Below are 233,351 nucleotides of genomic sequence, written 5' to 3'. Positions count from 1 at the left end.
ATTGTGGTGGTGATTAAAAAAAATTTAAAGTGAAAATATCTTTGACAAAGCAATGCCATAGCTTGGAATCTAACATATCAATACATAAAGAGAGAGAGATAAGGATGCTTACCTTAGCATTTTTGTAAAACCACAAAAAGAGAAAAATGCGAATGTTTGTTAATATAGAAATGGTAGAAAAAATTATATTCCATCATATTATAGAATACAATGTAGCTAGCTAGCTAAGAAAATTGAGTAGTTTTGGAAAGATGTCAATGTAATATTAAGTTAAAAAAACAAGTTACAGAGTAATATCCCACATTTGTAAACAACCATAAACAGAAATTTCTGGAAAGACAGCAATAATGGTAAACACTACTAGCATACTTACACTTCTACAACAGCCTTGTAAGGAATGCTATTATTAGTCCCATTTTACAAATGAGGAAACTGAGGCACAGAGCGGTCAATAACTTGCTGAGCGTCACTTGCCAATAAGTGGCAGAGCTGGGATTCAGAGCCTGGCCTTGTGGCTCTGCAGTGGTAGGCCTGACTCACTAAGCACCAAAATTTTAATATCAGGTGTGTTGCAGAAGGGAAGGAAAAACTACTAACTTTACCTTTGATGTTTTGAAATTATTTACATCAAGGAAAAAGTACTTTTGCATTTTAACTGACAGTTGTGTAAACTTGGTAAATAGATGTTAAAACTCTAAATGAAGTACAGGAATGGTTGCAAGTACAGATTAAAGAAAATTTTGTAATCTGGCCTATTGTCTTAAATGTGGAGACAGGCTTTCTTGGAGGTGGTGTGGAAGCTGGATGAGATTATGATTTGCTAAAAGGAACTGGCTTATGGGAAAGGGTACTTTCACCGTGGCACTTCCTGAGAATTACCGAGCCTTACTCCTGGCACATTTCCAACGTTACCCCCGTCTTTGTTCAAAAAAGATTAAGGGATTTAAAACTTCTGCTTGGAAAGCCCCAGAGGTGAGTATGCTGGTTTTAGAAGCACTTTGAAAAATAGAATGTCCATGTTAACATGTTAAATCTACTTTTAAAAAAAGCTTAACTTAAAAAAAATTAAATTACTTTTTAAAGACTCTATTTCTGTATTTATGGAACTATCACTCAAAAAACTAAAATACAAATGTTAATGGAAAACACCATTAAACCATTACCAACATAATCCATTAAAGTGGGCTTAACGATGCCATCTTTTCTAAATAAATAGCATTATTGGGAGAAATATGGAAGTATGTAAAATCAAATATGATTTTTCTCTGTGAAATGAAGGATGGCACTATAGCTAAAGGAGTTGCTCACCATTTACAGAAATTCGTTTAAATGTTACTTATGATTAAAAGCCGCTCCCATTTATAAGCACAGATACAATTAAATTTGGTTATATGTAATCACTAAAATACATTTTAAACAACAGTACTTATTAAAGTTAAATGTTTCCAACCTCTTAAAAGCACTCAAGTGACAATGAATTGTTTTATTTGAACTGGGGAAAGACAAAGCACATTATACAACCACAGGACTCATAGGTTTATTTAAAAACTCTTCTGTATGAATAGTGTGCACCGCACCTCGGAAATCCCCACTACTCCCCACTTGTGCATGGACTCGAGTTTTCAGAATTAAAAATGTAAAAGTGTGGCTATCAGTCTGGATTCTAGTGAATGGCTTGTATTATATCACATTTTAACAGTCCTTATTTAAGCATCAGAAAACTGAGGTACGATCTTGTTAATGAAATGCTTGTAAATGTCAGTAAGAATAAGAACTAATCAGTTAATGTAATTTTTTTCACATGGTGATATAAAAATAATTACTGTTCCTGGGCACAGAGCTGAAGAGAATACATAAAAAGCAAAGTTATCGAGTAAACAAAAGACTTTATAAATCTTTCTCTCAGTGAAAATTTACTAAAAATGCAATGATTTTATTACCTACCCTGTTATGTTTTGCTCTTCCTGTCATCTTGCCTATAAAACACTTTTTAAATAAAAGTAAAGCATTGATAAATCGGTGGTCGTTCAGGCAAATTAGGGTGCAATACTATTCCATAATGACACCCACACATAATATAAAATTTACGAAAACTTTTGAGCTATAGACATGGAAACCTATCTTGCTTGCTTGGGTAGACAAGATATTTGTTAGTTTTACAGATTTGGTATTCAAAAAACAAATTTCTAAACTGTTTGAGTAAAATAGAGTAGTCACGTACTTTTTGTATATTTTGTTACAGATTAAAATAGCTTCAAATGGAAACAAGGATATAATTTATATTTCCTCCCCTCCTTAACCCCACTTTAATGATATGATGGAGAAAGTGTCTGCATGACCTTTACACATGAACACAAGGACAAGTATTATCCTATATGCTGATGGCAAAGTTTTCCTTTCAGACTGCTTAGGTTCAGAGCGGCCTCAACAGACAATGAATGCTACTGTCTAAGCTGAGATAAAGTGATTTTTTTTCAATAATATTTTTATTGAAGTATCACACAAAGTGTACATCTTGATGAATTACCATAAAATGAAAACAGACGTGTAGTTAGTGCCCAAATCATGAAGTAGAATATTACCAACACCCCGAATGCCCCCTTAGACTCCCTTCTAGTCATCACCCTTCTGGATAGATTTTATTATAATACCATTGATCCGTTTTTTTTTCTGATTTTGAACTTCATATAAATGGAGTTTACACTGCAGTCTGTGTCTTTTCGTGTATGACTTTTTTTTTCAGTATTATGGTTAAGAGTTCTGTGTGTCATTACTGTATAGTGTTCCATTATATGAATATATTACAGTTTAGTCATCTAAACTGTACTAATCATTTTACTAATCAAGGATATTAGGGTTATTTTATATATTTGTGGGTTAAGATAAGATTGCTGACATTTAGTTTATGAGTTTTCACATCTATGTTCGTGAGAGAGGGAGGCCTGTTAGGTGTTAGGGCTTTGGTGAGCAAGACTGTGAAATATATGGAAGAACTTTTATTTGGTAGAATTCACTGAAGCTCTCTGGGCATTGGAGTTTCTTTGTGGCATAGTTTTAAATTACAAGCTCAATTTCTTTGATATTGAATGATTGAGATTTTCTGTTTCTTCTTGTGTTGGTTTTGGTAAGTACTTTTATTTTATTTTTTAAATAGGAGTATGTCCAATCCATCTAAATTTTTAACTTTATGGGTATAAAGTCACTTATAATATCTTATATTTTTAATGTCATAGGGTTTTAGAAGTTTCTTCTTTTTCATTTCTAATATTGGTTATTTATGCCTTCTCTTTTTCTTGGTAGGTCTTACTGGGGTTTAATCAAATTTATTTGTTCAATTAATCAGAATTAAAATTTCAGCTTTATTGATCTTTCCTATTATATGTTGAGTTTTCTATTTCATTTATTTCTGATCTTTACTGTTTCTCCTGCTTACTTTGTGGTTCTTTTAAAACATTCTTCTTTTGTAATCCATGCATTTGAACCTGTATGTACAGCCTCTGCAGAGTATGGCTTTAGTTTCATCCCACAAATTTTGATACTTTTGAATTTTTATTATTTAACAAAAATATTTTCCAATTGTCATTTCTTCCTTAACCTATGGTTTCTTTTAGAAGCACATTGCTTACATTTCCAACACTCGGTATTTTCTAGTTACCTTTTTGTTATTGATGTGTCATTTAATTCCACTATAGTCAGAGAATATATTCTGTAGGGTTTCATTACCCTAATACCAAAACCAGACAAAGACATGACAAGAAAACTACAAAATCTCTCATTAACAACCCCATCGGTCAACTGGATGTAATTGACATCTGTAGACTACTTCATCCAACAACAGCAGAAAACACATTCTTGACAAGCTCACATGGAACGTGCATCAAGATGGACCACATTCTGGCCCATAAAACACACCTTTACACATTTAAAACAATAGAATCAGACAATGTCTGCTTTCAGATCACAATGGAATTAAAATAGAAATCAGTAACAGAAAGGTAACTGGAAAACCTTGAAATATGTGGAAATTAAACAACTAAATAACACATGGGTCAAAGAAGAAATCTCAGGATAAATTTAACAATATTTCGAATTAAATAAAAATGAAAACACAACTTAACAAAATTTGTGGGATGCAGTGAAAACAGTGCTTGCGGGATATTTGTACTTAATTGTGAGAAACTTGAAACTGTCCCACCAAGATCAGGCACATTTTGATTTGCCGAGAACAGATGCCCCGTGGACACCATACTTCTAGTGCAGAGGAAGTACCCACTTTCCAAGAGTATCAGGCGAATACCATCATCTCAACCCTGTTTACCTCACTCACCAGCTGCCCAAGGATTTTTGATCTGAGCTCTTAACCCTGAGCTACTCTGAATATTTCTTAATGTAACTTAATCCCTGATCCTTCCTCGCCTCCCACTGGGCCCAGTGGAGCTCATGGTTTGTCTTCAGGTATCTAATCTACACCCTCAACTTCTTCTCGAAAGGGTCAGTCTGTTCTTCATCTCATCCTCACTGAAGCCTAGCTACCCCTATATAAACTCTTTAAGTGGAGGTTTTCCATTTTTGTTCTCACAAACCTCTGAACCTTAAAGCCTGGAGGTAGAACAGATATCTTATTTGCTTTCCATTTCAACTCCCAAAAGAAGTATCTTTCCAGTTCACTTACTTGAATATTCTCACTAACACATATTTTTGACTTTATTGAGACCTATCCCTCAGACTTTCCCCCTCATTCCATATTGCCTTTGCCCTTTCCCCCAGTTTAGATTCTATGGTCTGTCACTATAATCATTCCTTGGCAAGCAGCATTTCATGTTCTTGTCCTTTCTCCTCCTCGTAAGCCCTGGTTATACTTTATTCTCTACATACTTCACCTCTGCTCCTGTGGAGCCGATCCTCGCTGGAGAAAAAAACAATACAATCATGTTAACTGGCTCTCTTTAAATTCATAATTACTACTCTCAAATGTGCTTTCAAAATTGCTTGGCAATCCTACAATTCCCTCAGTAATTCACTCTTGTTCTGGAAGGCAACTGTATCTACCTTCTTTCTCCTCAAACCTCCAATGCTTTCCATTAGCCAGCCAAGTTATTGTCTGTGTCATACTTCACTGAGAAAATAGAAGGAATGAAATGGAAACCCCCTAACCTTCCCACCATGAAACCTCACCAATTACCTCCAAGTGCATCCATTCTCTGCTTTCTCCCCTATTACAAAGGAGGCCAGTGCCTCCATCTGTGCTGGGAATCACCCCCTCCTGCCTTCTCAAGGATGTCACTCAGTCGCCTGTTACTGCGTCATCACCCTCTCACTTTATTGGCTTCTTCTTCTCATCAGCATATGAACATGATCGAATTTCTCCCATTTCAAAACAAAACCCTCCTTTGACCTCATGTTCCTTTCTTGCTTCCAGTACTTCTGCTCCCCTTCAAGGCAAAATTTCTTCAAAGAGCTGTTTTCTCTAGTCCTTGTGTCTCTTTAAGCCACTCCAATTAGGCTTCTCTTTCCACCAATCCACTGAAACTCCTACTACTGAGCTCATTATGACTTTAATCTTCCAATGGGCTTCACACTCATCCTCACCCTGACTGATGAATACCGTTTCCCCGAAAATAAGACCTCGCCGGACAACCAGCTCTAATGCATCTTTTGGAGCAAAAATTAATGTAAGACCCGGTATATTATATTATATCCAGTCTTATGTTATAGTAAAATAAGACCGGGTCCTATGTTAATTTTTGCTCCAAAAGACGCATTAGAGCTTATTGTCCGGCTAGGTCTTATTTTCGGGGAAACACGGTAGTAACTAACCCTCCTTGGAACACTCTTCTCTCTGCCTCCACGATGCCACACTCTTGGTTTCCCTCCTGCCTCACTGCACACTCTTCCTGATCCTTTTAGTAGTTCCTCTTGCTCTGCTGAATTTCCAAATACGGGAGTGTCCCAGGATTCAGATATGGATTCTCTCCTCCACGGTTACTCTCTCCCCAGGCCATCTCATTTAGTCCATGGCTTCATCCAAACATCGATGACTCCATAGCCTGTATTTTTCAATCCTGACCTCTCCTGAGATCCGGACTTGGGTAACTAACTTCTGACTTGACATTTCCACAGCTAACACAGACATGCTCAATGTAACACATCGAAAACAAAATTGTAGACTAACTCCCCAAACTTGTTCCTTACTTTGCTTCCTCACCATTGTCATTACCTATTATTTATTTATTCTAGCCATAAAGCTGTGACATCTTGCATTTTCCCGTCTCTCACTCTTCATACCGTTTGTCATGCCAATTCTCCTTCCAAAATGTATCTCAGGTCTGTTCCTTTCCCTCCATTTTTGTCCGGCCACCATCTCTTGCTTGTACTACTGCATTCCTTAGCTTTTCTGCCTTCAGGCTCTCCTCATGCCCTTCTACAAGGCATTCTTACAAAGAAGTGTAGCTAACCGTAACATAAATTGGGTGAAGTCATTCTACTACTTCAACCATTCAAAAGCTTTCTTTTCTAACTTCTAACCATACTATACAAGGCTCTATATGATCAGGCTATACCCCTTTCCAATTTCATTTTTTGATTCTTTGTTTCACTCAACATCCTTCAGCAATATTGGTCTTTTTTTTTTTTTTTCAGTTCCTCGAACACAACAGTTTCTCATCTCATTGCCTGTGCACATACTGCTCCTTGTCTCTTCCTGTTTTCACATGGTCAAGACTATTCTTCCTAGTTTTCAGGTAAAATGTTACGCAGAGAGGTCCTCTAGAGCAAACCATAAAGATAATCACCCTAACTAAAGTACGTCTTCTTCTTCCCTTCTCTCCCAACCTATGTGTTTCCTTGCTAACTCTGTTCTATGCCAGTCTTATTCATTGCACTCCTGTGCCTAGTACAAAATAGGTACTCCATAAATACTTGCTGAATGCCGACTAACTCTATTAATCTTTAGAAAGGGATGGCTTCTCCACACTTACAAATGACTTGGAAAATTTGGTGAGGTTTGGTGATGAGGGGTGCTGCCCAGAGAGCCAGATATGAATACAAAGCAGTACAGAACTTTTTAGGCCACACATAGGGCACAACTCTTGATTTGCACTTTTATTTAGTACATATACATAAGGACATAATGAGAAACACAGTCAAATACTTGGCTGAGGTCATGATGCACAAGACTACACATTCTCCTGATCAATGTAATATATAGCTCTATAAAAGGACAATAGGCTAGCCTTGGCATGTAGTCTCAGTAAACTCATGCTGTTTTTGGGGACCCTAATCATACTCATAAATCATCCTTTTAATCTAACTGGCAAACTTGCATGGAATTTGTATCAAACTCAACAATTCACTAATTCATTCAGTCAGTGTTTGTTGAGTACGTATATACCAGGCATTCTTCAAACACTGGAGAGACACCGGTTGAAAAGGATGGACAACATTTTCTCTCATGGAGCTGAGTCTAGTGAGCGAGACAGACAATTGAAAAACCACAAAATGAGTACTGATGAGAGTAATCGTGAAAAAGAAAAACCAGGGTGATCTGAGGGAGTTCCAGTGATTACCGTGGATTGAGTGGTTGGAAAAGGCCAACCTGAAGAAGTTTTACACAGATTCAGAACTCAATGGTAGTCCACATTTCATAAAATCTACTGGCTACTTATTTTTGAAAATCAGGACATCTGTCCAGCTCTTGTCTTCTGTCACCTCTCTGTACTTTGTTGAGGATGATTACATGACAACATTGTGTCTTAGTAGTATAACAAAGACAAAATGGTCTCCAAAGTTGGTATGTAGAATTTACCTGCTAAGAGCTAAAGACTTTCGTAGCTTCAGCAAGAAACTTAACTTTATTATTGGTCAACAGTTAACACCAGGAGCCAATTATTTTTGAGAAATGCCAGTTCTTATTCTTCTTCCATTACCGTGTTTCCCCCGAAAATAAGACCTAACTGGAATATAAGCCCTATCATGATTTTTCAGGAGGACGTCCCCTGAACACAAGCCCTAATGCGCCTTTTGGAGAAAAAAATTAATATAAAACCCGATCTTATTTTCGGGGAAACATGGTATTATGAAAAATTTAGTTACAGGGAGTCTGGAAGTTCAAACTAAATATCAAAGAAAGCTAGTTATTACAAGAATCAAATGTATGCTAATAGACATGAGCAAAGTTCAAAGGGTAAAATCTTTTTCAAATCTAATTATGTCATGAAAGAATCAATTCATTAAACTAATTTATTTAGGCTTTCAGAAAATAATTTAACCACAGGTTTTGTAAATATAAAGTAAAATTACCTTATAAGTCTTCACTAGGTGGAAATTCTGGGAGTGTTAAAGGAGGCAAGAGTAACAATCAAAAGTGGTTTCTGCATTCTATTAAGTAAATCATGCCTTGAATGTTACCTATTCACTTTCTAGAAAACATAGTATGGGGGAGGGGGTTATCCATGCTTTAGTTATTCAGTGATTTAAAAATTTTAATTCCTCTTTGAACTTTCATAATAGTTGCTAAATGCTAGCACTTTCAGGTCTATGTAATTTTCATAAAGTGCTGTGATGAATGGAGAACATGTTATTATTTCCATGCTGTGATGGTAAGACAAAATAATTTGTTACAAGAGTAACTACGTTTGTAAAACCCATACAAAAATAAATTAGGAAATGATTTACATTATGAAAAGTATTTACCTTAGGTTCAATATTTAATACATGACAGGAAAGCTTATGAACAGAGAAAGTTAAAAATTTAATTGTTAAGTAATTATCACAAATGAAGATAAAGCATCTATGAAATCAAAGTCAATTAGATTTATACTACTTAGCGATGTATATTTTATATAGAGAACTTTATATTTTCAGCTTCACTGAAAATATATATCCTGAAAACATTTGAGGTTGCAAATGCCAACAGTAAAACAAAGGGTTACTTTTCCAATAAGATAATACTTTGTTAAAACTTTAAACTATAACAAAGGACAGCCCTAAATAAATCACTGACAAAAATTTAACATCTAAAACACACAACACAAAATGCTAGTTTGTAGACATCATATATTTTACTACATTAAAGTCCCTCAAGAAATCTATTTATACAATGATCTAATTGAAATACACATAATGGATTAGTCTTTAATGGAATAAAAGGAACTAAAATAGTAATAGTCTTCTATGCGGATACGCTTTAGACAGAATTTTTCAGATATTATTGAAGACTCTTTGGAGAAAAGCAAACCATTTATATTCCTCATCACAATGAACTGGAGGAATTATTTATATACTATCAACAAAAAAATATTCAAGTTTTTTTATATTAGGTTTACATTAATTATTATGTACTTTATAATTGGTTGGCCTTATAGTGAATAGGAATTTTTATTTTAAGATTTTTTTTCTTAAACATGGAAAGCAAACCATAAAGAAGACAACAAAACGAAGTTTCCTGCAGTAAGCCCTGAAGGGAAAATATGAATGACCAGACGTACCGCTCTTAGGTTAAGATTCAAGGGCCGATTCCCTGATTCCACAGATGAAAGGCGCGTAGAACACCCTCATGCAGGAAGAAAATAGTCTAAAATCCAATTATTTTGCCAACGTGCAGAAATCTTCCAGATGCATTATTTTTGATTAGTAGCATGTATCTCTAATCTGTTATTTTTTAAATGTACTGAAATAAAATATTAACAAAAACAAGTACACTGTAAAGTTACCTTAGCTCTTTCAAGGATGTGTCTATTCATACAAAAGGCTAAATTTATTTCATAGTTTGCTTATAAGAAAGTTAACATCCAACATAAAGTTGGAATTTTGTTACCTTGCCTACCTGGAGAATTTTAGGAATTAAAATTGCTAATTACAAAGCTCTTTAAATACACAGTCTTCACAAACACAAAAATAGTTAAGAAATTGGTAACCAGCACAAAATGTTAGCTGAAGTTAGCTATCGTAGCTCAAAGATCAACAAAGTGGTATCTAAAGAAAGTTATGTCCTTGAAGTTGAAATCATGGTCCAAAACACGTTATCTTAAAAACGGGGTTATGAAAAGGGAATTCAATATATACTGATCTCCAAACTTTATCAGAGACCATTTATTTGAACCATTTTTTTTTTCTGTAAGGAAAAGAAACTTCATAGCATCTTTAATTGAGATCCCATTAAAATTATTTAACATTTCATTCAGGTTTTAAGTCAATTTGATGTTTAGCAAAGTAATCTTTCAAAAGGGGTGCCTGATTCAAATAAAGGTCAATGACACCTATGTATAGAGATAGATATATACTCTACCATTCGAGCATCGTACTTGGAATAATTAAGCAAAATTGGTGACTATGGCACTTCTGGATTAATGAAAAATTTTAACCTCTGGCTTGCATTTGAAACACAGACATAATTCCAAATTAGCCTTTCATTACTTTGCAAACTTCACTTTTTGTTGAGCTGAATACTTAAACTTGTACTGTTTTTACTTCTATTTAAAAAGAGTATGGGAGTTTTATGGCCTGTTTTGGAAGAACAGACTCTCAGTGATTAGTGTCTCTCTTGTCTTTAAAGAATCCATATTTTACTATAAAAATCAATGTAAAAATCAATGTGAAAATCAATGTGAAGTCTTACATTTAGATATTTAACAGCATAATACAGGAGACTCACTTGAAATACACTGTGTATCTTGTTAGCTATTGCCTTTTAAAAAACCATTAGTATTTAGATACATGCATTCACAAATTAATAAACATTATCAAAATAAAATTACATTATATTTATTTACCTGGTAACAGACATACTTATTCTATTATAGTTCAAAGCAAATGAGTTTAAACATTTCTCTTTAAATCATCTCGAATGTATTAATTTTATAGTAGCAACCTTGTTTAAGTAAATTAAAATAGGTAATTCATATAGATTATGTTCTTAAAATAACATATTAGTACATTTTAATGACTATAATCTCTCTCACTTCCTTTCACTTGGATATAGGATCTAGTGTTTGAAAATGAAAATAAATACACATAGCCAAAAACAGAACAAAAACAAGTATGCAAAAACATTTTATTTATAATAGATCAGCATTTTTGACATGAAAGGTAGCCACTTTCAATTTCTCAGGAATGCCTAGAATCCAACAGTCTCCAGAAGGACTAGTTAGTTAACAATTATTTCACTGTAGGTAAAAGAAATAGTGTCAGAATAAATTTTTAAAATGGATTTGCCTATGGCAACTTATTTTATAAGCTTGAGTGTGTGGTAAGGTAGCTTTCCCGGGAAGGGTGAGCGTAATGTAACTATGTTCCCAGTGTATCAAACCAGTTTATACAACAAACATGAGAATCACCTATGTGCATCAACTGTGCTCAAATGAGAATTCTTTTTATCAAAATATTCATTTTTCAAAAAGGCCTCACATTAACCCCTCAAACCAATAATCCCCCTTCTACATCCAGTACCAATCTTTTCTACTTCAAGTTGCATCACTTTACAGACAATTGTCAAATTCCAGGGGACCTGTGCACCGACTTTAGACTCTATGTGACAAACACAAGAATGGCCACTGACTTTTAGGAACAAGGTGTTAACTAACCAACAATAATTGAGTCGTCATTTGTACTTTAGAGGGAAAAATCAGCCCCCAAATGTCCTTAACTTTTCCGTACTTCTCTATAACACGCAGAATGCAAAGATAATCTCTGAAATTAAAATCATTAGAAAATATCTTAAATAAAATGTTTTACATAAATAAGTGTTAAATTTCAGATTCGAACCGTATTTTCTTCTGTATTTCAACTTGGGAAAAAGTTTCACAATTATTATCTCTTCTTACTTACACTTAGTTTGAATATTTAAATCTACTACACACCAGTTTGTAAAATTCACCTTGGTTATTACTCCCCATGCCATGTGCTGTCTTTCCTCAGGTAAGTCCATTATACGCATGTAAGTGCTGGGGAGGTTCAAATAGCACTTAAAGAATATTCATGAGAGCTCTGAAATGTTGAAAGTTTCATCATTATTTACTTACTGTAGGATTTGTAATTCAGATTCAGCACAGCATTATAAATACTGTGTGAATGGAATGCACACGGTTCCTACAGATGCACAAACTAAAGTCCAAAAGGCACAGAGTAATGCTGGTGGCTCTTTCTAGTCACTTATGAAACAATAAAAAGTCTGCATTATTCTTTCATAATTTAAATATTAAGTAATCTCCACTTTTATTACTTTATAACAATGACTTCAAATTTACATTATTTTAAGTACCATTGTAATAGCTTAGTGTATAATACAGATATTTGCTAATATCCCATCCAAAAATTAAAAAAAAAACAAAAAACTCTTCACTATATTTATATATATATATATTAAAAAATTATTCTGAAAGACAGGAACATAGAGGAGGACTTGGTACAGACTACCAACTCAATTTTCTCACCACAGTTGTAACTCCAAAATGAACAGATATACAGCAATAATCAAAAGAGTGCAAATATCTTTGGAGGTTAGGATAAAATTATAATGCAAGAACATAAAACAAACAAATAAAAAAGGCAAGTACTTCAAGTACAAGGAACTAGTCTGCTTGAGGTCCATCGTAGTGTTTGCGGGGGGCTTCCTTCCTGCTTTTACTTCTTTCTCTGAAACACATTGGCCAACATGGCACCTGATGTTGTCAGCTGGCCCATTTTGTTCAAAAACTTGGTCTTCGTATCTTCACTCACTAAGCTTGCAGCAATTGACATTGAGCTAGGGAAGACATTTACAAATTCATGTAAAGCAATTAAAAAACTAAAACGTCCATTCTTTTAATTTCTTTAGTAGCATAATGTTAACAAATATGTTCTGAACTGGTCTTACAAAAGGGGAATTAATCTTTATGGAGAAGAGTTTATACGTACCACCCTCGGTTAGCTTTCATGTTCATCGTTTGTATTCAAGAAAGCAGTATGGTGGTGTGGTTAGGAGCAAGTCTGGAATGAGACCGAATCTCGGCTCTGGCATTTAACAGCTATGTGACTTTGGGCAAGTTATTTAATCTCATTTGTAATGTAAGCCTCATCTGTAAAATGAAGATAATTCTATTACCTGCCGCATAGGGCTATTTAGGATTATACGCGTGTAAAATGCTCCTTAGCAGCGGCAGGCACGTACTACCATGCTGTTAAGTGTTAGTAGTTATTACTCTTATCAGCATCACTTCATTTAATTCTTAAAGCAATCCTGGACGATATTATCCCTATTTCCACAAATTAGTAAATCACAGTGAGATCATGTACTGTGTTGATAACAATCCTACGACATATAACTTTGTTTTTTTTGAGGGGGGAGAGCACGTCCTGAATCGCGAGTTTTATTAGTTTCAGTCAACAACTTCCAGTCCACTTCTTTTTGACCAACCTGCTATGTAGGGAGTAAATCTAATCTAAATGACTACTAAAGATTGCTGATTTATCACACTACCGAATGGAACACTGATCAAGTGTAAGTTTTCAGTGGCCCAACAATTATGCTGTAATGACTCAGCCCGTTTATTGGTCTGTTGTGGCTTTGGCCAAGATGCTTTAGGCTGCTCTGATTCAGTTTCCTCATCTGTAAAACACAGACTGCAATTACTATTGCAAAATATCCTGAGGACTAAGTAACAGAATATGTTTGAACACGTCGAGGGCAAGGAGTGGAAGTGGTGGTGCAGGAGCTCAACAGACGTCCGCAGAATCTGCGCATGAAGTACGTGCCGTCACCAAGCACTTCCGGTTCACCAAGCACTTCCGGTTCTACGTGGGCCTTAAAGGTGTGCGCTGTGAACCACTCCGTGAGACTGCGGAACATGACTCCCATCTTGAAAACCTCTTCTTCCCAATGCCCTTCCGCCAGTACACCAACCTGGTCACCCCCTTCATCTTGTATCCCTTTCCTGCTGATTTTCTCTTTCCACAAAGTAATCCTCCCACAAAATAAGGTCCAGCATTTGGCTCTTGGTTCTTCAATTACAAAACTTACTCTCAAAGTTTCAAATATCACCTCCCTAAGGGCGACTCCAGAATATTTACTGAATTACAACCCTTGTCTTGAGGGCCAGTCCCACAGCACTGCTGTTTGCTAGATAAAGCCAACACCTCAAGCTTTTTTTTCATACTCTAACTTTAGAAATAACTCCAAATTTTTCTTTCTTTGCCAGAGTTTCCACTATTTTTCCTCTCTTCCCAACAGTGAATGTAATGGCTCTCTTTCTATTTCAGACCACTCATCAAATTCTGTGGCATTATTCTATGAAACATTTCTTATCATTTATTTTTATTTCTATTGCCAATAATTTACAACTGAAGTATTCCAACAGTCTTAGATTTGGTCTCCTTGCATTACTGGATTAACTTCTGAAATAATCACTTCTTCATATTCCACCCCTTCTCAAAGGTCTGCAATGGCCACTTACTACCTACAAGATAAAATGTGCTTGGCAATCAAGTAACACAGCAATCTAATTCTTGTTTTCATTGATATTGTGTTAATGTTTTTTAAAATAGCACGTATCTTTTAGAGACACATACCAGAATATGGGAGGGGTAAAGTGGTAGGATATGGATTAAATAAAATTGACTGTGAGTTGATAATTATTGAAGTTGAGTGAGGAGTACATGGGAATTCATTATATTACCTGTTTGTTTTTATGTTTACTTGAAATTCTCTAAATTAAGTATTAAAAAATAAAATGTTTCTCTTTTTAAATTTCTGCATGCTAATTCATGAAATTTCTAAATTTTATACAACATTCTTCTGAATTCTGTCCCCAAACTTTCACATTTTAAACCAAGGCACCAAATAATCTTAATATTTAATGTATGGCAAGTAAACAGAAATACTTGCTTTGGTGTTACTATTATGGATTTTGTGTTCAGAATAGAAACCTATCCAAATATTTCTATTGTTTTAACTTTCCATAGCTGAAATCGCAAAACAAGTCCTACCACCCTAGGAGGCTAAAGAAAGGATTCTGATACACAGCAAGAGGCAAAACGCTGCGTGTGTGCGTGTGCGTGTGTGTGTGTGTGTGTGTGTGTGTGTGTGTATACCTAGCCTGATAGGATGAGACACTTATTCCTGGCAGGCAGCTTTATAAAGGAAACACCTTTGAGCTTTTTATTTAACAGAGTCCATTGAAGATCAACTGCTCAAAGAATAAGGAAAAAAAAAAGATTAACTGCTCAAGGTTACTTCAGCAAGAGTTAAGAGCTCACACAGTCTATTTATAAAGTACTTCCTCTCCTGAATGCCCAGGTTTACTCTTTCACATCTATGTTTGTATTTTAATTTCACCAAATCTTTAAATTCTAATTAGTTTGGTTAAAAGCATGAGACTAGAATATCGACAAGTTTACAACTCTTTATGCAGTGCATCAAGTTACATCTCACAAACTCCGGTCACAAACTTCTAAGAAACTATTTGGACCCGTGATTCCTAAGTCTGCTCCACATCAGAATCTCTTTGGAAGCTTTTAAACATACAGATCTCCAGGCTGGATCAGAATGTGGAGAGGAAGGCACACAGAATGGGGGAGAGATCTGAATTTCAAATTCCCCAGATAATCCTGACACAGATGGTTTATGGACTAGCATTTGAGAACTGCTGATTTAAAGAATATTCTTGTCTTCCAAGTAAATGACTCCAAAATAACACAAAATAAAACACTAGACCCATGTATAGAAAATTTAGAGAAATTAAAGTTAACATGAAGTCTTAAAAAAAGAATTAATGTCTTACCCTTGAGGCTCTTGGACGGTCTTGTTCTCTACTTTTTGTTCACATTCTTTTATCATGGAACTTAAAATAACCTGATTAAAGAACATAGACTTTAGTGAAATACAGCTAACATACTGAAATGCTATAGTTAATATGTTTTTATTTTAATTTTTAATATTCCCATAAGCTAATACGTTAATTAAAAATTTAAAGCTTTGGCAGGTTACTTTATTAAAAGAATTCATGTTAGATGCTAGATTGGGTAGAGAAACAGCTTTCAAAGATCTCAGTCATATAACTTCACACACAGTTCATTTTGATTTTCACTAACCTTCCTCCTAAATCTGATTCCCATTCTTCCTTAGTTTTCTCTACTATCTAAAGTTAAAAGTAAAATTTGTATACATCTATACGTTTAACATAGGCACGGCACACACCATGGACAAACATATTTCCCCAGTAAAAGCTGTCCCATACCCCTTTGTTTTCTCCAGGTTACAAAAAGCAAGATGCTCTATTTTAACGTCTAGAGCAGAGACCAGGGAGAGGTCTGTGGTTATTAAAATCTAGTCGTGGATACAGTGGGTGTCTAAGAGTTAATATCATTTTTGCAGGGAGACAGAGTGAGTGATGGAAAGGGTGGAGGAATGGAAGAAACTGCTGCTCCTGCTGCTGGCAACCGCAGCAGAAACTGAATGGGCTTCCTGAATATTCTTGGCCCAGGTTTGGGCATGGAGGACACTAAACAACAAATATTTATTGGCATCTACTATGTGCCAGGCACTTTTTCAGACACAGAGAATGTAGCAAAAAAAACAGACAACATCCCCTTTTTGTGAAGAGCTTATGTTCTAGACAATAAACACAAAAAACAGGCAAATTAGATCATATATTCAAAGGTGATGAGGGCTTTGGAAAGAACGCTGAGTCAGATAAGGGATACTAGGGGCCAAGGTGAAGAATGTTACAATTTACATAGAGGTTTTTCATACAGGCTTCATGGAGAAGATGACATTTAAGCAAAGGAGATGAAGGAGATGAAGGAGCAGGTGTTTTCGACACCGGGAAGAGGCTGAGCAAGGGCTCTGGGTGGGAGTACATCCATCATGTTCCAAGCAAGGAGGCCAGAGAGGTGGGTGCAGAGTGAGCCAGGCAGTGGGGAGAATAAGGTCTGAGATGTAAAGGAGGAGGGGGCTAGATACCATAGTAGAGAAACAGCCTTGCAGATTACGGAAGGACTTTGGTTATTATTCTGAGAGAATGGCACTTTTGTCACATATGTGTTACATCTCCTAGATTAACTCCTTCTTGAATCTTTCCTGTTTCCCCACTCTCATCTGACAGAGTATAGATTTTTGTCTAACTATTTTTCACTTTATTGTTTTTGGGGGGTTTGGGTACTTTTTCTTCTGCTCCCTCCATTGTTTGTTTTGTCCAGTGTCCTCTTTCTTGCATGTATGTTTTTGTCTTTGACATTAGAGGCTTTTCTCAAATGGTTGATCTTGGGATGTCCACTAAAGCCTGGGGCACTAAAATGCTCAGTAAAATCTCTTCAGGTATGAGTAACTTCACTTTAAGGTGAATCTGGCACAAACCTAATTCTCTGTTGATCTTTTTTCCCCTGCGGGTATAATCCTGGCTGCCAGCATTCTTGGAGCTAAGAAGGGAAATGGCAATGAGGTTTCCAATCACTAACTATGCCTTCACTTAATTTCTCTTTTTTCGGTATAGCACCTCGTTCTTGCTGTCAGCGATGTCTGACATCCCAAGTTTAGAAAGTAAAGCTCTAGTCTTCCACCAAGATTGGAAAGGGAATCTGGGTGTCTGATTCTTTTAAAGACTCCTCCTATTTTCAGTCTCACTCTACACTATTGGATAGTGGTGAAACAGGGCTTGCTTCTTGTTTGTTGTATCCTGCAGACTTAGCCTTCATCTTGGATGCAAAAATCCTCAACTAAATACTAGCAAACAAAATCTAGTTTCACATGAAAGGAATTATACATCATAACCAAGAAGGATTTATGGCAGGAAAGCAAAGGTTGATTTAACATCCGAAAATTCCTAGTGTAAATCACCGTTCAAGAGAATAAAAAACAATAACCATTTGATCATCTCAATTGATTAGTCAACCAATTGGCAATAAAAGGGAGCTTCCTCAACCAGATAAAGGGCATCTATAAAATATACAAAGCAAAAATTGAAAAACTAAAAAGAGAAATAGACAATTCCCAATCACAATTTCAACACATCTTTCAATAGCTGATAGAACAAGCAGATCACAAAAATTGATGTACATAGGAGAACTGAGTCATAAAACTGACTACTCCTACTTTATTAAACAAAAGACATGGATCAATAAAGAAATAATGGAAATGAGAATCTAATATGAATTGAATGATAATGAAGATACTATACAGCAAATGCATGGGATGTGGCTAAAGGAATACTTAAGAGACTTAAATTCATGTGTTAGAAATAAATAATCTAAGCTTCCTCCTTAAGAAATTAGAAAAATAGAAAAAAGGTACACTTAAATAAAGCAAGAAGAAATAAAGATGAAAACAGAAAGCAATGAAACAGACAATAAAGAAAAATCAACACAGGCAAAAGTTCAATATTTAAAAAGATTAATAAAGTTGATAAATCTCTATCAAAACTATTTAAAAAAGAAAGCAAGAAACAAGTTAATAATATCAGAAGTGAAAAAGGGACAGCAATACAGATTCTACAGTAAGACAGAAAGAAAAAATAAAGTAAGAGTATTAGAACAGCATATATTATTTGCAGATGACTTTTCTACATAGAAAACATACACACACAAAAAATTCCAGAGAAATTTTATTATTAGAATTAATAATAAAGTTTCTCAAGTTGGCCAGTAATTTCAACATACACAAGTTTTTGTTTTTTAAATTTCTATACAATAGCAAGAAAGGGTTAAAAAATATATAATCCTAAAAAAGATAGCATCATAACATTATAGATATAAGGTGTCACATTTTCTTGGATGAAATTTATAAAGCTTTACTAAAAGACATTAAATGAGATCTAAATAAATGTAAGATATAGCATGTTCTGGATAAAAAATTTAAAATCATGAAGATGATGTCTCCCTGAATTAATTTATAGAATCAATTAAATTTCAATAATAATCTGAATGAGATTTTTCTTGGAACTTGATAAAATAATGCTAAAATTCATATGAAAAAGCTAAGGGTCACGAACAGTTCTGAAAAGGTCATGATACTACTGCACTTGTCCTACTAGATTTCAGCACTTTCTAGCAAGACCACTGTAGGAAGACTGTGTATCATTGTTACAATAACTAAGAGACCAATGGAAAAAATTTTCCCGAATAATAGACACATGCATACATAGACACTCCATATATGATAGAGGTGGCACTGCCAATCAGTACAGACAGGATGAACTGATCAAAAACAATAATGGGACAACTGGTTATCCATATAGAAAAAAATGTAATTGGAGTACCTCACACCATACATAAAAACCAATTCTAGATGGATTAGAATTTTATTGTGCAAATACAACTTTAAACATTTTAGAAGGAAGTATAAGAGATAATGTCTTTTGGAAACGACTAATTTGACTATTAAAAATTAAGAATCAGTACTCAAAGGTGCCAAAAATGTGAAAAAAACGTAAAACAAATTGAAAAAGATATTCATAAAACACAAAACTGAAAAAATACTGGTATTCCCAGGATATACCAAACTTTGAAGAAATAACAGGGAAATGAAAACCATAATGAGATACCATTTTATATCCACCAAATTGAAAAGTCTTAAGAATACCAGGTGTCGACAAAGATATGGATGAAAGGGTTTGTACTCTTACATACTCTGATCAGGTCTGAAAAACGTCCTTTCAGTGAAGCACTTTGATCACCAGTGACCTTAGGAATAGCAGTTGCACTGAATTAGTGTGATGCTAGTGAATATGATATACCAACAGACAGTGTGGAAGTTGAGACAGTGAGCACAGACCAACGGGAGGAGAAAGATTTTGTGGGAGGGGTGAAGAGAAGTTTTTCTTTTTGTTTTGTTTTGCTTCCTTTAAGAGGGGAGAGTCAACCATGATAATAAATTAAAGAAAAGCTGTAGAAAGACAGGTTGAAGACACAGAATAAGAAATAAATGATAAATAGGGTTTTGGAGGAACTAGGAAGACAAGTAGAATGAAAGAGTAATGAGGAAATGGAGAAAGAAAATAGAAATCTTGCTTCTATGCAAGTTGATGGTCTGAGATAACACTATAGCATTTTATAGATAAAAAGCACTTCATGTACATTATCTTCTTAAATTCTAATTATATTCAGTGAAAGAGAGTGTTTCCCCGACTTTAGAGAATTAAACAGAGGCTCAGAGATGTTAAAGGAGCGGCTCAAGATCGCATAACCAGTAAATAAATCCATAAAATGACATCAAACTGATTTTAAAAAATTGAGCACATGGTATCGTAATCACGCGAGACATAAAGAGGAATGAAAGTCTGCATAGGAGATATGAAAATATGTGATCAAGCCACTGATATTCACAGTGACTTTATCACTACAGTAGCTTACCTCATGCTCTGGGGAAAGATGTTCCATGTCAATCCGTAAACATCTGAGACCAGGTAAAAAGTGATTAACCATTAAATCCTCTGAAATGACTTGAGACAACATAGTTAAGGAAGTAAAAAAGGACAGTCTGGTATGTCCCATAGAACAATAGAAAAATTTAAAAGAAGCAGCTCTCTTTAATGATGCCTATGGCACATGGATGGCTTAGGGCAAACAGGACTCTCTCAAGCATGATTCTCATGTTTAGTTACTTCTCAAGAGTCAATTGTGTTTAATCACACACATTTCTTTATGTTAGTGGTATTCATTATTGTTACATTACACAATTTACTTACATATTATATAAACACATGAAATGTGTGAAAATTAAATCATTTAATTGGATGTTAAAATGAGTACAAAGTATGCAAAGTAAGAAAATTGATGTTTCCATGACAAGTTGAAAGTTTTAGGAAAAAATTGCTTAGAACATTGCTGTTTAATGATATATGTATTAAAAGATTAGGAAAAATACACAAAACTAGAAAAATTCTATCTACCCAGGATCAGAAATGTTTCTGGATCCTCTTTAAAGAAACTTACACGGAAAATCATAGACAATAACATAGATGTAGTTTATCTAAGAAAGATAATGTTTAACTCTAATTGGCAGACTCCCACAAAAGAAATACCTCAGTCTTACATCACAAGTTTGGTAAAAGAAAATTTAAGTTTTCTAAATTAAGCTACCTTAAGTGTATACTGTCCTCCTGGTTTCTTGCTTTAATCATCCTATTAAACTGATCTACTATTGGTCCTAATTCAACTGGGAAAGAGCTTTTAATGCAATAATATAAGTTTAATTAGTTATATTTCCTGGGCATCTTTGAGTTTTAGTTGATTATCTTGACATTCAAAGGAATCAGGAAAGTAGATACATTTTTCAAGAAAACAATTCACCTTGTTTATTCATATCAATTCTGACACATTCTTACCTTATTATAGTTGCTAGCCATCTAAAAATAGTTCTTACTTATTTAATGTTATATCATATTCAAGTGAAATATACCAGTCAATGGGTTCCCTTATAAAGATGAGTTACCCTTTTTGGAAAACAAATTATAAGGAATTTCATTAAGTGAAAAGAAATCTGTGTAACATATAACTATGGCCTTAAAAATACAGTTATAAATAAATACTGTTTGTAAACAAGTCTCCTAGAATGAGTTACTTATAAACAGGCACTACGAAAAATACAGACATCACTTGGTTGAAGCAAACCCTTACAGACATATAGAGGGCTACATCTTAATGGTTGTGCAGCCTTGTTTTCCAGACAGGAAGGAAGCACCACCAAGACGTAACTATGAGTGACCTCTGGATTAGTAGTTAAGAGTCTGATCTAGAGAAACATGGGCATGGATTGAGAAGCTGAAGATGGCTTTATTTGGAGGTAAAATAATTCACTCTCCTCTTTTTCTATTCACTGTTTGGTCCTTCCTTTTCCCCATGGAATCATACAATCTTTCTTAACGGTTGAAGACTCAGAGGTCATTTAGTCTTATCTCCTCCGTATTAGGAATCAACCTCGACCTCATCATGAATGATGATCATAAGGCCTCTGATGCTAAGAATGACAGGACATTCACAGCTTCATAGCGAAATCACTGCATTTTTAGAGAGCTCAATTAGAAAGTGTTTCTCATAAACAAAATCGGCCTCTCTATGATCTCTGCCTTAGTAGTGAGCTCTGCACCGTAGTTATACAGTGTGCGCATGAGTAACGACCTTTAAAATAATTTTTGAACTATCTTTTCAGCCCCAAGCTATCTCTTCTTCAGGTTAAACACTCATAAACCCCTTCAAAATTGTGTGAAAAACGATTTCTTGACTTATTACTATGCCAACTGCTAAACACTATGGTTTTTCTATGTTCTTATTAAAACATCATGTCAAGGTTGAAAGGAATACTCTTGTGTTCTCCCAGCTCAGAATGCAATGGAATAGCAGAACAGATTTGGACAATATAATTTTATTAGTGGCCACACCACCCTGTTGACACAAGTGTAAGTTCTGACTCATGCAGAACTAACATTTTTAGTACTTGAACAGGGTTTATTGTTAAGATGGTTCTTCCCCTTGCTGTACTGGTATAAAGAGTTTTGACTATATTTACTCCAGTAATACTCTGGGGATACTTAAACACACAATAATATTCCTTCTCTACAGACTTCTAGGCTCTTTAGAAACCGATGCTTTACCCACTTGGAAAATTTAGCTTTACAGAGCTAAAGTTTCTGATCTTTTCACTTTCCCATTTTCCTCGAGGCACATTCCTTTAGAAACTCTGCTATTTAAGAATATACACAACTTTCGCTTCAGTTTTTAAACATCTACTTTCTAAAAGTCTAGGGAACAGGTATAAGTATACTAATATTTTCTTTCTTTGAAATACAAATTCTGTTATGCCATAATTGCTTTCTTGTAAGGGTCCTGTTACTTCTCCATTACTAAAGAGTTCTTCCTTGATAATTCAGAATATCACTTCCTTTTTTTGCTTCCTCTATCTTCTGTAAGTTGAAAATGCCAACAAGATTAATCAAGAATGATAGTAAGTTCTCCTTTTAGTGGAATTAAACTTATACAATATGGACTATGGATAATTACAGCTAGGTGGATAGTTGAAGTACAAAATTGTCAAAATATGTGTCTCTGCCCACTTTATAATCTGGTATTATAAAAACAACATGGCTTACATCATCCAGATGAATAATTTGTAGAAGTTCCCAAAATAAAATGCTCTCAACCATGTATCCAACTTCAACTTTTAACATTTCCAAATGGACAAATAGCTCCTTAACTAATAGCTCCCAGTTTCTACTTTCTCTATTTGATTTATTCTGAACAAAAATAACCCCCCCATTGGAACATTCCAGTCAAGAATCCAGTGCCAATGAGTGTCAGTCGCATTTTGGAACATATTTGTCTTATTTAAAATTACCTGTTCACTTTATTACTTCACACTGTTATATGACAATATGGAACCATGAATATTAATTCTGGAACTCTTCCTTTGTCCTCTATTTTCTCCTATGAATCACCAGAAACCTCTCTCTATTGTCATTTCTTTCTGTCATAATCACAATTGTCTGATTATGTTGTCTAGCATGTACTTTTATAGTTCTATTGGAGCAATCTGCCTTTCATTCCTTTTTCAATCTCTCATGTCCCCTTTCTTGAACTCACCTGCCTTTTAATGGGAGAGCCTAGAAGCTGAGTTCACTTTGTCCATCTTTATCTTTACTTCCTTCTTAGTTTTATTTTACTAGGCTATAATAGTAAAGAGGACATTTAAGAGGATACCTAAAGTTCTTTGTTCTAGTCACAGTTTTGTTTTTTAATTATAAAAAACAGAAAAAGTCACTAATGTAAGCTTTGTTTAATCAGTTGTAAGATGCAGGGGATGACATCGGCTGGACATCTCTGAGTCTGCCTCCATGTCTGTCATCACTGAGATGATTAGCCATATTGGCACCGCACTTTTTCAGTGAGTGACATTTCTGCAAGAGTTAGTCATAGTATTCCACTGGATACAGATAGTTAAACATTCATTGTAAAACCCAAACGCCAGCACACATACAAGCTTCCTTTTGATTAACAGACACCTCAGCTATAATTCATTTTTTGCTCAGCTATATAGCCGATTGACATAAGTAAAACTTTAGTCAGTGCTTTTAAAACTATAGAACATATAAGCACAGAGGACTTAAAACTATCTTGTAAAATTATGAGATGGCTAGAATAAGTAGTGGGGCAAGTCAAATCAAATTTTTAATTTTCTGCAATCCTTATCATATAAGTTAAAAAAAAAATCTACTTCCTAACCTTTAATAACTGATGTTCACTGCAAGATTTGTTATATAAATACAGACACATATCAATAAAGGATACAACAACAGGAAAGTGCACTGTAGGCTTCAAAAAGATGGGTAGCAATATCCAGTCTTTTAGAGTCCACAATTTGTAAGTTGTTCACCAAGGCTAACTTGTGCAAATGTGGTATAACAACTGGAAAAAAGAAAAAGAAATTGTTACATTTTTATCCAAAACACACATACAATACTCATACGTCTTAAAAAATAATTTTTCATTTTAATTTATAAAATTTCATTTTAATTCTAGATGATTTTCCAAAGGTTACCCACAGTACTTTCTCTTACTAGGGAAGAAAGCATGTTTTTTCAGAATAGTGATCTGGGATTTGGGAGAAACAGATTATAGCACTGTCACTATAAACTAAATATGAAGATGTATACAGGTCATTTGGCCTCACTGCAATTCAATTTTCCAATTTGAAAAATGAAAACCAAATAAATAAATATAAACAAGTGACCTCTTATGTTGCTATTATCTTTACAAATAAGTTTCTTCATAAAACTATTCCTTCATAAAACTTTCATTCCTTCATAAAACTATTATTAGCTTTAGTTTCTCAAATTCTTAGCAAAGACCAATGTCAAACAGCACTGGTGATTGAGTTTTCAAGTCACTCAATGGACTCAATATCTTATAGCTCAACAAATAACGTAAAATTTCAAAAATATAAACAACCTACTGCTGAAAAAAAAATGATGGCCCAAGAAATATAACCAATTCGGTAGCAACGAGCACCCCTACTGCCTAAGACTGTGTCTTCTAAATACTGGTTCGTAAGCCAACCTTTCATTATTATTTTGAGACCATTATGAAAAGAAAAATTTTCTTCCTTGTGACACATATACCTTTCGACTACACTCAAAAGGGTTACATCACGGTCTAGAAATTTAACTCAACATGGCGCCCACCAAAGACCCATTGCCTATCTAACCTATTCTTTGATCTAGGAGCCAAGGTTCTTCTCCTTGCTTCAGAGCGATTACAGCCTCTACAAAGTTAGTCAAAGCCCTTCAGAATTTTTACTAGGGTCACCTGTAAATCTGATGTTACAACATGTGGAACTATCCCTATTGCCAACGAAAATACCAAACCGTTTTCTGTTACCTAATTATAAGATGTTATTTTTCTCATGTTACCCATTAAAAAATAATCTTGTGATTGTGTTTCTACAGCTCAAAAACTGTTGACCTCAACAGACCTTTGAACACTATAGTCCAAATCCTGAAAATATTTTTTGTTGATAACTTTTATCTTAAAAATACCAGGCTGGATATGCAATAACTAGTCTGTGGGAGAATCCAATTTTGTACTAGAAAACAAACTGACTTAAAGAAGGCAAACGTGAAGTCCTATACAGAGCATGTCAAATTGCAAAAAATAAAAGGACTAAAGTATAGCAGCAATAAGTGACATGCATCTGGAGTAATAATTCCTGGATGCTTTGATGCCAGCCAAAGAAACTGTTATCTTAAACAATTTCTTTACTGTGAGGCCCACAGTAAAAAAGATACTATAGAAACAAGAGAAAATGCTGTATATGATCATGCAGATCAGTTAGCAGATCAATAAGCTCTGAATTACAACAAAATGATGTATCATAGCTGAGTAGCATGCTAAGTGGAAGAAATGCATATTTTTATAAGAATATATAGGGAAACATACAAAATTTCTTTAAAAATAAGACATAAGCTTTAAATAGAAGGCAGCACATTATGTTGAAATTGACAGTTATTAAGAAGTGTTTTTAAAATAACTTGAAATTGTTTGAATTCCTTTCCATGTCTTACAGCAATCAGTATATAGTATAAGAAAACATCCAGTAACAGTAATGCCGAGCAATTCACAATAACCAGCTCTTTCTACTTTCAGCTTTTAGTGTATGAAAGCTAATGTAGAAAGGATTTAACACATGACAAATGCTCAGAGAAGCGTCTGGCTTTGATCTTACAATTCAGGAAAAAACGGTAGAAAAATGCAACTTACATTCATCTCGGAACCTTGGTTCTGCATTAGGCCCAACTCTACCAAACGTTTTTATGATCTCTGTATGCAAAGAATATTGGTCCTGATATTGAGGATCCTCCAGGAAAGAAGCCAACTGCATTTTCACTCTTTCCAGCAACTTCAAATTGGATATTTTATAGAATATTAATAATTGAGTAGTGTTATTAAAGAGAAAGATACACCTTAAACATGGCATGCAGCATGGGATTCAAATGTTTTATATCAACAGGATAGAAGAAAATTGAAATTAAAGAAGTATTTATTTAGTCTTTTGGCTCAGAAAAGGTTTTATATTTTTGTGTATGCTTGTTAATTCCTCATTTTTTGTTTTTTGAAAATAAAAAATATTAACCTGGCAAACTGTAAAAAAAAAAAAAAGAAAAGACCCCATAATACTTAGAGAAAAAGATAAATTTATGATGAATTGATATCTAAATTATAATTCTTAAAACAAATCAGTGTAAATTAGCCATTATTCACCTTCTGAAAGCTATGAGTCATTAATGACTTACATCTTACTCACATTTCCCTAAGACATTTTTATTTTAGGATTTAAGAACATGTTGAAATTCTGCCAAGACTGCAAGCTTTGCAGAATGATGTGCTTTTTTTTATGTCGCTTTACCAGTGAAGTACATAAGTGAAAAATGGAAAACATTTTTCCATAGCTAACAAAGTTGTTTAATTTTTGTTATAAAAAAATCTATATGACAAAGGAATTTTACAAAATAGTTTTTCTTTTTTTGGCAAATGTCTGTTAGACGAAAAATCTTGTCTTCTATTTAAGTGGCTAAGTAATGTGGTCACAAATAATTTATTTTCTAACCCACAGAGTTTTTCACTTGTATAAGGACATGTCCAACTTGATAATACAGAATGAAATTTTGATACTAATTTTGAGAAGTGCCTTGTAGTTAATGTTGCAGACAGAACCTAACAAACTTAAAATTAAGTCATAAATTTCTGAATTGAAATACGCTTTTAGGGAGGAAGACCTTGGTAATCTGAAGCAGGCATGACAGAGCATTGCCACAGTGATATGTGCTACAACAAGATGACACCAGTCTCCCAGATGACCTGCTGCTTGATATCAATGACAGTGAGGAGAATACAGGTGTCCTCTACCCTGTTTGTGAAACTGAGGGAGGGTTGTGTTCCTAAAGTTTATCTGACAAAACAGTCTTCAAATCTATACAAACTGGCAATCAGGAATTTATGTAGACTGTCTAGAAGTCTACTGGACAACAGAAGGCTCTGGAACGAGATCTGGTTTGAAGGATCAATCAAAACTGCAATATCCAGCTAGGCCTAAAACAGAACATCTGACAGTTGACTTATACTTAATTTTCTAATTGAGAAGACTATACAGATTTCCTTAGGACATGAAAATATACTTTGGCTAGGCTATCATGTTTTCAAATACTGAGATATACTCTGTTGGTCTACAACTAACTAAGAAATAAAATGCAAGGTATGATGCTCCCTGCCCTGTACCACCAGCTATGTGTATGGTAACGTGTTATGATCACCTCAACAGTACATAGATAGAAATAAATTTCAATCATTTCCTACCTCTCTTTGAATAACTGTTTCCATAATAGTGCCAAAAGCTGGAATTGTGGCAATCCTGACAGAGCTGTTCGAATTAAAAGAGAAAGAAACTGAAGCTTGCTTTGAGATGAAAAACGAATCATTATTAAAATGTATATCAAAGTAAATACAAGGCAAATATACCGTATTAGTCTCTAGCAATGACAAATTAAAATTTAAAAAGCAGACCAAGAAGAATGCTCAAAAAGACAGACAGGATAACTTAAGGTCGCAGTCTGTGAAACTCACAATTCAGGATCACTGGACAAGGTAACAAGGGCCGGAGCAACCCGCTTGTCAACTAACGCTTCACTCATGCCTCGAAGAGTCAGCTGTAAACCAGTCAACATGCAATAAAAAATGGTTTGGTAAACTGGAATGAGAACTGGGTTAGCTGTGACTGAGGATGGGCAGGCAGACTCATTGCCCTTTCTTGGTTTAGTCACCCACTCGAGACATTAAATTGTTAACAGCCTTTGGTTCATGCCACTATACTTACTGGTAACAACATGTTAGTGAGATTAGCAGAGCATCCCTTTTTGGCTTGGAAGAAATAGTCCATCAGCATGTTTTAAGCATTGAAAATATTTATTGAGAATTAATACTATTAATAGATATAGTTTTATAATATATGGCCTCCAAATGAGGCTTACGGTGAAGCTTGACTTGAAGATACATGAATACTAGCATGATAAAATTTAAAATCAAGTAAGCATACTCCAACATGATCATTTTAGAGAGATAAAATATTCTTCAATGAATTTAAAAGCTGATGGTTACTTCTTGACAGGCGCATTTAGAAAGGGATGCTGAGTGTAAAAGGCAGGGACCACACTTACATTTCAGGGTCACTGGAGAGAGTAATGAGAGCAGGAACAACCCTCTGAGCTACCAGAGTTTCATTCACCCCCTTCACCAACAGCTGATTGGTCAGCGCAGGGGGTATTCACAGGTGATGCATGGAAAGAGCAAACACAATGCCACGGGAAGAAGAAAGGAATAACCACGAGAAAGAGAGAAAACACAAAAGCAAAAACAAAATTAGAAGCTAAGCAAATACTGCTACTAGAGTGCTTTATAAAGGCGGAGAATGCTTAGGAGGAAAATAAAGCTTAAATAGCCTAGCAGTCCACGAAAACACAGTTTGTCACCGATTCAACGGCAGTTTGTACTTTTGGTCAGTCTGTGCAATTTCCATGTTCAATTAAAATGCAATTTAAAAGAAAGCTTTACTTTTTATTAAAAAAAGGGCTAAAAAGAAGACATATATTGGGTTCTGTGGTTAAAATTCTTTAAGTAAATTTGGTATGATTTTTTTATGACCAACAAGGTACAAACTGGACTGTTTTTAAACCAAACTCAAATGGCTAGCAGCCACCACTAAATTGCTTCTGATTGTTCTATAGGAAGTAAATTTTAAAATCGCATGGGAAAATCCCCAACCTTTCATGTCACATAACTTTCTCTTTTGAGGTAGAGAGATATAATACAGCTTAGTGGAAAGTATTATATGTGGGAATCAGATCTGGGTTTAGACTCTAGCGCTTTACTTATTACGTGGCCTCAGATATAGTATTACATCATCTCTTGAAACTCAGTTTTCTCATCTGAAAATGGTGATACTGTCATCTACCTTAAAGGATTGTTATGCTACTAATTGCATATAATATACCTAAATATTGTGTCTGACAAAGACTAGGCATTCAAGAAATACGAGTTTACTTTTTACGAGTACGCCAAGGGTATAAGATTTGTGATGTATTTTGGGGGAAAATTATTAATTATAAAAATTTTTATTGTATGGTGATCATGGATGGAAACTAGACTTTTGGTGGTGAACACAAGGTAGTACATACAATGTTGAAACTTATGTAACGTTATAAACCTATGTTACCTCAATAAAAAATATATTAAAAAAAACCAAAAAAATTTTTTGGCTGGTTCAACTAGCTAACATTTACAAACAGTTCTTTGTTTTACATTTCTCTAAAAGCTCAAGTACATAAAGTATATACGATGAGCATAATTAGACCCATCTCTATGATCTAACCATAAAAGCAATTCATTTAGCAACCAAGCCTAAATCATAGAACAAGAGGACAATATTAAGAAGTATGCATCTTGTTTTTTATAAAAAACACTGAATTTAATGAGTTCAACAGAGAAGGGCAATATCCTAAAGCTAAATTCTCAATTTCAGAATGCAAACACAAATTAATCCTCAATGCTAAACAATCTGTTCACCTTGTAATGAACTAGTCCTTGTGGAAGATAAACGATGCCATGGAACTTTCAGTAACAGAACCCCACCACTGTGTGCTATGTTAACACGTTCTCCTACACAACACGTCAGAGAGCAGAGCTCACTGCATATGAAAATTCTTAATTTTACAATACCCTGTTACCATTTAACAACTGATTCACTTTGGAATCTACTCCAACATTTTGAAATAATTTTTATAAAAAACCAGGGGTAATTAAGCAGGAATTAAATGACATAAGAATTTTTGTTATTACCTTAAACATTACTGATGTCAGGTAGAAAGAAATAGGGAAAAGGAAGTTCAAATACTGTGAAATACAACTCTTATCTCTGTATCATTTTATAAATAAGATACCTTAGATTTGAATCAGTAAAGTGTATCTTGAAATGTCTATTTTGTGCCAGACAAAAAGCATTAAAAAAAAAAAGAAAAAGGATAATCTAGATGACAAGTTAGTTTTTCATTGCTCTGGACTTTTTCAGTTTAATTTCTTTATTAAGCTAGAAAATCAGAAAGCAAAATTTAAGAGCTATCAATTATCACACACTTTACACACAATATATCATTTGACCTGGAACCTGCTGAGGTTAAATACAATTATTACCAATGTTTCAACAGATGAAGAAATGAGCCTTTGAGAAGTTAAGTAACTTGACCAGGATTTTAGAGGTGGAGCTACAAAATGGACTTCAGGCACATTTGTCTTAAAGCCCATGCCCTCTGTGAGTTGTAGTCCAATGTTACATGCTTAATTTCCTTATGATCGATATAAAGAAATCATTATATGAAGTTCTTTTCTGCATTTTTTGGCAAGTCCATTACGTCACACTGGGAGTCACATGATAAAGTCTCCTTATAAATCAATTTCAATAATAAGTTGCTACTTCAAAAAGCAATGTATGGCCTCTTATTTTACAATGAGAATAATATGACTGATTGGGTTTCCGTTTTGTCCTGCTGTCTGAAAACTCAGAGCTAAATTTACTGTTCAATTTCACTAAAGTATCTCATATTGTGTTCCTGGTATGTCAGTTTTTGCTTTCTTTTCAACAGTGTCCAGTCTCACATTTAAAAAATTTTTAATTTTATTTTAAGTGTCCTATTTTTACGTTCTTAATTTGAATTAACTCATTTTGGAGAGAAGTAGGCATAACCGTAAAACAAAAAGTATTAGTATTAAAAGAGATCTTATGAAATATACTTATTCCCTTAATACAATTTTGTTTAAAATAAGAGTGATTGACAAAAATTAACTTTAATTTTTCCTACTGATGATTTTTACTGGCATGCTCAGTGAACATTTTTTTATCATAAATGAATTTGAAAAAATATTGAAATAATCTCTCAAAATAGACTTAGTTTATAACCAACCTGAGAGAACACTGAAAACTGCTTAAGCACAGGCATAGTTTCCAGACCAGCACTGACAGCAAACATAGAAACCAAAACCAGACAAAAGCCACATATAAGAAATAAGGAAGAAAAAACTCAAAAACACATAAAAAGAGAGGATACTCCATTTTATTTACTTAAAGTATTTTCACTTGTATGATAGCTTCACCAGTGTATATATACATTTTAGAAACAAATGGTTTAAGAGAAAGCAATAGCTTTTATAGTCTTAGAATAAAATCCTATGAAGAGAGTATATTAAAGAAATAGCTCTTCATTTAAAAGGATGCTGTTTTCTTTTCGGGGGAAGGAGGAAACTAAAGAAAGACTTGTTTCTTTCATGGTAATGATTTTTTTTCAATATAGTGAATAATCAAAAATTATTTACACCCAGAAGGAACTTACACTAGACATCAAATTGAATTTTCAACGTGGTATTCTCCTTGAAAAAGAACACTTGATTATAGTTTTTTAAAAATAAAGTATGTATAATAACTGAGGGAATAACCTGGACAGGATTTTCAACCTTCTGATAACAATGAAATTTTCTTTAGATTCCAGAAATTTACTTCATATGTTTAAAAGTTTTAAAAGTATATATTTTAAATATATCAGTGCTCTGTCTTTCAAATTGCAATTTATCTTAAATTGTGGGAAAATTCTTAAATTCAGAAATAATTCAATTATCCAGTTCTCATGGAAACACATGCTTTAAGATAGTTAAAGAATCACATGCAGTTAGGGATATTTTAATCTGGATAAATATATGTTCCCTAAACTATTATATTATTTTGTGAAGTAATAGCATTAATAAAACGAATGATAATGATAGTTAACATTCAATAAATTCTTACTGTATACCAGACACTGTTTTAAGGGATTTACAAGCATTAATTCTTAATATTAACAAAAATCCTTTGGGATGGATATTTATTAACATCTTCATTTTGTAGTTGAGGAAACTAAGGCACAGAGAAGTTTGAACTTGCCACTAGATGGCGGAGACAGAAACTGAACGCAGGTAGTCTGCCTCTATGGCAAGAATCTAGGAATAAGAAATGGTCTAAACCAACTTTAATGCTCAAATATAAGTTCTAGAAGAATATATATATATATATATATATATATATATATATATATATATATGTGTGTGTGTGTATATATATATATATATATACACACATAACTAGGCGATGACATAATTTTCCTCTATCATGGGTACAAAAGATAAGTATGTAAATTTTCATATTTAACTTGGTGGCAATTTAAGAAAATCTAGTTAAATTGTATGAACAATCTATTCTTTTATAAATCTATGAGCCAATAATCTATAGGGATGTTATTCCAGATATGGTATGTGAGGGAATAATGAAGTAGGTTAATAAAATAAATAGTTCCATAACTGCAATAATTGATTTTTTAATGCTACTCATGAATCCAATTATATTTTACAACTTTAAAAGTATCCTATATTGTTTTATTTTAGTTGCCATATACCTCAGTAAATAGAAAAGTATAGTCAGAAAGATTTACATAGGATGGAAATTAAAATAAGATTTAAAAGAAAATTTGAGAAATGGAACTGATAACAGAATAACATCCAAGGAACCATTAAAGCTAGAAAATATTCTTAAATGTGTCAAAAGCTAAATTTCTGCCCCATCACACAGTACACAACTAGACATTGTTCAACACCATAAAATATACATCAATATAACAGCACGTAAAGCTATTTTTTAAAAAACATTCCCTTCTCCCTCTTCCAGAGAAAATTATTATAATACAAACCAACAGAAGCATCTGTTTACATACCTCAAACATTCTAGCAGCAGTACACCTCACAAGTGCCGAAGTGTGGACGACACCATACCATAAAACAGTCAACAACAACTCATGGTACGCTGGATTTGCACTGAAAGAAACAAGTCAGTATTAAAAGTGAGAGCCATAGCGCCTTACTGGTGTACTATAAAATACTACATTGATAAGGAATATTAATGATAATAAAAATACTGGTAAAACATATTAGAATGACTTTGTATGGTTTAATAGGTTGTGTCCAAGACTCTTTAAAAAAGTCACCCTATAAAACTACAAACTTTTAGCATACTCAGGAACTACACTCTTAGCTTCTCTCAGCATTTGCAACTATGATAGAAATTTTAACTCTTTAATAGCATAGAAGTTAAAATTATAAAAAATATAGAAAAATAAAATTTACCTATGAGGAAAAGAAGAAAGAGCGCCAGAACAAGATTTAGATGGGTAATTTACAACCTCTGTGCATCTTAATTTCTGCATCTATCAAAATTGGAGAAGCAATGTATGTCCTATCTATATAGGATCAAATAACATCAAGTCAAATCATCTATATGGACGGGTAAGTTGGCTGTGAAGCCTGTCACAATGCAAGATAGTGTTATTAATAAATGCATAAACCTGTTTTCCGTGAAGACTGGATTAGAACTGCTTTAGTGACAGATGATGTGATTACGAGCGGGAGCAGACAAATCAAGTGAACAGAGAAAGGAGCATAATGACCTGGCTTGCACTTGGGCTCCTTTTTCAGTTTTGGGAAAAACTAAGTTTTCTTCAAAACTGTATTAGATTTTATTTCTCCACTGCTTTAAGGAAAACCTATGTCTGTAGCCTTTTCCCCACTCTTTTATTATAATGTACTGATTACAAAATATTGAAAATGTATAAATAAGCAAAAACAAAAACCAAAAACCTTAAGGCTCAAAAACAAGAGGTTTGAAACATATGCCAATCTTTTTGGACTGAAAATATATACTCTATAAATCCAATTTAAAAACTTCACATGACTTTTAAAAATCTATAAGCTATTATTTTTACCCCAGTTCCACAAAAGAAGCCTTCAGGCTATCAAGAGGAGCATGAGATAATGAAAGCAGGGTCATTACATCTTCTAAGAATCCAACTAACAGTTTTCGGTCTTCTTCCTACAGAGAAAAAAGACAGATAATGAATTTCCAAGCAAAGAAGTAGAACTAAAACCATAATTTCCTATCCATCATTGGAACATTTTACCAAATAAAGGTGAAATATCTTAATTTGGAAGCATTTTAATTAAAGATATTTATTAAGTATATTTACGATCACAATAGTGTGAGGACAGACTAGCTTAATTCATAGATTTAGACCTGTGTTTTCCAATATGGTAGCCACTCACCACATGTGACTATTTATATTTAACAGCCACATGTGGCTAGCAGCTACCTTATTGGACAGCTCAGATACAGATTATTTCCATCATTGCAGAAAGTTTTATTAGATAGTCCTGGTTTGGAACATAAAAGGGTATATTCTTTTTTCAAAATTTATTTTACCAGTTTTAGTTCCCATTAATTTTGGCTCTAAATATTTAAATACAAACTACTAAGACAGCTATCCCTCTAACAGTAAAAAATCGATTTCCAAGAAATTATATTTGCAATGTCTTAGTGGTAAGAAACTGCATGCTTGCAGAAATATAGACTATTGTGTTCTTGAAAGAAATAGCACGTTTGACTGAAAAACAATCTACATTTTTCACCTTTCTTTAACAAACCATTATTTTCATAATCAGAAAATATTTTTCTTTTTTTCTTACAGAACACTCTATTAAGAAATATGTTAGAAAAAGCAAGTCTGCTAAATTAGTAAAGTTAAAAAAAATACTGTGTATGTTAAATTAACCTGAATCTGTAAGGGAAAGGAACTTGACATTCTATCAGAAATAAATAACAAACAAGAATCAAGTTTTTGCCATTAGGCATATATTAGGTCAACAATAAATAACTCTTATGAGGAAGACTGGGTTACCGCCTACCATTTTTTTCTACATAGGTTAATTTAGAATGAGGTAGAGATAAAGGGTTGACAAAATAATCAGGATGAATAAAGGATGGATGTAACAGTTTTAGAACATGACAGTCTACTTAAATGAAAAGCTTAGATGCGGACAAATCAGTATCACACCTATGTTGAAATAGAAACTTCATCCATTTTTAGTTGCCTACTATGTCAAAGAATGTACATAAATTTGTTAAATGAACTGAAAATCTGAAAATACTTAAGTGTGTAATAAGAGCTATGAAATACACGTCTAAATGAGCAATGGTTCTTTTGATTTGAAAATGTATTACAATCTTATTTTTGAAATCTCAAGACAAAAAATACTGCTTATATATTAGATTCAAAATAGTTTTTGTTTACCAAAGCAAATAGGGCAGTGATTTACCCTAACAGAAAATTTTGTTTAGTAAGAAAAATACTAACTGCTGGTATGTGCTTCCTAAAACAAGTAACACTGGCAATCTATGATAGTTACCTCACTTCACATTTTGTAGAAAACTTAAAAGAGTTCTTCTCTCTTTAGATATTTGGACTTCATATAGTGACTCAAAAAACATGTCCTTACTCATTTATTCAACAAATCTATACCGAGGGCATACTATGAGGAAAATCTTGTACTTGGTACTTTAGTATGCTTTATACTATTTGTGGTCAAAATCAACATACAAATTTGCAGGGGTTAAAAAAAGAAAGAGAAAAATATTGACATCACACTTGCTATTATGCTGGAACAGCTTCCAAAATTAAAAAGTGAGGAGAATGGTCTGTAAACCTTTGTCTGGCAATGTGTTAGGACTTAATCACCATGAATTTAAGAACAGAGACAATTTACAATCTATTAAGGCTACATGCCTTAAAATATTCTATACACAGGGATTCTACGTGTACCCATATTATGAGGTAGTCTTACAAACTAGTGTAGAAAAGTTTAAAAGACTACTGTCCTACTTTAACAGAGTTGGAGCTTCTATTGCAAGGTATCTATATTTTAATGTTGTAAGATGATTCAAATCTGTTTTGGAAGAAGAATGCAATAAATGTGAATTCAAAGGGCAAAAGAAATAAGTTAGGTATTACTTGGAAGAAAATTCAGGAAAAAAGGTCTTCCTTTTTGATTCTCGCATCCTAATTTCCAAAAATACTTTTATCCTGAGTCTATGTTTTCACCTTACTGGTGGGACTGCCTCACACTTAAAAATGACTGATGTGCCTTCCTACACCTCATGTGTAATTCACTTAAAACAACGTTGAATAGTGTGACGGTGAGCACCAATATGCCACACCTCCTGGTCCATGCCCTCCTTTAGTTCCTGCCTCTTGAATGTGGGCGGGGCCTGTGACTTGCTACCACCAATAGAATGTAGTAGTAGTGATGTGCCAAACCCAGGCCTAGGCCACAGCCTAGCAGATTCTGCTTTTGCACTCTTGGGAGCTCTGAGCCCCTGTCAGAAGTCCAGCTCTGCTGTTCCAGAGGCCCCGCGACTACGTGGAGACTGATGCTCAGCCATCCTAGCTGAGCCCCCTGCCAACCAACCAGCTGAATGCAGCAACATGAGTGACCACCACAAAACCAGCAGAAGAGACACCTAGCTGAGCAAAGCCCGTGAGCAAATAAAAGGGTTGTGATAAACCATTATGTTTTGGGATAATTTATTATGCGGTAACAATTAAGAAAAATGAAGTATTATCAAAAAGCACTTTGCTAGAAATGATGACAGAGTATAGTGTCCTACAGTACTTTGTAGTTTGCTTCACCTAACGTGTGCTTTGTTGTTTTCGAAAAGTTCATCATGAAACACAAAGAAACTGCTAAATAAGTACAATCTAACAAAATATCAAGAAGTACACCATCTGTAAACTTATTTGTTCAACGGAGATTTTACTCAGAGACTTATTATTCAAATATGCTCTTCATTATACATAACTAATCGAATAACATGAGTAAATAAATTTTGTTTTCCTTTATAGGTAACATTTTCACTTACACACACATTAAAAAGACATAACATTAGGTATCTTTCTAAACAGAAAGAGCTTTTATATTTTCCAGTGAAAGGACTTTCCCCTTACCTGAATATAACACGTAAGGACTCCTGTTGCATAAATGGGGACGGTGGCTTTAGTGAGGACCCCATTTCTTGCTGAGGAATCTAAAATTATTTAAAATAATTTAAAAAATCCAAGTATGTTTTAAAAGTAAAGCCAAAAATCAAAATGCAAATTATATTTAAAACTACAACTGGTTACAAGTCTTAGCAATAAATATTATCATTACTTTGAAAAACAATTTTGATTAAAACACATATCCACTGATTGTTGTAAAAATATAACAATACTTTTTACAGAGCCGTTAGCATAAACATTTTTAATCGATGGGAAAATACTTTAATAACCAAGATGAGATGCTATATTCCTATTGCCATAATCAGAAATCAGTTTTCTATTAGAGTCTCCCAAGTGCTCGTATTAGCAGGTCTTTATAACATTTTATGCTTTCAATTTGTAGTATTTAATAAAACGTAAAGGCAATCACCTAAAGGGAGGAGTCGACATATACACTATTTAATCTGCTTCCAGATACCCATGAGATACTACTTAGTTTCCAGCACTAGCCTAGTTCTGGAGCCCCTCCTGCTTCCTCTGGAGTCAGAACCCTGATTATATTTGGAGGAGAGAGGAGTCAGGCTACAACTGGGGGAGAGGGGAAAGCATCCAATCACAGGTAAATGCCCTTAACGTAAGAGATTTTCTTATGTAGACCTGCAGATGATTTTAAAAGCTCCAGAGATGACATGGCAATTATCATTTATAGCACCATCAGCTCTTGTTTACTAACCTTTAGGCACTATATATTATGTTTTAAGTGCTTTGTATTTGCTTTCATGTACTCAAAATTTTTTATTACTTCTTTTTCTATTTTTATATGGTTTTAATTTCTTTTTATAAAGAAACTGAGTTGAAAAGATGTATTTACCTAATTGCCCTGAAATAATTTTAGCAAAAAAGAAAGTTCCATTTTTCATATCAATTAGTATCTGAGGTTTGTTTATTCTCTTGGTAAGGGTAATTTTTTTTCTTTGGGGGAGTATTGATGTTGCTTGAGTGTGACTATAATTCAGAAGTAAATGAGGCTAGGAACATAAGCTTAAGTTGAAGTCATATAATTGAACCGTACATTCAAGTGTTAGTAATCATTTCCTATATGAACAGCTAACCATCCATAGCTAATTAATAATTATAAAAGCTGTTTCCAAAATATGTAAAGATTCTTCACTAATTTATCATCAGAATTAATATTTAAGTACACAGATAATACTAATAATCAGGCGTTCCAAACAGTAATCCTTTATAAAGCTATTAAACAAACTTTGGGAAGCATTTGTCAAAAAGAAAATCTCATCAATGTTCTCCAATTTAAAAGAAAAGGATTCGTTTATTCATTCTCTACCTTCTGAGGATAGTCAAAATGGAGTTTTCTAGATCCCTCAAAGCAAATCACTAAGATAGGATTGAGATAAGAATTATCTATACATTCAAAATCAACCACGTTGTTTTAAAAAAGAGGGTGGTTATACATTTTTTTCTTTAACATTTTCCACAATTTATTCCTAAAAACTAGAAAAATAAATAGGGACATAAGATCCACCTATAAACAAGTTCTTAGGTCAATGGTGATAATAACTAGACTTCTTAAGACAGATGAATGAAAATTATTAAGAGAGGCTCGAGTTGCCCATTCAAGATTGTAGGTTCTTTACATTTCATGTTTCATTTGAAAAACATATATACATATCTTGCATTTACTCCATTATGTTCATTTTAATTTCAGAAGTTTTAAATAACTAATTATGAATTGGATGCTCTTTGTTTTGTAATTTTTAGTATCTTGAATATACCACTTCAAACCTCTAGGGTACAAGTACTGAGTTTAAGAAGCTCAGCCTTAGGTCAGTTTGATCACAATGAAGGTAGATATTTACAATCAACCTGACAAAGATTAATCTCACCACTACCTCACGGGAAGGATATTATATATTAGATACAGTTGTAAAACCAAGAACTCCATAGTAAAACTTTTCCTTTGTACTAGCAAGTACTAGCAATTGTACTTGCTAGTTCATTATTCAATTGGCATATAAAGAATATAGTATTTTTGCTGAGTAAAGAGATTCATTCATTTTTAAAAGTAGTAACAAACAAACTTACCAATGTTTTCTTCAGATAGTCTTAAAATCTCCTGGAATTGAGGTTTTACCTAAGCAACCCAAAGAAAAGATCCAAAAAGTCTCAGGTTCACAGACTATTTGACGAGTAAATAAATAAAATGTTTACTACTGCATCTATCTATCTGTCTGTCTGTCTGTCTGTCTGTCTGTCTGTCTGTCTATCTATCTATCTATCTATCTATCTCTTTTGCTTTATAGAACATTGATTCATGTGGTCAGAAATGTAATAATTCTTAAGAGGCTTAGGAAAAAAGAAGAGTTAAGTTACTAAAAATAACATCTCTACATATAAAATATTTGAAAAATCAGTTCAGGTCAGCAAATATTTCCTGAAGAGCCTTTAGTTTTCTTCACTAAATTAATTTTCAAGATGATTTTAGACACTTGAAATTACTACCTCCTAAAACTGAACTTGATGACAGATTTGTTAGGTAGATATTATCTGATCAGAATTATTGAATAAAACATTTACTGTATTTAAAAGGAATAAAAAGGAAATTGCAGTCATTCAGGGTATTCAATCAGTAACATACGGAAGGTCAGACAATTAAGTTCGCGAACTTTCCACTGTGTACGCGCAAGTAAGCGCACTTAATTGTCCGGCCAAGGCATACATCATCTGACATCCATCTGTTTAGTTTTTTAACTTCTTTAAAATTTAAATTTAAACATTAAATACTGAATTTAACTTTAATATTTTAAGTTAGAGCAAATGCTTGTTTTAATATAGTATTAACGCCATCACAGACCAGATTTCAGGCCACTGACGTCAACCACTTACTGGTAAGTGATAAAGTGAACTCCTTGCTTTTGTTAAAAAATAAAAATAAAATAATAATAATAATAGCTACTTCTTTTGGAGATGTCAATTTTTGCCACTATTGCTAACAATAAAATCAAATTACATTTGTTTAATAATTAGATGTTAATGAAAAATGTAAAATGATCTTGTTTCTTTTATAGTAACATAAAAGTCTGGTTTCCTCCTATTGGCAGGTCAGGCATATTAATTTACATAATCAACTTAAACTGAGGTGAAGACCACTGTTAAAAGATTAATCTACAGAATAATACTTAGAGAACTAAAAGACACTGAAGTAACTTCTTCATTTCACATAAGAAAAGACTAGGCCCAGATTAATTATTTATTATAGGTCACACACATAACAGGGCCATAACCCATTTTCTGAATTTTGTTCAGTACACTGTACCAAACTGTTTGTGTTTTAAACGTTTCAAAAACTACAGATTTAATAGTAAAGAGCTACACAGAGTTCTTACCTTTCAAATGTCTTAACATTTGATTATAGCAACTACATGTTTTTATATTTTTATGAGGTCTCTAAAGAACTGGCTTAACATTATGCTATGAAGACAAATGAATTAACAGGATTAAAGAAGAAACTGGGATCTAAGGACATTCAAATTTTAATATCTAAAACTACAAAGTAACCTGGGTAAGCAAATGTGACAAATGATGGTTTAGGTCATGACTGAAATATGCAGCATTTATCTCAGGTTCCCATGCTATTCTAAGGGCTGGTATTGTTGCAGCAAGTCTTCTATATAAGCTGCTTTGGTTCCACAATCACCTGAGGTTTTGACCGAAGTAAGCTGAGCAAATAGCTGCTTCCTGCATCTGTGGTAGGTGATAAAGTACCAGAAGCATATTCAAAGCACTAGTTGAGTGCCCTAGCTGATACTTCCTATGCTGAAAATCTTTGAGATATCCAGTGAGTAGATCTGCATACAAACCAAGCTTAGGCTAACTCGTCTTTTGAAAATCAGATATAAAGGTAAGAGTATTACTGACTAAAATTTTTTTTTACTATCATAGTTTTCTAAGATATTAAAAGATAATTAGAGTAAAGGAAGGGCTCATGCTTTTATTTACTCTGTCATAGCATTAATTAACACATTACATTTCTATGGCTCTTGCATATAAGAAAACAAGTTTTTACCTTAGTGTTTGTAAAAATTTTGCCAAATGTCCGGCAAAGGCGCCAGAAAAATCTGGAGAACTCATGGACACAGGCAGTTGAGGTAACATTAATTTTGCCAACTATTTCTATAAGTTGTGGCAACCTGAATATGAAAGGAAAGAAAAATAGGCAGGGGATACATATAAATTACTGTTTCCTTGCCAATTTCTGAAACAATGCAAATCTAACAACCTCTTCTGTTTTGTTTTTCATAGACATTAAAATTGGAAAGCAAAGGAGTTGTTTGGGACCTTTTGAAAAGGTCTTAAGTTTACATTCTACTCTATAAACTTCTTAGAATAAATTTTAGCTGTTTGCCATAAAATATACAGAACTTTAAAGGTCGAGTTCTGAGTATGGAGTTAACAGGACTCAAATCAATGAACTTGATGCTTCGCACAAGAGCTTGCCTAACATGGCATCCACTTAGCCTCAAAAATGAGAAGTCTAAAATCCATGTAGTTTAAAATCCATCACCACCATGAGACAACAAGGCAGCGGGTAGGTTCTTCTCCCATAATACAGCAACACCATCTTCACAGACAAATCACTACATACCCAGCAGTGTAAATCTCCTCTCCTAAAGAAGTTTACCATAGATGATGCCAAGTTACGCTTTGTTATATTTTTTATATTTTGACCCTTAGTACCAAGGCTAACCTTGGTACTTGGTGAGCTACCTTCCATTCAACTGACTGAGGTGAACTGAATGATTGTGGAGGCGGGTACTTACAATTGATTGACAACCCATAGTAAACTCTCCCAGCCTGTAGTACCCTCCTGTTCCAGCTGGTAATCATAAAGTTGTAGTAGCACTGCCAATTGCTCACGACTCCCAATAATAGTAGACACATCTTGAAGGGGTGACATAGGTCGAGGGAACCTCGTCACTATAAATAATAGAAGCAAAACAAGTTATGTGGAAAATGACAGTTTGGGCAGTTAGCTATTCTATCAAAAGGAAAATAAAGTTCTGCCTCCTAATAGTTAATCAGCTTATTATAAACTTTAAATATTATACTGAAATAAACTAATTAAATCATATTTTAGAAACAAATGAAATAAATTCTTGTCACATGTGAACAAATTTAACAAATCTCAAAAATTAAGATTTTTACAAGACTAAATAGTTATCAACAAATATTGTAATGAAATAGTTTGCTATGGAAGAGTAAAATTTCATTTAGGTTAATTTAAAATTGGCCCAGAGATAAGATCTTAGATAAATATAAGTTTAAATTTAGTTTAAAAATATAGAAATACTTCCAATTCCACTAGATTGTTTATGTCAATGAAATAGTAAATATGATAAAATGTTTCCTTCAGGGGGTAAGAAATTAATAGGGTAGTAGCAGGGAAAAAATTGTTTAATACCAGAGAATAATGATATAAAATATATTAAAGCTTGAGCTGAAAAGGATTCTTAAGTATTTAATCTCCAATATTAAGTGCTTTATTTAAAAAATTTCCATACATATTTGGTAAACATTAAGTTAACTCTACGCAACTCCTGCATAGAGGTTAACACCCTATGAAGACACAAATAAGGAGGCAGCACTTTCTCAAAACACTTATCGATTAATTATTAAACTTAAGAAACCATGAAATATACTTAATTTAAAAAATGCTCAAAGAAAACATTAAGATGTTATTGTCTTTCTATGATGTGCAAGGCTTTAAACAATACACTAAGTTCTGATAAAGGTTATTTCTTGCTAGCTGAACTCTCCTGTTTGCTATGATAATGCACAAACAAATAAATGAATCTAGGTAATATGGTGTCTCTCACCATCTGAGGTTTCTGTTTGAGTTTTCACTATCTCAAGCCAGGAATCAATTAGGTTTGGTGGTGAGGGATATTTGTATTTCATATTTCTACATCATGTTCACAGCATATCTAATATAATTTCAAACAGAGTTATATCATATTGGTTAGAATCTGCTATACTATGATGGAATTAATGTTATTCTTTCAAAAATAGTGATAAATTATTAAAAAATAATGGAATTGTTAAAAGTAAAATAGATATATCAAGATTTACTGTAGGGAAAATGAGGTCCAAAGATTTAAAGCTAGGTCCAACAGAAGCAGAACAATGTCAAGAAATAAGCAATTACTTGGATAACTCAGTTATTACAGATAAGCAATCAGAGTGGTTCAGGGACTTCAATATATCATTCTATTTAACAGAATTTAAAAAAATTTGAGCATCTAACTTATAACAATACAAAAAGGTCCCAAGAATGCCTGGCATTTTAATAGGCTGGGAAAACAGCAGCATTTTTATTATCAACTAAATAACCACAATTACCCAGCAAAATAATAGCTGTTATGACTCTTTAATGTATTTCCCTCTCACTAAAATGTAAGCTCTATGATAGCAAACATTTTTTCTATTTTGTTCATGCGTAAATCCCAAGTATTTAAAATAGTGCCTCACATAAATGTTAGCTAACATTGGGGAATAATTGGTAATAAAAATATCTGTGTGGGTTTACATTATTTAAGAGAAAACAAATAAATCTTCACTTATACTAAATTATATCCCAAATTACATGGATATATGTATAGACAGATATATAGACATGGATACATATGGATCGACCCTAAATAAAGATATATTTCTCCATTTACAATAAATTCATCATAATCTAGATGTGCGTATAATAACAGTAACATTTATAGCTACAGTTAAAAGTCAGAGAGTCAAATTAAGTCAACAAGAACTGAAAAGAAAAGATTATTTTTGGTATGATAAAGACATAATCACAAGAAAAGAACCCATAAACACTAGAATGAATACAGAGGGTGCCAAAAAATGTATACACATTTTAAGAGAGGAAATAACTATTAAAATTGTAATAAATACTCAATATATACTGATAACAAAAGATGAATACAAGTCATGTTTGACTTCTGCAATTGCAAGAGGTGCTCAAAGTGGTTCCCATCAGTGTCCAGACACTTCTGATTATGGCGAACTACTGCTTGAACAATGTTAACCAAAATGTCCACTTGTATACAGTTTTTTGGCATCCCGGTGTGTTCAGGATGGTAAAATAGTTGTTTTGAAAATTTTCTATCTAATATCTAGCACATGCCTGGCAACAGGTGACATTCAAGAATTATTTGTTATATGAATGAATAAATGGTAGCAAATGTTACGGGTTGAACTGTATGCCTCCTAAAAATTCCTATGTTTAAGTCCTAACCCCTGGAACCTTAAAAGATGACCTTATTTGGAAACAGCGCTGTTGCAGAAGTAATTAGACAAGATGAGGTCATAGTGGAGTAGGGTGGGCCTTTCATTCAACTGATCTTAGAAAATAGGGAAATTTGGACACAGTGACACAACACGCACACAGGAAGAACAGAAAGTGAAGACGAAGGCAGAGATTGAGGTGATGCATCTAGTATGGGCCATGGAACACAAAAGATCGCAGCAAACCCCCAGAAGCCAGAGGAGAGGCCTGGAACAGCTTTTCCTTCCTAGCCTCAGAAGGAACCAACACTGCTGACACCTTCACCTCAGACTCTAGCCTTCAGACTGTGAGACAACACATGTCTGTTGTTAAAGCGCTCAGTATGTGGTACCTTGTACTGGCTCCCTAGCAAACCAATACAGCAAGACAGAAAGAGAAAGAGGAAATTAGAAAGTCAGGAAAGTCTCCAGGCAGATGAAGTGCCTCAAGGAGTGAAGGGGCAGAACCCGAAGTGGCAGCTCTTAAGTGCTTTAGGAAGGCTTATCTTAAAAGTTTGAAGTTTCATTCTCAATAATATCATTTTAAAATATTTAACTGTACCCCATCCATTCTCAATTTTCCAAGTAAAATTGACATTCAAACAGTATGCACAATTTTTATGCTGTGTTGTGTGTATCCTTGGACACACTGCATCATATCCCTAAGATTATAGGTAAACCTCCGTTTATATGAAAACTGCAATTCTAAAAAAATTAAGTGTCTGTTGATGTTCTTGATCTTATAATTCTTTTGTCTATCAGAAAGCCAGTAAGAGACAGGGACAATTTCACAAATCTGAAAAAGCTGCAAAGGGAATTCATACACAGTAATAACTTGTCTATAACCATTTATGCAGGGCGACAGATAGGTGCAGTGGGGTTACCAAGTGTCATGGATGAAAGACCACTACTGGTGAGATGGACATTGAGATAAGAAAACACTGGCTTCTGCTATCAATTTCATGTATTTCTGAAAATAAGTCATATTCCTTCTTTGAAAAATAAAAATTCTGCCACATATGCTTATATTCCTTTCAAAGACACAGTAGGAAAGAGTAAAATATTCACCTTCCCCTATTGAAAATAAGATGAAACAGCTTGGGAAGGAAAAAAAAGACTTAAAAAGTGGAAATGACAAGCTTCATAAATTGGCACTAGTAAGTATTAAGGGCATCTTTTCATTGATTCAGCTCATTATTTCAGCCACCGAAGAAAAGGTTATAAAAAGACTATAGATTAAGAATGGAAAGAAAGTATAAATGTCATAAGATATAATACCATGATGCTTATCCATAAGAGATGAAGGCATACAGTTTACCTTAGATCTATGATCACAAGATTCCACAGATATAACACATTTTAGTAATTATGCTGTCATCAATTTTTAGATTTTTAATCAAACACCACTCTTTGGGAAGCTGAGCTGCTATAGTCGATACCTTCCTCCCGTAACTCCAGTGCAGTACCTTCTATCTGTGGCACTTCACCGTGCAGCTTGGCTTTGCTGGAGAAAGGTGCGTTCTGCAGCACTAATGCAAAGAGAGATGGGATCAGGGACTGCAAGGCGGAAAGGTACATGTGGAGCTTGTGTTCATCCAGCCCGTGCTCTCCGTCCTGAAACATAGGCGGCGGAAGCTAGTGTTAGTCTTCTGAAGTTATGAAGGGTATTCTTCCTTTCTGTGGCAAATGACCACACATGTAAGGAACCGCATGTTAGGCTCCCCAAAGGACACCTATGGGGCTGTCCATGAATCTTTTCTTAATTTCCCTAAGTATGTGAAAATGTGGAGAAGCATTCAGGTACTGTAGGATAATAGGACATTTTATATGGAAAACTTCAGGGCGAACATCAATTATTTCCATTTGTATGGAATTTCTTTCACAGGTTTTTTTTTTTCCTTTTAAAAGGGTCGTATCTTTTGAAATGTATAAGTCAGGATAAAGAAATTAAAGTGAGCCCCAGGAATCATTTTAAATGCTCAACTGTTAAATGAGCAGCAGAGCTTGCTACTTTCCCTCTCCTACTTCCTACAGTCCTTTGTAGATTTGGTGACATCTGTATTTGACCTCAATGAATGCACTTTAAAAAAATTCAACGCAGAGATAAAGTGTAGGGGAAGAAATTTCAAAAGGAAACAAAAGAAAGATATAATAGAAAGAAAAAAAGAGTAAGGAGGTTCAGCATGGCACACAGAAATCAAGTATTAAAAGGAAAAATAGAATCATTAGAGATGAAAGCATTTATTGTTGTTCAAATCCACTTGAGATGTCATTATTATGTTATAAAATAAAAAGTGTGTCAGATGTATGAGTTATTTACTATGGAGTTCTAAATTAGTTAATTTCTTCATGGAAGTTGAACACTGTAGATAGGTTTAGTAGCAATGTGGAATTAGCCATGCTATGAAATGGAACAAGAAAAACCAGGTATGGCTAACTCTCAGATAGAAGGAATGCAAACTTTAAAAAAATTCCCTAGGTTTCATAAAAAGTTTCACTTTAGTTGTCTATTTATGTTTCTTTTTAAATACTCATTTAGAAACTTCTGGAAAAAACAGTTCAATTTTTAAATTAAATAAATACATATGTACACATATCTATGTATAAGACCATCTACAGATTAGTTACAATGCTTTATGTAAGAGCCTTATACATACTTTAAATTTTGGGGGTAGAAAGGGCAAGAGTTTGAAGTGAGAGACATCAGATCCTGGTTCTATCATTTGACAGCTGTGGGACCCTGGGCAAGTTACTTAAACACTCAGTTTCCACACAAAAAAACAAAATATAATTCAAAGGGTTCTAAGAATGAAATACTATATTTTATATATAAAGTATCTACCTTAATGGCATATAATAGCCATTAAAGAAATGTTAGTTTTTCTTCTGGACTCCAAAGATATTTTAGGAAAAAAATTAGATCAAGAAGTTTCTATTGTTCAACTTGTCTTCAATTCTTTTACTTGGAAAAATGAAAAGTTCACTTTAAAAAGTGAGGAAGTGAACTACTACAGTGAAATAAACACAGTTAAAGCATTTTGACATTGTATAAATAAGAAAGCTTTGGATACACATATTTTAGTTATCTCCGGACTCTGGGCACTGGAGCTGATCCTTTATCTAAAATATTTAAGTCAGAAAAGGAAAGGAAGAGCTAACTTTCTGAATAATGTATGAACAGTTCCATAAAGGTGCTATTTCAGCTAATAAACTCAGATCATGCCCTTTCTCCTTCAGCTTCAGTGAAGTAAAACTTCCTCAAATCTCTCTTGGCTTCAGCCCAATAGAATCTTTAACTGGTAATTTATTCGAATGTTCAGCTAAGGTACTTTCTGTCTTTGCTCCCCAGCATGCTTTTAAGATGCCCTGGAACACACCTTTCACATTTCTAAGAACTATATAAACAAAGGAAGCATTTACCCTGAGAAGTTTTTCAATCTTGTTCAGCAATGTAGGTATAAGATGAGACTGTAAATTTCCGAGTTCTGTAGTCCAGGCAGCATAAGCTGGTAAAAATACTTGATGTGTTGCACTAACTACTCTTTCTGAGGGATCACACAAGGCTGACAGCAACAATTCAAAACCCTGCCAAAAAAAGAAAACAACAACAAAAACAAAAACAGGCAAAATATAGATTTTTAAAATAAACAAAAAAACCCAATACAAATAAATATGCATTGAAGTATATTTAGAAAACATTTTAGGCACGGAAGAAAGCCGTCCATAATGCTACCCTTCCCGTTTTCTTTAAAGAAAATGCATGTATCCATTGATGAAGAAACCAAGGAGAAAGGGTGGTAAACACACATGCTTGTTGCCAATTTCCTGCCACAAAGCTGTGGCGAATACTGTAAATGAATCATAGCATTCTCTCCTCCGAATTGCGGAATTGAAACCAGGCAGCCAAACCAACTGGTTAATGTTGACATAACTGCCATCCCTACTACAGATTGTACAGTAGGGTATCTGAATCACAGATTTGGAATATTATTTGGAATTTTAAAATAGAGTAAATGGGGTTAATTCTGAAAAACATACCTGTTGATATTTGTCTGGATCATCAATGTATCCCATAATGATACCCAGGCTTTTGATCACAGCTTCTCTTACCAAATCTGCTTTATCTTCCATTAGCATCTGTTGCAACATTGAAAGAACCAAGGAGCTACGAATTTCTTTCTGAAAATAAACAAGAACAGGTTCTTGCTATTTATTTACACTAGCAGCAGAAAAATATAGAAAACAATGTGACAGACATCCACGTATTTAAAATCCATATTAAATATACATTAACATTTTGTTATGTTTGCTTCAAGTCTTCATTTTTCAAAGACATACAACATTACGGATACAGTTCAAAGTACCAGTCTCCTCCATCCTCTCTCCTTTCCTCTACCCTCCCTTTCTAAAGATAATAACATCTACCCTGAATTCGGTATTAATCATCTCCCAGCATGTTTTTATATCTTTGTTAAATATGTGCAAACCCTTACAGTGCACAATAGCAGGTGCTTTGGGCAAATCAACAGTCAACACTCTGCTATAAACGGACAATGACTCTTCTACCACTACCTGTTCAACTCAGAAAAAAGCACTGAGAGTGATACTAACAGGAGGGACTACAAAAATCACGCTGGTAATCAAAACATTTGCCTGGGGTAGGAGTGTGGAAACATTATAAAATCCTGGTGTTCCTATTTTTTGAAGAACTGAGAAAAAAAATTCAAACAGCTAAAATATGAGAGTAAACTTTAAAAGTACTTTAGCAAGAATTGCATTGCTATTTTCAGTTGCTACTATTAAATATAATGTCAAGGCAACAATAATTCTGTGTCTTCATTTCACATTTCTTCCGAAGTTAAAGAATATTAGAGGATATTTTAGCATAACTCATGGCTGATGTTAGAATAAAGAATTATCATTATACAAATTCTTGCCCTTCCTTCCCTTCTCTGTACCATTATTATAACTTAATTTATAAAATTCTTTAAACCTAAACGTATTTAGATCTTTTTTTACCTGTAATGGTTAGAATAAAATGAAGATAGAGGATGTGACCATTTTCATAAATTTACAGTGTGATCTGGAATGCAGAACAAGGTCTGACAGACATTTTTAAATAACCTAGTTTTTGTTTTGACTTTTTAGGAACAAAAATATACGTAATTTTAGCAAAATTTAGTCACATGTTGGTTGTTGAATATACCTTTTGATACAGCCTTGTTTATTTATCCTTTCAGCTAAAAATTGCCGTCCACCCAATGCCTTAAAATATCTTAACTTTCAGATACTTTAAATGTTAAATATTGGTTTGAAAATTGGCTTCTTGGTTGGTATCAGCATGGGCAGCAGGACAGAGGTACGTAAACTTGAGCTGGGTATGCGTTTCACATGGACCTGGGCTGATGCCCACTGTGGCAGTTTCAGGATGCCACAGGGAACCCACAGGACAGGTCAGGAGGCCATGACCACACTGAGACTTTCCTGGTACCAGTGACAGTGGGTACAAGGCAAGCAGAGACCCACGGAGAAACATTAAGCCTATTCTGAACACTGCCTAGCATTCTGGTGCCAGCCGCAATGCGGAATAGCTCACTGTCCTTTGCGAGCACGTGATGTTCATCTCTGTGTTGGGACAATAGATAACAGGATGCTCAGACTCACTCGTCATGTATTGATCCATATGATTTATCACAAAAACAAACCAGTTTTTTCCTCTAAGATGGAAAAACATTAAAAAATTTTTCATCGTGCTCAGTTCCCAGGGAAGGTATGGGAAAAATAAGAACTCCAAGGCTCATACGCTTATAAGTCCGTGTTATCTCGTTGGGGGCAATTTAACACTGTCAAAGTAAAAAATGTAAATGCTGAAAAAAGCAAGATGCAGAGAAATTTTAAAAATGCACCCACACAAGAACCTGGCAAAAGTGTTTACTATCAGGGATATAGAACATTATATATCCTATGATTAGTTTTGGGTAAGAACATTTTAAAAATGCAAGTGGGTATATGCACAAATTTTTATTTTCTGTAAGAATTAAAAACTATTAACAGTAGATAAGATACCTTTGGAGAGGATGACTAGGGGCCAAGGAAGGAAGTCTTTGATTTTCATTTTATTCTTTTCTGTACTATATAAAAATATATTTTTAACAAAAAAAAAATTGTTACTGGGAGTGAAACTATGGACTATTCCTTTTTTCTTTATATTTTTCTGAATAAAAAAGCCATAACAAGTATTACTTTTTAAAATGGCAATCGTCTGACGATTGGTTTCTCACTCTTCACTGAAGAATATGAGGTTAACAGTAAACTCAACATAAATAGCTCATGCATTGCTGTACAATTCCATTTTTTGTACTTTTTTAAAGAATAGTCTTATAAAAATGACCCTTTAAGGTAGGGGTCAGCACACTTTCTGTAAAGGGCCAGCTGGTCCTTTGGCTTTGGGGGTCATCAGGTCTATTGCATCTACTCATATCTGCTGGTGTAGTGTAAAAGCAGACAGACAATCCATCAACAAATGGGTGTGGTTGTGAGCCGGTAAAACTATTTACAAAAACAGGCTGTGGACTAGATTTGGCCTCCAGCTTGTAGTTTGTCAAGCTTTGCTTTAAATTATGGTTGTTTAAATTAAAATAACTGTGATGTCATCACATCCTTCTATCCCTTCTAAGCCCTGGACCAATGGGAAGATACCTAAAAGGGAACAATAGTCCAATGGTTCTCATTTTTTGGTGGCAGGATCCCTTCAGTCATTTAAAAATTAATGAGCACATCAAACAGCTTTTGTTTGGGTGGGTAATATCTATTGACATTTATTTATCATATTAGAAATTAAAACTGAGAAATTTATAAATATGTATCAATTCACTTAAAAATAACAATAAGCTCATTAGGTTAACAAGAATAACATTTTAATGAAAATAACTTTATGAAACAAAAAAATTAGTGAGAAGAATGGTGTCATTTTACATTTTGCTGCAAATCTCTTTAATGTCTGACTTAAAAGAAGATATGTAGATTTTCATATCTGCTTTGTATTAAATTGTTATGATATGTTGTTTTGGATGAAGTATTTAAAAAAAAAATCTAGCCTCACATAGGCATGAAATTGAAAAATGGAAGAGTATTTTAATAGCCTTTTCTGATATAAATAGACATTTTGATTCTACACTCGAACTGGACAAATGGTAGTTTCTTAAAGGTTAGTTGCAGTGTGGAATCTGGAACAATGATATAATTCGTTGCTACTAAGCTCTTTCAACTCTGATATATTAAATTCCATTGGTCTATCTTGAACCTTGCTTCTATTTTTGACCCATGCATGATTTTGAGTATTCGCACTGGTCATTGGAGAAATATTGGACGATGGAGTTATGCAGATGTTCTTCAATGTTGACAGATTTTATTATAATCTCAAAAAAAAAATCACATTTGTTAATATCACCACTGATCTCCTCAGAAAAGTGTTTACATACTTAGAAACGGTCACTGTCACGGTGGCAGATACAAGTTTTCCGAAATTCTTGTTCTCACTTAAAAGTTCCAATTTTATTCTTGGCAGTAAATGCCATCTATTTGTTTCTCTTGAAGTGACAGGCTCATTTCATTCATTCCCATGAAAATGTCTGCCAAATACTCAAGTCTGAATAACCACAGTTTGTTTGTCAATCAGTGGTCTGTCAAATAAAATCAGTATCCCATGAAAAAAATGGCTAGTTCAGCTCACAACCCAAACCATTCAGAGTGCTTTTCATGAAACAACCATCAAACCTCAGTATGCAGCAAAGGGGCTTGATATTGGTATTTTCCATTTTATCACAGAGAATATTAAAAAGATGCATACTCAAGGGTCAAAATTTAGTAGAATGAGAATTAATAATTTAACTGATTCATCAAGCTTATTTTTAAGAGAAACTGGCTTTTTCTGCACGTGCCTGGCAGTGATGAGTATGACACAGTCAGTATATTTGGGTGTCACTGTCCTCATCACTGTTTAACGACTGCACAGCCACTACTGCCCATTACAACTTCTGCACCAATGTGTAAATGTCGAAACAGAAAGAGACAAAAACTGTTTCAATATTATTATGAAACTAATTCTCACCTCATGGACCTCTTTGAAAGGATCTCAAGGAAGCCCCCAGTGTACTCAGACCACACGCTGAGAACTGCTGATACCATTTAATATATTTATACTCTTGCAAAATCAAGGGTTAATGTACCTATTGTATCAAGGTGAGCCTTTTCTTTTTGACTCATCTTTTTCCTTTATTAGGAGCATGTCCTAGGAGAATTTGGATTAAAATGTATAAGACATTCGATTCAAGGTTTCTGTATTATTGAAAAGGAAAAAACAGAGTTTAAGAAAAAAACGATAATTCTTACAGGAAGGTAAGGTGCCAGGGCTCCACAGGATTCCGCCACAAGTAGTCGTCTCTCTGGGTATTTGTGATTAATCTGGAGTAAAACAGAAATCAAGCATAAACAACATACCGTCCCTTCCCCCAACAGAGCATTACTTTTTTCACAAGTCCTGTTAAGAGTGTGATAAAGCTTCTTTCTTTTCCACTTCTGGGAATCCCTGTGTATACCTGGACCAGGAATAAGGGAGTCAGGGAGAACCTAAAAAACGAGGTCACAGGGGTTATCTGTTAAAGAGAAAAGGATAAAGCAAAGATGAGAATTTGGCAAGGTGTGTAGAGGTTGTGGGCTTGCTAAGACAGCTTTCCTTAGGACGTCAGGAGCAACTTGCTCCTTCCCTAGCAACATTAGTATATTTTTAAATTTGCAAAACCCAGCTTTCAGCTATTATAGATATTGGTCTATAATATATGCCAGGAATGACTCATCAGTCCTATTTTTTACCTGAGGCAGTAGGAAGTAAGTTAATCAATGGTTTAACTAGAGCCCTTGACTAGTGATTTTAAAGTAAGCAGACTTCAATCCATTTGTGTGTGCATATGTGGAATGATGGGGCTTTGTGATTGTGATGACTACACTGAACCATAACAAAAATAACAAAACAACAAAAAGACACATACTGGGTTTTGTGCCCATATGTCTTCTTCATAGAATATAAAATTTTCTTTGACTGGAAAAGTATATCTGTTTTCATATTCCCACATGAAAAGCTGACATAATTCATTAATGTATTGGATGCCTAAAATTAAGAAAAAAAATTATATAGCAATCCACTGGGCAACAAACTGGAGGTAGGCAGCTAAATAGATTCCCGATATCCATGTTTACCCAGGTTACAGAGGAGGTGGTGGCAGAGATGTTTATAACTGGCATCTCTGAATTAAATTCAGAAATAGAAACCTCAAAGTACTAGAATGGTTTGAATGTCAAAGCGTGCTATACATAAACTTTCATTTTGCTTTTCTTTACTCTCAAAATTAAATGTGCATACAATAATCAAATGTATTTCTATAGACTAGCAACAAACAGAGAATAAAATTAAGAAGATTCTACTTACAGCAGTATCAAAAAGAATAAAATACTTAGGAATAAGTTAAAAAAGTGCAAAATTATATTCTGTAAACTATAAAACATTGTTGAAAAAAATTTAAAAGACCTATGTAAATGGGAAGATATCCTAAATTAATGGATTGGAAGGCTTACTATTATTAGGATGGCAATACTCTTTAAATCGATCTACAGGTTTAAAGCAATCCTTATGAAAATTCCAGCTGGCTTCTTTGCAGAAATTGATGAGCTGATACTAAAATTCCTATGAAAATTCAAGGGACCCAGAATAGTCTAAACAATATTGAACTATGAGAAACAAGTTCAAGGGGTGGGGTTTATATTTGGGGTGATAAAATTGTTCTAAGATTGTGGTGATGGTTGTGCAACTCTGTGAATATACTAAAAACCACTGAATTTATACATTTTAAAAAGATGGGTGAATTGTGCGGTAAATGAACTGCACCTTAATAAAGCTTAAAAAGGAAAGAAAATGGAAAAAACTATAAGAAATTAACTGTACATATGAATAACTATACAGAATTGTAAATTCAGAGTTGTATATGCTGTTTCCAAATTGGCTCAATGAATAAAGTCTCACCTTAAATTAGTATGCACTATAATCTATAGATGGCATAAAGGATTGTCAGAGATAATTATGACTACACGTGTATAATGTTCACTTTATATACGAAATGTAGATATAACTTCACTAAATTTTAAAGAAAAAAGTAAATACTCAAAGGAACTGGGAATAGAATTCTAAAAGACCACATAGTTTAGTGATTTTCCAGACACAAATTTTTTTTAAGAATAAGTGACTATGCTATTATAAATAAGACCATGAAATTTGTCTTCCTACGTAAGAAATCCATTTTTTAAGGATGGAAATATAATGATGTGACACCAAGTCTAGAAAAATCAATGATTCTGTGTTCTACAGAGGACTGGAATATTACAATTCAATATAAAACCAAAAATATTTGTTACTAAATAGTGACTTGAATTATACATACAAAAATCCACCTAGATCAAAGGTTAACACTTTGTATTCTGTATATATTTATAATACATGCAAGTATACGTTATACAAACTATTTCTATTACCTCCCTACCCACCTACACACACACACACACACACACACACACACACACACACACACACACACACCTTGCTCTCCCTTGAACTCATCAGATACACTCTCATCTCAGGGCTTTTGTATTTGTAGTATCTCTCACTTCATTCAGATCCTTGCCTAAACATCAGTTCCTGAGAGATTCCTTCTCTGACTGCCCTTTCTCAAATAGCATTCCCCATCACTCTCTAACCCTTATCTTGCTTTATTTTCTTCATAGTTTTAACACGACAAAACATCGTGTAATCTATTTGTTTACTCTTATCCATTAGGATGTCTTTGTCTTTTATTCCCCACTGTACCACTGGAACTAGTGTTTCTTAAGCATTTGTTGGAAGAATGAATAAAGCAAAGCATCTCAGAGCATTCTGGGATAAGCACTATTAAATCACTGTGCAGGGGTACAGAAACAGCAGCACAATTTGTATCCCACATTTTCCTAACGGCATTTGAGAAAGAAGATGTGAACATTTGTGAAAACTGGAATATAATAGCTGGGGAAAACTCAATAGTGATTTACCTGCTCCCAGCACTGTGGTAAAAGTTCAGCTTCTACACGCGTTGGTCCAACATGACGTGCAAATGCCACGCAGCCGGTCAGTATCATTTGCCTGAAAACAATATGAATAAAAACTTGTATTTGCATTAGAAAGCACAACTAGGACAAAGGTTAAAAAGGGTCAGCTCTGTAATTCACATGAAGTACAGTATTTTTGTACAATCAAATTAGGCTTTTCCAACAAAAGACTAGACTCCAAGAAGATAGTGAGTTCCTTAAGACTAGTTCCTCCAGCAGTGGCAACACCATTTGTGAGACATGATGTGAAGGGATTCTCTATTTGTGTGACGCTGAAACTCATAACCTCCTAAATTAACTTTCATGAAAACATATGCATTCTGAGGTTATATGTCCAATGCTTCAGCTTCTACTGACCCTCAGTTTCTAGCTACTAAAACAATCAGTGATTATTCCCCCAGTATTTCTATAATTTAAAACTATGGCATCGTGTCAGTAAAATGACATTTCTTAAATGAGAATTTTTGGTATTGCACCCAAGACAACTGGTAGGCAGCGACCGACATGGCTCCCAATGATGTCTATCTCGCGATATTCCAGCCCTTGTACAATCCCATCTCCTCGAATGTAGACTGGACCTAATAATTTGCTCCTAATGGACAGAATAATGGCCAAAGTGATGGGATGTCACTTGAGATTAGGTTACAAAAGTCTGTGATGTCCATCTTGTGAACCTCTCTATTGCCTTCTTAGCTGGCATGCTTTGATGAAGTACGCTGCCATGTTGGAGCATGCCTGCTCCCTGATGAAAATGACCTAATATCTGATCACTGTTGTTTCTCCCCACCAGTGTTTTAAAATAATGAGAAGGCATATACATAGGTGCCACAAATGTTTGATAATTGCAGTAAATAAACTGGTGAAATTAAAGCATTTCAAATACTTGAAAGAAGTGTATACTTATACAGAAACTTCATGGGAAATGACTTTGAATCCTGATTCACCATCGCTATACCAGAGATGTACAAACTTACTGAAATGTTATGCCCCTCAAAACAAATTTCTTAGTCAGCAGAGGTAAGATTCACAATTCTAAAAAAAAAATGAGAACTCTGACATACAGTTGAAAATAGAAAAAGTCAGATGGCCTGCAGATTATTAACAGCATTAGAAACAGGCTCCAGTGATGGCTAAAATAAATGTTGTTCCTACTTACAGAAAATCACAGGACAGGGATTGCTTGCCTAGTATGTGACAAAGCTAGAAATATGGTGTCAATTATGGTTGTTAGGAAAGAACTGGTAAAAAGCACCGAGCATAAAATCCAGTTTTTCTTAGGATATGATCAAAGAAGTCTGAGATCATTAAGTAAGGAAAAATGATAACTGATTACATGTCAGATACACTATGCTAACTTAAAAATTTTGCATTGTTAATTTCTTATTCATATTCTATATAGTTCATCAATTAATCAGATTATTTTAATAAACAATTGTGTTTCTGTAAGGTGAAAGATTTCAGTGTGGACAAAGGTGCTCAATTTGACATATCTTGACCTGAAGGAAGGCTAATAGGTACTTTTGGCCACCAGGTGGCAGCTGTTAGCTTTACCCGCAGAATATGAAAGACAGCTATTACAGATCTAAAAGTCTTTGCCTTGCAAATATAAAAATGACAATGTAATACAGCGTATTTAATTAGTGAGTTAACTCTTATGATTTTCCAATATTTTCAGAGGAAGTAAAAATTTTAACAGTCATTAAAACAAGTATTGAAATTCCATAAAATTATCTAATCATAAAGTACAATTCTATTGTTTGGCAAAGGTATAAGCAAAAGTTTTTTCATTAAGATAGAAAATCGTAACACAGACAAACATTTAAACTGCCAAATTTTATCCATCTGGTGCTTAGTCTGCATAGCCACCCACCAGGATGTTTTGTTCACCTTCACACTTGTACAGCTTTAGTTACGGTAGTATTTAACAGTTTTACTTTCTGAGTAGACACCTATCGTTGTTTGATCAAAGATCATTCCTCCTTTTCTGGAAATTCAATCTGATGTATGTCCCTTCCCCTCACCACCCTCGGGCATAACTCATTTCTCCCCTCAGGCATCCTTGGTGTGGGCTTCTGACTCAGGACTCACCCAAACAGAACACTGTATATCCCTCTAGCCACACAGCAATTGGTTTACAGATAGCCCAGTGATTCAGAAATTCATATATTAAATATTTTATTTCTTGTAAAGCATAACTATTACGAGGCCATGATGCATCTAGTTCAGCTGTGGAAAAGGGAGGGAAGATTTTGGTCTTCTTAGAAGTCACATGTGAAAGACAAAGACAAAGAAATATTTGAATTAGAAGTCCAAAGGTAATTAATACAAAACTGTACGAATTCAGCATAAGTCACTGGAATAACATGAGTGAAAATATTTCAGACCATTGTGAGTAGGGCCAGTGTTTCCTGTCTATTAAAATAGGTATTGGAAAGAAGGCATTTAAATGCTAATTAAAGGCATTAAAATGCTAATTTTGATGTCAAATTAGTAAGTCAACATTTTACTTATTTCCCAAAGAAGTAGTCATACCCACCTTTGCTCGTCATCTGGCCTCTTGATCAAATTGAAAAGTATGTGGAGGAGCTGATCTCTCTCTTTAGGCTCAGGATGTAGGCATGCTGTACACAGTATGAGGGGGATCAACTCCTAAAGAAACACGAAGGTGCAAAAATTCAAAGTAAAAATGCATTGCAGGATATTCTTTCCCCCCGCCAGAGTATTCTTAAATGGACCTTTAAAGTGAAATAAACCTCAGTGTACCAAAGGGCAAATTTCCATTTTGTTGATATCCAAGAGAAAACAATGAAACATGTATTTATGGTTGGTTGTGCAGAAGGTGCAAATCACATTGTAATAAACGTACTTAAGATTCAGCTAACCTTATTTTCTTATCCAATACTTCCCAAGAGTCTACTATTGTTTACACTAGATAACATTCCATCTTATAACCTGATATAGTCATTTTAATTTGGAAAGTGTTTTTAAACAAAACTTGCAAAAGTTGTATTTTAAAACTTAAAAAGATAACAGAAAATAAAGAAAAGTCTTCCTACTTCCACAAATACAATATAATCTGTCTTTAAGATGAGATATAATTAATAATTTTGTAACCTTAGCACATAACTGGATAGCTAACTGAAAAGACCATTAGAAATGTTTTATTTGAAATTGAAAATTTTAACAATATTTTGTTTGTGGCACATTCAATATATGCAGAGGTAAACTCAGTATTTTGTAGAAGAGTAATATACAAAAGTTTATTTCTCTCTTTCAAAGAGACATTTGAAAATTTATTAAAGTTTCATATTTTAATTACATTAAGACAAAATTCTAAAATATATTCAAAAGATATTAATGTTTTCCATTTTGGAATGGATTTTCAAATCTAATGAGAATAAAAGCCCAAAAGTGATAAAATATTTTTGGAGAGAAATCCTCTATGTTATAAAAACAATATTTTGCAGATATTTTTTAAAAAATCACTATGGTATAGTATTATTAAGAAGGGCAGAATGCTTCCTACTCACATTTCTCTTTCCCATCTACCTCCCTACCTACCAAAGAGTGCCAGCCGATTCAAAAAAGGAATTCATCACTATGGAGTAATGCATGATACCCTGAAGAACAGTCTACACTTTAGAAGTAGCTTCCCATTTTGAAGACACTCCCTTAGAAACAGATGATAGGATTTTTTGCATTGATTGAAAAAGACATGAAGCTGAAAGGCATGAAGTCCCTTTCCATTATTTCTAAAGTCTTTACATATTATTTAAAAATTATAATTACCTGATATAAATCCTAAATTGAAGTTACAAAAATGTAAATAAGAAGAGCTAAGAATATATCTGAGCAGTAAAAACAAATTTCAAACATTTATGGTGTCATTTTCTATTTGGACACCTCTGTAGGTTTTAGTGATTAATTGAAAAGGAAAAAAAACAAATAATTAGGAAAAATGATTTTTCACTAGGAATGGAAAACAGAATAATGCGTGTATATTCCTATATTGTTAAGTAATGTTTTCACCAGAGGCTCAATATGACACTTCATGGATCAGTCTTGCTTTGTAGGAGAAAACAAACAACCTTTTATGAAATGTTCGGGTAGGAGACCTGAATTAATTCTAAGGACTGTCCGAATCCTTCAAGGACTCCATGTGGGCTACTAAGAGCCAGTGACACTGGTAAGAGGACGAAGACAGTGCATCATCAGCACATTCCACTGAGAGTCGGGCCTTAAGGGTGAAAAAGGAGTTATTCTAGAAGGCATGAACAAAACAAGAAAAGATTTTAATGCCTAAACATCAAGAAAGGCCCTAAATATTTTATTTATATTATCCCCTCATGTCAGATCTTTCTCTCCCGAGGGTTTTGCTTCCTCCTAACCCTTAGCTTCTTTATCTCAAAAGCAAGCATACAAAAATAACTGTGTTGCTGTTTATTCTTTGTGCCTTACATTTTCTTTTTTTGTTTTTCAAATCATGGGCCTTAGTGATACTTAATCAAAAAGGTGGTTTATGTCATACATGAACATAGAGAAATTTTTAACTGAAATATGGCAACAGATGTGCTAAACTGAGAACGTTGGAGTAGGAGCTAGAAGCGTTCCAGGTTTGATTTACTCTTTAGTACCGAAGATGGTAACATGTAAAGAGAAAAGTAAAGAATATCAAAAAGACTCACATAATGAAGAAACAAGATTACCTACCTCTGGCAAAGTTCTACACTTCAAAAGTTGCTAAAATAGCTAACCTTAGAATTATTTATATCTATAATTCCTGGTGCTCAACCTTTAGGAAACCTAACAGGAATACTCAGATGACTTTAAAAGCTATGATACTGCTAAAAAATTACAGAACAAATGGGATTTACTCCCTAAATTAAAACACACACAACAGGTACAGAAGATGGAACAAGTCTGTCTACTTTATAATTATCTGGGGCTATTACTCATAAGGCAAAACATTTACCATGGGGCAAATATGAATGGCAATGTAAAATAACAGAGTTTGGTTTCTCAGAAGATTACAGATCTTTACTAACTACTTTTAAAACTTTTCGAGGATTGGTTCTCTATATGCATAGATCAAAGGACAAATATATTTATTCTGTAATTTGGTTTGAAAGATTCAAGTTCCTCAACCAACCCATTAAAGTGAAGTACTATATAAGTCACATACAGAAAACTAGTTAATTTTTTTCTCTCAAAATGAATAAACAAGGAAGTCTTTTAAAATATAAGCTGATAAAAAGTGATCATCAATACTTCAAAGAACATAGGAGGAATCTTTTTTCACTTTTCATCATGTCTGAAATTAGTATCTTATAACTGAGAGCATGTCACAATTTTATCGAAATTCTTTTCCTTTCTTAAAGGTATATAAATGTTATAATCAATGGCATCTTAGATTTGACACATGGACTGCTGAATTTAGAAAATGCTGTAATTGAGAACTGAAAGTCGAGTGAGGTTGTTAGTTTTCTTTTAAAAAACAAAAACCAGTAACACTAATATCTATATTGACTGTGCTTTTTCACTTTTATAAAAAATAAAAAGTTTAATTTATTAGACAGTTTTAATTAACTTTTATGTCATTCCTTTTAAAACAGTGGGTCACAAAATCAATTGAATGGGTCATGAAGAGCATTTTTTCTTTTTTATTGTTTACTTAGGTATATTTTTTATTGTTTTTAAAATATTTATAAAATCATCTGTGATATTGATTATCTTCTATTTTACCTTTTTGTAATTAGTAAAGGCAAAGACTTGATTTATAAAATTTTTATATTAATTATATATGTAACTGTATACTGGCACATGATTTAAAATGTCCAGTGAGAGTATACATGGTCAATAAAGTTTGAAAAACACTCACTTAAAACATGTTAAAATTTGATTAGAAGACTAGCTATTATGCAGCCTTAACAATGAGCAAGTTCTTTATATACTGATAAAGAAATATACAAAACATAATGTTACACGGAAAAAAGCAAAGTGGAGAACAGTACATACAGTACGGTATTATTTGTGTAAGTCATGGAAAAAAGATCATATATTTGAGTTTGTTTATACAGGTAAACAATATCTGAAAGAATATAATACAGTTCTACAATAATAGTAGGAGATGTCAGTATCCCAGTTTCAATAATGGATAGAACAACTAGAGAGAAGATCAGTAAAGAAGTAGGAGACTTGAACACTATAAAACAATTAGACCTAATAGACATATACACACAACACTCCACCTGACAACAGCAGAAAGTACATTCTTCTCAAGTGCACATGGAACATTCCCAAGGATAGACTATATGTTAAGCCACAGACAATTCTCAATAAATTTTAGGAAGATTGAAATCATACTAAGTATCATCTCCAACCACATGGAATGAAATTAAAAATCAGTAACAGAAGGGAAACTGGAAAACTCATAAATAAGTAGATATTAAACAACATACTCTGTAAATAACCAATAGGTCAAAAAAAGAGATCAATGAGAAAATTAGAAAATACTTTGAAATGAATGAAAATGAAAAACACAACATACCAAAACTTAATGAGATATAGCAAAAGTAATACTCAGAGAGAAATTTATAGTTATAAATGCCTACATTAAAAAAAGCAAGATCCCAACTCAACAAACTTGCTTCACACCTTAAGGAACTAGGTAAAGAACAAACTAAACCCAAGGCCAGCAGAAAGAAGAAAACAATAAATATTAGAGCAAAGATAAATGAAACGTAGATAAGAAAAACAACAGAGAAAATCAACAAAAGCAAAAGTTCTTTGGAAAGATCAACAAAACTGACAAACCTTCAGCAAGACTGACTAAGAAAAAAGAAAGATCTAAATAATGAGAATCAGAAACGAAGGTGGAGACATTAGTATCAATCTTACAAAAATTAAAAAGATTGTAAGTGAACAGGACAAATAATGGTTCACCAATAAATAATCAAGATGAAATTAACTAATTCCTGAAATCACATAAATTACCAAAACTGACTCAAGAAGAAATAGAGTATTAATAGACCTATAACAAGCAAAGAGGTTGAATCATTAATAAAAAATATTCCAACGAAAAAAGTTCCAAGATCAGATGGCTTCACTGGTGAATTCTAAAATACATTTAAAGAAGAAATACTGATCCCACTCAAACTCTTCCAAAAAACAAATGATGAAAAATTTCTAACATATTCTACGAGACTATCATTGGCCTGATATCAAAACCAGACAGAGAGAGAGCAAAAAGAAAACTATAGGCCAATATCCTTTATGAAGTTAGATGCAAAAAGGTGCAATAAAATACCGCCAAATCCAAGAACACATCAAAACGATTATACCCCATGACCAAGTAATATTAATCCCAGTAATGCAAGGGTGGTTCAACATATGAAAAATCAATCATTGTATTATACCACATCAATAGAAACAAAAGGAAACAAACCATCATTTCAATCAACGCAGAAAAAACATTTGATAAAATTCAACATCCTTTCATGATAAAAACACTTAGCAAAGTAGGAATAGAAAAAAACTTCCTAACTTGAAACTAATATAAAAAATGTTTTTTAATTAAAAAAAATAAAATTAAAGGGTATTTATGAGAAATCCACAGCCAGCATCACACTCAATGGTGAAAGACTGAAAGCTTTCCCCCCAAGTGCAGGAACAAGATAAGGATATCTGCTTTCTCAAAACATGGCTAATCAACATTGTACTAGAAGTCCTAGCCAGACCAATTAAGCAAGAGGAAGAAATAAAAGCTATCCAAATAGTAAAGGAAGAAAAACTATCTCTAGTTGCAGATAACATGACATATATATATTTTCACAGAATTCACTAGAGCTAATAAATAAATTCAGTAAAGTTGCACGGTATAAGATCAACACACAATTTATCAACTTTGTTTCTACCAGCAATGAACAACCTGAAAAGGAAATTAAGAAAACAATTCCATTTATAATAGCATCCAAAAGAATAAAATACCTAGGAATCAATTTAAACAAGGAAGTGAAAGACTCGTGTACTGGAAACTACAAAACATTGCCAAAAGAAATTAAAGACATAAATAAACAGAAAAAAAAATCCCATGTCCATGTACTGGAAGACTTCATGTTGTTAGAATGGCAATACTCCCCAAAGTGATCTACAGATTCAGTACAATCCCTATCAAAATTCCAGTGACCTTTATTGCAGAAATGAAGCTGAGCATCAAATTCATATGGAATTGCAAGAGGCCCTGAACAGCTCAACAATACTGAAATGAAAAAAAAAACACACCAAGATCGGAGGACACATACTTCCCAATTTCAAAACTTACACAAAGCTACAGTAATCAAAATAGTGTGGTACAGGCATAAGGATAAAGACCAATGGAACCGAACTGAATGTTCAGAAATAAATCCAAACATCTACAGCTAATTGATTTTTGACAAAGGTTCCATGACCTTTCAATGGGGAAACAATTTTCTCTTCCACAAATGGTACTAGGACAATCAGATAACCACATGAAAAGAATAAAGTTGGATCCCGTCTTTTCTCCATATACCAAAAACAACTCAAAATGGATCAATGACCCAAATATAAGGGCTATAAGCAATAAAACTACTAGAAGAAAACATAAAATCAAGTAAATATTCCTGACCTCAGATTTGGCAACAGAGTCTTAGGTTTAACACCAAAAACACAAGCAACAAAATAAAAAAATAGAGAAACAGACTTCAAAAAAATGAAAAACATTTGTCCAACAAAAGACATTATCAAGAATGTGGAAAGACAATCTACACAATGGGAGGAAATATTTACATATCACATATGCAATATGGGTTTAATACCCAGAATTGTAAGAACTCTTAGAACTCAAAAACAAACAATCCAAATTAAAAATGGGCAAAGGACTTGAAAGAACACACTAGAAGCTGGTAAAATATATTGCCTGTTGGATGGTGGCTTAGGGACAGAGGAAGTTTTTGTTGTTTATCTTTTTGTATTTAAAAAGAATTAAACCATGGAACGTATTCTTTCATTAAAACTTTAAACCCTGTTTCCAATGTTTTATTTATTTAATTAGCTAGGATGGTACTATGACCAATCAGTTTACTGAAGGACATTTTGATTCCATTTACACACCAATAGAAAGTGTGTAAGAGAATATGGTAATACTGGTAAGAGAATATATAAAACTTGAGAAATAAAAAAAACTCAAAATATTAATCTTTCAATCACAAGACCTTTTTAAAAATATAGATTTAAGGAACAAAGGTAAAATATTAAATAAAAGTAACCCAATATCAAAGAATAAAATGAAATAAAACTTTTGTCCTTTTATGCCCTGGGATTGGTTTCAAAGCAAACCAACACATACTTCTTATTTACCAATTTAATTTTGAGGGAATACAACTTTCGTATGTTATAAATGGTAAACTTGCTGATAAAACAGAATAAGGTACAAATAAATAAACAATATAAACAATTAACTCTTCATGAAATTGTAAGTATATATTTTTTAAATATAAAAAACTTAAAATCAGCCAGAAAAGTAAACATCAAACCACAAATAAAATATACGTTGTGTACATATGCATGTATGTGTATATATGTTTATATATATATATTTACATATATAATGTATTTGATTACTGATGATGCAAATTTATAAATACTTCATGCAGTACAATCAGGTTTTGGTGGTAGAGTCTTTTATGATAAAAAAGAGAAAAATTAAAATAAAAAAGCTTACACTGCATTTCATAACAATTAGGTTTCTGTAATATTTTAAAGATTACATGAAGGAAACATAGTAAGAGGGATGCAAACATTAATGCATTGCATGGATTATGTAGCTGATAAAGGAAAAGAAGCTCAAACACCATTCTGCCAGGCAGAACTGCAAAACAATCTGAAATTGGACACTGATCCTTCAAGACATAGAAAATTTTCCATGCTTATTAATAGTATCTCACAACTGTATTTAAATAGGTAAAATGAAAGCATCAGTAAGAAAACAGTCATTTTTATCTTTTTAAAATTAAAAATGCCTATAGGAGTAAAATATTTTAAAACTCGACATAAAAGTTTTCTTGAGGATCAGTACAAATTTCTTGAGCTAAACAGATAATTAAGGATAAGCTTTATATGGATTTTGCGAATGCACTGTGTACCTATCATACTGTAGGTCCCATGAATTAGGATTGAAATCAGTGGTAAATATTAAAAAGATAACAGAAGAAAGTCATACGATACATTTTAAAATATTCTTAATGAATTTTTTTATAAGAAATTTTGTGAACTGGAAATTGATTTCATAAACTGAATAATTCAAATAATTAATTTTGTTTGCAAATAAATCATCTACTATCATTTAAACAACTTTTCATTAATCTGTTATTGGCTAAGTATAACTGCAAAGAGAACTTTCCACAGTACTTATGGCTCATCACATAGGCTATGTGTATTAAAATACATTTGCTACTGCATTTTGGACATTTAAAGCATCTGTCAAAAACAGGTTAGCTATACGAAAATCAAAAGAGGTATTTTCAAAAGTTATTATAGTCAATATTATAACTATCCTATCATTATCAGACAAGTGATTATTGTCAGATATAATAAAATTAACACGTATAATAGGTAACTACAAGTACATTTAAGAAAAGAGTTACATTTTTAGTCCCTGTTAATTTTCAATACAGAGTGTCTATTTCTGCAGACTCAAGCATATCATACCAGGAGCAGAGATGAAATAAATTAGTTAACTGGTAACGTAGAACAGTGTTCATGGCACATAAATGGACCTACAGTAATAGTTAGTGTTGCACAAGCTAATGATGCTTTTAAGCAAAACTGGAGTAACATGAATACCATGCAGTTTCACTGAACTCACCTGACAGAGGTGTAAAACCATTCTCTAGGAGCAGAGATGCATGCACAAAAGTAAGAATATGATTGCAAGTAATAGACTTTAACAAAATAAAAACATAACACTAAACTTCAAAATGACAAAAAATGGACAACATGATGAGAATACTGGGATGAAATACTTTCTGCGTCTCACCTCTCTCTTTGCCAACAGGACGTTGGGGACAATGTGTGGCAGGCAGCGTCCCAGCATCAACATGACACTTTTCTCACTGTCTGCAATCCGAGACACCTAGAAAACCGAAGAATTCATACATAATGACAGTGGAGAACTTCTGTGCTTAAAGTTCATGCTGTAGACCCTGCCACCCCTGCTCTAAACACACACCCAAAATTCCAACTTATGACAATGAAGACGACGATGACAATAATAACAGCTGTGTTCCCAGATACGATAAACATTTCTGGGGACCAGGAATGGACTTAAAACATCAGTGAGAAGCAGGGGCAAAGCCAGGGAGGCCACTATGCCTCAGTTCTGGGAACAGGTAGGGATAACACAGGACTGGGGCAGCTTCAGCAGTTTTTCTTTTGTTCTTGAAAAGATGTCCATAAAGCTACAATCTTTGGTGAACGAGATAGTTTGTATAATGAAGCTGCATGCCAGGGGAGGCCCAAGGAGGCTGACCCGGTCTTACTGTGTTTTCCCGAAAATAAGACCTAGCCAGACCATCAGCACTAATATGTCTTTTAGAGCAAAAATTAATATAAGACCGGTCTTAAATTATATTATGTTAGATAAGACCCAGTCTTACATTACAGTAAAATAAGACCGGGTCTTATATTAATTTTTGCTCCAAAAGGAGCATTAGAACTGATGGTCCGGCTAGGTCTTAATTTCGGGGAAACATGGTACAATGAGGATTTTCAGAATTACATCCAAACCATCCTCTAGCTCTTTCATATTCTCAAAGACATTATGGGACAGAAACCCAGGAGAGGTCAAGTGGAGTCAACCCCAAAATGGCTAGAAAGGGAGGAGTATAAAGATAGGAGGGAAAAAACAAAACTCCCTTTCAAGATGAGTCTGTAACAACAATTGCAAAGCACATGAGGAAAATTAATCTGAGAGTCAAACTCCGCAAAGACAACTACTCCTAATGAGATAAAAATAACTGAGTAATCTAAAAATAACCAAACTGTATGTACACTTACATTGCTTTTCTCAATTATATCAAAGAGGCACATAACCATGCTAGTAGACATTAACAAAAATAGACTGCAAAAGGTCACTTTAATACTAAACAAAGGTTTAATCCAAAGAATAGAAATAATCAACTACATTCCCTAAAAGTTAAAAATCTTAGAAACTATTTCTTAGACCATTATTTTAAATAACATATTTGTATTTGAAATAGAGTATTATCACAGATGGTTTTGGATGAGATAGTTAAGAATAAGAAGAAAAATTGACTGTTTTAAGAAAGTTGCAAGAATATCTGGTATAATTTACCTCTGATCCTAAACGACTATCTGCTGACATCCGACAAAAAGAGAGCAGTGCTTGGTGGAAAGCAGGAGACAATTTCCTAAAAGACAATATTGGATGAAAAGGGTCAAGACCAAACAGTTACCACTGGCATTTAAGGAAAAAGTAAGTTACAGTTTATAACTCCCATTCCTGCATTAATCCTACACAAATGTTCAATGGATTTCTCATCTACCATTGACTGCAAGAGCACCTCACTGCAGAATTATACAGTTGGAAAAAATCAGCAGTAACAGCTGATCTTATAATAGGTTGATATTATGCGAATAAAAGGCCTGTGAATGAAGGGGATCAAACCTGAAGTGGTACCGCAGATCAATGACATAGAAAGAACCTGCAAAATCTGAAATGAGGACTTTTCCCTCCCCAGTTCTCTATGGTCCCAGAGAGGTAAACAGTGGACATAAAGGTTGATCTGACATGCTGCTGAGAGGAATTACAGTTTTGCAGATGTATATAATGATAACGATAAATGTTAATATTAGAAATCCACATAAAAGAAGTAAAATTTTAAGACAAGTGAAGGAGAGGCTCATTCAACATTCATGGTATATTTTAAAGAAAGTATTTTTTGTAATTGAAAATATTAGCCTATGTCTGTTTCTAAAACAACACCGGTCTTTATGTAGTAGTATTTATAAAGTTATTACGATGATAGTACTTTATGTACTCAATCTACAAAGAAAGGGGTAACATCAAAGGTTACACAATAGACGTTATTTAATACACACCATAAAGTGGCACTCAGTAATTTCTATCATTAGAGAGTTAGAATGGTGTGACAAAGCTTGGGCTGTTTGCTCATTTATATTTTCCTCCCATAATCTTTCAGTGGAATAGGGAATGGGGGGTCAGGGGGAGAGGGGCAGAAACCATCCAATCACTGTAGCCAGAAACCTCAAATCCACCTTTATACTTCCCTTTTCAATCAATTCAATCGATCTTTTACCTTCTAACTACCTTGCAAATCTATCCACTTCTTTCCAATACAGGACAGGCCACAATTGTTTTTTAACTTGGATTCATTCAATAGATACCCTTAGGTTCGTTTCCTCCAGTCTTGCAACCCTCCAAACACCTCTACCCTAGATTACTCTTCAAAACTTAGATACCATCATGTCCCGACTTTAAATGAGTTAACACAGCTTATATGACTCAATCTTTGCGTAATTCTCCAACTTCATCTGCCGTCATTCTTTACACTTGCATTCTTCGCTTAAACCTTATTAAATTCATAGTTTCCCAAATGCATGGTTTGCTTGCACAAGCTGTTCTTCCTTACTGGAAATATTCTTCCTCTTATTTCTTTGCCTGCTTAACTCCCACCTAATTGTCAGGTCTCAGGTTAGATAACACTTCTCCCTGAAACCTTTCTTGCTGATGACTAGGTTAGGTACAATGACCGTGTGTTCCCAAAGCAAGTTGAACTTCTCTTATATTACCACTTTTCATACTTTAATTATTTGATTGTCATTCTTTCTCACACTGTAAGGTTTGTGACTGAAGGCATTACCATACATTGTGAGGATTAAATAAGTTAGTACATAAACTGTTTAGAACTGTGCCTGAGAGATTAAAAAGAGCTCAGTAAATATTCCTTTCTTAAAATTACTTTTTTACATTATAAAATAAAATAAAAAATGTTAATTATATTTTGTCTCCTACACTAGAAAACATGATCATGAAGGGCAGGGACCATGCTTTTGTCATCTGAGTTCAATCACTGCAACCCCGTAAAAGGTAAATAAATGAATCAAGAGACTATTAATGAAACATTATTAGTAATGGAAGCAGAACAGGAAAAAGGACTAAGAGCAAAAACTGTTCCTCTCTTTCTCATAGGCAAGTTACACAGTACCAAAACGAGTCTGAAAATAACTGAATAGAGAAAAGGTAAAAAGCACGAGGTAAAGTGTTTGCAGCATATAGTAATGTACATGTCATTTATGCGTTTAAGTAGTTACCCAAGATAGAATCTACGCCATTTATGGTTCATGCCTTTTTAATGTAATTTAACTTAGCAATTACTTTGTGATTTTGTGTGTGTGTGCGATATGTACTTTCCTATGTGTGAATGCCAATGCAAAAATTCATACATCTGGTCTGCAAAAGCAGTTCAAATAAGAACTGAAGCTCTTTCAGTTTGACAACATACTAAACACCGGAAAGAAGCCTTCCAAAATATAGGATGCATACTAACCTATTGGGTTTATCAAAATGGACTGTGTTTTTACTTGATGGAGAAGGAGATGGCACTGCTTCTCTTTCTCTCCTGGGTAAAGAGTTTGGGATGTTCTCTTTAGGAACAGTGGAATCAACTTCATCTGATTTTGAAAGATGGATATCCTTGTTTTTTCCCTCGTCTGAACTATTTACAACTGAACTCTGTCCACTGTCTTCAGAGTCTTTGTGAAGAGACTGATCCAAAGAAGGTTGAATAGAGTCACAAACTACTGGGATGGCAAAGTGTTCACTTTTGAGAAAGTCCATTTCACTGCAGAAAGAAAAAGAAATTATCAGACAACAACTGTATTTTAAAAAAACTTTGGCAATAGCATAATGGGTTTAATGCCTTAGAAGTATAACATATTAATAGAAAATGGTTTGGCAACTGATTAATCTTTTCTGAAACATACACACTGATGCTTCATATATGTAAAAGTGTAGCTATAAATTCAGTTCTTCATTTGCAAAATGGGAATAATTCTCTCTAACCCACAGGATTATTATAAGAATTAAACGAAATAATGAATGAGAAATGTGTACAACACTAATGTGACGAAGTTATTTTATTGATATTGACAGGACTCAGGGGAAGTAAAAAGTATCTTATTCCTTGCTTCCAGGACATAATTTATTGTAAGATCACTACATTGGTTTAATTTTTTTTTGAGGGGTGGGGGTAGGTGAGGGGGAAGGCACATATTAAATATATAAAGCAATTATAAGACTTTTTTTTCAGAAGTATTATAATGTGAAAAATTATGTCCAACAACTGAAATATTATTATGTGTTTTTATATAATCTGCCAATTTCATTTAAAAAGGTTTTTTTAGAAATTATGATTAAGTACTAACCTTTCAAGTCTTCTGATTTGTTCCATCAAAGACCATTTCTCGCTGTTTAATAAACTAATTTTATCTTCTAATTTCTGTACTAGCAAGGAGTTCTAAAATCAAAACAGGAGAAAAAGAGAAACTGAAGATCTTATACTTTTACATATTTTAAATATTTTGGAGGCCTTGACTAGTCAATTAATATCGCTCACCTCTAAAGTCTGAGGAATTTCAAGAGTTGGAGGAAGGTTGCCTGAAACTGGTGTAAGAGCCTCCAATTCACTTTCTTCTACTCCACTGGCCACATCTACAAGGTCTTTTCCAGTTACCTGATGATTTCCAAAATCTCGATAAAGTTGCAATAAGTCTGGAGGTTTTGGAATATTTAATCCTACATCATCCCATAGTTCAAAATCCTAAAAGATAAAAAATATTAATATAAAAACAATCTGAGGCAATTTTACTCTGCACTTGAGATTTATTTTATTCCTTATTGCCAATATCTTAAAAACCCAACATAATCTTGTTATAATGTTAAAGTACATGGTACAAGTAAGTAATCATTCATAAACTTATTTTTACATCTTCCACTGTCCAATATTATTCTTGTAAGTTTCTTAATATTCTAAGTAAACAGGTTTAACTATCTTATACGTCAAGATGTTGCACATAATCTTTTATTAAATCTCTCAAAAATGTAAACTATCAACTTTAAAGCTTGCGTTAACTTTCAAGTTTGTAAAACATGTTTAAATATTTGCATGAAGTCATAGAACATGTCTAGATTTAAGAAGCTTTAGTTCATAAATTGTACCTATTATAAGTAAACTATGAGTGGCATTAACTTTGTTCTTCCTTTCTTTATTATTCCAACCTATATGTATTTAGTGTAATCTCTGGTGGGTAAGCAAGCAATTTAATCTGCTTGCCTTTCTGCTGTAGCTATTAGACTCCAATTTATATTATTAAGTATACTTCTGGCAACTTTCAGAAACCAAACAACTGCTCTTCAATTTGTTGTGTATGAAGCATTCTCTTGAATTCAATTTAGTACAATTTTATTATTAAAGTACAAAAAGGCAAAGTACACTGCAAGCAGTCTGTGGGCAAAACTTTTTAAAAGAGCTTTATAAAGTTCCAGAGTAATCAATCACATGCAAATACATTGCCCTGCCATTTTCTTTTCCTCTAATACATCAGAATTTAGTACTAATTTGATATCTTGTAACTTATTTATAACTTATATTTATTTGAATGTTCTAAATGTGATACTCTCAATCCTTTGAGGGCTCAATGGATAATGGGAACAACTATTATTGAGGGTTAAATCTGAGGCAGATAAGAGATAGGTATTAGAAATGAGGGCTTTGGAGAAAAGTCCAAGTATGAATTTCATATCTGTCTCCTCTTACTGCTGTTATAAATTAATTTGAAACTTAAATAGCTCATCTGTAAGATGGGCATAATACTTATCCTTGAGGGTTTTACTGAGGGAAAAACAAAATGTTTATTAAGGCTTTAACACAGTGCTTGGCCTACAACAAGAACAAATTTAATCCTTAAAAAAATAAATAAATGAATAGTACAAATAACATTCAAATGTCCATTTATCCACCTATATTCATCCAATATTTACTAGATATCTACCCTTTGCTTAGAACCAGGGATAAAATGATGTCACCATTTAGGGACTTGCACAGTTAAAGAGTGGGGACATAAAGAAATAGGTGGAACCTAAAGTATCACAGGTATTATGATCACAGGAATGTCAAGAATTCCTAGAAAAGAGTCAATGTCTGTCTTAAGATCGGGGTGAGGAAAGGTTTCTGGAAATAGATGACCTGTGCACTCTTTTGGAAAAAGTTTCGGTATTTACGAGGCAGATGGCAAAGAGAGGATAGGGGAACCAATTATTTTAGAGACAAGGAGAAGAATGAGCAAAAAATACAAAACTCTGAAGGAACCAGGTATGTTCCGGGAGATGCAAGCCCTTGTGTTTGGCAGGATTACAACGAATAGGTGAAAGATTTAATGTTGAAGAGGCAGGTAGAAAGATAAGCTAAAAAGAAAGTTGAGAGGGCTTATAGATTCAGAATTGACAAGAAAGGACTTAAAGCAGAGGGCAGGAGAGATGACTGATAGGAAAAACAGGGAAAGATTAGCGAGGTGGAGATAATAAGGGGAAAAGACATGTAGTGGGAGTAAGACAGTGACAAAGTCCAGAGAATGGCAGTGGGAGTGTGGAAACTTCCTAACATAGAGTACAGAGCCCTGCTGCGGGAACCGGGGAGCTTCGGGAATTAGACCATGAGATACGCCATCATCTACTTGGAAAATAGGGGACAACGGGGTGCTCAGTGAAGAGACAAGTTTTATTTAAGGCAAAAAGGACGTTCTGAGGAGAAGCTGAAAATATAGAAAGTTTATTTGTGATTAAATAAGTTTCAAATAGCACAATAGAAAAAAAGGATGGGAAGTAAATCAGTCATAAAAGAAAGAACTAGAAGGAGGGAAGCAAAGAGCGGTATGACAGCGAGTGTATGCAGATAAAAATATGAGAAAATTATCAATAAATATTTTAATTTATGCAGATACAGAGATGAACGAGAGACTCTTTTAGTTTCAAGGAGCTTACAGTTTAGTCAGGGAGACAAGAGATAATTCCAGGTAATGACAAACGCCTAAAATGGGGGTATAAGAAAAAAAATAAAATAGGGTGAAGAGTCTTAAATCTTGGTCAGAGGCTGAACATGAGAGGGCTTTAGGCAGCACTGTTTTCAGGCCACCTGAAATTACCACAAATGTTTAGTGGTTAAAAAACAGGTTATTGATGAACATTTCCAATGCCTTTCAAAAACAAAACAAAACAAAAAACAGCTTTACTGAGGTATAATTAACATACAACAAACTGTACAAGTTAAATAAATCCACAAGCTAATTTAAAACGTACAGTTTGCTAAATTTTGACATATGTATATACCCCTGATTAGATCACCACAATGAACTTGAAAGAAAATGATCTTGTTCACACTCTCAAAAGTTTTCTTGGACCCCTTTGAAACTTTTCCCTCTTATTTGTCATACCTACCCTGTTCCTAGGCAAATACTGATCTGTTTTCTTTACATTCCTTAGAATTTTATATAAATGGAACCATACAGCAAGTGACCTGTCTGGTTTCCTTCATTCAGATTGATCTGTGTTGTATTTATCAGTAGAGTTCATTCCTTTTTGTTGCTGAGTTGTATTTCACTGTAAGGATATAAGATTTTCTATCCAAATTTCTATTCTTGCTCTTGGATATTTGGGTTGTTTTCCAGATTTTAAGTATAAATAAAGCTGCTATGAAAAGTGTGTAGGAATCCTTGGGCATATGCTTTCATTTCTCTTGGATTATAATATCTAGGAATGGAATGACCACGTCATACGGTGATAAATGTTTTAACTTTTTAAAGAAACTGCCAAAATGTGTTAGAACGTGACTACCATTTTGCATTCCCACCAGCAATGACGAGATTTCCAATCGCTGAACATCCTTGCCAAGACTTGGTGCAGTCTTGGATACTCTAATTAGTGTGCCGTGGTATCTCATTGTGATGTCTGATCTTTGTTAAAGCACCTGTTTAAATTTTTTGCTTTTTTGCCCATTATTTAAAAAATGGGGTTGTTTTCTTATTATTAAGGTTAGAGAGATCATTATATACTTTGGATACAAGTCCTTTATCAGTCCTTTATTGCAAATATTTTACCCAATCCATGGCTTATCTTTTCTTTTGCTTCAAAGTAGCTTTCAAACAGAAGTCATCAATTTTGATGAGAACAAATCTCTTGAAAGCACCATCCTTTTGGTGTCATATCTAAGAAATCTAAGGTTGCAATAAATTTTTCTACGTTTTCTTCTAGAAGCCTTACAGCTTCCTCTTTACATTTAAATCTATGATCCATTTGAATTAATGTTGGCATATAGCGTGAGGCATGGTTGGAAGTTCATTTGGAGGGGGGGCATATGAATATCAAATGCCCCCTCGTTTACCAGTTGTAAAAGAGACTATCCTTTCTGCATGATATTTAGTTTGCACTTTATCAGAAATAAAAAACCCATCTATGTGTAAGTCAATCTTCATTCTCTATTACGGCCCATTGATCTACGTGTCTGTCTCTATGCCAAGAAGACTGTCTCGACTACAATATCTTGAGGTCAGGAAAAGTCCTCCAACTTTGTTCTTTATTAAAGTTTGGCTATAGTACTAGGTTCTTTCCATTTCTATAAGAATTTTGAAATAAACTAATCTCTACAAAAAATGCTGGTGAGATTTTGATTGAGATTGCACTGAAAATACAAATCCATTTGGAGAAAGACAACATTGAATCCTCTGATCTATGAGCATAGTATCTCATTTAGGTGTTCTTTGGTTTCTCTCAGCATGTATAATGGCCTTCAGTGTACACAGCTTTATCCAATTTATCCCTATGTATTTCCTATTTTTTGATACTTTGTAAATAATATATTTTTTAAATTCAAGTTCTAATTCTTGCTAGCATACAGAAATACAATTGATTTTTGTTTATTGATCTTATATCCTACAGCCTTGCTAAAAATCAATGATTAGTTTTTTTGGATAGTCCAAAGGATATTCTACATGTGTAATCATGTGAATAAAGACAGTTTTATTTCTTCCTTTCCAATATGTGTGACTTTCATTTCTTTTTCTTGCCTTGTATTGGCCTGAATCTTCAGTACGCTGTTCAACAGAAGCAGTGAGAGTAGATATCCTTGCTTTGTGCCTCATCTTTCACCATTTACGATGTTAGTGATACGTTTTCTATAAATGTCCTTTCTGAAGTTGAGGAAATTCCTCTCTATTCCTAGTTTCCTTAAAGTTCTTTTGGGGAATAGATATTCGCCTGCGTCAGATATTTTTTTTTGCATCTTCTGAAATGATGATATAATTTTTTTTCTCTTTTCATTTCTTAATATGGTGAGTCACAATGACTGACTTTTGAATATAAATCAACCTTATATTCCTTGGATAAACCTTTTTACATGTTGTTGGATTTGATATGATCAAGTGTTATATAAAATTATGTAATGTTACGTAGAATGTTACGTAGAATAACTGAGGGAGTAACTGAACTGCTATCTCCCTCCCTTTGAGAACATCTATTTTTATTAAACAATCCATGGAATATTTTATCGACCAATGGAATATACCTGATTTGAAATGATGGCCTCCTGATTTCTACATAATAAACTCTTTGGTATTTACTTTCCTAAGGTGCAAGCTCAAACTAATCTATTAGCACTAAGTAGTCAAAATATTACAGGGTTGGGAGATAACACTAAAACAAGCCATCTTTCTTTGTTTACAAGATTCTATCAGGAAAATAAAGTTCTAAAGTTGCCTCCTATTCAAAACACAACTTATATTCACACTCTCGTTGAAAATATTCTCTTAATTGCTGTTATGTATTTATCATCTTAATTATTATAGTTCTACTGAAGACATTTTTAGTTAAACTGTTTTTACAAATATACATTAATCTGTACGACCAAGTAAACGTTTAAAGTAAAAAACATCAGCACATTCTATAAATACATGAGCATATGAGTAGATTATATAGTTACTGGGGAGTTGTAAAAAGCTACATGGAAAGAATGAGAACTCTTTATGTAAAAAGAAGAAATCTGTAAGTCAATAGAATACTAGACCGGATAGGCAAGAAAATACTGTGTTTGGTAACCAGCCTTATAGAATTTTACTATATGCATAACTTAAAAAAATTAAAGAAACTAAATAAAAGACAAAATAAGTATATTTTAAATTAAAAAGGAAATAAATGATTGTTAAAAAAAGTACCTGATCATCATTTTCATCTGAAAAGGTTATTGATGTAAGCTTGTAGTTATTCTTCAATAAAAATTCATTGACTAAGAAGTTTAGAGCTCTCTTTTCAAGAGGTTTGATTGGCTCCTGGAGGCGAAATAAGATACAATACCATAAGGTTTCCTCCTTCAATATTTATGCTATTTTATGTGGAAGATACTTTTAGATTTGTCATTCACCCACCTGAATTTCAGGACTTGATTTGTAATTTTTTCGTTCCTGTAAAGGAACTTCGTGTTCTGGTGGAAAAAATATATAAATAATATTTTAATATTTAACATTTGAAAATATCCCAGCTACTTCTACATTGTCAAAGTAGAAAAAGTCTCAAAAAAGTTTTATGTACACCACCTGCAGCCTTTGTCAGGTTGGCTCGGAGGGCCTGAATGGTCTCCTTGGCTTTCCGTAGTTCAAACTCCAGGACTGGACAGGGATTTGGAATAAACACACACAGGCATCCAACCAAGAAAAGGGAAACAAAAATAAAAAAATAAAAAGCAAGGATGGGTATGAAAAAAAAATACAATCTGTATTGAAAACAGAAAGCATGCAATCTTTATGAAACTTGTGAACGCATGCAGCAGAGTTGATTTGCAAGCAAACTGGTGAATGTTTTCCATGGTTTGAGAATCCAGGGGACTATTGATAAAAATGTTCTAGCTGTCTGACAAGGAATAGCTCTATTTAAAAATAAAATCTATGGCATACTCTCATCTAGGTAAATAAAAATATTAGTAATCTAGGTGCTTCTGCCTCACTCAGCTGAGGTAAGAAAATGCAATGACATGTTTTCAGGTGATATAATTTTAGGGGTAAAGATAAAAACTAGATGAAGTCCAAGCAAATATACTTAAAGAAAACTTTAGGATTAAAAATAAAAAGGTATTTTTAAAGGTATTATCTAGAGTAACGTTATAAATCTATATACAAAAATGTTAGTGACTATATCCCTTCATTAAGATGATGAAGGAATATAGTTTAAATATTTAACAAATGTTGGGATGCCTATAAACTTTTCTACATATAAGCGTGTTTTCTACAAGCATAGATACGTTAAACATATATCAAAAAAAGTTCCGAAGGGTTTTTTAGGTTTCATTTAAAGCCAAAGGGTGTGTAAATAGTTTGCTTTTAATTTCTAACTAAGATCATTCTAAAGCAAAGGATTGTGCACAATTCTAAAAGTGTAATTATTAATTATCTAAGGATATTAAGTAAAATTATTCAGAATTTCAAATTTTCTGATAACTTTTCAAATAGATATTTATTCAAGTTAAGAGGTACTAATGAAACTCAAAGATTTCTCCTTTTATCAGAGTCTGATTATAAGATGAACATTAATATTGAGGAAACATTTTAATAAGCTCTTTAAAATGTTGCATTACGAATAAGATTGTCAAATAGTTCTGCATAAAAACTAACAAATTAAATAAGCAATTTTTTCTTGATTGACTAATAGCAAAAAGAGGATGGCAAATGAGATGCTATCAGAGACAACAAAGCTATAAAAATATATGGAAAAATTAGGATTCACTCAGTTTGCATATTTTCATTAAAAACTTAACGTGTAACTGAATCACATGTAGTGCATGAAGGCCAATTATTTTGATGCACAGAATTTCAATGCAGCAACATGGAAGCACAACTAAAAATCAGATGATGTGTATGTTACTATTTTGTTTTTGGTAGTCAGCAGTGCTGATCTGCAAACATTTCTGTGCAACAAAGTTAAAAATATTTTCCGTAAAACTTACACTTCTGGAAACTCTTAGAGTTTGTGTCTAAAGTTAGACTGCACATATTCAGCGTGTAAGATAAGTGCAGAGTAAGTTTATTTTAATGTCAAAACTCTAGGTAATTGATTTTGATTTAAAAATATTTAACTATACTGTAGGTAAAATGAGTATATATTTATGCTTTCAGCATCATTTACAATTTACTAAAACACATTACAGAACAATTGCAGATCAGAAATGCCCTGCACCAGTAGATAGAAATATGAAAAAAAATACAAAAAATGGTTATAACACAAACTGTGAAAAACTCAAATTCAACTGGTGAAAGTTTAGGTGATCAAGAACAAAACACTGAATGATCAAGGCACAGAAAGCCAGAAAACCCATGTCAGACGGCAAGAATTTAGATTTTTATGCACACCTACATATACACTGCCAAATGTCATTAAGTTACCAATGCTTTGAAAAGATAGTGCTTAACAAAATGAGTTCACTCTGCTGCATGTTTCTTAATATACAATATAGACTTTAAAAGACAGAGGCATATCTCTGAAGCTATAACGCGTCTCTACAAAGTAATTGCAGTTATGTGACAAAGTTCCACAAGAAAGGGGTAAACAGCTATTTTTACACATATATGAATATGTCTCTTCTTTATTAAAAAAATATTGGCTTAAGGCTCAAAATTAATTATGTAACAAAATACACTGTACCAAACAAACTTTAAGTATTTTTCAAATATTGTAATTCTTCATGAAAATGTTTGAGGATGTGTATGTTTTTAAAAACCACTGTAGGAACCAACTACCAACCTGCTCATTCCACTATCCCAACACTCTAGCAGCCCAATCCTGCTGAATGCAATGTTATTGGAACTAAAGTAATAACTGCAAAGATGTAGGTATAGTCTAATAATGCATATAAAAATCTTACCAAGATAATTAATGACATAGTTAGTGTAACCAACTCCAGATGAGTTGAAATGGTTATTCCCCCAACCAGGGTTGAATAATGCTGGTATAATAGCAGAGGTATTTGAGTGCTAAAAGATCACGCTCTCATGACTTGGGAGATATACAACTGACTACGTGGAAATTTCAAAGCAGAAAACAAACAAACAAACAAAAACACCCAATTTTTTGATGCCCCAATTTAACATACTACTAATATTATGGTGAAATATTTGCTAGTCTTAGTTCATTCACAGCCTAAAATACCTAAACAACGAGAATAATGATGACCCTCTTATATATGACTACATCTAAAATTTAGATCTTCAAATGCAAATTAAAGGAAAGAAAATAATTATATGGCCAGTTTCTGGGTAGGAGTTATTTTCCAGTACAAGTATGTAACCATCTGAACAATATAATATATAAAACTAGATACATTTGGTTACTCTTGCTAAACTAAAATACCATGTGTTTAATATTTAACATATAAACTAAAATATATAACATCCAACATTTACTAAATTACTATATGTAACATAATACTACTTAAAATGATAATTAGATGGATAAATTAGTCCTAAAATTATTCAAATAATGTCCATTTGATTTGCTAATTTTTAGGTACTACTGATAGGATTTGGTGTTTTGATACAGCTGTCAACTAATAATGATTATGACAAAATCATGATTTGATACAGGGAGCCACATTAAGTTCTTCCAATGACTTCCTCATTCAACTGACATTGCTATTGTTTACACTGCTTACTCTTAGCTTCTGCTGAACTAAAAACAATTACATCTTTTTTTAACTCATATAATACTGTTTGAGACTTTTAAATACTCAATATCTCCTTTCTTGGGGAATGAATGAAAATCATATATCAGAATGTCATTTTTAATCAGGCCAAACTTCATCCTTCATGTTGAGAGGTAGCACATGGCACAGCTAATCGTGGGCTCTGTGGCTGGGCTATCTGCATTTACATCCTAGCTCTGCCACTGAAGTCTTAAATAATCCCTCTGAGGGCCTCAATTTCCTGGGAAGGGGAGGACGATGATAATTCTATAACGCAATGGGTTAGTATACATTTAGGACACTGTTTAGAATGGAACAAGCACTATGTAAAAATTAGCACTCACTTTTATTCATAATGACCACAATAGGTAAACATTTGGTAAGTTTTAATAAACGTGTACCAGTAAGTGGAAGAAAAAAATCAACAGAGCTGGTCAAGAGTGGAATCCACATTATGGGTGTTCTCTGATCCCATATTGTCCCCACAAGCTCCATTTGTCCAGTGTGGCATCCATCCTGTTCCAGGAGTGCCCACGATTCTGGTGGAGATCAAAGGACCTAACTGATGTCTATCTGCTTCCCCATGTCTGTCTAAGTCAATGTCCTATTGAAACTAATTCCTACAGGGCACTCAAGCATGACTTTAATGACAGACAGGCACAGAAAGGAACGATAGCAGACATCTGATGCTTAAAAGGAGCCAGGGCTACTACACTGTCAACCCCAGGGTGGACCCCCAACAGAATCCAACTGGCCTCATTTGATATGGGCAGAACACAGGAGATACAAATTGGTCTTCTGAAGTGCCTACAGATCCAACGGTGACAAGTGGAAGGCAGAACTAGGGTGCGGGGTAGGGAGTGGGACGACTGGGATGAGTTTGGTCTTCTTATTGGAATGGGCAAGGTCCTGGAGGCCCGTGCTGTCCCAACCATTAATCCTTTCTTTTCTGGATCATAGGACAATCAGGAGAAGTTTCTGGAGAGATGCTGTGATGGCTAGGGAATACCTGGGGAACTCAAGAGAAAGTTTTATTCACCCACGGGCTCACAAGCATTTTAACAATCAGTAGAGTTGTACTGGTATACAACACCTGAGTACTAGCCCTGGTTTGGAGAATCACGGGAATGAGGAGGTCAAGGTCCAGCTAACTTGGTGGTAAGCCATGGCTAACTAACACCTGTTTGACACCAGTTTTATAATTACATGGCTGGAAACGGTTGGCTATTGCCAAGCAGAACTGAGCAAATTGTAGGTGTGCATAACCAATCAATCACAGCACCCCTAGAAGAGAAAGTTCGGGGTTGGAGCCAGCAAGTTAGTAACATAATTTTGTATAATAACTATATAATTATATTAACATACCAAATTGTAGAAGGAAGAGAATGCCTCAAGTCTTTTTATTATTTCTGGAATGTCAAAGAATCCAAATCTGTCTTTACAATCTTACTCACCTGCCACTCTCTCATCTGTTTCCCTGTTCCCATCATCTGAATATCTTGCAAAGTCTAAAGAATCCAGGGTACTGATGCTCCCCGCTCGATCTACAATGAAGAGAAAAAGAGAAGAATTAAACAGATTTTTATTTAATTATCAAAATAAGGGACTGGAAATCAACCAGTGACAATTATTTCCAGTTAATAAAACTATTATTCTAAGATCTAGGAATTCTATTAAAACAATAGAACTGTAAAGATTGTTCGTGCCAATTAAACTACTATAAAATAACTCAAGTTATCCTGCCCACATCTGTGGTCAACTCCTGAACAATTCACACACCGGGCATACTGCAACCAGCCCATCTAAACATAAAAAACAAACAAACAAACAAAGAATAAAACTGAAATGAAATTTTTGAGCTGCTGCCTGAAACTTTGCAGACTGAATGCAAGAAGATAATTTCTTACTAAAAAAAAAAAAAAAAACAGATATAACACACACATTCTCCACAATATAACACACACATTGCCCACCATACAATCCAAAATTACGTGATACACAAGAACTAGTAAAATGTGTGACCCAGTGACCCAGTCCCAAGAGAAAACTCTTAGCAACAGGGGCATCCCCAAAATAATTCCAGGTGCTAAAATTAGCAGACAAAGATTTTAAAATAGCTATTATAACTATGCTCAGTGAAGTAAAGGAATATATGCACATATAAATGAAAAGATATGAAACCTTAGCAAACAAACAGAATATAAAAAATCTGTGGAAATTCTAGAACTGAAAAATGAATATCTGAAATGTAAAATTCACTCTGTCATTTAATAACAAAATGGAAATAACAGAGGAAAAAATCAATGACCTTAAATACAGATTAATAGAAATTATCCAATTTGAAGAACAGAGAGGAATAAAGATTGAAAAGAAAATTAACAGAGTCTCAGGGACCTATGAGATAATAGTACAAGGTCTAACATTCGCAGAATTGGAGTAAAAAATAGTACAAGGTCTAACATTTGTGGAATTGGAATCAACAATAGGTGAAGCAAGAGATGGGACATATACAAATTCAAGAAGCTCAGAGAACACGAAGTAAGACAAATAAAGAGAACAGAAACAGGCATCTCATAATCAAATTGCTGAAAACCAAAAATGAAGGGAAAATATTTAAAGTAGCCAGAGGAAAAAAACACATTACATACAGAACAACAATTTGAATGATTGCTGATTTCTCATTAAAAAACCACGAAACCAAAGGCATACAGATTGGAAAGGAAGAAGTAAAACTACTTCTATTCACAGATGACATGGTTTTGAATATAAGAACCTCCTAAGGATTCCACTAAAAAATAATTAGGCTTAATAAATACATTTATCAAAGTTGCATAGCCCAAGATCATCATACAAAAATCAAATTTTTATATACTAGCAATGAACAATCCAAAAGCAAAATTAAGAAACCAAATTTACTTCTAGTAACATCTAAATGAATAAAATACTTAAGAACAAATTTAAGAATAAAACTTGCACATTGAAAACTACAAGACATCACTGAAAGAAATTAAAGATGATCTAAATAAATGGAAAGACATAGCTAAGCTCATAGACCAGAAGATCCACGTTAGGATAGCAATAATTCACAATGTGTAAATTCAATGAAATCCCGAAACCCCTTAAAAAACTCCCAGTTGGCTTCCCCCTCTTCTTTTGCAAATACTGAGAACCTGATCCTAATATTCATATGGAAATGAAAAAGTCTCAAAAAAAAAAAAAAAAAAAGCCAAAGCAATCTTGAAAAAGAATAAGAATGGAGAAATCACACTTCTTGATTCTAGACTTGAAGAATAATTTTTACAACAACTGGCACTAGGACAATTAGCTATCCACATGCAAAAGAAGGATGGTGGACCACTTCATATCGTAAGAAAAAACTAACAGAAAATGGATCACAGGCCTAAATATAACAGTGAAAATTATAAAGCTTTTAGTAGGAAATGTGGAAGCAACTCTTTGTGGTCTTGGCTGAGGTAATGATTTCTTAGATATAACACAAAAGCATAAGCAGTGTGACAGGCAGAAGAACAACCCCTCACAGATGTCCACATCCTTATCTCTTGAAACTGTGCAGAAATTACCACACATACAGATGGAATAAAGGTTGCTAATCAGTTGACCTTCAAATAGAGAGATTATCCTGGATTGTTCAGGTTGTCCCAATGTAATAGCAAAGGTTTTTAGAAGTGGAAGAGGGCCACAAGCAAGGATTACAGGTAGCCCCTAGAAGGTGGAAAAGGCTTCTCCAAGGGCCTCCAAAAAAGAACACGGAACTGCCGACACCGATGTTAGTCCGTTTAGTCCATCACAAGACCCATGTCAGTTTTCTGACCTATGGAACTGTAAAATAATACATTTGTATTGTTTTAAGCTACATTTGTGATATTTGTTTACAGCAGCCATAAGAAACTAACACAAGAGATAATTGAGTGAACTGATAAACTGGACTTAATCAACATTAAAAACTTTTGTGCTTTAAAAGTCACCATCAAGAAAATAAAAATGCAACCCACAAAATGGAATATTTGCAAATCAAACATCTGATAAGGGACTTATATCTACAAAATGTAAATCACTCTCATAACTCAATAGAAAACAATTCAGCAAAATTTCAAAATGGGCAAAAGATTTACAAAGACATTTCTCCAAAGAAGATACAGTCACGTGCCACTTAAAGACGGGGCTACGTTTTGAGAAATGCATCATTACACAATTTCATACTTGTGCGAGCACAGAGTGCACTTACACACGCCTAGACGGGATAGCCTACTACAGACCTAGGCTCTATGGTACAGCCTACTGCTCCTAGGCTACACGCCTGTGCAGAATGTCACTGTACAAAACACAAGACTAAATCAAGCACAAGAAAAAATGATGCACTCAAGAGACAAGGTAAACACAAGCTGTATATGAGATGGTTGCTGGTATAATACGGCATACTGTTTTACAGCAGCCTTTTTTTAATAAGTAGAAAGAATATATGCTAAAAGAATGATAAAAAGTATAGTACAGTAAATACATAAACCAGTAACATAGTCATTTATTATCATTATCAATTATCATGTACTGTACATAACTGCCTGTGCTATAATTTTATATGACTGGCAGTGCAGTAAGTCTGTTTACACCAGCATCACCAGAAACACTTGAGTAATGAGCTGTGATATAATGACAGCTATGACATCACTAGGCGATGGGAAATTTTCAGTTTCATTATAACTTATTGGACCATTGCTGCATATATGGTGCGTCTTTGACCAAAACGCTATGTGGTGCATGATTGTATAACAGACTGTATTTTATAATACAAAAAAAAAAAAAACCGCTATGTGGTGCATGACTGTATTTTATAATAGCAAAGTACAAACAACCAAATGTCCATCAATGGATGAATGAATAAAATGTGGTATATCCATACAGTGAAATATTACTCAGCCATCAAAAAGGAATGGTGTACATATACATGCTACAACATAGATAAACCTTGGAAACATGCTAAGTGAACGATGCCAGACATATAAAGCCATATATTATATGATTACATTCATATGAAATGTCTAGAATATGCAAATCCATAGAAACACAAAATAGATGAGTGGTCGCCGGGGTAATGACAGAGGAGAATGGGCAGTGACTGCTAGTGGGCATAGGATTTCTTTTAGGGGTGCTGAAAATGTTCTGCAATTGAGAGTGGCAATGATTGCACAAGTTTGTAAATACACTGAAAACCACTGAATTATACACTTTAAAATGGTGAATTTTTGGTATGAGAATGGTATCTTACTTTAATTGCTTTTGGTGATGTGAAACGGTACAGCCACTTTGGAAAACAGTTTGGCAATTCTTAAAAAGACTAGACATAAGAGGTACCATATGACCTAGCAATTTCTCTTCAATCCAAGAGAAATGAAAACATGTATACACAAAATCTTGTACACAATTGTTCAGAGCAGCATTATTCACAATGACAAAAAAGTGGAAACAACCAAATGTCTAGTAATGGATGAATGGAGAAACAAAATGTAGTATATATATCCATACAATTGAATGCTATTCAGCAATACAATACTGAAATACTGATACACGCTACAATATGGATGAGGCTAGAAAACATGCTAAATGACAGAAGCCAGTCATAAGAGAAACACATACTGTATGATTCCAACCATAAGAAATATGCAAAACTGGCAAATCTATAGAGGCAGAAAGTAGATTATGTAATAGTTTCCTAGGACTGGAGGGTGGGGTGAATGGGATGTTTGATTATGGAGGACAGATTTCTTTTTCAGGTGATGAATATGATCTAAAATTAGATTGAGGGATGGTTATACAACTCGATCAATATACTAAAAGCAATTGAATTGTACACTGTAAATGGGTAATATTTTTAAATTGCTTATATACAGCTATTTAAAAGAGGAACATCTTTAGAGTGCAATGAGAAAAACCACAACTCAAATTCCATATCCAACAAAACTATCCTTCGAAATGAGGGCAAAATCAAGTTAATCAATTACCTAAATATTTTTCGCAAAGGCCTTTGTGCCGCAAGAGGCTCCTAAGAAGAATTCAGGGGGAAATTATATACTTATATGATTACATATGTATAATTATCCGTATAATCATACACACACAGTTGACTGTTGAAGAACTTGTTGGTTAGGGGCGCTGTCCCTGCACAGCTGAAAATCCACTTATCACTTTTGACTGCCCAAAAACACATTTTGTGAAATGTTAAACTGCTTTCCCTCTCTACTTTCTGTAATATAAAAATATAATATTCGTTTGTGAAGGGGAATAATGCTTTAGAAGAAGGGTTGACAGCCAAGACCTGGGCCAAACGTGGCCTGAGGCCTGTTTTCACATGATTGTCAAGGTAAGAGTGGTTTTTATGTGTTTAAAGGGTTACCATTCATTCATTCACTACACATTTATAAAGCACCTACTCTGTGCCAGGTACTGTTGTAGATACTGGGCATATAGCAGTGAACAAGAGAGATACAGATATAGTATGCCAGAAGATGATCAAGTACTATACAGAAAAGTAAAAGCCTAAAAAGGGGAAAATTCATACAAAAACATCTCAACTCTTACTACATCCAGGTGATGTAGTCATTTGTTTGTTTTCTAAACAGATGAGAAATTTCCTGTTTCTCAGAACCCACTTCACAAGCAGTGACTCCGATTCCATAGGGGCATGTGGAAGGCTTCAATCAACAAACATTTTACACCTAGCCCTAAAAGAACAAATGTCCACCAAGTCAACAAATGAGGAAGCATACAAACAAGTGCATGGAGTTGTCGAAGTGCAGGACACGGGTGATATAAACAGTCAGGTTACAGTGTACAAAAGCTCCAATGGGTGAGGAAGGACATTTTATCATAGTTGACAGGAGTGAACCAGGCTATAAATAAAATAATAAAATCACTTTTACAAGGAATCTGCATCCATATTAATTTTACACATGCAGAACTGGTTACTGTTGAACACTCAGTTTTTTAGGGTGGTTCCTCCTTGGTAAACACTAACTCAATCTTCTACTCTTTCCAAGACATGACTACATAGCTTTCTTAGCCAGAAGACACTGTAGGGTTCTGCAAGTGTTGGGTCGTTATTGTAAAAACCTATTGCTGTTTTACTGTATGGAAAATAACACAAAAACAGAGATTCAAATGTTCAAATTAGGGAAAGACTTACTGAACTGCACTTAATATCTGAAAACACTTAATACCCTATTACTATTTGTCAGGCACCATCTTAAACATTCTGTCAGCAAAACCGACAAGGTCCCTGTTCTTAGAGAATATTCTAGTGGGAAAGAGAGCAATAATTAAGTTTAAAAAATCAGCTAATGATCAAAATGGCGCAAAGAAAGTAAACAAAGACAAGACCGGAAGAGGAGGTAGTTGTAAATTGGGGAGCAATATTACCGTGTATCCCAGAAAATAAGATCTAGCCGGACAATCAGCTCTAATGCGTCTTTTGGAGCAAAAATTAATATAAGACCCGGTATTTATTATATTATGTTATGCATTATATTATATGAATTACATTATATTAATTATATATTAATTATTATATTAGACCCGGTCTTATAGTAAAATAAGACCGGGTCTTATATTAATTTTTGTGCCAAAAGACGCATTAGAGCTGATTGTCCGGCTAGGTCTTATTTTTAGGGATACACGAAAAGCCCTTCTGCTCAGGAAAAGCCCTTCTGAAAAGGTGAGATCAGAATGAGATAAGAAAGTTTCAGGCAAATCTGAGTCAAGAACTACAGAGGCCAGCGTAAACAATTTGAAAATCATTGTAAACAGTTTGAATTTTATTCCAAGTATAATGGGAAACAACAAAAACACATTTTTTAGAAAATAATTTTGGCTTCTGTAAGAATAGTCTGTAGAAGGACCAGTTACGAGGTTATTATAGTCACAGAGGTGAGAGCTGATCAGATATGGATTGGAACAGAGGCAGCAGAAATGTAAGAAGTGGTCAGATCTGGGTTATTTCTTGATGTAGAACTAACACGTCCTGGTAAATAAATGTACTGATCTAAGGAAACAGATGATCTGTGCTCAGAAAGCACAATCTGGACAAATGAATGCAAATTATAGGAATACAGATTTGGACTCCACCTTGGGCTTCCCCACATCTTTTTAAAACAATTAACATGCTAGTAATCGAAATGGTTAGCTTCAAATAGAGCTATGTCATAATCAATGTACCACTTATCTTTAAATTCCTATTAAGATGAACTAGTAAAATTCTATATATAGCACTCTTCTTAGAACACTATGTTTCTATCCAGAGAAACATTTAATTTCTCTGCAGTTTAATTACAACTGATAAGTAACTTAATATTAAGTTTTAAGACAACATAAATAACAGAAAACCAAATATTATAGTACCCTTCATTACAGCATAATTTCTTTTAAGTATAAGCGAAGAAATATCAAATAACAATAACCGCAGAAGTCTCAAAAGTTCAAATTAAAAATGGGCTGAACTCAGGAACGCTTTTCAGCAATTTAAAAAAACCAAAACACTGATATCGGCAACAACATGAGTGAATCTCAATGCTTTATGCTGAATGCAAGAGTACATACGGTATAATTTCATTTGTAGAGTTTTAGAACAGGCAATGTAATGATAGAAAAAAATCATAATAATGGTTCTTGGAGTGCAGGGCCGGAAGGGGTGGGAACTGACTGGGAAGGAGCATGAGAGAACTTTCTAGAGTGACAGAACTGTTCTACACATTGACAGGAGTTTGGGTTATCAAAGGTGTCTTCATTTGTCGAAATTCATCAAATGGTACACTTACAACTTGTCTTTTATTGTCTTCAAATTTTACCTCCAAAGGAAAAAAAGAGTTCTAAATATTGAGCTCTCATTAATGAAATGCGTGCTAAATTAAAGCATTTAGAGGAAAATATACTGACATCTGCAATTTAATTTGAAATGCATAAAAAATATGATGGATATATGGAGGGAGAGAGGATTGGAGAGATGTACAGATATGAGATAAAGCAAGTATAGTAAAACGTAAATTGTAGAATCTAGATGGTGAGTACATAGAGGTAAAAATTCTTTCAGCTTTTAAGTTTTAAAATTATCAAAATAAAATATTGGGAAAAAACTTGGATATACAGAGGGAAATAAAGTTAAACATTGAAAAGGATCCACTGACTCCTAAAATTTAATCATTAAAGTTGTAATATTGGAAAATAGCTATTATTTCTTATTGTCTTAAACAACAAAGGTTTTTTTTTTTGTGTTTTCCCTCCATTGTTTGAAGTTGAACCAAATCTACAGAATGAGTCATGAAAATAAAGGAAAGAAATTTCAAAATACAGTAAATAAACTTTATAAGGCTTTTTAACTTATACATCTTTTAAATGGGTAAAAATATAAAATGTGAAATTGGAATAAACCACTGACCTGAAAATAACTAATATGGTCTATTATAAAATGAATTTCCTAGATTACTACATATAGTACCTAAAATTTCCAGCTCTTTAAAAAAAAAAGTATCTAACCACTTTTCTCCAATGTTGTGTACCACACCATAAATAAGAGTTTTCCCCTCTAATTCTATAAATATGCATATTATAAATAATTACAAAGGCACATAGAAAACTAGATAAATCATCCAAATCCCACTAAAATTGGAGATTAAAACAGATATCATCAGAGTGTTCCCAGATTTTTTAGATATTCTTTTTTGATCTCTTTTCCCCGTGTCTAAGTATATGTAGATATTTTTGCAAAAATATAATGAATACATATAATTTGTATCTTGCTTTTTAAAAATGAACCTTATACAGTGAGAATTTGCCATATCATTAAAGCTATTGGTACATATTAAACTGCTTTCAAAAATAAGTATACACAGTAATCTGAGTTCCATCAGCATTATATAATAGGTGTTGCCAATGCTTGGTATTATTTTTAATCTCTACTACTTAACATACTGTACAATTATATCTTGTTTAATTAGGCATCTGTGATTCCTGGTAAACTCGAACATTCTTTGAAAAATATACTGGCCATCTACTTTTTGGGGGTGTGTACATGCATTTTCTATTTACATTCTTTGACCATGGATCTCACATCTTGATATTCCTGGAATATTAGTTCATCTGGTCATGACTGCCCTAACGAGAAACTCCACTTGAGTACCATACTCTCTGCTTTTAGTCACATATCTTACAACTTATTTGCTATTCTAATGTCTCTAACCTATGTATTAGAACGCACACCAAATAAGATGAACTTTTATCAACCAACATTTTGGTGGTGTGATACCAGACTTCATTGTTTTATTTGTGATTTCATGGACTGATAAGTATGGATGTTGGCTGCTGATTTCAGATCAATATTTTTATTATGTTAAGTATCTATCTAATGTTAGTTTTCTAAGTATTTCTCTCTCTTTCTAATATTTTTAATCATACATAAAGGCATAGATTAGAGTCTATTTGATCACCAATACATTATTCCTCCACTATACTATTTCTCTGAAAGTTTCAAAGAAATCATCTATGCAATAGGGAGAATTCCTGGGGAAAGCGAACAGTTTAATAAAATACAGTATGAGTTTGGCCGTTAAAAAATATAGTCTAAATATATATATACACACACATATATTTTTCAGTTCCAAGCCAACAACTTTATATATTTTCCAAGAAAAAAAAGCTGATACCCTTTAAATAACAATAACTATGATATCATAAAATTAATATCCTAATTCATTAAAATGTATTCCACCAAGTCAGAAAAAAATATATATACGAGGAAGTAATTTCAACTTTTATTAGACTAACCTGTAACAGATTTTGTAAATAAAATGTACTTTGGATTTTAAGACTAATATGAGGTAATATTATAGCTCTAAGATAAATATACTTTCTTAGACGCAGTCACAATTTTTTCCTCAGGTCAAGCAAATGTCTTTCCAAATACTCTAATATAAGAGTTTGAAAAAACTAATTTCTTTTATTAAGAAAGAAGCTACCATGCCCTAATATGAAGTATGCCAGAAAGCATTTCTTCAAATTCCAGGACTGTGTAACTTCTTAATAATAATTCACTCTGTAACTCAGAACTGAATGATCAGGGACTTTCAACAGTTGGAAAACCAGTAAAACCTGTATGTAAGTTTTATTAAGTCTGAAAACTAAATCCATTACACACAGTATGACTATAAGGCATGCAAATTTATCTGATTTGATAAATCACATATATAAGTAGTCTTATTTATATTTAACATTGTAGTACTGATGACAAAATGAACTTTGACAATAGTTAAAAGAATTAGTCTTAGACCCTTGAAAAGGTAATCTTTAATGGAAATTATATAATACTTCAAAAACCAAATGTATTGGAAAAATTGACCAGTTGTTAAATGGTAAAGAGTATTGGTTAATTCAATTAAACATTTATTAAACAACTCTGGTGTACCAGGTTACTCTAATATAAAAAGAAGAAGAGTTTGGAAAAGTTAATCTCAGGAAGGTACAGCAAAATAGAGAATAATTTTTTAAAGGATGTGGATTAAAAAAAGTCCATGTAGGTTTGTTGCATATGCTTATATGTACATTAAATGTTTTTAATAGTTACTAATAGTAATTGACTGCGACAAGAATTAAAAATTTTCACTACATACTCTGTACTGCTTGAATTTTTGTTTTCATTTTGGAATTTGTCTTCCAAAGGCATTTAATACTTTTTATAATAGGAACATTTTATAATTAAAAAGTCCTCAAAGTACCCAATTTACAATTAACAGAAAGAAAAATAGTATCAAGCAATTAGCTTTAAAATTCCAATTCTTTTAGTAAAGGTCATTTACCGAATCATACCTAAAAAACCTGTCATGGTCAATAACAAAGGAAGAAATATATAGTATATAAATTCAATAAATAATAAATTTACCTCACCTTAAAAGCTGAGGTTGTATATAAACATTTCAATATGTTATCCACTTAAAGATGGATCTTAGAGATCTGTCAATGGCAAAACTCACATTTATATTTTCTGATCCTCTGTTCTTGGCTAATGCTGAGGCTCATTTCACTGATCCCTATATTCAAAACATTTGAGAGCGAGAGGCAATATTAGAGATAGTCCACCCTCTCGTTTCTACAGATGAGAAAACTGGGCTATGTATTCATTCAATGAATATTTTACTAACCCACGGTGCGGAGTAGAAAGATTAAATTCAGCAAGGCTTGGTCCTTGCCTTAAATAAGCTTATAAACCACTGGAATTAAGCCATGTACACAGATAACAGTGATCCAATCAGATCCTTTTGTGTTGAAAGATTGAATTAATCTGAGCAAGCTAGGAGTAAAATCCAAGTCTCCCAGTGTGCAATTTATCTTCTCTTCATTACAAGGTTCCACAATGAGCTAAAATGCAAAGTCAAAAGATTTAAACTTAGGAAGAGTCTGAAACACAAACTTTATTGACAAACTATTCATTTAAGTTAAAATTGCTCTAATGCTGGATTTTACCATATGAACGATTGTCAGGTAAAGAGGAGGATTATTATTAATGACAATAGTTATTATGACACTTAACATTTTTGACCACTTGTTCTGTGCCTGATGCTGTGCAAGACATTTTTTGCAGATAACCTTATTTAACCTTCATAACTCTGCCCGTAAAAGGAGTCGTAACCATTTGCATTTTACAGTAAAGGAAACAGACTATCCAGAGTTGGGCAACTAGGAAGTGTCAGAGTAGAAATATGAACTCAAGCTCTCTGACGCCAGAGCCTGAGCTCTAGACCACGAATTTCCTTGAACAATATTTAGGAGCATGCAAATGCTCGTATCCTAGCTTGCAGATCTGATACTGTGAATGGCCTCAGACAGACTCAACTTTGATCAGGCAGAGCTAAGGGAACAGGCCAACTTTTCACATTTCAAACCTAACATGTCTTTAGGTGGATCCTACCACCTAAAGATCATTTCTTTAACAGAACTTCAAGTTATTCAAAGCTTGTTTGCCAGGCACACTGTCAGGCATGAGTTACACAGACATAAATAAAACATGGCCTCTTTTATTTAACTCATGTTAAATAAACATTTATAAATTATGTACTTTAGGCATTTGTGCCGTGTGTGAAAAAAAGACAAAGATATATGAGACATGAACTCCAACTACGGTCTTTAAAAAAAAAAAAAAATCTAGTCAGCTAAAACATTAATACAAAAAATTTTCAGTAACATGAACACATTCACGGCCTCTATATAATGAATTTCTGTAAGTGGAACTGACTACCCAAAAAAGTTTGGAGGATTTAGAGATCACTAGGGCTGGAGAAACTTCAGAGAGAAGAAGGAACATAAACTGGACCTTCCTTTAAGGAAGGCTGCACCCAGGATCTGGAAAAAAGGAGGTCGGAGGATAAGCTTTCCGAGAAGGAAAAATAATATGGACAACGGCACTGAGTCAGGAAAGTATAAAACGTGTTCAGGAGGCTGATTAAACAGTGTGAGTACAGCAAAAGTTTTGTATATGGACAACATGGTTGAAAAGGCAGGAAGGAGCAAAATTATTGGGAGAACTTTATTATACATGTTCATAATAAAATATTTTAAAGCAATTTTTCATATGCTCCACAAAAATGGGGAAAAAATTAAAATTCCTAAACAGGTTTATAAATTCTTTTTTCTGTAATATACAATTTTACTAATAAAAGAAGGGTTGGAAAAAGTTGCTTTGAGCAGGAGGAAGCAATTTAAAAAGGTTTTAGTTGGAGGGACAGGAACAAATAGCTTTTAAAATCAAGTAAGAATATGGATGGGAGAAGAGATTAAAAGCACAACCACCAGTCAGTTATCAGGCTAAAACTGAAGGTCCAGATGTGAGCTAAAGGCCTGAACTAAAAATGGCAGCGCACCAGTATAGAACTGATAGATGGCACGAAATAACCAGAAAATATGACATGATGCTGAGCAGTCACCTACAACAGGACCAGCTGGTTTCAAAAACAAATGAACATCGTTTCTGACTGCTGGGAATTTTTGAAAGAATAGGCAGGAAGATCTGGAAGGAGGCTACACCCATTATTGCACTGTGGTCTCCTCGAGGCTTAGTCATGCTCCATGACTAGACCTGAAATGTAGATGTAACCATGTAGCAAAGCTTCAAGATTGAAAAAGAGAATACAAACTAATTCAGCCTCATAAAATTACTTCATTCAGAACAATTGGTGACTATATTCGACTCTAATTCTAGGCTTAGTTGGTTATAGAATCACCCCTATGTAAAATGTGCATGCCCTGACCGGGATTGAGTGCTGTGCAGTAGATACCTTGAGGAGATTAAAAGCTTTAGGGAGATTATTCACCTCTACTTTAGTGTGCTGCTATGGTCACTTTATTTTTTGAATGCTCAATTTTGTACTACCTGACTTGCCTTCTACATTCAAAAGACTGGCTACTCTGACTGCATTAATAAGATATATGTACTCTGAATTACTAGATCCTTTGCCTGATCATATCCTAAAATGATCTGAGAATTTTTGCAGAGCTCTGCCTCAAAGTTGACATAACACGGTAGTTGTGGTGTAATAGAAAGAGTGCAGACTTTAAAGTCAGTGATCTGGGTTGGAATACCAGTCCTGCCACTTAAGACGTGACATGTGGTGAAATGTAAAAAAGGTAAGCCGCTGTGCGCATGTCCCAACCAGCAACCGACCTCTGCTGCATCACTGTTTAGACTCTTCTGTATGTATCCTTTTCAAGTATGCCAGGCATGTGCAAATTTCTCCCTTTTGCACATAAATGGAAACATATACATGTTGGTTGCATCCTAATTTACTCAATTTATAACTTGGTGACCATTTCACATCAACACATATAAATTATCTACTTAAATTAATCCCTTACTGTTGGACATTTACGTTTTCCATGTTTAATACCTTTACTTTTAAATGATATTTTAATAAATCTTGATTCAACTGTTTCAATGCAAACAAGCATGTCTACAATAAATTATGGAAATGGAATTGGAGACTGAAGAGTCCAGTGAGAACACAGATTTATAAATCACCTATCAATATGGGCTACCTTTTTTTTTTTAAACATTAAGGTACACACCTTTTGATCCAGCAATTCAAATTTTTTTGTTGTTATAAATTTTATTGGGGAATATTGGGGAACAGTGTGTTTCTCCAAGGCCCATCAGCTCCAAGTCGTCGTCCTTCAATCTAGTTGTGGAGGGCGCAGCTCAGCTCCAAGTCCAGTCAAGGTTTTCAATCTTTAGCTGCAGGGGACGCAACCCACCATCCCATGTGGGAATTGAACCAGCAACCCTGTTGTTGAGAGCTCGGGCTCTAACCAACTGAGCCATCCAGCCAGCCGCCTTTCTGGCAGCTCAGCGGCAGCTCGTTGTCTTCAATCTAATTGTGGAGGGCGCAGCTTACTGGCCTATGTGGGAATCAACCGGCAACACTGTTGTTCAGAGCTCGTGTTCTTAACCAACTGAGCCATCCGGCCGCCCTAGGTTGCCTTTTCATTATGTTGTTTTGTACACCTGAAACTAAATATCTATCTATCTATCTATCTATCTATCTATCTATCTATCTATCTATCTATCTATCATCTATCTATCTATCTATCTATCTATCTATCTATCTATCTATCTATCTATCTATCTATCTATCTATCTATCTATCATCTATCTATCTATCTATCTATCTATCTATCTATTGATCTATCTATCTATTTAAAATGTATGCTACCTTTTAATATAGGTATCTTATTTAAATATTTAGACAAAAATCAGTATTCTTACTATTGTGACTTATTAACGGATATAAAATGCAAATATTCATCGTTAAGAACAATGGTAAAATGTGACCAGAGATTTAGGTGATAAATTCATAACTTTCACCATTCTACTTTATATTTGTCAACTGTCCTTACTCACAAATCTATCCCTGAAGGAAAGAAAAAAGCTTTTATTCTTACTATGATTGTAAAATAATGACTGTAAGAAGCAGCTACTTTTGACTAGAAAAATTAGAAACTTTAAGACTATTTCTAGGTACTTTTTTAATGGTAATTCTACTTCCACACACACATATGGAATATTTACAAGACTCCCATACAATGCAATAAAAAACTATTGAATAGTTTTGTTCACTTGAAACATGCTAAATATATCCTAAAAGAGATCTGTGTCAACATTATACTAAGAATTTTTAACTTATTCTGAAGATTTCCTTTCCAAACAGAACTGATCCTCAAGGTTATAAATGGCAACAGGAAATTGAGAATAAACTGGTACATATGTAACTAATAGTTTGTGAGCAAAGAATGACATTTTTTTCGCTGTTAATTTTTGCAAATTTAATTAATAGATTATATAAGACATTGATATTTAATAAGGTAACAGAAAAGGTAGACAAAGCCAGACACATATGAAGAAATAACATGTATGATATAATCTTTGTGTTCATATACCAGAGATAAGATGGTATTTCATGTCACAAAAACACCAAACTCTGTTCACACTGCAGGATTAAGATTGTAGGATTAAGTGCCAATTAATGGTGGAACAATAGAGTCAATTCCTATTACAAAATTTCCTTGTTTTGTCATAATTAATCACATGCAAATGTTGACAAAGCACAGTACATACTGTTTTAATTGCTTTTTTAAAAAAGTGCAAAAGATAAAGTCATATAACCACTACCTGATATAAACTAACATTTTTCTTATAAATTTCAAAATTTAAAAAGAAATACCACATTCATATCCATAAATGTTTCTCTCCTTAAAGGCAATCACAATACCCAATACAATTTAACAGAGCAACGTGTGGTGTTGGATGTTAATTAAACTTGTAGTAATCATTTTGCAATATATACATATATCAATCATTATGTGGCACACCTAAAACTAATACAGTGTTATGTGTCAATTATATCTCAAAAAATAATTGCAATATTGAAATAAATACTCACATGATAAGGGAGCTGAAGTAGATCAACCCTAAACGAATGCAAATCCCAAAAAAGTCAAAGAGGCACTGCATTCAAAATATGGGCAAATAGCAAAATACTATTTAAATATCAACAAGTGTGTTTTTACTATAAATAATTTAGGAACCATAATTTATCATCAACTCTCACACTACTTATTGGTAGAAGTCAGTAAAAACAAATACCTGTAAGAAAAAATAGGCTGGTAATACTTAAGCCCTTCCTCGAATGATATTTGCAATTCAGATCTAAGACTATTTTTAGACGAAGGTACATGTTCTTTTTCAGTTGATCATCATACAACCATGACGGGGCAGCACAGTTAAAAGCCACATAAAAACAAATTAACCAAATTTAGTTTTTGATCTAAAAATACCAATAAAATGAAAATTACACCGATTTTGGAAATTTCTTTTTCCAACCAAGGTTTTTAAAAGACAAACAGATAAGCATACATTCTAGAGATCACCCCTAACTTACTTGTTTGAAAATCAGAAAGTATAGTTTTAATTTTTGACAGAAATAAGGTCTGTTCTCCCTGGTTAATACCCCTATCTTGCTTCTTTTTAGCCAAAGTATCACAATGGCTTGAAACATTATACTTCATTTTTACAACTACCCAAGTGGATACACTTTATTAAGTGGAGAACCAGATAATGGTAAGCATGTTCCCAGAAGACGTTTTAAACAAGGCAAAATATAAAATAAATATTATCTTTTCTTTAACCTCACTTCCTTTTCCTTACTCAGGAAAAAAGAGTCTAAATTTGGCCAAATAATAAAGTTACTGTTTATTCAAAATTTCACACATCCTTGAGGGTCAAATTTAAATTTTACTTTCTTCACAAGGGCCATTTCATTACCATAATCACTAATGCTTTTTCCATGTCTGAATGTTTACACTATCATCTGTACCACATAAGACTATCCTATACTTCTTCCATGTATTAGTCTTGCCTCTCCATCAAGAACATGCATTAAACATTTTCTGGATCCCTACTATCCTTAATTCAGCACACGCTTTAAAAATATATTGATCAATGTAAAATACTGGACACTAACTATATTCAAGTCACTGTGCTAAGCAGTGAAAATATCTGACTAAATTTCCACAAGAATTAATAATAATTTTGAAAGTACTGGAAAGGCATAGGCAAGAAAATGACAATTACGCAACAGATAAATTTAGGAATGTATATGGCCCAGACAATAGTGGAAAGTCTCATTCACCTAAAAACAGTGAGCCTAATAAATTTTAGAAATACTCTCTTGGCATTTGCTTTCTCAGAAGCTAGAGGAAGCACTAAACCCAATTCCAATCTAACAGGTAGGAACTATTTTGTAACGTGGGAGATACGGGAACTTTGTAAAACTGTAATTATGACATTTTAGCACTGGTGATACTAAAAAAGGAACACTGAGCACAGTGAGATAAGTAATGTACTCTTTGTGAGTTCTGAGAAAAGATAGGATCATGAAACAAAATTTTAAAAGGGAGGAAGATGACTCAAGGAGGCGGTAGGCTCACAAGTTGAAATTATATTCAATCATAAAGGACTGCCTCCTGGTAAGTTAGTTGTCTTATAAAAATTTGAAGGCATGGTAAACACAGAACGAAAGAAATCCATCACCGAAAGGCGTAAGTTGGTTGTCTTCCCCATTTGACCACGTACTGTCTGCTGTGCAAAAAACTAGGCTCATCCTAACAAAATACAACTTTGATTAGCGCTCTAAGGCTTCAGGTGGAACCAACCAGCATTCCTCTGGCTAAGATACTAGAACCTGCTCAGTGTTAATCAATGACAGTGCCACAATTTTTATCTTGCAATCTAACTGGAAAGCAAAACGATTACTAAAAAGAAGTTATTTTAGCTCAATGGGCAAAAATACAGGGAAAATACATATTAAATAATGTGTGTATATAGCCAAGTAAGCAATACTAAATATAAAAGCTCTAATTAGTTCATCAACTAGATCTAGTAAGAACATTGTGATGATGTTATAATAATTTATCAAACACTAAGACTTCCTAAGCATTTGTCAAAAGTAATTTTATTCAGTTAATAGAAATTTACTGAAAACATTTGAATGTTTTAGCAAGTAGATTACTCTTCTAGTCAAGAAAACTTAAATACAGTATGAAGCTTTCTTACAGTATTTTAAAAGCACTATTATATGGTATTAAGCTAGGACATCAGACTTTTCGGTAAGTAATTCAATAAATCTTGCAAAATTAAATTGTTTTTAGACACCATTAAAGACAACTACTTTTGATTATACACTTACTATTCTGAAGTATTATAAATTTTCAGATCAGACACACATCAATCAAAATATATATACAAAAACAAATCAAAATAATTTAATGTTTTAGTTAATCCTATATTACCAATCTACACTGTTTATAATCAACCTAATAGTTCTTATTGAGTGTTATAAAATCATAACCCAACTAGCAACAAGCAACACGCTAGAATTAAATATAAAGGATCTTTAAAAACAGGGAGTAGTTCAATCCTAGGAAAGATTCATGCTTAGAATTTTGAAAATATAATTTGTGTGATAAAGAGCTTAGTCAAAATCTTCAAAACATGGCAGTAACTACAGTATTACAGTCATTTTAGCATTTATTTTCTAAGTGGATTAAGACATTTACAAGCACTGGTATTTTGATATATACAAGACATTTGTATTGCAACTGTACTAAAGTTTGCTGTAAATGTCTGCATGTTTATAGTAGGAATATTTAAGAAATATTTCTTCTTTTATGATACCTTTATAAAATAGAGTCCTGTTATCATTGATCTAAATATAAAAGCTAAAACTATAAAACTTCCAGAAGAAAATATAGGAGAAAAATTTTGCAACCTTGGGGTAGCCAAATATTTCTTATATAGGATACAAAGAGCATGAATCATTACAGAAAAAAATTGATTGAACTTTATGATATTAAAAATTTTGTTATTAAGATGCTTAAAAAATGAAAAGGCAAACCATGCTGGGAAAAATATTTGCAAACATATATTGATAAAGAACTCAAGCCCAGAATATATAAAGAACTACAACTCAATAATGAGATAAAAAAACAAAACAACAAAATACCCTAATTAACAAATCATGGAAAAGATATGAACAGACATTTCACGAAAGCAGGTATATTATACTAATGGCAAAAAGCTCAGAAGGAGCTCAGCATTTCCAGTCCTCAAGGAAATGAAAATTAAAGTCATAACAAGACACCATAACACTCTCACTAGAATAAATTAAATAAAAAGCTTGAAAACACCAATTGTTTGAGGGATGTAGTACATAAATTAGAACTCTCATACACTGGTGATGGGAATTTTAAATGGTACAATCCTTAGGAAGACAGTTTGAGAGTTTCTTGTAAACTTAAATACATACTAACTACATAACCCAGCAATTCTATTCCTCGGTTATCACCCAAAAGAAAACATATGTCCATGTAAAATTTGTACAAGCATGTTTATGGCAGCTTTAAGCATAGAGGCCAAAATTTGAATGTCTAACAGAGGAATAGATAAACCAAAAAGAAATGAAATACTAATACACATAAAAACATGGATGAATTTTTAAAACTTCATGCGGAGCAAGAAGCCAGAAAAGAATATATGCTGCATGATTCTATTTACATGAAATTTTAGAACAGGCAAATTTATGTATAGAAATGCTTCTCAGTTGGGAAATTTTGCCCTCCCCTTCCCTGGACTGCTCTAGAGATATGTTTAGTTGTCATAACTTGGGTGACAGGGTTGTTGGTGGTTGTTACTCGTATCTAGTGGATCAAGAAGCCAGGATGCTGTTAAACATTCTTGAAAAGTGTGTGTATCTCCAGTACCTACAACAGGTGCAAATAAATGTGGATAATAGAAAAGCAGAGGTGCACATGAATATTTGATTATAGTTAAAATGCGATTTGTTTGATCACAGGAGTTATTTCAAGAAATTATAAAAATGTATAACGCAAAAGCAATTAGAAATAAATTTTCACCCTAAAACACTACTAAAAAATATAGTTTAAATTATAAACAATTATTTCTATATAAAAAGTTTTTAAGAGAAATTTTCGCCATACACAGTGATATCAGCCATAATACGGTACGCGAAAAAGGTTATTAAATTATTTTAAATTAAATAGAATAAGTTATGAAGAATATCTCATTTCATTATATTAACACAGTAGAAAAACAGCAGATGCAATCCAGTCATGTTCAACAACAGGCCAGGGACTGCACAAAGTGTAAGGATATAAATATGTCCCTTGAAGAAGTGACTATCTAATGGAGAAAAATGATATTGTTGACAAATCAGATACAAAAGAGTGAAAGGCTATGGTTGAGGTTTGAAAGTAGCACAATGAAAGAACACAGCAACTAAGTAAGCATGGGGAGTATGAAAAGCATTTACAAATGTCTTGAGCTGGGTCTTGAGTAAGCAGTAGAGCTTGTCAGGTGACAATCATTATTAGTTAATTTAGAAATTTTCAAACAAAAAACCCAACTCTGTAAAAATTTTGTTACACTGCTCTGTTACATTTTATAGTGTTAAAGGCCATCAATGAGGAAATCTTTTTCTGAAGAGGAAGACTATCCTACATATTGAATAAGAAAATTATACCTACTGAGAAAATTCCATATGCAAGGGGCAAATCTGTTTAGCATTTGCCTTGATAGAAAATGCACTTTGCATTTTCACTACATCTGAGTTTGGCATTGTAAGTCTCTGACACCATTCAAAAATATAGAGACAAAATTAGGGTACAATTAGACTACAGTTTAAAAGTTGTACGTTAACAACTTTTTAACGTTTTTTAGCACATTCCAGTTGGTCTCACGTAACACAATAAAACATCTCATACCAGCAATAAGGGAAAATCTAAGATGCCTCCCAAAAGAGGATACTGGGGATCCAGTATATCTTTAGTAGTAGGTTTTCAAGCCATAAAAAACGCTTATAAATATATCATGAATGAGATAAACGATTTTTCTGTACTGCTAAAAATGATTTTAACAAAGTAAAAAAGTACATTCCTAACTTATGCAGAATAAAAAGCCTGTGGGTGGTGTGACCACGAGATAAAACCGCAGGCAGAACTTGCCTACCCTGCTCCTTACATTTCCCCTAATTTTGGAAACTACTGAAATTAAGGCATCGAAATTGAATTAATTGTTTTTATTTAAACAGACCACATTTCATGCAGAAAAAAACCCGATTTTTGAGTGAGAAAGTCATCCCAAAGACAAAGGGTCTTCAATGGATCTGACTTTGCAGAGAGCAACAACATTTCCTATTCTTTTCTCTCTGGACTTTCAGCCAAAGAATTACTGCGAACAACTTAAGAAACACTATTTCCTGGTAGTGGCGATTCAGGAAACTGCAGAAAAAGGAAAAACGATTAAAGCGATAAGCCAGTTTGCAAGGAGCCCTGTGGAGTCGCGTAATAGCCAGTGAACTAGAAACGCTGGATATTTTTATAGATACCGACACCAACAGGGGAGCCAGGAGCAAGTGCAAGTCCAGCCGGCGGTTGGAGGCAGGCAGACAGCAGCCACTGCCAGATCGTTTCGCCTCTAGCGCAAAAGACCCCCTGCAACTGTCTCTCTAAAACGTTCCTAATACTCAGTACCAGCCCAGAAATACTCCCTCCCCCACATTCCTAACAACATTGCGGGAGACAGGCTGCGTTCACTTACTGAGCTGTCCCCCGCCCGACGTAGTACTCGGCTCCCGACCTCCTGCGCCTCCAATGCCGACGGCTCCAGGGATCCCCGGCGCCCCCATCCCCGGAGGGGTCCCACTCTGTCTCTCGAAGTTGCCGGGATTGGAGAAGTAGTCGCGCAACCGAGGCAGCTCACGGCCGCTCTCTAACAGCTCGGTGTGCAGCTCCAGGGCGGTCAGCAAGTATTGATCGCGCAACAGCTGAGCCGCGATCGCATCAATTGACAATCGGGCCGGGGTCTCCCCACTGCCCCCCAGTGCCACCGCAGCCGCTGCCGACTCCCCAGGGAGCCCTGGCCGTGCACTGCTCCCTAAGGCCACGGAATCCTGGGGCGATAGCGAGTCTGCAGAGCCAGGATCCAGGCCGCCCCCGGAACCCAGCCGAAGTCCTGCCCGCCGCTCCTCGGTCGTCGATACCTCGTCGTCGTCCTCGTCGGAATCACTGAGGAAGGGATTCACGCCGCCGCCACCACTGCCACTACCTCCAGGCGCCATCGCCGCCATCTTATCCTGTCAGGAGTGTGGGCACCTCCCTGACTGGATCTGACAGGCCGCAGCCTGTATCTCCCCTAAGCCCCAGCGAGCACTGCGAGCCTCCACAGCCCCGGCCTGGCCACGTCCCGTCTCCCCACCTAGAGACCAGGCGTAGGCTCAGAGGCACAAGGTCCGGACGCAGCAGCACCCACTGCCTCCGCCGCTGCTGCACCAGCAGCCCGGCTCTGCAGGCGTCTTCCTGGTCTCCAGTCTCGCGAGAAATGGCGTGTGTGTTGCCTCCCCTTCTCCCCGCCCCCGCCCTGCCCCCTCACCCCGCCCTGCCCGGTCTGCTACTAGCACCATCGAGCAAAGCCGCTCTCGGCTCGAAGGCAAAACTCCGCCCCCACTCCTGTGTGATTGGCTAGAGTATGACGGAGGGGGCTGGAGTTACCGAGAATTGGCCCTAGAATTATCGCGAGAGCAGTCGTTGACCAGGTAGGTTTCGGGGGGCGTTCCGCGGTTAAGAAGCACTTATGACGGTGGCTCAGGAACGTTCTCTTGGTTCTCCTTTCAGGAGGCAAAGGAGAATTCTGCCTAAGAGTTGAGTCCTGCCTTCGTGCTGAGGAGGCCTTATTCCCGAGATCAGGCCTGAGCCGGACAAACCCCAGGTAAAATCCGGGGACAAGTGCGCAAAGATGCGGTGGCACCGAAACTGGCCCACCTACGGCCACTGACACGCTGCCTCCTTAGCCCGCTTCACTTTTTCTTGCTGTTTGCTGCCAGTTGGTGACATTTGCCCCGCAAGTGTAGCGGGTGCCCAGGGCAGTAGTTAGAATTTGGCGACCCTTTCTTCCCTTGCCAGCCCATGTGCCTGCTTGCCTTGGAGGCCTGGCGACCACACTGGCTTCTTGCACTTCTGGAGAGAGCCTTCTCGCCACCTAGTTAGTGCTATAAAAAGGCAAGGTGAGGTGGAGCGAATAAATGGAAAATGGATTGGCTTGGATTTATGATACCCTGATAGCGTCTGCTTGGATCTGTGATACCCTGATAGCATCTACTTGGATGACAAACTGATGGGGGCTCAATAAACACATAGGATTTAATACGTGATTTGCACAACAGGGACCCTTCAAAATAGCAAATGCAGTCCCATGAGTAGAGAGAAGTAAATTAAGCCTACAAACGTTTTTTGACCTGGTCAAGTCAACTCCACTTCTAGTAAGTGGAGCTAACATCAGTTCTCTTGACGTCCAAAGCCGTGCTTCTCCCACGATGTCTTGCAATTGTCCATTTAGGCTGAAATTCAGATATTGACTGTGAAACTTAATTATTTTAGAACTTACATGCTTTAGACAATTTTGATTTTCTTTGTCAAATGTTAGCACATAAAGTAAGTATACTAAGTTTGGAAGTTAGTATACTTCCAAACTTGATTACATTCCTTGATTACAATCCAAGGTGGTAAAGGGATATTAATTTCTAGCCAACAGTATTAGAACGCTATTCCTAAGAGCTGCTATTTTTTTCACACATAAATTGCCACTTTTGCAGGTTTAAGGTTTCCTTTCTTTCTGTATAGCTTCCTTTAAGCACCCAAATAAATATCAGTAATTATGTTATCAGATAAGTTACATATTACATTGAAGCAGTAAAGTATCTCCTTTAGCTCTGTGGAAAAATTAAAATAGAGCATTCTTATATAACCTGGTAGGTCAGGTTATTGGTTTACATGTAAAGGTATGCCAACAGTTAAATGTAGGCTGTAATTTCAGTTCACCCAGGCTCAGTAAACTACAATTTTCATTTGAATAAGGCTTTGGGTTTTTTGTTTTGTTTTTGCTAGAAGTTGTTTTTTCATTGTTAGTACTAAGAATTTAAAAAAAAATTGTAGAACATTAACTCCTAATGTTCAAATTCTAAATATTTTTTCTGTGCCATTTATTGAAGAAAAACATTAAAATAATCCTTGATCTTAGAAAAGTAGCATAGAATAGCTCATGCTGTATTCTGTTACATATTTCTTAGCAAAAAAGGATTGCTGATCTTTACGGTAATTGAGTTTGCCATAGAAATTGAAAATGGAACCAATTTCTGGAATGGAGGAATGGGAGGGATTACTGAATGGCACGGAAAGGGCATGATTAGAAATGGACACTTTATATACAATATTTCCATCTCTGTAATGAAGAATTTTAGAAACCTCCTGCACTTAGGGTCCCTGAAGAGGATTGCTCTTATCAGGTGGAATTGCCTAAAATTCAAATCACAGTTATACCAATTATTTGTTGTGAGACATTAAAAAAGTTAGTTAACTTCGCTCAGCCTCACTTACATTCATCTATCTGTCAAGGAGATAAGGAAAGCACACAGAATTAGGAATATGCTTCTCACAGTGCCTGGTACTTAGTATACCATAAAAGGTGTTCTTATAGTCAGTTATCAATTAATGCAATATTAGTTTATATTAAGAATATTTTAAAATAAATATCAACTATTTAACAGCTGAAGCTGGAAAAAGCAATTTAGTCAGCAGAGACCAGAGGGAATAGGGTCTGACTTCTAAAGTTGAAAATAGAAGTAAAATATGTTTCCTCAGAGAGTTGTAAGAAGTTGGATGTAGAAGCTCTTCATGATTGGCTTTCTATATAAATCTGCAGTTTCTTGTTTCTACTTCATAGCCTCTAATCATGGACTTGTTTCTGTGACCTTCCAACCATAACAATCAACTGGCCCGTCTTCTCAGTAAGTACTTTTATTCCCCACAATACATACAGGTTTATTTATCAATTAAAAATGTTTAAGAAGTAGTATGTGTTAGAATATTAATGATTGCTGATCTCTACTTAAAATAATTTATTATTAATATTTTGGGAATTTTTTTCCTGCTTAGCAAGATTTGCATTAACGTAGGTCTTACAGCTAATGTTTCATTGAATAATCAGGATAGTCATTACAGTTTGTATCTTAGCGCTGAAAATGTAAGATTGCTTTTTTTCAAGTACTTCAATCATTTTAGTGTTTAAAAATTATTTTTGGCTTTAATAGTCTTCAAAATAACCCCAAGAACATTTTAAATGCAAGGTTTGGTTGATTAAAGTTTTAGAAATGTCTGATTTTTTAAATGTGTAGTAAGCATTCCATGGGCATAAACTTTTATTGGTACATGCATATGTGCTTTTCAAAATCTTTAACAGTTATTCATTTATTCTGAGAAGTTTTTAGATGATTCAAACATGACAAAGTTTTCTTTTTCAATACATCTGAATAAAGTGTGATTCTGTTTAAAGAGAAATATTAATAATATTGCTTAATATACATGAGTTTGGCAATAATACAATAAGTAGTATGTGAAGGATGAAATTTGGAATCTCTGCGATTTTATGTATAGTAAATGACTTAAGCATAAAAGCTTCGTGTCTTTTTAATGTATCATGAATCTTCACAGTTCTCATGGATATGTTCCGGAGGAATAAAAAGAGAAGCAAGGCAGCCTCTAGTGGCAATAGTGCATATTACATGTACTTTTGAAATGATAATCCTAAATAATTTATTCAGTAAACATTTGAGTCCTTACTAAATTCCTGAGATTGTGATGAACGATGGAGAAGCCTTGTCTTGCTGTCATGAAATTATGGTTAAGTGATAGAGACAGACAGTAATCCAAATAATCAAACACATAGCTACTTACCGTATTTTGCCATGTATAATATGCTTCCATGTACAATGCAACCCCACTTTTTTGGCCCAAATTTCAGGGAAAAAAATCTTTCGTTTTAAATTTTTTGATTCAAATTTTTATTTGTTTACATTTAGGTACTTATTGTACTATAAAGGAATTTTAACATTTATTTTTTAACATATTATGGTAGAAGAAATTTATGTAACAAATAGTTACAAAATACAAGAACAGATACAGTTGCAAGAAATTTATGTACTGGTAACAAACTTACGATATTAACGCATCATAGAAGGCTAACTCTTCATCATTGCAAGTTAGTCGTAAGTTCAACAAAACTGATAATCGTATTCCAGGGTATTAGTTTGCATACGGATATCATTATTGATTTCTAGAGTTACACTTTTAATTCATAAACATAAATAAAAGAAATAAAAACATTTATATAGATACGGAATTAGTACTACCCATGTATAATGCACATTCTTATTTTTCCCTCACAAATTTGGGCAAAAAAGTGTGCATTATACACAAAAAAATACAGTAATTATAAACTGAAGTAAAAAACGTTTTGGTTTCTTATTTAGACTGCATAGCCCTCCAGGAAGTGATGCCTGAAAGTACAAGCAAGTGTTACTAGGCAGTGGGGTAAGAGAGCATTCTGTGGAGATCAATTGTACCCATGAAGATCTTACAGCAGTAGGAAGCATGGGATATGTAAAGAAATAAAAAGAGGACCAGTGTGGTGAGATGGCATAAAGCAAGGGGGAGTGCTGAGACAAGGTTAGAAAAGTGGGCAGAAGCCAGTCCATGTAAGACCTTGTTGGTCGTAGTAAAGATCTTAGTCTTGATTAGGATGGGGGAGAAGTCCTGAAGGGTTTTATATAAGGGGTGCAATGTTCAGATTTACATTGGGAAAAAGCAAAACAAAAAAATAATGCATGGCTATGCCGCAGAAGAATAGGGTATAAAGAATGACTTCAAGTTCTCTGATTTGCATACCTGGGTAGAAGGTGGTGTCATCTGAGATTGTGAACACTAGGGAGTTAGGAGGGCTCATATCTAAACAGAGCTCATGGTGGGTGGTGATATCATGAGTTTGGTTGTAAACATACCTAGTTTGCATTTCTTTGAAATATCCAAATGGATGTGTCAAGGTTGGAGTTCCAGATATGGATTTGGAGCTATAATTTGTTTAGACTTTTGCATATGGGTGATAACTGAAGCCAAGGGTATGATTAAAAATGCCTAAACAGATATAGAGTGAGGAGAGAAGAGGGCCTGTGATCAAGTGTTGAGTAACTCCAAAATTCAGTGACCAGATAGAGACCATTCTATGTTGTTCAGAGATATAGGAGGGAAACCGAAGAAATAATGTTCACAGAAGCCAGGAAATGAGAACTACATGGTTAGAACAAAGACAAATTGGGTGCGTGAGCCGTGGAAGGTGAAAGCTCAAAAATAGCCATTGGATTTTGCAGCATTGGCTACCTTACTGAAAGCATTCTTTCTGGTGTGATGGAAACAAAGACTCAATTTAAATTGTTTGAGAATCAGGTGGTCGGGTTAAAAGAGATTATATTCAATATTTACAAGAAGTTTGTCGGTATTGGGGAGAAAAGGGCAGTCAATGCCTTAAATTTGTTTTTGTATTAAGCTTTGTATTTGTGAGATGTATTCTTGTCATAGATGTGGCTTAATTCATTTTTTTCATGCTATTTCATTATGAATTATTGATGTAAGAATGTCCAAACCTGTAGAGAACTTTTATCAAAATTTATTTGAGCCAAACAGAGGATACACCTGGAAGCGGAAGCGAAATCGGAACAGACTGAGAAAAATGCTTCTCAGAGTGACAGTTTGCAGCTTCTTTTATGCATTTGGAATTAGGAAGGGAGGGGAAGGTAGATTACATGAAGGTGGGAGAAAGCAAGACTCTGAATGGCTTACAGGATAGTTAACAAGATGATGTGCTCTCTCTTGAGGATGGTTTTGGAGGCATTTCAAAGGTGTGTTAACCTAGATGCACAGAAACAATTGACAGGGCTTGAAGGCAAAGAGGCTTGACCACCACCCACCATGACCTGCCCAGTTAGGTATTTACAATTAGACCACCCTGTGAGGTTACTTTCAGTAGAACCCTTTTTTTCCATCCACAGAATAAACAATGTATCTGTTGGATACAATGTATCCTCTAGTTGGATATTGTTTCCATTTTTTATTATAAATAGCAAAGGCCAAGATTTGAGTTTAAAGTTTTTTACCTGTGTCTGTATCTGATGTGGAATTTGTCTTAAATTGTAAAGTGGTAGCTATACTAATATGTCTGTCAAGTTGGTTAAAAACATAAAATTAGATCTCTATATTACACCACGTACAAATAAATACAAACAATAACAGGTGAAATGCAAAAATTTTAAGCTATTAGAATTTAGTTCTAAGTTTTCTTAGTCCAGAAGGATAAGTTTGATGAACTGTACTGTATTAAAGTTATAAAATTTCTATTTAACAGAAAGCATTATAAACAAATTGATATATGAACATGTATACCTAGATATATATATATAGAGAGAGATAGACATACATACACATATAATTATAATGTACAAGTCGAAGAAAAAAAGCCAAGGAACCCTAACCCAGTTTAATCAAAGGATATGAACACACAACTGAAAGGATAGGAAACCCAACTGGCAAACAAAACATGAAAAGAGGTTCATCCTCACGAGTAATCAAGCAAATAGATACTCAAACAACTGGATGCCATCTCATCCTGTTTAGGTTGGCATAAGGTTAGTATGACAATACTAGGCAACTGTGGGCATTTAGAGATGAGGGGAACTCTCGTACATTGCTAGTGGGCATGTAAATTGTTATGGACACAATGGCTACTGTCTTGTAAAGCTGAAAATAACCATTTATTCATGCAATTCCACTTAATAGAGATAGATGGCTTTCAAACTTATTTTTACATGAAATAGTTTGAATACATTTTTCTATATAACCTACTACATACATGCATGTGCACACGTAGGGAAAAATTAAAATCACTTTTTTTAAATTAAAAACATTATTATTATTATTTAAGATTTTATTGGGGAAGGGGAACAGGACTTTATTGGGGAACAGTGTATACTTCCAGGACTTTTCTCCAAGTCAAGTTGTTGTCCTTTCAATCTTAGTTGTGGAGGGTGCCGGTCAGCCTCAAGTTGTTGTCCTTTCAGTCTTAGTTGTGGAGGGCACAGCTCAGCTCCAGGTCCAGTTGCCATTGCTAGTTGCAGGGGGCGCAGCCCACCATCCCTTGCGGGAGTCGAACCAACAACCTTGTGGTTGAGAGGACGCGCTCCAACCAACTGAGCCATCCAGGAGGCAGATCAGCTCAAGGGGCTGTGTTCAATCTTAGTTGCAGGGGGTGGAGCCCACCATCCCTTGAGGGACTCAGGAGTTGAACCGGCAACCTTGTGGTTGAGAGCCCACTGGCCCATGTAGGAATTGAACCAGCAGCCCTCAGTGCCAGGAGCGTGGAGCTCCAACCGCCTGAGCCACCAGGCCGGCCCCAAAATAACTCTTTTTCAAAACAATCATTTACCTTACTACAAGGTGTGATCAAACAACATGGTGAATGTTTAAGTAAAAAAAATTGATTACAGTAAAAGACATATTGCTATTAATCCCCCTCAAAACACACCCCCTGGCTTGAAACACACTTGTCCCATTGTTCTTGCCACATTCTGTACCAGTTTTGGAAGTCTTCTTTCCTGAATGTCTTTAGTTGCTCTGTTGTGGTTGCCTCGATGTCCTGAATCATTTTGACTTTGGGGAAGAGCCAGAAGTCACATGGTGCCTGATCCGGTGAATAAGATGGATGAGGACACACCGTAATGTTTCTATTTGACAGAAATTGCCGTATACCAGAAGTGATGTGTGACATGGAGCATTGTCATGATGGAGGATGATTTACGGCACACTTTAAAACACACCTTCTCTCAACTGTAGCTCACACCCGACTGACTGCACCGAACAAGTTGAAACTTGTCACACACTGTTACCGTGTTTCCCCGAAAATAAGACCTAGCTGGACCATCAGCTCTAATGCATCTTTTGGAGCAAAAATTAATACAAGATCCGGTATTATATTATATTACATTACATTATATAAGACTCGGTCTTATAGTAAAATAAGACTGGATCTTATATTAATTTTTGCTCCAAAAGACGCATTAGAGCTGATTGTCCGGGTGGGTCTTATTTTCAGGGAAACACACTAAGGTTCGACGCGCAGATCCCGTATTGAAGATCCCTGCCTTTCTGTTTGGATGGTGCTCAGTAGCAATATTCACTGTATTTTGTCATCACAATGGAAAGGCTCCGTGTCACACATTGCTTCTGGTATACGGCAATTTCTGTCAAATAAAAACATTACGGTGTGTCTTCATCCACCTTATTCACCAGATCTGGTACCATGTGACTTCTGGCTCTTCCTCAAAGTCAAAATGACCATGAAAGGTAAATGTTTTGAATTGATTCAGGACATCATGGCAGCCATGACAGCACAAGTGAAGACGTTCACGAAAGAGGACTTCCAGAACTGCTTCAGAAGTGGCAAGAATGATGGGATAAGTGTGTTCGAAGCAAAGGGGAGTATTTTGAGGGGATTAATGGCAATGTGTCTTTTACTGTAATAAATTTTTTATTTAGACATTCACCATATTTTTTGATCACACCTCTATTTATTCTTCAACCTCCATTCTATGACAGTTCCTCCATCTTTGCTTGTCTTTCATGCCCATGACACTTTGGAAAATTACTGGGCCATTATTTTGTAGACTGTCTCTCAATTTGGGTCTGTCTGATACATTCCCATGAACAGATTGAGGTTATGCATTATTTGGCAAGACATTTGAGAAGATGCGTGAAAGATGAGAAGAAGCCTGCCGTGTGAAGAGCCCACCAAAGAACCCAGAGAGAGTTTGCTTGGAACTGGGAGGTTTTCCGGGATGCAGGACTCAGTGCCAAAAGTAGGAAGGTCCCAGGCAAACCAGAAGGAGGCCACCTCCTCCGCTAATGCTCTCGGTTCCATCTTTGGCTTTCACAAGGATTTTTAAGCAGTTATTCTAGCTTTTTGCTGCATCATTAGCTTCTTTCTATATTCTAAATCATTCCTCAGTACAGAAATCTAGTATCTCCTAGCCGAGGAAAGCCATCTATTGGCCCCCGCATCAATTTTCATTTTTCTTCAGTTATCATTCTCCCAAAGAGCTATTCTCATTCCACTCTTTCCTTCCCTCACCTCCCATTCACTTTTCAAATAGGCTCAGTTTCCACTGCTGTGTTAAAATTTCTCAATAAGGATAACAAGAGCTTTCAAGTGGCCAAATCACTCTTTGCTCCTGTTCTTATCCTCCAATATTTAAGTGTATCTGACAAAGTTGACCACACTCTATATTCTTGCAACACTGATGATAATAATAATTTCTTCATTTGAAATCTTGTCATTTGGAATATTCTATTCAATGTTTCTTTTTAATTCGTCAAATTTAGTTATACTATGTCTATTTGAAGTGATGAGTTTTTCTTTAGGAGGGTTTGCGAGGTAAGAAAGAAGAGAAATATATATTGCAAGTATTTAATCAAATTAAATTATCATTAGAAGAGTCAGTATTCAGCTGAAAAAATTGTTTCCTTATGCAGTATATAAAAAAAACCTTAAAAATGTTCATAGCCTTTGACTTAGTGATGGCACATGTGTATCTTAAACACATGAAATGTTTAAAAAGTTAGAATAAAAATTACATGTAAATTTAGATTTGTCACACTGATACTTTTAATGGTGAAAAATTGGAAAAAACGTCACGGGGGTGGTCAGGAAAATTAAGATGCACCCATAGAATAGAGTGTGAGAAAGGTAAATGATGTGTGGGGAGAGTATTTTTAAATAACAAATGTTAATATATAATAAAGGAAAAAATCAATATATAAAACGTGAGCTTCTATAAAAATGTAGATAGGAGAAAAACTGTAAGAAACTATTAATAGTTTTTTCTTTATGTGGTAAAATTATAGGTAATTTTTCTTTATTTTCCACACTTACACAGTGATTGTTTTATATTCAGAATGCCATTAAGATGGTATTTGCTGTGTAATTGAAGCTCATATATATTAGAAAAGGCAGAATATTTATTCTGATAGTCTTACCTTATAAGGATTGCAGAATATTTTTTCTTTATTTTTTTAATATAAAAATAATTTTTTTTATGATGTGCTTGACTTTGATAAGGTTTTTTCCCCCAGTGTTTCAGTTTTTTGCCGCCCTTTCTTTCCATGACGTAATTCTTCAGGATGTAATCTAATTAAAATTACTTCATCTTTGGTGTTTTTCAGCCAAGGGTCACTATGTGTAACTAACGCAGTTACATTACAGGAAAACAGGTTAGAATACTTTGTTGTTGTTATTGGTTTTAATCTGCAGAGATTCACCAACAAAAGCAAATTATAGACTGGCTTCAGATGCGCTCCCATGGACAGTTTGATTTTGCCAGTTAATGGCATATACTGTCTTACAGTATTATTATTCAAATGTTTCACGTTGCTTGGTTTTCCCCTCCCTCAGTTTTGTAAACTCATCAGATCTGTGGCTGTGTCTTCTTGGTGTTCTCTGTAGAACTCCTGCACATAATTATGCACGTAATATGTACACAGAACTTACTGAATGAGGGAATGGAACCTTTTTGGTATTGGTTCAGGGAACTAAAATAAAGTATTCCCTTAATGAGTGCAAATTTTCTGAAGCACAGATAAAATTTACCTACTTTTTCTTCCTATAATTTAGTTAACAGGGCAAAAATGCCTGTTGTCTGCTTAACTTGATGTGATAGTCAAGAGAAGCTAGAAGTCTCCTGAGCTGATAACCAAAAGTCAAAAAAAAAAAAAAAAAAATCCACACCCATTTAGATGATGTTAAAATTCTGAGAATATCAATGGTTGTCATCATTTGGGCAGCCATGAACACCAGGAGTTATATTTTCTGTTTTATACAGGATTTGATTTGACCGAGCCCTAATTTGTTTAGGACTCATTTAATTCTTTCTTTGTTTTTGATCTTATGTTAGTTTTTATGAGCTTAGTACACACTTAATTTTATTATAATTCGTTTATTGGAGCTAATTTCTTATTATACTTGAACATTTTCTTTTTGCTCGAGTGTACTTTATCATGTATTTTATTTCAGTATTATCTCATTAAATAATGTTTATTGTTACCACCCTAAATGAAGTTGTGACTTAAGTAATATTTTAAAATAATATGTTCAATCTACATGTAGTCATCAAGATATGTGAAAATATATAATTGCATTAAGGTTTACCCAAATTTAATTTTGCTCCCTATTGCAGCTTTTCTCGAAGGTTAATTGCTTGCCCCGGATATGCTGCTCTTCTTCACTGTGGGATTGCTCGTGCATTTTGTGTTCTTCGCCTCCATCTTTGACATTTATTTTACATCCCCTCTGGTTCATGGGATGACTCCACAATTTACAGCATTGCCTCCTCCAGCAAGAAGATTAGTGCTTTTCGTTGCTGATGGCCTGCGAGCAGATGCACTTTATGAATTCGATGAAAATGGAAATCCTAGAGCTCCATTTATTAGGTAAGCATGGCAACTGGAACAAAGACATCTCTGGAAAATGTCCGGATACTGCTTACCTCATCAGGTGGGGCACAGGAGAGATGATGAGAAAGAAAGAAGGTTACAAATACGTTTGCCTTTGTCTTAAGAATAGCACGTTTACTTCCACCTGGGAGTTATTTCGGTTGTGGAAGTTGGTAACAGGTGAACTGAAATGTATGGCTTTAGCTGCTTGGCCTAACTTGTCCTAATTTCCCAAACATGGCTTACAATGCACTATATTATCTTTTTCTTACAACATAAGCCTGTTAAATTTTTAAAGTAATGCCAGGCATAAATATTAATGAATTGCCAATTACAATGATGTTTAACTACAAAATATTATAGACGTCCACTCAAAGTACACCTTCTATACTAAAGCCCTTCCAAGTCCCCATCACTGTTTCATGTCATTTTAGATTCTATTAAGTGACCTTGAAAAGAAATGTTTACTTTTTTTGACTTAGGGGTTCCCACACTTGTGTTTTTCCTCATTAGTGGCAAACCCCTCAAAAGCCCTTCTGAGTGCTGCTATGGAGAGATTAAAACTCAAGTTCAAATGGAAATTGATCTAAAATATTCTATCTTCCCCCACCCCCAACTGTCACCATTACTTTCTATCCCTGTACCCTGTTTTGTTTTTCTTTATAGTATGTAACATATGCCAGTTCCATGAAGGCTGGGACTGTATTTTACATTACTTTAGCTCCAGTTGCTAGAACATAGTAGGCAATTAATCAATACAGAGGGTGACAAAAAAAAATGTATACACATTTTAAGAAAGGAAAAACTGTATTAATTGTAACACTCAATATATACCGATAACAAAAGATGAATACAAGTCACATTTGACTTCTGCAATGACAAGAGGTGCTCAAAGCGGTTACCATCAGCGTCCAGACACTTCTGATTATGGCAAACTCCTGCTTGAGTATAGATAACATCTCTTAAAAAGTGTATACATTGTTTGGCACCTCTGGTATTTGTTGACTGCGGTAATAGTGAACAAACTTGAATTCTATGTTGAATTTCCAGAAATAAATTCATGGTGGCTCAAAGAAACGTGTAACATGCTAAAGGATAAAAATAAATAAATGAGCAACTCAGGGCAGTAGGAAAATAAGATCAAACCAGGGGTAAATTCAATATATAAAAATGTGTAACAAATTCCTACAAATAATTTTGAAAATTGGGTGATAACAGTTGGATCAATTTCTTAGTTGCCAAAGAAAAGAGAAATATAGTTCATTGCAAAATTAAGAAGATAAAAAAATACGCTGGTTGTTAAGGAAAAGATGAGCTTTTCTGGTAGCACTTGCTACTGCGTTGGGTGTTAGGTAGTGGGCCAAGGGCTCACCCAGTTGATGGGCCTGTGTTGTATGCCATTGCGTGTTTGCAATTTCAGGAATCTTCTAGCTGCTTCTAAACCTGTTTTTCAAAGGTTTTATTTTTATTTGTTCCTTATTTTTTTTTAAAATATAATCTGAACTGATCAAAAATGTTTTTAAACAAGTATGCAAATTTTTTATACATCCCTCTTTCTAAGTTCAGTTTTCATTATATAACTAACGTTAAAAAATATTTCTCTTAGCATATAGTTCAATAGTTTTCAAGCTTTTACTTATTATGTATGTATTTTACCAAAATATCTTTGGTATTTTACCAAAATATCTTTTACCAGATACTTTTCTACAGAACATTTTGAGAGTTGAGAGTTTAGCTTGAAAAATGTTACCACTGCCATGTTTTATAACTTGTTGTCTGCTGGTCTTTCACCTGCAGTGGCATTACTGGTGGTTTAGCTTCCCCAAATTTTACAAATCATTGTGATATAATTTAATGTTGATACATTTTAGCAAAAGAAACATTTTGCCTGTTTTAATCTCAAATTTAGGGATATAATTTAACCCCTTAGTTTTTATTTTGAGAACTTTTCAAGTACAGGAAAGTTTACAAATAAAAGATTATATAAGGCACATCTGTATACCTTTAACGTAGATTTAACAGTTTTTAACTTTTTTCATATTTGCATTCTCGCTCTCAGTACACACATGCACACACACACGCTTAATTTTTTTCCTGAATAATTAGAAAGCGAGATAATCATGACACTTCAACCCTAAACACTTCAGCGTGTATTTCTTAAGAGCAAGGACTTTCTCCTTCATGACCATAATACAAACATCACGCCTAATAAAATTTAACATCAATAGGATAATGTTATGTATATCAATTATTTATTATGTAACAAGCGATTTCAATATTTTGTGGCTTCAAACAACAGTGGTGTATTTTGTCTCATGATTCTGTGCAGTGCTTGGGTGCTTCTTTGTTCGTCCACCTGGGCTCACTGATGCTACTGAACTGGTGGGGACTCAGCTAGGACTGGGCTCAGCTGGATTAGAAACATTTCTTTCCTTCTTAAATTTTGACTCACGTTTTTGGTTTTGACTCCTGTAATAATCTTATTTTTCTAAAGCCTTAACAGAGCATTCAATCACAGTCTATGTTAAGTACTCATCTGTAATATCTTTTAGGAATATCATAATGCATGAAGGCAGCTGGGGGATATCTCATACACGTGTGCCAACTGAATCTCGGCCAGGTCATGTAGCCCTGATAGCTGGGTTTTATGAAGATGTCAGTGCAGTTGCCAAAGGTATTGTCTGTTTACACAATTTTTGTCACATAATCAATCACAAAAATTGGTTGTATACTTGTAAATATGGCTTCTTTAACACTCGTTGAATCATGACACAGGTAAAGCATGTTTTGAGGTACTTTTGACAAGTATTTTAGTAGGCCTTTCTCACATCAACACACTGGTATTGATTCAAGAACTAAGCTTTAGTCTTGTTTCCTTCTGTGCTATTGAAAGAATATGATTGGATGGATCCATGGTTTTCCTAGATGTTAACTCTCAAAAGTTCAAAAATAATTCTGTATTTTAATAAGAAGTAAATTTTCTATTGTAAGCTTTTAAAAAAAATTGTGGCATAACACATGTAACATAAAATCTATTATTAGTTTTGCATCTATTCTGCAATTAATCCTCCTTGTTTTATTTGAAGAATTCTTCTTCAGGGGCTATCCTAATGCTTCACCATGTATATATTACTATTGTTATTTGCTTTTTGTCTCAATTACCTGAAGGATGGAAGGAAAATCCTGTAGAATTTGATTCTCTTTTTAATGAAAGCAAGTACACGTGGAGCTGGGGAAGTCCAGATATCTTGTCCATGTTTGCTAAAGGTAAGAGTCATTGATTATATTTCCTCAGTTAAATAGGTAGTAAATCAATATGGTAATTTATAGTTACTTCTTACTATATTTTATTGAGTTTTGAGATACATGTTTTAACATATTTAACATTTTTTAAATAGGGATGTGTATTACAATAGAAAGACACGTCAATTTGATTTTTCCTTCTTAGTTGTACTTGAAATACTGGCACATACACTTGTTAGTAGTGTCCTGGATTTGATGAAATGGTATATGGCTTTAACATTTAACAGTTTATAATCTTGGGTAAATTAGATAACGTCTCTGAACTTCAGTTTTCCATTTTGTAAATATGATGATAATTTTTACCTCATAGGTTTATTTTTGGATTAAATTAGATAACTCATGTGGAACATTTAGCAAAGGGCTTATCTCATAGCTCCTCATGACCATGATGGTGATGTCTGGTTCATTTTACTCTGATAAATTATGAAGAAGTTGGTGGATAGTCACATAAAGATTTACATGTGAAATTTATATTTAGAATTCCCATTTTCATATATTCCAGATCATGCCATTTGGATTTGTTGTGTTTGTTTCTGTGCATGAATGTGCAAGCATGAAAACATGTCTAGATTAGAAAATTCTTTTATATTACTTCCTAAAATCATTTGGATTTTATTTCAATTTTATATCATTAAATGCCTTTTAGTGGGAGCAGAATGATTGGGCATTTCATTTAATGAAAAGGTTTTGTAACATTATACTTAGCCATGGGTGTAATTATAATAATGGGAAGTATTGAAGATTATTAAGTCTTGAAAGCAAAATACATACTCAGAATTTTATGTATGACACTCATAGAACATTATTAGGTAGGGCAGGTCCCAAAACTGCATACGGCTTGCCATTTATGTACTCCCTTTTTTTGAAAGCTGTTTAGCTTTTGTGGGGACTGGTGGTGGTGAGGATGGGTTAAGTTGCTATGGCGTACTAAACTTACCTGTCTTCTTCTGGCTACAATTGATAGGACAGGACCAATGTCTGAATCAGAGACAGTCCAATAGGAATATTCCATTTTTTATGGTAACCAACAAACCCACTCAGATCTTTACTTAGGACGTGAGAGGTAGAATGGCTGAGCAGTGAAATAGTGTCAGCACCGCTAAACTGACGCTGTAAGAGATTGTCGTTTTATCTCTTCCTTATGATCTATGAGAGCCTATCTCAGAAATTCACTCAGTTGATTAGATTTTAATAGTCTTGCAAATGTGTAAGATTAATATATTTTTTTTATCCCATGAAACGGTTTGGCAATAAGCAAAATTTATTCCCTTATATTGAGAAATATATACATAGTCTATGAATAAGAAAAGTGAAATATTTGAATTTTCTTCTTGTTTTAAGAAGTTTGTAAACTAAATGACTTCATCTATTTTAGATTATAATATCCTAACACAAAAAAATTTTTGACTAGTTTAATCCTTATAGGGAGACAAACTTTGGTGTTGAGTTTTGTGTGTTAGCGTTGTCAGTCTGGCAAGTGAATTAACTTATATGTAGTGTATCTATAAAATTAAAATATGTTATTGTGAAAACAAAAACTGACAGCATGTGCTAAAGTGCAAAGCATGGTACATAAAATAAATGTTAATTATTCTTCCATCTTTCTCTTCCCCATCGTAACACAAAATGCTTTGTGAAAAATTCTGGTTACTCACAAAAATCTTTAAATTACTATTTCACATTTATGACAGTTTAAAAGATTGTTAAAATTTTTCCCCCAAATTTCCTTTTCAGGTGCTACGGGAGACCATTTTTTTGCATATAGTTATGATGCTAATGATGAGGATTTTGGTGCCCAGGATGTAACAAAACTGGATACATGGGTTTTTGATAAGATTAAGGTGCGTGCTATTGAACGGTTAATGCACAGCACACATATTTCTACTTAAAGTGCTAGAAAGGGATTTGTTAGTAGATTCATCTTGTTTTCTGCTTGTGTGAATGTAAAAGTTCTATATTGTAGCACACTATTTTTAAAAGACTGCATTCTAAGAAATTATACATTCTACAATAACCAACTAATGGAAGTTTTTAAAGTAATTTTTAAAAAGATAACCTTTTTAAATTACGTGTTTCTGACAGTAAAGTGAGCCCTAGTTTGGAATTCAATTAACCTGTAATTTATTTCTAGTCTGCTGAATCATCCTAGGTAAAGCTTGATCTTTCGTTGACCATAGAACCAGTCTCTTACAGTAGTGGCACCATGTGAGCTGTATGAAAGCCTTTTGAAAAGTGCTGTTTAAAAAACTCATAGACACAGACAATAATTTAATGGTTACCAGAGAGTAAGGGGGGTAGATGAGGGTAGTGGTGGTAGATGAGGGTAAACAGAATCAAATACATGGTGATGGAAGAACTGACTCTGGGTGGTGAACACACAATGGGATATGTAGATGATGCATTACAGAATTGTACACCTGAAACCTATGTAACTTTACCAATCATTGTCACCCCAATAAACTTAAAAAAAGAAAAAAAGAAAAATGCTGTTTAAATGTAAGCCAATTATAATAACATAAAGTATATTTAAAATTATACTTTAAAAAAAATTCGATAAGTAAAATCAAATGAGAAAATTAGTCATAATAATATCTATGTGTTTCTTTAAGAAATAAGAGTTTTTTGAATACTTGGTAGGATAGTTATCACAGTTTCACTAGGAATCCAATCAAAATTCATCCAAGAGTGTGGGAAAATCTCATTTGTGGCTATTAGCTCTCTCCTTTCTATCAATCCATTGTTTCTCATTTCCAAATTACACCTCATAATTTATCTGTTGTAAGAAGCATTCATTGATTGACCCTAAATGATTCTTCTTTTTACCAATGGTGCCTTTTGAACTGACATTGTGGACTTCTCCATAATATAGTCATTTTTGTTAATTTGTTTGTAAATGTACTCCTCAATATGTGTTTGCATTTTTCTTTGTATTTACTTAGCAGGAATTAAGTTCTCAGTACATTTTTTGATAAATCCTATTTATTTTATCAGGATCCTTCCTCTTTGAAATTTTGTTTTTTTATTTAACAGACTTTTGTCAACAGGGAATACTTTCAAGTTAAATAAAACTTCTTTAAGAAAATAATTAACGAATTCCTTTGCTAATTATCCCTTCTTAATATAAACTGCTTATGTTAACCTCTGCTTAAAGGCCTTTGGCTTCTAATTTCATATGCATAACTAAACATGTCTGAAAATGATGGATTTGATTCTTTGTGGATGGGCAGATATAGTTGGTGGCTAGCCTGATTTTATGCCTTTTCTCCTTTCTTTATTTTAACATCACTAGTGTTGGTGATATAATAGTGAACAGAAAAAAAGATTTGCCCATGACTTCATAAAGTATGATATATGTGTGTGTGTGTGTGTGTGTGTGTGTGTGTATCAAGTAACAACAAAAATAGTAAATCATCAACAGTGGTAAATACTGTGAAGGAAAAATATAGGGACTGGGACTATATCTTTAGAAAATTCTCACCTAGACTGAACAGTTAAGGGAAGGCTTTCCTGAGAATTTTTGAAATGATTGCTGAAGAAATATGCGAGACAAAGGTAAAGGATGGATCTGGATTGCATGTAGAGAGTAGTATTTCAGGTCAGCAGCACTGGGTAAATCTTGGGCTCTGAAGGAAGAGCCAGCCTAATGGATTTGAGGAACTGCAAGTGGGGAGGGGTTAAGTGTGGCAGCAGCCCTGACACCAGAGCAGGCTTTGAGGTAAGGCCAGAGAGGGAGTCGGGTCTTCCCCGGGCCAGAGACTCGTGCTCAATTCAAGCCAAACAGTTTACAAAGCCATGCAAATTCTACTTCACAATTTTTAAAAAAATTGTAAAATACACATAGCAAAATTTGCCATCCTAGCCATTTTTAAGTGTACAGGTCTAGTAGTGTTAAGTACATTCGCATTGCAAACTGAAACTTTATACCTACCTATTGCACAATTTCTCCTTATTTCCCCCTCCAGCCCCTGGCAACCACTATTCTACTTGCTGTTTCTATGTATTTGAATACTCTTCAAATAAATGGAACTTCATATAAAATAAAATCCTACAGTGTTTGTCTTTTTGTGACTGGCTTATTTCACTTAGCATAATATCCTTAAAGTTCATCCATGTTGTCACTATTTACGTTTTAAAACTCAGTTCATTCATTATCTCCTCTAGTACTAGGTCTTCCATGACTTCCCTTTGCTTCCTATTCAGCTTAGATAACCCTCTTCTATAGTCCCTTAAAGCTACTAGTACTGTTTTCTTTTTGGCTCTTGTCAAAATGTTTCTTCAATGTGCTGTATTTTATTCAGTGTTACAAGATCTTTATGAAATTAAGACTTCTTTCTATCGCTACTTTTTGGCCACAGAAAATAGCTCATTGCATATTTGAACATAAATGTCTCGACTGACAATAAGAACTGTGTTGGTAAGCCTGAGGACAAATTTAAACAAAATAAGATAATTTGATGGTTATGTATAAATTTAATTAAATGTTTTCATGAGACTTTTTAAATAAAATAAATGAACTAAATTTCTTTTAACTGATTTGTTACACGTAGGAATTCTTTCATGCTGCCAGAAAGAACCAATCTTTGTTTTCTAAACTAAATGAAGAGAAAATAGTTTTTTTCTTACATTTATTGGGAATAGATACAAATGGACATGCTCACCGACCATCATCGAGGTAATTTTAATGCTGTACTTAATTTCTTGTTTTTGAGGGAAACAGCTGTTTGTTTGAACTTTTAAAGTATTGTAATGTTTTCTTTGTGATTATCACAACAGAACTTATACTCTAAAGTAGACTAAGCTCTCAATTATACGAGATGTGGTATGATATAGTAGCTAAAATACATGTGCTGTGGCCACACTGCACATTGATGTAAGTAAAATATAGCCTGTATTCTTCATTTATCAAGGCAGAGAAAAAAATTATATATTTTAGAAATTCAGTAAATCTTAAAGTAAAAAGCATTTTTATGGTGTTAATATTTATATCACCAAAAAAGATGTAATTAGCTATTCCTTATTTGTTCCATTTAATCCGTATTGTATCTAGCAAATAATTGAATAAAGTTGTATATACTGTATTTCAGGAGCACTCCTTATATAGAATAGCAAATATTTTTCTCACTTTTGCAGACCATAGGAAAGAGGAAGAATCCATGTTATAGTTTTACTCTTTGTTTCGAGTTTGGTTTAGATGTGTGTAAGTGTAAAGCCTATCGGTGACCTGCCAGTAACGAATGCCTCAGGCTCCCCTTCTTTAACATGATGCACCATTTTAACTGATACCTTGTTCAGCAGCCTTGCCATCCTAGCCATGTTTTAGTGTGCATGTATGGAAAGCTTAAGTATAACTCGTTCAAAACTTATTAGAGCACATTACATTATCTTATGTCACAAATGCTCTAAGGCAGGGGTGTCCAAACTTTTTTCAACGGTTTTCACCAAGGGCCATATGCGGTAAAAGACACAAACAGCCGGGCCACTCACTCGAGGTGAAGTACGTATTGCCTCACCTGTTATTTAAGTAAACTAAATATATTTTTGGAATTTGCTGCGGGCCAATTAACAATGGATCATGGGCCGTAGTTGGCGCGCGGGCCGCAGTTTGGACACCTCTGCTCTAAGGCATGAAAATATTCTACACTTGACACAGTGAGACCTAACCTATTTATGTGGCAAGAACAATATAGTTTTCACTGTAAGAGACCTGAACTTGAAAGGCATCATTATTGCATTTGAGAGATTTAATTAAAAACTCTTTATTACAATGCATTTGCTCATCGGTAAACCATTTCTGAAAACTATTTCAGATTCTTTTGCGTCTTTAAACACAGAAAATATTATTTTTAATAAATCTAAAGAGCTCTGATTTTAAAATATTAAAAATGAAGCCCAGAAGTATTTCAGGAGTTACTTTGAATGTCATGAGTTCATGTTGCATAACATTTTATTTTTCCAAATGGATCTAATTTAATTTGTTCTTCTGTTTCTTTTTAAACAGGGAATATAAGGACAATATTAAACTGGTTGATGAGGGAATTAAAGAAATTGTGTCCCTACTTAAAGAGTTTTATGGAAATGACGAGAAAACTGCATTTGTCTTGACCTCTGACCATGGAATGACAGACTGGGGTTAGTCTGTCTTGAAGCATTGTGCACTTCATGATTAAAGTAGTCGTGACTGTAGCTTGCAGATATAATGTTGAAGAGGATTGCCTGTCTTAGTCTATGCAAAGTGTCTAGCACATAAGAAGTGTATGCTTAAAATGTTAGTGTAAAAAAGACTGATCTTACATAAAGAATCTTCTAACTATAGAAGGAATATACTCTCGTTTAAAATGAGCAATTAGAAAAAAATGGGGAGGAAAAAAGTACCTATTATTTATCCACCTAGGGTTAATTGTATGCGACGGCATATGGGATGAGGTTAAGGTACTATTCTTGAGGGACCTCAGACTACTGAAAATCTACCCTAGATGAGCCTGTCCTCCCTGTGAGATTTCCAAGGCAAACACAGTGCGTGCACAAGAGAGCTAAATAAGGCAATGGTGAGGTTTGGGTCCCCAAATCACAATATAGAATTCTAGGGAGCTGGTTCCACTTCGTAAAGGGCTTTTGGGCTGCACCAGCCAGAGTGGCCTGGAAGAGAAACATCTAGAGACTATACTTTCCTCTCCAGAGCAGACCTGGCCTCAACTGCCAGGGTCTTGTGGGGGGTTACTCCTCAAAGGCACTATCTCTGTTCTTTCTGCCTTTGGAGCTACTCTGGTGGCATCTCCTTCAAGCATTATTATTATTGTTGTTGTTGTTGTTGTTGTTGTTATTCTTTCAACCAGAGTCACTCAACAGACATTCTAACTTTTGTTTTTGTTTATGCCTGTTTGTTGTTGATACCCTGACTTGCTTTGGAAATATTTTAAAACTAATTGTTACACAGAGTTGCAAGCACTGGGGGTATGTGGTGGCTAGAATTAATTATAGATGGATTGACTCTTTAAAACTAAGTATTTAAAAAAATATTTAGGTATAAGTTAGTTCTCATAAACTTATTACTCTTGGTGTCTTCTTTGTAGGTTCCCATGGGGCTGGTCATCCTTCAGAGACTTTTACTCCTTTTGTCACTTGGGGAGCTGGAATCAAGTATCCCCAAAAAGTATCAGCTCAGCAATTTGATGATACACTTTTAAAAGGTATAAACATCTATCTTTATTGTTTTTATAAATATAACATTTTAAAATAAAACCAAAGTTTATTTAAAAAATCACTTTTAAGTTACAGTTTTCATTTTGATATTGTGTAATTGCTATTTCTATGTATTACTTTTGTATAGTTCATGTTATTTGGTTTATAATGTTCAGCTTGAAATATATAGTTTCAGTTATTTGCCTGACAAAAGTTCAAGTATAAATTATACTATTGATTTTTCTCTCACATGCCTTATTATAACTGGGATTTAGATGAAACCCTGAGTCAAATCTTACCTGCAATGATTATCAGTTAGATATGTACACATATGCAATAATTGACGTTTCACAACTGGACAGATTTTGCCCCGTCTCTAGTACTTTTGAAGTCTCTCTGTGTTGCCCAAGCTTCCCTTGCTTTTCAGTCCATGAAGAAAGGGATTCCTTTTTCCTGGAGCTCTGCTTGTTTTATAAGGTAAGGTTTTTTCCAGGGTTCCAAAGGTTTCACTAATTGGACAAAAGAATTCCTCTCAAGTGCCTTGCTCCAGATTAGTTGCATCAGACTCATCCAAAGCACTTGTTAAAAATACAGATTTAAAATATATATATTTCCAGACCTTGTCACTAGATATTTTGAGTCCAAGAGTCTGGGTGAAGACTAGAAATTTTCTTTTTAAAACCTTCTCCAGGGATTCGGACTCAAACTCTGTATAGGGATTTTTATCAGAGAAGACTCTTTTTGGTTTGTATAATAGAATTTCCCTAGAAACTTGCTTTCTCTTACTGCATTCATTTTTTTATTGAAGTATAATTCTCATACCACAAAATTCACATTTTTAAAATTGTATAATTCAATGTTTTTATTATATTCACAAGATTATGTAATCACCTCTACTGTCTAATTTCATGATGCCCGCAAATGCGGAAATGGGTAAATTTCATAATACCCATTATCATCACTCCTTATTCCTCCCTCTGCCCATTACCTGGCAACCATTAATCTACTTTCTGTCACTTTGGATTTGCCTATTCTGGACATTTCCTATAAATGGGATCATTCACTGTATGCTGTTTTGTGTCTGTGGCTTCTTCCACATGACACAACGTTTTCAAGGTTCATCTGTGTTGTAGCATAAATCAGTAGTTTATATCTTATAGCTGAATAATATTCTATTGATGTATGTGCCATGTTTTATCTATACAGTCATCTTATGGACATTTGGGTTGTTTTCACATTTTGGCTATTTGGACAATGCTGCTATGAAGATTTGTATGAAAGTTTTTATGTGGACATATGTTTTAATTTCTCTTGGCTAGATATCTAGAAGTGGAATAAGTAGGTCATATGAAACTCTATGTTTACTTTTTGCAAATGCCAAACTGTTTCCCGAAACAGTAGTATCATTTTATATTCGTATGCTCTGCAGTAAATGGATTCGATTGGGTCTAAATACAAGCTAGGTTTGTATTTAGGAGTTTGTATTTTGGCATTTGATTTCTCAGTGAATTAATGTTTTAGAATCACATGACTTCAAGAATCATTACAGAAAGAATATAGTTTTTCTTACATGAATATTAAGTATCTTAAGTTACAAAGAAAGAGAATATTCATTTTTTTCCTAATCAAGTGATTAGTATGAAATTTTAGTAGCTGACTAATAGTAGCAAAAAACTTAAACTTTATTATCTTATTAAAGGATATTTCATCATAAAAATACCTTAGAAACCTTTTATTAATATATATTAAAGTCATTAATTCAAGACATAGCCTCCATTATTTTGTTTACTGTTTATTGAAATTTCTGAATTTATATGTAGAAAAATGGGGGAATGAGATTATCTTTGAAGGCAATTTTCATAGTAACTCACTATACTGTTTTAACATTTGGGGTTAAAGATTGTACGAGCATCACAGCTACAATTTTAAGTATTTTGCAAGCAATTCCCATTACAGAACAAAGAAAACGTAGATTGACTAATGGACTGTTAATTGCCTTATTAACTAACTCCCTGGAATAGGATTGTAATTAGTTGTAGTTATACTAAGTTGTTTTCATGTGCCTTTTAGTTTATCTTTCCTACTTTAGACTTTTGATGTTTTGAAACAATTATATCCAAATGAGCATTTTAAAAGTTTAATAAATCATCATAGAAAACACCAAATATTTACTTTTCAGTTATTCTTTTAAAATTCTCATTTTAAAAATAAACAACACACTTTTGGTTCACAAGTACTTGACTGAAAATAGACTTTTCCAGTACTTGTGTTTTTATTTAAGCATTGACCCCTCATAATAATGAAATGATTCATTCTGTTTTAATCTTAACATCAGCTTTTGTGTCTGATTGTGTCTTTCAGAATCTAAATTGAGGTACTGGAAGAGGCAAGATATCAATCAGGTATTCATTTCAATTTAGTCATGTTCAAATTTAATTATCTCTTATAAGAAGTTTAGACAAAAAACAAAAAAACAAAAACAAAGAAACAAACCAAAAAAAAACACCTGAAAATAGTTTATTAATAATAACAATGGTAAAGGATCTTTCAAAACATTTCAATTACCAAGGGAAATTCTTTCAGTGCAAATACTTTAACCTAAGTAATCTTTCTTTTGGCAAAATTTAAAAAATCCTCAAGTAAAACTGAAAGAAGACTGTCTCTAAATCACACTGGCTAATTAAAGAATTATTATGTAAATTGAAATTTGCATGCTTGTTAAATTTCTGTGATTTCTTATGGTTGCCTTGCTTAGTTGCTTTAAACACAGATCTAATAAAACCTCATTAGAGGTTTCTTTCCTGTAGTATATCAGTTACCATTTCTTTTTTATTAATACACATTTATCTTGAATTCCACCCAGCATCTCTACAAAGGCAATGGGAAAAAAGTGACAAGAGTATAAATTATCCTTATATTGGAAACCTTATTGTGGAAAATACATGGCCAACCTAATCAAGTTAGACTAGTAACATTATTTGTAAATAGAAAGCACAGAATTTTCACTGTTGAGATATACTATGTAAATAGCCAACTTCACTATTTGTAGAAGGCATGGCATCATTGATACATGGCCTCCAAAGTGGCAGGAGTATCTTATCTTCTCCAGGTCACCTCATCAGCTGATACTCCTTCCTGTGGTGGATAAACCAAGGTCTAGGATCTCATTTTCAGGCCTGTGGTTGCAGAAGCCTATTCTTTCTCAGCATGTTAAGAATGGTTTCTTGTCTCTGGATGGATGTGTATTAATCAAATAAATGAAAATTTGTAAAATCAGAATAGCAATTTATTAATTTGCATGCAATAAAAAAATACCGTCAAAGGGATAGGAATAACTCGAAGACCGTAAAACAAGAACATGTTTTACTTATCACCATAATGGGGTTATAATAAAACAATGAATGTAGGTTCAGCTGTTCTCTCAATAATCGTACTTCACATCTACATTAGGTGAGAATTTCTCTATTCATTTCTTGCATCAATGTTTTGTATATCTGCAGTATTATTTAAACATTGTACAAGCATTAACATTAACGTTAAATTGTTAACATTAAACATTGTGTAAGAGATATAATGGCGAATAAAAGCAGACACAATCCCTGTCCAGGGAAGCTTATACTTTAAGGGTGAGAACAGACACTAATCAAATTATTATACAAATAAACATAAAATAGCTGTGATAAGTACTACAAAAGAGGCTTGTGAAACCATGAGAACATGAACGGATATCCAGTAGCTCACCATTATTAGTGGTTTCGCTTTCCATGGTTCCAGTTGCCCACTGCCAACCATGACCTGAAAATAATAAATGGAAAATTCCAGAAATCAACAATTCAGAATTTGTAAGTTGTATGCTGTTCTGAGTAGTGTGATGAAATCTTGTTCTGTCCCTCTCCATCCCACCCGGGACGTGAATTATCCTGCTGTCCAGTGTCTCCACGCTGTAGATGCTCCCCACCCATTGGTCACTTAGTCGCCATCTCACTTATCAGATGGACTGTTGTAGGATCACAGTATGTTTGTTCAGATCACCCTTATTTTACTTAATAATGGCCCCCAAAGTGCAAGAATAGTGATGCTGGCCACTCAGATATGCCAAAGAGAAGCCATGGAGTACTTCCTTTAAGTGAAAAGGTTAAGTACATATATATATATATATATATATATATATATATATATATATATATATATATATATGTAGGGAAAAACAGTATCTGTAGGATTTGGTACTATCTGCAATTTCAGGCATCCACTGGGGGTCTTGCAAGGTATCCCCTGTGGATAAGGGGCACTCCTGTATCTGGTAGACTGTGTGGTCAGGAAAGTCTTCCTGAGAAATTCAAGATCGAGCTGAGATTGAAGAATAAGTAGGAGTTACCAGGCCAAGGTAGGAGGAGGGCTCTTCAGGCAGAGGGAGCACTACATGTGCACAGAGCTCTGAAAAGAGGATCCATGGCATATTAAGGATCTGGAAGAAAGCTGGGATGCAGAGCAGCAGAGACTGTGGTGTGATGTGAGGCAGAAAAAGGTAGTACTGGACACGCAGGGCCTCTGGGCCTTAAGGACATAATCCTAAAGCTTGGAAGTGTTTGAAGCCTGGAGAGTGACAGAATCTCATTTTTGGTGCAAAGATTTCTCTGGCTGTAGCACGGAGAACAGATTAGATGAGGCCAACAGTGAATTCTGTGGGGAGAGGAGAGGGTGATCAGCAAGCCCTTGGGATTTTCCAGTTTTCTGTGAGATAGTACTTAGTAAAGAGAGTCCAGATGGTAAAAAGTGAGAAGGATTGAGAGCCTGCGACCAAACTCCCACTATCAGTGGGGGACTAGAGAAGGTATGTGGAAAGGAGACCCAGTGTGGCTGAAGATGCCCAGCAGAGTGTGGTGTTACCGAGGCCAGGAAGGGAGTTGGCTCCACCGTGCCGCTGAGCGGTCAGGTAATTATAATAACCGCAGCAGCGTCGGTAGCCACCAGTTATTGCCAGGCACTTTATAAATTTATTCTCATTTGATCATGCCATAGCTCTGAAGGGAGAAACTTATTTATTTTTTAACTGATAAGAAAACTGAGGCATTGAAAAGGTTAAATGGCCTGCCCAAGGTCTCAGAGACTGCAAGCAAGGATTTGAAACTGGACATTCTGACATCCAAGCACTTTGCTGCCTGAAAAATTGGGAGGACTAATATGAAAATAGGCAATTAGATTTAGAAAAATGGAGGTTATTCGCTCTCTTAGGGAGACTGGTCTGGGGGATGATAAAAGGTCAAATCAAGTTAGAGTGAACTGAGGGCTGATGGGAGATGAAGAAACGGCGACAGAGAGCTCGAACAACTCTTCTGGGAAACTGGGCTTGAGGGGGAGCTATCCACAATGGGATCTTCTGTCTAAAGAGTTTCTTGGGTTTTTCACCTGTTCTAGATTCACTGGCTGGCCAAATCTTCTAATACATTCTTTCTTTCTTTAGTTGGTATATATACTTTCTCCAGTTAAAGTCTACTGTTGCTATTTTTTTTTGTCTAGTTAAGGCATCCTTTTCATAATACTGAAAAACTGTTATATAAAGTGGTCAAGTTCTTAGCTGCTAAGATGAGCAACTTTTTCTTTTAGTGCGTTTTACATTTAGAGCTCTTAATAGTTCCTTTTCAAGTTTATTTTTTCATAAGATCATGTACCTCTAGCAAATGACATTTTTAGAGATCAGTATCTAATGTGTATTAAATAAATGTTTGAAGATAATGGATTATACTGAATGTGATGCTTATATTCCAAAATATGGTTGCATGAAATTATTTAACGTTCTTGTTGATGTCTGTAGATTTCTTAGAATTGAACCTTTTCTGTTTGTAGGCTGATATTGCACCATTGATGGCTTCTCTTATTGGAGTTCCCTTTCCCCTTAATTCAGTGGTGAGGAATAAAATTTTTGTATTCTCAGAATAAAAAAAAATATATATCGTACTGTAAAATTTACTTTTTATGTGTTTCTGAATAATCTTTGATTACATTTAAAATGGTATTTTCTTTTATATTTTTCTAAATATGTAATACCTTATAATTGTGTATGTAATATAATCTGCAACATGGAGTACAAGACTAATAGCTTCTTTAAAATTTTTTATATTCTAAACTGTATAGAGATGTATTTTAGTTATGTGACAAAAGCATGTAAATAATTTTTGTTTGCAAGCAGCAGAAACTAAATCTATTTAAGAGGAATTATTAAGAAGACATTGGTGGTTTGTTGAGTCAAAGGGCTGCTCAAAAACCAGGCTTGGAAAGGAAACAAGAGAGCTCTGGAGATTCAGAAAAAGAACCAAATCCTGGTCTGCTCAGGGCAGCAACACTCGGGGAGAGTAGCATTCTACCTGTTGTACTTTCGTTCCTTGACTCTCATAGTCAAATTCCAGTGCTTACCATTTGAGCTGTCTGGCCTGGGTTATGTGCCCACCCTTCAATAAGGGAGGGCAGGGCCACACGAGAGACCTGTATGCTGTATCCAATGGGAAGGGTTTCTGCACATAGACTGGTAATGCTGCTAAGAATGGAAAGTGGATCCGAACAAACTAAATCCATTCCAACCAGCCATTCTTCTTCATTCTTCAAATCAAACAAACAAACAAACAGAAAAATGTATCTAACTTAGATCCTGAGTAATATGACCCCTGTAGTCATAAGTGTGTGTGTCTGTAACTGAAACGAAAGTTTCACAAAACAATCCTTACTCCTACTATGTGCAATATACTCTCATATTTCTTAGTATGTCTTTCTTTTTAAGTATGCTAGCTGTGGCCTACCATAGTGATTTTGTGTGTGCAAAGCGTTTAGTACATTCCCTAGCACATCGTAAGATTTCAGTAAATGTTAGGTTTTATTAAACGTAATTCATCTCTTTTGCTTTGTTTATTATATCTACCTTGTGATAAAAGTAATAGAACATTTTTCAGTTATGGCGTAAAAAAAGATATTTTTGTTTAATTATTCTAGTACTTTATTTGTCCATACGTCTTGTCTTCATTGCTTCTTGTGCAAGTCTATTTTGTTTTCTAAGAATAGCCTGACCTTTGTCTACTAATATTAAACCAGTATTTATTATTTACAGGGAATCCTTCCTGTGGATTATCTTAACAACACTGATGTCTTTAAAGCAGAGAGCATGTACACAAATGCAGTACAGATTCTTGAACAGTTCAAGGTAAAATAAGACCCACACACAAAAATGGACTCGGCTACAACTTAAAAACTGAATACCTTTAGTGAAGATATTTGTTCTAAGAAATGATTTTCATACATTATTATCTTTAAATGTTGTGTATTCGACCGCTGTCATACAGTTTCCCATTTCTGAGGTGCAGGTTCCACGAATCAGTTTGAGGATGTAGAATTACCATTGATGAGTCTTCCTAATTATAAGACTACCACATGTGCTTACAAAGACTACAAGCCAAGTCTTTGTTCATTGGAATTTGCCCCCATGGAAGTAGCATTAGTGATTGCAACATTTCTTGCTTTCAGTGTACTTTATCATATGCATTATGAGCTTGCAAAGGTGCTTGTTTAACTGAAACTTTCTTTTATTCTTAAAACTGTTAATGCAGCTCGGCTTGTTTTCTAAGAGCTAAAGTACAGTTTAATTACATTAGACAATGTTATTTTGCAGGCTTGATATGCTTAATTCTCAGTTTATTGTGGTGGAATGATAATGTTAAATTTTTCTTTAAATATTTATGAAATAATATAGTAACACAAAATTCCGTTTATTTTCAAGGTAGTTAGCCATCCCTGAAAAACTCTTTTAATGGATGCTTATATTTCAAGATGAAATCAATTTTTTTTCTCATTTATACTATAATAAAATATTTTCATACTTGGTTCCCAGGTGAAAATGACTCAGAAAAAAGAAGTCACTTTACCATTCTTATTTACACCATTTAAGTAAGTATTTTATATTATTTATTAACTTGTAGGAAAGAATTTTTCAATGAGTTTAAATGCTGACAGGACAGATTAATTACTTAGAAAGTTTGTCTGTTTTGAGTATGTGAGTGCTGACTCCAAAATGAAAGCCTCTTCCATTGTTTTTGTCAATAATGAGCCAGATGTTAGATCTCTTTGAATGGTTGGTAGAGGAGATATAGTGGAGCAGAGAAATATGGGAAACATTAAGGAGATAGATTTGACAGGGCTTGACTGGAACTTCCAGGGGTGGGGGGATCTGAGCTTGGTTCATTGGGAAGGTACTGGTACCAGTATGGCTTATCCAAAGCAAGAAGAGCTGTTTTGAGAGTCAAGAGTGCAACTTACATTTGAAGGTATCAATTAATTGGTTAGAAATAGGGATGTGGATTTCAAGATAGAGATGAGAGTTGGTTGTGAAGATTTTGGAGCCATCAGTATAAAGATGGTGGTGGAAACCGTTACACATAAAGGAGGCCCTAGGGAGAATGTAGAAAGTGACAAGAACAGGTCAGTGACACAATTCTGGGAAACACTGACAACTACTGGGTGGGTCAAGAGGAGAGCAGACTTTGGGAGGCAGCAGATTTTGCTCTCTCAGATCCCAGAAAAATATGTTTTCCTTGACTCGGGAAGGGGAGATTTGACTCAAAAACCAGGCCCTGCATTACTGACTTGGGCAGATTTATTCAGTCTCCTTGGGGTTCATTTTCAGTTGGCCAGGATTCACGATGAATTAGGAAGAAGTTTGCCCTTGACCAAAATAAGTAGGAAGTATTTAAAATGTGCATGTTAGGGATGTGATTGAATGACTTATTGGAATTACATTTGACGACTTATGCACCAGGAGTGTGGTATTCATAAACTAGAAAAGCTTAAATATTGCATTGCCCTGTGAATAATATGACTGTATGCCTGACTGTGTGTGTGTGTGTGTGTGTGTGTGTGTGTGTGTGTGTGTGTGTGTGTTTATACAGGAGCAAAAACAAAGCAAATTAGCATTTTGCAAGTTATGATCAGATGAAATTAATTACCCTAAATAGTATATATATCAAAAGTAGAATTACCTTTGAGGAGTGTTCCTAATTGTAAGATTATCTCATGTGCTTATAAAGACTATAAGCCAAGTCTTTATCTATTAGAATTTGCCCCATGTTATATCATATATATCTCTATCTGTGTATATATCATATGCATCTGTTTATTTATAAGGTACTGGTATAGTCAGACCATAACAAAATAAGCAAATAAATGAACAAGAAATATATTATCAATACTTGGTAAGAAGAAGGCACACAGGTCTTTGAAACTGAGGCTAACAGAGGGTTGCTTAGGTGCAGCCATTTTAGAAAGACGGGCCAGGGAAGCACTCTGGAAGGGGTTCAGGTGCACGCTGCCAACTTCTTCCTCTTGGCCTTCTGGCTCACCATGAGCTCCCTGTGCTTTGATGCTCAGCATCTGCCTGCACAGCCACTGTTAGCTTTGTGTCATCTGGGGGCTCAGCAGGATGGTTGATTCCTACCCACTGGCTCACCCACCCTGGAATAAAGCCACCAGCTTTCCCTGCAGACTTGAAAATCACCAGTTGTGGAAAGCCTGCAATATAACCAGAAAAGCCTAAGATAAAACGAAGAATTGACTCTTGAGGAAATAGATACTTTCATGAAGAGAAAAGAACTTAAAAATACCAAAGTCCTCAGAAATATCTGAGAAACTATCGCATCCATAAGATAAAAAGCAGTGTAAACTTTACAGAACAAGAAAGAGTACATTTGTTAAGAAAGGTCAATGCAATTAAAAACTTAGGGAATGATAAATTGTACAAGAATAGTCCAAATGGGAGACAAATCCTCCCAATTACAATAGGTAGTGAGCAGACCTCAAGTGAAATGAGATGAATTTTAAGTAACATATGGATTGAGTAACATATGGGGGGGAACATGGTGACTTACATGCAAGGCATACATTTCTTTATTTCCCAAATCAATGACAATTGGAAACTTCAGGGAAAAGGAAACATTTCAAACTGTAAGAATGTGCTTTAATCATGAAGCTACCTAAGATGTGACATGATTTGGAACAGTTGCTGGGACTATGAGAAAGGGAATTCATTTGAACATTGGCACGTGGATCAAGGCTTCAATGAAATAGATGAGAAAATCTAATTATAGCATAAAACTGCTACTCAGTGAATGATATTTAAATAATCATAATGTAAATATTGATTTTTCAGCTTTTGAGTCAAATCTTAGACAAAGCAAAGGAAGACATAATTATGATTACAGGATAGAATGTGGAGGTTACTAACCTTTACAAGCTACAAGGTTACAGGTCGGAAGGCAGAGGGAGAAAGAAATATCAGTGGAATAGTAGTGGTGCTGTTGTCCTCATGAAATAGAATGGGGAGAGTCTGGCTCTAGTTGAGAGATAAGACAGAGGTTTAGGTATTAGATTATTAAAGTGACCAACGTAGCCACCAGAGAATTAAAAATAGTAATACACCCATATTGGGGGCGGGAGGAGACAGCAGGAACAGCCAGAGTCAGTGGAGAGTCAACAGAAAATGCCTCAGGTCATCAGGTCAAGAAATAGTAATAAAAGCATGTTATTAAGAAAAATGGAAGTTACTACCAAAATAACTAAAAACAGACACTTGAACAGTATCTGCCTCTGGTCTGGGAAGTTGAGAGATGAGTAGGGCAGGGATTATTGGTTGTCATTATGCCCTTCTGTATTCTTTTTGATTTTTAAAAATTATATGCATATGCTACTTGGATAAAGCTCACATTAAAAAAGAAACAAAAAATAAATATGTATTTGAATCATTGGCATGAATCATGAAATTATAAAAATCATGGGCATGAATAAAAAATTTATCTTTCCATGTAAATTTTAGAAATCATCATTTTGGGCTGTGTAAAAAATTATACAGTATTTATTTAGGCAGTAATTTGGAGGGAATTGACATTTTTATAAAATTGAACATTACAATCCAATATTTATTTATATCTTCTGTTACATCTTTAAGTAAAATTTTATACTTTCCCTACAATATACGTTTCTCATTATTTTATTCCTGGATATTTTATTACTATTATGACTAGTATCTCAGATGGTAGTTACCACCATTTACCATCTGAGTACAATAGGCTCTTTATTTTTCTCTAATCCAATAATTTATTTTTATTTTTATACCATCTGTTTCCTTCCATTCACCATTACATATACACCTAATGTCAGCATAGTCCACTTAGAAACTGTATCAAGTAAAATTGGCACACAACTATCATAAAATGTGAAAGAATACAGTCGTCATGCATCTTTTTTTGCAAAACAGCTCAGGTTTTTGTTACAAACAATTGTGTGGGGAAGTCCTTTCCTCCTGAATAAGTACCATGTTTTCTTTTCATTTTTAGAAGTATATTGTTCACTCACAAATTCTTAAGTTTGAGAAAATTTATCTAGGATATTGACATCTGACAATTCATAATCTTAAGATTTTACTTACCAGATCAATTTCACCAGCATCACTAGATTTTACTTCAATCATATCTTTCTACCATTCTTCCGTTGTCTTATTTATAGTCTTTTGTAGCTTAGTAATTGATGAATAATGTAATAATTTCTAGGGTGATAGAATATCAAATGTATCAAGATATAGAAAAAATAAGATTGCCAAAATCCTATAACATGTCTTAGACTCGGATAAGGGTCCAATGGATCCATATGGTAATTGTATATCCTATTTTATCCTATTGTTTAAAAAACATGTACATTTTATCTTTGATATTTTAAAGACCTCAAAGTCATGAAATATCCATTCTGACAAATGGAATTGCTTAAAAAAGAAACTCAGAGCTAAAATGGGGTCTAGTAGACCCCATGCTATGCAAAGGTATGCCCAGCAGGTGGCGCTACATGACTAAGAGAAACAAAAGTTCTGCATATCCATGAAAGTACCTTAAAAATGAGGAAAAACACTTTTTATTTGAAAAATGTGTACTATAGAGGTCAAAGGAAGACAAGACAAGCTTTAAAAGAGAAAAATTTCATGAAATAAGAAAAGAACAATGAGAGATATTTAAAAGATATTTTAGAAAAAAATGAAAATGGGAAGGAGATACTGTACCTTGCCAATAGAAGCAATAACATGTTATCTTTTATTTAAAATTCACTATGTGAATTCAGGGAACTTAAATAAATTTTAACAAAATATTTTAATGTGTTTTCTACTAAAATTGCAAAAGATACTTTGGTTCTTTTTAACATATTTGTTTCTTTTAGGTTGACATGGATTAAAGTTCTCTCTTAGACCAAAATTTAAATGCTGATTTTAATGTGAATCTTTCTACCACGTCACCCATCCGATTTACTAATTATTTGCTAGAAATGTAATTTCCTGCCTCAAAACTGAAATTCTCTTTTTGAAAAAGTAACTTTTATATATCACATGCATACATAGAAAAATATTCATTTTATGACATAAAAAATAACATGATTCTACAGCATTGGTCAGTCTAAAGAATGCAAATTATTCTAGAAATAATTTTTTATTCTGCTTTCTCTGTCTTTATCTTCTGGAAATGTATTATTCTTTAATCTAAATATGAATTCTAAAAAGGAATGGTCTAGATATCACCAGGTATCTCTAAAATATTAGTGTAAATGCAGGTGAAGTAGTTTTGTAATAAAAATCTGAGGAAAGAAGATATAATACTCTAAAGGGCAGCATTTTAAGCCTATTTTTCTCCCCAAACATTAGTTCACCCTGAATAATTGATGATAAAATTCTTGCTAATCCTAAAACATGGGTTATTTTCTTCTACAGTAGTCAGATAACTATGGGAAAAGGATGGAATGATAGCAATCACAACAAAGAAATACACAGTTCTCTCTCTCTTTTTACTTCATAAGTGTAACATGTTGCTAATAAATTCTTTTAAACTTGATGTTTTCAATGTAAAAGATTTAATCAACAAAGGAATTTTTTTCGATACAAATTACTATGTAGAAATGTTGTGTTGCCATTATCATCAGATATTACTTTTGCCAAATTCTCTCTTCTCCCTATCTGGGATATATATAGAGAGGGTGACAAAAAAATGTGAACACATTTTAAGAAAGGGAAAAAAAAACTATTAAAATTGTAGTACTCAATATATACCGATAACGAAAGATGAATACAAGTCATGTGTATACATTTTTTTGGCACCCCCGAAATGTCTATCTCCTGTTTACGGTGACTTGCATGGTTTTTTAAATGGTCTTTTCTGTATTTTCAATTTTGTGCTCTTCAAGGTTTACACAAGGTATTTTCTACTGACCTGTCTTCTAATATACCAGATCTCTTTGGCTTTGTCCAGTTTGCTGCTATTGAGTTCTTAATTTCAGTTCTTACATTTTTTTCAATTCTAGAATTTCCATTTCCATTTATTTAAAATACAGATTCCAGTTCTTTGGTGCAATTTTCTATCTTGTTTTCTATTATCGAATATGTTAACCACAATTATTTTAAAGTCTGTACCTGATAACACCAACAACCGTATTATTTGTGAGTTTATTTCCATTGTCTTTTCAACTGTTCCTGTTGTTGAGTCTGGTAGTTTTTAAATGAATTTATCATTGTATGTTAAAAGTTTTAGAAGCTCTGGGTTATCTCATTCTCCAGAGAGGTTTTACCTTATCTTCTGACAGGCACAGAGAGTAGTACCTAACGGACTCAAGGCTGTGTAAGTTTTGTTACGTCTCTTCTGACCTCCCATTTGCCTGTGCTCTTAGAGTGTAGGCTGCCAGGGACCTCACCTGAAAGCTTGTGTTATTTAGAGGCCTTCCTCGTCCTTCCTTTTGGTGGCTCCTGAACACCACATTTTGTCTCTCACATATCTTGAGACTACCAAAACTTCTGTCCACTTTTCAGGGGCTTTCTTCTTAGTTTCTTGTCCTCTTATCCTGCACAGCTGAAGAATCTGAGTAATAAGCTCACCTCTCTTCTCACCAGGACTTGGCCTCTGTTTCTTTACCCGAGTTCTCCATATGTAATAGAATATAAATTCTTGCTTATAAATGTTCCTTCTCTCATTCTTAAGACTTCACCTCAGAATCTGTATTAAATTTGTTTTAGATAACTATTTAGATAAACTATTAAGATAGTTTTCATGTCTTTTGGTTCATTTCTTTATTCTTAATCCATGGTGAAAATTGTATATTGTTATTTTTTTCCCTTTCGAGTCCGCAAGTCCTGGCTGCTTTGGCAGCCGCAAACTTTCATTTTTACCTCTGTGGTCTCACAAGATTGCTGGAAGCGCTATTGGATTCTTTATCTCCCAAGGGGAGCCAAAGGCCCCAATTCTCAGCCTTTTGCCCTGTGCCAAGAAGAAGCATAACAAATGCCTTAAGGGTTACAGTTTGCAGAATGCTGGATTAGTTCTCTGTATTTTCCTTCTCATTAGGATTTTAACCCTTCAGTTCTTGATGGTCTCATTAGCTTTCCAGTACTTGCAAATTGATTTTTAATTTTATCAGGCTTTCCAGTTGTTCCTGGTGGGAGCAGTGGTATACATACCGAAGCTTCTCCATTATAGCCAATAACTATGGTTAAATCTTAATGTTTTAATTATTTTAATAGAAAAAAACTGGTTAGTAAAATGTGAATGAAAAAGTAAGGCACATACACAATAAAAATTATACAAACCATAATAAAAAATTACCTTTCCTGTGTTCCAGTCCTCTAGTCTTTTTCCCTGGAGGCAAAATTACACTTTTCTCTCTCTCTCTCTCTCTCTTTCTCTCTCTCTCTCTCTCTCTCTCTCTCTCTCTCTCTCCATATATATATGGAGAGATATATATTCTCTCTCTCTCTCTCTCTGTCTCTCTCTCCATATATATATATGGATCCATATATATATCGTCTCTCTCTCCATATATATAAATATATATATATATGGAGAGAGAGACAGAGAGAGAGAGAGAGAATATATATATTTATTTATTTATTTACTTACTTATCATCTATAACATATGTACATGTATGTATATATCCCTCTTGCTAACATTTAAATTTTTAATTTTGAAATACTGTAAACATGCTGAAAAGAATGGAGAATATAACAAAATCCTTGTAGGTTTAAGAAATGTTAGCATTTTACCATATTCTTTAGATCCTTTTTTTCCTTAAGAAATAAAATGATGTAATACAATTGAATCCCTATTTTTAAAATCTACCAACTTTTTACAATTATCTTTCTTCCATTCAGATGATTTTTAAGATTTATCCATTGTGACCCATGCAGATCCCTTTATTAATAAAGTTCCCTTTATTCATTTTAATTTATATGTGATATTCCTTTGATTACACCCTTGCCAACCTCCCTTGTTTCGCTGTTGTTAATTGTTTTATCTTTTTTACATCAATGGTAATTAACATATTGTACCTTATGTTCTGGACTTTACATTTCTCACGAAAGAAGTTCTCACGAAACTTCTTTATGTTTAAAACATATGATACTAAGATTTATTTTGCACTCCTTCTCAACTTACGGAAAACAAAAAAAAATTATGTTGGGGGACAAGTTTTTAATAATAGTCTTTAATGTAATAATGCTGCAGCGAGGTTTGTACAGGGCATTTTGATGAATTCCAGACACATTCCGAACCTTTGGTGTGTCCCAAGGTTTATAAAAGTTCCATTTAGGAAAAATACAAATTAGCCTGACCCTGGTTTCTTTACCGAAGTACTCCATATAGAACATGGTATTCCATGTATAATAGAATGTAACATAATTAATGTAATGTAACATAAATGTTTCTCTTTAAAAATGTTTTTTTCTCTCATTCTTCTTAAGAGTTCACTCCAGAACGCATATTAAATTAGCTTAAGTAATTTAGTTCCAGACAAGCTTTCTTTTCATCTTTTTTTTTTAATTTAGCGAAGCATTAGATGCTTTAAGAAAGGCAATGTATATTATTTTCTTATTTCTCTTCCTTTTTTAGGCCTGAAATATTTTGATAACATTTTAATCAATTAAGATTTATTGATTTGTTTGATGTGCTTAGCACTTTGTTAAGTATTATTGTGGATGTTAATGGAAATAATTAATGGCTCACATGGATGTTAAAATTTTTGAAGAGAACTAAATTGCTCATTAGACCACACTAAAGTGCTCATGGTGTGAGGTGAGATTTGGGCTGGACCATAAAGGATGATGAAGATTTGATTTTGAAAAGTGGAGAGGGGAGGATCGTTACAAATAAGAACTCAGAGGTGAAGACGAGGCAGAGGAAGAATGAAGAGTGTAGCCGTTTTATAGCTGAGGATATGCATTTGGGGTAACAGGAAATTAAGTAGAACAGAAAGAAATGGTCACCAAGAGTCCCGGAAGTTTAGAATGGATGACGTAGACAAGAAGATGCCTATATCAACTTCAAATAAGTTACAAGATGCTGTTAGGAGGCTGAGTGCCTCAGAGCAAGGGGAGTGAGAACAACTAGAAAGGTTTTATAGGAATTTGGAAAATTCAGTTTAGATGCAGACTTCAAAGAATACCTGTGCCCTTTGGTGCAGTAATTCCATTTCTAAGAGTACTAGGAAGATAGTACAAAATGTGTGGTGTCTGAAGGACAGAGAACTAGGTCGTGATGACATCTTGAGGTAACTTTTCTTTCTGCTTCCTGGTACCTTTTCCTTCAAATCCCATTGAGTCCAGGGGTGGTGAATTTTCTTGCAGTCTGAAACAGCGAATGGGTTCCCGAGTTGAAAGCTCTGGGATCCGTGGGTGTAGGCACAGATTCTTAGTCAGGAGCTCCTAGAGAATTCTAAAGGGTTTATTGATGAGCTTCTGGGGTTCATGAATTTTCTGAAATTATATGTAAGATTTCAGATTATGTACATTTTATAGACAGAGTTCTGGAGTTTGAAAGAAGTTTGTGACTCTACCCAAATTAATAGCATTGCTTAAAAGGTTTATTTCCTTTAAGTCTCAATGTTTTCAGAGACTGCTGGAACCAAGCAGAAGGAGGAGGATATGTGATCATATCATGTTGCGCCATATGAAATTGGCAGTATTTAATTCGGTAGCTTTTGAATCAGCACAAAAATATCAATTTTATGTGCTCTAACCTAATATGTTCTTAAATAACTTTTTTGCACTTTTTAAATGTGAAGATATTCACCTTAGGAGTAAAGGTTTTAGTTACGCAATGTATGTTCAATTTTGTGTTTAAGTATATTTATTACAATAAGGTAATTGAGTTCTGGTTATATTTCCTCAGTTTTGACATTCCATAAATTTAATGTCTTTAGATACAGATTGTTTTTTCAGTTTATGCAGTATTGGAGTATTTAACTTATGTATTTAAGGTTTCTACTGTGGTCAAACAAGGACAGGGAAATGATGGAGAGAGAAATGAAAGATAGGAGGACCCAAAAAGGTGTATGGTATAATATAAGAATGGCACACGGGTTCAAATTGTTTACTGATTTTGATTGTTGGTTAGGCTTTTCCTGGAGCTCTTTGATAAAGAAAATTCTCAGTCTCCGCCTGGCTCAGGGGTGCAAAGCGCATGATGGATCTGCCTGGTGTGTTGTTTCTGCCATGAGCACTGGAGGCCTGAGTGGTGGCACTCATGGCACTGTTTGCTGTTCCGCTCATTATGTTGATTTACTCAGAATTTCTTTGCTAGCCTGACTATTACGTTTCTTCAAAATGATTTATTAATTATATAATGCATATAAAAGGACTGTCATGAGTGTAGTTTGGCAGTAAAAGCTTTGAGTCAAGACAACCAAATTTAACTGTAAGCTATTTCTTGGAAAAGTTCAGATAACCACCAAGAATACAATTGAACTCATGGTTGGTTTCAAATATTTATTTATTTATTTGTTTTTCTCAATTTTCACCATCCTTTTATTTTTCAATTAAGCAAAAAAAAAAAAAAAAACAAGAAAAAATCTAATTGAAATGTGGAAACATTTTGAAACTAACCTGTTTTTTTCTTTTCTTTTGTAGGTTGCTTTCTGATTCTGAACAGCTCAACATTTTAAGAAAAGCAAGATCTTATATAAAACAGAGGAAGTATGATGAAGCAGTAAGTACTCAGGCCTTGCAAATATAAGTAGCTAATCACTGTTTCAGGTCGGCTGGGGGGGCATGCTGTGAAGTGGAAAGCCAAGTGGGCGGGCCTTCCTGAACCCTCAGGAAGGGCTGAATTCCCTAAGAAGCTGCTTCAGCCATGGGCATGCATCTCTTATTGAACATAATATTATGGGTACATGTTTTTGGGGTAGCATTAGAGATGAGCAGTTGCTATTTTCTATAATGAAAACGTATGATCCAAGTTTCTGTCACCTTACTTAGGCATAATATTGTAGAACGTGATATATTTATACTTTTGGAATTATCAACACACTATCAGAAGTCGACTGATGCCTATAGAAGCTTTGACCCTTTCCAACTCCGACCTCCCTGTGCTTTTCATTAATTTTCTCTTTGTGAAATGGTCATATAATTTTGAAGTAGGAAAGAATTCTATTTTCAGTTTCTGATATTGCCTAAGTAATACTGTGCATGTGTAGTGCTTATTTTTGTTCTGATTTTAAAATGATAAGCTATTCTCTAAAATATGAAGATATTTTAATGATGTTTTATAACTGATTTGGGTGATCTAATATGAGAAAATCAAAAGTGATATAAATGTGGGAATTATTTTGGACCTATAATAGAGAGCTTTTATTTCTTTAAATGTCATCTGAAGATAATTTCCACAAAATGAATCATTGTAAATCACTGAACATATCATAGTTTACATTTAAATGCTCTTTCTTAACAAGATTTAAAAATTCATTTTATTCAGGAATTTTTCTTGTACTTTGCAAGAAAATCTTTGAACAATTAAAATCTATTTTTGATCCGTCATCCACAGTTACTTTGATTTTAATAATTTTCTTCCTTTGAAACTTAGGTTCCTTATTCTTTCCATGTGGCAAGTGATATTTTCCTTTCTCCTTAGGTCTCCCTTTGTAAGGACCTGATTCATCTTGCATTGAAAGGATTGTCCTATTACCACACTTACGACAGATTCTTTTTGGGCATCAGTGTTGTGCTTGGTTTTGTGGGATGGGCATCTTATGCTTCTTTGTTGATCATCAAGTCGCATTCCAGCCTCACCAGAGGTGTTAGTAAAGAAGTTAAGGTATGTTCAGAAAATATAATGAACATTAAGATGATGATGTAAAACCACTAGGACTAAGGAAAGAAATCGAAGCAAATCAACTGTAATGAGTTCATGCATTGTGCAAGTTGTGCTAAGCTAACTCTTATATTTCATTTGCTTTTGTTGTGTTGGGTTTTTTCTCAGTTATCTCTGTTTTTTTTGTTGTTGGGAAAAGGGTGTATTAATAATAATGGCCCTGTAACTTAAGAGGGCTGTAAAGATAGCTATATAGTTTAATTTCTCCTATGGCATTAACTGTGTTAATTTTCTGTTCTTTTTTAAATAATTATTTAGCATGTCATAATTATTCCATATCTTCCTAGTGATGGTGGTCAGAAAACTACTTCAAAGCAATATATTTAACCAATATTAAAAGTTTAGGAGCTGGAAAGCAATAAAATCACTTATTCAAAATGTTCTTTTTCAAGGAATGTATATGTTTTCCTAGAACTATTTTTACTTTCTTTCAAGTTACTGAAATTGTTACAGATTTCCAGAGCTTTCTATTTATCCTCATTTTAAGAATTAGTCCCTAGTTTATTATAATTTCAGTGCAAAAATCTCTTTAATAATGCTTCATATTAACTGGGAAAATGTAATACTACATATGTGGTTTTATTACATAAAACACTTTACTCTTTTAGAATATATTGCTAACTATCATTTACCAGGGAGAATATGTCACTTCCATTTCCTTTACTTTATTTTCTCTAATAATTATTACCAGGTATAAATCTTCTAAAAATTGATATATTTGGATGGTGTATTATTAATAATAACAGTCTGCAAAGATTTCCAGTGGTAATTTTTTCCAATTTTATTTTATTTGTCTGTAATGGAAGAAAGAACAGTAGTGTTTATTCCAGTTTTTTATAGTGCTTTAATGCATCTTAAATAATTTCCTCCAAGTAATTGTCATTATTTGAATATATATGAAATTGGCTAGAATAGGAATAATTTTTATATATGATAGGACAGGAGATAGAAACAACCAAATTTCTGTAATATATATGTCGAGGCATTCTGCTGGGTACTTAAAATTTATTTTGCCGTTTTAAACTCATAATAGTGCTGGAAGTAGACATTACAATTTCTCTTTACAAAAGAGGAAGTGAAAGCTGTTCCAGTAACTTCCCAAAGATTACTCGGCTAGGATGGGAGGAATCAAGATTGGGATCCAGAGCAGGCCCATGCCAAACACTCCCTTTTCATGTTCACCGTGATGTTCACATCACTGAGAAAGGATCTCATCTCTGTAGATTGATGTGTCAGTAGGCTTCATAGCTGATAGTTTTTTATTTATTAATCTGATAAAGCAGCAAATATTTAATTGAGTGTACAGTACAATGCTAGATACTGCATAGGCTATACAAAGAAACGTAAAATTCAGATTCTACCCTCCAGGAGCTTAGGATTCAATAAAATAGATAATAGATTTACACACATAACCACCTTAGCAGATATAGGTCACTATACTACACTGCATTACAAAAGACAACTTTACATTTAACAACTTTAATATATGCTCAGTGCTTGAATGTGTTACAAAGAGAATCAGTTTTAAATAAAGGAGAGCTCACTTTAGCTAGGTGATAAATAACAGGAAAATGTAAGTCTTGGTTGAAATTTAACAGTCAGGCTATAGGGAGAGGATGAGAATTAAAGCAAATTAAATGATACAAACAGAGGCAGAGTTGGGAGAACATATTATTATGCTGGAATAATGTGTAATATTTATTAAGCCCAGTGTTCCAGGACTATCCTGGGTGTTTGCATGTGTTTTTCAGGTAAGCTTAACACTCCCTGAAGTTTGGTGGTTATGATGCTCGTAGTATGGATGGGGGAATCTAGGCTCAGAGAGACTCACATTTTCTTCAAGGACACATCCTGGTGTTAAATGACAGAACGAATTTTTCTAATACTTAAATTCATGCTCTTTCTCCACCATGCTGCCTTTAAAATAAATAGTTCCATTTGGGTAGAATGTAGGAGAGACTAATAAGAGATAAAACTGACGATATAGATTAGGCTGAAGTAATTAAAGGCTTCAAATGCTAGACTGTAGAATTTAGACTTTATTTAGTGAAGAGTTGGTATATCAGGTAGAGTTAAACCAGAGAAACAGAATGAGTAATCTGAAAATTAAGAGATATAGTATAAGAAATTGGCTTACGTGGTTGAGGCAGGGCTAGCCAGGCAAGTACCAGATCCATAGGTCAGGCCATCAGGACGAACAGATGGAACTTGCAGGCAGGAGCTGAAGCCGCACTCAGAGGGTGCAATCTCTTCTTCAGGGAGCCTCCACGTCCACTCTTAAAGCCTTTCAACTGATTGGATCAGGCCCACCCAGATTGTGTAGGATAGTCTCCCTTACACAAAGTCAACTGACTGTGGACTGGAATCACATCTACAAAATACTTTCACAGCAACACATGATTAGTGTTTGTTTGACTAACTGGGGAGTATAGCCTAGCTAAGGCTATAGCATAAAACTGACCGTTACAGTAGAGGTCATGAAAGTATTTTGAACCCTTTAGTTCTGTTTGCAAAAACTATCTGATTCTCCTTCAGTGAGAGTGTCTAATCTAGTGAAGTGACACAATCTAAACTGTTCCGAAGGAAGAACAAAATGACAGTTGTCTACAGTATTAACTAAAGGGGGGCATGGAGAGCAGTTAGGAGGTAAGAGGACTGGAGCTGTGCACACAGAAGCACGTGATGCTTGCACTTGGGGTGCAGGAAGGCTTTGCAGAGGAGGTTATTGCTGAAGTGAAATCTTAAAGGGGGAGCAGGATATAGCCCAGTGGAGAAAAGGAAAAAGATGCACAGTAAGAGCGGCATGTGCCAGATGAGGAGGGTGGGGGCATGGCTTCCGGGAGGCGCTGTTAATACAAGTCACGGATTCGGCTAGAATCTGAGGGCTGTGGGGGAGTGAAGATGAGCTTGCAGCAAGCGTTACCCTCCATTGCCAGGTGAGGACACAGCCTTAGACAAGCTCAGTGGTTTAGTCAGATTGCCAGGCAAGTAGACGGCAGCACTGGAACTCAATTGAGGTGTGACTCCAAAGTTTATGTCACTTGTGCAAGACAGTGTTCCCCAGATTATACAGGTTTCTAACTGATCACAATGACAGGCAAGGCTGCACTGAACGGCCCCTGTCCCTTTTCATGTGATTCTCCACAGCTCCTTTTTACTGAGCTCTGCCTTTAACTCCTATGTATTTGCCTCTGCTTTTGCCTGTTAGATGTCTTCTGCTTTAGAACTAAATCTCCTTGTTTGCTGCATTCCCCCTTTGTTTTCTTATTACCTAGTACAATCCTAAAATATTAACTGTTGAAACCGAATTCCATGACTCAGTCTCTACCTGTGTGGTTTCATAACACAGAGCGTGCGACTTAACGTTTGCTGGTTGAAGGAGGATTGCAATGCACATAGCATTTCATTACCATCAGGGGTTTTGGGGAGGCTGGAGGAGGCAGGAATCAATGATGAAGCAGAAAAATGTCCCCCACTCTTGTTATTTAAAATCCTTTCGATTTTTACTGCAGCTGAACCGAATTCTTTATGATTCAGTTTCCTACAAGTAGATCATTTGTAATGTCTATTAATTACATTATGTACCAAAGTGTTAGATAATTATACCACACTGTACTGACTAGAAAATCCCTCTTGAGTTTTTAGGTACTCTCTTAAGCGTCTTTTCTTATTATTTTCCTATTCTCAAAATGATGTGAAACCATCAGCTTTTAAAATGAGTACCTGCATCAGCCACTTTCAGCTTTAGAGACCCCACCTGTCCACATCTCCTTGACATCTGCCCCTTCACCCCCCACCCCTGCTGTGGGACCTCCTGTATACTGTTTCGCACATCTCCATTTTCAGTGCTATTTGCTGATGGGTTTCTGTAGTGACTGCTGGAACTAGTGCAAAGAAACAGAAGAGGAGGGAATAAAAAATAAAGGTAATAATAGCAGCCATTATTTATTAAGCAGTAGTAATATTCCAGGCATTTTGTTAAGCTCTTTACGTAATCTTATTTAAATATTACCAACCTTGATAAATAGATATGGAATTATTCCCATTTTGTAGATGGGGTGAAATTCTGTCTCAGGAAAATTTTGTACTTTTCTCATAATCATACAATGAGCAGGTGACAGAGCCAGGATTTGGATTCTGATCTGTATAACTTCAAACTCTTGATCACAATGCTGTGTTTCACCTTCCTTTTTACAACTGTGCCCTCATTTATCCTCATTTCTTACCTAATTTCTGGTGACATTTTATGCCAGTAGGGAGGAATTCTAAAGAGGAAGAAAATCTCTTGCTTTTTCTCCCCAAATTCCTCTACTTACCTTACTTAGCTTTTGCTTACAAAGTAAGGGGGGAAAAGGCAGAACAAGGCCCGGAAGTAGGAGAGCACCACGTTGGTGTTCCACTCCTGATTTAAGATCTCCGGTGCTGATCTTAGTGTTACAGCTCTCCCTAAACATGTCCCTTTCCCTGTCGCTGGAATTGCCGTCCCTGACCCACATCCTTCCTTCTGGCCCACAGCAGCCATTGGCCTGGGCAGCCTGGGGAGGCCGTCACTATGACTCACACTGAGAAACTTCCTTCTTGTTTGGCAGGTGGTTAGGAAAAGGAGATGGGACTGAATGAACCTGCTGTCGTCAGGCTGTGGAGAGGGAAGCGTGGGCAGCATGTCAAGTTGGAGTTTGAATAGATAGGAGCATTGTTCCAAATGAAGATCAGGCCCTACAGTTTCTTGTGGGTTGAATGGGCTTTTGTGAGCTCGTCAGAGAACTCAATCAACATTTATTAAATTGTTCCTAAGGAGAAATATGCTCCGAGTTCTAAACAAGTTGCTTGCAAACAAACATTAGGAATTGCCTTATTACAACAGTTCCATGCTATCCAGCTTTTTCTACTGTACTATGCTTCTCCAATGACAGAACTTTTGAATAAAATGTTTTTCTTAATCATCTGGCTGTAGAATCTTTGAAAGAAAGTAATACATTGTCTTCACTGTATAAAATCTCTTAAAAGCCTATCAGTTAGCATGAGTTTGGAAGTGTTTCAATGTTTTGTTTGATTTTCAGAAACCAAGCCATCTCCTGATGTGTAGCTTTGTGGCTATTGGTGTTTTAATAGCATTTTTCCTGCTGATTCAAGGCTGTCCCTGGACTTACTACGTGTATTGTTTGTTGCCAGTGCCAATATGGTATGCGGTTCTAAGAGAGTAAGTAACACATCTTGCTGTCTTGTTTTTCACTTCACTGACAGGTAAATCTGGACTTCAAATGCGTTAGATTTCTGTAGCATAAGTCATCAAGATATTTGTAATACCCTCAAATCTCCAAACCCTCTTACTTCATTTGTAACAGCATCAATGTTGCATATAAATATCCTTTTTGTTTTACCTTTCTTTTAAAACTTCATCTTTATTGCCTTAGGAAAACAATGACCTTGTTTCCTTCTTTGTGTATCTTTTATAAGAAAAATCTGGAGTCAAAATAATTAATATTGATTGAACTATGCCATAAGTAACTCACATTTTTGAACCTGTCTCATCATCTCAGTTTCCAATGTCTCCTCCTGTTTCACAAAGAAATTTGCATGTTTTTTTCCATGCGTTTTTCCCCCTCCTTTCCTAGCTATCATGTAAGCCTGGATAAATGAAACTTTGATTAAATAATCAAATCGCATAATATGTACATGCAAGATTAGTGGATATTATTCACATGTGCTGTGGTTCTAGCTTTAAGTGCCTCCTCATAAGTTGGACTTAAATGGATTCTTACCGTTGTAGAAAGATCAGAGGTAGAACTCTCAGGTGAATTTCAAGTACTTTAAAATAAAACCGCTGTTACGTTGGGCTGGGTCATATTCACAGGCAAGGGTCATGTTGCAGATCTTGTTGATTTCTATGTTTGTACAGTAATCTAGAATCAAAACTTCGTCTTGGGCATCCAAGCACCCTCTGTCCAAACCAGACCCCAAAAGCTGTCCAGGGGATAAGAGCCCAGAATAAAGGTCATTTCAGGGTTGGCCAGTATGTTTGTCATGACACAATGTGTGTTTTTATTCTAATTTTTGTTAACTCCAGTTCTGATCACCTTTTCCGTCCTTTAAAAACATTAAGTGTTAAAAATATTAAAATGTTAAAAATATCAAAAATAAGAATTAAGAGGTTAAAATATCAACATTTTAAAATATAAGCCAAAATGACACTGACAAAAGAACATACTGTTATTTCTTTCTTTGAAAGGAATGGGGATGCTGAATATATCTATTTAAATCAGATTTTTTTTTTTATCCAATGTCATTTGCTCTGGTTTTAAAACTTTTAGGATAAAAAGTTTTATCCTTTTAGAAAATTATATTCTACCACAGAACTCCACATGAATGATTAAATGTCCTGATGAAGATGACATATATATTTAAATTTTAAGGGAAAATGTGATTTTGAAAGTATGTTGTGTTCTATATCTTTTTGATAAATTATGTAGAAAATAAACAAAAATTCACTCTTCTAGAAAAAAATCTTCTAAATGATTTTATAAAATCGTCTCTTGTTTTTCTGTGCTTATTCATTGTTGTGAACAAAAGAATGTTCTCCTTTTGGCTAGTGTTAGCTTTTCTTTCCTTCTTGGCACCTTAATAGTTTTGATTACATTATGTAGACATTGATTTCAATCAGAAGAAGGTCATGAATCAAATGATACTGACCTTTTATAATTACCTACTTAATAATGCACTACAAATGCTAAAAATTTTTCCAGTAATGAAATATAAAAAAGCACTGAAGTACGTAATACATTTATAATGGTTATGAATTTGCATTTAATTATAATTAGTATATAATTAGTGACATCTTAAATTGGGTTTGGAAAAGGTTATTTAGCTCAGTAAAAAAGTGCAATTAAGATTTTCTCTACCTAGATTAGAAAAACATACCTTTGTTTCATTAAGACAGTTAAGATTTCAATATAAGATTAACCTTGGTGAATTAAAAATTGTTTTTCAGTTTTTATTCATTTGGGTTCACTGTATTTTATTTCTGATGTTGTATCTGTAATTATATAAACATGGGTATGTTTAAACTAAGATCAAACAAGACTCATGTTTTGTCATTAGTGTTTATAAGAAACCAAGCAAATTTTTGTGATCATTCTCAAATTAATTCAGAAATTGTGTGTTTTTGTAAATACTTTTAGGTTTTAAAAAAAAGATTTAGGTAAGTAAAGCCATTGAAACAAATGTTTTAGATATTCTCTTAGTTTTTAAATAATGTGTGAATTGAAAATTCCCTGATTTATAGCTTCACGCAAAGTTTTTATTTTTTACCATATATGGCCTAATTTTTAACTCAATAAAGAGGATAAATGATCTTTTTATAAATAATCTTGTTAAACAGATATCAAGTTATTCAAGACCTTGTCACATCACTGTTGACCTTGCCTCTGAGTCATTTTGTTGGATACCTGGTATTCTGTACCCTGGGAATTGAAGTATTAGTAAGTAATTTACCACATTACAGCATTTCCATATCGCTTTCATATATGTAAGTCCTTTTACATGACCTCACTTTTTATGTCTTCCCTCGAATGTGTTACTAGGTTCTCAGTTTTTTCTACCGCTATATGCTTACCGCTGGACTTATTGTATTTGCGGGTTGGCCATTTATCACTCAGCTGTGGACGCGAGCAAAGGTATAAGTACTCATTTTGACATTGGATTAAGTACTCATTTTGACATTGGACGGATTAGTAGCTACTTTGTTTTAATGTGTGTTTAACTCAGGGAACTGTTCATTTTAAAGAAAAGGGTAGAATGTGTCCTTACATAGAGTCTGGTCCTTCTGACAGGAGGACTGAGGCTGCCTTTCAGGTTTCACTGATGCACATAGACTCTCCCATCAAAACGAACTGGTCATGTGGTGATTAAGATAGTCTAGAAGCTTGGCTGATCTATCCTCCTCAGAAGCACTTCCTAGACTTCTTTAGCCTCCGATACCTACGTGACGCAGCAGCTGAGGAGCTGCCCAGAGCAGTGCAGTGGCGTGGAGGCCACGCTCAGCTCAGGTCGGAGGGGTCACCTCTGCCCTGGCCCTGAGCCACCTCAGGTTTTTCTGGAGCAGTATATATTCATGATATATTATTTTAAAATATAATTACTCCTGATTTCCTTCCTTTTGCTAGATAGGGAATGACAATGTGCTTCTACAAAAAATACCTACATGTTTCCATTTTGATACTTTTTGATGGAGGTGGTAGGAAGATAGAAATAACCTTCTTTCTGCCCTAGAGGAACTTATAAAATTCCCCACTGGGATTATTGATAATTTTTGTCTTAATTGAATTACAAAAGTACTTTTACTAATTTCCCTGTTGGGCTGTTATTTGATTATGATTACAGGCCAGCTTGCTTACAGATGTAATCGATATATGGTATAACATAAATTGAATGAAGCACTTGCTTTGAAATATCAGATGTAGGTTTAAATCCTGGTTGTCTCATTTACTAATCATAGGCCTGGAACTACTTATAGTTTAGTATCTCTGAGCTCAGTTTCCTCACCTGAAATGTTGTGGATAATATAACCTACCTCTCAGGTTATTATGAGGTTCAAATGAGATAATACTCAGATTATACCTAATATCGTACCTTCTATATAACTCGTCTTTCATAAATAGTAATTCTATTACTTTTTTTTTTTTATTAGTTTCAGGTCTATTACTTTTTAAAGTAAACAGACATAAGACTTTATATTTTCCTTTTTGATTCACAGCCACGTAGACTATGACACACTGAAGACAATTTTCTGACTGTATTTGTCTAAAGATAACTTTTTTTTTTTTTTAGAGTATCTCACTGAGTTGGATTTTCTTCTGTCTGCTCCTGGCAGTGTTCCCTCTGATGCCGGTTGTAGGACGAAAGCCAGATATCTTTCTAGTGTATGAACAATATTTTAACTTATTTGCTTTTCAATACCATTGTTTTTCCCAATCAACACTAGGAACTATGAACTTAATCTTGATCATCAGTTTAAAATCACATCAACAACCTGGGAGTTAAAATATTAATATCAAACCATTAGTCACAATTTTGGTCCAGGCTCTGAGAGGCATTAAGGCTCCCAGGAGCTGTTTCTGGGCCTTCAGAAAAATGAAATTGTGCCAAGCAGTGATAACTTAAAATACCTCCTCCACCCCACCCTCCAAAAAAGTGCAGACACTTCTGTATCTTTTGTATACTGATGAATCAGTAAAAGTTCTGTTGCCAAAACAGGTCTAAAAGCCATTGATGTAACAACCTCTGTCTTTGCCTCTGAGCATGTCCACACTTTAAGTCTAAAAAAAATGAAATTCTCTCCTATCCTAATCTGAATGTGAAGATCTCCATGGGAGGCAACTCTATACCTTGACAACTTTCCCATGTTTAATCACTTTTCAACTGTTAGAAAATTCTCTACACCTTACCTGAATTCTCCATGCTGTTGTCATATTTGTTTCTTCTCAATACATCTCAAAAAAATCTGTAAAATAATTGGTTACCTTTGCTTTTAACTTTAGTCTCAAATTATTCTCAAGCAATTACCTGGCTGTGTGTGTGTGTGTGTGTGCATGTGCTTGGCAAGCTAAATGGTCATTATTTCCTTTAACACTTCCTTTTATTTTCTGATTATGTAATCATCTTTGTTACTTTTGTTTGAACTCTGTACAAGGAATATTTTTAGCATTTTAACCTAATCTTTAAGAGATTAGGGTATATTTTTTTAATTGAAGGAAGATTAACAAATCTTTTTGAAATATGTATTAATTTTAAAGTATGTGTTATTTACAAATTAACACATTTTATCTAATTTCTGTGAGAATATCAATATGGAATAGATCCGCAATTATTCTAGGAAGTCAGTCTATTAGCAGAGCCTAAAATAATTGTATTGAGTCTATATTATCTAAGCCATACTTTATCATTAGTGTTACTCAGTAAAAACATTTTGCAGCTGTTGTAAACTATAAATAGTATGTGAAAAGATGAATTCAAATGTTTTCATTTATTTCTTGATTCCTGTTGTTCTGTGAGCTCTCCTATTGTTTCTAGAAAGCCCCTTTCACTCCTTTCATTGGTCTCTGCCTACCTGTCCTGCTCAAGCAGTAATGACATAGGTGAGCAGGATGTATCATATGCTAAAAGGAAAAGAAATTGTATAAATGGTCTCCATAGAAATTTGCCACTTTTTATGTGTGTATTCTAGTAAAGGTGAATTCAGGTAGTTAAAACAGGAGAACTCTAATTTGTTAAAGATTATGTTGTTTCCCTCCATACTTAAATTCCTCAGCAATTTAGTTTGTGTTGGTTGCCTACTAGCTATATTTATAACTTCTTTATTTGACTCCTGGTTCATGGAGAAATTTCTACTCTCCATGTGATTTCTCACATCAACTCCCTTCTTTAGAAAATTACAAAGATAGATATGTGAAACGTTTAAGGATAAAATTAAAGAAAAAAGCAAAGATGTATACAACATAGCTGTAATATCCCTGTTACTCCAGTTCTCTAAAGTAAAAACATTTGCCAATGAATTAAAATGTCAAATTATTTTTTTAAATAAAAGAAAAGAGAAGCAAAAGCAAACAGAGAATCTTGATCATATAGGACTGTTTTTCCTACGTTTTAATGGTAATCCATGTTGAATGTATTGTTACTATGTTTTCCCTTATGATTCTCAGAGAGTATTTATAAGAGTCAAAACAAAAACAAACAAACAGTGAATTCCTGGGAATTCATGCATCGCATTTTCCTGAGCCCGGCCTTGTGCTCATTCTTACTTCTTTTAAACCAACTCCTTTTCTGTTAGTTCTATTATATTGCTAGGTTCCAGATTCTGTTCTCAACATAATTTGTTGTCCTATGTTACTTAGAGTTTTGGGAGGTGCGAAGTAGGGCCCAATATTAGTGTACCAGTTCCTTGATATCAGTTTCCTTAGACTTCAGGAACCATACCTGGTGTTCTTGAAAAAATATAATGTGTTTCATGACTATACAAATCCCTCACCTGCCTGCTACCTTTGTGACCGCTGTCCTACCCTTCCGTTTGCCAGGAACAGCTGCGGAAAGCAAGAAGGTCAATGACAGACAAGAGCAGTTTGTCCTGCTAGGAATACTGTGAATTATAAATGTCTGACTACATGCTCATACTCAGAGAATGTGTGTTTTTGATACCGATGAGATGTTTGTTTAGCTACCTTTTATTTTTTCTGTAAATTTATCTAAGTCAGGTTAAGAATTATGGTGCTTGGTATGCATAAAGGTTTTAAAAATCAAATTATAGAAATAAGGTAAAGATACTTAAAAAGTTTAAGAAGTTATCCCACCCCTCCAGTAAAAATACTAAGATGTTTATTCCTGTTATACCTATGTATTCATTTTGCTACTTCATCTTGATTTAACCAAATGACTGACAGATTCTACATTAGAGTAAAATGTCTAATATTTTCACATGCTATATATTTAGTAACTATCTTAAGAAAATTTGAAATTGTGTTTTTAAACAGAATGGGTGCGGGCCTGATGGTTCTTCTGCTGTCGCTGTTTGTTGTAACATCCCTTATAAAAAGAAAATCTGGTTTTGTAAATGGAGAGCTATTGTTACATCTATTACAGGTCAGTTGTAGATTTTCAACCCTGTGTTATACTAATGATATACCAAAATGCGTCTGTGGTTGTATTTAATTATATCATTCTTAAGATGCCATCATGTTGAAGTTATTCAGTACTGACTGGGTTAGAAGAGAGTTTTCTGTTTAAGATATTACATGGAAATATATTCTCTAAAAGGTAGGAATAGCAAAAAGGTCGACAGGAGGCTGCCGAAAGATGCCCAGAGAGCCGAGCTTAAGGAGGCAGAAACAGCATCTGTACTGACCTGAAAGTTGAGCTGAATCTCCTCTAGGCTGAGATTCTGTGTTGTCCTCATTGGGGCCAGGAAAAGGATGAGCTTCTGTGAAGTGCAGGCAGCCTCTGAGTATATTTCTATGATAGCTGGTTTAAGGCTTCAGACGACGTCCTAGGAGACGATAAACTTCACCTTGAAGGCTTCACTTTGAAGCCTTTGGTGTAGTGAAAAGAATTGTAAACTTGACATTTCAACATTGAGTCAATTCCCAGTTATGCTGCGTACTAGATGTGTGATTTGCAGTAATAGAGCTTGGTCTGTTTTTAATCTGTAAAGTGGAAATACTATCTATTAATAATACTGTTGTGAGGATTAGGGATTATATAATGCCATATTATGTAAAATGATAGGTTTTTTTGTACATAATGGTGGAAACCACATTTGTTTCTTTTAAACAATAAAACAATGAAAAGCTACATCTAGAATACTGACCAAAAAAGCTTATATGGGTCTTCTCCAAATATTTACTCAGAACAAAGCTGAGATAATAGAAAGATTTCCACGAACACTCTGAAATACCATATGCAGCATTTAAAAGATAATCCTTCTTGGAAAACAACAGAGAACATATAAAAAGAGAAGAAATATTTAGTCAACGATCCTATGAAACCTTTGGAATGTATCTTGCATTTTAAATGGAACATTGACTGGCTTTACACTAAAGCCCTTTGACAGAATTCACCTGTAAAATGAGTACTTTGACAGAAGTGAACGTTTCTGAATCTCACTCTATAGGAGCAAAAGATATCACTAAAATGCTTATGGACTTTATAAGAAATACCCCTAAGTAAAAGGTAAAACTGTTATAAAATTCCTTTTTACATTAACTTTATTAATTTGCATTAATTCCTGTACTGTGGACCATATTTTTCATGGATTCAAGATATGTATCTTTTCACATTTTAACATATCTGAAATGAAAATATGTCTTACAATTGAAAGAACCCTAGGATTTTGTCATAGGTTTACTGACAGCATTTTTTCCTTCTTGATTCACTAAAAATATGAGAATAAGTTAAATCTATTCATAGGATTTGGTGATGAGCTTGCTAATCTGATCTCTAAGACAGTTTACTTTCTTCACAGACTAGCTTAGCTTATTCCTGAAAATGGCAGTTAAATCCACTAGTTCAGGGGTTAGCAAACATTTTTCTAAGAGCCAGATTGTAAATATTTTAGGCTGTTTTAGGGCCATATGGAGTCTGCTGTAAATTTTCAGCTCAACATTGTAGTGCAAAGGGAGCTATAGACAACACGTAAATGAATGGGTGTGACTGTGATCCAATAAAACAGTATTTCCGAAAACAGGCTACCAGCTGTAGTTACCAACTCCACACTAGTTTATACATATTCCCTGAAGATTATTGTACTCCTTGTAGCTCCAGTGCCAAGTAAATACTCAGGTGCACATATGTGTTGAATGAATAAATGGATGTGACTATGAGCAAAGGCCAGAGGTAGAAGACACTAAACCATACACACTAAACTGTATACATTTCACCCTCTGCATTTCCATGATTTAAGAAAACTTCAAGGTCAATAACGAAGATGTCTAGGTAGAAGTAGTGTGATAATGTATGCCAAAACTACTCTTGAAAAGTGTAAAAGGCCTCATTTCATGCGTGTAAAAGGATGACCTTTGTTTAATGTAAGAGTTCTAACTCTTAACCTTAGTCTCAAGAAGGGGAGCTGGTGCAATTTCAAAGCTTTTTCGCCACATTCCTGTTGTTCAAGCACGGTTTGAAGTATTCTTTCTGATATATAAATGAGTCTCTCACCTCCTTCTCTTTTATTTCTGTGTTTTGTATTTCAGATGCTGAGCATAGTACTTTCCATGTGTGTTGTGTACAGCACCCATAATAGTCTACTCAGGAAACAAGGCCTACCTCTGATTAATCAGATTGTTAGCTGGATCATATTAGGTAAGAGGTCAAACCAAAGGAGGTAACTTTACGTCAGGTCATACCTTGCAGTCATCTATTTACACCTGTATCAGTATTACTGAAAGACAGTTGTGCTGCAGGAAAATAATAACCGGCAATTATTTCTTTCTCTTGCTGGCGTTTGACAAAGAAAATTAGAACTTTTATGAGCATTCATGTATTAATAAGAATTCCTTGATGGAATATTTTTGACCTGGTAAAAGGCTATATGTTTATTCACATCCAATAAAAATTCAAGTGATTCCAGAAGAGAAAACAGTATGTCTTCTGCCTTCCCCCTTCCTTGCAACTAATAAGCCATCTACGGGGAGACATTCTAAGACCATCAAATATCCTTCTTATCAAAATTTCTAGATTTAGCATCCATTCATAAGTCTTTCCTGATTCAGTCTTAGCCATGGTGGCTACAAAATGATTTTCTAACTCCAACATTCCCACTGCATTTACCAGAAGGCTTTCAGCATTCTACTGTAAAAACTTTCCCTTCTTTCTGATAGGGAGGATTCATTCATTCATTCATTCATTCATCTACTTATTATTATTATAGACTCATGAGCTCCTGGTTTTTTTCAGAGGTTTATAACTTGTTGCTGTTGATATTTCAGTGCTCAAATTGTCCGAGACTTGGCCAGAGAGAGCCCCTTCAAATTAGCTTGTAAATACGTCCCATATTTTTTTTTATCACTTTTTTATTTTCTGACATTGAGACAGTGTTTACCTAATAAGGCTTACCTTATATTCACCCTGCCATAGCATGTAATCCTTGTAATGTGTTATTGAATATGGTTTGCTAATATTTTATTGAGAATTTTTATATCTATTTTCAACAGGGATATTGTTCTACAGTTTCTTATATTGTCCTCTTGCTTTGGTATCAGGGTAATGCTGAACTAGTAAAATGATTTTGGAATTGTTCCCTATTCTTCAGTTTTTTGAAAGAGTTTGAGAAGGGTTGACATTAATTATTCCTTAAATGTATGATAAAATTCACCAGTGAAGCTATCTGGTCCTGGGCTATTCTGTGTTGAGAGGTTTTTGATTACTGATTCAATGTCTTTATTTGTTATTGGTCTGTTCAGAGTTTTTTTATTTCTTTCTGATTCAGTCTTGGTAGGTTGTATGTTTCTAGGAATGTATCCATTTATTTTAGGTTATCCAATTTGTTGGCATGTAATTGTTCATAGTAGTCTCTTGTGATCCTTTGTATCTCTGTATAACAGTTGTAATGTCACCTCTTTCATTTCTGTTTTTATTTATTTGTCTTCTCTCTTTTATCTTAGTCTAGCTAAAGGTTGGTTAATTTTTTTGAAACCAATCCTTCATTTTGTTGATCTTCCGTATTGTGTTTTTGGTCTCTAGTTCATTTATTCCTGTTCTGATTTATGTATTTCCTTCCTTCTGCTAAGTTTAGACTTAGAGTGTTCTTTTTCCATTTCCTTTAGGTTAAAGTTAGGTTGTTTATTTGAGATCTTTCTACTTTATTAACATACACATTTATCACTATGAACTTCCCTCTCTGAACTGCTTTCGCAGCATCCCATAGGTTTTCGTATATTGTGTTTCCATTTTCATTTGTTTTGAGATTCTTTTATTTCTCTTGATTTCTTCTTTGACCCATGGGTTGTTCAGGAGTGTGTTGTTTAATTTCTCATATTTGTAGATTTTCCAGCTTTCCTCTTGTTGTGATTTCTAGTTTTATACTATTGTGATTAGTAAAGATTCTTGGTATGATTTCAGCCTTCTTAAATTTGCTAAGACTTGTTTTGTGGCCTATCATGTGATCTATCCTGAAGAATGTTCCATGGGCATTTGAGAAGAATGTGTCTTCTGCTGATGTTGGGTAGAATGTTTCGTAAATTTCTGTGAGGTCCATTTGGTCTAATGTATGGTTCAAGTCTAATGTTTCCTTGTTGATTTCTCTCTGGATGACCTATCTACTGCTTAAGGTGGGGGTATTGAAGTCTCCTACTATTATTGTGTTGTTGTCTGTTTCTCCCTTCACATCGGTTAGTATTTGCTTAATATATTTAGGTGCTTCATTATGGAGTACATGTATATTTATAATTGTTATGTCTTATTGATTCACCCCTTTATCATTATATAATGACCTTCTTTGTGTCTTGTTACCATTTTTGGTGTAAAGTCTATTTTATCTAATATAACTATTGGTACCCTTAACTTTTTTTATGGTTTCCACTTGCATGGAATATCTTTTTCCATCCCTTCACTTTGAGCCTCTGTGTGTGTGTCCTTAAATCTGAAGAGAGTTTCTTATAGGCTGGGCATTTATTTTTAAGCAAGATATTTCCTCCCAGGGATTAGTGGAGGATGGCTACCAAATGGTACAAGGCATGAAATAGTTGACTCAAGGGCAGGTCAGCAGATGTCTCTTTCAGACACTAATTTACCATAGTCTAGCTCCAATGAGCATTTTTACTAGCATACTATGATCCACAAATGGGTTATATGTTATGCTGGTTCTATCTTATGTCATTCGGAACGGGGACTCTTATTTCCCCTTTAGTACCTCATCAGTCCTTTAGACAAGCATAAAATGAGGATAGAAAATAGTTTTACAGAAAAAGTCTCATTTGAACTGGCTTTTTCAATAGGAATATGGTTTTTTTAAATATTGTTTCTTTGTGTTAAAATATATATCAGGTGATGATAACATTATCAGAACCACACATCTGAAAAAAATTAGAAGCTGTTTGTCCAAGGGTACTATAAATATAACCTGCAGTCTACTTAGATGGGTTAACAAACTTGCCCCATGGTTAAATAGTTAATGATTCAGCCAGGATTCCATCCCGGGTCATCTGTCTCCATACTCTGGAGTAGTTAGCTCCAGGCATATTGCCATCTTACTAGGGCGATTAGGAAGTTATGTGCATTTCCATTCCGAAATAGAGGTAGGGGAGTTTATGTTTTGCTGCCACCTCTTCCTTCATCTACCCTTCCCCCACTGAAGTAGTTGCTTTTTTTATCTTGTGGGGAAAGATTACTTTATTTGTTAAGATTACACTACAACTCTCAATGAATATTTTGCAGTGGGAAAACTTGGAGGAGGAGGGTTTGGGAAAAATCAATTTCTGGGGAGTAAGACGTCTTTGAACTAAACGCCTAATTAAGAGAAGAGTTACTAAATCTTAAATAATATTTTTCATTACATTTTTTATTATCTACATTAGATAAGTTATTCCTGTAGGAGTTAATATCACAGTGACTGAGGCTAAATAAATGTAAATTGAGGAAATCTGAGCCCAAATTTGGTTAAAACAATGAAACGAAATTTCAATTAAAAACAGGGAGTTTCAAATTTCTTACAAAAATGATTACGGGAAAGGTAGCCTCATTTTAGAGGTCACACAAACAGTAAGGGTCGTATATGAGTACAGATTATTGAGCTCCTGAACTCACATATGCTGGTACCTCCCACTGACACTGCCCTGCTTTGTTTTCCTGCAGCCTCGTCCTTCGTCCTGCCACTGCTGAGTCCCACGGTTCTTCCCGAGCGACTGGTTAGCATACTTCTGTCCTCAATGTCATCGTACCTCCTTCTCAGCACAGGGTATCGACCGCTCTTAAAATTTCATTTTCAGTAAAATGTTTTAAATGACTCATTAACATTTCTCCTCTATGGGTATTGAACCTCTGGAAGTGAAAAATATTGTGTGAATCTTAAGGAATAAATTATGAATATTTTCTACTCTGTAAGAACTGTATGTGACTTGAACCACAATCTGCGGTTTTCTTTTTCTCATTATTTTCACAGTATTATCTGTTGTCTTTCTGGTTATTTCCTTAGGTTGCTAAAATGTCATATTAGTTCAGTATCAGCAAATTCTGGTTGATTGTGGGGAATTTTAAGTCTCAAACAATGACTTAGATGAATTTTAGTTTTTGTTGCCTTCCTTTCATGCACTTTAAATTATGCTTTGATTTCTTCATTCTTCTCTGAATACAGAGTTTTCTTTTTATTGTTACTCTTATATATAATCCAAGTACTCCTTTTGATTCACAAGAGTTTTAGAATATTTTCCCAAAAGTTAAAGCATCCATTTTTTATGTAAGATTGAAATTTCCTTTCAAAACAGAAACAGAAACTAGCAGCTTGATTTGGGATGGATCCTGAAGCATTCTCTGGACCTCAGTGACGTATATTCTTCCCATGTACTTAGATGAAAAATATTCTTCACTTGCTTTTGAACTTTATTTCATCCTTACTTAAATTTTTATGAGCGTGAGAAATGTGCACATTATAACAAACACTGAGTAGAACAGACAAATCAAATAACCACCACTCATAGTTTGAAATTTGGCCCAAATATAGGATCTTGATTTCAATTAGACTAAACCCAGGGATTCACCATTGTGCTGTCAATGGATTATTTCCACATTGGATGATTTTGTAAAGCCACTTGGGGTCTGAGACTTTGGTTCATTTTCTGGGAAGCTTAGCTGTCCTCACTCAGAATTAGAGGGGTGTTCTCAGAATCTTCACAGTGGACCCGACATCCTGAGTGACCTAGATCCCAGGATTCCTTGTAGGCTCCACGTAGGCCATGGTCCAGTGGGGCGCCAAACCTCCTTCTCTTACCAAAGCTCCCCACACCGCCTGTCTTTTCATTTCTCTCTGCGTCATCAGATCTGGAGTACAGCTATGACGACGTCATATAAGCAACATAGACATTTTCACCAGTTACCTAATAAGATGTTAAGATGGGCTTGCTTTCAGACTTAGAACTTTGAACTTTCAAATAGAACTTGAAGTCTATCAGCATATTCTTACTTGAGAGTGATAAACATAATGAGACCTTAAAACACTTCACTCTTTTTCCCTTTATTGTCGAGATTATAGAATAAATAATTTAGTTATAATCAGGATCCATCAATGTATAAATGTATATATGCACAAATTTTTAGTCTAGCTAAGAAAGCAGAAGGTAAATCATTTTTATTCTAACACACCATTTGGGGGTATCACATGAGTTTCATTAAGAGGTCACACCCAGAGCTTGCCCAAAGGAAGTATATGTTTAAGAGGGACTGGCAATATGCTAACTTCTACACCATCACTTAATAATTAATAAGCCCTTCTCCTTTTTGAATCTTCAAGTTCTAAAGCAATAAACGGATTTAATGGAAAAGTGTGGTAGATTAAAAAAAAACAAATAAACCTAAAAGTATATCTGGTTTGCTGGATTACAAATTAAGAAAGGAAGGAAGAAAGGATAATTAAAGTTGAATTTGGAGTGAACAAATATTTCATAACATAGAGTGAATCATGTAACTAACATTAGGGATAAGTATTATGGTTGTTTTAAATCATCAATTTAATAGCCATTAAAGGTACCAAAACAGATTATCACAAGTACATTCAATTTAAGAAAAATCTAAAAGGTGAAAATTGACACCTAAGATCAGAATATTGAGTATGACCTTCTTAATAAATGTATTAAGAAATACATTTTGCAATATCAGAAAGTATGTTGACCTTTACAAAAAAATTCAGTGGGGTAGCCTGAACAACACAGTCTAATAATTTCAATTAGTACATTTTTCAGTGTCAAATCAGTTTTGCAAAACATCGTCCACCTATTATTGTTCCACATCTCTGTTTTGGATGACCTGGAGGGTACTCTATGTAAATTAGTGAATAGTCAGAATTATAGGATACTTAAAAGAAATACAGTTTTATTCCTTTACAGAAATATAGCAATCCTAAATTCTAACAATGCATCTTTGATTTAATGAGTAAAGAAGATTCATTTTTAATCAGCATTTATTTTTATGTAAATGGAAGCTGTTGTAATACTTGAAAATAGTTCTCTTAAGTTGGTTAAATGTCCCTCTGAAATTTTGTTTATATTATCCCTTTGCTTAGCACACTGTAATACAAAGCTAAATGCCTTTTCAGCCCTGTTCAGTTTGCACAGAGACCAAACTAGCAGAGCCTAGTTTATTAGGTTGGTTTTCATAAGGTTTTATTATGTACACTGTGAGCCCATGATGATATTTTATTGGTATTTCAGTTTATAAATTCAGATATGCAAACTTTATACAAGATATTGATTGTCTACAGAAACAAAGTCCCATAGGAAGATTTCCTTTATCAGATTTATTCATCTACATTTTACAAAAGAAAGTGACCATTGTGTATAGTTTTTGAAAGGAAATAAATCTGTGGCACTATTTGTAGAACTATGGAATTTATGTTTTTGTGTATTAGGAAAGAATAATTTCATATATAACTGCAAGTATTTAAAAACTCACAGTCCTCTTTTGTTCAGAGTATACACCTTCTTAATTCAGCGAATCAACAATTGTTTTTTCCTTTCACATCTCAGTCGTCCTGAGCACTAGACAGACATACAGGCCGAACAATCACTATACGCCAGGTGTATAATAGAGTTGTAAGCTGCTATAAAATCAGGACTTCATTTTACAGTGTTAGGCAATTACAAAATGCAACAATTAAGTTATTTTAAGTTAATTAAGTTATGAATTGTATGATATAAAGAATGACTAAAGAAAGAGTTTGAGTAGGGGAGCTGAATTGGTGCCATCAAGGACTTGGGGAGGATGAACTACCCTGTTTCCCCCAAAATAAGACCTAGCCAGACAATCCACTCTAATGCGTCTTTTGGAGCAAAAATTAATATAAAACTTGATATTGTATTATATTATACCCGGTCTTACATTACATTATATAAGACCGGGTCTTACATTATGTATAAGATCGGGTCTTATAGTAAAATAGGACTGGGTCTTATATTAACTTTTGCTCCAAAAGACACATTAGAGCGGATTGTCTGGCTAGGTCTTATTTTCGGGGAAACATGGTAAGTTTTAAAGAGTGGGTAGGAGACAGGCATTCTAAATCTTTGTTTTTCAATTATTTTTTTTAAATCATTGTAAAAATAGTATAATCACATTTTGGAAAGTAAGGATTAAGAGGCAAGAGCAGTTATTAACCTTACTTCAGTTGATGCTCTGGTATGTTTCCTTCCAGTCTTACCTCTGTATTTGTCTTTTTAACAAATAGATAGTATTAATCATAGTCTATGCACTATTTTGTATCCTTTTTTCCTACTTAACATTATTATAGCAACATTTTCCCATGTGGCTCATAGGCTTCCTAACCATCATTTTAATAGATATTTAATATTCTGTGATATGGATTTACCTTAGCCATTCCTCTTTTTGATCATTTTATTTCCACTTTTTCTTATCATAAATAATATTTTGAGATATGTTTTTATGCATAAAGAGCTTTTTACATCGTTTAGATTATTTTGTTCACTTCTCAGATGTAGTATAGGAGGGCCACAGAGTATAAATTGTTGTTTTTTTTGTTTTTTTCCTTTTGTCTTAAGAACATGCCATATTTTAGTATCACCAATAACCTGTGAGGGGTCCCATTTCATCGTATCCTTCACAGTACTTGGCACTTTCATTTTAAAATAAGAATGCTAAATGCTATTGTAATAGGTCAAAATTGGTATATTTTGTATAACTTTCTGAACTTCTTTTATTAACGATATTTTCTCATATACGTCTTTTCTGTTCATATCCTTGGGCATTCTAAATTATATATACCAAGTAATTTGTGTATGCTTTCTCAAACCTAAATGTTTCCTTTTGCCCAGTCTTCAGTGTTTTACTTTCATGATAGGTGGAAGAGTTTAAAGCATTTTGTTTCTTTTGCTTTCTCAGGTTTAGGAAATAGTGCCATATGGAATAGAGTTCAATAGTTGAAAAAGTTCAAAGAGAAATAAAGGTTTTTTTGCTTTGGTTTGGTTTGTTAGATTTTGTTTTGTAACTTCCAATTAGGTAAGTAAGTAACTCAACTCATCTAATACTCGTTTTGAGCTTGGCCTGCAGTGACGACAAGACTGACACAAAGACTTTACAAACTAGCGGGGATGCATATAAATAAACTACAATTAAAACGGTGTGACAAGTACGATAACACAATATTTGGGGGATTACAAAGGTGCAACACTTATCCCAAACTAGGGCAGAAAAAGATTGGAAAAGGTTTCTGTGACTGTTATCCTTTGTCTACATTATACTCTAGCCTAGAGTGTACCATACGTTACTTAATCCCTCACCTGTGGATGCATAGGTTATTTTCTATTTTTCCCGTCTGTAAACAGTATTACAATAAACATCTTCGAATGGGGATTGTAGTGCATATGTCTAATGATTTTCTCAGGGAATTCCTAGACGTGACATTAGTGGGTTGTAGTGTATGAATATTTTTGAGATTCTTGATGCATAGTGTTGCCTTCTAGAAAGTGTTTTATTATAGAGATCATGAGAGTTCTTTTTTCATTACACTCTTGTCAACATTTTTTTAATATGGGTAAATAATAGTAAATGAATATGGTATCTCCCTATTGTTTTAATTTCCATATCAGTTACCAATAAGGTCAAATGCTTTTATGTATTTATTGACTCTTTATTTTTGAGAGGTTCATGTTCCTATATTGCACCTATTTAAAAAAAAATAGGACATTTGTCTTGCTCTTCTGTGTATATTAATAATTTTAACTTGGGAATTGTCTTTTTTACCTTTGTCTTAATATTTTCTTTCTTTTATGTGTATATCTGTCATTTACCTTATGAATTATTTTTAAATATCTCTGCTATTTTAAACATATCATGATCTCAAGATTTAATACATTTCAAAAGAAGATGGTGTTGGAGCTGATATTTAAATGTTACTTCCCTTTTCTACTTTCTTCTTCTGGAAAACTTAGAAAATTTAAATTTTGTGATATTGTGACTTAGAAATATTATCAAGATTGTTTTAATTTTGAGAAAGACCTCAGTATAAATTTGCATTTGTATTTGTTTAATGTATTTTTTTTTCTACCCTCCCACTTTCACTCCATCCTGAAGGTATGAAGCTCTCTTTCCATTAGTATTGTCCTGTGTGATGTTTGTCTGGATACACATGGAACAAGAAACCCTACAGCAATGTGGTGTTGCCCGTAAACAGAAGGTAGCTTGTCAAAATCATTATTGCATTTATTTGAGAATATTAAAATATTCTCTATCCTATAAGGAAGTTGTAGTGTTATTTCATCAAAAATTCTTTCTACTTACAATGTTATATTATTTAAAGCATTAATAATTAAGTTAAACAATTAGCTTATAAGAATATTTTTATACTTACAACAGAAAAGCATGATTTTATTGTCTTATAGGCATTATATAGGTTGGGCTTTTCTTAGAGATTATTTGAGAATCACTGATATAAAAGAATATCAATATAGATGAAGGAATAGAGGAGAAAGAATATTCTTTATATTATTTTCATACCTAATTTTTCTTTCTTCCTGTTTATTTTACCTGAAAGAATATTTATGTTATCTAATAGATTCACAAATCTATTTATGAATTTGATCATAAGGTGACATTTATGCTCCTTGTGTTGTTTTTCTCTTCCTAGTCATCCTAATCCAAAATGCTTATTCTGTCACCTTAGTGATTGTAGCCCCAGACAAAAATCTTGGACTGTATACTTTGAATTGGCTAAAAGCCAATCAAATTTTAAGGACACCTTTATTATTCTGAGATAGAGAGTTGAATTGATGTCTCTTGCCTTTATTTTAGAACTGTAGTTAATTATGAGAAATTGGTGATAGAATATTTGCAATTTTACTGAGGTCAGATAAAATGAATATTGTAGAAAAAGCCCTTCATAGTTGATTTATCCTTAACTGGTTTTAGTTGAGTTTATAGAAAGTAATTGATAATTTAGAATAATTAATTTCATGAAAGAAGAAATTTATTGAAATATTGAATAATTACTGTCTTTTAACTTTCAGCCCTGGAATATTAAAACAATATATGAAAAGCAATTTTGAGCAGATTTAAGTAAATTGTCAGACTGTCCTTAATATTAAATATTAAATATTTTAATATTAAATATTAAATTTAAAAATGAAGTTTATTGTGTCATTTTTTAAATTCTATTTTTTAGCTGAAAGCAGATCTGTCTTTTTCTAGAAAAGTATTAAAGCATCCTAAGAACTTACTGGAAAATTACATAGGAAGTCAGGGATGAGGAAAAGCTCCCTTTAAACTCAGCCATGTTTTTTGGGCGGAGGGGATTAAGCAACAGTGCACCCATCTTCTTGGAATTTAGTGACTTTCTGTTTTAGCAGAGACAGAAATATTTTGCTTTTTTACAGAGAGAAAATAATTTTTCTACAAGTAGAATTAACAGAGGAACAAAGAGACAAATATTTAATTTTATCATGCTTTTTGATATTATACCGTCCCTGGGTTTGAGAAGATCAGGACAGTCTGATAAATCAGGTCTTAGGAACGTGAAGAATTACATAGGTATTTAAAAGTGATGCGTTTATATAGGACAACAAAAAGCCCAATTCTCACTTTAATTACACATACAGCAATACTACAGTTCTATTCAGCGTATTATTAGCAACACATTTTACCTTTTGGAAGATTTTATTAAGGTGTGATTAAGCTAGAAAAGATTTATTATTAATATTTTTCTCAGTATGATGTATCTTTCTAGCTATTGTAACTTAGACTGTAAGTTTGCCTTTTGGGGTAGAAGTAAGTGAACTGTTATTATGCATTCATATAGTTCTTATTTTTCACAGGTCAGCAATATCCAGTTCACCTATAATACTGATATAAGCCAGTTTCGACAGCTCTCTCTGGATGACACCCGTAGGGCCTTTTTCCTTGTATCCTTTGTTTGCACTTTTGTTTAAGTTGCTGCAACCTCCCATTTAATGGAGTAAGAAAGTGTGGAAGGTGTTTCTGCCTGTCACTTAACAGTGGTATTTCCTCGGAGGCCATTCAGCCCCCCTCTCAACCGTAATTTTCTCCTAGTTTACATTTTTAAACTTTTTTGGAACTACAGAGAAGCATAAAGAATGATGTAGCAAACAAATGTGTACTCCCACCATTCATGATACCAACAATTAACATTTTGTCATGTATGTCACACACTTAAAACAAATTAAAACATTACAGCTAAAGCCAAAGTCTCCTTTCAACTTCCCACTCCAGTCTAATTTCCCTTATCCAGAAGAAACCACTGTTAAGAGTTTGGTTTGGAAATAAACAAAAAGTTTGCTTTGTATCTTCACAAAGTTTTTGGATCACATCACAGACAATATTGTGTGAAAGTTACTAGAATTAGAACTTTGAAAAACAATATTGCTGAATGAAGTCGCACTTTAGGAAGACTGGCTGAGCTGCTTCCAGAATTTCACAGGGAGATATTTTCTTTGAACTCACTGTGGTGCCGGAGTGGACCTTTGAGGTCCAGAAAGTAACTTCTCATTCTCTCCTCTACCTCTTACTTTCGCGCTCAATTTTGCTTTCTTTCTTTTTGCAGACTCCTTCCACTCAGCCTACTCACACTTCTTTCCTTGAACCATGCATCCCCCTAAATTGTAATTTCATCTTTTCTGTTTACTTCCAAGCTCCTTGGAAGAAGAATCTATAGTTGCTGCTCCCATTTCCTCCCCATTTATGTGCTCTGTCCTCAAAAGTACAACAGTGCCTGGCACATGCTGGGGCACACTGTAGCTCTGTGAGGATCTGTCAGAGGTCTGCTGCAGCTGCACTGTCCAGGGTCTGCAGGGGCTTCCTGAGTGCAGTCTGTTCTATCCAGTGTTACTTAACCACTCTCGACCATTCAACTCGACTGATTTCTCTCTTTTCCTTTGACTTCCAGGACATGGCCTGGGTTCTCTTCTCAGCTTTCTTTACCATCTCTGTTCTCCTTCACTGAAACTTACTCTTCCTTTGTCTGATCTTGAACCTTGAGCTATTCATGATCAAATGTACAAATGAAAAAGCAAATGACTCCCATTAGTAGAATAGGCATATCTTTTCTAAATAAAGAGATTTGTATGAATTCTGACTTGTTTTGCCATTTCCTTAACTCTATTTAGGTTTTCTTTTTACTGACAGCGTTTTTTGGAACTGGGAATATAGCGTCTATTAACAGGTAATTTTAAATGAAAACAGTGTGTGTGTGTGTGTGTGTGTGTGTGTGTGTGTGTGTGTGTGTGTGTGTGTATCCAAAAGAGTAATACGAATTGGGATTTTGTTCTATATCTTTTTTTTTATACTGAAAGATATATTTTGGAGATTGGTATGTATTGGCATATACAGATATAATGTTCCTTGATACAATGTGTGCTTGAGTTTTAGTAAGAGTGTATTTTAGCAGACATTCTTTTAAAGTTATAATGTGAATTCTAAAATCATTTTTTTTATGTTGGTTCCTTAGCTTTGATCTTGCCTCTGTTTACTGCTTTCTGACCATATTTAGTCCTTTTATGATGGGAGCCCTGATGATGTGGAAGGTTAGTTTTCTTATTATTTTATTAAGATACTGATCAATTAAGGTTATGAACTTATTGTGACATTAAGATTATAAAGTAATTGTGACAAAGTTACACAGCATAGAAAGAAAATACCTTCCTAGACACTGCAGAATGGGAATGGGACCCTCTACCCTTTACTCCAAAATATAGGTCATCTTTTTGCTTTACTCTTAAGCCTATTACACTTCAAAAGAGCAGAGATTCTGTTAGTCCCAGAAAGTCCTATAAAAGGTGATTAAAGCCTGTGGCAAGTGCAGTCAGATCAAAACTGCATTGTCCTCACAATCTAAGGTCCCTGAAACCATGTTCCCCACCCATGAGACTGTCAACATGTTACAATCTTTTCTCATAATGCATGTATCCAGAATGGATTCATTAATCAACAAATATGTCATCGACTGCTTATGTTCAGTAATGCCCCAGGCACCAGCTGGGTGCTAAGGATACCAATATAATGACAAATTCACAGCTTACCAGGGGTTCAGAATCCAATGAAATGTGATTCACATTCTTTCCCATCTTCTTTAGGGTCATCGTGCTCATCTCATTCCCTCTACCATAGTGTCTGACATATTTTACCTAGCTAGTACAGTCCTCCCTTGTTATCCCCAGGGGATTGGTTCCAGGATCCCCTGTGGATACTAAAATTCCCAGATGCTTCAGTCCCTTATATAAAATGGTGTGGTATTTGCATATAACCTATGCACATGCTCTTGATTACTTTAAATCATCTCTAGGTTATTTAATACCTAATACAATGTAAATGTTATGTAATTTGTTGTTACAACGTATTGTTTAGGGAATAGGGACAAGAAAAAAATCCATACATTTTCAGTATAGACGCACCACCATTATAGGCCTAACTGCATAGTACACATCAGCAACAATGTAACTTTTTCCCCCAAGTATTTTCTTTCTTTTTTTTTTTTTTTTAAATTTATTGGGGTGACAATTGTTAGTAAAATTACATAGATTTCAGGTGTACAATTCTGTATTACATCATCTATAAATCCCATTTTGTGTTCACCACCCAGAGTCAGTTCTCCTTCCATCACCATATATTTGATGATGTATTTTCAATCTGCGGTGGTTGAATCTGTGGACATAGAAGGCCAACTGGATATATTTGTTTAAATAAAGTAACTAATATCTGCCAAAAATCTGATTTCCTTCTCTTCAGATAACAGAAGTAATAATTGTTAAAAGTATGTATCTCTTAATAGGATTAATAGCCTTTTTTTGTTACTGTACTAATACAAATGTAATTTTAAGAAATGTCAAAAAGATGTTCCATTCTCCATCTACTGGGTAGATGATAACTACCCAGTTATCATCTACTGAATTATTTTAAAACATGTGTTGTTTCCTTAATCTTAATACACATTTTTTATAATGGTAATTGTTCTTATTTCAGTCTATTAAACACCATGGGTCTTTAATTAAAAACAAGGGGAAAAAAGTTTAAAGTAGAATGCTAGATCTTTAACCTTTACCTTAATTCAGAGAGCTGACTGACATACTGCGCTTGATGACTCTTTTTGACTGATGTGGCTGCCAGGGAAGGTCCTCCTGACTCTGTTTCAGTCAGACTCGTATATCCTCCACTTGAAAAAGAATCTTGCAGTCTTAAACATCATTTATTTTCCATATCTTCTTCTGTCCTCTTTTTAAACATACCAAATATGTGTGTGTGTGTGTGTTTGTGTGTGGGTATATGTATATATGTATATATCTTTTTTAATTGGTCATTGGAAAGCAGTATCTCAAAATATTATCAGTGTTAGCTCTGGATTATGGATTTTCAACCAGTATAAATTTTATTATCCCTTTCTCAATTTTTATTTTACAAATTTTTTTACAGTGAATATGAATTTTATAACTAGAAATAAATTAGGATTAAAATAAAACAACAAAAAGCAGTGGTTAAACAACTAAATCATGTTTATGGAGTTATAGTATCAAATAACCAGATGGATTCAGGGATCTGTGAATCAAATTACCAGTTTCCATAATTTATTTCATTTGGGCATTCTGGGCCTCTCACACCCTCTTGGAAGCATTTGAACATGGTCATTAATTAATATAATGATATAAGTGGAACAAAAATTTGTAATAGGTTTTATTTGGAATGTGTGTTGTATTATTTCTTATACTACATATACTACTGATACATATTTTAAAGTCAGTTTCATTGCTGTTATATGTTATTGTTATCCTGGTTTTATTTCAGCATTTGCTCTTTACTCTTTTATGTAGATAAAATTCATTTGAGAAATTGAAATATTTCTATAAACAGAAATAGTATTTATTTCAAAACGTTTTTCAAATGTTTCAGCTACCCATGGTATCATTTGTTGTTCCTTTAAACAGATTTTGATCCCTTTTGTTCTTGTGATGTGTGCTTTTGAAGCAGTGCAGTTAACTACCCAGTTATCATCAAAAAGGTAAGGTGAATGTTCACGAGCCATTGTATTTGCCCATTTTTAAGAAATGAGAGTAAGCATTTGAGGGTATTTCGTGTGATTGCTGTTAAGACACTGTAACATAGATTGTTTATTATAAAAATGAGAAAAAGTGCTTTATCCTTTTTGTCAGAGTTCAGTTGTCATTAGAGGAGCGTAGTTAATTAGAGCCTCTTGCAGGCAAATAAAATGTTAAATGTTACTAGACTATGAGGTTGGACAATTAAGTTCGCGAACTTGTTGCAGTGCTGTTGCTAACCTTTTTTTGATATCTGAGGGATTATTCATTATGAATTTGTATGAATTGGACAAACAGTTAACCAAGTTTACTATTTGGAAGTACTGAAAAGGCTGCATGAAAAAGTTAGACGACCTGAACTTTTCACCAACAATTCATGGCTCTTGCATCACAACAATGTACCAGCTCACACGGCACTGTCTGTGAGGGAATTTTTAAACAGTAAACAAATAACGGTATTGAAACACCCTCCCTACTCATCTGATCTGGCCCCCAATGACTTCTTTCTTTACCCAAAGAGAAAGGAAATATTGAAAGGAAGACATTTTGATGACATTCAGGACATCAAGGGTAATATGATGACAGCTCTGATGGCCATTCCAGAAAAAGAGTTCCAACATTGCTTTGAAGGGTGGACTAGGCACTGGGGTTGGTGCATAGCTTCCCAAGGGGAGTGCTCCGAAGGTGACCGTAGTGATATTCAGCAATGAGGTATGGAGCACTTTTTCTAAGATGAGTTCACGAGCTTAATTGTCTGACCTCATATTATTCAAGCTAATGAAGAGCCTCCCTAGAAAAAAATAAAACATAAATGTTAAATTATTATAATTAATGACTGGCTTACTGTAGATATAACTGTGCCTACAAAAGGAGGGATATCATTCTGTTTTTAGGGGTTATTTCTTAAATATGTATTAGACAAATGTGTTAGCATTATTTCATTTTACATGGCTTGAAATGAACTGTTCTAAAAGTCAATAGTATACATAGTTTCTCAGTCTTGATTTTTACACATTTGACAAATGGAATGTGAAATATTCTTTCTGAGTTTTGAGGAACTTCTGGAGCAGTCAGTCTTAAGCAATCAAACTGCTGGAAGAGAAGCTGTCGACTCTACTATTTGCTTTTTTTAACCAATAAAATTGCCTCATCAGCACAGGACTGATCAGCCTCTCTGAAAGACACTTGAGATAAATATGAAGCTTCTTTGCTGTTCTGTTATTGTTGAATCAAGGTGGCATATTCAGTGTTGAAAGAAATAACTGGTATTAGCATACATTTGCATGTTAATAACTTTAAGCTAGAACTGGGTTTAGCATATTATTATGCACGTTCCATAATTTAAAAAAAAAAAGATTTTCTTCCACTGTTTAAAAATAGTAGAAATGATTAGTAGAAATATCATTTCTACTTTAATTTTGTATGTTTTTGCAGAATATATACATGAATTTAACGTTAAAAGCATTTATACCTTGTTAATATATAAAAGATAGTTACTTAGATACAATAAAAAAATGAGAACTTATAGGTAGTTCCTTGCATCTGTTAGTGGATACATTTTTTTATAAAACATTTTAATTAATGTTTAATAAAAGAGCTGGGGGGACAGGTGAATAAGAAGTAGAAGGCTCATCAAAGTGTGTATATGTATATCTGTGTGTGTGCACGTACACGTACGTGTGTGTAGTAATTCTGTTCTGAGACTAGTGCAACAATATAATTACAAAGGCAGACAACTGAGGCAAAGATGACAAAGTTGAGGCTTTATAGATGTCTTTTGACTACTAAACCTTTACACGTCACTGACATTTCCCCCTCAATATCACACCAACCCTTCAAATTTGATAATGTCACACACTGAACCTAGCAATTCCTTTTCTTCCGGTTGGAAACTAGCTCCTCATGCTGTTTTCTGTATCACACAAGCCTAAGTTCGTCCACCCTCATTACCAAATCCACTTAGCTAAATATCACTGATAACATCTCTCCTTCTATCCACATGTTCAGTCTCATTATTTATGTTGCTAAATATTGTCTTACAACATAATTCTTGAAAGCCTAGGGGTTAAGATGGAGGTGGAGTTTACACTAATGACTGACTTGTTATATCCCTAATGCCAAAGATGAGTTCAGTAGAACAAACCTGAGATGATTCTAACCGCTTTTCTTTGGACTCATTTCTTAAGTATGTATTGAACAAAAATAAAGTACAACAGCTGTGTGAGCATTATTTTATTTTGCATGATTTTAAAATTAACTTCTCTAAATATCAATAATTTATCTAATTTCTCAGTCTTGATATCTGGCTTTATTTCAAAGACTTGTGTATTTTGGGTAGAGGCCAGTAAAAGGGAGTATCTGGGCATGAAGATTACCTAATGGTTGATCCGTTAGAAATGCTTTTGGCTGTAAGTAATGAGAATCTAACCATAGCTGGAAGAAACAGGGATTCATTGTCTCTCAGAACCTGGAGTCTAGAGGTTGGCAATCCTGAGCTGGTATGATGTCAGCCCTGCCTTTCAGCTCTCCCCGTCTTAGGGTGTTGGCTCTTCTCACACCTCCATGAATCATATCTGCCACCCAGATGGGCAGGACTCATGGGGGGAAGGGGCAAGGATTTGTGTCAGCTGATTCTCCCTGTCCAGGCGGGAAGCAGTGTATTTCCCCAGTGCACCATCCAATAGATTTCAGATTTTGTCTCAATGACCAGAACTCTGTCTGGCACACATTCATATCTAAGCTGGAAGGTGGTTAGAGAAAAACAAGTTGTGGCTTGGCGTGAGTGTGGGAAGCAGCCAACCAAAAGTGTCTGTCCCAGTTGAGGAGGATATTTTGAGGCCTCAGGTGATGAGACAACATAGACCTTGAAGACCTTTATCACCTTCAGAATGCAGCGAAGTATAAGGAAGGCTTAGGAGGCAGCCGAGAAAGAGAAGTAGGTTTTAGAGTTACTGAAGTATTCAACAACCAACCACATAATGAGATCTAAAAGGAATAATTTTTCAGTTCTATACTTGATCACATACTCAGGAGAACCAGTAATGATTGAAAAAAACTTGAGAAGGTCAACAGTTGTCAACACCACCATCTAGCAGCGAAAAAGCTAGTTTTCTCAAGCCCTGCACTAATTGAAATGAACATAAGGTGTTTTGAATATACTGTTTTGTTCTACTGGAAGGTTTAATCTTCAGGATGTCATGCTCCCATATTTAGGAATCCAAATTTGGATCAGAATTACTCCAGTGTCGAATCACTTTTATTGGGTGAGCGTTTTCCAGGGGAAACTATATTAAACCAGCTTAATTTTTTGATTAATTTAATATGAAGTGAAACTAAACTACTAAGTATTTTTATTTTTAGTTTATTAAAATTATCTTTATTGAGGGCAATTATAAAAATTTTAGCAAAGAAATTTTGGTTCATTATTCTATTTTTATCTATCTTAAAGTGTATGAATTTTAGCTCCAGCTAATGTGATTTTTTTTTTTTTTTTTCCTTTTCTGTTATCTCTACCAGGTCTAATTTACCTGGGTCAGATATTACAGACCTGGTTTTGTCAAGGAGATTTGCTTCTTCCATCATTATTTGTTAGTTACAGATTTTATTCTGGGTGGTTTTAGCTTTTTACAATTTTATTTGGTGTGTTTCTACCAAGTTTAATTTTCCTTGGTTCAAATCTTTTTGGTTCCGTGGGACCAAAAGGAAGAGCTCTTAAGTCAGTGTATATCACAATGTGCAGTGGTAGCCGTTTTGAATTTTATTTTACACTGATTATACCTATCATTCATTTAGCTCATATGTTTTGAGTTTCTGTTATATGCCAGCCACTCTCATAGCTGCCGGTAGGTAACACATTGGTAAATAGAGCTTACCATCTATTCAGAGAGACAAATAATAAATAAAATGTTTGCCGTGACAATAAAATGTCAGGTTGTATTACATGTCAGGAAGAAAAATAGATTTATTGGGGGAGACTTCTATGAGGAGGAGTCATTTAAGCAGAAACCTGATTAAACACAGAGTGTACCATGACACTATGTGAATAAAGAATATTGCAGATAGAGAGATTGTGGCATGCACAAAGGGCATGAGGTGAAAACGTGTGTAGTGTATTTGAAAAACAAGAGGGCTAGCCTTCAGTGGGGTATGCTACAGTAGTAAAAGAATTGTAGGCAGGGACCAGACCATATGGGGCTACTTAGGCCATACTTAGGACCTCAGAATTTTTCCTGTTGTGGCAAGAAGCCATTGGAAAGGTTTCCAAAACCCCACTGTCTATTGTATGGATAATAACCTTAGGGGGACAAAAGTAAAAGCAGGGAGATCAGTGAAGAGACCATCATTATAGGTGAGTGCTCATGGTGGGTTGGTGGAGGGGATAACAGGTAATAGTTATCACCATTTGGATGAAAACCCAGTAGCATGTATTTATTTCTTGAATCAAAAAGTATTCATGGGGCAAACTCATAGGCTCTAGGTGCTCGGCAGCTTCAAAACATTGTAGAGGTAAAATGATATAAAACTAACCTGCTTTTAATAGAAATAATCATATCCAAAACATGGAGAGTGATAATCCCATCTTACTTTGGTAGTGATTTGGTCACCGTGAGTGTTGAACAGTGTGTTCCATTTATGCTTCCTTATTTAAACATATGTGACTAAACAAGGGACACATTCCGAAGAACGTGATGAGCACCTGAAGGCGTCTGAGAGTGCGCATGCCTGGGGGAGCCAGTGTGCTTACGGGTCAGGAGCCCAGGCTGTGGGCTGGACGGCTGTGTTGGCGTCTGCCCGCTCACTGGCTGTGGGATCTTGGGCAATTTACTTCTGTGTTCCTCAGTTTCCACACAATGGCTCAAGAGTGGAAGGATTTGTCCTGGTAAAGTTTTTTTCTTCTTGTTAATTAAGGCTTAGATCAGACATCGTTTTCTCTGATAAACTTTTCTTATTCAGCTACCCCACCCTAAATTCCTAGTTAAGTCAGGTAACTCATATGGTGATAAAACAATTTCTTACTTTTCTGATTCATACCCTGTTGTAGACTGAATTGTGTCCCCCCAAAATGTAAATGTTAAATGTGATTGTATTTTGAGATAGGGCATTTAAAAGAGATAATTAAGGTAAAATGAGGTGATACGAGTGGGCCCTAGTCCAATATAACTGGTGTCCCTAGAAGAAGAGGAGAGTAGGACACAGAGGAGAGACCATGTGAGCACAGAGGGAGAAGATGGTCACCTACAAGCCAGGGAAAGAGGCCTCAGGATGAAACCAACCCTGCTGACTCCTTGATCTTAGCCTTAGCCTTCAGAAGTGAGGTAATAATTTTCTGTTGTTTAAGCCATCTGGTAGTCTGTGATACTTTGTTATGGCAGTCCTGGCTAATTGGTACATGCTGTGTGAACTCGATGAAGGCAGAGATTGTATCTTTCATTGTGTCTTTCATTTTATCTACAGCTTTTGTTAAAAGCAGTGAGAAAGGAACCAGTATTTGTTAGGCACCTACCATATGCAGGCATTGTATTAGGTACATATATTACCTGAATTAATTTTCCCAACAATACGATGAAGTAGGTATTCTTTTGGCCATTGTACAGATAAGGAAACTGAGGCTGAGAAGACAGTAAGTAACTTCATCAGGTGTGTCTTACTTCAGAAGGATTCCAGAATATCATCTGTGTCATACAATAAAATAATTTGCTTTAGAAAAACAACATTCAAAAATGTTAAACAAAATTTTTAAAAAGATGCTTTAAGATCTGTTTCATTTAAATTGTGTTTATCTCTTGTTCCAGAAGAACTGGATCCAAAGGGTGGAATTTTTGTTTCACTGATTATATGATTCAAAGAAGGGGAGCACTTTGTAATAATTGGAGCGGTCTAGAATGGAGTGGATTCTGTTACTGGAATCACTAAAACTTGTGCTAGACAAAGCCTTCTTTGGGATTGTAACTTTGGGAATATTCATGCTTTGGGTAGAAGGTTATAGTGAATGACCATTGTGTTCTCTACAAACACTTAACACACTTTATTATGTCTTACAGCAGCTTTGTTTGTAAGATGGGATCAGTCTGACTTGTATATATATGCATATGTGAGATACATACATACTGAGTTATATTTCTATACTTCAGACAAATAGTTGGAAAAAACAATTATTTCTTAAAAAGTCATAAACTTTGACCAACCAGAATCTCGTATCTTATATAAACATTAACTCAAAATAGATTTAAACTTTTAGGAAAAAACATAAAAGAAAATCTTTGGGATTTGAGCTAGGAAAAACGAGCTAGGAAAAACGTTAGACTTGACAACAAAATGATGATCTATAAAAGAAAAAAATACATAAATTAGACTTCATAAAAATTAAAAGTTTTTGCTCTGTAAAAAAAACCTGTTAAGAGAATGAAAAGACAAGCTACATACTAGGAGAAAATATTTACAAACCACATATCTGTCAAAGGATTTCTATCTAGAATATGTAAAGAACTCTTAAATTCAACAGTAAAAACCAATAATTCAATTAGAAAATGGGCAGAAGACCTAAAGAGGACATATAGATGGCAAAGTGGTCAACAAAAAGATATTCAGGATCTCAGCCATTAAGTAAATGCATATTAAAACCACAATGAGGTATCATTCATTATATGATTGTCAGAATAGTAAAATAAAAAATCATGACTTCATCAAATGCCAGTAAGGATGCAAAAAGTTGTTTTCATACATTACTGATGGTATTTTTGTAAAATGTGACAACCACTCTGAAAAGAGTTATACAGTTTCTTATGAAATTAGACATGCAACTGCCATACAATCCAGCAATTACACTCTTAGGTATTTTTCCTAGAGAAATGAAAACTTGTGTTTGCATAAAAATCTGTACATAAATGTTTATTGCAGCTTTATTTGTAATAGCTTCAAACTGGAAACAGTCCTGATGTCCTTCAGTGTTTGAATGGTTAAGCAAACTGTGGTACATCCATACAAGGCAGTACATCCATACTCAGCAATAAAAAGGAACAGACTATGGTACATACAGCACCTTAGATGAATTTCAAGGGAATGGTGCTGAGTGAAAAAAGACAATCCCAAAAGATTACAGAGTGTTTTATAATTGATTCCACTTCTACAACACTCTTCAAATGGCAAAATTATAGAAATGGAGAACAAATTAGGGATTAGTGATCAGGCAGGAGTCGGCAAGAGGATAGGTGTCGCTATAAAAGAGTATCCTGAGGGATCCTTGTGATGGGGGTGCATTCTGTATCTTGACAGTATCAATGTTAATATCTGGTTGTAATATTTTATAGTTTCGTAAGATGTTACCATTGGGAGAAATTGGGCAAAGGGTTCTCTACATTATATCTTAAGATTGCATGTGAATCTATAATTATCTAAAATAAGAAGTTTAATTTAAAAATCATAATTTGTGTCCCTTTTATAGTATTGAAATAAGTATTCAAAGTGTTAAGTAACATTTTTAAAGTCCAGCCTGTCACTGTGGGACAGTAGTCCATGATAATATGAAAAGAGCTTTTGTCAAAAGTAGTATTTTCAGAAGCAAAAATACTGTCAGGATATAGGGTTATTTGATTATTCTCATTTTGATTTTAATGTGTTTTAAAAATGTGCCTGTTGTATTTTGTGTAACTTTTTCTTCATTTTCTTTTTTTTCAGTCTTTTTCTCATGGTCCTCGTCATATCAGACATTATGGCTTTGGTAAGACATTCTTGGATACTCAGTATCAATAAAATTGAGAAGCTAAGTGCCGAGTTAATTCAATCAAGATAATATGAATGCATTTCCATACATGAAATCTTTAGATATTGAGTTATAAGTGCTGGCATAATTTACACATATAAATTACTTTATTTTTATATGGTTTATTATGTAGTAAGAGTGCTCTTTTTAAGGTGTGAAAAACCTTCTTACTTAATTTTGTCGAATTTGTCATTTTATACCTAGTCGTCCATGGTGCATTACGTCTGAAATGAACTTCCATAGGAAGTTAACAGAAAAAGCTAACTTTAGATTTAGGTAACATATCATTTTCCTACTTGAAATGTTAATTTTTAACCCTTTTTTCAGCTTGAAAAAGAAAGGGAAAAGGGAGGTAGAAAGGGAGGAAGAGAAGGAAGGAAACAGGAAATAGAGCTTTTCCAGTGGGAAGATGTTAACAAGATGATCTCTAATGAATTAATTCTGACTGAGGAGCGTATGCGTGGGCCTCTTGTATTAATATAAAGTGTGGTAACAAAAAGAAGAACCTATTTTGCACCTGCAAGTTCGGGGGTTCCCAAAACTACCCTCAGGTTTGACAATTCACTAGATGAACTCAGAATTCACTGAAGACGTATTCACGGGTATGGTTTATTCCACGGAAAGTATGCAGGTTAAAATCTGCCAAGGGGAGTTCAGGAGGAGTCCAGATGCGGCGCACTGCTCGTCCTCTGCCTGCAGTCAGGACAGCATCCATCACTCCTCTGGCATCAATGTGTGACAGTCCCCTCGGAGCACTCACTACCAGCCAGGCTCACCGTAGCCTTGGTGTCCAGACTTGCTATTGGGGCTCAGTCCCATGCTGTTCCCATGGCTGACCTTTAATTTCCAGTCCTTCTAGAGGTAGAACTAGGGCCCAAAGTCCCCAACATAAATCACATTATTAGACTGTTTGGTGGCGAAGGTCCCCCAGGCAAAACATTTCTGTCAGTCATGACAGCCCAGCAGCCTAGAAATCACCTCTTAGTAGTTGAAGACAAAAGACAGGCCTCTCTTGGGATAAGGTTAATTCTTCACTACATAGCATCCCATGCTAGAAGTGATTACAGACAGCAATTACAGTAACTTCCCACTTCAGATTCCTAGTCATGTGATTTAGATGAGAGCATTTTTGTGTTGTGTTGAACTGGATATTCAATGTAGGCGTATCCGGAGATATTGCGGGTTTAGTTCCAGACCACCACAATAAAGCGAGTATCATGATAAAGCGAGTCACAGTCATTTTGCTGGGGGAGGGTCTTGCCTTCAGTTTATAAAAACAAAACAAAACAATGCAAAACACACCAATATCGGTGAAGTACAGTAAGGTGAAGTGCAATAAAACATGGTATGCCTGTATGTTTCTGAAATTGACCACACATAATGTTAGAACAAATCAGTTTTCAGTTTTGCTCCCAAAGTGACAAATAGACAAGACGTGTTAATAGAAAAGAATTGAAATTCTCTGACTTCACAATTTATGTAAAGAGTCAGATTGCCTAATTTAACTTAGAAAGTCACCTTTGGTCAGGCCTCTGCCTCCTTGGCTGGCATCATCTCTCACTTTCCCTCCTCATTTTCTCTACCCAGCCACACCTGGGACCTGCCGAGCTCTACCTGGACTTTCCATGTTGTATAGTTTACTCCCTCTGTCAGAAACATTCTTCTTCCATCTCCCCAACCTCCTCTTTCAACTGACTCTTACTTTTTACAGATATTTAGACTTTTTATTGGGGCAGCCTTCCCTTATAGTCTAGTCAGGATATATACCCCTTACTCTCTGTTCTCATAATGGCCTATATTTTCTGATAACACTCATCACACACATGCGCCTGATAATTTCACTGACTCATTCACTGGATTAAACATTTCCTAGAAGAGCGTTTATCTCCAGGACCTAACACAATAATTAACACATAGTAGGTGGTCAGTAAATATTTGTTGATGGATAGATGCTATAGCTTCTTGAGGTCTTTGATATTATTTAGTATCTTTTATTAAAAGTATCTTTATAAATACCTTTATTTAGTATGGTTTTCTTTATTCTAGTTATTCACAAATGTCACTTTTTGTTCATTTGACTGAATTGAAATGCTTGTTTCTGGCTTTTAGGCTGTTGCTCATTTTAGTTCAACCAAAAATTTCAGTAAAGGGCATACGAGTATTGTAATCAGATAGTGGTTCGGAGGGGTCAGAATCGGAAACACATAATCCTAAAACAACATTGTTTTTCAGCTGAATCTAAATAGCCTTTGTTTTTAATGGAGCCATATTTTGTTTTATTTTACAGCATTTTTTCTTCTTGGTCAAGGATTATGGCAGCTGGCTTGATATTGGAACAAGGTATAGTATATATTCACATAGAAATTCTTGAGAGTACAGTGAAAACAAGTAACATGATATCTTAGTATGGAAGGTGTCAATTTGATTTTGGAGGTAAGCATAGCAAGCTGCAATTATTTTAAGCCTCTGGAAGTGAGGCCCACCTCTCAGTGCTCTGCATTCACACATTAGCAGATGGTTCCTGGGGTGATGGGGGTGCAGACGTAAGTGTGGCGAGAACTGCGGGACAGCCAGAAGTTCTAGAAAATCTTCTTGGATTTCAGAGTAGATCACTCGTGAGTCTGTGTTCTCGTAATCTCTCAGTCTCTCTTTAGAAAAATGAAAACTATTCGAGTTATAGTGTGAATTTATGTGGCAGTTTAAACTGCATGTACTCATTGTCTGCTTTTTAGAATCTTTAATATGGGAACAGTTGAACATGTGATACCTATCACATTGTCATTTGTAGTATAATCTGAACAAAAAGGCTGATTCCTCTTTATTATGATTTGAATGTCAGTGATTGCCATCATCTGTTAAATTTCTTCTCTTTGAGAAAAAAGCAAAGTTGATCCTTTTCCCTTTTTGTTTTCAAATGCATTCGGAGACAATATTTTCGTAGACTGATTTTATTTCATGTAGTTGGCATTTATGCAGCACTTGTGTTACCAAGAATCGTGTGGGTTTGGGTGGCACACTCTGTACTAGAGTCCTCTGTGCCTATCTCTTAGGCAGCTCGCGGGTTGTACGGCCTGGTTACGTACATGCACGTCTGCTTCCCCCCATCTGAGTGGGATCTCTTTCATTCCATACGTGCTAGCACGTAAAAGGTATTCCATAGATCATTGACTGTATTTTCATTACTCTTAAGTTTGAATGCTTAGGGAAAGTTTTGATGTCTCCTTGTCACCAACCCTGTGATCCCAAAGTGTCCAGCACATAGTGGGTCAGAGCGTGAGACGTAGACCAGAGCACCTGGCATTGAACTGTTTCTGCCACTTTTTAGCTGTGAGACCATCAGGAAGTGATTTAATCTATCTAATCTCTCTCCTGTCTCTTGTAGTCATTTGAATGTATTAATCCATGTAAGCATTTAGCACAGTGCTTCACTAAATGGAAGCTATTATTATCGTTATTCTATAGATCCATTTTTTTATACTTCATAGTTTTCTTGTATTTGCCATAGCTCCCATTGCTTTCTCCATAATTTGCTAAATTTTTCATTTTAAATGAAGGTCAAAATTTATTTGGAAAATATTCTAATGAAATAGAGCATTTTGTGTGTGCGAGTTTTATTTTAAATTGTGATAAAATATACATAATATAAAAATTGACCACCTTAACCTTTTTTTAAATGTGCAATTCAGCGGCATTGAGTACATTTCAGACTGTTCTGCACCCGTCACCATCATCCATCTCCAGAACTCTTGTCATTGCCACACCGAAACTGTGCCCATTGAACAAGAATGTCCCATCCCCTGCCCACCAGCCCTGGCAACCACCATTCTACTTTCTGTCTCTATGAATCTGACTATTCTAGGTTACCTTATATAAATGAAATTATAAACTATTTGACCTTTTGTGACTGACTTATTTCATTTAGCATAATGTCCTCAGGGTTCGTCCATGTTACAGCCTGTGTCAGACTTTCCTGTCAGCTTTAAAGGCTGAGCAATATGCCATTGTATGTGCATATCACATTTTGTTTACCCATTCTTCTGTTGACAGACATTTGGGTTGCTTCTACCTTTTGGCTACTGTGAATAATGCTGCTGTGGGCATGGGTGTGAGACTTTTTCACGAGAGAAATCTATATTGGTTTTGGCTCTCAATAAATACCAAGGAATGAAGAGGATGTAATTTTCACATGGAAGTGTGCATCATTAATTTCTGTACAGCATCATTAATTTACATTACGCAAATTAAGAATTGGGTTTTCTTTGATTAGCTTGAGGAGGTTTATATTTACCTGGCAAATTTTTTATCTTCAAAGTACAAACTTTACGATTATTACCAGTAATAACGTGTGTAAAACATAAAGCATTTTTAAATATCCATAATCTAAATTCAATTCAGCAAATATTTGTTGATTACCAGCAGTACCCTGGGTGGGTTGCTGGGAATGAAAAAAACCCCACAGTTTTGGGCTCTTGGGGAGCTTAAGGCTGGAAGAAGAAACAGATTCGTGAGCAGGTAAATATGGTTCAGTATGAGAAGTTCTAGAGAAGTCTGGTGCTACGGGGACATTCGTCAAGGAAAGCTTATTGGGGGAAGGACTGCTTAAACACTGCAAGGGTGGGGTTCAGAGAGCACACTGGGTCACAAGATCTAAGCAGAATGTGTAGAGTGAGAAAATTGGGAGATCTAAAGTGGCACCTTAAGTGGCACTGACATTTAAAGGCAGAGAACAAGACATGTGGAAATGAGACTGAAAAAGTGGCCAGAAAGGCAGGAGAAAACCAGGTGAGAGTAGTATTGTGGAAATGAAAAGAGCATTTCCGGAAGGAGAGAGGTCATCCAGAAAAGATGTAAAGGGGTGCGTTGGCCTGACGAGCCTGGCTAGGGAGACGTCCCTGGAAGGATTTACTACTAGACTGCTGCTCTGAATCAGATCCGTCGATTTCTGGGTGAGGACTGCAGGCCAAAGATAATCATCTGTCTCCCCTTTCCCAAGACCCCAGTAAAATAAACAACCCCAGCCAAACTGAAAGAAAGGGAGAAGAATCATCAGCAAATGCGAGTTCAATTTCCTAGAAGATGGATATTCAGAGACAGGAGGCAGCGGCCCAGAAACTATCAGTGGGTCCTGCCAAAAGAAGAGGGAGCTCCAGACTCAGGCAGTAATGTGGAGGGTAGGAAGAGGTGAGGCAGGGGCAGCCAGATGGGATTAACGGAGTGTGTTTATAGGCTCTCAACGTGCTCTCCACAGCCTGTCTCCTCCTTCCTCCTCCCTGTGCAGGAAGTGCTACAGGCATTTGACTTACAGGGAAAAACCAAAGGGCACCTGTAAAGAGACTGAAAAAATGCCCAGGAAGAATTTCACTGCTCTGATATATGTGACCGCACCTCAGAGTAAAGCCATACCCCATTCTAGCATTTGCAGCCAAAGGGCAGAGGCAGGCACCCCTCCTGCCCATCCTGAAATATGACATAGCAATTTCTATCATATTCATACAACTTAATGGCAGCCATCCTATTTGTGGGTGAGACCTAGAAAGAAGAGGACTTTCTTCAAAAGTTAAATACTCGTACACTCACCCTATGACCCAGCCTAGGTATTTACTATGCCTCGGTATTTATCCAAGAGAAGAAAAAACATGTTGATGGAAAGACTTGTACAGGCATTCTCATAGCAGCTTTATTCATAATAGCCCAAATCTGGAGGCAACCCGATGTTCACCAGCATGTGAATGGATAATGAACTGTGCTCTGTCCATCCAATGGCATTCTGCTTACCACAAAACGAAATGAGTGACTGATGAACTCAATTACATGGATGATCTCAGAAACTTTATATTAAGTGAAAGAAGCCAGGTACAAAACAGTACATGGTGTATTATTCCATTTATAGAAAACTCTAGAACAGGCAGGATTAATCTCTAGTCACAGAAAACTGATCAGTGGTTGTCTGGGGCTGGAGCGAGCTTGACTGTACAAGGGCCTGTGGGGAATGCTTTGCATCTTTACAGTGATGATGGTTACATGGGTGTACCATTTGTCAGTACTCATCGAACTGGACACTTAAAATGGTTCCATTTTCTTATATGTAAATTATACCTCAAAGCTGATTCATAAGGAAAAATATAAGAACTAAAGTAACTTAAATTGAACTGAGAAGGATATAGTATAAGTAGCTAAATCCTCCCTTTCGTAGCAAGGCCTTCATAAATAATGTTTTAAATGGATTCATCAGTGTACAGCAACATAAAGATACTGGTTCATGCAGAGGTAACACCAGATCTAAAAAGAGAAGTGGTTCAAGTGGTTGGTTGCTCTGAGAAGTGGAGTGAGAAGGAATGAGGGAGTTGCTTTTCATTATAAATCTTTGTCCATTATTTGGCTTTTTTAGTACTGCCTGTGTGACTGCGCTATCAATAGAAGGGAAATGCATAAATGAGACGGGCGTCAGGGAGGTAGAGTTATAAGTAGAGACCAACTCCTGCACGCTTAATTGGAATGGGGAGGAGAAATACAGGGAATACCTCACGCCTCTCTGTAAGGAGATTTTTATCATCATCTTGTTTTATGCTTGAGCATGAGTTATAATATTATAGTTGGAGGGAGTGAAGTGTCATCAGTTCCGATGACCTTCTGTCAACGCTGGGTTCTGGAGCCTGTACTGGGCCCAGAGGGAGCAAGCTCATTCACAGAGCAGAGGTACAGAGCTTCCCACAGGGCCCGAGCCAGGCTGTGCATTGCAGCAGGAGTCCCCAAACCCAGCTGTTGGTTTGTGGAGATGTGGGCCGTGAAAGACAAGATGAAGGCATCTCAGAGACTTGGGAATCGGTCTACACTGGTTAAAAGACAAACTAGGACAGAAGCTCAAACCTGAGTGGGAGGTCCAAAATGTCAATCAAAGGATTGCCCGCAGTCACAGCACAAATAACCAACGTTTGTGTTGTGTTTCATTGTTCACACTATTTGCCAACATGTTATTTCATGGGATCTTGACCACAGCACTGCGGAGTAGATACTGTTTTCCACGATAGATATATTCACTGTCTCATTTGCCAGTTGAAGACACTGTGGCCCTGAGGAGACTGTGACCTGCTCATGTCGCAGAGCAGGTCTGGAGGGCAGCACCCCTGTAGCCAAGGCCGTGGTGTGCCCCTACTCAGAGAGTTTTCCAAAGTGTGCATTCTGTAACTCTAGAAACTCTTTGTAAAAAGCGGCTTTGTAGCTAATCCTATATTTGTGGTTGTTGCAAAAGAACCATTGACTGCAAAGTTTTGAATAATATAAATTTAGAGTTTAAAGGAGAAATATCGATTAGGAGGGTATGAGCCAAGAGGAAAGGCGTCTCAGGTCAGGAAAGTACTGTTTTTGGCCAGAAGCCTTTGTTCAGTATACAGAACAAAGAGTCATAGCTTCAGAGAGAAAATGCTGAAACGCAGGGAGTGAGGTAGGAGACAACTTCTGACACGGGAAGGCTATTGTGACGCAGGCGCAGGCAGAGGGCACCACTCGGCTTGCACCTGGGCACAGCTGGCAGAGTTGTTTCTTTATGTCAGATAGTGAGTCTCACATTGGTGCTGGAGAGGAAAACCTTGTGAAATAAAGAAGACTCAGTGCTGGGAGAGTTAAAGGAATGGTACGAAAATCCTGCATCCCTCCTCGTCCAGAAAGTATTTTATCTCCTTCGCAGTATTTCTTATTGCTTCTTTAAAGACAGCCACCATTTTCCCTGGAAAAGTCTGGGATGTCTTTCTTTAGAAATGTTAAGCTGTTTTAAGTCATGTAATCAATCACATTTGTCTCTTCTCCCTTCTGAGATCACTAGAAGTTTCCAGGAACTATTTGGAGGATTGGGTTGTTTTGCCACAGAAAAACTTCTATTGAAACCTGGGGAAAAGCCAGGTTAAGCAGTAACTGAGAAAAGTTTAGGATTATTGAGGAAGGTATTAAATTGATACAATAATTAGTATTAAAATGTCACTTATTGCACACAGTGTATTACGAGTTATTTCATTAGTTGTATTATTTCATTAGTTCTCATGACAATGATGTGAAGATACAATAAAGTGGAAATACAATAATTTCCATTTTACAGAGGAGAAAACTGGCTCCAAAAGACTAAGATTACACAACGTGACATAGCTCTGTTTCATTCTTTGCATTGTATGTGCATTTAACATATAGATAATGTCTTCAGAAACATCACATACTGAGCACTCACCGTACATAAAACATTCCCAGGCTTGATTGGCTGGGCCCCAGGGGTGGCCACCACCATTCCACTTTCTGTCTCTATGAATGAGGCTATTCTAGGTACATTATCTAAGCCGACCCACACAATGTTTGTCCTTTTGGACTGTCTACTTTCACTTAGCATGTTGTCCTCAAGGCTCATCCATGTTGTAGCATGTGTCAGAATTTCCTTCTTTTTGGAGCTTGAATAACATTCTATCATATGTATATATGACATTCTATTTATCCCTTCATCCATCAGTGGACACTTAGGTTGCTTCCACCTTTTGGCTGCTGTGAACATGCGTGTGCATTACCTGTTCAAGCCTCTGCTTTCGGTTCTTTCACATAAATTCCCAGAAGTGGGGTTGCTGGGCAGTTCTATTTTTAATTCTTTTAGGGGCCTCCATAATGTTTTCCATAGAAGGTGCTCCATTTTACATTCCTACCAACAGTACACAAGAGTGCCATTTTCTCCACATCCTCGCCAAACCTTGTTTTCTGTTTTTGTTTTTGTTTGTTGGTAGCCATCCTGATGGGTGTGAGTTGTTTCTCGTTGTGGTTTTGCTTTGTATTTCCTTAATTAGTGATATTGAGCATTTTTCATATACTTGTTGGCCAGTTGTGTATTTTCTTTGGAAAAATGTCTATATTCAAGTCCTTTGTCCTTTTTTAAAAAAAATAAATTTCACTGGGGACTGTTGGGGAACAGTGTGCTTCTCCAGCTCCAAGTCGTCGTCCTTCAATCTAGTTGTGGAGGGTGCAGCTCAGCTCCAAGTCCAGTCGCCGTTTTCAATCTTAGTTGCAGGGGCGCAGCCCACCATCCCATGTGAGAATTGAACCGGCAACCTTGTTGTTGAGAACTCACGCTCTAACCAACTGAGCCATCTGGCCACCCCTCTGGAAGCTCAGGGGCAGCTCGTTGTCTTCAATCTAGTTGTAGAGGGCGCAACTCACTGGCCCATGTGGGAATCAAACCGGCAACCCTGTTGTTCAGAGCTCGTGCTCCAACCAGCTGAGCCATCCTGCCGCCCCAATGTCAATTTTTAAAGGGGGTTATTTGTGGTTTTTTTTTTTATTGTTGAGTTGTAGGAGTTCTTTATATATTCTGCATATTAACTCCTTATCAGATATATTGTTTGCAAATATTTTCTCGCATTCTGTAGGTTGCCTTTACACTCTGTTAATTATGTCCTTTGATGCACAGGAATTTTTAATTGTGATATAGTCCAATTTAGCAGTTTTTATTTTTATTAACCTGTGTTTGCTTGATCATTTTCAAAAGAGAAAGGCTCTGCCAAACTTGCATTTAACATCGAGTATGACGTTCTTCTTGGCACTTGTGTGGTACCTTCATCCTTATTCCTTGCATTCCTTTACAATTGTCATGGGAATAAAGCATTCATCAGAGCAGAAAATAATAGCAAAAAGAGAGACTGCAGAGGCATAAAACAAACAGTAAGCACCATTCAAACTAAGGAAACAGCAGGGAGCATCAGCACTCATAGGCAAGTGCTGTGGGGGCCCCCCTGGCAGTACTAGCCATTAGAAAGGTGTGAACTTGACGGTCAGTACTAGTATTGATGTGTGATACATAGTAAAGGATAATATAATTGATTAATGCTACACAGCGTAAAAACTATGCTGCGGAAATAGTTTGTGGTAGTATTTTTTGCAGTGGGAGCTGCCCTCCCCATACGGAGACCGTACGTCCAGCTCTACCTGGAACAGTCCTGGGTATGCTTGTCGTCCTGGGGTATTCATCGCACCCTCATCTATAGAACATTAAAAATCCAAAGTGGATGGGAAGATCATAAAGGCATAGCCGGTTAATAATTTATGTTAAACCTCAGTTTATCTCAGTCTTAGGGCTTCATCTTCAAGGGTCTCACTCCCATAGGTTAAATGGGGTGCTTACTTTGAGAGACTTCTCAAAGGCAGGTATGATAGGGGATGGCAGAGCTAATTCTGTTCATCAGGCAAAGGGCATTGAACTAGCCTGTGTAATTCCCCACATACTCTCCTGGTCGTTCTAGCCAAAATACCTCCTTGCCCTGCTCTGTCTGTCTTCCCTGTCTCTTACTGTGTCGTCCCAAAGATGCCCACTTAAGAAAGGAAGATGGTTGCAGAAGGGAGGGTAAGGAGTGGAAGGGGTTGGGGTGGAGAAACAAAATGCATCTGCGTCAGTGCATTAGGCGTTCTGAAGGGAATTGCCCTGACTGATGCTGCAAGGCGAGGCTTTTGCTGCTGCCGCTGCTCTGGTTGGTGTTAGAATTCGAAACTCTTCTCTTTGTATCCCACATGGCAGTAATGGCATGTACCGCCACCCTGAGCCGCGTGGTACAGGTCGAAGCGTTAGGAGTGGTTCATCCTCTTCAGAAGCATCTGACTGACTGCCAGGAAAAGGCTTGGATAATTTGGGGGTGGGGGGGTGGGGGCGGAATATGCTTTAAGAATCAAAACTAAAGCACCATATAATAGGGTTCACATATCAAAACTTCACTATTGTATTTCTTCCTGCCTTTTATGTATGAGAATGCTGCTTTTAAGTTTTGGTTTTCTGATTATTCCTACATGAATGTATATTTGAAAAGCTGAGATATTCCTTGTCGTGTTGCAGATTAAAAATAATAGTTTCTTTACTAGGGCATGAGACAGTATATCGGTTTATGGGTATGACCCAGTGTGTTTAAAATGCATCTTCAGAGCCGATTTCGGAGAATTAAATTGAGACTTTTAAAGGAATATCTCCAGGTACTACAATCAACTGAAACTGCAGGTGTAAGTTCAGTGGTTCTCTGGAGAAACCTGTGGCATCAGGTGTTCTTTTTAACGGCCATGTGAAATATATCCTGCCCAGGCCATAAAACTGCATTGGGCTGACAGAGCTATAATTTAGTATTTTCTTCTTTTGATCTTTTACACTGTATCTTCATTCACAGGAGATCATAAACTTTACTGAGTGTTGCCTTTTGTATGGCATGCTGAGAGAAGTGCATTTTTCAAACTAGAGAAAAAAATTCCTTTAAGGTAATTTTCATAACTACAAAAACATTTCAATTTATGTTCTAAATATATTTGATGTGAAGTGAATAGAGTCAGCTTCATCAGCTCGAACTGTGTAGTTTGATTTGACAGCAGGGTTCGTTTCGACCTTTAATTGTTTCCTACATGCACTATTGTTAGACTTTATTAAATATGAATGACAGATAAAATATCTTTTCTCTTTAGATATAATGAAAACTTAGCATTATGCTCAATATTTTAATATCCTCCTAAATGTAATTAATAAGTACCATAAACTATCTTTACTCTTACGATGAATACTAAGCTGTAGTAAAATCAGTGATTCTCAGCCTTTTCCTTGCCCAGTGCATCTGACGGATGTGACCTGCTTCTGTTGCCCGTTCCCCTGACTGAGGAGACGTACAGTCAACCTTTTATCACCCATTGTGCAGGTTAAAAGGGCCTGCCTGCTGATTCTGTGTGCCCTTCCCCACAGACCCCATCTCTCCACCTCACACATGTACACCTTGAAACCTGCTGACTTAAATGATGTCAAACTAGTCGTGGAGGGGAGAGTGGGGACAGCTCAACTCGTTTCACGTTGAAGTTTGATGGTCCTTTATTTAACTCTGCTATGTTGAGATGACACCAGCTTGATTGATGGAAAACATCACAAGCTGGAATGCCTCCTGGCTCAACTGCATGAAGGTGACAAGCCTCAGAGCGGTTCCTGGCGATACTGTTAGCTTAAATGAGCCAAGGGTAAGTCATGTCATGCCATGGTATGGAGATAAGTGATCTGGGTCTTTCATAAGTTCATTTTCACTAAATTTCAGGAGGAGTCACCTACTGGTTTTACAAAACTGACTTTGTTAAGAGATCAAGTCATAGTTAATATTTTTAAATTATTTAAAATATTAAAAGTGATAAAAGGCCTAAAAGTGATAGTAAAATTTAATAAGATAAAACTCTGCTAGAAGTAATCTTTTTTTTACAGCTTTTTTGAGGTATCATTTATAGATCATAAAACTTATCCATTTTAAGGTTTTAAATGACTTAAGTGATTTTTTTTTAAATCACTTTAGCAAATTTCTGGAGTTGTGCAGCCATGACTACAATCCAGTTTTTGGACATTTCCATCACCCAAAACGCTCCCCCGGGCCTGATTACAGCCTGTCCCCATTCTTATCCCCAGCCCCACATAACCGCTAATCTGCTTTCTGTGCAATAGATTTGCCTGTTCTGGTCATTTCAATAAATGCAGTCATACAATATGCAGTCTTGCATCTGGCTTCTTCCACTTAGCATAATGTTTTTTGGCATTTATTTCTATTGCAGCATCTATTAGTGCCTTGTTCCTTTTCAGTGCTGAATAGTGCTCCATTGTATAGATATAATATAAAAATTTTGTTTACTTTCTATAGTGTAAGTCCTCATGGCTTTACTCTCTCACTTAGTCATCTCACCTCTGACGCCAAACTTTAGCCCCCGAGTTGGGGAGTAAACCTTCTTATGATAGGAAGAAGTCATGGCTGTTACGTCCAGCTTGTTGGATTGAGGATTTTGATCTCAGGAACTGGAACAGATTTTGAAATATCCTGTGAGAAACAGAAACGGAATAGAGTTGACTATTTCTGTGCCAAATATGAACACAGCCTAAGAGTTCTATGGCTAAACCAACCATAACTTGTAAACATTCACATAAATAGAAATGTATTACAAGCTTATTAGAGAAAATACTGAAAGCATATAGAAAAAATAAGAAGTCACCTGTAATTCAGTGTCTCAGAGAGAACCTCTGTTCCACATGTTGATGTGTATATCCTTTTAGCCTTAATTTATGTGCCAACATACAGCACAAGGTTTTGGTCTGGTGTTGGTTTTTTAAAAATCTGGTTTTCTGTAATAACCATGTCCCTATGTCACTAGGTACTCTTGAAAACATGAAGGGTATTGTGACTAGCGTGGTGTGAGTATAACCACGCTAGGGAGAGAGTTCAGAAAGACAGATGGTTGATGTCGCTTATGGACTTGAAGGTCATTGTAAGGAAGTAGGAATTTATTCCAAGTGCAAGATGAAGCGTGAGACTCTTGAGCAGGGAAGTATTTGCTATGCTGTACACTTTGAAACAACCCTCTGGCCACAGGTGGAGAACATAGCGTAAGGACCAAGAGGGCACAGGAAGACTGGTTAGGAGGCAGTATTCTAATCTAGAGATGATGGCAGCTCGGACTAGGCAGCAATTCAAAATGGTGACGAGAGGCTGGATATGTAAATATTTTGAAAGAGAGGGGAATAGAATTTGTTGATGGATTGGATGTGCTGGGAGATGAAAAGAATCCAGGGTAACTCGTAGGGTTTTTTTTATCTTGAGTAACTAAGTGAATGGTAAAGCCATCTCCAGAGACGGAAGAGGCTCTAGGAAGAGTGGGTTTGATGAAAGAAGGGGTAGGAAGTTAAGAGCTGCGTTTTGGACCTATCAGATTTAAAATGCCTTAAATTAGAATGGTGCTGGAGGGAGCCGTGGGCTCTTGGGAGAGTTTTTCGTTTATTTTTAGGATGAGAGAAATTGCACACTTGTGTGCTGAAAGATACTTTAGAGGGGGAAACTGACAGCATAAGAGAGGGAGGGAAGAGTTGGAAAAGTAAAGTCCTTAGTAGGAAAATTGGAATGGGATCCAAACTAGAATTGGAGGAGTTTGTTGTAGACATGCTCAGGTGCAGGAGGAACATGGACACAGGTATGGGTGTGTTAGTAGGTTTGAGGTTAGGAGTTCTCTCTCAGCACCGTCAGTATGTCCTCAATAAAATAAGCAAAGTCATCTCCTGAGCGGGGAGGAACGTGGCAGAACCTTGAGGAGAGAAGAAAGGACTTTAAGTGGTGTGACCCAGAGACTGAGAAAAAGAACTCACAGGTGTGCAGTTGGGATTGAGGCATTGATGAGAACCAAATCCCATCCGTGCCGGGAGCGCAGTGAGCCGCCAGCAGTGTGCGTTCTTTGTACCGAGCCCTTTGTCTAGTGTGTACGGCTTTCCCTTTCCTTCCATGCTGTTGATTCCAATGCCAGTATTACACTTATCTTTATGTTTTTGTATCTTATGGGGCTAGTTTACTTGATTTGGATATAGATTTTTTTTTGTTTCTTTAAGCATTTTGGGGTTTCTTTTTTTTTTTAGCATTCAATTTTGATGATATGTTTTATGATTTCTATTTTAGGAGAGTCTGATTTCAGTCCAGATTTCATCTGCCAGAAAGATTTTCTGATTTCTTTTAATTAAAAATGACTCTCTTTAATAATTCATTTAAGAAACATTCATTGAAGGCCCAAAAGGTCTTGCATTGGACCTTAGAGATGAAGTGGGGAAAGAAATAGAGATCATCATTCCTGCCTCCACGGACCTGGCAGTCTAGGGCAGAGGTCACTAATCCAATATCCTGGTATATTACTTTTACAGTGAAAACAAAAGTTTCAAAAATCTTACTTTAGAGTTAATATTTGTTTAGCAATTAAGGATCTGATTTTATTGTTTTCTTTTTAGGTCAGGAGCCTACCCTAGAGCAGACTCAGATTTCTAACATAACTAGTTTTAATTTCTAATGCAGGAAGATTCTAGAGAAGAATGCCCTAACCAGTGCCTTTCCAAAGGCAGTCTTATCAGACTATCAAACTTGGCACTTGCAGGCTCTCAACTTAAAAGTTGCGATAGTACTGCAAAGTAAAAATGAAATCTGCTCGAGTAGGAAGCCTGCTTTCCTGGCCTCCAGGGGCCTTGCCTGGCATCATGCAAAGCTTTGCTTAGTTTGCCCTACAGCCAGCAATTGACATGTTGGGGCCTATTGAATTGGAGTTATTGAGAAGTTGGGAGGGAGACCAGCCGACCTCTTTTCCCTTTATCCCTTAGTCCCCATTTCCCTCTAGGTAATTGGCCTGTTTGATATGCACCCAGTAGTCACCTTCCCAGATGTCAGAAAACAAGTCACATGGGGCCTGTTCTGGGGGCCATCCTGGGGTGAACTTTCTGTAACTAGCACTGTGACTCCGCCTGTTTTCTGGGGGTAAGGCAAGGATGGGGGTGAAATATGTTTTCCTTTCATCCAGCCAGCCTGGTTATTGGCCTGCTGAAACCTCCCCCCACCTTTGTGAAGGATGTAAAACATATGACTCTATTACCAAGTTAGATAGTTCCATACAGCTGGTAGGCATTGTAAGTAAATGTACCAATCTGTACAGCTTAGGCCCGCCTGCACCAGTGCCACCGTGTGAAGCCTCTGCTTTACTGTCCATTTGTCACATCTGTACCCTAGATTTCTTATCATCCTTCTGAATTTGTCATAAAGCTGTTGTCTGGTTAGACAGTACAATTTCTGTGTTTAAAGAGAAAAATTGAACATTTACTATTGCTGGTAAATGAGAACTGGGACTGAGTATTTTAACAGTGAAGTAGGAATATTTTCCTGTGAGTCCTCATCATGTAGATAATGTTGGATCTGCCGGCGGTTTCTGGGTGTGGGCCGGGATCTTGTCTCGTGAAGCCGAAAAATGGACACACGGATCAAGGACAGGCAAAGAGTTGTAAGGGAAGATAGTTTATTAGAGGCAGAAGAAGAGGTTGCAGCTCCCCAGGGGGAGTGGTTCTGAATGGGGGTGCCCAGTGACTGAGGCAAAAGCTCTTACTTTTGTACCTTCCCTTGCCTGCTTGGGGAAGGGGGCTGGGGCCTTCTAGTTGAATTCATCTATCAGGTTTGTCCTGTTTGCTCATCCTGAAGGAATTAACGAAATAACCCATCCCTATCTATGAGATTTGTTCCTTTGTCCGGCCAGAAGGGATTTGAGATTATCTATTACCTCAAGGCATATTCTCATGTCTCTGTCCTGGAGTGAAGGAGACATTCCAGGTCTTGGAGTTTCAGGATATGGCTGCTTTTTTGTTTATTCTACTAGGGACCCCCCTGTCTACCTAGCAGTCATACTAACTAACCTGTCTCAATAGTATCCATTCTTCTATCTTTTTCCAAAAGTCTGGGAGACAGTAGCTTTGATTCAAGATTTTTTTAAAAAGAGGTGTTTGGTTTTTTTTTTTTTATTTGTTTAGTTTCCTTACCTAAAACTTTGACTTCACTGCATATGAGTTTGGGTAACATTTTTCTTTCTTTGTGGCTGGTAGTTTTGTCACAGTCTAACTTATGTCAAAGCATAAGATGGCATGCTCCTAAGGTGTCAGAATATTTAACCTGGGGACATCTTGGGGAGTCCCTGGATATTATTCAGAGGGTCCAAGAATTAGAAGGGGGACATTGTTTTTGTAAAAGCCAGGATTTGAAATTTAGTTTCTGTTGGTAACAAAGACGCAGGCACTGCTAATACCAAACAGACATTTTGATAACATGCTACCGTTGTGGGAGGTACCTCAAAATACTGCTTATGTTCATCACTATTTCTATAACAAATTTGTTTTCTTAACATTTTACTGATGTTAACAGATATGTCTACTTCAAAATCACTGATACCATTTCTGTGTATTTGCATCTACATTTAGAAGCATCATTTAGAGGCGTCTTAAGGCGCTTCCTCACATGTGTTCTCTCTGCCTGTAACGTCTTTTTCTCCTTCTGTAGCATCAGCCACTACGTGATTGTCATGTCCATGACCATCGTTTTGGTGTTTCTCAATGGGCTGGCACAGCTGCTCACGACAAAGAAACTCAAACTGTGTGGCAAACCCAAAAGCCACCTCATATGATGTTGCCGAAGCCAACACTCAGCATATGGACCCTGGTTCTTGGTCTCCTTTTAAACCCGAAGCGTATCCAGATTCTACAAGAAGATGGATATTGATGTATGGCTTGTTCTGCTCCCGTGAAGCAAACTATATGTGGAATTCTGAACTGCAGTAAAGGAGCTTCCATTCTCGTTAGGCTTTGCACACGTGAAATAGTGATTACGTCTGTGGGAACGTGGAGTAAAACATTCTCCATTTTCATTTTTTCCCCTTAACTGGCAGCTTTTCTCAGTGACATTTCAGAGCCCCCGTAATAATCTGGTCCCCACTGTGCAGCTTCCTGTATACGCATAGGGGAATGTGCTCCCCTGAGGACGGTTCTTACCAGGCCCAAATCAGTGCTATGGCTGAACTTGAAGGGAATCAGCAGGTGACACCATAAATATTTACCAACTCTTCGCACTAGTTTTCCAAGTAGTTCTAACCACTAACGGTAACACTAGGAAGGCTGGCAGCATGTGTTACTCAAATTGACTAACGCTTCAGCAGAAAAAGTGTTGGCAGGTGTTTGTCATTTTTTTTCAGGATGCAATATTACCTTCAGCTTCTTGATGCTGTCTCTAGGGTTTTCATAGTCAACCAGCTAGATGCAGCTTTGACCGTCACTTGTTTGTTTTCTCTTTTTTGGATTCTCATGGAATTTCTGGAGAGAGAAAAGTTGAAAATGCTTAGTATTTATGTCTTGTCCATAGGAAAAAATTTAAAAGGAGTAGTTTTTAATTGTAGATTCAGTATCTGTTAACCCCATAACTTTTAATCGTTCATCACTTAAATCAATAGTTAAACTTTCTGACAAAATCATAAGAATCAGGATTAAAATTGCTTCTCTTTCCGGTTGTGAGATACTAGCCCAAAGGCCTAAAGTCCTCTTATTAAATTTAAATTTCTATTTGTAAACAAATTCTAATGGACCAAATATTTTGAGAGCAATTTTTATTTGGATTTTTCATAAAGTGACCTTTACATATCACTGTAGAGTTGGCCTTTTGCCCATGGTGTGCCAGTAGATTTTGTCTGGTGCTAACTAAGCTTTAGTGTCTGAGCAATTTTTAAAAATAATTGCGTTTGAATTAAGTTATTGCATTTCTAATTTGCATTAATGATGAGGAAGCCCTCTACAAATTACTAGCTTTTTCAAGTTGGCAGGTGAGTGAACGAATAAAATTTAGAAGATTCAAAACTGTTTCCCAGTATGTGCTGTCTTAATTTCTATTTATGATAACATATAATGTATTTGTGATATATTTCATGGTATACCAGAAAAAGCATTATAGTATAAAAAAAGGAAAGATGTGTTGCTGTCAGTATAAGATAAGACCACATGCATCAGTCTGTAATACAAACTCAAAGGGGACAGCTGAGAAGCTGCTGTAGCCGACAGTGACATTGGCAGGTGGAGAACCCGTTGCCTCAAAGGATTTTTGATCAGTTTTTTCATAACTCAGAGAAAACTGACTTTATAAACACTTATTTAGCTCCTTTTATATGTAGTTTTTCCTTTTGTCTTTTCCCAGATTTTCACACAGAGGAATTAGTGAATGTTTTATTACAACATTGTAAAAGGTGCTCAGTGTTTTATTTTGCTTTTTGAAACATGTGTTTTTTATTATTGTTTCAAGTTGTGTGAGTTTACAAAAGAGGAATGTGTGTCCACAGCCCCAGGCTCACCTTGCTGCCCTGTAACTGGGTCCTTCAGACTCACCTGAGTTTGCTAGATGGAATTTTCCTATTGCTCAGTTTATCAAATATCTTACAGTGTTTTGAAATGCATATTTTTGTATTGAATAACAGAGGACAAATAAATAAGATGTAAGTGAAATGTATTTCTGCTTAAGGCATTTACTTTTTCATTCTGTGAATACCAGATTTCCAAATTAAGAAGTAAAGTGGGGTGGGGGGTGGGGGTGAGGGTGGGGTGGGGATGGGGTGGGGTATCCTGTTCCGAGAATACTGAACAACAAAAAAGCCATGCTATGCCACATACACCATGAATAAATCTTGGAGGAAACACTAAAGATTTAGGAAACTAACTGCAGCCTGTCCATAATTTATCAAACAGATGTCATAACAAAAAGGGTTCCCTGATCAAACATATTTGAGAAACACCTAGTCAAACAAAGTTAAACAGGTGTATTTATTGTAGTACTCAGGGAATTTAACTTGGTATATGCATTGTGAGGGAGTAAGATAGCAGTGTGCCAAAAAACTCCACTTTCTTGGCTCCAGACCCTACCTTAAGGTCTCCCTTTCGACCGGGAGAAACGTACTTCAGAAATGTCCCCATATTCTTCTGCACTTAAAAACCTCGATTTGTCACACTTTTGAAAAGGGGTGTTGTATGCTCAATTGAATCTTGTTTTCCTGAGAGCTGGGAAATCATTTTCATTTTTACCATTAATGTGGGAAAACTTTTAAATTTCCTAGCAATTTTACCTGCCTGTATATAAATTATTCCTATTATCATTTAGTCGTTCATGCTACCAGGCGGGCATCCACTTTATCACATATCATCATACAGCCCTGTTAGAATTTGGACTAAGTCTTTATACCTTATATTTTACATCCTTTACCAGAAAAATAAACTCACAGCAAATATTGGCTTGTTTTCTCGTGATTTTTCCATTAAAGAAGGTGATTACTAAAGTTTTGTGCATTCCTTGGATTTGTTTTACTCATTTCTCCCTTTCCCTGTTGGCTCACTTCTCTACTCATGTCATTCCCTTTTCTTAGTCTCACTTAGAACCCTGTGTGTACATGAATGTATTTTTCTACATGAATTAGTTTCCATCCATTAGTTTCCATTAGTTCTTGCACGCAGTGTAGACACAGTGTGAGTGTGTAGTGTTCAGCTGTACCACTGTCTGCTTGGCACACCCTCGTCTGCAGTAACTGCCTCCGTTTCCAATCGTGTTTCTCTGGCAGGAGCCAGCTGGATTTTATGACTCTTCCCTCACCACTGTTGACTAGTGTAAGGGCCTACCTCTGACTCAAGCCAGGCCAATCTGAGTTCTTTGCAAGATTTTCAAGTTAGAACAGAGAAAAAGTTTCTAAGATGCAAAGCTCAAGAGTTGTTGATGGCTAAGTTTAATTGAGATACTCCTGTAATCTTCCATCACAAACTTACCCAATAGAAAGAGGAATTCATTTTACTGGTATTTCTAAGAACACAGTGGATAAGAACAAGTCCAAAGCTCCATTTTAAATGTTCATTACTGTATATGGTTTTTACCTTGTGCTTCTTAATTGGAATCAGGGGCACACTGGTTCAATGATATGTCTTGCGGGTCCCGTCGGCTGCATCATCTGTTGCTCAGCTTCCCTCAGTTCCAACCATTGTAAACCCACCCCAGTTATTCTGCAAGTTACTCGTTTCCTAAAACATTTTGTCTGCATCTCTGTTACTTGCAACCAAGAACTTTAATTGATATGCATACTTTGTGTCTGTAAATATATCACTTCAATATTTAGTGCACTTTCTAATTATGGTTTTAAAAAATCTTGTGATAGTATGTGTAGCCCTTACAATGTTCCATATGCTTTACAAATATTAGTCTACTTAATCCTCCTAACAACCCCATGAAGTAGGATGAGTATAAATAACTTTCCCAAGATCCCACAACTAGTATGTGGTTTGTTTGTTTTAATGTGGATAGTTACCCCAAAAACCTTCTGTCCTGAAATCTGCGTGAAAGCATTTGTAGATTTTTGCTTCTGAGAAATGCAGTCACTTTGCCTAAGCAAGTGATGTGAAAACTAGACTTTTTCAATTATTGTGGATAACCAAGCATAAACGGTATAATTAGGGAAACATGCTTTTGCAGTTGCACGGGGTACACTTACACCAGATTCATACCATTCACCTTTAAGGCACCGGTCAGCTGTCTTCCACATGGTACAGAAGGCAAAAGAGGAGAGTTTCCTCCCTCTTTAAAGGAGGGAAGTGAATATTGGCTATTTTTAAACACATGAAGTTTTGTAAAGACCTACAAGCCCCAGAGTACACGTAATATAGTGGGTTGAATTGTGCCCCTTCTCCCCCCAAAAAAGATATGTCCACATCCTAATGCCAGAACCTGTGTCGGTGACCTTATTTGGAAAAAGGGCCATTGCAAATAAAATTAAGGATCTTGTGATGAGAAGATCCTGGATTATCCAGATGGACCATAAATCTCATGGCGCATGTCCTTAGGAGAGATGTAAGAGAAGACAGAAGGAGAAGGCCGTGTGAAGATGGAGGCAGAGACCTGAACGATGTAGCCACAAGCCAGGGAACACCTGGAGCCACTGAAAGCTGGAAGAAATGAGGAAGGATTCTTCCCACCAGCCTTCAGAGGGAGCCCGGCCCCGCCTTAGAACGTCTGGCCTCCAGAATGGTGAGAGAATCCATTTCCATAGTTTTAAGCCGCCCAGTTTGTGATGATTGCTCATGGCAGGCCTAGGAAGCTGATACGTTTGGGGAGGTGAAGTTTACAGAATCAGCAGCTCCTTTTTGACTGAATCACTGCACGTGCGGCCAACTCACGTAACTTACTGGGTCCGAGTTTGAGTACCATCGTTGACCCTGATACGTGAATAAAAGCAAATCAGCACATGAACCTGAAGTGGAGTTAATTACTCTTCAATGTCAAGATTGCTGATAATTTGGCTTTTCTGGAACATTCCTGCCATATTTTTCTAGACGTAGTAAAGAGATCCTGAGACTTTCTTTTTTCCCCTTCAGTATTTTTGGTATTTTTGTGTCGGGACTCGATTGAAGCCCACACGTTGAAAGCTTGTGATAAGCCTGATTGTGCTTTAAACCGTGGCCCTGAGGGGGCCTGTTGGAAAGAGCGTCCCGCTCCCTGGATGCTGTGACATCCGTGACCTAATGCAGAATTCTGGAGGGAACTTGCCCACCGGAGCCCTGCACACACCACACCAGTCCTCCCAGTCTTGATCCAGATTTGGAATAAATGGGACATGCCCCCGCAGGCCCTGCGATGGCCTGGCACCATCACAAGAACGTTCCCTGACCCTGTGAGTGAAGCCTGGCCGTGGCGGCTCCTTTGTGAAGCCGGGACTCTTGTGTAATGTTAACTGACGTTCTGATTCCTGAGATCTTATCTCATGTCGATCTGATGGCAGGACCTGCTGTTCTTAATGCTTCTAGGACCTTGGAGGCTGACCAAACTCACAGGGTCTGAGATGGAAAAATAATGAGATGAGGGTCCTATGCCCTGGGTCTCTGCATTTGAGAGCTTGTGTGGTCGGAGGTTCATAGGTGATTTTATCTGGTGGTCTCGCTCCTTCAGGGGGCTGCTGACGCCGGGGGCCAAGCTGGTGAAGCTCGGATTTGGCTGTATGAGTTTGGCACAAATGTAGTGAGCATTTTGATATGAACTACAGATGGCATGTGGCACCTGTTGGTGTGTCAGATGTTTAATAAAAGGCCAGTTAGTACCTTTTCCTGCAAAGGACTCTGCTCTCTCTTCCCACTCCTAGTGGTGCCTCCCCTATGCCCAGCCTTCAGCTTTCATGACTGGCAATTTGAAGTTCTGGCCTTGCTCTTCAAAATATCCTGGGGTATAGCAGTCATCAGCACTAAACACCCTGCTCCCCACCTCATCAAATTCAGCTTTTTCAGACTGAGCCACTTCAACTGACTGCCCACAGAGCAAATGCAATTTTCTTCCTTCAAGAAAGGAAGTCTCACTTCCTTTCGGGCATCTATCTACCCAACCATCCTTCCATCACCCCTCACGCTCTCCTCAGGCTTTGCAGGTAGACAGGAAGGCTAGCAGCAGGTGTATGAGGAAAAAAAAGAAGAGTAGTTGAGGTCCAAAGAGTTCTCTGGATCAGTTTACCCAACAGGGACAGAAAAAAATGAAAAGTGGTCTAAAGCCATCAGAAGGATGGAACAGTCCTTTTCCTTTCTCAGTGTTTCTTACTGCCTCCTTTGTGTCCCAGTCAAAAGTGTGTTCCTGCCCAGGACAGCGCCATGGAGGAAGACCGTGCCATGGAAGGGTCATGGCCGTGGTCTCAGCGAGGTCACTGGCAGCCTCCAGGTCACCCCTCGGTAGCTGGTCCCTGTCTGTGTGGTGCTGGCACTCCGTGGCCTTGCCTCTGGCGACCATGTACGGCTGTGTAAAGTCTGTGCTGTTGTTTCACATGGAGACGTGATGACGCCCATCTACTGATCCAAACGACAAGCGCCTCACCTTGCTTTTTGGGAATGGGGCTATTGCTCTCAGTGAAGACTTTTCCTTTCTCCTAACTTCCTTACGTGGGAAGCAAACCCAAAACCTGGGCCTTGTTCGCTCCGTATTCTAAGGAGCTGAGAAAACCGACTCAGGCAGTTGCTATGAAAGGAACAGTGGCATCTACTCAGAAAACTCCAGTGACTCTGTAGGTTTTCATCCAGAAGATCATTTCCAAAATGGCATTTTGTTCAGAATTGTTATGCTTCACTGCACGATGATTTTCAGTGTGAGTAATTAGAATCACTATATGGACAAGAAGTTGTATAAACTCGCTTCTCTAAATTTAAAATTCCTGAAGAGAAAATTCCTGAAGATTGTATCAAGAAGACTTTTTTTTTTTTGTCTGCTATGACCACCTTAGTAATGGCATTTCCTTCAACTGAAATATTTGTGAAGCCTGTTAATTACTTGTGTGTCTTTTTAGAGCAGATGGTCTAAATGGCCCCAGCCTGTCTTAAGAAAACGGTTTGATTTATTATTTCAGAGTTGCTGACACTTTAGAAGGAGAATGAATTCAGTGGAATCCTGCTGCTGATTTGGTACTATTTTGGATCTCGGCTGTCACCACTGGCCAAGAGGGACGCCCCCAGGAGGACCAGGTACACAGAGACATGCAGCACCTTGCAACTGTCCGGTATTCTTGTGATCACCAACGTGTCGTTACTAGGAGGAAGGGGGAAGAGTTGGACGTGAATTTGCCAGCTGTTCCGTAGGAGCTTTCTGGATTGTAGAATCCAGTGCTCACGATAGCCTGGCTGCAGGAGACCACAGTTTAAGTGGTGACATTGGAATGTAATATGTGCCATTGGGAAAAAGGTACATTTAAATAGAAATAACTATTTATCATCTTACTCTCTTTTAAAAAGCTCATCCCTCGGGGAAAATCCTTCCCAGGCCACACTGATTTGCACATTCAGTCGTTATGGTTCCACATTGATCTGTGATGACCAAGATACCACCTCCTTCCTCCTTCTCTGGCAACTTCTGACGTGCCTGTCAAGTCCCCAAAGCAAATTGGGGACTAGAATGTCTTTTAACAGTGGCAGTAGCAGACCCAGAGCTATGAAGATTGTTGGGATTCTCCATGTGAGGAAAGCATACTGGGTACATTTTGAAGGAATAACGGACATCAAACTTTATGTAACTGTTATGTAAGACATTTTAAAAGTCTAATACTCTCCAACTTGAAAGGTTTGACTTTTTAAGAGGGGCCTATAGGCTACCATGCATCTTTACTCTTGTGCCAGCATCCATATAATGTCATTGGTTAGTTCTTGGGGTCGCAGAGTCTGTGTAATGAGACACAGAATGAAACTCTTCACGTGCTTTTGAAAGTCAAGTAAATGTGTACCACGCTTAAGACTTTATAATCCTGGATCTTGTTCACAATGGCTGCTCTGTTTTGGTTTTCTGCCTACTTTTAAATGATGTATTGAAAAAGGATAGAATAGCATTAACTACCCTGTCATTTACATCTTACTATTCACATTTCTGGAACCCAGAATACTCTTCCTAATTATATAAGTAGTCTGTGTAATTCTTTTGTTTGTTCCTTTCACAAAGTTTTACTGAACTCTTACTGTGTGCCACTCACATTCCAGTGAATTACAGAGCTATAGATACAGATAACTGGACTATCATGACATACTGTGTTTCCCCGAAAATAAGACCTACCCCAAAAATAAGCCCCAGTTAACATCGTCAGCCAGACAGATGCATTTAGTACATTATGACAATGTTCCAGAAGAAGATGCCATGACTGTATTTGAATAAATGTAGATTGTTGTACATGAAAAAATAAGACATCCCCTGAAAATATACCCTATTGCATCTTTCGGAGCAAAAATTAATATAAGACGCAGTCTTATTTTCCGGGAAATATGATATAAAACCCCTTCTCATTTTCGGGGAAACATGGTATGTGATATAACTTATATGCCCCAAGATGTATAGAAGCCCAGAACGGTAACTTTTGACAAGGTAGAGGGATTGGGAGGAACTTCACAGAGGTAATATTTACAATCGACCTTGTTGGGACAGTAATCAGGAGTTCAAACTCCCCATTTCTGTCTCCTAAGCTCAGCAAGACCACTGAGCTGTTTCGCTTCCTCTCTGTGCCACAATCTGGAAAGTGCCCCAGTCAGAAAAGGTTTCATGAGACTCATCTCTTAGGGATCACCAGGTGCTGCCTTTTGCCCACCTTCTGAAAACTGTAATTTCATATATTTTGTCCAGTGTTACAGTTGTTTGCTAAAGGAGGGCTAGTGCAGTACCGGTTGTTCAGCCACGGCCGGGAGCAGAATCCCAAACGTGCTACAATGGGAATTTCACTTAGAAAGACAGGTCAGGGAAGGCTTCCCTAAGGAACGGATGGCAAGTGGGGTGACAAGCGGCAGAGCAGGGGGTCACCCAGCCTCCTGATTCGCTTCTCTGAGATGAAGGGAAAAAAGGTTATTAGGATGGATTTAATGACATTTTGCCATGTTTTTCGGTTTTCATCAAACTTGTAAAAACTAAAATGTGTCTAGAGCTAGTTCCTGGGAAGTCCCCCTAACTCTTTACATTTGGGATGTGACTTTTTTTTTTAGTTATTTCTTTTGTTAGTCTAAAAAGAAAAATAACCTTAACGAGGTTAATGAAATGTCTTGAAGGAACATTATTAACATTTGAAAAGGAGGTCCATCTCTGGCAAACAGTAGAGCTTCGCCACGCTGGGACACTCCAGGTGTGTTCCACAGATGCCACGTCTGTGTCAAAGAAGTGGGATGAAGGGACTCGGGGACTGGGTTTCCATCCTCACTATGCCTTTCCTAACTGTCACCCTGGGGCAGGTCCTCGTCACCCCTGGCCCGTGTGTGCATGTGTGTTCTTTCTGGCTTCAAGACAGCAAGTAGAAGACTTTTGTTACATGCATGTGGTTTCGGAATCAGGCTGGCAGACATGGATTTGAACCCTGGCTCTGCCACCTCCACTCTGTGAGGCCTTGGACCTCGGAGAAAGGACTGCTCTGTCTGGAGTCCCAGGTTTCCCATCTTTAGAACTGCGGTGATGTTCAGGTCGTCATGAGGATACGTGGTATGAGAAGCAGTGCGCTCAGCCCAGGGCGGCACAAAGTAGGAGTGTGTAGTGGGCCACAAGAAAGTGAAACTCCTGGAGTAATGGGCGGTCAGTAACACTACATCCAGGTGTGTACCAAGTGTGGCGGTTCTACAGGTGCAGCTGACAGCCACGGGGAGCCCTACTGAGTGTAAAGCCTAACTAGGAAAACAACAATTCTAAACACTTAAAAAGTGAAGGAGGCAATGATTTTGACGCGTATATGGAATTGGGATTGTTCCTGAATGTGCATAAGCCATCCCCTTAGGGCTGGCAAGTGCAGCCAACAGCTGTGTCTAGTTTGGTCTTCACCTTGGTCTCTCACACTGCCAGCCTCCCAGCTCCACCAGCAGGCCAGCTAGGGGGCCTCCCGGGGCTTTTGTTAAGCTTCCTCCTTTCCCAGGGAAGCAGGAGTCTGCTCTGCTTTCTCTATACGTTTTCAGTCATCCCTCTGTTCTTGACTTTGGCCTCTCTGCACATTCCTTCCCAGGCAGTTCAGCATGGGCCCCTTGGGCCTTGAGGTGCTGCCAAAGCCTCTGACTCTTCTCTCCAGGTGGAAAGGGATAAATCAACAGAAAAAGCTAAGCTCTTGTGGCAGACGCTGTTGCTTGCTGACCCAACATCAATCATCTTTGTCTATTTTACTAACTGCAACTCATTTTTGTGCAGGGCGGCCCAATAAAACACTGACTTCCACCTTTGTGGTCAGGTGTGGCCAGGTGAGATATTCTGGCCAATGAGACTTAAGAGCCAGTTGCCAGGTGTGGCTCGTTATAATGCGGCTGACTCGGTAGGTCATGGCTTTGGCCCTCTCACCTTTCCTGGAATGCAGAAGCGCTGCTTGGAGCTGTGTGTAGGGAGAATTTTGCAAGCATGGGGCCGAAGATCATGTAAGGTCTAAGAATGAAGGCGCAGACAGCGGACCTACCGTGGGTTACTGGTGGCACCTTGGAGCTGCCACGGCTGTCAGACAGCCTGCCTCTGCACTCCTTCCTGGTGGAAAAGAGTCAAACCGCTGCTTTCTTTAAGCCATGATTTAGCTGGGTTTTCTATTATTTTCAGTATAATGCAAACCTAAGTGTGAAATTGAGATAAATATTTGTTTCTGCCTGTGGGAGAAGTGATAAGCTCCCCAGAGTAGGAGGTATTTAAGCAAAAGCTAGATGGTCATTACTCAGGGATGTCCGAGGGGATTCCTGTAGGAGATGGGGGTGGAATTTGGCAGAAAAGCAGAATGTTAATTTATAAAGGAAATCATTTGGGATAAAGGTGGCTTCTGGCAACTCAAAGTGAAGTTCTAATTACCATGAAATAAAATTTCTTTATCATTTTAGCACTTCGGAACCTACAGTTCTATGTGCATCACATATTTCTTTCCCACATTTTTTCCAAATCTATGGAGATTTAAGGAAAAAAAACTTGATAAAAACCTGCCAATTTAGGAAACACAGCAGAAGTTTCACCCAGTTTAAGTATACCTTAAATTTAAAAATAGATCGTTTCATGTCCACTCATGAGGGACTTCTAATTAGGCATGGCAGATTGAACACATATTTATCTTGATTCCTTCTTGAAACCTAACTAAAGAAAAAAATGTAAAATGTATAAACCCACAAAGACAAAGAGAATATAAGAGATGAGAAAAGCAGACAAGAGAATTTGAGAAATTTTTATAGAAAATGGAGAATGGATGCAGGAGAAGAAGGAAAATTAGTAGAGGAGAAAAAGGTAAAAATTAGTGCCAGCAACCTACAGCTAACACCATATTTAAGAGTGAAATATTATAGGTGTCCTGCCTGTGATTGTGAATGAGACAAGAATGCCTGATACTGACTTCTCTACTTCTGTTCAACATTGTACTGGAGGTACAATGAAACTTAAATAATACCATTTACAATAGCAGCTCAAAACACCAGAAATGCCTAGAAACAAATCTAGAAGAAGTTTTTAAAGACAACTTTATAAATTAAAAAAGAACAACAATGTTATTAGAAGAAATTAAGAAAGATCCAAATAAATGGAAGGATTTATGTCCGTGGATTGAAAGAAAGAATATTGTAAAGAGACAATGTAAACTTGTAATTCTTCCCAAATTAATTTATAGGTTCAGTGCATTTCCAATCAAAATCCCAGCAGGTCATTTTGTAGCAATCGATAAACTAAGTCTAAACCTTGTATGGAAATGCAAAAGGTCAACACTAGTGAAAACCATTGTGATGAAGAAATTCTTTCCAGAATTTCCACATTTATTCTAAAACTGTAATTACTATGATGTTAGTACAAGATAAACCAACAGAGAAGTAGAAAAGAACAGAATGTTCAGAAATAAACTCTTAATTTATGTGAAAGTGACCCTACAGAGTAGTGAGAGAGAGAGAGGAAGTTTTCAATACAAATGATATTGGGTCAGTTAGGTGTCCATATGGGAATAAAATCCGTCTTGACTCCTATTTCATACCATAAAAAAAAAAAAAAAAATCAATTCTAAGTAAATTTGAGGAAAAGGAAAACCACAATGCTTCTAGAAGATAACATAGGCACAAAATCCACTGATTACGTAGGAAAATATTGATGTTTTGCATTGCATTAAAATTAAGAAATTTATTCATCAAAAGGCTATTATGATAGTCAAAAGGATGTAATTAGAAAAATATAGACTGATGGCTTTAAATTCCACCCATATTCTGATGACTCACAAATTTGTAATTCCTGCCTGGCCTTCTCTGATCCAGACTTACGTCTAACTCCCTACTTAAATCACCACTTGGATATTTAATGCGCTTTTCATATTTAACATACCCCAAAACTGAGCTGCTTATCTTCTTCCCTGACCTGTCTTTCCAGAATATTCCTCTGAGGAAGCAGCCAGGTGTTCAGTACAAAGATCTTGGGATCACCTTTACTCCTCTCTCCTCCACCCAACAAGTAATCTATCAGAAAAACTCACTGTCATGCCTTTAAAAAATATCCATTAACTACTACTTCCGTGGTAGGCTGAAAATGTCCCCGCAAAAGATTTCCCATCTTAATCCCTGGAATCTGTGACTGTTACCTTATATGGCTAAAATGTGGGGGGACTCTTGGCAGATGTGATTAAATTAAGGATCTTTAGATGGGAGATTATCTAGATTATCCAGGTGAGACTTAAGTATAGTCACACATATTCGTATAAGAGGGAGACCGAGGGCGATTTGATTCCCACAGAGAGAAGGGGATGTGAGGATGGAGCTGAGCGCCATTAGGAGGTGCCGGCCTTGAAGATTAGAGTGACATGGCCACTAGTCCAGGATGCCGGCAGCCACCAGAAGCGACAAGAGGCAGCAATGGACCTGGAGAACACGGCCTTGCTGACACCTAGATTTGGGCCCAGTGATACTGATTTTGGACCTCTGGCCTCCAGAACTGAGAATGAATTTCTGTTGTTTTAATTACCAAAATTTGTGGTACTTTGTTACAGCAGCCACTGGAAACCCATAGAACGTTTTACCATTTCCCCTGCAACAAGCGTGTTTCAGAGCGCCGTCGTCTCTTGCTCGGATTATTGCCGTAGCCTCCTGTCTAACTGGTCTCCCTGCTTCTGGCCTTGCCCCACTCCCTATCGTCCAGTCTCAACACAGCAGCCAGAGTAACCCTTTAAAAATGGAAATCCGATCATGTCCCTTGTTTTTTCCAAAACCCTTCAGTTGCTTCCCATCCCATGCAGAGTAAAATCCACAAGTCTCATAATAGACTACAGAGCTCTATTTATATCGGCTCCCTTTTTACCTTTTTACCTGTCTGACTTTACTCCTACACTCCACTTTAGTTACATTAGCTTGCTGGATTTTCCTTAAGCATAATAGGTGTCTCTGTCTCAGGACCTTTGCACTTGCTATTCCTTCGGCTTGGATTGCTCCCCCTCTCCTCCCCAGAGCCACGTGGCGTACTTCTTTACCTGACAGAGCAGACCTTCTCTGACCTCTCTTCAAAGTGTCAACCCTCCAAACTCACTCACTTATATGGCCTAATCAATCCTTCTGTACTTCCTCCATAGTGCATATTCAATTCTGACCTATACATTCTTGTTTATTGTTCAATTGTTTCTCTGCTGCCATTGGAATGTAAACTCTGCAAGGGCAGGATATCTATCTCATTTTTTCACTATTGTATCCCCCAAACTTAGAAGAGCTATGGCACATAATGGATGCTGAAGAGTATTTGTTGAAGGAATAAGTAATCCGTGAATGCCAAATGAGTTTTATATTTACTGACATTTTACTCCATTAAAAGGTCATGCATTGAGTTGTAATAAGCAATCACCAAACTAGTTCCTTGATTTCATTAATATTCTCTGGAGTCAGTATGCTCCCACTTTTCCAAATGTCACTCTGGTCTGCAACTGAACTGTGTATGTTGGGTTCAGCTGTAATGTAAATAACAGGACAATCATGCATTCCAGAAATGAAGGCATTTTCTCCGTTTCTGTGTTTTCCCCATTCCGGTACTTTGGAAAGAAGGGATCAAGTGGGAATTTGGTATTCCTTCAAAGGGCGTTTCCAGTCTAACAGTCTGTGATCCTGGCTGTGGGTTTAACAAGCCACATGCCTCTCATTCATCCCCCGGGCTCTGTAGTCCCTCTCTTCTAATTCTTCCTCTCCCCAGTCACTTCCTGTCATGCAACAGTTTCAAAATTAAACTCCAATTCTAAAACAAATGAAGCAAGGCAGGAAGGCAGAAATGAATCACGAGCATATGGGAACAGTTTTGTTTGAAAGCATGATCAGCATTCTTTCAAACAAGCTGTGACCATATGGGGTAGGGTGCACGTAGAAGGAGTTTTTAAAATACAAGTGATAAACTGTGATAAATGTCTCAGTTATAAAGAGAAGGCTCACTAATGATTGGCTTGATAGAAGTGATACCTTAAATGAAGCTATCACTAAGGAGGCAAGATTTTGGTGTCTTCTTTTTTAATTGAAAGATCCCCAAGGGGTAGTCTGTGGTGAGTTAAAATTCTTGCCATGTATTAGCAAAAAAACTATGCACAATTGGTTGGGTCTTGTTTCTTGGCTAAAACCTAGGTCACTTGAATTCAAATTTATTGGTATACCAATAGAAAGTTATTGTTAGAAGCAGATCTATTGTTTCTGGGTACTCATCCCTAAGGAAGACAGAAGAGGGATGTCTGTGTGTGTGTGTGTGTTTCTTTGTTGACTGGTTCTTTCAGTACATATTTATTGAGTTCTGACCATGGTGCTAAGCCCTGGCTATTAGATGATAGGCAGAAATCATCACATTTTCCGTCTTCGTGGAGCTTACAGTCCAAGGGCAACATCGTCAGTAATGAAATGGTCACACAAACAAATGACAAATGACAACTGTGGGTTGTGCTACCAAGGAGAGCAGCAATATATGATTCTAGGAGAGAGACTGATGGGACCCTGCCCTAGTCTGGGTGTCAGGAAACGCTTCCCTGAGGTGATGATTGACTTGCAGCTGGAAGATGAGTCATTTAAGAGGGAACAAGGGCTACATTGACAGAAAGGCGATGTGTGCAGTGGGCCCAGGGAGATGCGCTGCAGTGTATTCATGGAACCCAAAGAAGGCAATGGCTCTGGAGCTTGACGGTGAGATGTCAAGAGACAGGAAAAGAGAGCGAGGAGCGGGCATGACCATCCAGTGCCTTCTAGGTTGTGTTCAGAGTTTTGGTCTTACTCTCAAGGCGAAGCCGTTGGAAAGGGGTGTGGGGCACTTAATGAAGAGTATGTCCCCGCAGTCTCTCTCCTACACTCGCCCATTCTGGGTCACAGAAAATGAGCTGGAGGAAGGTAGAAGTAAAAATTGGTTACGCGGAATCAATTTCTCATTTGACAAATGAGTGATTACTGTGTGACAAGCACTGTTCCAGGTCCTAGGAAATGGAAGATGAACCAGAAACTTGCTGATCTCCCCTCATAAGGCTTCCAGTCTGAGATGCGACCTGCATTACGACAGTAACAAATTGAATAAAGAATGCATTGCAATTGACATAAAGCAACCAAAGAACGGCGTAGGACGCTCCCAGATCAAATAACACGGGTCCTCACCTCGGGGAGGACGGGTGGGGGCGCCTCGTGGATGGTTTCCACTAACGGTCAGGTTGACTAAGTGTTATTGGTAGGATTATTGGAAAGTTACTGGGGACTTCAGTTAGGTTTCTACCCCCAGTCCTTATTTCATTACATGACCTTGACTCATGCTTTCTCCCTCTGTGTATAAATGGCAGTGAGTGGGTAGCAAGGTGCCAGTGTTTCTGGCCAAACTGCAGATGTCCGCTTACTTGGAGTGCTATGTCTGGGAGACATATGTGATGGCAAATGAAACAATGAACGACCGTGGAGCTCTGCTTGCATTCTGTCTCTGTCTAATCTACCAGGAGGGGAGTAGTATTGATATTTCTAAATTAACATCCTTTTCCTTACTAAACCAATTACTTCCAACATGTTTATAGTTCATCACCTCACACTAGTATTTTTTTCCCAATCAGTTGAAGACAGAAAATCCATAAGCAGTTTATCAGTGTGAGATGCTGTTTGCATGTCAGTGTTGCCACCAATTTGGGTTTTCATCATTCTTTGTACTCCTAGCTCAGTCTCTTCACAAATTAATATGTTGATGTGAAAACAAGCAGTAATACTCGTTCATGTATGTGACCCAGAAACCAGCCAAGGCACACATCCCAGACACTTTGGGTGTGGTTTTTGTTCCTGAAGATAAAGCCCAATATTGTTGTTCTTTCGAATTGAACTAACCCTTTGCTGAAACCACCAGCCCTGTGCCTACAGTGGGACTATATGTGGCAATCCACAAAGCCCTATTGTAGTATGGGTTTGAATTCTCTCTGAATCACTTAACAGGACATATCTTTTTAATATATTTGATAATTCTGATTGAATATCCATCTCAGTCACTTAACAGTGTATATTTTGGGCAAGTTACTTAAGTTCTCCAAGTTTCCCTCTTTTCAGTAAAGTAGGAATGATTATATCTGCTCTGCCCTTTTGGTCTACTTGTAGAATTAAACGAGAAAATATTTGTGAATATACTTCGTAAACTCTAAGTCAGTATTTATCTGTAGGTTGCCATTATGTCCAGACATGGTAGAATTGCCTTGTTGACCCCAATTCTTCACCCCTTCCTATAACGATGTCCTTTCCCATATGACTTTTAAGTCTTCTTCTAAAGAGGGGAGGGTGTATTTCCCTGCCTGTTGACTTTAGTTGGAATGTACTATTTGCTTCGGCCAATATGGCAACAAAAACACGAGCGTGCAGTTCTGAGCCTAGATCTTAAGAAGCCTGATATGTTTCTGCTTGGTCTTGTGTGCTCTGCCAACTGCCGTGAGAAGAGCAAGTCTCTGTTCCCAGGCAGAGGATGAGGGGCACGTGGGGTACAGCCACTCTGGCTGCCTGAGCCCAGCCTAGACCAGCTGATGCCCAGCTGACTTTCAGAGATTCGTGGGTGAGTCTAGCTCAGCTAAGCAGAGCACCCAGCCAAACCGTGTGAACGCAATAAGTATATATTGTCATGTGGTGCCGAGGCTTTGGGGTAGTTTGTTACGCAGCATTAGTGTAGTGACAGTTGACTGCTACCTCGTCCATCTGCCATCCACTTATCTAGCCAAACTTGATTGGTTCACTAAGACTATGGTGTCTTCCAAGGACAAAGACAAGAGAAGTCAGTTTTGAGTAGACTTTTCCTCCTCTTTCCCTATCTCTATGCTCTTCCTTCCTTGGCCTAAGTTTCAAAAGTAAATAGCTCAAGATTTGCAAATATGAAATTCTCTGTACAGTACCCTACTACGTTATCTGAATTAAAAGCTCAATCGATATCTAACAAATAGTATTTTAGTGAAAATGTTTACTTCTAATTGATATGTACGTGAGGAGGCTCTTAGGATCCCCTGCTTTCATCGTTTAATTTATCAACTAGACTGATCTGTCAGTGCACACGAGAGACAGAAACGGACTGTGAAATTTCACCAAGAGCCTTACTGTCATCCAGCCTTGCTTTCTTTTTGATAATATGGAGAAAGAAGCATGTATATGTGATGCCACAAATGTGAATGATTTCAGTATGGAAGAGCAAACTAGAAGAAAGACAAGTGGACGTGGAGTTGTTCCTCAGCCTTCTAGCACCAAGGAACACTTTAATCACCTCTCCCCTTCCCCACCCCACGTTGTTTTCAAAAAGATTTTGTCTTTATAAAAATATTTGCATTTGTCAAGAGGTACTTTACTTCTCGATTGGATAGCAAAACCATGCATTACTGGTAATCAGAGTTTACCAGTAATCAAACAAGGTACTCGGTATTCCCATACTGAGTTAGCATTTTTAGCAAAAGCCAAGAAACTTAATATTTTAGTTAGCTTATGAAGTTGTTATTCCAGATAACTATTTAATTTCTATTGCTGATTTTTGAAATACGGTCAAGAATTCATCCTCGATGGGAACATTATTGTACATGAAAAGTGCATCATAAGAAAATACGTAGACATGGGACCCACAGGTTATGATCCTTTAATATGGTTTGCCTAGTGCTTTGAGCAAATGAGTAAAGATAAGGGGAGATGGGAGAGGACCAGCTTGTGGAGAGTCTTGAATGCCTACTTATGAATTGAGATTTTCATTGTAGCCATCACTGAAGAAATCATTAGATTGAATATAGAAGGACTAATAGTACGAATTTAGTTACCAAAAAAGGCGGTGGGTGGAGAAGAATGCATATAGATCATAACCAAAAGAAGTAAAACTTGGCTGACTAAATTGCCACCAAAAGAACACAGACAAGCCACAGCTTGTCTGCTCACCTATAAGGCAGTAGCTGCCAACTTTGGAAGGAACGTGTGAGCTTCACCAATTCTACATTTCTTACATAAGGGTTCCAAGCAAGCTGTTGTGTAATAGTAAGAGCTTGAATTCTGGAGTCAGACCATCTAGGTTCATGTTTTGGCTGTGCTGCATTTTAACTCTATGGTCTTACGCAAGTTCCCGAAGATTTGACCTTCAACTGTCTCATTTATAAATAGGGAAAATAATAATATCAATCTTAGAAGATATTTGTGAGGATGACATTTTTGTAAATTGTCCAGTGCATAGTTAGCAGGATTTCATTAGTTTCTTTTAGATTTGTTTGGAAATCCAAATGTCAAGAGACTTTATCCTTGGTATAGAACCACCAATAAATTCAGCCTTCTCTCTTCTCATCAGCTCATAAGATGCCAAACTGGCTGTTAATCAAGACCCTAATGAGAAAACATATGCTGCAGACACCAGCCTCATCTTGGCAGTGGTCTGCATTTGACTTGACAGTAAATAGGAGGTGACAGGTGAATCTGGTGTGGAGATTCCAGGAGAGTAGTTTTCCTGGAGGAGTTTCACTGGAAGCTCACATATTACAAATAATTATCATTGTGATAAACACATGAGAATGGGGGATAGAGGAAGCGTCTTGCAGTAGAAAGTCCTGGAATTCCTGGACAGGGCTGAAAATGGTAAGTCCGAAGTACCAGAGCTCAACCTCCTGTTGAGATTGTAGCTGCCATGACCACCACTGTTCCACAGATTTCTTTAGCAATTCCTTTGAATCAGCCATATCTGAATTTGGCACTTTTTTCCATGAATGTGCTTAAATAGATATTTAATCATAAACCTTCTCTTGGTTGAAGTTGTCGTGCAGGGTGTCAGGCGGGGTCTCTAGTCCCACTCCCCGCATAAGAATGCAGGATATGGTGAGGCCAAAAAAGAAGACCCACGGAGCCATAGATAGGGGAGTCACACCACTATAGTCTCGCTGGCGGCTGGGTTGGAGACACAGGAAGTAGGAGCCACACGATCTGCAATCCACACTCCGCCACTTGCTCGCTCAGCCACGACAGTTATATCAGTGGCCAATGGCTAACCGGTAACAGCTGATGGCCACCTAGTCACAGCTGATGGCCATCTACTACCTGAGCCAGCACCTTTCTATGTGAGGCTGAGAGCCTGGAAACTACACTCCTGGCTCTGTCCCCACAGAAGTGTTCAAAGTGCTTTCACATTTATAATTTCATGTTTTTTCACAATGACCTTTTGAGAAAAATAGGGTATTATCTCCCTTATCCAAATGAGAAATCTGAAATGTCAAATGGCACAAGGACGTTTCCTAATGCTCATGCTTAGTAAGTGGAAAAGATCCCTGTCTTTTGACATAAATTCGAGTTTACTATGTGTTTGTCCCTATATGAAGATGTTTAGTTCTTTTCCCAGTAGATTCTGGTAGTTACGATCCATTCCCCTTTTGGAGACTCCACCCCCCCAAAGGTAATGTTTTCTTATTCAACAGTTTATATCAAGCCTTGCTGCTTCGCGGTCACAGGAGACTAACATTTGCCATTTGTCATTCTACACAGTTTTTGGAGGCTGTCATGGAAAATTGGCACCATATCACTTTCTTTATCTGGTTTAGTGCAAGGCTTTCAGGAGATGGAGACTTGAACTTGGAGAGATGAAAGTTGAATTAGTGAACACCTGGTCAAGATCAGGTCTGATTTTTTTCCACACCTTAGGTCTGTCCACCTAAACTTTACTGAGTGGGATGTCAGCTGTAACACTATCAATTCTTTTCCTTTTTCTTCCCTGGGGCCATCAGATATAATACAATCCACTGTCCTTCACAGGAAACAACTTTCTTCTTTGGTTCAGGGTATTTCACATTCTTTCCATGTTACTCAACAATTTACGGTTATTTTGAGGCATAAACACCACCCTCACCCCCACTCTTTTTTCCCCCTCTCATTTTAAGCAGGAAATCACCTCTCAGAAACCCTTGGGTCAAGAAAAACAATTTAATGAAATCTTGTATAGGACATCTCATGAAAGTTACAGTAGCTTTTTGCAAAAATCTTAGTGTTCTCTTTTCTTTTTACTAGTAATTTATTAGTAATTTAGTAATTTATTAGTGTTAGTAATTTAGTGATTAGTAATAAATTAGTAACTTATATGTTAATGACATTAGTAATTCAAGTCAATTACTTGAATTACTAATTCGTTGAATCACCTCCCTAATGTTTCAAAAGGATTGTTTTGGTTACCTCTATGGTGTAACAAACCACCTCAAAATTTAGTGGCTTCACAAAAAACAACAGTTCATTTGCTTATGATTTTGCAATTTGGGCAGACAAAAGTAAAAGTAATTTGGGTCGTCCTGCTCATCTCCCCCGGAGACTCTCAGGCAGCCGCAGTGGTCGTGGGGGCTTGACTGGAGCAGAAACGTTCAAGATGATTTCCATACTGGGGTGAATAGTCTCTCCCCCAAATTCACATTTACCCAGAACCTCAGAATGTGATGTGATTTGGAACAGGGTCATTACAGCTGTCATTAGTTAAGATGAGGTCATGCTGCAGTAGAGTGGACCCTAATTCAATATAACTGGTTTCCTTATAAGAAGAGAGGACACGTAGACACGCACACGGAGAACAGCATGTGACAGAGGAGACAGAGATTAGAGTGATAATCAAGGAACATGGAGGAGGGCCAGCACCATGAGGAGCTGGAAGAGGCAGGAGGAGATTCCCCTTCAGAACCCCCAGAAGGAGCCAACCCTTCAGGACACCTTGATTTTGGACTTGTGGCCTCCAGAACTGGAGCCAGACCAAGTCTGTCTGTCTGTCTGTCTGTCTGTCTGTCTCTCTCTCTCTCTCTCTCTCTCTCTCTCTCTCTCTCTCTCTCACACACACACACACACACACACACACACACACTTTCTTTCTCTCTCTTCATGTGTTCTCTCTGCCTGAGTAGCTGGGTCTCTTTTTATGGAGGCTCAAGTTTCCAAGGCAGTGAAAGTGGAAGCTGTCTGACATTTTGTGGTTTGGGCCCAGAGCTACCACTCATTGACTTGTGCTGTGTTCTGTAGGTTCAGACAAATTACAGGGCCAGCTCAGATTTAGGAGGGGGAAACCGACTGCACCTGTTGAGGGAGGAGGAAGAAGCACACACAGGGTTGGGAGGAATTATTGGTGTGCACCTTTGGAGTCAGGATGCAACAGGACTGCAGCTGCCTGAGCTTCGTGCCTATTTCACTATATTAGCAACCTCTTAGTGCAAAGCACCGTCTAGACGTAGCAAGACTTCTCTCACTGATGATATTCTGAACTTACAAGCCATGTCTTTGAATGTCAGCCAGCCGAAACCTCCATGCTGACCTCTCCTCGCTGGGCAAGCAGAGGCCCAGGGGACAGCCCATGCTAAGGCTCCAAGCTAAGATTCAGTGTAGAAATGGGTGCAGTTGCCCATGGGAAACTGTCGTGGGACTCCTGTGGCAGAAGTGAGTGTTTCTAGGAGGTTAGTTCTGACCGCAGAACCTCCCACTCTCCAAGCTGGAGTTTAGATGACGGTGCCTTTCTGTGAAAAACTGAATGGTTGACACGATCAAGGCAAAGCCTCTGACAGTGAAATGGGAGGAAAAGCAGCTGTAATAACAACAATCCACAGCTGAAACTTGACTTGAGCCTTGGAGAGGCGACAGGCATGGAACTTGAGTCGGTCTGATTCTAAATCTCCGTTCCTCTGCTGTAACCTACACAGCAGTTTATGAAGCTTTGCAATGTTTGTGGAAGAATTTGAAAGATGGGTAAGAAAGATATAACTTAATAAGTTACTTTGTTATTAAGAAGTAGAATGCTGTTATAGGCTAAGGCAATAGATGACTCTCAGTCAACTTATGTTTTTTCTTTAAAAATGTATTAATATCTGACATGTACAAAACGTGTGTGTGTTCTATATGTAAATAATGAAGCACAATAATATAAACTCCTGGGACCCCACCGCCTCACCTGAGCACTGGCTCTGACAATAGCATTGCATCAACCTCCTTCCCCTTCTCTATCTAGAAGATCTCTGTCTGATCTCCTTCAAGCACAATTCTGAATTTTGGGTTTATCTTTCCCTTTCATATTGGGCAAATAGATCTTTAGATGTGAACCAAATGGGGAAATCTAGCTTGGCTCGTATTAACGCTGAAGCAATTCTCTGATTAATTGTTAGCACATTAACTCACCTGCTTTTTGTATGTGCTATAAAAGAATGACAGTGACATTTACGATGAGCAGCCTCTGGAAACAGTTGTGATTTATGAGTAGGCTGGGTTTTTATGAAGATGCTTCGTAGTTAATCAGAGGTAGCGGTTTCCTTCTTCTGGTCTTATCTGGGCATTGTGAGCCCAGGGGTCATTCAAAGACCTTTCTTCTTATTCCTGGGCTCTTAAGTTGCTTGTGTTTATCGTTTCTCGTGGGCATCTGGGTCAGCTGCGCCGAGTCTGCTCTGTGGCTTCTGAAGAATGGAGAGCCCAAGTGTTTCAGGCCAGAAAATGTGGCAGTTATGGAATTATACTGGCAGAAGTGTTCAAGTAATTTGCATAATCTGTTTCCCAAGAAAATAGCAGAAGCATAGAAAGGCTTTTACAGGGATATGCAAACTCTCAAAGGTAGAGAGTCCACTTGGGACATACTTGCTGTTGCATTACTTCAGAGGCAAATTCTGTTATGATCACTTTCATTGCAGACAAATACATTTTTTCCACTTGGAGAGTTTTTAATTTCATTTCCCTCTTATCAAAGTAAAATTAAATGCACACTTTTTTTCTTTTGACACATGGGTTGTCTTTTTTCTTTTTGCACATGGATTTGTAAAATTTTTTTTGCACATTTTGTTGTTGTGCTGGTACAGAAGATTTAATAATATAGTGACCATTACCTCCCCTCCGCTCCCAGTATGATTTCCTAGAGTCAGCTACTTTTAACAGTTCTCATCTTTAGTTCTTCTGGTGGCTACTTGAACATCTTTAAATAATATGCTACTTCTTGACTCGTCCAAAAACGTTGTTTATTCATCCATCCCTGTAGAAGTTTGACACTATTTCATTTTCTTTTACGGCCACAATTGCATGCTCTCTGGCCTCATATCTTGTTAACGCTCCCCTGCTAAGGGATAGGCATGCTCCTCAAACACCAGGTTCACTCCGGCCTCAGTTTCCTTGCACTTACTGCCTGGAAGGCATTCCTCTAGAGGAGCACACATCTCACTTGCTCTAGTCTTTACAGAACAGTCACCTCAGTGAGGCAGAGCTGCTGGCATTTCACTCCAGGCAGTGTAGCTCCAGCGCCCCCACTCTTACTATAACCTAAGTCAAGGTTCACACCGCATTGCGTTCCGTAATTATATTGAAATCTTCCATGAGTGGCTTCTTCAAGTTTGAAAACCAATAATGTGCTGTAATACTGTGTACTAGGATTTGTGTCTCTTTTTTGCAAGCCCAAAGTCATGACTCCTTTGCCCATCAGAGGAGAGTGTTCCTAGCCAAATCTTTCCTTTATGCGCAACTTCATTTATGTCCCTCTTCTGATCCTGGAGCCCGGTGAGAGGCTGTAGTCAGTCAGAGCTGGTCTTTCCTCCATTGAAGTGTCCAGTGGTTGTCCCTCTTCTATTCTCTTTGCTCTGATGGATTTATTCCTTCACTCCCATTTGCTTGGGACCTCTAGGGTAGTGGGTGGCATGGAAGAAAGGGGCAGAGCGAGGGAGAGAAAGCAAATACTAGGGCTCTGTGCCCTTGAACTGGAAGCCCCAACAAATGGATTTTTTGAAATTTTATTTAATCGCAAAAGGGAAAGGAAAAGAACTAGTATTTGTGGAGTGGTTTGTCACGTACCAGACACTACAATAAGGCCCTCTCACATACCCGCTAACTGGATTCTCTTCGTCCCTGTGGTGTGTGGATACATTGACTCCTGTTTGGTAGGTGAGGAAACTGAAGCTTCCCTAGAAGGTTAAGAAACTTGCCCATGATCACAGGTTAAAAGGCTAAAGGGTTAATGATGGATTAAAAGGGGGGATTTTAGATGCTTGAAACCTTTGCTTCACACCACCCAGGTCACGTCTAGGACCTTTCCCATGGGTGACTCAGGACAGAAGACACAGGATCATTATCGTCTGGGGACACTGGGGCGCATGGACTCCTTGAGGAGAGGCCTTGGCTTTGCTTACAGCCTCCTGGATTATCCATCGGCTGCTCCGGAAGCAGTCATCTCTGCAGCTCTCAGTGTTGCAACCTCAGACAGATGCTATATATCCTTGTGTTTACTATCTTGAAGGAATATTTAACTTTTGTTTTTGAGGAGTAGAAAAAACTAAACGATGGTAGAGTATACTTTAAAAGTGATAAAAATTGGTAGGCTACAAACTGTACTTCCAGACCCCCATGTTTCCAGAAATAATTTCATCATGTGATTAATTTATAGGTCTCTAAAAGAAGCCTGAAGATAACTACTGACAGGCATATGGTTTAGAGTCTTTGGATTCGAGCATTGTTCTAATTTACATGAAATTGAGTAATAAGATTGGAAACCCCTAAAAACAAGGCCCGGCTCTGTCATTTTTAATGATATTCTGAGAGTTCCTAAATGTAGCTTTGATGAAGCGTGGGTGTGTGGGGAACTGCTTCCGAAACTGCCCCACCCTTTCCACCAGGACCAATGAAGATGCGGAAGGTCTTGCCTAAGGTAGAGCTGACCTATAAGAACAACTGGTAAGTTTCCTAAAACCCTTCAGGCAATTACAGAATTCTATTTTGTAGCAAACACATTAAAGTCACTTCTAATCCACGTGTTATGGGGAAAATGAATTGCCTCTGTGCTGTCTTCAGAAATTCAAATTAAGTCCTTTTCCAAAGGGAAAAGAAGTTGCATAAATGCTAAGGTTGACTACTTCCTGATAAGCTCTATTCCCAAGAAGACAGTTTATTAGAATTACTTCAGGAAGACTTTAGGAAGGTTGTCAGCTTTTCCTTGTTTTCGTCTAAATGAACTCCTAATATAAAAATGTCCCTGATTTAGACTTTCGCAGTCCCCCGCTTACCGACGGACTGAGTTCCCCAAAGTGGATTCTAATCCAGTTGTTTGGAAATCGGAATGTATTTTTGCAGTGGAGCAATGTTATTAATGATGGTTACAGTTCCCAGCCAGCACACAAAACTATTTAACTCCCAGTGTTCTGAAAAGAATATTGCAGACTGGTGTTTTTCAAATAGAAAGTCACAACCAATCAGTGGGTCATAAAAGCAATTTAGTGAGTCGTGACAGCCTTTTAAAAGTAATGAAATGAAACTGAATAGAAGAGAAAAATATTAGAAAGCATCACAAGAGGTGAGGAGGGTGAGGCAATATCCACACAGCTTCTCTGTTTAGATTCACGCGCGAGTGTGTGTGTGTGTAAACAACTTTTTTTTCAGTCTGATGGGGATGGTACAATTGAATAGAATAAAATGTTGAGATGGGAGGAAAAGGGATTGAAATCATGGCGAGAGTTGATTTTCTTATAGCCTTAGAGAATCTACACAGGGAAAGAAGGAAGATGAAATCTCTGAATATTTTTAATGGAGAACATGAGTCTTCCACTGAAAATAAAAGTGTGACTCATGAGATATGCATAGAGTTTAAAATCCACTTGCTGAAAAGGGATAAATTATTCGTATTTTACACCTTATTTGGTGAAATAGTAAATGGGTCCAAGTAAATGAAATGTAAACACCATTGCTGTTTATATGATTTTTTTTAAAAATGGAGATATTTTCACCTGTACCAGTGGTAAAATGATGAAAGGAACTGAATCTCTTTCCTTTTATTTCACTTTCCACTGGGCTGGGCTAATCTGAGTTTCTGTCTCGTACTGTTCTGAAGTCCTGGGCCGTCACTTCGTCTCTCGGGTTTCTAAGGCTGTCCCCGGCTTCAAGTTTCCTAAAGGACTGACAGTGGCCCCTGGACCACAACTTCAGAAACGGTCATAACTCTTCTCGGTTTCTTTCTACTCACCTTTCAGAACATATTTCTCTCTTCTTTTCTAGCTCCCCCCACCCCCTGTTTTTTGTGGTATCTACTGTTCTGATCCCCATAGCTGAGTGGGTTATTTATTCTGCCTATATTGTTTCAGACAGAAATTGATAGCTTATGGCCACAGTACTTCTATATCATTTGCTGTAGCCAAGACATGGGAACAACCTAATTGTTAAAGGATGAATGGATTAAAAAAAATGTAGTATATATAAATGGAAAATTATTCAGCTATAGAAAAGGACATCCTGCCATTTTCAAGGACATGGATGAAACTTGAGGGCATTATGCTAAGTGAAATAAGTCAGAGAAAGACAAATACTGCATAATCTCACTTATATGTTGGCTCTAAAAAAAACAAACAAAAATTGCCAAAAAACTAAACTTATAGAAACAGAGAGTACATTGATGGTTGCCAGGGGTAGGGGGGTGAGGGAAATGGGTGAAGGTGGTCAGAGAGTACAAACTCCCAGTTATAAGCTGAATAAGTTCTGGGACATAATGTACAGCATGATGACTATAGTTAACAACACTGTGTAGTATATTTGAAAGTTGCTAAGTGAGTAGATTTTAAAAGTACACACACACACACACACACACACACACACACACACACACACACACTGGTAGCTCTGCAAGGTGATGAATGTGTTAACTAACCTTATTGTGGTTACAATTTCTCAATATATGCTTGTATCAAACCATCACGTTGTACACCTTAAACACACAGTATTATATGTCAATTATATCTCAGTAAAGCTGGAAAAGTGTATTACAAATTAAAAAAAAAAGTGTTCTAAATTTTTAGAAAGCACACAGAAAGAAGACTAAAGGAACCCATAAAAGTTGGAGCAGTTGTTATAACTGGGTAGTGAGATTATGAAAAAGTATTTGTTTTACTTTTAATATTTTCCTAAGTGTCTCCAAAATGTTACTCATAAAATATATTTTAAAATTAATACATTAAACAAAAACAAACAAAAATGAAAATGAATCCTGCTCTAAAAAACTTCCCTACTTGGAACAATAAGCCTCTTTCTCTGGCTTGGGATCTGTCCCTCTGAACTTCTTCGTCATCCTGCAAATGCTGAGCCACAAACAAAATGGCCACGTTTAATATGCCAACGCTGCAGGTCACTCCTGCAGTGGCAGCTGTCCTAGCGGAAAAGCCCTTTCTAGCCCCATTGAATAGTTTGGCTCCTTTCCTTCTCACAATGTGTTGATGACGTTTGCTCTTCCAAAAATCCTTATGAAAACACTTTTAGTCCTTGTTAACAAAAAGTCAACACAATTGATCATGTTGGCAGGATCTATAGGTCCACTTCTAACATTCAAACAGTCCTGATGAAAAGAAGATCCTTCAGTTGAGTAAGTACACAAATCATTACTTTAAGAGCCCAGATATCAAGTGAAGAGCAATCCACTTGTTTTTACATCACTAGTTCTCAAACGTCAGCATGCGTCAAAATCACCTGGAGTTATTGCTGCAATACAGTCAACTAGGCTCCACCCCTAGAATTTCTGATTCAGTCGCTTTGGGTGGGGACCCAGAATACACAGTTTTAAAAGGTTCCCAGGGGACCTTGCTGCTGTTGTGGCAGGTCTGGGGCCCTTATTTTCAAAAGCCCTGTTTCAGCTCTTGCTGGCTTGTCAACCACTTTAGCTGTAGTTTAGATAGATGCCTTTTTAAAATGACTTCTTTTATTTCATCCTCAAGGAATTTAAATGCTGATTTTAGGCTTACGAACCAATAGATTCTGTGGTTTGCTAGCTGTGCTCTGTCCCAGGGACAGATGTAATGCTGTACACGTGGACTCCTTCTGCCACTTGCCTGCTTCCCCTGGATGTGGAGAGAAGAACGCATAGGATTTGTTTTTTAATTTATTACTTTTTTTTATATTAGTTTCAGGATGAGTGCATAGGATTTTGATGTCAGGTTTTTGAGATATAGAATTACCAATGCAGCTGTCAAAGATTGTTACCATATCTTTTTAGTAGCAAAGATTGCTACTATATCTTTTCCAGCAAAGATCGCAACTGTATCTTTTTTCAGTGTCAAAATTGCTACTGTGTCTGTTTTCTCATCTGCAGTAGAGAATTGGGGCTTCTTATTTGGACATGAGCCAGAGGTGATTTTTAAATTACATAGAAATTACACACATACACACAAACACACACACACACACACACACACACACACTGACAATGGAAAAGAAAAACACTGCTCAGGGCTGGAATAGGATCTAGGGTATTAAATTGTAATTAATACCTGGAGTATGTGTGAGGAAGAGTGGGGAGCAGAGGGGTAGAATTTTTAAAAGGGAAGCACAATAGCTCAAAGGTGGAAACAGCCCAAATGTCCACAGCCTGGCCTGAGGTGCGAGATTGTTTCTGAATCACATGTTCGTAAACACGCCTTTCTGTGACACACTTCCTTCTATGAAGTCCTTAAAACAGTCTGGAAGGTAAAAGTGATATTCATGAAGTAGCTCCATAATAATACAAAAGGTAGTATCACTTTGTCCAGAGTGTTTTTTTCCCTTAAACCTGGGACGAGGCATGCATTGTCATCTTCGCCTTTCACTAGTATGGACGGATTGTTTTGGGAGTGTACGTCAGCTTACTTGGATCTCCTCCCTCACTTGGTTCCATAACGCATCCCTGGAATTTTCCCTTTGTTTAGCCTGTGTTTTCATTCCTTAAGTCGATCATGAATGTGATCCAACTTAATCAGCTGATCTAGGTTTCTTGGGGCTTCCTTTTGGCCCAGCTGGATTAGAGAAAAGCTATTGCTGAGCGCACACCAAACCTTTGCTTCACGGACTCCTTGGATGTTCTCGTGAAACGAGCAGGGGCGGGAGGGGAGGGGCGGGGGTCGCGTACAGGATGTCGTGGCCCAGGGTCACAGCCTCGGAAGCACCTTCAGGACCACTTTCCACACTAAGCCAATGGCCTCTCTCCTGGGAAAAGACATTTCCCAGTCTCTTGGCGTTAGGAACTCTTGACCACCAAGCTGGTTGTCTGAGTCCCCTATTGTTTTTCATAAGACCGTTTCTTTCGTTTTATCATTGGATAATATTCCTTAGCCTCTCACTGTTCATGCTTTTTGTTCCTATAAGCTTTTTTGACTTTTCAACCAACTCCCACCTAATTTTTTCACTCCAATCTCTGATGCTCTGAAGATAGTGCCAATTGCTTCTAAGATCTTCCTCAGGGGCTGCAATCAATTCCCTGAGGAAAACCCACTCTGTCTCTCTGTCTCTGTCCCTGTCACACACACACACACACACACACACACACACACACACACACACGATCCAGTCTCAGGCCCCACTCTAGAAAACTCTCTTAGAAGTACTGCTCGTATCTGGGATAATTTAAGCAGAACGGCAAGATCTAAAGCCTGACAGTTTTCCTGGAAACAGAAGATCCTCTTATTGCCAACAGTTTGAAATCTTTAAGTGCTCACATTTTTCAAGCCACTTTGCCAAACAGCTAAAAATGATGCAAGTCTGCATTATTTCAAGTCGGGTTTTCATAGTTCTTTTTGAGAGGCGTTACCTCTGGCCTATGTACACATGGGTGGGAAAATGCCAGCAAAACAGGGTGAAAAATATCTGTACTGCTTAGATATGGAAGGGGAGACCAGGTTAATGAATTCCAGGTGTAAATCATCCACACCAGCAATTTTATGGCTCTTCCCCAGGAACAACGCTGCCTCAAACGTCTCCGCGATTGGCCCAAACAGAGCACACAGAGCTCATTAGTCAGTGGATTAGCTGCGGGTGCTCTATGAGGTGAGCGGTGCTGGCGTGGGGTGCAGTGTTAATGTCTATCATTACAAAATGTAGCCTGAGGGGAAAGGCCCAGTCCAAAAACAAATATCATTCTGGAAAAGAAAGCCTCAAAGGCCTTCTTAGTTCTGATTCTCTGCTCTCGTCTTGTCCTCTCAAGAAATATAATTGTTAGTCTTTTAGTTTGCCAGTTGTGTTTGGTTCCAGCCTAAAGGAATGCCTTCTGTTTTCATTTGGTTGGCCTTGCTGGAAGGTACGCACTCAGGAACAGTCATGGGAGTAAGGAACAGGGGACTCCATGGCCCCTTTTGAGAGAAGACAGTTGGTGTGGAGACGCGACAGTGAAGGCCTGAGGAGGAGAGGTCGGCATGACTCACATTCCCGCCCACAGTGGGCGGAACTGAGACAAGGTGCCACCAAGCTCCCTCTAGTCCTTCGCCATCTCTACGCCCCTGGCAGCATCTACGGCCAGAAACAGTTCCTCCACCTCCTTATTCAAAACTGATTCTCTGTTCATTAATTCATACAACCACGAGGGCCCAGGCATACAGGGGAATGTGCAATTGTTTCAGATAGCAAAGCCTAGATATAAGGAGGGAAGCCGCGGAAACGTAACTCTTTAACCCTCAGTCTTCTGGAGCTTAGTAACCCAAGTCACTAAAGGAAATTTCCAGAGCCCTCACTTCGATCTGCAGGTATGGGTTATCACAGGTAACTTGCCTAAGAACTCTCTTAGCTTGGTCTTATAAATCATGATAGTTCCTTCTTATAAAAAGAGGGAATTGAAGCAGATAATTATTGGCCTTTCCAACTCTGCCATGTTCTGGTTCCTGGAAGTGTTAAGGTTGGAGTCCAGTCGTAGGAGAACTTCTCAAAGGTTTTGGCACAAAGCAGGCAGCCAGCCAGGGAGACATCACTAGGCATAGGCCCGAGGAAGCAGACAAGTCACAGAGGCCACAGGAAACAGAGGCCGTGCCAGCTCCCCCAAGATTCCACCTGGCCCAAGACAACATGGCTGGGCATATCTAGATGTGATGGCCAGTCCCCAAGATGTCCCCACTGATCCTTGCCTCCTGGCGTTCACATCTTATGTAACATACCCAGCCAAACTCCCCTCCCCCCACAAGAACAGGTCTGGCCTGAGAGACAATTGATGCTCTGTGACTTCCGCGCTAGGTCATGAAAGACATGGCGTCTTCTGTCTCGCTGTTGAATCACTCTCCTCTCACTCCTTATGGAAAACAGTATGGAGGGTCTTCCAAAAAATTAAAACTAGAACTACCATATGACTAAGCAATTCTACTTCTGGGTATTTATCTGAAGAAAATGAAAACACTAATTTGAAAAGATATATGTGCACTGCAGCATTATTTACAATCACTGAGCTATGGAAACAACCTGTGTCCACTGATAGATGAACGGATAAAGAAGATGTGGTACATACATGCAATGGGATGTTACTCAACTGTAACAAGAATGAAATATCGCCATTTGTGGCAACATGGATGAACCTAGAGGGCATTAATGCTAAGTAAAATAAATCAGACAGAGAAAGACAAATACATATGATTTCACTAACACGTGGAATCTAAATGCTAAAATAAATGAACAAACAAAACAGAAACTCATAGATACAGAGAAACAATTGATGGTTGCCAGATGGGAGCGGGATAGGGAGAGGGGTGATAAAAGGGAAAGGATTAAGACGTACAAATTGCCAGTTATAAAGACAGTCACAGGCATGCAAAATAGAGCATAGGAAATATAGTCAATAATATTGTAATAACTATGGATGGTGTTAGGTGGCTAGTAGACTTGTTGAGGTGCTTGCTTTGTAAGTTATATAAATGTCTAATCACTATGTTGTACACTTGAAACTAGTATAATGTTGTATGCCAACTGTAATTGAAAAATAAAGATTTTAAAATAATGACTTACTTCACCTATTTTGAAAATTTTAAAGCGTATTTATCAAAATTCATCCGAGTGTGTATCAAAAGCATGTTGATTTTATCTGCACAGAATTGTTGAGTTAATTTACTCATTTGGGATCAATGTAATTTCCAAAGATTCCCTGGGCCTGCCTGGATGCACTGAATGTAACTGACACCTGAACAAATAGCGGCAAAAGGGTTATGACCATGTGTAGATTGGCACTGTCTGGACTTCAAAGTCACCCAGAGTTTTGGCATCAACCCCAAAAGTGATTTTCCCAAAGAAAGACCAAGGAACTTCCCTCAAAAGATTGAATTCCACATGGAAAAACAGATATTGAAAATAAGATGAGGGGAAAAAATGTAGTCCCCATTCCCCAGAGGATTTATAAAAATCAGTTCCAAATATTCAGTGAAAACCTAGCAAACCAAAATGTTAGGAAAAGATATAGAAGAGTGTTATAAGTTCTGTTGGAAGAATAAGAATCCTGAAAAGGCCTGTTTGCACAACTTCTTTACTAATATTTCTTGTAGATTTTATTAGTCTGCCTTGAAAACACATGAAAATTAAGAGTGAGATGTAGGCCTGAATATTTTTGCTCAACCTTCTGGTGCTTTGGTATATGGTTGTGACCTGATGGGAATGAACAGTGTACAAAGCAAGCTGAAGTCCCCAAGAGGCACCCAACAGCTGGCAAAGCTCCAAGGACATGTTGGTTGAGCAGCAGTCCAGAACACTCACTAATTGCATCACCTGACTCTGCTAACAGCTCATGTTCCTAGAAAGTGGGGTCCCCCAGGTACATAGTAATACCAAACAACTTACAAATGGGTATGCTTCCTTGAAAATGGATAATAATTAATGCTTTGGAAGTTGCAAAAAAAGGTTGGGCCAACAAAGTGAGGGGCTACAACTGGATTATTGTAAGCACAGAGTTACTGTTTCTCTGATTATAGTTCAATGCCCATCACCCGGTGCCCATCTTTGTGACCTTGAGAAGCAGGGATAACCTGGGTGCATGTGGTTATAGGTGGACACCGCATGGTGTGGGGAGGAAAATAGAGGAATGACTCATAAACTTCCTGAGGGCAAACTATTTTTAGTTAAAAAGGATTTAGTCCAAATTTGATCATTGAGTCAACTGTTCTTTTTGATCCTTTTAGGTATAGAAGTGCAGCCATTGGCCTCTGGTCAAAGCTAAAGCTAGAATCCTAATCATTTTTACACACTTAGAATTTTCTACAGTTCAATCTGTCTAAAGTCAGTTTACTTGCCCAGCTGCCCTGACTGTAGTATTTCACTATTTCTCTGGTACTGAATGGTACGGAGACGTCAAACAAACTTGACAGTGATCTCCAGTAGTGAATTACCCCAGTGCAACTGTCTCTGAAGTCTACATGCAGGGCCTGAGAACACCCAGCAACGCTGCAAAAATGTCCTGTATTAGAGTGGAGATATTCCAGCAATATCAGTTGGAGATACTACTTATGCAAAATTCATTCTGAGGGAAGAAAGGATGTCAACCCCTCTTCAAAATAGCGGTGTCGATGGAAGAATAAAAAAAGGGGAGATGAAGGAGGGAAAGGCTCTCTCGGTGCCTACGGGAGAACAGAGTGAGTGAAGGGCAACCCAGACCAATTTTATGTTGCGTCACAATTTTGCCAAGGACAAAGCTGAATCTGAATGCGCAGCCTCCAGAGGACACGGTGCTCTGTACCCGTTGTTCAAGGTTCCACTGGGCACTTTCTCTTGCTGGAGTGGATGACATCATTGACAAGTCATCTTCAATTATGTCAGGAGTTTCAGGGACAAAGGACGGTAGCAACGGAATTTAGAAGAGACCAAAGATAATGCTCCTTGGGATCCATTCCCAGCTCTATCACTGACTCAGAGGCTGACTTTATTATTCCCTTTGTTATTAGGGCTGTTGTATTGGAGACCGATATACTCATAGTACTCAAGATTCAGAGGTCGACCCAGGGCCTCTCCTTGCTGAGTATCTAAGTTAAATGTAAACTTTCCTTAGGAAACAATTCAAGAGAATGGCAGATATGAAGCATATAAGAACCTAATAGAAGGAGAGTTGGAAATTTTGATGAATTTCCCTCTTAAACCTTTTTTTTTTTAATTTATTGAGGTGAAATTCATATAATATAAAATTAACCATTGTAATGTGAACAATTCGGTGATGTTTAATACATTCACTATGCTATACAACAATCCCCTCTATGTAGATCCAAGACATTTCCAACCCTCCACAGCAAAACGCCATCCCCAGTAAGTAGTCACTCTCGAGTCCCCTCTCCCTCCAGTGTCTGGCAACCACCAGTTTTTGTTCTGTTCCTGTGGACTTGTCTATTCTGGCTATTTTGTGGAAATGGCATCACAAAATATGTGACCTTTTGTGTTTGGCTTCCTTCACTTAGCCTAGGTGTATGAGGCTCGTCCATGTTGTAGCACCTATCAGTATTCTGGTACTTTTTATGGCTAAGTAATATTCCATTGTATGTATATACTTCATTGTTTATCCATTCATCTGTTGGCTTTCTTCACCAGGGACAATGGGACCCGCACAAGAGGAATGATTATCTCTGCTGCTCACCCAGATTGGCATGGCTGGGGTAGCGAGTGACTAAATTATGGGAAAACTTGGAGATCTTATAGATCCCATGACTTCAAGAGTAGATGAAGTAACGATTTGGGGAGAGGAGAAATCATTTAGAAATTAAGTTCCAGGGTTGGTCTGATTCATATGGTGGCTCTTTTGCCCTAAAATCTCTTGCCCCGATGTGCCCTAAATGTGTTGATTCACTGAAGACCACAGTAATGAGTGGTTGTTTGGAATAAGATGTGTCTTCAGGGGGATGTTGC

At 35.9% G+C, this 233,351-nt stretch overlaps 2 protein-coding genes across 12 annotated transcripts; one reads left to right on the top strand and one right to left on the bottom strand.

Annotated features, from left to right (window-relative positions):
* Positions 1-11,034: 11,034 nt before the first annotated feature.
* On the bottom strand, positions 11,035-104,283 carry RELCH (RAB11 binding and LisH domain, coiled-coil and HEAT repeat containing). 9 transcript variants are annotated; one of them, XM_033087348.1, is made up of 30 exons: positions 103,524-104,283; positions 82,261-82,350; positions 77,673-77,744; positions 77,505-77,560; positions 77,295-77,408; positions 71,651-71,854; positions 71,460-71,551; positions 70,583-70,876; positions 68,347-68,422; positions 67,030-67,125; positions 66,859-66,882; positions 58,513-58,625; positions 55,920-56,010; positions 53,181-53,252; positions 48,828-48,968; positions 48,210-48,374; positions 46,229-46,403; positions 42,281-42,437; positions 41,527-41,650; positions 39,546-39,594; positions 37,410-37,489; positions 34,338-34,444; positions 33,294-33,393; positions 28,665-28,747; positions 27,808-27,871; positions 26,215-26,353; positions 24,247-24,363; positions 20,317-20,405; positions 15,753-15,823; positions 11,035-12,739 (listed from the first exon to the last, which is right to left on the bottom strand). In XM_033087348.1, the coding sequence occupies exons 1-30, from the start codon at positions 104,050-104,052 to the stop codon at positions 12,619-12,621; spliced, it is 3,705 nt and encodes a 1,234-aa protein (XP_032943239.1). In that variant the 5' UTR covers positions 104,053-104,283; the 3' UTR covers positions 11,035-12,618. The 9 variants fall into 9 exon arrangements, 8 of the variants coding, with proteins under 8 accessions (XP_032943239.1, XP_032943240.1, XP_032943242.1 ...); XM_033087349.1 differs by lacking the exon at positions 28,665-28,747 and adding an exon at positions 28,075-28,157 and having other exon boundaries at positions 11,037-12,739; XM_033087351.1 differs by having other exon boundaries at positions 11,037-12,739; positions 46,256-46,403.
* A 191-nt stretch (positions 104,284-104,474) lies between these two features.
* Positions 104,475-200,343, top strand: PIGN (phosphatidylinositol glycan anchor biosynthesis class N). 3 transcript variants are annotated; one of them, XM_033087633.1, is made up of 31 exons: positions 104,475-104,517; positions 104,597-104,690; positions 106,701-106,764; positions 115,090-115,342; positions 117,898-118,019; positions 118,514-118,612; positions 120,383-120,489; positions 123,196-123,320; positions 124,647-124,777; positions 125,719-125,835; positions 128,189-128,229; positions 131,675-131,734; positions 132,927-133,019; positions 133,704-133,759; positions 143,785-143,863; positions 144,785-144,967; positions 150,085-150,224; positions 152,403-152,502; positions 152,605-152,697; positions 153,851-153,942; positions 156,547-156,655; positions 158,761-158,869; positions 162,359-162,461; positions 167,801-167,903; positions 169,537-169,623; positions 170,845-170,900; positions 171,186-171,261; positions 173,653-173,726; positions 181,438-181,480; positions 183,810-183,862; positions 198,373-200,343. In XM_033087633.1, the coding sequence occupies exons 4-31, from the start codon at positions 115,122-115,124 to the stop codon at positions 198,494-198,496; spliced, it is 2,796 nt and encodes a 931-aa protein (XP_032943524.1). In that variant the 5' UTR covers positions 104,475-104,517; positions 104,597-104,690; positions 106,701-106,764; positions 115,090-115,121; the 3' UTR covers positions 198,497-200,343. The 3 variants fall into 3 exon arrangements, 2 of the variants coding, with proteins under 2 accessions (XP_032943524.1, XP_032943523.1); XR_004421072.1 differs by lacking the exons at positions 104,475-104,517; positions 198,373-200,343 and adding exons at positions 192,691-192,778; positions 193,121-193,476 and having other exon boundaries at positions 104,536-104,690; XM_033087632.1 differs by lacking the exon at positions 104,475-104,517 and having other exon boundaries at positions 104,536-104,690.
* Positions 200,344-233,351: the final 33,008 nt, after the last annotated feature.

Source organism: Rhinolophus ferrumequinum, chromosome 19 (genome assembly GCF_004115265.2).
Source record: "Rhinolophus ferrumequinum isolate MPI-CBG mRhiFer1 chromosome 19, mRhiFer1_v1.p, whole genome shotgun sequence".
Lineage (NCBI taxonomy): Eukaryota > Metazoa > Chordata > Mammalia > Chiroptera > Rhinolophidae > Rhinolophus > Rhinolophus ferrumequinum.
Note: the sequence above shows the minus strand (reverse complement) of the source record. Positions and strands in the feature narration are given on the sequence as shown.

What these genes read in the sequence shown, in the direction of transcription:
- PIGN (XM_033087633.1), top strand. Translation starts at nt 115,122, where the DNA reads ATGCTGCTCTTCTTCACTGTGGGATTGCTCGTGCATTTTGTGTTCTTC. An exon ending in CCTAGAGCTCCATTTATTAG is followed by an intron (nt 115,343 to 117,897) that starts GTAAGCATGGCA and finishes AATATCTTTTAG; the next exon opens with GAATATCATAATGCATGAAG. An exon ending in CCTTTCCCCTTAATTCAGTG is followed by an intron (nt 131,735 to 132,926) that starts GTGAGGAATAAA and finishes TATTATTTACAG; the next exon opens with GGAATCCTTCCTGTGGATTA.
- RELCH (XM_033087348.1), bottom strand. Translation starts at nt 104,052, where the DNA reads ATGGCGGCGATGGCGCCTGGAGGTAGTGGCAGTGGTGGCGGCGGCGTG. An exon ending in AGGCCAGATGACGAGCAAAG is followed by an intron (nt 56,011 to 58,512) that starts GTGGGTATGACT and finishes TATTGTTTTCAG; the next exon opens with GCAAATGATACTGACCGGCT. An exon ending in CTATGGGTTGTCAATCAATT is followed by an intron (nt 41,651 to 42,280) that starts GTAAGTACCCGC and finishes TTTCATATTCAG; the next exon opens with GTTGCCACAACTTATAGAAA.